This window comes from Falco rusticolus, chromosome 9 (genome assembly GCF_015220075.1).
Source record: "Falco rusticolus isolate bFalRus1 chromosome 9, bFalRus1.pri, whole genome shotgun sequence".
In the NCBI taxonomy this organism is placed as follows: Eukaryota; Metazoa; Chordata; class Aves; order Falconiformes; family Falconidae; genus Falco; species Falco rusticolus.
The window spans coordinates 47,106,727-47,387,227 of record NC_051195.1 but is presented as its reverse complement, the minus strand read 5'-3'; the positions used below and the strand labels follow the sequence as shown (position 1 = coordinate 47,387,227).

The 280,501-nt window shown below is 48.5% G+C and overlaps 9 protein-coding genes across 36 annotated transcripts; 7 read left to right on the top strand and 2 right to left on the bottom strand.

Annotated features, from left to right (window-relative positions):
* The first annotated feature begins 9,776 nt into the window (after positions 1-9,776).
* Positions 9,777-54,375, top strand: NOTCH1 (notch receptor 1). Of its 3 annotated transcripts, none has more exons than XM_037400368.1 (34): positions 9,777-9,993; positions 11,717-11,798; positions 29,285-29,547; positions 29,910-30,248; positions 33,557-33,679; positions 33,854-34,087; positions 34,231-34,386; positions 34,506-34,691; positions 35,153-35,266; positions 35,871-35,984; positions 36,994-37,227; positions 37,509-37,619; positions 38,388-38,580; positions 38,836-38,981; positions 39,329-39,442; positions 40,447-40,566; positions 40,905-41,057; positions 41,501-41,729; positions 41,894-42,095; positions 42,235-42,388; positions 42,658-42,842; positions 43,025-43,157; positions 43,630-43,749; positions 43,860-43,972; positions 44,513-45,084; positions 45,806-46,234; positions 47,044-47,192; positions 47,801-48,017; positions 48,368-48,458; positions 48,740-48,905; positions 49,649-49,944; positions 50,285-50,432; positions 50,545-50,642; positions 51,089-54,375. In XM_037400368.1, the coding sequence occupies exons 1-34, from the start codon at positions 9,936-9,938 to the stop codon at positions 52,556-52,558; spliced, it is 7,512 nt and encodes a 2,503-aa protein (XP_037256265.1). In that variant the 5' UTR covers positions 9,777-9,935; the 3' UTR covers positions 52,559-54,375. The 3 variants fall into 3 exon arrangements, with proteins under 3 accessions (XP_037256265.1, XP_037256263.1, XP_037256266.1); XM_037400366.1 differs by having other exon boundaries at positions 43,492-43,749; XM_037400369.1 differs by lacking the exon at positions 9,777-9,993 and adding an exon at positions 11,159-11,247 and having other exon boundaries at positions 43,492-43,749.
* Positions 54,376-58,938: 4,563 nt separating this feature from the next.
* Positions 58,939-90,910, top strand: SEC16A (SEC16 homolog A, endoplasmic reticulum export factor). Of its 7 annotated transcripts, none has more exons than XM_037400384.1 (33): positions 58,941-59,540; positions 63,985-66,564; positions 66,703-67,860; positions 68,429-68,556; positions 71,587-71,672; positions 72,614-72,749; positions 73,541-73,739; positions 74,827-75,004; positions 75,765-75,907; positions 76,766-76,827; positions 77,048-77,186; positions 77,436-77,678; positions 78,005-78,102; positions 78,810-78,891; positions 79,080-79,197; positions 79,445-79,556; positions 79,828-79,933; positions 80,417-80,557; positions 80,673-80,786; positions 81,438-81,642; positions 81,844-82,092; positions 82,785-82,873; positions 83,879-83,926; positions 84,107-84,265; positions 84,507-84,584; positions 84,814-84,870; positions 85,538-85,649; positions 85,984-86,121; positions 86,774-86,874; positions 87,264-87,338; positions 87,954-88,013; positions 88,913-88,987; positions 89,226-90,910. In XM_037400384.1, exons 2-33 carry the CDS (start codon positions 64,060-64,062, stop codon positions 89,292-89,294), a joined length of 7,263 nt encoding a protein of 2,420 aa, XP_037256281.1. In that variant the 5' UTR covers positions 58,941-59,540; positions 63,985-64,059; the 3' UTR covers positions 89,295-90,910. The 7 variants fall into 7 exon arrangements, with proteins under 7 accessions (XP_037256280.1, XP_037256279.1, XP_037256275.1 ...); XM_037400385.1 differs by having other exon boundaries at positions 58,942-59,540; positions 67,330-67,860; XM_037400383.1 differs by having other exon boundaries at positions 58,939-59,540; positions 63,985-67,860; positions 74,950-75,004.
* A 1,103-nt stretch (positions 90,911-92,013) lies between these two features.
* On the top strand, positions 92,014-102,614 carry INPP5E (inositol polyphosphate-5-phosphatase E). Its single transcript, XM_037400386.1, has 10 exons — positions 92,014-93,245; positions 95,129-95,252; positions 96,025-96,122; positions 96,830-96,954; positions 97,097-97,216; positions 97,611-97,718; positions 98,645-98,806; positions 99,397-99,512; positions 99,968-100,104; positions 101,209-102,614. Exons 1-10 carry the CDS (start codon positions 92,395-92,397, stop codon positions 101,339-101,341), a joined length of 1,974 nt encoding a protein of 657 aa, XP_037256283.1. The 5' UTR covers positions 92,014-92,394; the 3' UTR covers positions 101,342-102,614.
* Positions 102,615-102,806: 192 nt separating this feature from the next.
* On the bottom strand, positions 102,807-108,939 carry PMPCA (peptidase, mitochondrial processing subunit alpha). The gene is made up of 13 exons (XM_037400387.1): positions 108,856-108,939; positions 108,527-108,729; positions 108,292-108,371; positions 107,895-107,977; positions 107,501-107,595; positions 107,236-107,336; positions 106,604-106,867; positions 106,192-106,284; positions 105,819-105,937; positions 105,262-105,352; positions 105,076-105,138; positions 104,711-104,855; positions 102,807-104,366 (listed from the first exon to the last, which is right to left on the bottom strand). The coding sequence occupies exons 1-13, from the start codon at positions 108,906-108,908 to the stop codon at positions 104,197-104,199; spliced, it is 1,560 nt and encodes a 519-aa protein (XP_037256284.1). The 5' UTR covers positions 108,909-108,939; the 3' UTR covers positions 102,807-104,196.
* Positions 108,940-109,105: 166 nt separating this feature from the next.
* On the top strand, positions 109,106-113,512 carry ENTR1 (endosome associated trafficking regulator 1). 2 transcript variants are annotated; one of them, XM_037399700.1, is made up of 7 exons: positions 109,108-109,280; positions 109,357-109,629; positions 110,176-110,249; positions 111,021-111,132; positions 111,735-111,797; positions 112,479-112,618; positions 113,028-113,512. In XM_037399700.1, exons 1-7 carry the CDS (start codon positions 109,167-109,169, stop codon positions 113,119-113,121), a joined length of 870 nt encoding a protein of 289 aa, XP_037255597.1. In that variant the 5' UTR covers positions 109,108-109,166; the 3' UTR covers positions 113,122-113,512. The 2 variants fall into 2 exon arrangements, with proteins under 2 accessions (XP_037255598.1, XP_037255597.1); XM_037399701.1 differs by lacking the exon at positions 111,735-111,797 and having other exon boundaries at positions 109,106-109,280.
* Positions 113,147-132,790, top strand: SNAPC4 (small nuclear RNA activating complex polypeptide 4). 6 transcript variants are annotated; one of them, XM_037399697.1, is made up of 23 exons: positions 113,147-113,938; positions 114,966-115,003; positions 115,981-116,136; positions 116,685-116,810; positions 117,658-117,736; positions 118,251-118,332; positions 119,174-119,278; positions 119,887-119,959; positions 120,254-120,418; positions 120,651-120,798; positions 121,638-121,744; positions 122,032-122,126; positions 122,849-122,943; positions 123,558-123,643; positions 124,347-124,742; positions 125,800-125,889; positions 126,117-126,360; positions 126,466-126,536; positions 126,799-126,897; positions 127,168-127,195; positions 127,848-129,955; positions 131,293-131,408; positions 132,277-132,790. In XM_037399697.1, the coding sequence occupies exons 1-23, from the start codon at positions 113,176-113,178 to the stop codon at positions 132,284-132,286; spliced, it is 5,280 nt and encodes a 1,759-aa protein (XP_037255594.1). In that variant the 5' UTR covers positions 113,147-113,175; the 3' UTR covers positions 132,287-132,790. The 6 variants fall into 6 exon arrangements, with proteins under 6 accessions (XP_037255594.1, XP_037255592.1, XP_037255591.1 ...); XM_037399695.1 differs by having other exon boundaries at positions 114,966-115,018; positions 126,120-126,360; XM_037399694.1 differs by having other exon boundaries at positions 114,966-115,018.
* Positions 132,791-134,527: 1,737 nt separating this feature from the next.
* Positions 134,528-146,061, top strand: CARD9 (caspase recruitment domain family member 9). Of its 11 annotated transcripts, XM_037399964.1 has the most exons (15): positions 134,530-134,728; positions 135,709-135,799; positions 136,250-136,415; positions 136,569-136,792; positions 137,922-138,059; positions 138,494-138,819; positions 139,259-139,438; positions 139,633-139,785; positions 140,271-140,396; positions 140,521-140,712; positions 141,250-141,291; positions 142,521-142,566; positions 144,033-144,103; positions 144,831-144,925; positions 145,756-146,060. In XM_037399964.1, exons 4-15 carry the CDS (start codon positions 136,609-136,611, stop codon positions 145,862-145,864), a joined length of 1,662 nt encoding a protein of 553 aa, XP_037255861.1. In that variant the 5' UTR covers positions 134,530-134,728; positions 135,709-135,799; positions 136,250-136,415; positions 136,569-136,608; the 3' UTR covers positions 145,865-146,060. The 11 variants fall into 11 exon arrangements, 10 of the variants coding, with proteins under 10 accessions (XP_037255865.1, XP_037255862.1, XP_037255869.1 ...); XM_037399968.1 differs by lacking the exon at positions 135,709-135,799 and having other exon boundaries at positions 134,528-134,728; positions 139,633-139,770; XM_037399963.1 differs by lacking the exon at positions 135,709-135,799.
* DNLZ (DNL-type zinc finger) lies at positions 146,057-155,250 on the top strand. The gene is made up of 4 exons (XM_037399974.1): positions 146,057-146,537; positions 146,965-147,104; positions 153,840-153,950; positions 154,998-155,250. Exons 1-4 carry the CDS (start codon positions 146,373-146,375, stop codon positions 155,218-155,220), a joined length of 639 nt encoding a protein of 212 aa, XP_037255871.1. The 5' UTR covers positions 146,057-146,372; the 3' UTR covers positions 155,221-155,250.
* On the bottom strand, positions 153,499-236,531 carry GPSM1 (G protein signaling modulator 1). 4 transcript variants are annotated; one of them, XM_037399960.1, is made up of 14 exons: positions 236,411-236,531; positions 209,247-209,468; positions 208,581-208,716; positions 208,145-208,287; positions 206,492-206,615; positions 205,175-205,290; positions 204,740-204,895; positions 202,896-203,004; positions 199,747-199,873; positions 185,284-185,354; positions 181,736-181,915; positions 159,498-159,657; positions 156,125-156,333; positions 153,499-155,716 (listed from the first exon to the last, which is right to left on the bottom strand). In XM_037399960.1, exons 1-14 carry the CDS (start codon positions 236,467-236,469, stop codon positions 155,528-155,530), a joined length of 2,001 nt encoding a protein of 666 aa, XP_037255857.1. In that variant the 5' UTR covers positions 236,470-236,531; the 3' UTR covers positions 153,499-155,527. The 4 variants fall into 4 exon arrangements, with proteins under 4 accessions (XP_037255857.1, XP_037255855.1, XP_037255858.1 ...); XM_037399958.1 differs by lacking the exon at positions 236,411-236,531 and adding an exon at positions 213,024-213,940; XM_037399961.1 differs by lacking the exons at positions 181,736-181,915; positions 236,411-236,531 and adding an exon at positions 213,024-213,940.
* Between the last annotated feature and the right edge of the window lie 43,970 nt (positions 236,532-280,501).

Below are 280,501 nucleotides of genomic sequence, written 5' to 3'. Positions count from 1 at the left end.
CCGCTGGCGCTGCCGGGGAGCTTGTTCATTTCACGGGTACCGCTGCAGATAAAAGCTATTATTTACAGTCAGTTACATATTTCCGTTGGCAAACCTCCTCCCTTGAGTGCAGGTTTGAAAACATCCCGCTCAGCAAACCAAAGCCGCGCAGGCTAAAGCCAACCTGCTTTCGCGCGGGTGCTGTTCCCCCCCCCGTGCCCCCCCCGATGCCCCAGCGGTGCTGTGCTGGGTGTCACCCCATGGTGCTGCAGTTCGGGGCGCAGGAACAGCCCCCCTGGACCCCTCACCTTCCGGTTCTCTAAAGGCACTTTGCAGGGGGCACCCCCAGCTCTCCCCAGGGCTGCTGCTGGCTGACCCTGAGGGTGCTGCGGGGTGGGGATGCGCTCCCCTTCCCTGGGCACCACGCTTTGCTCCCGCACCCCCCTACCTGGGCAGACGCATTAATGACCCTTGAACACTTAAAGCCCGGCAGCTGGGACAGCCCGGGTCCGACGCTTTGAGTCAGCCCCCATGGGTGCAGAGGTGGTTTTGGCCGTGCAGGGATGGGGGGACCTGCTGGGCTGCGCTGGGCACCCGGGGTGGGCACACGCGCTAGTGCATCAGGCAGCAGCGATGCCAGGGGGAGGGCAACAGGCACGTGGGGGCTAATCCCTGTGGAGGGAAACTTTCGTTTTGATTTTCCCACCTTTTGAGTTTGGCTCATGCTCTAAAGCAGGAGGGTTTGACTCCCTCCAAAACCCTTGAGTTTGGGAATTTTTTTTTGGGGGGGTGGTTGTTTTGAGTTTGCTTTCCATTGGTTTGTGAGTATGGACTGGTCCTGCTCTGGAGTTTGTGTTTTCAACAGCCAGCCAGGGCTGAGCCCTCACAGCCACCCAGCACAGGGCCAGGCACCTGCTCCAGTCCCATTTGTTTTTTCCAGGCAGAGAGTTGGGGATTTCACTGGAAAACAGGAACTTTGCTGGACAGCAGCTGCTCCGAGGCAGTGAATCAGCTCGTCCCGCTGACGCCCAGCAGAACTGTGCCAGCACTGCACAGCACTCCCATGCCCAGTGCCCTGCACACTCAGGGATCCCGGTGTGGCAGCACGCGCCACTGGCCCAGCGGGCAGCCCCTGCAGCATGGGGACCTGGCTGGTGGCTGCGACCACCCGCGTGGCAGCAGCAAGGGGTCTGCGGCTGGTGCCCCATCCCCGCCACCTGCACAGAGGTCAGGGGGCCACGACCAGGCGCGGACGGCTAATGCCTTTTGTCCCAGCCTGACTTTTCCCCTCCCGGTGGGATTAGGATGGGATGACCGGGCAAGAGGCCCCTAATCCTATTACCAGACCCTGCCGCAGCCCCATCGGGCAGCCCTGGGAACCCGCCTCCCTGCAAGGCACTGGGAAGGCAGCGGGTGAGGAAGCAGCCTGCAACTCAGCCTTGTCTCCTCCAGTTTTCCCAAAACCACTTTGCTCCACGCTTGTGGAGCACTGAGCACGATGCCCCAGTATGTGTGGGTACCAGGAGACACACAGGCACCCCCGACCCCTGCAGCCCCCGCCAGTGGGGCTCAGCCCCCCGCAGCCATGCACCTGGCAGCATTTGGAGTAGGTGGTCCCAAGCCCTTTTGGCTCATTTGGCTCATTTGGCTCATTTGCCACATTTCTCAGCAAACTTTCTCCCGCCTGGAGAGTGAGTTGTTTTTCTCCCCCGACAGTTGCAAGGAGCTGTGTTTGTCTTTCTCTCCCTTCCTGTTTACTCGTTGCCATCAGGACACGCTTTGATGTGTTTTTGCTGCTGGACGTTCGTGGGAGCATCATCTGGTGGGTGCCCGCAGCTCCCTGCACGGTGCAGCAGAGACCATGGCTCTGCCCACAGCAGCTCCAACTGCACTGGGACCCTGGCAGAGCCTACGTGCCACAGGGGCACGGCTTGGCAAGGTGCCGGAGCAGGAGGGAGCGAGCATGCCACTGCGCCTGGGCTGCTGCACAGCTCCTATGCTCCAAAGTCCAGGCAGCAGCGAGAGCCCTGCCCGGCTATGCCTGGGGCAGATGCTGCTCCGGCAGGCTGCGGGCTCCTGCCACGAGTGGGGAGCTGGCCATGGCATGGGGATCCCACCAGGCAGCATCACCTTGTCCCCGCGTGCTGGGGCAGGGGGGTCAGGTCCATCCCTCCAGTGGGCTCAGGGATGCACGGGTCCCCTCTTGCACTCCCTTTCCTCCCCAGCTGTGACTCTCACTGCCCAGTGCAAGAGCTGCTGCATTTGAAAGGTCACTGGGCTTTGAAGTCGGTGCCTTATAGAGGGGCAGGGGAGGGCTCGCACTTTGCTGGCATCTCTTTGCTGGCCGCTTCTAAGCCTACCACCGGCCCGTGCCATGGGGAGGGGTGCTGCCGGTGGGTGGTACGGCACCTGGGTGCTGCCAGTGGGTGGTAACAGCACCTGGGTGCTGCCGGTGGGTGTTACGGCACTTGACCTGGCCCATGCCACCAACCCTGTGCCTGCACCATGGCATGGGAGTAGTGGGACCGTCCCTGTATGTGGAGATAGGGGGAAGCTCTATGGGCCAGCCAGGACCCCAAGGAGGCACCGCTCAAGGGAGACCCCCATGCCACTGAGAGGGGCTGTGGGCAGCAGCCCTCACCAAGCAGGAGTGGTCCCTCCCTGTGGGAGGGAACCCCACAGAGGGATGCAGGGTTATGGCATCACAGGGGGCTTTTTTGTTAATGTATTTTTCAGCCTGATTCTAAAGAAAATCCACAATGATTTTCCAGGAAATAAATCACTCACCTACAGCTGCCAGCGGGCAGAGGTCAGAGGATGGGTTCTGGGGCTTCTCCAAACCATTTGGCACCAGCTGTGGCACCATGAAAGCCCCTGAGTGCAGCCAGCCCCATGGGAGCCACAGCGGCACAGGGCAGAGGACCCCCAGTGCCCTGGCACAAGGGATGCACAGGGCATGACGGGGGTTTTCCTGGGGCTCCTGGGTGCACCCAAGCATGGTTGGGGGGGTCCTCCCTCCCTCCCTCCCTCCTTCCCTCCTTCCCAGGCATGGAGTCCGCTGTGATGGGGCACCCCACAATAAAGCAGGCGGCTCCGGGGAGGCAGCCAGTGCCCTGCAGCCCCTCCTCTCTAAGTGGAAATGGCATCTTTAGGCTGATTTCTCCTGGTTCCCGTCTTCGTGTGCCTGGCTTTGATTCGCGGCTGAGCCCTGTGATAATGTGGCTGCCTGGGAAGGAAGGGAGTAGAAGGAACTGGCTGTTATGCTTGGCCCCTCTCCAGGAGGTGTTTTTGCTGGGAGGCACCAAGGTCAGAGCTGGGTGGGAAGCGTTCCCCAACAGCAGCCCTTGCACATGCATCCAGCCATGGTGAGTGGCAATGCAGGAGCCCCCACATCACCTCGGCAGAGGGGCTGCCATCCCGACTGCCCAGAGCCCAAAATGTCCTGCATGGGCACAGAAGATGCTCGGTCCCCTCTGCATGTGTTTCAAGGGGGAAAGAGCTGCTTTGCAGCCGCTCTGCAAGATGAAACATCTCCAAATCTTCCTGTTTCCACACGGAAGGAAAGAGGGGGCGGTGGGTGGGAGTGCCCGCAAAAGGAGCAGGCAGCAAGGGCTGGGGTGTGGAAAGCACTTTTGCACCCTCTTTTTGTAATTGCTTAAGAATTTCAGCTGGCTTCAGCCTGGCACAGGAGCTCTCAAGTCCCGAATCCCATTGCTGTGAGAACAGAGCTGGCACTGAACTGCCCCCGAAACTACCTGCTGGCATTGGTGGCATCTCAGGACCCTGCAACCTGGTCCCCCCGAGGCCAGCCCAGCAAGAAGGGACATGCCCAGGTTTCTGGGAGCAACGTCTCCCAGAAAACCTGCCCAAAAACCTGCACGGAGCAAGTGTCCACACAGCATGACGTCTTTTTGAGTGCTTGCCCTGGGAGAGGCAAATCTCAACAGTACGGAGCTGGGTGAAACTATGGGGATGCCAGTGTAACTCAGATCTGCTTGGCATTGTGCGGCGGTCCAGAAATCCAGTATCAGGTTCATGCCTGGGCTTGTGCACAGAGAATCACGCTTGGGTTTTCACTGCTGCAAGCGATGGTTTTCAATTATTTAATGTAAATATCAGAAGAGGTCTGATCCTGGCCCCTCCATACACTCTGGTGAGCAATTTCTTTGCTGAGATGATGAAAAGTCCCACGTACCTCAGCAGGAAAAGGAGGAATGGAAGAAAAAGCACAGAAACAGATGGTTTTGGAAGAAGATGCACATGAAACACAGGGTGCAAACTTGTCCCACACGGTCCCAGGGCTGGGGGTAAGGCTGGGCTGGGGTCTGTGCTTCGAGAGAGCCAGGGTCACTGCCTGTGTGGGTGAGAACTGGTGGGTTCAGAGCCACCCCACCCCCCCTCCCACCCTGAGCTGGGTGATGTGACACCCCCAGGAATCACCCCAGTGAGGGAGAGGAGGCGACAGTGACAGCAGGGTCTGCAGCACCAGGGCGTGAGCAAGGACAAGAACGAGCGAGGGGGGACAGGGACACACACTGAGGGACAGGGGGCACCTGCATCTCGAGCCAGCCCATGCAGGTGGGTGCACCCACGCCCCAGCACCCACAAGGGATCGCCATGGGATGGGACGAGCCTGGGGCTGGGCACATCATCACCCACAGCTCCATAACCCCCCCGGCCTCTGTTTACACACCAGTGAAGGTTTCGGTTGTTTTATGGAGGTGGATAAGAGCAGCACAGGGGCCAGCGAGGCCGAGGCCAGGCTGAGAGGCTCCTGCCCAACACCTGCTCTCCCTTCACAGCTCATAAAGGCATTTTATTTTAAACGTGACACAGACTTTATAGTGCAATAGTGCAGCGGCACCTTTCACCCAGGTACAAACAGTGCAGGGAAATCGGCTCCTCCGGGACATCACCCCGCCTGTCGCTAATCCCGTGGGTGAGAGTTACTAAGCTGACTTTACACACCGAGAAATGATGGCCAGAAGCAACCCCGCAATTAAAACCAGTCTCAGCAGCCCACGAGGAGGAAAACCCCATGTGTGCCAAGCTCGGGCGCAGCAGCCATGCCGGGGCAGGGACACACATGGCACCAACCCTTGTCCCTGGCAGTGAAGGCTGGCTGTCCTCTGTCCATCCTGAGCCTGGACACGCAGGTGGGACCAATCCCCACAGCACTGCCAGGAGGAACGTAGGCACTGCCATCACTGCCAGGCCAGAGGGATGGCACGATCGGTGCGATTTATCCTATGGCAGTCCATTCACAATCCTCCACACAGCTATTAAAAAAAAAAAAAAAAAAAAAAAGAAGAAAAATCAGGATTTAGACCATTCTTTCAAATCCAGCCTCATTTCTCCAGTGCCCCAGGGAATCACAGCTTAATCCCATTATGGGGCAGCTTTGCCTGGGATAGTTTTACATTGCAGACTCCATGACCGGCTGTATTTTTATCTGCTCAGACTTTCCAGGATGCTCTACCCACTTTGATTCACGCTTAATTGCTAAAAATTGCCTTTTTTGAGAGTGTGAGCGAGGGTGCGGGTGCATGTACCAGCGCGAGGAGGGCTAACCCTGTGCGCCGCTCTGAAAACCAGCTGGGTAGAGGAATGCCAAACCAAGCAGGGCAGGGAAAGCAGGAGACATCGAGTTTGATGTCTGCCTTATCGGTCCTATTTTTATTACACTGAATGTATAAGAGCAAAATATTGATTGTGATGATAGAGAGATGAAAGTGTCAAGAAGGAATAGGCACACTAGTTACTCAGGCGATTGGAAGCCGCATTGGTTGTATTTAACAGGCATTTGCCATTAAAAAAACGCCTGTTTTTATTTAAATAGCCTAGGGCAAATTTCTCACTAAACCAACTTTCCCACGCCAGCCCAGTGCTCTAACTCTGGTTTTTGGCAAATTTTTTCCTGAGCTGTCAAGGCAAAATATATATAAGAATGCTGGTCTCACTTAGGTTTTTTTCCAGCCCCTGGAGACATGAAAATAATTTACAGATGTGCATTACCTGTTTATATTTGTATTAAGTTTTGCTTAACGGACATAATTTTCTTAGCTTGCAGTAACAAAAAAATATTCCCAGAGTTTCACTCATTTAATTTTAACTTATTAAAACTTTTAAACATGTGTGGAGGTTTTATGTTTTTAAATCACTAATCATATGGACAGTTGCCAAGGTTTCTATTAAAGCCTTTTATGAACGCTATTTTTAAAAGTACCTAAAATCCCATTATTTTTAACCCCTGAAGACCACTCAAAATAAAAAGTTTCTTTGGATTTATGTCATATTCACCTCTTATTGCAAAAAGATTTATGCTGAACGCTGACTTTTGCCTTCCTCTCTTTTTTTCTTTTCCTCGTAGGAGTCTCTGGAGGAGGCGTTTGGGAGAAGGAAACTCGAGGAGGTTCCCTGCAAGGATCTTGCACCAGATCCTCTCAGTACCAGGGGAAGGATGGCACCAGATTAAAGCGGGGCACCTCGCAGCAGCGCCCGGCTGGAGGGGTCATCCTCATGCCGAGACACTTGTGCCCCCGTCCTGCCCGTGAGAAACCACAGAGAAGCCTTTTACCTCCCCCACGGCAAAGCCTTCCCCGGTGCAGAGCCACCCCACTGCCGCGGGGTCACAGCAGCCCCCGGGTGATGGCAATAAATAGATGTATTTGACCTTTTGTGCTCGGGGGGGGTGAGGCGGCACGGCTGCGCAGCTGCACGCATGGCTGTGTTTGCCTGTATCCACCGCCTTGCCCCTGGCCGCTGCCAGCAGACCCTCCCCAGTGCAGAGGAAAGCCGGGGCCAGGGCTGGCACATGGCTTCCCACATGCTCTTTCAGCCCCAGGCTTGTGGGTTTCCAGCACCCCGAGAGCAGGCGGTGCCAGTTATCCGCAGCGGCAGCGCCGGGGCAGCAGGCAGAGCTGGGTGATTCCACCACCTGGTTCTGCCACCGCATCCCCCACGCCGAGTGGCAGCCAACGTCACCACCCCTCCATCCCCAGGTGACATGGGCACCCCAACAATACATGATGACCTGGCAGGGCTGGGGGGCTCTCTGCAGTTCCAGGGAGCAAGCCCCCAGTGCAGCTAAGCTAAACACATGGTGCTTTCGGCACATGGAGAACAAGCCCGGGCAAAGTTACGGCCGGTATTTCCACCAGGTAGAGCCGAGATGCTGCCTGGGCTCTGATGGGGAGGGAGAACGGGAGGAGATGGAGAAAGAGAGCGGAATTCTCCATCTCCAAGGAAGCCCGAGCGGTGGAAGCCTCAGGCCGCCCTCGCAACTGCCTTCTGCCTGGCTGAGGCTGACGGTGGTGGCGGTCACAGCGGTGCAGGGATGTTGCTCAGCCAGGGGAGCAGCAGGGGCCACATCCTGCTACTGCCACCCCCCTGGTGTTTGCAGGGAGGGCACAAGAGGGGGGGTGCCTGCTTCCCGGCCAGAATGGCGGTGCAGAGGCATTACAGCTGCGCATCCTTTGGCATCTGTTATTTGCTCTTGAAACGTGTCAATGGCCCAGCCTTGCCCCTACTCTGCCGTGACAGAGTGGGCCAAGTGGCATCTCCCCGGGACGCTTTAAGGTTTCATAGGGGACTGGAGCCCCCTGAAGCGTGAGCAGCACCCTGCTCCGCTCAGAGCCCCAGCTCCCCAGCTGGGGTCAGGGCACCATGTTAGAGCCCAAAGTGATGAACACTGGAGGTGCAGGGAAGGAGGGGAGAGCGGGGGAGCGAGGTACCGCTGCAGGGCTCCCTCCTTTGATCTGATGAGCAGACCCTGCCCTTCGGTTGGTTTAATTGTTTCACACTTGCTCTGGAAATAGTTTACAACAGGAAGCAGTGGGATAACACCCGGCTGGGCCTGGCATGGGATGGGATGAACCTGGGGCTGAAAGGTGCCCTGTGATGAGAGAGACAGATGACAGCGGTGTCACCTCCTTCCCATTAACCCATTGCAGACCCTTGCTCCTCTTCCTCTTTTCTGAGCTTTCAGCCAAAGGTCAGCAGCTGGCCCCGCACGTCCCCATCTTTGAGAGCTGTAGAAGAGCCGCCTGATGGCCTCCCACAGCCACAGCTCAGAGGGCCTCGGGGAGACCCTGGAGCCTGATGGGATTTAGGTGCCCCATCCCCAGGGCAGTTAGCACCCCAAATTCCCTGTGCTATGAGCTTTTGCCCCCCTCTCCCTTTACAGGCACCACAGGCTTGCTGAGCAGGATTGACCCCCACAACCCTGTGAGGAAGCATCCCTCATTAGCATCCTCACACGGCTGGTTCCATGCTCTGGGGGCGCAGCCACTGAGCACCCCCCTGAAGGCACACCCGTTGGGTGACACCAGCAAACTCGAGTTTAAGTGTTTGGGCTTGGGCTCTGGCTGGGTGTCAGGTGGGACTTCCCCGTGCCCCCATCCCAAGGCTCCATGCAGCTTGGCGTGCTGGGCGTGCTGGGCGTGCTGGGCTCGCCTGCAGCACAGAATGGCTGCAGGCTGGCACGGGGCGCCGGGAACACGGGTATGGGGGTGCGGGGACCCACAGGCAGAGCTGCACGCCTGGGAAGCCTGCGCACATCTGGGGGTTGTGGGGCTGCCTCCCGGGTTTGGCTTCCCCGCTTCCGCTAATTTATTTGTTTATTTGTTGATGTGGCGCATCGGGCTGGCCAGGGCTCTGCCTGCGAGTTCATCAGTTCACAGCACAAAACAAACACCACCGACCCCAGCTCCCGGGGCAGCCGCCTGCGCGGGCGGGGAAGGCGCTGGGAGATGGCTCCACGTACCTGCGCGCACCTGCGCCATGGTGCTGGTCACAGGGTGAATCCCACCCCGTGCCCCCCCCCTCCCCCCCCCCAACACCCTGCACCCAGTGCTCCGGTGACCCCCTGGGATGCTCAGCCCTGGTCCACCGGCGCAACCAGCCATTTCCAGCTGCCCCTGTGCAGGGGCTGTGCAGGGGCTGGGGGGCTGCACTAGGGGGGCTGCGCAGGGGCTGTACTCAGGTTGTTTAAGGGGGCTGCACTGGGGTTGCACTGGGACTATGGGGGGAACCACACTGGGGTTATGCAGCATGTGTATGGGGGAGCCACAGCAAGGCTGGGGTAGGGGGCCGACCTGGAGGTGTCTGGGGTTGCACTGGGGCTATGCAGGGGCTGCTTGGGGGGGCTGCCTGGGAGGGTCCGGGGCTGTGCTGGGGCCCTGTGGTGGCTGCATGGGATGGCTGTGCTGGAGCTGCACTGGGGATGGGGGGGGCTGCACTGCAGGGTTGTGGGGACTGCATGGGGGGTTGCTCCAGGGGTGCCTGGTGGCTGCATGGAGGGGCTGCACCGAGGGTGTCCGGTGGCTGCATGGGGGGGCTGCACCGGAGGTGTGCGGTGGCTGCATGAGGGGGGGCTGCACCTGGGGTGTCTGGTGGCTGCGTCGAGGGGCTGCACCGGGGGTGTCTGGTGGCTGCACGGAGGGGCTGCACCGGAGGTGTGCGGCGGCTGTTGACGGGGGGCTGCACCGGAGGTGTGCGGCGGCTGTGTGAGGGGGGGCTGCACCGGGGATGTCTGGTGGCTGGGGGGGGGGGGCTCCACCAGGGGTGTCCGGTGGCCGCACGGGGGGCGTCTGCCCCGCCGCCCCACTGCCATCTCACGCAGGGTCCCTCCGTGGCGGGAAGGGGCTTCCCACCCGCGGCCCCCCGGGCTGGGCAGGGAGGAGCGTCCCGTCCCGTGCTGTGCCGCCCCATCCCGTGCCGTGCCGCGCCGTCCCGCCCCGCGCCGTCCCGCCCCCCCGCCCTCCCGCCCGGCCCGGCCCGGCCCGCCGGGGCTGAGCAGCCGCGGGAGGCGCCGGCGCTCGGAGTCGCTGCGCTCGGCGTGGGGCGCGCTGTGTCTGGGGCTCCCGGCGGGGCAGCGCCTACCGGCACCGGTACCGGCTCGGCTCGGCCGAGGCCCCGCGGATCTATGCGGCTGTGAGCGGCGGGAGCAGAGCGGGATGGAGCGGCTCCTGGCGCCCGGCCTCCTGGTGCTCCTGCTGCCCGCCCTGACGCGAGGTGAGGGCCGCCGCGACGGGCCCCGCACCGGCCGCCCCGGCCCGGCAGGAAGTTTGCCGAGAGCGGGGCCGGGCGCGGCGGGGGGCCCGAGTCCGGCTGGGCACGGTGGGTGCCGGAGCGCGGCGCCGTCGGGGCGGGGGGGTCCGTGGGAACCGGACTCGGTGCCTGGGGACAGGGCGCAGCTGCTCGGGGGGGACTGGAACTCGGCGCCGCCGCAGGGGGGGACACCGGGGCTGGAGCCGTGGTGCGGAGCGGGGCTCAGCACGGCGGAGGGGCAGGGACTCGCTGTCCCGGAGGTGGCGGGGGAGCGGCGCTCGGGGCCGGCGGGAACCGGAGCTCGGTACCGGGGGGTGCCGCGGGGAGCTGGCGCTCGCTGCCGACGGGCGGACCGGAGCTGGGGACGGGGGGGGCGGGGGGCGCCGGAGCTCGGGACGGCGGGCGGGTGGGGGCCGTCGGAGCTGGGACCGGCGGGCGGGGAGCCGGAGCTCGGGGCAGGCTCGGCCCCGCGGAGGGGCGCGCAGGGCGGCCGCGCTCCTGCCTGTTGTTCCACGAGAGCTTTTAACCGTTTTGCAAATTTTTCTCGGTTTCCTGTTTCTTGAAAGTCACCAGGGTCCCCCCGGCTCTCCCCCCCAGCCCCCGCCGGCGCCGGCCCTGGGGCGGGCCCGGGCGCTTCGCCGCGCCGCGCTGCGCTCCCGTCGGGGGCGGCCGGTCGGGGCCGGGGCGAAGAGCCCTGAAAGTGGCCGGAGGTGCGGGGCGGAGCGGGGAGCAGCCCGCCCGCGGGGGGCCGGGGCCCTGCCATGCCCCCCCCAGCCCCGGCCCCGAGCGAGCAACCATCCTTACAGCAGGAGTGTCCTGGGAGGGTTTTGGGAAGGGAAGGCAGCAGGGTTGCCGTCGGCCCGCTCCGCACCGGGACCGCCCGGGCTAAGAGCCGTGCCTGGCGCCCAGCCCTCGCAGGCGAAGTTTGCAGAAAGTTGTGGCCGGCTGGAGCGGTCCCCAGCCCCCCCTCTCCATCCCCTGTGGGGTGTGCTGGGGGGGGGGGCGGGGCGCGGCCAGAGCCCCGAGGATGTCCCTGGGGTGCGGGGGGCTCGGCAGCCGCCTGGCAGAGAAGTTTGGTTCTGGTCGTGGTGGTGCCAAGTTGTTCGATGTGAAACCACTCTGGCTGCACACGCGTGGCGCGGAGCCGGTTACCGTGAAGAGCGAGTGGGGCAGAGAAGGGGGAAGAGTGAGCCGGGGTGGAAATCGGAAGCGATTCTGGTACTTTCAGCAAGTTGCTGTGGTAACTGTGCAGAATTTGGCTCTGAGGGCCAGACAATGAAAACTTTACTCATAGCAAGTTGTGACGGGCAACTCATTTCGTTACCGAGTTAATGGTAACTCATGGGCCCTCGGGCGGATGGTTTTTCCCAAATGGCATTTGTCACTCAAGGGCCTGATCTGGGGTTTCTCTCTGTCAGCCCTCCCACTGGAGGAGAAGGCAGAGCCTGCCCTCGAGCCCACCCTGAGTTTATTTTTAGGTGAGCCTTTCGGCACTGGGGCCATGCGGTCCCTGCCCGCCTCCATCACCCTGCGACTGGGGGCCACCGGGTGCCACAGCCCCCATCTCACCAGGCTGCGCAGGGGGTCTCGGCGAGCCTGTCCCCAGTCTGGGTGACTCTAGGGGATGCAGCCACTGCCACTGCCACCCAGAACCTTCACCATGGCTAACGCTCTCCTTCTGTTGCAGGTTTACGGTGCACACAGCTTGCCGAATCCTGCCTCAACGGGGGCAAGTGTGAAACTTTTCTCAACGGGACGGAGGTGTGCCAGTAAGTATGGAGGAGCCAGAGGATTTTCATCTCTCCTGACCAAAGTATTGACATGCATGTTGACTTTGCTTTGAAGGCTCTGGATTTAATAGGGCAAGATGCGTTCTCTTTCCTTGAGTGGCAAGAATAACCTGCTTGTGTAGGAGTCGCCGCGAGTTTGGCAGGATTGGGCTTTGTTCGTAGCTGGGTGGAAAAACATGGGCAAAGGGCCATGTTTTGCTGGTGTTAACCTATGCAGACTGCCCTGCTGATGGAGCAGGAGGTAGGGCCAGCCCGCGGCACTCGTTGGACCGTCAGGCAGGGAGGGAAGCTGTCTGTCTCTCTGTCTGTCTTCCAGCTACTCCCTCCTGGCCCCGAAGCGTTGCCTTTCACTCCCTCGCACCCTGGCAGTTCGTGGTGCGGTGCCCCAGTATATCTCCAATAAACGTTCAAGAGAGGTTTCATGGTGTGGCTCTGGCCTCTGGAGCTGCCCCGTTGATGTCCGTGGGTCTGCGGGGCATCGCCCAGGGCGGGCAGGGGAGCAGGGCCACCTCCTCCCGCAGTCCTGCCAGCGCCGGTGCCAAGCTGCGGTCCAGCCCGGCGTTCCTGGCAGGACCTGGCACCCGGGCCGGAGCTTTCTCCAAGCCGATTGTGGGGAAACGGATGTGTAAAGCGTTGGGACTCTTTGAAGGACCAACCGACCCACCGCAGCGATGGCCGATTCACTCCAGGCTCCCAGGGAACAATAATCAAGAGAAATGAATAAGACTCCAGCTCCCTTTTAAAAACGATTCCATAAAAGAAATGTGAATGGGCAAGACTCTGTTTTCCGGCCAGATTTCCCCTCTGCCTGTTGAACGTGGCCTGAGCTGAGAGCGGGCGGGGAGACGTTCCCACCCACCCCAAATTTCCAAATAGGAAGTCCTCGGCGGAGGAACCTGAAGGCATTTCCAATCCCAACCTGTTGAATGGCAGTTTCCCTTGACAATGTGTGTTGCTTTTTTGCAAATCTGCCTGGGTGCCGTTACTCTGCCCAGTAGCCAGCCACCTCCCGCCCCCTTCTCCAAGCTGAGCCCCCCAACCCTTTGGTGCAAATAAATCAGCAAATCAATCAGGCACATGAGCAATTTAATGGACAAAGGCTGGGTCTCTTTGTGAGCCACTAATGAATGCACGCCACTTTTTTTTGCACAGAAGCCCTTACCAACGCTTGACGCTCTAAATCTTGTTTTCTTTCATTCAAAGAGCGACAGCTGGGATTCGGTCGAAATTCGGCAGCTATTGTTAAGGGAGGCAGATTAATGCTGTGTGACTAATCATGTATGGCTTCCCAGAATGCCCAACCCTCCACCCCCTCCCCAACCTTACACCCCTCCTTTTCCTTGTGGTCATTCTTCCCTTTTTTTCTTAAGTCTCTGCAACTCCTGATTTACTTTTCATGTGCAGATGGTGATGGAATCTAATTAGATCTGATGTGTGCGAGCTCTATATGGAGGAGAAGCCTCCAAAGTAGGCTTGGGATGGGCTTTTTTTAAGAGAAAAAGTTTAAAGAACTTGTTCTTTAAACTTGCTAGCTGTGAATAACCACCTCTCGCTTGGCTGCAGATGCTGGGATGGATTCACGAGTGTGTGCGAGTTATTTTTGCAGGAAACCAAAGTGTGTGTTCTCAGTGTGTTAAAGCGCTTGTCCCGTGCAGGGTATGCTCCGTGGGCGATCGGGGCAGATATCGGAGGTACTGCCAGACTGGAGGAGGTGCAGCTTTCTGAGGTATCTGAGAGCAGCTTGCAAAATCCTGGTTTTTTACTTGTTTGAATATCTCTTTACGAGGAGTTTTGCTTCCAAGCTTCTTAAACAAAGCAGAGCCAAGAACACAGATACCAGACGCAGAAAAGCTTGGCACTGCCCTTTGGCGCCTGCGTGAAATGCACCATTTTGGCTGCTGGCCACATCTCTGCTCGGCCTGGCACTTAACAAAGTTTGGCCATAAAGCCCCATTGTGCTGCCCCCACAAATCCAATTAGAAAGTGGAGTGAAATAAATAGCGTACGAGGGAGACGCTACTCCAGCGGACAAGCGTCCTGGCGTTTGTGGCAGGAGAGAGCTCGTTGGGTTACGTGAAGACGACTCTGATAACTCTGAAACCGAGTTATCGGCCCTGTTACGGAAAGGGAATCGCCGGTGCGAGGCGATGAGATTTCTCTGCCTTTATTATTTTACAGGGATAGTTTGTAAAACTCCAGGTGTCTTATCTTGTTTGTCCCTTTGCCAGGCAGTTCGGGGCACGCAGGGCTTTAATTGAATGGAGAGGACTGAGCATTTGATCGGCTGGAGGGCTCGCGACAGAAGCGGCCTAATTAAGCCGCCTTTGGAGCTGCTTTCCATCTTGGCAGGGGTAGCCGGGTCTTTCAGTGCTGGAGGAGCAGCCGCAGAGTTTGGCGCATCTTGCCCGGACCCCAGCTGGAGGCGCAGGGTGTTTCTGTCCCACGCACAGCGCTCGGACCAGATCCGGAGCTTTAGACGGTCCTGCCTGCAGATGATGGCTGCTGCGGTGCTTGACGTGTGGTTTCGTGGTGCTGGATAGCTGTGGCTTTCCAGAAAAAGCACTTGCCTTTGACTAAGGCATTTTCCCAGACAAAATGAGAAGGTTTTCCAAAAAGATCGTTTTGACTTCTAGTGATAGCTCCTAATTAGACTGTTGGACAACCGTAGTTTTGACTGGCATCCCTGCAAAGGAGTAGGGCTGATTTTAGGTTGCTGTGCCATGTGATGTTTATTCCCAGGACCTCCCTTGCTCTGCTAGTTAAAAGCAGATGGCATGAAAGAAGGCTGCGTTTCAAACGCCACTCCACCAGCCTCGTGCCATTCAAGTCAGAGGAGCTGCGCCTGGGTTGTCATACCCTCGCCCAGAGAAGCAGAAGAGATGGCAGAGGAAAAGAATAAGTTAAATTAATCGCTAGGCTTGCGCTGAAAAGGGGGAAAAGTCGGTTTGCTAAAGTACTTCCTCTGTTTATGAATCAGCGTGGCGTTGTAGTTCAGCTGGGGCGATGGCTCTGGAGCCGGTGCCTGTTGCCACCACCAGCTTCTACGGGCAGTGGGCCAGAAACATTGGAAGAAACGTTCAGAGGGGGGACTGTAGTGGGAAGAAATGGTTATTTTAACTCCAGACTCTTCCAGGAGACAACCAGGAAGACGAGAGGAGTGATCTGAGCCCTGCAGCTCTCTGTGCCCTTCAAGTTATTCAACTGCTCAGTCATTGTTATCTCATTGTAAAGGGCGGAAGTTTCCTTCTGGTTTGGTTTTTCTCATGTGCTTTAACCCAACGTTATTTCCATGAAATAATAACAAAGAAAAAATGCAGTCTCCATGCTGGAGAGGAAGAGGGTGGAGTGTTGAACAATCAACCAGAGGAAGCTCTTAAAGCAGTAGACGAGCGGTGATTCAGCCATGTTGAGAACTCTTGATGGCTCTTTCGAGTCTGATCTCATTCTCGGAAAGAACAAGGTGGAAATGGGTAAAAGGGTAGATTAAAAATACAAAAGCGTCACCTGTTGCAGATTCCAGTTGAAGAGAAACTTAGCTGAGAAGCCCAGCTGGTGAGGTCACTGGGACAGCAGCGGGATTTTTTAGCTCTTTGCTAGAAGAATCTCTGTTTACATCTCTCCTCTCTGCCAGGTGTCTTGATGGTTATCAGTTGTCTCAGGTGGTCCCACGGACTCCTGCTTACTTGCCTTGGGATTTTATTGATTGGGCTGAGGGTTTTTGCTTGCTTTTTCTCATGGCTTGGATACTTGTGATGTCCAAAGGGTTGTACTACATTTGGACAGGGGCAAGTGTGGGTCATGTTCAAGAAGAAATATCTCAGTAGGTCCCTCAGCAGTACGTGTGGCACAGAGATGAGCAGGAGGGATGGCGTGGTGCGTGCCGAGATGAATTTGCTCAGAGGCTCCCCAGGATGCAGAGGGGATGGGGTATTCACAGCGGCCATCATCACCCGAGACCAGAGGGGCTATTCCTCACCAGGTATTTGCAGCTGTTAAATGTGTGGTCCTGCGGTGCGATGCGGTGCATGGGGCTCCGTGGGCAGCTTCTGGAGGTCACTGGCTTTGACCTGTGGGGTACCTTTTACTCCACCAAAATCTCTTCCATCTCAACAAACTGACTCGCTGTCTTCCTACCTGCTGGAAGCCACGATATGTCAGTTTGTTCCAGCTAATACTGCATACCCTGCTCTCACCTCCAAGGCTGTTCCAGTTTATTGTATGTAGCACGAGGGAGACACGTATAAGTCACTGCAAGACCAAGCTATTCACCAATTAAGGGCTTGGATAACATAATCAGGGGGCAGTTAGCAAGTTTTAAAATAACATTGTTTGGAAATTAACCTGCTCTTTCCAGGCCTGGAGGTGTAGTGACCCTCGTTTTGCTCATGTTGGTAGGCGTCCCAAACGGTAACGGCATGTGTACATGAGTGGAATGTGAAATTTATAGAGCATCAGTGTGTTTAACGAGGGGGTAGCCTCGGGGTGCACTTACTGAGAGCTGGTAAGCTCTGTATCTGAATGGAGACTGGTTAACGTGTCGCCAAACTCCAGGTGAAGGTTTTAGACCATGTATTGAGGCTGTGGAGTGGAAGAACTTCTGGGATACAACTTAAACCCTCCTGGGAAAGCAGACCAGCAGTGGGGTCTCGGTTGAGTCCAGCCTCCTTCCCAGGGGCCAAAAAGGTGTTCAGGGTCTTGTCTGCTCTGCTCAGGGCTGCAGGTGTGTGTGGTTTCATGTCCAGCCATCCCTGAGGACTGCCTGGCTCCTGCTGCCGCCTGGGATGGGGCAGCACCGCAGGGCACTTGGGCTGCTCACTCACTGCTCCCCGAGCTGGCCTTGGGCTGACCTCCCGCAGCTCTTTGCTTGGGGGCCCAAGGTTAAAAAGACCATCAGGCCAGAGGTGTGATGGTTTGGGGTGATTCCAGATGCTTTCCAAATAGTGTTTTCATCTCATTACGTGCCCTTGGCACGTGGCGCTGAGCCCCAGTGCCTGGAAGGATGTTGCTTCAGCCACCCAGCCCCGCAGCTGTGCCAAAATCCTGCCAGTCCCCGATGCTGCCTTGCTGCATGGTTCCTTGGTGAGCCGGATTTGTTGCGGGGAGGACACATCCCAGCTTTCCCAGTCCATCTGTTCACAGAAGGGCTCCATCCTGTGGTGCTGGGCTCCTTCAGGTTGGCCTTGAGAGCTATCAGCAGCAGCAGGTTTGTGTTACCCCTGCTATCATGAGCACTGCTGGCCATGGGTGTTGTGCTGGGTGCTCACCAGCCCAGGGCTGCGCTCACGCTTTGGTCTGGGGTAAAACTGCAGCTACTCACATCAGCCAGAGATCTGGAATAAGCATAGAAACGTTACTCTGGTGCTGAGTGGGGTGCTGCGCTTTTGCTTCTTGGGTATCTGAATGTGGAGGCATCCAGGAGCAGGAGCGGTGACGTGTGAGGGGCAGGGTCCTGCTTTGGCACTGCTGGCATCGGCAGGGTCTGACCAGGGCTGTAGCGCCAGGGCTCGGGGGGCTGAGGAAGCACCCTCTGGACATATTAGCACAACTCTCTTTGCACGTGTGGTGTTGGAAAGTCTTTGCAGCACTCCGCTAGATCTTACTGACACCAGGCTATGGCAGCTCCCATCCACCTGCTTGGAGACCCCAGGACAGTTAGAGATGCCCACCTGGGGACACCCCAGTCTTTACTTTTGACACCTGGATCTTGCTGGTGGAGCAGCTCAGGGTGCTTCCCGATGGTGTGACGGTGCCCATTCAGGCTTGCACACCTTTGGCTGGACTCTGCCTTCCTCGGTGCGCAGCAGCACCAAGACCTGTTGCAGTGCCCCAGTTTACAGCTCTAGTGCATGTCCAGCAGGTCAAGTCTCCCCCGTCACCTCCCCGTGTTGGCAGGTGCCCCATGGGCAGGGGTCTGCAGTACGGGATGGTGTTGAGGTTTCCACATATGTCAAGTGAGGTCTGCTGAGTGCCTCAGTTCCCCTTCTGTCTGCTGCTGTATCTGAACATCAAAACCTGTCTTGGTGCGAGAGGGAGGACACAGCCTGCTGGGCGCATCCTGGCTCGCGGTGACAGAGGTGCCCGTTGGTAAATGCGGTGCTCAGTGCTTGGGGTGCAGGATCAGGACCACAACTAAAGCCCACGTGATGGATTGGGGAGGGGGGAAGACATTGAACTGGGCCATGTGGGGACCTCTGCCTCAGAACAGAATATAATATTTTTAGTTCACGGCCGCTGATGCCCATGTCTGTGTCTGCCAAGGGCTGTTGGGAGCACGATGCCGGTGAGATGCGAGCGGTGCGCGCTCTGGTTGTGCTTCCCTCGCACAGCAGTAATTAATGTCTGCTTTAAGCTTGCACCCGTCACGTCCTCCCCTTCCCCCATGGCAGTCTGGAGTTAATATTGGAAAAGTCAGTTAAACAGTTAATGTTTAGGCCCTGGTTGTTAGGCTCTTGCACATTTCCAGCAAAGGGAGCGAAGTTGCATTTTAATGGGAAACTTTCACGCTCAGTCAAGTTGCAAAAATTTATTTGCGCAGTAGTCATTTTCTTTTAACAACTTTTCACCCTAATTCCCTTCCCCAAAATCTGAATTTAATGGTATTTATATGGGAAATGGATTTATTAAGTTTTAATGACGCTATAACGTTGCCCTTATTTATATAGAAGGGACACCCTGCAGGCAAGCAGCCTTGTGGTGGTGGGCTGGGTGCCGGGGGGAGCACCGCCGGGCTGGGAGCCTGTTGCTTTGGGCTCCATCTGAAGTTGGTGTAGCTGAGAGTGGTGGTGCCAGGCTGTGCAGGTTCAGTCCCAGGGCTGTGCAGGATCAGTCCCAGGCCACTGCAAGGGCTGATGCTGTAGGGCTGAGCTTCCTGTCCTGCTGCTGATTCCTCCTCATCCTCCTTTATGGCTCCTTGGAGCGATGTGACACTACCTGTGTCCACCACAACTGTCCCCAAGAGGAGCAATGAAAGGAGCCTTTGGCCCTGGGGGTCTTCACTTTGCCAGCTGCTCTGTCCCGTGTCCCCTGGCTGAGAGAGCTGGCGCTGGTGGGGTGATGGGGACCCCAAGTACCATGTGCTCCCTGCTGACATCGCTGCCTGGGGGGTGAGTGTGAGTGTGCCGTGGTTTATTTTAAGATGGAAATTACCCGCTGTCTATGAGCAGCCATGGAGGAGAGCATGTTCCCAGTGCTCCTGCCCCACCAGCGCGTCCTTGGGGGGGGGGGATCAGAAGAAGACCCTCCCGAAGGCTCTCACGGCCAGGTAACCCATCGAGTAGCTCCTCTTGGAGCAGGTGGAGGAATGTGGCTGTCGAGGGCAGGATGTGCAGTGCCACCAGCACCCACAGCCCATCGGCGGCCGGAGCCCCGTGCGCCGGCTTCGGGGTGGGCTGGGAGAGTGACCCCGCTGGGGAGCAGCCTGGGACAAGGCGGGGGGGGGGGGGCTCTCCCCAGCCCCCAGCCCCTATTAAAATGTTAGACACAGACCCTCCAAGTCAAAAGGCAGGGCGACAGACGGCCCTTTCACAGGGCCTGCTGCTCCCCACAAAAGGGGGGTTTCCAGGGGAGGGGGGCAGGAATGCGGGCTGCGGCCGGAGGGCAGAGCCGCCACCATTGTCCCCGCTCCCTCAGCGAGGGCGTCATGTTGACACAGGGATTTCTGCCGGCAAAAGGTGTCGGAGGCAGAACCTTCCCTCCCTCTCTTGCCGTTTCCTTGGATAAACTCAGCAGCAACAGAAATCCCGGGATGCAGATCCCAGGAGCAGATAGATACCCGTCTGCTTGGAGGTGCTTTACGTCCCTCAGGCCATAGTATCCAAGGAGGCGAGGTTTTTGTTGCTAATAACTGTTTTGGGGAGCTTTGCTTGCGAAGAGAAACCAGCAGCTTCATGGCTGTGGCTGGGGGGAACTGGATCCATCACTGGCCATCTGTGCCCTCCCATCCTTTCACCAAAAAAGCCTCGGAGCAAATTGCTCTGGCTTTAGGGTTTGTGCTGCAGGGGCACCCATGTGCTCTGCACCCCCCCCCCCCTCCTGTTTATAAATATCGGAGCTAAATATAGCTTGTTTAAACTCTTGGTGGCTGTTCAGATCCTAATCTCAGGTTTTATGTTCAGGATTAGAAGAGGGGATGGTGGGGTCACGCGTGTCCCGGGTGGGAGTTTTCCATATTTGGCTCTCAGGCAGCACGGTGTGTAGCCAAAACTTCGTTTAAGGGGATAACGAAAAAAAAATAAGAATTCATCGCTTAGGGAGGTGGTGACACCGGCACTGTGTGCATGTCAGAGCAAGGCAGCGTGGATTTGCCCTGCACAGGCAGCGGGTGTGGGCAGCACTGTGTCCAGAGCGGGTGGAAATGGGCACGTACCCTGAAAGGGACGGGGAAGGGAGGGTGGCCTCAGGAGGAGGAAATTCCGCATCTCCCCCCAGTTCCAACTTTTCTTTCAGCTGGCTTAAAGGATAGAATGTTTTTAAAGGGAAAATGTTTACATCTGAAAAATCAAAGCAGGGAGCAGTTGCAGTGGGTGCTCTCAAACGCCACAGCTGCTGGGCAGCACTGCGGAGGGAGAGGAGAGCTGGGTAACAGCGGTTGGGCACCCTGGTCACCCGTGTGGGCACTTCTTGAGGACCTGCCTCAGGATGCTCGCCCCTGCCCGGCAAGGGGACAGTGGGATCACTCGCCGGCTTCAGCCCGTGTTCCCTAGGGAAGCACATCCTTCATGGTGGCCCCATAAATGGGCTTCTCCAAGAGAAGGTTGAGCAGGGACCGGGATGAGCAGAGAGGGCAGAGCTCGGCTCAGGGCAGCCCGCTCCCACGAACAATAGGGCTGTGCAGATTCATGCCGGCAGAGGATATAAAAAACATCAACTGGGGAAAAAAAATCCATAGCAGCCATTGTTGAGGGTGGGAATGAAGCGAGTTTTGTCTTGGTCTCTTCCTTCGACATCTTTCATGTTTATTGTGAATGAAGCTCCATTGAAGGGCTGCTCCTTCCCAGGTAGCCGGTTACCACCCGGTGAATAGCCTGGCCACTTTGCTTAGTAATGGGATTATATTGTTTTTCATTACAATGGGAACTTTGATTCCCAAAATGTCCTGACTAATGTCTACTTAAGAAACAAAGCCATTTTTTTTCCCTCTCCCCATCGAACTGGTAGGAGGAACAGGGCTCTAGCACGTTTTTCCCCACTCCTGTCCATGAGTACATCCAGCTTTCGGAATTCCTTTAGTTTCTCTCCAGATGAAAGTCTGGATCTTAAAATCTCAATTAGATGGCTTGGGCTAGGTCAAAAATGAAATGGAACGAACAAAAAAAACCCAAAAAACACATCAAAGACTTTGGAATTGCAGTTTGCTTTTTTTAATTAAACAAGACTGGAGATCTGCTCTTGCTTTATTAACCTGATGTCACTCGGAGTAACCTGCTGCTTTGCCAACCGCCCTCCCTGTGTGAAACTCTCTTTTTTTCCCAGGCTGGTGTCCCAGAGTGTTTAATAAAGCAGGTCCTGGATGGGACTTCATAAAAAAAACCACCAGTTTGGTTTAGCACTGGGTTTTGGTGCTGGGAGCCATGTTGCGGCTGCCGGAGGTGTTTGTGGGGCCGTGCTGGCGCCGGGGGAGCGCAGCAGGGCTGGTGGGAGCTCTGGGGTGTATCGCCCAGCCGGGGTGCCCGATGTGTGTGAGGGGGAGCTGGGCAGCTCTGCCTCTTCTGCCTTGGCTCTCCTGGGAGCCGTGGCAAAGCCTTTGGTTTCTTAACGGACGGCTGTGCCAGAAACCACAGAGCAAAGCTGCAGGTGAGGCGCGGTGAGCCTGGCTGTGCCCGCGGCTGGGAGGGGGCTCAAGCGGCCCCCACCAGCCTCAGGCGGGCAGGGCAGGAGGGAGCAGCCACAGCCCCACATACCCCAGGGAGCTCAGGGCAGCGTCCAAAATTGTTTCTCATCTCCCTGCACCCATCTCTCTTCTGCTGGCTCAAGGGGTGCCCTGCCACCCTGGGCAGGGTGGCAATGCCGGGGCAGGAGCTGAGCAGGACATGGGCTGAGACGCAGGGTGCTGAGTTCTGCTTTCCCAGCGGACCATTTCCCAGGCCTGTCTGCTTTCCCCTGGCTCCGGAGTGTTCTCCTGTGCTCATGGGGTACTTCTGGGGCAGGCTGATGCTGCGGGGAAGCCATCCTGTAGACAGTTGTGTGCACGTGCAGTCCCTGATGATGCTCCATGCAGGAGCACAGGAGGGGCTGGTGGGAAAGCAATGGATAAGGATGAATGGAATAAGGTGGAATGGAAGATGGAGTACGAAGCAAATCTCTCGGTGACATGGAGACGTATCCCTGAGCACCACCCCTTTCTCTGGTTGGATTGGAGCTGGGGGAGATCAGGATCCTCCGGGCTGGCACTGAGCAAGTGTGTCTTAGGGGGAAGGGTGTAACTCCAGGAGAAAGCTGGGGTGTTGCTTCCAGGCTGTGCCAGGCAGGAAGCCACTGGCACAACTGGAAAAGTGACTCTTGTGCGTGAATGCCTGATGGAAAGCGAGCTTAACGCCCGGGGTCTGCAGCTGCTGGGGTGGCACAGGTGGAGGTGTGAAGGCAGGCAGCTGTGGCTCCAAGGACGGCAGTTACCCCAGGGGCGTGCGGGGTGGGGGTGGGGGGGGGGTAGGGCCCTGTCTCCACTCTGTGGCTGGCAGCAGTGGCAGTGGTCACTTAGTGCAGCTGAGGGGGACTCTCCTGCTGGTTATTTCTTCTTCCCTCAGCTGTTGCCAGCAAACACGTGAAATCCGAGCGTCCTGCTCACGTTTGGCCACTTGCTTCGCTCCGCAGGGTCCGCACTGGTGCAGGCATCCGCTCGGTCCTGCAGTGTTTGCTGGTGCAGAGGGCTGTGTGGGTGTGGTGGTCTGTCGGTGGAGACCCTCTGCGCCACGCAGGGTCACGGTTGTGGTTGCTGAACCGCCTCTGTGCTGGGGTGGCTCTGCCGGGGGCTCTGGGGCACAGAGAGGATGGCTTGTCTGGGATGGCTGCTCCAGGCCATGGGTACCACCGGGCAGAAAGCAGCATTGCCACCAGCCCAGCCTGCGCCTGGGGATGGGTAGCGGGATGGGGCCAGCTCCCTGTGGCGGGGGAGACCCCACACCTGGTGCCTAGGTTCACTGCTGCCCTAGAGACAACAGGGACTCTCCTGGCTCCGTTAGTCTCAAGACCCCCAAAATGGGGCTTGAGTAAAGACCTGAGCCTCCCCTCCTCAGCTTTCCCACGGTGCTCATACCTTGGGGAAAACAAGCGTGGCCATTTATGCTTCCAGCAGATGTGGGTGAGGAAGAGGTTATGATAGCAGTGCAGATAAGAGGCAGCCTGGACACGGGGCCAGCGGTGGGGATGGGGCTCACTGCCAGCCCCCCCATCCCCTCCTGCGGCGTGGGTCTGCCCCCTGCCCTGCCATGTCTGGTGGCCATGCTCCAGCTTACACTTGGTTTTCATTTTGCTTGTGGTTTATTTTGTGCGTTTTAAGCTTTTGTTTGTGGTCTATTTTGTGCGTTTTAAGCCCGGGGTGGGTTTTACCTCCAGCCCTGCCAAGGTCTCAGCCCTTGGGAGGATGCGCTGGCGCCGGGCAGGAGAGCAATGGGTGTCATAAGTGTGGCTGTTCTCAGCTGTGGGGTGGTGCAGGCGCAGCCTCTGCTGAGCCCCCCAACATCCAGGGGATCCCCCATGCACCCAGCACCTCTGAAACACCCCCTGGCCCCTGGGCTGTGCTTGGGCAGAGCTGACACATCCCAAATTTGAACAAAGCCCCCATGCCGCCATGCAGGAGCCGTGCCGGGGTGGGCTGTGGGAGCTCCTGGGTGTCATCTGTGCCGGCCGTGGCAGATGGCAGCTTAGCACAGAAAAGAAAACATTAGTCTTGGGTCAGAGGTCACAGAAACATCTGCCTCGGGATGCTTTCAGTGCCCACATTGCTGCGGAGGGACAAAACCTGTTGCTGGTGGGTTGGAGGGAAGGCCTTGCGCACCGCAAGCAGGGAGGGAGCGAACAAAGGGCCGGCAGCGGGTGCAGAGCCGCACGCACAGAGCACCCAGTGCGGGACCTGAGGGCTGCTGGGGGCTGGGATGGGCACCCCAACTCTGCCGGCACTGCTCCATGCCGCGGCGCCCGGCCAAGCACGTGCGTAATGCAAAGCTGGGGCGGCGGCGGCAGCAGAGTTTGTTGGCACACTGATGTTCCTACGGCTCATTCATGCTTTTGATTATATGATCTGCCGAGCTTTTCTGGATCCTTGCTGAAATAACTGCAGTGCTGGGCCGTTGTTTGTAACTCGTTAAGGATGTGCAGCAGACACAACAAATGCACGTGCCCACGCTGAGCAGATCCAGATTTGGCCCGGGCTCGGCGCTGGGAACGGGGTGGGAATTCAGGGCCACTGTTCCCATTCCCAGGCTGTCCCCCGGGACTCACAGTCTGACCTTGGACAAGGCCTTCTCCGTCACCCTTCACATCGCCCATGAATCGTGCTGGAGATTTATGGGTTGGGAGCGTGGTGCATTATTAATTGTGCCTCCCCCCTCGCAGCAGTTTGTGCTCCAGGCGTGGGTGCTCGCTTGGGGCCAGCGTGGGGGGGGGTGGGTGGAAGATGCGTTGCAGCCTGATGTGGGAATCCAGCCCCCAGCCTCTGCCTGACCCCCCCAGAACAAAAAGCCACTGGGATGGATGGCAGTCCCAGACGCTCAGGGGATGTAAATCAGCATGTTCACACCTGCGAGGAGCACATGCAGCATCCCCATCCGCAGGGATGGGGACCAGCTGCCGCATCGCTGTCCTCTGTCCTGCCTGGTGCTTTGGTGACAGCCCCAGTCCCTTGGTTAGGTCACATAAAAAATATCCTGGAAGTGAGAAGTTGTGAGACTGTCTGCCCAGGCTTGCTCCTTACATTGGCACGGTGCTGGGAGAGGGAGCATCGTGCATTGGAGCAGGGCTCGGCCATCACCGGGGTTGGGATGTCGTCACCCTCTGTCACCATTTGAAACGGTGGGGTGGGTCGTGGCAGGAGTGTTTGCTGCCTCTTCAGCAGCTTAATGAGTTGACAGAAACGGTTCTCAGCTGCATGCTCCGGGGAGGGAGAGGCACCGGTATTTTTAGCCATTCCTGCCTGGGTCGGGAACGAAGCGTACATTGTGGCGTGGGGCTGGGAGCGTGGCCATGCTGGCCTCTCTGGAGATTTCTTGAAGGCTCCTCAGGACCCCAGGGAGCTCAGCTGCCTTTCACTGCCTCGAAGTTGCTTTCTAATGGCCCTTCTGAGCTGTTCTGATCCTGGAGCACCCGCCCTGTCCTCTGCCAACACATATATCTATAATTAAAGTGTAGCTTTAATGTCTCTTATGCTAATTTCCATAAGCTGCTTGGGGTTTGGTTGGGTAGTCCTTGCTTGGGAAATGCCAAAGGAAAAACCACAGGGTGATCTTCACCCTGCTGAGCCTGCGGGGACGTCGCATCCTCCGTGTCTGCTCACCTGGGAGCTGTGACACCACCACCCGCCGGTATGTTTTTTACAGAAAATAAAGCTTAGCTCCCTGGGCTGAACTTTGGGAGAGCTTTTTAGCCCCTGGAGAAGTAGGTGGATGCATGATGAAGCTGCAGCACAGCTGGGAGCTGAACTTGGTTCTGCTGAATCCAGCCTTTCCAGACCTGGGAGAGCTGAAAAATAACTACATCTTGGGCTGGCCTTATTCTTCACCTGGTTTTTGATCTCTTGCTTTGCATGCAAGGCTTGTCTCCAGGCTTTCCTCTGCAGCCAGGGCTATAAAGCTGTTGCGGTTGTTGGGCTTTTAAATGCGGCTCCAGAGTCTCCGGCTGCGAGTGAGCCGTGGGACCCACACGGGGAGGTAACAGCAGGATTCATCCCGTGGCTTTGGTCCGCAGCCACGCTCTCCCCTGCCCTGTCTCAGACTTGTTGTTGCAAACCTGGTCAGAAATAGCATCGTTTCTGTGCAGAAGCATCTACAGATGATGAAGCTGCTGGGTGCAAGACAGCCCGTAGGCATGTCCCAGGTGCTGCTGTGTGCAAGTGGAGGAGCATCCAGTGTCCTCATTCCATGCTCTCGCTGAGCGACGATATCACTATCGTGACAGTGATATCTGGGCCATCAGAGACCTTTTGTTCTGAAACCTTGATAAGAAACTGAAATGGCTTAGAAAACTGTGGAAGGATTTGAGAGGGCTCCCCGCACTGGGAGTTGGTGCTGTGTGTGCCATGGGTATGCCAGGGCTGGACTGGGTATGCCAGTGCTGTCCCCGTCCCTGCCACAGTTGCGGTTGTGGTTCAGGAGTCACCAGACCTCCACCGTGGGTCTGTGTTGCACAGCCCCACTCTGTGCGATGCAAACTCTTCCATGGGTTACAGTAGTGGCTACTGGATTTTAAGGGTGCCTGTGTCGTATTGCTTTTTTTCTGGAAAATTGGATCACTAGCACTTCTCTGTGGCTGGAAATACCCACCTTGCAGGGAGGGGAAATGTGATGCATGAGCGTACCGTACCCTGGTCGTATCCTGGTCCCACCTGCCGTGTGTGTCCATCACTCAGCTCAGCCCCTTCTGGCCTGGGCAGACCTGTGCCAAGCCCTTTCCTGTGTCTGCCGCACCCTCCTCTCTTCTCGAGCTGATTGCATCCATAAACCAGCTCTTAAAACAAACAAATAGAAAGCCATTTAAAACAAATCTGCAAACTCCATGAAACTTGAGGGATTTCCTGAAGCAAAAGCCTGGAAAGCACCAGGGCAGAGCAGCTGGGCATAGGGCAGCCCCCAGCCCAGGCACTGCCAATGGCCCCGGCCCCCTTTGCGCCTTCGGGCAGGGGCTCAGGGGAGTTTCTCCAGTCACTAATTAACCTCCTGGCTAATAACCATGCCCAGGCTCGGGCTGAGCTTCCCATCCGTGAGCTCAAACCACCACTTGCCTGCACTGAAATTGGAAACGGTCCGAAAACTTAATTGGGTGGGAGGGCTTTCGGCTCTGCGCCCCTCGCACTGGCCTCATTTAAGCTCTGTGGTGCAGGACCCCCAATCCCAGCAGCGGCCGCACTGCCTGCCCGGCTCGGCCAGGGATGCAGAGCATCGCCTCCAGGTCCCGGCTGCCCACGGTGGCACTGCCGCAAACCAAAGCCAGTGCCGTGCTGGTTCCCACGTGCTCAGCGATTCCCGCGCATTCTCTGGGGCTCTTTGTCCATCATCATTTTTTTTTAAATTATTATTCTTATTCCTTTTTTTTTTTTTTTTTTTTCTCCCCTTGGAGAACCTCGTGACGCTTCCCTGTCCGCCAGCCGCCGCGAGGGCCTGGCGGATTGTTTTAAGAAAAAAAGCGTGTGTGGTGCGGCGAGGCGGGGGAGAGCGGTGCTTTTACCAGATGACTGCACACTTGAGCGGTTCGCCGGCGGCGTGCCTGTGCCGGCCGCCTGGCCCCGCACAATGGCCCCTCTCAGGCGGCCGCGGCCCCAGCCCTTGCATTGCCCGCGCGGCCGTGGCGCAGCCACCCAGAAGCGCCGTCGCCCCGTGGCCATGGCGCCCTGGGCTCGGAGCCGCCGTCGAGCCGGGCATCGCATCGGCCGCCGGCAGCTGCTCTGCCTCATTAGGATGCACACCTGCTCCCCGCCGCCCTTTGTGTGCCGAGCAGATGCCCTGATTTATTATTATACACATTTTCTTTTTCATTTGGCCTGGATAATGCCGTCTCATTAACTCAAAATGTCTCTGAATCCTGACAAATTCTCACACAATCCCCAACAATGAAATCAGAATTGGGTTAAAAAAAAAAAAAAAAAAAAAAAGTAGGGGAAAAAGAGAGGGGGAGCAGGGCCAGAACGCGGTCCTGCCGCCAGCGTGGCGCGGCAAAGCGCGGCAGCTCCGGGTTAGGGCTGGCTGAGGGCGGGGGGTTGCTGGCTGTGCTTCCCTGGAGGAGCCCCACGTTCTTGTTTTGGGGTTTGCAGGTGAGTGCTCTGCTCTACAGCCTTGGGGTTGCAGCGTTCCCTGGCCCAGTGCACCCCAGGGGTCTGCCTGCCACAGGAGCCTTGGATGCCACGCACGAGGCTTGGGGACACAAGGTCCTGCTAGCTTGGGTGGCGATGGGTGTGGGCACGTGGGTACCCTGAGCTCTCTGACCTGCCAAAGCACAGCGGGCACCACAGTCCCCCTGTGCCCAGGTCCATCACCTCCAGCAGTGACTGCCTTATCCCAAGCTCACGGCAACACATGCAGCCGACCCCAGGTTTATTTCTGCTCTCAGGGTCTCTGATAGCAGCCAGCAGCCCGGCAGCAGCTGAGCGTGGCATGCCCTGCTCTGCTGCGGTGGCATTGCCATCGCGGTGTGGGACAGCAGCGTGCTGGTGGCGTCTCACTCCTCCCGTGCCCTTCTCGCAATGGCCGCTCGGCACAGCGCGGCCAGGGTGGTGGCCTTTGGAGGTGGTGTAATGTGAGCAGAGCTGCTAGGGGACAAGACGCGTGGCACCTCGTGTTGCAGACATGCTAAAAGAGAAGCCGTGCAGGAGGGTTTGCGCTGGGGAGATGCTGAAGGGCCTCATCCCTGGGATATTCTCTTGATGTCAGGTGCCCTTGGTCTCTCTGTGCACAGCTTTGCTCTGTCCTCCCTTTCCTGGGGGGCGTCTCCCCAGTCCGTGGGGTCCTTTGCCGGCCCTGCATCCTGCCCAGCCTCGCTGGGATGACTGGTGGGATTTGCCCTTGGGGCATGTCCCCATCACCTGCCCCGTTCCTGCAGCAGGCAGTTGTTCCAGCCCTGTTGGCCAACGGTGACAGATGGTTGAGCTGGTGGCCGCATCGGGGGGCCTTTTCTCAGGGCCCCCCCACAGAGGGACATGGCAGCCGGGGCTGCTCAGCCCTTCTTGTGCAGGGTTTGGCTTTGGGGAAGATCTCAGCTGGCTGCGGGGAGCAGGAATGTGTCCCACCTGCTACCAGCCAACACCGAGCCCATGTTTGAGTGATTTCTGAGGATGGAGGAGGATTAGAAGTTGCCCTGGTGGAGAAGGGAATCCAGCGCCGGGAGGGACGGGCAGGAGCACAGGGCTGTCCCCGTGCTGCTTGGCCCTGGGGTTTCTGTTCCCTGGGGGTCTGTAGGTGCCCTGGGTTGGGTACAGGTTTGGGGGTGCTCCTGGCTCCTTGTGCCTTGGTTTCCTTTCCAGCGATGGGGAGGGTGGGCCCACAAAAAGCACATTGCGATGAGAAGCAGGACGTCAGCGCTGGAGGCTGCGGTTTTGCAAGTCAGTGCAGGCCCCTCGATGGGGGATGCCTTTGTTCCCGGCACCTCTTTCATCTTCCTCTTCTCAGCCCAGAGCGGCCAGGGCAGAGCCTTGCAATTGTCAAACCTGACATTCCGAGATGCGGTGTGGGGCTGGGCCTGGGGAGGTGTTCCTGGAGCCGGTCCCTGGGGCGTCCGGGTGTCCCCGCGGGGCTGATCCCACTGACGGCGTGTCTCGCCCCTGCCAGGTGTAGCAATGCCTACATGGGCGAGCGGTGCCAGCTGCCCAACCCCTGCCTGAGCTCCCCCTGCAAGAACGCCGGCACCTGCACCGCGGTGGTGCACGGCAGCACTGTGGACTACACCTGCGCCTGCCGCCTGGGCTTCACCGACGAGCTCTGCCTGACGCCCCGTGACAACGTCTGCCTCAGCAACCCCTGCCGCAACGGGGGGACCTGCGACCTGCTGACGCTCAGCGAGTACAAGTGCCGCTGCCCACCGGGGTGGTCAGGTGAGCTGGTGCCGCTGCACAGTGTGGGGACGCGGTGACCTGGCCGGGAGGCATATGCTCCTGGAAGACCCCTGTGGATGGAGAAGGGTGCTGCCTGTGATTGCAGCTTCCTTCGGTGCTGGGGGAGCGATGGGGTCTGCAAACCCATGTTGGGGCTTGGGGGGGGGGGGGGGTCCCTGGCTGGGTGAGCTGCGAACCTCCTGCATGCGTGAGGATTTTCCGGGGGCAGAGGTGGGGGGAGTTAGTTGTGATCGCTGTGAACACAGTCCCAGAGCTGGGTCTGCACCCCAGCGCAAGGATCGCTCCCACCAAGAGCCTGAGCTGCAGTTCGCATCCTCATCCTCCCTCCCTGCCCTCCCCAGGCAAAACCTGCCAGCAGGCCGACCCCTGTGCCTCCAACCCCTGCGCCAACGGGGGCCAGTGTGTCCCCTTCGAAGCCCACTACATCTGCCGGTGCACCGCCGGCTTCCACGGGGCCAACTGCAAGCAGGACATCAACGAGTGCAACATCTCACCGCCCGTCTGCAAGAACGGTGGGAGCTGCACCAACGAGGTGGGCACCTACCAGTGCTCCTGCAAGCCAGCATACACTGGGCAGAACTGTGAGCATCTCTACGTACCCTGCAACCCCTCGCCCTGCCAGAACGGGGGGACGTGCCGCCAGATCGGAGACACCACCTATGACTGCACATGCCTGCCAGGTAGAGGCTGCCTCCGAGGGGGGGACAGGGCCAGGGGACCCTCTTGCAGCCTCTTTGCCCTCCGTAAACAAGGAGTGCTCTATCTTTCCTTGGGTGATGGCTCTGGGGGGGGGACAAAATCGAGGGGCTGTGGGCTCACTGTGCCATGTGCATTTAGGAAAACGTTGGGCAGCAATGCCCGAAGATGAGAGGTCATCTGGGGGCTTTTTATACTTGGTGATTCACCAAAATAGCTCTTCCAAAACAACTGTTTCAGCAGAGGCCCCTGTGCGGATGCTCATATTCCAGAATAAGAGTGCCTTTTTCCGCTTTAGCTTAATCCACTTCCAGAATGGAATAATTAGCCCGGAATAGCTGTTTTGGAAAGTTTCCGAGTGTGAATGGAGTTGGGGAAGGGAGACCCTCTCCATGCTCGCTGCTGCTCCCTCCGGCAAGCGCTGGAGCAGCCCAGCCAAAGCCCAGCGGCTGAAATGAAGGGTTCTTGCAGGAGGGGGCCCGCTGGGGGCTGTCCCAGGAGCTCAGCACCTTGCAAGGGAGCTTGCACCCTGCATGCCGGAGGAAAGAAAAGCTGCTGCGAAAGGGGCCCCTGACCCCGGCAAGCCCTTTCGGTTCTGCCCTGGGGCAGCAGTCTGCAGTGCGGTCGGGGCAGGGAGCGGAAGGGGCTGTGTGTTCCCCCCCACGGCCCCGTGACAGCTGGAGAAATGAAATAGTGGAATTTTCTGCCGGCGGGTGGCACAGCCCAGAGCCCCAGTGCAGCCCCATGGTCAGACCAGGCTGTGCTTGCCAGGGGGCAAGTGCCATTTCTCACCCGGGCCAGCCACGCCGGCCGGCTGCGGCAGACGCGGGGGGGGCGCATCCACCCTCTGCCTTGGAAGGAAGCTGTGGGCAGGGCTGAGCTGCCTGAGAAGTCTCTTGTGGGGCTGCTTTGATCTCCTCTGGTTGCCTATAGCCCCGCTGGGGCAATACAAGGGGTAGGCGGCTTCTCTGCTGTGTGCCCTGGGCAGTGCTGGGCATTACTGCGGGGAGCCCCCGCCTCCCTCTGCGGCAGCTCCTGCCCCACCGCCACTGGGGATGTGGCATTGGGGTGGGAATGGGGTCTCTCAGGTGGCACAGATGTACCCGCATCCTGCTGGCAGCCCTGCCCGGTGCTGGGGGAAGAGGCGTGATCCCCACAGGGCAGCACGAGGGATCTCGTCTTGATCTCTGACACAGGCTCAGAGGTTCAATCCCCTTCCCAAAGCTTTTGGCTGCAGTAACTCAGGAGACTAGTTAACCATCCAAAATACATAGGGCCCTGCAGGATCTCCTGCTTCCCCTCCACGCCTGCTCACCCAGGCTGGAGCAAAGCTCCTGTCTTTAGGGGCAGCAAGGCGTCGGGGCTGACCAGGCGAGCAGTGCCGGGGAAGGAAGCCTTTCCTTCTGGGATGAGCCAGTGCCACCGGGAGCTCCCAGGGGCGATGCTCTGCGGGAGCAGCTCCAAGCCCTGGCCCGGCAGAGCAGCATTGCCACAGGGATGGGCAGGTGGAGGGGGCAGGAGGAGCGGCGCTGGCCCTGCCCTGCCGTTCTGCTGACGAGGCACTTTCTCCGGAGCAGCCCAGGCGTCGGGCATGTCGGGGTGAGGCATGGCCCTCGGGGAGCATCCCTGCTGCAGTGGGGATCGCTACTTTTCACGCCCAGCTGCAGCTTCGTGGGCCGCTTCTAGATTTGCATGCTGCACGAGCTGGTTTGCCTCCTGTGGGGTGGTGCAGCACAGCCCCTGCTCCGGAGGGGACAGGGGAGGGGACAGGGGGCTTGCTCGGCACCTCTGCCATCCCACGTGGCTTGGTGCAGGAGCTGCATTGGCTTGGGTGGAGGCCGGAGGGACTGGAGGCTGTTTCTCATGATAAGAGGGTGATTGATACGCTGGTATGCAGCACAGCAAACCTGAAACAATGTCCCCTTTTCATTCCCGGAGAGGCCTGGCCATACCGGGTTTCTTCAAGTTAAACTAATCTGGGCTGTTTTATCATGCCATCGCTGTAGAATGTAACCCTGAGTTTAAAGTAATTGCAGTACTAATTACTCATTCCTCATTCGGATGGTTCAAAATGAGTTAATCCTGGTGTCTAGGACATTGCCAGTTATTGCTGTTCAGTTTCAGCCCAGCTGCTTAAAACCGAGGTGCAAATCAACATTATCTGCTTTGGACTCCTACCAGGAATCGCAAATAACTGTTGCAGCTCCTCGTGCAGTGGGGCTGAGGCTGTGGGGGAGAGGAAAACACGGCCCTTCGGAGAGAGCAAGGGGGAAACCCCCAGCTGGGACAGGGTCTGGGGTCCCACAGGGGCTGAGCCTGGGCACACGGTCCCTTCCCCGTGGAGGCGGAGGTGATGCAGTGAGCTGCCCGCACAGGGGAGCAGCCCAATTTGGGCGTGCAGGATGCCTTGGGGAGTTTGGGGAGCTGCAGGGGCACGCCGGCACCGCGGGGAGCTGCCACGGGCTGGCATTGCTGTCCCGACCCTGTGTGTCTGGGCGGGCTGGGAATCCTGACGGCGGCTGGTTGGGGCTTTGGGGGTCTTCGGTAAATGCAGCACTTAACCCAAGTGGCAGCTGGAGGGGGACGGGACAGCTTGGCAGATGCTCTGAGACGGGCCTGGGTGTTTCATTTCTGCTGCAGAGGCCACGGGGAGAGGCCCGGGGGCAGCGTGGTTTCTGTGTGTGCCATGCTGTCGGGTGGAGGTGATAACATAAACCCCGGCAGCCGGGCTCACCGCGAGAGAGGTGGGCTGGGATTAGCGCCGCGTGGGCGGTGGTTCACCCTGCCAGGGACATGGATCCCCCTCCGGGCCAAGCGCTGCTGCTGAGGCTCTTTAGATGTGAAATTAAAAGCCGGTGATTCAGCACCGGGTGCCGCAAGCCTTCGTGGGAGCAGCCCCAGTTCATCCCAGCTTTCCGTGGAGCCGGATCCTCCACCGCCCGAGGCAAGCGTCTCCGGAGCCGGGGGCTTTGGCAGGCAAGCCCTGTGCTGGGGACGCCCCGTCTGCCCTGTGCGGAGGAAGATGCTGCTGCTTGCCAGGCTCCGGTGATGGTGTCCTGGCAGGGAAACCTGCATGGCAGAACCAAGCCCCAGCAGACGCGGGACGGGGCTGGGGATGAAACCAGGCGGCTGGCTTCAAAGCTGGGCTGGGAGCACCTGGTACACGCTCGGCAGCCAGTAACGAGCAACCTGCCATCGGCGGGGGGGGGGGGGGGGGGGGGGGGTGAGGGGCTGAGGCAGTGGCATGGCCGATTGGTGGGCTGGCATCACGGCAGATGTCTCCTCTGCACAGGGTTCACGGGCCAGAACTGTGAGGAGAACATCAATGACTGTCCAGGCAACAACTGCAAGAATGGGGGCACCTGCGTGGACGGTGTCAACACCTACAACTGCCAGTGCCCACCCGAGTGGACAGGTAACACTGCTGCTGGCGGTGAGGGTGGCACAGGACTGGGCTGGAAGGACGAATCCTGCCCCAGGGAACACTGGGGACCAGATGGGGAGAGCTGTCCTGCTTCACAGCAATGCTCGTGGAGCCTGTGGGAGCTGGGCAGTGCCGGACTCATGCATGTGCCCTGTCCCCTGGCAGGTCAGTACTGCACCGAGGATGTGGATGAGTGCCAGCTGATGCCCAATGCCTGCCAGAATGGGGGCACCTGCCATAACAACCATGGCGGCTACAACTGCGTCTGCGTCAATGGCTGGACAGGGGAGGACTGCAGCGAGAACATCGATGACTGTGCCATGGCTGCCTGCTTCCACGGGGCCACCTGCCACGACCGGGTAGCCTCCTTCTACTGCGAGTGCCCCCACGGCCGCACAGGTGAGGCCCCGTCCCATCTTGCCCCCTGCTCGCGGTGCAGGGTGGCAGCTCCCCGCATGTCCCCTGGCTCCTAGCTTAGGTCTTGGTGCGTGATGACTTGTGCGCCCATCACCCTTGACATACGCCTGCCTTTTGCCACCCAGGTTTGCTGTGCCACCTCGATGACGCCTGCATCAGCAACCCCTGCAACGAGGGCTCCAACTGCGACACCAACCCTGTCAACGGCAAAGCCATCTGCACGTGTCCTTCGGGGTACATGGGGCCAGCCTGCAACCAGGACGTGGACGAGTGCTCGCTGGGTGAGCACCGGGGCTGAGCTGTGCGGGCAGCAGAGGAGAAGCTGGGAAGAGTGCCGGTGCCACCGGGAGCTCACATACATCTGGGAGCATGTCCTGTGAGCCATGCTTGTGTGTTGCAGGAGCCAACCCTTGTGAGCACGCGGGGAAATGCATCAACACCCAGGGGTCCTTCCAGTGTCAGTGCCTGCAGGGCTACTCAGGCCCTCGCTGTGAGATCGATGTCAACGAGTGCCTCTCCAACCCCTGCCAGAATGATGCCACCTGCCTGGATCAGATTGGGGAGTTCCAGTGCATCTGCATGCCTGGTGGGTGGGCAGGGCAGCCCTGGGGACCCCTGCCCCGGTGCTGGGTGCGGGTGGTGGCAGGGACCTGGGTGCCCCTGAGCTTCAGCTCAGTGTTGGTTTGGGTGAGGAGCTGTGGGAGGCACGTGTTCGTGGAGACAGCACCAAAAAGAAAGAGCTCGGTAGAGGTGGCGCAGTCTCCCGCAGCAGTGTGGGGACAGGAGGTGAGAGTTGGGGACCATCAGCACTGCTCTGGGCTCCTCCTTTTGCTGAACTTGCTGGCTTGGATCAAGCCAAGGGCAGGGAGATCTGGAGTGGACAATCATGGAGCAGCTTGTGCATCAAGTCCCACCACCTGTAGCACAGCTCCTGAGCTGCCTTTGTAAAGACGGGGAGGCCAAAGGTGCCCTGGTGTAACCTGCCCATCCTGCGCGTTGTGCCGTCCCCGTGCCATGGTGTTGATGGCGTGCCGGGTCTCCCCGCAGGTTACGAGGGGGTTTACTGCGAGATCAACACAGATGAGTGTGCCAGCAGCCCCTGCCTGCACAACGGCAACTGCCTTGACAAGATCAACGAGTTCCACTGCGAGTGCCCCACTGGTACGTGGCATCCATCCTGCTGCCATCACGGTGGAGTCAAAGCCGTGGTGCAGCTCAGCTCGAGCTGGGAAGGAGCCGAAAATAGGATCCTTGAATTTTAGAGCCTCTTGAAAGGGGGAGAGGGAGCTGAGCACTTCTTGGGAATTTTGATGGGGGGGTTCCCCCATGGCAGCGAGGGGCTGAGCCCCTCGCCGTGCAGGCGATGCTGCTCCAGGTCCGGCCCATGGGAGAGGGGAAGGAGGATTAAACCCCATGGCTTTGCACTTGAAAAGGCCCCTCTTTGGGAAGGAGGACTGGGGGCCGGGGGGGCCGCACCAGCAGCTTTGAATGTGGTGTCAAAGTCACAGGGTGGAGCGGAGAATGGGGAGACGGTTAATCTGTGAAAGGAGGTTTTGAAGTTCAGAGACTTTGCTCCTCTAGAGATGTAAATAAGATGCTCTCAATGGTGGGTCGCAGCCCCGCATTCAGGGCCCCCAGCAGCCGTCCCCATGGAAACCCGGCGCCCCGGCCGGGACATGGGGGGCCGGCGGGATCTGCCTGGCGGCGGGGGGAGGCTGGCGGGTCCAGCCACTGCACGGGGAGGTGACCTCTCCCTCCATTCCAGGCTTCAACGGGCACCTCTGCCAGTTCGACATCGATGAGTGCGCCAGCACCCCCTGCAAGAACGGTGCCAAGTGCGTGGATGGCCCCAACACCTACAGCTGCGAGTGCACCGAAGGTGAGGGGTCGCTGTGTCCCTGGGGGGCTCCAGGGGTCCTGCGCTGCTGGGCAGGAACAAGCCATTTCTACCCGGTGATGTGCCGTAAAACCCTGTTGCCAAATTATGAAGTGCCCACCTCCCCAAGCACCTGCCATGGCGGGTGTCCCCAAACCCCCCTGGCAGTGGGGTCAGTCCCCGCTAGTGGGACTCCGTGGGGCAGGACTGTCCCTTTCCCTGGTGTCACCCTGCTGCCCGCTGGAGCCCCGTGCTCCCGAGGTGTGGCCCTGCAGCAGCCGTCCCGCCGTGCTCCCCGCCTCGGCGGCGGGCGGCAGCAAGGGGTAAGGCAGGAAGGAAGGAATAAAGCTGCCTCTATGAGGACGCAAGGTGCAGGGCTGCGGGGGCTCGCCGACCGAAACCCAAGGAGCAGTTGCACAAAATGATGACTTGAGCCCTGGTGGCAAACAGTGGCTCTTTTGTGGAGCAGCTCCCGCCAGAAATCTTCCAGCTGAATGGCCTCTAATTAGTGTCTTGCTAATGCCAAGCCCCGATGAAAAGCTGCTATGTGGGCTTGGCGGGGTCTAGTCAAAGCTGTACTTTGTCCTCAGCTCTCCACCCCCAAACCCGGCGGGGAGGGAGCCGGCCAGGAGAATAGGATCTGCCGGGGGGGTTATTATTCGGGGGTGCCTGCGGCTGGCCCCCCCACGCGCTCCGGGACAAGCCGCAGGCAAACGCGGGGCCCCACTCCTGAGCTGAGGCGGCTTAATGCCGGTCATTGTGCGCCCCGGGACAAAGCTGTGAGCCGGGTCTGACCAGCCCTGCCGCTGCACGCCAGGGTGCTCCCCCGCCTGCGCCCCGCTCCTGGGGGTCCTGGGTCGTGCGGCAGGGCAGGTGGGCACGTTGAGCCACCCCGGTGTGCTGCCTCATACCTGGCCAGGGTGGGAAGGAGCGTCCTCCACCCTGACCCTGCATACCCCGTCCTGACCCCGTGCCCCCCATCCTGACCCCGTGTCTCTCCCGCTGGTGGCAGGTTTCTCGGGTGCTCATTGCGAGATCGATATCGATGAGTGCAACCCAGACCCATGCCACTACGGGACCTGCAAGGACAGCATCGCCACCTTCACCTGCCTCTGCCAGCCCGGCTACACGGGCCATCGCTGCGACATCAACATCAATGAGTGCCAGAGCCAGCCCTGCAAAAATGGGGGGACCTGCCAGGACAGGAACAATGCCTACAACTGCCTCTGCCTCAAAGGGACCACAGGTGAGTGGGAGAGACCCTCCAGGGGCTCCGTGCAGGTTGGCCATGCCGACACAGCACCCCGCTCCCAGCCCCATCCCGGGGCGAGTTGGCCCTGGGCCGCCACCAGCAGCGGCACCCTCGGCTGAGGGTGAGTTGTCCCGGTTTGGTGCCTGGCTCTCATGGGAGCCGTGCCCCAGCCAGGAGCCAGGGAGCTGCTTGTAGCAGCAGTTGGTGCCGGCGGGCTTCATTTTGCCTTGTCAGCGGGGTTGGGGACCCCCTAATGGCACCACTCTCCTCACCAGGGCCCAACTGCGAGATCAACCTGGATGACTGCGCCAGCAGCCCCTGCGACTATGGCAAGTGCATCGACAAGATCAACGGCTATGAGTGCACCTGCGAGCCGGGGTACACAGGTGAGAGCAGGGCATGACAGCCACTGTGGCACCCTGGGGACATGATCTGGATCCAGCCTTGTGCCATGGAGCCCTGGGATGTCTCCTGTGCCAGTGCTGGGATGCCTGCAGCTTGTGGTACCCCACGCAGCCAGGGCGAAGGTGCAGCCAGGAGGGGAGGTGCTGCCGTCCCACTTGCCAGAGGTTTTTGCACCCTCCAGCAGTCCTGCTTGTTCAGGAGGGTGACCCTGGCTCAGGCCGAAATCAAAGGGGTGTCTGGTGCCGCGAATTTGACTCCTGCTGCGCCCACTCCCATGGGTATCAGGTTGCTGCCTTGTCCAACTGGTTTGTTTGATTGCTGCTGGAAACGGCAGAGGGCTTTGATGGGAGCAGCCCCTGCCTCTCCCCACTCACATGGCCCCCCGTCCTCCTGCCCGCCGGGAGCTGCAATAAAGCCTGGCTTTGTCAGCCGCGGCAGGTAGGGTTACAGGCTGAAACCTGCTCCCTTCGTTATTCCCTCCTGGACCAAACGAGCCCAGGACATGGCCTCTTCCCAGTCGCGTTTAATTAAGCCAGGTGGGCGATGCAGGGGTGTGAAGTCACCCTACCTGGAGGGCAGCCCGCTCCTGCATGGCTGGCACACGTGTGCCTGGAGATTAGAGCCTCGGGCATCCATTCCCCAGGTGGCTGGAGGGGGACCTGCCCTGTGGGTGCCCCCCAGGAAGCAGTGCGCGCCCACCGTGCCATGCATCCTATGGGATAACGTTACCTCACACACCCCTTTCCCAGGGCGCATGTGCAACATCAACATTGACGAATGCTCCAGCAACCCCTGCCACAACGGGGGCACATGCAAGGATGGCATCAACGGATTCACCTGCCTCTGCCCCGAGGGCTTCCATGACCCCAAGTGCCTGTCTGAAGTGAATGAGTGCAACAGCAACCCCTGCATCCATGGGAAATGCCACGATGGGCTGAACGGGTAGGCTGGACAGTGTGGGTGCTGCTGTGGGGCTGCTGGGACCAGAGGGCTACCCAGCAGAGTTGGGGTTAGAGGCAAGGGCGAGCAGCAGTCCCCTGTGCCAGTACTTGTCCGTGCTCTGTGCTAGTGCCGGGGATGTTTCCCTGCAGGGGTACAATTAAGAGCTGGGGTTTGCTGGGTAGATGATGGCTGGTATAGCCAGGAGGGCCAGGTCAGAACAGATCCTGGGCTTTATGCCCCAATTTTTCCCCAAAGCTACAGGTGCGACTGTGACCCAGGCTGGAGTGGGACAAACTGCGACATTAACAATAATGAGTGCGAATCCAATCCCTGCATGAACGGTGGCACCTGCAAGGACATGACCAGTGGCTACATCTGCACCTGCAGAGAGGGCTTCAGTGGTAAGGGTGCAGCCAGGGCCACTGCCCCGTCCGCCCCACGCTGGGGCCTGGGTGGGAGCTGTGGGTGGGTGTCCCCATGACATTAGATGGGCTGGAGGCTTCGTTGTGAGGATGCTGGAGACTCCAGATCCGGTTGGGAGATGTGGCAGTGCAGCCAGCCTGGGGACCTTCAGCAGGAGTTTGGGCACCCATGGCTGGAGCTGAGAGCAAGAGGCTCTTCCAGGGCGATGGGTGGGCCATTGCCATTTGGCCAGTGCCAAAGACAACCACATCCCCACTGTACCCTCATCCCCCTACCACCAGCACAGCTCCATCACAGCCACTTTTATCTATTTTTCTTAACACAGGACCCAACTGCCAGACCAATATCAACGAATGTGCTTCCAACCCCTGCCTGAACCAGGGCACATGCATCGATGACGTTGCTGGCTACACCTGCAACTGCCTCCTGCCCTACACAGGTGAGGGGGAGCTCCCTGTGCCCTCCAGGCCCTCACTGGGGCTCTGCAGGGCTGCTGCTTTGAGTGTGGCAGCAAATCGGTCCCTCTATACGTGAGAGGAGCTGGCACCAAGCACGGAGGCTTCCCTCGCACTGCCCTGCCATGGGGCTGCCCATGGCCGCAGCTCCACCTCCCCATGCCGCCGCGCAGCTGGAGGAAATTCAGAGGAGCTTTCGGAAGCAGCCAGCTAGAGCTTCCTCCCTCCTCCTCCTGCTCCTGGAGGGCACTGCAGTGGTGGCTTGGCCACAGCCTGCACCCAGGGCAGCAGCACCAGGTGGCCGCCCCATTCACACCCCACCGCCCTGGGGGGTCAGTGCTGCCGGTGGCCCAGTTCTCCTGCCATGATGCTCACGCTGGAAAAAGGGAGCCGAGGCCGAGGGGCTGGGGGATTCTGCTGAGACAATTCCTGTTTGCTGGCCTCCCTCTTCCGCTCTTGCAGAGCGGCAGCGGGTGCACAATTGCAGGAAGCCGTGAGCCGTTTCCTGCCCTCGGCAGTGGCCATAGAAACCCCTGGGGGGACCAGGACAGGGCAGGCGGGGAGGGGAAGGCTCTGGAAAATAGCAAAGGCCAGTTCGGGAGATACTGGCTGACAGAGAAGATAAGGGTTCGGAGGTAACATGTGCCTTGGCTGGATGTAAACAGGAAAAACGGCTGAGGGGGTTGGTGAGGGGGAGCACAAGGGGGGGAAGGACACCCCGAGCAGTGCTTCCCTGCCAAAGGAAGTGTGCAGCGCTTTAACGCAGCCCAGATTGCCAGGGTATAAAGGATTCATGGGGGGCCTGGGGGTCACAGGGGACCAGGGATGGAAAAGATGAGACAGCCTCAGCTGCACTGCCCTGGGCTGGTGGGGAAGCCTAGAGCCTGTCCCAGGGCTGGCAGCGGCCCAAGGCAGGGGACGGGGTAGCGGGGTCTTGGGCCACCCATCATTTCGGGGCAGGTGTCAGTGGGTGCTTGTGCCTCTGCAGGAGCCACCTGTGAGGATGTGCTCGCCCCCTGCGCTGGCGCCCCCTGCAAGAATGGTGGCGAGTGCCGGGAGTCAGAAGACTACAAAAGCTTCTCCTGCAGTTGCCCCTCGGGCTGGCAAGGTAGGGACATGGCCCATCTGGAGGTTCAGCACACCCTGCTCTCCTCAGCTGCTCAGGGGGTGAGAGAGGGGAGGGATCATGGCCAGGGAGCAGCGGGCAGGTGGCTGCCTGCGTGCCCTGCCAAACAGGAGCAGCCCTGCACGGTGCCCAGCCTCGAGGGGGGTCCTGACCTGCCCCACAGCTCAGCCAGGTGGATGGGAGCAGCCATCACCTGTACCCCTTGGTGGGGGTGGTTTGCTTCAAGGGCTCCCACCCTGGTACAAGCAGTGCCCAAGGCATCATCGTCATCCTTGGGGCTTTTGCCAGCACCTGCAGCCCACGTGGTCTCTGTCCCACAGGTCAGACCTGCGAGATCGACATCAATGAGTGTGTGAAGAGCCCCTGCCGCAATGGGGCCACGTGCCAGAACACCAATGGGAGCTACCGCTGCGCCTGCAGAACCGGCTTCACTGGCCGCAACTGTGACACTGACATCGATGACTGCAAGCCCAGTAAGAGCAGGGGCTGCCCTGGCCACCGCCTGCACTCAGCCTGGCCCTTAGCAGTCAGCTTCACTGCCCTTCCTGGGGCTGGAACCCTCCTCCCCGTGCACGGGCGAGCCCCAGCCACTGCTTTGGCCGGGGCCATGCTGCCAGCCGTGCTCGGGCTTTTGGGCCACTTCAAACACGTCCCGGTAGAGCTGCGTCAGTCCAAAGCCAGATGGGAGCTGGCAGGAAGGAGGCTGGAGGGGGGAGAGTGACGTGCAGGCAGTGAGCAAGTGTGTCCCTTGTGTCCAATGCTCTGGTGGGGCTGGCCCGGCTCCTGCCTGGTCCGTGGGCTCTGTCCTATCCCTCTGTGTGGCCAGGGGACATGTGGAGGGGCAGTGCTGTGGGACAGGTCCCAGGCAGGGCTGCTGCACCCATTGCATCTTCACATGCACGTCCCTCCTCTCCAGATCCATGCCACAATGGTGGCTCCTGCTCCGATGGAGTTGGCACTTTCTTCTGTGAGTGCCTGGCTGGTTTCCGTGGGCCCAAGTGTGAGGAGGACATCAACGAGTGTGCCAGCAACCCCTGCAAGAACGGTGCCAACTGCACCGACTGTGTCAATAGCTACACCTGCACCTGCCCCTCCGGCTTCAGTGGCATCCACTGCGAGAACAACACGCCTGACTGCACGGAGAGGTACAGCCCAGTGCAGCTCCTGCCATGGGCATAGCCTGCGTTGGGGCTGGAGCAAGGTGCTGCGGACCCCGCGCTGCCCCATAGCTCTGGGCTCGTTTGTGGGGGCTTTGGCGTGGTGCATGACCAGTGGTGACTCACTGGGATGTGACCTCTTGTGTTCCCAGCTCCTGTTTCAACGGTGGGACCTGTGTGGATGGCATCAACACCTTCACCTGTGTCTGTCTGCCTGGCTTCACGGGCAGCTACTGCGAGCATGACATCAACGAGTGTGACTCCAAGCCATGCCTGAATGGGGGCACGTGTCAGGACAGCTACGGGACGTACAAGTGCACTTGTCCCCAGGGATACACTGGGCTCAACTGCCAGGTAGAGAAGCCTTGGGCTGTCAGCCACGTGCCCCAGTCTGTGCATGCTGGCTGTGGAGATTTGGGGGGTCACTCCAATTTCCACTCCTGCAGAAGCCCTGCTGGGTCCTGACCCCCATCTCTTGCTCTGCTCTCCCCAGAACCTGGTGCGCTGGTGTGAGTCCTCTCCCTGCAAAAACGGAGGCAAGTGCTGGCAGACCAACAACCTGTACCGCTGCGAGTGCAACAGCGGATGGACAGGGGTCTACTGCGATGTCCCCAGTGTCTCCTGCGAGGTGGCTGCTAAGCAGCAAGGTAAGTACCCGCCATGTGTATGGCCCTGCAGGGCCAGGGTGGGGTCCCCACATGCCCCCTGTGCTGGGCTCTGAGCAGGGTCATGCTGAGTTCTCTTGGTGGGGATCTTTGGTACAACCAGCACAATCTCAAGGATTGCTGTGATGTGCACCCCCCGAGGCTGTGGTCCCAGCTGCGATCCCCAGTGGGACGTGCGGCGGCCGGGACATGGCCCTGCGGTGCGTGGTTGTCGCCAAGGTCCCCGTGTCTCACTCTGCTCTCCCTGGCAGGTATCGATGTAGCACATCTCTGCAGGAATTCAGGGCTCTGTGTGGACACTGGCAACACTCACTTCTGTCGCTGCCAGGCCGGCTACACTGGCAGCTACTGCGAGGAGCAGGTGGACGAGTGCTCCCCCAACCCCTGCCAGAACGGAGCCACCTGCACAGACTACCTGGGAGGCTATTCCTGTGAGGTGGGTGCCATGGAGGGCAGGGATGCACAGTTACTGCCTTCCTGCTGCCAAGGAGCTGGCCCAGCTGCAGGCTGGCTCAGTGCCCCTCGCCTGAGTTGAAGGCTGGGGTGCTGGCTGTGCTCCTGCAGCCACATGGGAATTGAGTGAACCTCTCTGACAGTTCCCCTCTTCCCTTTTTTTAGTGTGTGGCTGGTTATCATGGAGTTAACTGCTCAGAGGAGATCAATGAGTGCTTGTCCCACCCATGCCAGAATGGAGGAACCTGCATCGATCTCATCAATACCTACAAATGCTCCTGCCCCAGAGGAACTCAAGGTAAATTAATTCCCCAGGCTGGGGCATTAGCGGGCTGAGTGCAGATATCCTCGCTATCTGCTCATTAGCTGCTTGGGCTAGCAGAAGCAAATGCAAGGGTAGAGGTTTGTGTTTGCTTGCGAGCTTAGCCATCAAGGCCATGCAACCTTGGATGCGAGCTGCGTGGTGCTGCGCAGTGCTGCACGGTGCTGCGTGCCTCCTGCCAGAGCGGCGGCTCAGACTGCCATTGAATTGGTCAGGCTCAGCCCCTTCGCAGGGAAGGTTCACACAAGGGACCACCAGGCACCCCGATACTGTTTGATGAGCTGTGTGGGTTGTTCCCCCGTTTCTCTAGGGGTGCACTGTGAGATCAATGTGGATGACTGCAGCCCTTTCTTTGATCCTGTCACCCTGGGGCCCAAGTGCTTTAACAATGGCAAGTGCACGGATCGGGTAGGTGGCTACAGCTGCATCTGCCCCCCTGGCTTTGTAGGGGAGCGCTGCGAGGGAGACGTCAACGAGTGCCTGTCCAACCCCTGCGACGCCCGCGGCACCCAGAACTGCGTGCAGCGGGTCAATGACTACAAATGCGAGTGCCGACCTGGCTATGCAGGTGAGCGCTGCACCCCCTGCCACTCTCAGCACCCAGCCCTGCACCCCCCAGCCACCCCAAGCATCTCGCACGCCTTCCTCTGCTCCTCACGCGCTCTTCTCCCTCGGCAGGCCGTCGCTGTGACACCGTGGTGGATGGATGTAAAGGCAAACCCTGCAGAAACGGTGGAACGTGCGCAGTTGCCAGCAACACTGGCCGTGGCTTCATCTGCAAATGCCCCCCGGTAGGTACCTGCTCCTCTCCTGCTCTGAATGTGGGATGTTGCACATCAGTCCCTTGTGCAGAGGTGCAGTCAAGGGGCCCGTTTCGCCCCTGAGGCTGCCCTGGCTGGGATAGCTGGGGGTAAGTGCAGAGGGGAAGATGCTTTGCTGTGGGTGTTCACCGGAGGGAGGTATATCCATCTATGCATACCCTCCTCACTTGCAAGGAGGCTTGGTTAGGGTCAGGGAGAAGGAGGTGGCGCAGCCAGTATGATACATGGCTCTGTAGGACAGACTCTTGTCGGGCTGACCATTATTTGCGCCACATAAAGGTGGAGCAGGCAGCTATGGAGAACAGCTCACTTCATTTTTAGGGAGACGCTCTAAAGGGGTTTACATTCTAGATGATTCTTGCCCATCACTAGTTTCAGAGGACGTGCCAGAGCCATTACCTGATTGATTCACTGGGTCTGTGCCGCGTTTCCCAGAACACACACGTGTGTTAGGCTGCTCATAGGACAGCGTCAGTGATTCTGACTCCCTCCTTGCTGTCACCTCCCCAGGGATTCGTGGGTGCCACCTGTGAGAACGACTCCCGCACCTGTGGGAACCTGCACTGCCTGAATGGTGGCACCTGCATCTCCATCCACAAGAGCTCCAAGTGCATGTGCATGCCAGCCTTCACGGGTCCCGAGTGCCAGTACCCGGCCAGCAGCCCCTGCACATCCAACCCCTGCTACAATGGGGGCACCTGCGAGTTCTTCAGTGATGCCTCCCCCTACTACCGGTGCAACTGCCCTGCCAACTTCAACGGCCTCAACTGCCACATCCTGGACTTCGATTTCCAAGGTGGGATTGGGCAGGACATCATCCCACCCAAAATTGAGGAGAAGTGCGAGATTGCAGTTTGCGCAGGGTATGCTGGCAACAAGATCTGCGATGGGAAATGCAACAACCATGCCTGCGGCTGGGACGGGGGCGACTGCTCCCTCAATTTTAACGACCCCTGGAAGAACTGCTCCCAGTCTCTGCAGTGCTGGAAGTACTTCAACGATGGCAAGTGCGACTCTCAGTGCAATAACGCTGGCTGCCTGTACGATGGATTTGACTGCCAGAAATACGAAGGGCAGTGCAAGTAAGTGACTTGCTCATTGACACTTTTGTTTTAAAGCCATGAGCTCTGTGCTGATCGTTGGGGTGTTTCCTGGTTGCATCTGCTAAAGCTCCTAGCTGCAGACCTGTTGTTCACTCTCTACATTCTGTTCTGCTGCCTGTGGGGCTGCAGCTCAAGCAACCCCACTTCCCAGTGGTCTTACTGAATTTATAAACATTTGAGAGCTTTCTGCGTTTGGTTCATTCCAGATGTCTTCCCTGTCCTTGCCCGTATCATGCCACAGAAGTGAATTCTCCAATTCCCAGTAGTAAAACAGTGAGTTTCAGCATAGGGAAACCCCAGATGGAAGAGCAGCCAGAAAACATAATGATGTTAACATCCAGGCATTTACCGAACATTGCCTTTGGCAACAGCAGCAACTTGAATCCCAGATTCCTGGACCAGCTCTCAGTAATTATTCTGTGTCCCCATGTCTTCTCTGAGTCACAGTAATTTGTCCCTTTTCCTGGCATCTGTATTCCAACTTATAATTTAACAGTGCCTATCTTTCACCTGCAGAGGTGAATGCTTCAACAACGCTGTGTGAAACAGTTGCCTTCTGTGTAAACTGGCTTAATGTCTATCAGGATGAAGAATATTTATACAAAAGAGAGGTCCTTGTGGACCACCACTTATTTTCTCAGCAGACAGGTAATGCACACAGTACTTAGTCTAATTCTTTCCTCTGCCTTTCTTTGCCCAGCCCTCTGTATGATCAGTACTGCAAAGATCACTTCTCAGATGGTCACTGTGACCAGGGCTGCAATAACTTTGAGTGCGAATGGGATGGGCTGGACTGCGCAAACAACATGCCAGAGAAGCTTGCAGATGGCACGCTGGTGGTGGTGGTCCTGATCACTCCTGAGAACCTGAAGAACAACTCTTTCAACTTCCTGCGGGAGCTGAGCCGCGTGCTGCACACCAACGTGGTCTTCAAGAAGAACCCCAAGGGAGAGTATATGATCTTTCCATACTATGGCAATGAGGAGGAGCTGAAGAAGCACTACATCAAGAGGTCAACAGAGGACTGGTCAGATATGTCTAGTGCCATCATCAACAAAGTAAAGAGCAGCATCTACTCCAGGGCTGGCAGAAGGCAGAAGAGAGAGCTTGATCAGATGGACATCAGAGGGTAAGAGGGACCGATGGGTTCCTTTTTTACTGAGCAGCATTTGTTTTCTGTGTTGATAATAGTAACACGCAATAAAGGGAAGGATGTAGGCCAGATAATTGTATTTAGATGTTGCTTTCTGTGTGAATAGAAACCGGATTTTGCTCTCATGTGGGAAAGTCGAGTGATCGCTCAGGAATCCCTGATACAATGCTGCACCGACTCTCACGATTGAAGGAGTCCTGTGTATTGTTGGGAGCCAGGGCTGGGCTGGGTGGGACCTGGAAGCAGAGGTTGGCCTGACTGACTGTCTGACTTCAGGAAGTCATTAAGTTAAGCCTCAGTTTCTCCCTGGGAAATGCTTTCTAGAGCTTTGTTGTAAAACTCAATTACTGCAAACTGTGCGTGGAGATCTTTGATATAAACATACAGATCTAACCTTCTCCCTCTCTGTGGGCTCAATCAAAAGCCACCAAAAGGAACGGAGTTAGAGCAGCAAAACTGATGTGAAAAGATCTGAAGGCTCCCAAACAGCATTATTTAAGATACTGGAGAGTTTGGGTGATTTTAAAACATTGTGAAGGAGAGACTCCCTTCCATTCCTGTAGATGGGGAGTTAGATTTCACAGCATTCATCGAGGCAAATCCAGTAGACCATGAGGGTGAGCTGCAGGGCTTGGGCCACAGGGAAGCGAGGAGATGGGTTCCCCACTTTCTAATTCCCACTGATGGGGGCTTAAAGAGGGAAGGGAGACAGGGCTCGACTGTCTTCGTGGTGTGGTCATTGCTCCACACAGATCCATCGTCTCATTGACTCTTCTCTCGCACAGATCCATCGTCTACTTGGAAATTGATAACCGCCAGTGCATCCAGTCGTCTTCGCAGTGCTTCCAGAGTGCAACTGATGTGGCAGCGTTCCTGGGTGCCTTGGCCTCCCTTGGCAACCTGAACATACCCTACAAAATAGAAGCCGTTAAAAGTAAGTATGGTTGGTCAGCTGGGGAGGAGACAGCCAAAACTTCTCAGCTTTATCCATGTTTAGTTATCTGTCAGCTGGCTGCATTTGAGCACAGTCTGTTTTTTATAACCTTGCATCTTTTTTTGGTTCTTTAAGTCTGTTCTTAAAAAAAAAACAAAAATATTTTTGCTTATTTCAGGTTTATTTCAAAATCATTATCACTATAAAAGTTATTAAAAAAAAAAAAAAGAAAAGAAAAAGAAAACCCAACCAGCTCCAATCAATCAGTGACATGCAAGGAGTTGAAGTTTGTATCTTCAAAATCCCCCCTAAATCCTTTTGTCTTAACAGCTCAATGCAAGCGCAATGATTTGAAGTTTGTTAATCCTTTTCCTTAAAGGAGAAAAAAGTGAAGCTGTCTCCTGATGCAGGCTGGCTTGTGCAGCCGAGAATTTGCCGATAGTTTGCAATTCTGATTAATAGCGTATAAAATGACCTTATTTTGGGGGGGCTGATTTAGATCAGACTTAGGTACCTCTATTAACTAATTTTGCTTCATTTCCACTCTGTCACTGGTTTGCTATGCAGCTTAATGTCTCAGCATCTCTTTGTGCCCCACTGTTTTGTAGGTGAAACAGCTGAGCCCACGAAGAACTCCCAGCTGTATCCTATGTACGTGGTGGTGGCTGCGCTGGTCTTGCTTGCTTTCATTGGATTGGGAGTGCTGGTGTCTCGTAAGCGGCGCAGGGAGCATGGGCAGCTTTGGTTCCCAGAAGGCTTCAAAGTGACAGAGTCGAGCAAGAAGAAGCGACGAGAACCACTTGGGGAGGATTCTGTTGGACTGAAGTGAGTAATTTGCTTGCTAACCCATTAAACACAGTGCAGCAGGGCTGCTCGGGGCTCTTCTGCAAGAACCCATCGGAGTTCTGTTCTCCAGTGCATCGTACTGGTGTAGTGGGGAGGAGAAAAATGAGGTTTCTTAAAGTTCTGCATGGGGAAAACAGTGTTCCCATCTGGAGGAGGTTTTTAAATGCTTCGTGATCCGTTTGCATTTGGTAAAAAATGAAAGGCAACCTGAGGGGAACCTCCTGGAAATTTCCTGGTTGATTCTTCTTTCAGTTTGTGCGTGTAGATAAACACAGTCCATCACAGACTAGTTCCTGCAGAGGAGCTGATTTTTTGCTTTATTTTTAAAGACCCCTCAAAAATGCTTCAGACGGTACGCTGATGGATGACAACCAAAATGAGTGGGGTGATGAGGAGACCTTGGACACCAAGAAGTTCAGGGTAAGCTCACTGCCACATTCCCTTTCTGTGCTGCAAGTCCTCACTCGCTGGGTTTTGTCACAGAAGGAGCTGAGCGCTGTCGAAGGCAGCAGAGCAGCAGAGGGACCCTCGGAGGCCCGGTCTGCGCTACACATTGCTGCTGCTGCTGGCTCCTTTGCAAACCTGCGTGTGACAAACACACCTTTGAGACTTGCAGAGCTTTCCACGCTAGAGCTCACCCCCTCCTCCCACCCTGGTTTGTGCGCTTTGCTCAGTGCTCATTTCCCACCGTCATTCCTCAGTTCGAGGAGCAGGCGATGCTGCCTGACACGGATGATCAGACGGATCACAGGCAGTGGACCCAGCAGCACCTGGATGCTGCTGACCTGCGCATATCCTCCATGGCGCCTACTCCACCACAGGGGGAAATCGATGCAGACTGTATGGATGTCAACGTCAGAGGTCCTGGTAAGGTGGACTCCTTTCAATTCTGTACTGCCTGTCAGCTAATCTGAAATCCTCCCTTACCCCCTGCAGATGAGCAGTCCCAGGCAGCCCTGCCTGCCTCTATCGCTAGTATGGACTTGCTGCTAGACGTTCTGCATCGCATGGTTGCTGTTGTGTGTGATTTAGAGATGCACCCCACCACATTTTGCTTTCCATAGGATCTCTTTTGTTTAATCACTGAGATGAAAATGAGAGAATACAGAAACGGTGCCTATTAAATCATCCGGTTTATCTCTCTTCCACTTCTAGATTCCTCTCCCCCTACCAAACAGCATGTTTCACAATCTCCTTTTCAGGTTTTTAACTAGTATTAATAGTTAATAGGCTTTTAAATTATTACAAACATTTGGTCTTCCCCATGACTGTGAAATTGTTCTCTGAAATAATGAAAATACTTAAGGCTGCGCTGTACCATACTCAAGTTTGCTTTGAGCAACCTTCTTTATAAATTGCACCTTATATGTTACAGTGTGCACGCTAGCAGATGAAATAGGAAAAGCAGTGAGTGGTGAGATACCACTAAGGAATTTCAGATCTATATCAGAGGAAGGATATTCATGTTTGAAGTTTAGAACCAGTCAGGAACTCAGTCTTGATGCACCCATGAGAATAAGCATCTAACGCAGACAGGGCATCTTGCTGAGCCGCCTGCATTACAGAAGAGTAAAAAGCCTTTTTTCACCGAGTTCCCCTGTGCTTTCCAGATGGCTTCACTCCCCTCATGATCGCCTCATGCAGTGGAGGAGGGCTGGAGACCGGCAATAGTGAAGAGGAAGACGATGCTCCCGCCGTCATTTCAGATTTCATTTACCAAGGCGCCAGCTTACACAACCAGACTGACCGCACCGGCGAGACGGCGCTTCACCTGGCTGCCAGGTACTCCCGCTCAGACGCTGCCAAGCGCCTGCTGGAAGCTAGTGCTGATGCAAACATCCAAGATAACATGGGCAGGACACCCCTCCATGCCGCCGTCTCTGCCGATGCCCAAGGCGTCTTCCAGGTAATTGATCCTTTTGCCACCAGTCTTGGGATTTTCTGGGGGAAATACTGGTGCTGCGTGCAGAGTCAGCCACACAGCTGAGCTGATCGCAGGGTCTCCAGCTTGCCCTGGTGAGGTATGGGGTGGAAGTCTTGAAAACTGAAGTCCCTGTTGTCTCAGGGCAGGGCACAGCAAAGCAACAACCCCATAGCTGCCGTCAGATGTGCACCCCCAACACTGGGAGCAGGGACTGGAGGGACCAGCCTCTGGAAAGGGGGTTGTAGGGCCTGAGACCTGGAGTGTCTGCTGTCTGTCCCTCCTAATGTTTGTGATTCTTGCACTTTGACCCTTGCTGTGGCAGATCCTGATTAGGAACAGGGCAACAGATCTTGATGCCCGAATGCATGACGGCACCACTCCTCTGATCTTGGCCGCTCGCTTGGCTGTGGAGGGCATGCTGGACGATCTCATCAACTGCCACGCAGACGTCAATGCCGTGGATGATCTAGGTACTGCAGGCAATTAAAAGACAGGCTTCTTGAGAAGTGGAAGGGAAGGACTGCCTGCTGTTACTGTTACCACTCACTAACGTGTGTTGTATTTCACATTCTTCCTCTGTAGGCAAGTCGGCACTGCACTGGGCAGCTGCTGTGAATAATGTTGAAGCCGCAGTAGTTCTCCTGAAGAATGGTGCCAATAAGGATATGCAGAACAATAAGGTAGGAGTCTCCCGGGATGATGCAGGCAAAGAAAGAACCATTTGGGGAGTCTGTTAAAAGAGTAATTTTTGCTTAAAAAGTAACAGTTTGGCACTGAGACTCCGTTCTGCTCTGAATGAAGCTGTTTGATTTAGCTCAAAGAAGCATTGTGGGATTTGGTCCTATGGGTGATACTGAGGGGATGTGCAGTGCTTGGTGAGCAGTATGATGCAGTGTTTGTGTGGCTATTGCCTTGCATTGTTCTGGGTCACTCATAGGGTTCCTGGTTTGATATCGGTACAAGGATGTCACTTAGCAGTGTAGGAAAAAGCAGCAGCAAAACCTCACCAACGGAGAGACAGTTACTCTCTGCCACCCATCTGCATGGTGCTGGGCATAGACCTCAGGATAGCATTAGCCAGGAGAATCTGTGAACTTAAACCTAACCGTCTTTGCTGGGTTTCCAGGAGGAGACCCCACTGTTCCTCGCAGCCAGAGAAGGGAGCTACGAAACCGCCAAGGTCCTGCTGGACCATTTTGCCAACCGTGACATCACGGACCACATGGACCGGCTCCCACGGGACATCGCCCAGGAGCGCATGCACCATGACATCGTGAGGCTGTTGGATGAGTACAACCTGGTGCGGAGCCCACCACTGCACAACGGCCCTTTGGGGGCACCTACGCTGTCCCCACCGCTCTGCTCTCCCAACAGCTACATTGGCAACCTGAAACCTGCTGTCCAGGGCAAGAAGGCCAGGAAGCCAAGTACCAAGGGCTTGAGCTGCAACGGCAAGGATGCCAAAGACCTCAAAGCCCGGAGGAAAAAGTCACAAGATGGAAAAGGATGTCTGCTGGACAATTCCAGTGTGTTGTCTCCAGTGGACTCCCTGGAGTCGCCCCATGGGTACCTGTCAGATGTCGCCTCTCCTCCACTGATGACCTCTCCATTTCAGCAGTCGCCTTCCATGCCTCTGAATCATCTGCCAGGCATGCCTGATGCCCACATGAGCATCAACCACCTCAACATGGCGGGAAAGCAGGATATGGCCATGGGAAACTCCAGCAGGATGGCTTTCGATTCGGTGCCGCCGCGTCTCTCTCACCTCCCCGTCTCTAGCCCCAGCACAGTGATGAGCAATGCCCCGATGAATTTCTCTGTCGGCGGAGCGGCTGGTCTGAACGGGCAGTGTGACTGGCTCACCAGGCTGCAGAACGGCATGGTCCAGAATCAGTACAACCCCATGAGAGGCAACATGCAACCAGGGGCCCATCAGCAGACGCAAAACCTTCAACACGGTATGATGACCTCCCTGCACAATGGCTTGCCCACCACAAGCTTGTCGCAGATGATGAGCTACCAGGCCATGCCCAACACTCGGCTGGCTTCCCAGCCTCACCTGATGCAGAGCCAGCAGCTACAGCAGATGCAGCAGCAACAGCTCCAGCAGCAAAACATGCAGCCACAGCAGCAGCCACAGCAACCCCAGCAGCAACCACAGCAGCAGCAACCACAGCAGCATCACAACCCCAGTTCCAGTGCGAGCGGTCACATTGGCCAGAATTTCCTCGGTACCGAGCTGAGCCAGCCCGACATGCAGCCGGTGAGCAGCAGTACCATGGCAGTCCACACGATCCTGCCTCAAGATTCCCAGATGCTGCCCACGTCTCTGCCATCCTCCCTTGCCCAGCCCATGACCACCACGCAGTTTCTAACTCCACCTTCCCAGCACAGTTATTCCTCCCCCTTGGACAACACCCCCAGCCACCAGCTCCAGGTGCCCGACCACCCTTTCCTAACGCCATCTCCGGAGTCACCGGACCAGTGGTCCAGCTCATCTCCTCACTCCAACGTGTCCGACTGGTCCGAGGGCATCTCCAGCCCTCCCACGAGTATGCAGTCACAGATGGGACACATCCCTGAAGCCTTCAAGTAAAAGACAGTGTTTCATAGACACTGATGCTCAGTGGGAGTTAGAAGCTCGAGGAAATCTTTTTTAAAAGGACACTGGATGCTTTCATTAAAGGATCCTTTTTAAATATGTTTTTATAAAAAAATAAAAAGACAAATTAATTCCTTTTTTTTTAGTATTTATTTATGTACTTTTTATTTTACATGAAAACACTGCCTTTTTATTTATATGTTCTGTTGTTAAGAACTCGATGTGGGATACCAGTTGTGTTTCAAGAAATCAAAAAATTAGGTTTTTGTAGGACATTCTTTTTTGTTTGGGGGGGTTCATTGTGTTTGATTTGAGAGGAAATGTTTATGTAAAGCTATAAGCAGTGATTTGTGATTCTGAAATGCCATTAATTTATTTTTTTTCTCTTTCAACTCAGAAAGAGAGGTGAGAAAGAAAAGGGGAAGGAAAAATTGACTAAAAATACCACTCCTTAGGGGGAAAAAAATTAAGTGTGAACAGATTTTTGAAGTGTACTTTAAAATGTTTCCTTTGTTATTATAACTGAGAGGACATTTTATGGTACCAGTCATGAATCTTTGTTTAAATTTCAGTATTATATAGTTGTACATTTGCCTTGATAATAAGAACTTTTGTTCTCTCTTGTTTTTATATATATAAAAAAATATATATTTAAATGATTTTTATGATCTTAAAACAAAGTAATCAGGATTATAGACCTGTAAGAACAGGATCTAAGCTAAAAAAGAACAAACAAACCTACAAAACATGAATACCGTCCCCCACCAAAAAGAAGTCTATTTGCCAAACTTTCAAGAGGGCAAGCCCATAACTATGGAGTATATACCAAACGCATAACTATACACAACGGAGACTTAATTTTACTTTGAATATCTTTACTGTTTTTTGTTTTTGTGTTTGCATTTGAGTAACTGTTTAAGAAATAAATGCCAATATAAACTTGTAAACCACATCCTTATTTTAAGGATGGCCTGCCTATTTTAAAGAAGGCGTGTCTATTAATGCAGACAACCTGAGTGAGATTACAAAGCATTATAACACTGCCACCACGAAGTACTCGCCCGTCTCCAGCTCCTCTGGCAGCGCAGTTGCTGGGTGCTCAGTGGAAAGTGCTGCCAGTTTTGGTCGGATGCTGAACTGGGTAAACAGGAGGGCGAAGGACAGCACAGCCGAGTCTGTGCTGTGAAACGTTAACATTTTGTTCTTGTTAGTCTGGAGTGATCATCTTTTTTTATATTGATGTACACTCTTTCTGTGTATCATGTAAAATATAGTATAAGCCTGTGGCAGATTTAATGTTTGTAAATATGTTTTTTTTAAGAAAAGGTGGATTTTGTTTCAAAAATCTAAATGAGCAAGTCTTAAATATATCATAAATATATCACCTTATAGAGGTGTTGGAATATCACTCACTCGGGTGCAAAGGCAAGCAGACACGCTAAGTCTAGATATGTGTATGGGGCAGGCAAATAGCATTTAATCAGGAAAACCTGAGAAAAGGTTTCCTTTTCCTCATTCCTTTTTATTAGAACACCAAATAAAATGGATATTTCTCAAGGCACAGCGCCTTGCTGAGCACTCGTCTTAGTTAACATTTCAGACCATTGTTATTGTGACATGCCTGAGTGATAAAAACATCACGTGGTGTTGAATCTTCCTATGTTTTATAAACTAGAGTGTAGTTTAAGAAAAGATATCTTCTGTAATAAAGTTATCTACATGCAAAGTTGTAGTTTGCAAAAATGATGTATTTTTTTTGGTTAACTGATTTGCAATAAATGATGCTTCTGGGCATCTAGATTTTACTAAAACTGGAACTTCAGTGTTTTTGTTACAGAATGGTTGAAATCTGGGCTTGATACCTGCTGTCTCAGTACTGCAGGGCTGCCTCGACACTTCCCTAACATCTTGTTCTCTGTGTTAAAGCTCAGAGCAGAGCTTTGGACAATGAAACTTTCTCCTTAACTTGTGCAAAACTCTCACCAAATTGAGACGTCTGGATTGAGCAAGGTAGGAGGGGCTCTCCGAGGCTTTCGGCCAGGGTGGCCTTTGCCCAGGTAGCCCTTTACCTGTGCTGTGGATGCTCTGATGTCTTCTCGGGCCTCTGCCGTTCGGTCAGGACCTAAAAGTGGAAAAGTTTTTTAAAGAGTGTCACTCACGCATGTTCGAAGTACTGTATTCTGTCACTTTAAAACTTTGCTTTCTGATGGTTTTTTTAGGAGCATTCTCTGCCTGATGGGACGGCCAAGGGTAAAAAAAGGCCATGTGCTTTTAATTCCATGGTGCCTATGGAAACAGCCCTCTACAAGTGGTGTTTTTATGAGTTATGTATGGAGCTTCCTACTTCACACGCAGCGCTGAGCGTATGGCTGGGCTCTCAGATGTGGTGGCTTGCGCGGATAGGAACTGGGGAGCCATCTGACTACACCACCAAAGGGCAGCAGCACCCAAGGGAAGTTTCACTAATGCCACTCCAGGCACAGACACTGTACAGAAATGTGTGCTGTCTTTGCTGCTCTCAAGATTTTGAAAGGTAATTGAATTTAATTCTTTCTTCCCCACAGGGACTCTATAGTCCAAATGCAGCTGCAAAGTCCCCAAATAACTGGATATAAATAGCCAAGCTGTGGACCTCCTCCCAAATCAGATAAGCCTGGTAACTCATGGAATGCTGGTATTTTCCACTCTGTAGCTAGGGAGGGAGTGGGCATGTGTGTACATGTACCCAGTATCCAGCCCCAGACGGATTCGGGGCTGCCAGACGGGCTGTACAGCTGGCCAGAAGCTGGTGCTGCAGCAGTTGCATTTTACATGCCACCCAGCAGCAGCGAAATGCAGCACCTTCAGAGGTTAGGGAGCCGATGTGCCAGTGTGCACTCCCTGCAGACTCTGCAGAAAGGTGTATTTTAGCTGAGGACAAATCCCTCTTTCCCCTGCAAAATGCGGTTCACCAGCGAGGATCTCGTTACCCCAAGGGACACCCTGGAGATGGGCTTCCTGAGACGTGCTCTTCCCCCCAAGTTGTGTCTTGCTGCATCCCATCTGGGATACGCTAGATGAAGTATGTCTGCCTTCACCGCGATTCGCACATGTGCTGTCCATGAATCACGTCTGGGAACATCCAGCCATGTTCCCACGCAGCCCATGCTCCCAGGCGTCTCCCACACGTACACATCCCAGCACCCGTGCCCATGGCTGGCTGCAAGCACCGCATGGCCCCATGCTGCCAGTGAGACCGGGAGATGCTCATGCCAATGGGAGGCATTAGTAAGGTTCTCTCACACCTGGTCTACTGTGCAACACTCCAGTCCCTCATGGTCAAACCAGGAATTTGGCCTGGAATGGATTAAGAAAAGGAAGTTATATGGATGTGCAAAACAACACAACATTGCAAAAGGCAACAAAATACACGCAGCTCATTTAAAAAGTGAGGGGCTACAAGGCACGTAAATTCCCATAAGGATGGGTCAGAGAGCCAGAATGAGGAAAGAGGGGGCTAAATACCAGAGAAAGAGGCACAACAAGGTCAGCGTTGGCACATGAATAGATACTAATAAACTGGCCAAAAGGTGATTCAAACTACAAGTCGGAAAAGGTTTCCTAAGCAGCAGAGGAGTAAGGCCACACAGTTTAGTTTTCAAGCGTTTAGCCCCCAATGTCTCTTACATTTATGAAGACATCTGGTGATGCATGACCTCCTGCCAGTCCCTCACTCCTGCTTTCCTGGGCAAGTACACGAGATGATCATAGGGTCACAGATCCCCAGCTGGGATTGAGGCAAAGTTAAATGAGAAACAAGACATGGCCCCAGTTTCAAACCCTCCTTCTGCACTTGGGCTTTCCCACCAACTCTCTGAAGGATCTGCCTTCCTCCAGTCCCCTCCAGCCAACCTGCGTGGCCCAACCACAAGCTCATCTTTACCTCGGGTTGGTAAAGGTGCTGGCAGCTGGATTTCAAGCTCTAGTGTCAACAGAAGATGCTGAGGAACCAATGGGTCATGGTAAGCATGGTTGTTTTAGCACTCCAGGTGAAAAAGGCTGAGAAGCACTTAAATTACATCCCACACCAAGGGAAGGGTTCAGAAATGTTTGCCTAAAACAAGATTAGCACCCAGCTATTCTGATGGCAAGTATGTTGATGCAATGAGGAATTGGTGCACCTGAACTATTTGTTTACATGCTGGAGGGCTTGGTTTTTTTTCTTCTTTGTTTTCATTATTCCTGCTCAATTAGATGGGACATTTAGAAACTGCTACTCTGTATTGCTTTTACCTCCAGGCTGTTGGTGTTTGCTCAGAAAGTTGCTAACAGCTGCTGGAACCCTGATTGCCAAATTCTTGCTGCAGCTCCAATCACCCCCTTAAGAATGTACAAAAGAAGCCAAATTCATCTAAGGTGTAGCCTGTCTCCAATTACACATGGGTTAATGTGGCTGGGATAGTTTGACTAATCACAGCAACTAAATGAGTAAATAAATAAAGCTCAGCTTGTTCGAGTTGGCTAGCCTGATACAGAATACCAATACTCATAAGGGAAGCTCTCCTTTAGCCATTTTCCTTGTTTCTAAACTCAGAGAATGATCCCTTTAATAGCGAGCTCCTAGGACAGGGACGTGTTTATGGTTGCCTGCAACCTGAAGGCTGAAGAAATTTTCAGAATTTAATGGGAAAAGATCAGTATCATGTGTTGTACACCATGTAAGCTGATGAAGCAGGGGAGAAAGACACATGCTGTCCTCATCCTGCCAGCTTTTTTATTTGTAACTGGTCACTCTCAAGTCCAGAACTGGCTGCACTTGCTGAGTATGGCAAATCTGTTAGAAAGCTTCAGGGTAAAAAGGAATTTAATATTTTAATGTAGCAATTCTTTATAATCACATACTTATCAGAACAGCAAAGGTGAGATTCCATCATCAATGTTTATGTTGTGTATGTATGTGTATAGGTGTATAAGAGGGTTAGATATGTAATATAAATATATAGCTATACAGATGTAAGCTGTTGATGATATTTACAGAATACATGCATATTTTTTAAAAGTCAATCAAGCTAATTAAAGTCATGTTTCCTCAGATTACACCTGTTGGGGGAAATACCAAGGGAGGACCAGGGCTTACATCTGCGATCCATGCCAGTGTAGGGAAATTGTATTTGACAAGATGATTTATAAGAATGTTCCTACAAAAGAGGGAGATGAAAGGCACTGTAAAAATCACAGCGCTGCCTCTGGTTCCCACACCAGCATCAAAGTGCTGCTTCCCCTGCTTGGACTGGCCTTTGAGGATATCGCCCTGCTTTAATGATCCAGTTTGCAGAAACAGCTCTTGTGCTGATAATAACCCTTGATTAAGACGTTTGGTAGGTCATTTGTATTTTCCTCTCCAAGGTTTGTTGTTAGGTGCAGAGTATGACAATATTGGCACAGTGGCCACCACCTGTAAATGAGACATCGTTCTTTGGTTTGAACAGCGACTCACCCCTTAAAAGCTCCGTGTTTGTGTGAAATAGCCCCAACACACAGCAGAGTGGAGTAAAATCTTTAGACTAGCACATAACTATTTGAAATCATGCTATGATCTCGTCTTAAAAAAAACCCAAACACAACAGACCACCAAACATATGCTTCTCTGAAGTGCGTTTATAGGGCCTCTAAGTTAATGCATCCCAGGGACAGCTGTGTGCAGCAGGGATGAACCGAGCCGTCTGCCATGCTGCAGCTTTTGGATGCTTGTATGCCAGCCTTCCGAGCGCTCACGTGGTTCTTGTCCCCTCACACGGCTAACAGCCCCTCACACAGTTCATGTCGCCTCACATGGCTGACAGCCCCCCAAGCAGTTCATGTCCCCTCTCACAGCTAACGGCCACTGACACGGTTCTTGTCCCCTCACATGGCTAACTGCCCCCCATGTGGTTCATGTCCCTTCTCACAGCTAACAGCTCCTCACACGGTTCTTGTCCCCTGACATGGATAACAGTCCCCCATGCGGTTCATGTCCCCTCACACGGTTCTTGTCCCCTGACATGGCTGACAGCCCCCAGTACAGTTCGTGTCCCCTCACACGGTCCACAGCCTCTCACAAATTAAGCCCCCATGGACCTGCGAGACAGAGATCTCGCTTTGCAACTACTAACAGTTTCTTTCATTTTGCCTCTTCCTTCAAAAAAACCCGGTTTTCCTCGTTCTCAGGCTGAGCGGCCCGGAGCAGGGCGCTGACCCAGCTCCCCGCCGTCCCCCCGCCCGCAGCTCCCCCGTGACAGGCCGGGGCCGGGGCCGGCGCCGCAGCCAGTGCCCGGGCCGTGCCCCGCGGAGCTCTGTCCCGCCCTGGCGGCCTCCTGCGTCACTGCACCCGCCCCGGGAAACCCTGGCGCTCGGAAACGGTGGCGGGGGCCGGCAGGGCCGCACCCCGCTGTGCCCGGGACCCCCACAGCGCCGCGCTCCGTCAAACCCCGACCGGCCAGGAGCGAGGCCTGCGGCGGACAGAGGCTTGGCAGCACAGCCCCACCCGCCACGCCGAGCGGACAACCGGCACCGCAGCGCCCAACGCGGGAGGCACGAAGACCGGCCGCCCCCGCGGCCGCCCCCGCAGCCACCCCAGCCGGGCCTCGAACCCGTGACACCCAGAGCATGTCGCCACGGGGCGGGCGCTATCGACACCGCTCCCGCCCCTAGGGCTGCCTGCTGCTGGTTTGTTTTTGGTTTGTTTTTTTTTTTCCCCTCCGACACTCCTGCCGCCCCCTTTTCCCTTTAAGGAACGCGGGAGGGCGGGCCGAGCAGGCCGGAGAGAAACACAAACAAGCGCGCGGCGCCGGGCCCCGCGCGCTCTGTGGCGTCATCGCGCGACGCGGCATGACACGTCGGCGGCGGCGGAACTGAGGCGGATGTTCCAAGATGGCGGCGGAGGGGGCTGGTGCTGCGGCCGTGAAGGGGGGCGGCGCCGCCCGCTGCTGAGGGGTCTCCGTCGGCGGGGAGCTGCCAGGTACCACGGGGCAGGACCGGGCGCCGCCGCAGCGTGAGGGGCGGCTGAGGGAAGGGGCCTGCGGCAGCCCGGAGGGCTGGGAATCCCGGCCGGGCTGCGTGAGGAGCGCAGGGCCTGAGGTGCGGGCCCCGGGGCTGGCGGCGGCCGGCGCTCCCCTCGGTGCGGCGGGGGCTGCCCCGTGCCGCCGTACTTCAGTGCGGGTGGGTCTCCGGGCGGCGGCTCCCGGGGCCGCCTGCCGCAGCGCAGGGAGGCGGTGGGTCGCTGGCGGCCCCGGGGCTCGGCCCCTGGCCCCGGTTGGGCCAGGTGGTGGTGCCGCAAGGAGGGGCGCGGCGGTGAGGGGCTGCGGCAGGCACCGGGCACTGCTGCCCAGGCGGCTTTCCCTGCAGAATTCGGGCAGGGTTTGGGATTTGGGTCGTTCTGGGTTGCCTCGGGTGCCACGGTGGGACAGGTGCACGAATAATATTTCATGGGGTGGGGGAAAGAGGGATCCTACAGTCATCATTATTACCTGGCACTCGTTATCGTGTATTTCTTTTGACAAGACACAATACTTGTCGCAACTCAGGTTTTTTTCGAGTTGACAAGTGTCATAGGTCTGTGCTTTACTGGAGTAGCAACTGCTGCTGACTCAGTAGTGCAGTTGCCTGGAAGTGTTGGGACCTGCTGGTGTAATGGACTGGTAGGCAGTCTCCTTTACAAAACAAATGGAAATGTTTTGTGCTGCTTCTGTCTGTGAATCATGTTAAGCTCTGTGCTTTTGATTTCCTAAAGAGCTCTTTTCATAGAGCCATAGAATCATGGAACTGTTTGGGTCAGAAGGGACCTTAAAGATCACCCAGTTCCACCCCCCTCCCACGAGCAGGGTCACCTGCCACTAGACCAGGTTGCTCCCAGCCCCGTCCAACCTGGCCTGGAGCACTTCCAGGGATGGGGCATCCCCAGCTGCTCTGGGCAGCCTGTGCCAGCACCTCAGCACCCTCATGGTGGAGAATTTTGTCCTGATATCTAATCTAAATCTACCCTCTTTCAGTTTAAAGTCATTCCCCCATGTCCTACAACTGTATTTTTACTGAATAACATTTGTAACTGTGGTTGCCATTTATGAGAAGGCCAGTAGGAAGCTATCAAGAGTACTAAAAATGTAGAATGTGTTCAACCTGAGTGTCATCCACATGTGTGCAGGTGTGCAACTGTCGACATAAAAAAAATCTGAAAAACTGGTGTCCCAGATACTGATTTTTTTTTTTTTTTTCCAAAGCTGCAAATCTCATTTGCTAGCTATTCTTGTCTTTGGGATTGCAGCAGGGTTTTTTTTATTCACTTTGTTCTCATTGTTCAGAATCTGTGTATGTGAACATGTTATTTAGTCTTCGGTATGCGCACATGTGTGTGCCAACGTGTGTGTATATATAGGCATACATGAGAATTAACATTAGTACTCTGTAACCTGCTTTGTGGGCATACTTTTTCTTGTTTAAGCGTAATTTATATAGTTTATGTCCCTTGGAGATAGGATTAAATTATTTTCCCCAAAATAAATTATTCCTTCGTGCAGATAAATTTTCACAGGGGAGTTTAAAACTAATCATGGCTGTAGAGCTCATCAGGTGAAATTTATTGATGGCTTTGTCTAGAGGGTACTTTTAATCTTTTCTTTCCCTCTTTGGTAACATTTTCTTGGCATGTCTGGAAACACCTTCTGCAATTGTTATTTCTGGTGACTAATGTTTAGCAGGCTGCTCTGCATTATCTGTTAATAAACCTGTTGAAAGTTAAGAATTTCTAGGCTAGATAAGTAGGGATGGATTGTTGTTAACTTACATAGTTATTTATCATTTATAAATTTCTTGAAATCAGCATTTCTGTTAACACTGGATTGGGGGCAGGGAGGGTTGGTATCACAGAGTTGATATCTTCTGTTTAAATGACCTGATATGGGCATGTTCATTTTATTTGTACTTACTTCTTCAAATCGTGCATGCTTTTACTACTGTGTCCAGTCTGTTAATATTAACTTTCCTTCTGTAAGGGATCTGATACCCTCCTATTGAACTTCTGTAGTGCAACATTAGAGATCCTGCTATGGGAATGGCAAGCCAGTGCTTCAGAGTACAACTCTATGCTTATTTTAATTAGCTAATTACTTGTAGTTACAAAAATGTGTTAAAGTTCTGGGATTTTTTTTTCTCTGCGTACATCTGATAAGACACTGTAAGGCGTGAAGGCCACATTAGAAATTTGGAGGTGCATATTTAAGTTGTGAAAAGAGTTGGCTTTTGTACTCAACTGTATTTCAGAAACAACTTTTCTATTAAGAACAGAACTATTGGGTAGGTATCAACACTTTCCAGGAGGTAACTGTCTTGGCAGACTTTTTAATTAGCTTCTTTTCCTCCCCACTTAGCAGTATGTTGCCTAAACCTACTAGTTTATTTGGAGGGGAGAGAGGGGTTTTTACAGTTAGGTTAATACAGTAAAGAACATGATGAACAGTAAATGGGGATGTCCAGAACAGCCTGAGATTTCCTAAGCATGTTGGAACTGAGGTGGGTGTTTTAGGCAGGGTTTCCTGGTGACATGGCTGGCAGTAAGCATGGCTGGCTAGAAAACTTTCACCTCGGTGTTGTAGTAGGAGAAAAGATTATGAAGCACTGAAACCTTTTTGTAAGCATTCCTTGATAGAAGTTCAACAGCAACTTGAGTTTTAAAAAGAATGTTGAAGACAAACGCAAGTAATGCATGAAACTAAGGAGGCTTTCTATTTAATGCTGTTCTATTGAATTCAGTTTCTGGTTTTCTTTCACATTTTAACAAAACACAAATTTTAACAAATTTACAAAGCCTTAGCTTAAGATATGGCTGTGAAATAAATGAATACGGGGGAGAAGTTGAGAGGCGGTGTCTCTGTTGGCTGGTACCTCAGGCCCTCTAAACGTAGGACTGTTGAGTTCTGCAGTGATGAGTAGACAGGATTTTTCCCTAGGGTAAGTTGTACTGATGTCTGATAAAGTCTGTGTAGTTCATGCTGTCATACCAGTCAATTGGAATTTTTTAGTTCTAAATCTTTATGAAGTACATGTAGTCACACAGTGGTCACTCAATATGTATTTTTGCTAACCAGAAATCAGAAGTGTTTCTCATTTGAATTTCTGTATAGCTATTAAAATTTTGGCTTGATTACAAACATCTGAAACTTCTGGCTTCCCATTTTGTTACTCTTACTGACAAGATGCTGAATCTTGAAAAAAACCCCAACCTACACAAAACACAAACAACAAAAAAACCACCTTACAAATTGCACAGCTTTTGTCTGTCTTTTATAAACAGAATTGCATCTGGTATGAAACAATTTCTGTGGGCATTTAACTTTGCATTATATAAATGATGTTTGTTGTGTATTACTAGAAACCAAGACTATCACGTTGTTGGTAAAGCTTCACAGAGCTGAACTGGGCAAGTACTGAAGAACTCCAGTTTTGCCAGCTTCCCTTCTCCCCAGATTGTTAAGGGGTGATAAAATTGAAAAAATAAGTGTTCCTGATTAATTTACTGAACTTCCTGTGTATTCCTGTGTTTGGAGTTCTTGCTGGCAGAGTTGGAATACTTCTGTGCCTGTCACTTCCACCCTGAAATACAGCTATAACTCTGATACTGTGCCAAAGTCCCACTAGTGTTAAAGTGAGAAAAATGATTAATTGAAAGATAGGGGCAGTTGATTATCTTTTATATTCTCAAATGCAGTTTTACTATTGTGCAGCATTCATCTAGAGGAGAGAAAATTTGTGATGAAAACCCAGTTGCCTTTCTCAAAACAAATAACACTAATGTCCTACACAATGTTTTCTTTATTAAAACAAAAATGGACTGTGTTCTGTTCAGGGGAATAAGATCTCATGAATTCTTTTTTGAGGTGCTTCTCATCTTACCTGTAAAAAGGTCCATTCACACTGAGCAGCAGCGCAACAGAACTGAAGATCTTCTCTAGTAGAATTAGTTACGTAGTAATTTGTCAACTCCTTACAATTAGATTGAACTTGCCATAGTGTTTGCAGGTTCTGTTGCGGGCTGACTGCTGCTGTGCCTTGTCTATGATGCATGCTTCTGCTTAAAACAATTTTGGGGAAATATATCAGTATAATTCCATCAGTGCTTTAATGGTCTGAGATTTTAACATTTGTGCAAGACTGAACTGGGTTTAATTACTCAGAGCTATTTGTTAATACGGTTGTTAAATAATGTGCATTGTTACCACACAGCATTAAGCTTCATTAATACTGGATTTGGATTTAGAAATACAATGTTATGTATAAGTTTTTTATACATTCTGGAGAAAAGAGATTTTCCACTTCAAATTATTAGAGTAATTTTGTTTCTAAACTAAAAATTAAGTGCTGCATGTATTGTGAGAAAGGAAACTGACTTGTCATCTGTTTTGCCTTAACAGGTTGGGAGAAGGAATCTCTCTACTGCATCCACTACTAGTTTGTCGACTAGCATCTGACCCTGCTAGAAGGCCATCATGCAGCAGCCTCCACAGACTGTTCCAGCAGGAGCTGCAGCTCCACCTCCTGCAGGCATTGCTCGGAACATGTACTGGAGAAACAGCTCACTCAGTAAACGAGCAAATGCAACAGCTGCTCCAGTGCAGCCTGTGACAGACCCTTTTGCATTTGGCAGACAAACTCCACAGGGTTCCCCTTTAGATAATCCATCCAAGGGCAATGCATTGGTTATGCAAAGTTCTTCCCCAGCAGTGTTTCCGCAGCCAGCCATTATCCATACTTCACCATCACATGCAGGGGACAATCCTCATGGACTGCATACGTCTTTATCAGCTCCTGTATCTCAACCAGGAATAAATACCAGTACGTTTTCTAACGTTCCAATTCCTTCACTGTCCCCAGGATATATTATAAATAGTACCACAGAAGCGCATCCAAATGCAGATCTTGGACTCTGTGGGCCTGCAGTACCATTACATTATAATACAGGAGCGGCAGTTGAAAATTCTTTCAGTGTGCATCCTGGAATGGTGTCTGCATCAAACAAACCTGGAGGTAGACAAGATGTTGGTAGAGACCCAAATGATGTTCCTTCAGGACCCAATGCAACGGCACTCTTCCCTCCACCTCCTCAGCAGCCTATGTCTCAGTGGAGGCCTGTTCAAAGTAACCTGCAGTCTCCAGTTCGAAATTTTGTGCCCTACCCTGAGCCGTCTTCTCAGATTGACGTTCATAACGTTTCTCAGTCCTCTGTTAGTACTTCTCATCCTCCTCTACAGGCAAATTTACAACAAGTTCCTGTACACCAAGGTATTCCACAAAATACCACGCAAGCGCCTTTATCCATTGGTTGTGAAAAGAATGGGAAAAATGGCTCTGCAAATAGCAGTCATCACATGAATAGCATCCAGCCTGGAAATGTGTTTAGGCAGAATACAGAAATGACTAACACTTGGTTAAGTCAACCATACCAGGAACAATTTTGCCCACAGCCACCATTGCAAGATTCCAGTTTTGTCATTCCCACAGCTCAGGAAAATAACCCCCAAAACCAGTCTCCAGATATGCCTGAAACATCGAATAGACCTGTTCCCGCAGATCGAGATTCAGGAACTCTTTCCATGTTTTTCAAAGGGGATGAGGCAGAAAATGAAGAAATACTTTCATCTGAAAAAAATTACGTAGTTGAGAAAACGGAGTTTGATGCTTGTCAGCCACATTCGGCATCCTTGTATCACCAGCCAATGCATCCTCAGCGGGTTGCAACTAATGTTCTCTCTCAGGCGCAGATTGGTACAGGTTCAGCCAGTGAGATGGTGCAAAAAGGAATGGATGCCCAGTACTTTTCTAAAATTGTAAGTCAGCAGGAGACGCAGGCCGCTAAGCACTCTATGTTTGTTAGTGATGACAAGGCATGTATAGGTGACCCATCTGGGAATGGTGGCTCACAGTATGAAAACGTTGAGAACCTGGAGTGCATTCAGAATCAAGAAGTGCTGCCAAGTGAACCACAAAATGCTTCATCCCCTGGTGCTGGTCCTGATCTGTACAGATACGGTTCCTTTCCAGGTCAGATGCTTCCAAAGAATGCTGTTGTGAGCCATACTGAAGGAGGACCAAATTTGGAGGCACCCGATTCGTTACCTCATCCTGTCCGACCAGATAGTGTATCTTCAAACTATAGCAACATTAGCCATAGGAGCGCTTCAAGCTCAGCAAGACCTCAAGAGCAAGTCGGTACGTTTATTCAGCAAGAAAGTGGGAAGCCTGATGAAGAATCTTCTGCTGGCTTCTTTAAACAGATTGACTCTTCTCCGTTGGGAGGTGATTCAAGTGAGCTAAACCTGGGCAAGAGCTACCATGGTAATCTATCCCAGCCTCCAACTCCAAGTCCTCCTAAGCCCACAGGAGTATTTCAGACAAGTGCAAATAGTTCTTTTGAACCCGTGAGGTCCCATGGAGTTGGTATAAAACCTGCGGAGATTGACCAAGCAAAGATGGTGGTTGAATTAAGAGAGAACCACTCAAACCAAAAGAATATCAAGAAGAATACAGCTGTGCCGGCTGCATCCCCAGGCAATCTTGAACAGCCACCAGATAACCTGGAAACTATTTTCATGCCTCAGGTACACCCACTGCCTCTTGCAGTCACTGGTGAAGCTGGAAATATGTTGCACTCGGGACCTGTTACGGAAAACATACAATCAATATCCGAGAGAAGGTCCTCAACAAGAGCTCAGGGAGCAGTTAAAAAGTGTGATAGCCCAGCAACAACTTTGTGGGCTCATAATGAGTTACCTAATTTTGGGGGAAATGTTCTTCTAGCTCCTGCTGCTCCTGCAGTGTATGTACCTGCCAAACAAACTGTAGAAGTCATTCAGCCACCAGAAGAAGGCCTGTCTAATCAGCAGCCAAGTAAACCAGGGACTATTGCTGTTCAGCTTTCCCAAGATAGACATATACCTTCTGAGAATCTTGAGAATCCTCCCAAAATGGGAGAAGAGGAGGCACTTCAGTCTCAGGCAAGTTCTGGTTATGCAAGTTTGTTGTCTTCTCCACCTACAGAGTCTTTGCAGAATCAACCTATCCTGATTGCTCAGCCTAATCAAAGTTATAACTTGGCTCAGCCAATTAATTTTTCTATTTCTCTGTCTAATCAGCTAAGCAGCAATGAAAACAATCAGCCAATGAAGGACTCTGGGGTTGGGGACAAGCCTGCGATGGGTCCTCAGACTTCACATGCTGGTGGGATCATTTCTGGCGAAAACGTGCCATTACCTGTCATGCAAGTTGGATCTCTGTTAGTTAATGCACTTCCAAATACTAATCTGTTAAAACATAATGTATTACAAAGCCCTGTTAATTCCTCTGATACTGCTTCTAATCAGCCGGCAAATTTGCTTATGAAAACTCCACTTAATTTGGCTCCAGAAGGGCAAAAGAATGTTAATATGGAAGGGTTTATTCCTGAATTTGCTAGCAAGCCGGGGTCTAGCTCATCCATTTCACCTGGGACAAATATTGCTGGTGCAAGTCCACTAATCCCCCCTGTTAATTCTGTAATACAGGCTAATAATTCTGCAAATCATTCAAATAGCAAAGAAGAAGTTGCTGGAGTGCTCGACTTCACAGTGTCACGGACGTTGGAGAAAAGCAGTGCAAGTAATTCTGTGCAGGTGCATAATCAGTCGCTTTCTGGTGGTCCAGTATATCCTCAACAGTCAGCTGGTAGTAGTGCTGGTCAGATGCATCCTGAGATGCATGACAAACAACATTTCTATCAACAGGTGACAAAAGATGTACAGCATCAAGCTGTATCAGACAGAGCTGTACAGGGAGCATTGCCATCTCAACCACAAATGCAAGCAGCTCAGATGCAGCAACCAGCATCTTCTGGGCAGTCCTCAGTTCCTTCAAACTACCAGGTGGCCGCAGGGACTAAAGCAGTGCAGGCATCACAGCAGCATGAGAACCAGGTGCTGAGTAACCATCCCCAACCTGTGGGTCCCCAAGAGGCAGATTCGGTGCAGCTGACAACAAGATATGATCAGACAAGTCCTGATAAGCAGCCAGCATCTGGACAGCTGTCGGGTGCTCCAGCTTCCACAGCCCCTTCTACCACCGTCAGTCAGTCAGTCATGCCAAATGTGCAACAAGACCTGCAGCGTCCATCCCTGCCTCAGACTCCTCAGGATGCCTTTGGTCCACCCCAGAACCCTTACTACTACTACAGACATCCTTACGACGCTTATCAGCCTCCATATCCGCCACCTTATCCTCCTGCAGACCCCAGAACAGCAGCTCATCTTTATTACATGGTAAATTTTTATTTCTCCCTTCCTCCCCCCTCAGTATGTATTGGGAATTTTCATCTTTGAATTAAGAATGTAAACCATTGTGCCAGGATCGCTTAGTATAGCATTCACATTAAGTATTTAATTGTCAGGAAAATCCAGATAGGAATAACAAAACTTACATTACAAAGTTTATAAAAAGTTAAAGTAGTTGCTAATACCGATTCCAGTTGGCAAAGATATCAACTGACAGCAATTTATTTGGTTCTTTGGAAAAAGCTGGCAGTTATAACTGTCTTAGCTGCCCAGATGTTCAAATTTGATTCCCATCTGTTGCCTGAATTACTGACAGCATGGTTGCAGAGCGGTCAGACTGCTTTTAGTGCAGGCATAATGTTTTTTTTTCTTAAGTTTAGGATATTAATAGACTTGAATATAACTTGTCACAACAGGTATCAAAAGCTATACTGTAGTCCATTGATCTGCATCTCTTCAGGTGTCACAGTTGCGTGTGTGGTGATTTCTTTGTTTTTAAAGGTTTATTCCTGCAGGTGGGAAACCTCTTATCTTACATGCCAATCTCTTTTTCTAGGAGGATAGCTATGGACAGTATGACCCACGGTACAGCACTGGTTATATGGAACCTGGGAGCTATCGCTATTCTGAGCCTGAACGTCCTAGTTCCAGAGCCAGTCACTGCTCTGACAGGCCACCTTCTAGGTATGTAATTCTTAAATTGAGTAAAGATCTGGTACATCCTGAAGCAGTGAGTATAACGATGCCTGTTGCAGTTTTATAGCATAAGCTGCAGTGAGGAAGTTCAAAAACTCAGTGTGCTGCCATAGGAATGGACCATATCAAATGCCATGTCTAAAAGGATATGATTCCACAGTCTTTTCTGTTGCTAAGCCTTATTACCCCTTTCATTCAGATCTCTGGGTGGTTGTTGGCATTTCTGCCAGGCAGGAAGTCATCGCAATGGACTTGGTGCTGAGATTAGCTCTTTTTTATGTGTGCTGTGAAAGAGCAGTGTAGGCCATGGGTTTGTTAATACGTGTTTAGTTTATGGCTAGCACTTAAAACAGTGGCCCTAGTTTGGTTAATAAATGGCACGTTGGTCTGTGATTTGCCTTGCAAGCCTAGCAGTATGAGTGGCCTGCTGATGTATGTTTGTTATGTGTATATATGATGTATATTGTATATATGGTGTTTCAGGTGTTCAGAAGAGAGCGCTGGTGAATCAGGTGAAAACATCCTGGTGCTGTGTCAGATTATTTTGTCTGATGATTACTTCAGATGTGTGGATAAGCTTTCTCACAAAACTCCCAAACTGTGGTCCATGTAGCAGAGGTGCTGTGTGGGCATGTTTTGCCCGCTGACTTCACTACAGATTTTGATGCAGGTGGCATGTGAATTAGGAAAACTTAAAAGCCCTGGTCTGGCTGGTTATATGAAATAATAAATTTGAGAGGAGAGCAATACATTCAGATGCTACTTGCAAATGCTAAATAAAAAGCAGAAATGGAATCTCTAGTATTTCTCAAGCAAGAAGCAGCAAATTACCTTCCAGGGATTACTACTTTCTGATGATTATTGCATAACTGTTTTGTATGAACTTCAAATTAATGACAGAATGTTAATGTTGCATTATATAGTGGGTGGTTTTGCAGGTTTTTGAGAGACAACTTTTCTGGAAATGAGGAAATCCTTTGTAGCATTTGTCTGGTTTTGTTGGTATCTTCAAATCTTGATTTCAAATCTTCAAATATTTTGATTACCACCTCCAGAAGATTATAGGTGTGTATTGGCCTTGGAGTGCACATGTAGCTACAGCCATTGTTTTGATAACTTTTATCATCATCTTAAGTAAATCTGTGCACTGTGAGATCTTGTAATGAGATAACAGCCTTTAGCAGCACTTCCCCTGGTGTGTACTCTTCTTGTGTACTATTTTTATAAGAGGCTGAAATTCCTGTAGGTGGTATTGGGCAGATCAAAGCCTGTTAGAAGTAGCTCTGTCGGTGTTTGTGTGCCATGACAGTGCAGTCAGATGTGGACTGTGGTATGGTATTGCAGGGCAACGGAGCCAAAGAGTGGCAGAGTCAGCGTGATAATGTGTCTGAAATTTGCCCTTAATGTACCAGTGTTGATGCTGCAGCTTTGTAAACGCTGTTTGGGGAGGGGAAGGGAACATCTTTCTGAAGGAGTCTGAGAAGACTGGTTGGGTGGATAAACCTGATGTGATAAGATCACATCTCTGCAGAGGTGGGTGCTGTGTTAACGAACTTCCCACACGTTCCAGGGTGGAGCATCACTTGACTTGCTTGGCTACTTTGGAGTTTGCACTATCAGTTGTATGATCAGTTGTAGAGGAGCGTGAAGGTTCCCAGCATTCCACACTGGCATTAAACATCTTTACCTCCTGTAGGTGTATGTGTATATCTATGTGTGTTTGTGAGTGTATACACGTGTGTAGATATAAACGTACATGTATATACATATATGCGTACATATGTATATGTAGACATGTACATTTTTCACCTAACATTCATCTTCTGCCTTTTTTCAGAAATTGTGGGATGGTGTCCTAAAAATGGCATATAATAAAGGCTCATGACTTTTCAAGTGACGGCCACATCTTTCTTTTTCCATCAGACGTACTCTAATTATCTTTTGTATCTGCACTGACTCTTACTTTGATGTGTTTTAGTCAGGTTCTTGCACTTGTTCTGTTCATTTGGAGAATTGCTATTCTAACACGGGCTCTGTAAATGAGTATTTTCTTCTATTCAGTCCTCTCTATTTGCTCAAATAAAAAGCAAGGCTTTCCTACACGCTACTGTCTGTCCAAGCCTATTGAGAAGGCTAATAACCCAGAAGATGCCTGGAATTAGTTGTGTAGTGGTGTGCTGTGTTACAATTACATCTCAATGCTCTCATTTATTTGTCAAAGTATTAAATGTATGGATGTGCTAACGCTACAAAACGTTGCTGAATCTACTGAAAAGCAAGATTGAGAAACAGACTGAGTGCAGAATGAAAATAAAACATTGGGATTATGGTAGTGCTAACCATCATGTTAGTATTCTGTGTGCTTGCCAGCCACAGATTTGCATCAGCTCCAAGTCAAACAAGGTGGTGCGATACTGAGTTCTTTGGCCAGGTCGCCAAAGGAAAGTGTAGTCCATTTTGGTTCTGTTTCTTTTCCAACTGTATTTAATGCTGGTGACAGATGCCACAATGGCAGCCCTGGAGACTGAAACTTTCTGTTCAGAATTATCTGTGAGAGTGCTAGTTCGTGTCCTGACCCATTTTCATGACCTCTTCTCCAGACTGTAGTCCTCTTTTCGTCACCGTAAGATGTATAGCAAAGCACCATTAAAGTTGAGGGAGCAATTATTTCATTACTTGCTAAGTTACTGACTTCTCTGTTGAGACAGTTCAAAGGATGCTAATTATAGCAGCGATTTTTGTGATTAATTGTCTGTAAGTAATTAAACTTATCACCGAAGCACTTTACAAAAATCACTTACTTGTGGTGTAAGGGCTGACAGCTTTTTATGGCCCACAACAATTTAGTGATATATTGGTTTTTAAAGTCTTTATGATTCCTTGATTTCCTGTAAATGCGTTATTTTAAATATGAAACTCTACCTAATCAGTTATGGCTTACAATTCTTCATATCTCCTGTTGACTTTAGAAGAGATTGAAGGACGAATAATAACTTTTACCTGTGCGCTTTCTTTCAGACAAGGCTATACTGAAGATTATTATGCAAAAAGTGGATGGAGTGATTATTATCCAGGCTATTACTCAAACTCATATGATTATGGAGGTAAGGTGTCAAAATGAACTCTGAATTTTTTATAGAAAAATGCAGATTTAAACAAAAATTTATGGGGAGGGGAAACTTTAAGATAAGAGAATTATTATGCTTTTTCATATTAATAAAACTTTTATCCTTTCCACAACCAGCAAGAATAAAATTGCATTTGCTGAAAATTGATCTTTGGGCCTATTTCAGTTCGTAATACCATTCTTGTATGTTTTTTATTTAGTAGCAGTAGTAAGTAGAAAATAGATTGATTTTTTGTCCTCACTACCAGCCTTCGTTTTGCCTTTCCATTGTGAAAGCACACCATTGAAGTCTACAGAATAGTTTTCTTCAATGTGCTGCAAACACACTCACTGGGGTGCATCCTTGGTGTGTAACTTGCAGGCAGACCTCTAAAGCAGATTTTAGGTGGATGTAAACTGAAATTGACTGATGAGTAGAGTTTGGTTTTGTCCATAATTATCTGAGTGCTCACAGAGACATACTGGTGTTTGTAATCTGAAGAAAATAGCTTGTATAGTGCCTGGGAGGATTTTAAGCAACATCTGTCCACATCCTGAGACATGACGCTCTGAAGACCGATCACAAAGATTCTGTTAATGTTTTTTGAGTTATTACCATGTTATGATCAAGTTTTAAAGTTGTTAGAAAAGATCTATCTGTCTGATGGTAAACACTGTCTCTTCAAGTGTATCTAGCTAGCTATAATCATGTTTCTCTGAAAGGTGTGAAATCTGTTTTTAGGGGTGGGTGTTTGTTTTGGTGTTTTGTTTTTTTTTAACTAAAAATGAGTGGACATATTTATGTAGCTTTAGGTACATTATTTTGGTTTTGCTATGTGCTTCAGGACCAAATCAGCATGTAGTTAAAGAGAAAGGAGTAGAAAAAGGTTATAGGCAACGGCTTCCAACACCTAAACCATTTCTTTCTGTTCTCCGAAGATCCAAGTCGCTGGGAACGTTACTCATCAGCTTATGACCCCAGATACAGAGATCCTAGAAGTTATGGTCAGAGGTATTGGTATGATGCTGAACACAACCCTTACCAGAAGAGAGAAGCATATCCATATGGCAACAGGTTTGTCCATTCCATCCATATTCTCTCAGTGCCCATTCTAGACCTAGGGTAGCACACAGCCTAGGCACTGACGACAGTCAGAGAACTAGTGTGTATGTCTGAGTCAAGGTGGAGGATCTGGTATTCATTTCTTCAGGGCTGAGTCCCTCGTAGTTAAATGTGTCATCAGAAAATTAAGTTATGGTAGTAAGTGTTAAGGCAAAGGCTGAGGCTTTGCTTGTGCCCTAATAGAAATGCTCTATATTTGCTGAAGATCTGCCCCAAAGCCTTCAAAATATATGAACTGTTGTGACAGTTATATCAAGCATCAGAATTCCAGGGTATCACGCAGCTTTGTAAGTAAAATCCTCTCAATACTCTCTAGGAATGTAGGTGCATCCTGTAACAGACTACTGAAATGCAGTATTACACGTATTTCACAGATACATGTCGCTAGTCCTTTCTGTAGCTTTAATGTAGGTCATTGAGGAAAAACGGATAAGCTGTCATGTCACTCGTAAGAAAAGGATTTAAGGTAGTAGGACTTGTTTTCAGAAGAGGTGAACATTCTGTGGGTTTTCCCAGAACAGTCTCTTGAGTATGATGTTGGTCTTGATCTTGAATATTCTGGATAAACTTCTTAAAGAAACATCAGTTTGTTTTCTGTAATGAAAATCTCAGTCTAGGGAATAATCTAAAAGCCCTTCTGAAGTTAGGTACAACTCTCTTCTTGACTGATAAGCAGTGAAGTCACTTTCCTCAGGGATATGGGTGGCTATGTTCATTTTTTCTTTGTATGTTTCTTTGTTCAGACATGACCAATATGAAGATAACTGGAGATACGATCCTCGTTTTACTGGAAGTTTTGATGATGAATCTGAGCCCCATAGAGACCCCTATGGTGATGAATTTGACAGGCGCAGCGTCCACAGTGAGCATTCTGGTCATAGTCTCCGTAGCTCCCGCAGTGTTCACAGTCACCAGAGTAGTTTCAGCTCTCGCTCTCAACAAGTGAGTTTCAAATGGTCACATCAAGTACTCTTTTCAGTTGAGTTGGGGCTTTCTCGATTTTGGGGGGTGGGTGAAGCATTAGAAATACAGAAATATTTCTGGGTTTAGCTTGAAAACTTTTATTCTGTAAGTTAAGGCTGTTTTGTAATATAGTTTTGAACTTAATATTTATCACAGTTGTCAAGAGAACTTTAACCAAAATCAGCACTCAGCTGTGCAAGTTGCCACACACAGAGAAATGGAAAATTTCCTCTACTGAATCCATTTACTGTTTGTGAGAACTTTGCCCTTACTGTGCTTGGCTGTAGTTGATAATGTGTCTGGCTTTGTGTTATGTTGTTTTTCTCATCACACGCATGAATGCTATTACTGAACTTGGGATCTGTTAAAAGACTAACTCCATATTTGTATGATGCTATTTTGACTTTAAAAGCAAAACCCAAACCTAACTGATCACTCATCTATTTATGCCATAAGTACAAATACCCGAAGAACACAGAGAATATTTGAGCTATTTTTGAGGCACAGTCTTTGCTAGTGGAATGTCATTTTAGCTGTAGTCTCATGTGTTGGTTCATCATGTTACTTGGAAGTTTAGGTGTTTTTTCAGCCTGAATTCAGATTCATTTAGTAATATTGAAAGTAGTACTGGAGATTATTTAGGCATCCATCATTTTAATCAGTTGAGATTTTCTGTCAAAGTGTTACAGCAGAGGTGAATGTTGGTTCTGATCCATAGTTGCTGATACAGAACCTGCAGCGCATTCTGTGATGTTATTCTTCACACAGGCACATAGACATTCTGTTGTGAGAGAACTGAACATACATGGATGTGAACAGGTCAAATGGTAGTAAAAACGCTAAGTGAGAATGTTGAGATACTAATTATCTTCTGTAGCCCATTGCTGCAGGTGTCTTGCAGGGTAGCTTTTTCAAATGCAGTGGTGTAGTAAGCCTGGTTTACGAATGGTGTAAAGGATTTCAGCTGGGTGGGGGAATGCTTACAGTCTTGAGTCGTGCTTGCAGTATTGCTTGCTTTGTGTAACTTCATGCTCTCTGCTAACAATTACTAATATGATCTATTCAGAGCCAGCTGTATAGAAGTAATCATGATCTAATGGCTAATACATATGAAACTACTGCGCAGGGAGTGTTGCTCCACACAGATTACCCATATGGTGGATATGCTGCTAACTTTGATGGACAACAGCCTTTTACAGGTTATGGCTACCCGACTGAAACTGGATGGTCAGCTGTAGAACAAGGTATTGGCACCCTTGGGGAAGGAGGAGGGAAGGCACTGTGCTTGTGAGGTTGTCTGCCAGTAGTAGTTTGCACTTATGTTAATATTTGTAGTGTATGAGTTGCCTTTCTTGTATTCATTGAGCATGTTAACAGGAAAAAAAATGCTGGTTTACAGTGTATGTGCACGTGAACAAAGTCTTGTTTCCTTTTCAATTAAGGATAACTTACTTGCTGAAACCTGGGTATATGACAAAACAGTAGCAGCTAGACAGTGTTTGCTATGAAGTACTGCATTACTTCTATTTGTAAATGTCTTTTTAGGTAGATTTTTAACTGTGCTGCTTGTGCTTCAGGGGGAATGATTAAAGCTTAACTTAAACTTCAGATTTTTCCATAGTTTTTTTTCTTGTCCTTGTTTCTCTGGAAAAAGTTTTTTCCGGAGTATGTTGAAGTAGATTAGATCTTTGAAGATGTGCCGTATATCTGTACAGAGATCACAGAAATGTGTCTTGATATGAACAATCAAAGCCCCTGCATAGAAAAAATAAGTGGATTTTGAAGTTTTATAGTCTAGTTTTGTTCTTATTGCAAATCTTCAGAAAATCTTTGGGACTATAATGGAGCAGATCAATTGTAGCTTATAAAGTTTAGCTAAATTGAATGGCAGGGTTTTTTCTACTAGTACTTCAGGATTACTGAATTGGATAAATACCATCAGCAAGTTCACTTAGTTGCAAGACAGGGTACTTGTTCTTACTTTAGCTTTTCTTCCCATTTCAGCACCTTTAAGGCCCTCAACACCTGAGAAATTTTCAGTGCCTCATATCTGCGCAAGGTTTGGTCCTGGGGGCTTCCTAATAAAAGTGCTGCCAAACCTGCCTTCAGAAGGACAGCCAGCTCTGGTTGAAATACACAGTATGGAGGTAAAGTTTAAAAGAAAAAAGGGAGGTGGTGGTGGAATACAGGTCTGCCTTTTGGAAAGGGAGTGGGGAACTTGGGTCTATAGCTTCCTGACTTTTTTTAGTATGTGAACACGTAGTTCTTTTATCTGTTTGGGCTGTAACCATAAGAAAAACAGTAACTTGAAAAATTCTTTTCCTCTGAGAGATGAGGTAATCATGATCAGATCATCTAGCTCCTTATTTGTTCAGGTAAAATCCTTACATCCTAGAAGAGCTGGGAGTTGTGCTGGTTTATTTCTCTGTATTGTGGGTCATAGGGACAACACTGTCCTCATACATTCTCTGCAGGGCTGAGGATTGTGTGTCATCTAGATGGACTGGGGATTGACTGGGGATTAAATATCATGGGTATATTTTCATTCTTCTTGTGCAAAGAAATGCAATACTCAGTTTATGTAAAATATATGGAAGGATGGGTTTACGTGATGAGGGTAGAATTCATTGTTAAAGTATCACTGTAAGGGAGTAGAGTTGTACAAAAGTACTAAAACAGCATCATGAAAATTATTGGACTTGGCAGTGTTAGGTTTATGGTTGGACTCAATGTTCTTAAATGTCTTTTCCAGCCTAAGTGATTCTATGATTTGATTCTATGATTAAGGAGATATGAAGAAGATCTTTGTATTTTGCTACGGAATGACTTCCATGTAAAGGAGATTTCGTAATTTATTATCCTTGTGCAAACTGCAAGTTATCATATGTGTATTAAGAGCAATAGGCTTGATTACACTATGGGTTATGTTCAGGTCTGGGGTTTTATTGTTAAAAAGAAAAATTCATAATTATAAGAATTTCTTACGGATTCTCTTTGTTTTTTAGACTATGTTACAACATTCCCCAGAGCAAGAAGAGATGAGAGCATTTCCCGGTCCTCTTGCTAAGTATGTTCTTACAGATTTCAGAAATAACTTCAATGCATTCAGAATCCATTTCATCATTGTCCGCAAATTACAGGATTTAAACTAATTGAAAATATTTGTGACTTTTCACATGCTTAAATAATACATAAGCTTTAAATTTGTTCGTCATAGTAATCACAATAACGATCTGAATGTTAACATTTGTCTCATTAAAAACTTTCTTCTTTTTTTTTTTTTTCAGGGATGACACCCATAAAGTAGATGTTATTAATTTTGCACAAAATAAAGCTTCACAGTGCTTTAAGAATGATAATCTAATTGACAAAGAGTCTGCAAGTCTGCTTTGGGACTTTATTGTACTGTTGTGCAGGCAGAATGGGGTATGTCTCACTGCTTGAATGTTTATCTATCCTAAAATATTTTATAGGCAAAGTGGTATTTATGTAAAAGACAGTAATAAAGTTACTTACCTTGGAACAGTGCACAGATTGATGGAACAGGTAAACTGGTCACTTGTCCTGAGGTGCTGAGAGGTGCTGATACTCACATGTTGTTGTTGAGGTGATAAATAAAATGAAGGCAATGTTGAAGTAAGAGTAATTTTTTTTCTTTTTTCTCTACATGTGTAGACGGTTGTGGGAACAGACCTGGCTGAGCTTTTGCTCCGAGATCATAAAACAGTGTGGCTTCCTGGAAAGTCACCAAATGAAGCAAATTTGATTGATTTCACTAATGAGGCTTTGGAACAAGTGGAAGAGGAATCTGGTGAAGCCCAGCTCTCATTTCTCACCGATAGTCTTATAACCACAATTGACAGTCTTGAGAAAGAGACAGAGAGATTTAGGGAGTTACTGCTTTATGGCCGCAAGAAGGTGAATGCGTATACTGTTGTTCCAAATACTGCATGCATCTTATTTTGTTTACTTACTTTTCACAAATCTTAAAGCTCTAGGTATCAGTTAAAATAATTTTTGCAGCTTGCAGTGCATATGATGTTTCATGGCGCTGCCCTACAATGATATGGAAGAACGTTATGCCCTACAGTTTATAATATAAAACAAAATTATATTCATGTGTTAGCATTTGATCTAAACAAATACTTTTTCATTCAGTCACAAAGTACTACTGTAAAACAATCATTGTTGATCTGAATAGTATGTTAAGCTGTTTCCAGGAAACTAATTTTTATATTAATTAGGATGCTTTGGAGTCTGCGATGAAGCATGGTTTATGGGGTCATGCTCTGCTACTTGCCAGCAAAATGGACAGCAGAACACATGCAAGAGTTATGACCAGGTACTGTTTTCCTTGTTGATTAGTACAATATGACTACCTATTCTGCTAGAGGTAGAGATTTGGTGCTCAGAAATCTTAATGTCAAAAGCCTGAGTTATCCTTAGTAGCTCATGCAAGAATTATGCTTTCATTTTACCTGTATATTCAGTTGTTCTCTGTTACTTTTTATTCTGGGGCCTTCTGGCCATAAATCTGAGAAGTTATTCTATGCCACTCATTCTGTTTAAGAGGTGTTTGAACAGTGTCATATGTGGCCTTGGTTGACAGGTGCTGTTAGTCAGGCTTTTAAAAAACTGTGCAAAAAAACAGCTGCCAACTTTGTTAAAGCCAGGTAGCTCTGTCGTACCCTTCGTTCTCCTTGCCTTGAAGAAGTAGATGTGTTTGTGCACGCTTTGTCTGCAGACAGAAAAACTTTCAGCTTCCTGAGCTTGTGAAATCACGTACCAAGTCTCCTCGGCTGGCTTGGGAAGAACCCTGAGATTTTTCCTGGCTTGGACTACCTTGTGTCAGAGTGGCAGATCCAGTTAACTAGTAACATTTTGCTTTTGAACATTATCCACTGGGCAATTGCTTAATTCAGTGTAGTATTTGCAAACAGCACTTCCTTCCCTTAAACTAAGCTAGATTAACTACCACTGAGTGTTTGAGTACATCTTATCTGCTTACCCCATGTTTTTGCTTTGTTTTTCTGTATAATGTCTCCGTAGATTTGCCAACAGTCTCCCAATTAATGACCCTCTGCAGACTGTTTACCAGCTCATGTCTGGAAGGATGCCAGCTGCATCCACGGTAAGATGCGAGTGTGAGCTGCAGTTGAGACTAAAGAGGTACTGCAGTTGAGTAGTGTAGTTCACAACAGTAATATTTCCATGTGCTTTTCCTAGAATGTCAGATAAGTTGTTTTGGTCCTTTTTAGGTTGAAACACCCATGCAGAGCTCCAGTCACTGATTTGACTAAGTAATTCTTCTCATTTTAGTGCTGTGGAGATGAGAAATGGGGAGACTGGAGGCCTCATCTAGCAATGGTGTTATCCAACTTGACCAATAATGTGGACTTGGAATCCAGGACCATTGCTACCATGGGAGACGCTCTTGGTAACTCTTGGGGAATGAACAGGGTGATGATGACTGAAGGAAAAGCTTTCTGAAAGCTTTAGTTACTCAGCCTTTTTTTTTTTTAAACAAGCTATTGCTGTGTGAAATGTAAAGTGGAACAGTTTTATATGGCTGTGTCTCTGTTGTGAAGGTGTTTGAATGCAAAGCCAAAACAATACGGGACACTGAATTTACAGTGTGCACCCAAGAGGAAATATCCTGAGTTCTGTCACATATTTCTCTACAGCTTCTAAAGGCCTGCTGGATGCTGCTCACTTTTGTTACCTTATGGCCCAAGTTGGTTTTGGAGTTTACACAAGGAAGACAACAAAGCTTGTCCTAATTGGATCAAATCATAGGTTTGCCTTTTTTTTTTTAACACAACTTTTTAGATGAAAAAATGAAAGCTTAATGGCTTGACAGACTGTGTTGCACTGCTGCCCTTACCATCACTAGCCACAGCTGGTTTTGAGATAAATATTTGATGCCCTGTCCTTGTTCGAGGAGAAGTTACTGAGTGTCTTAAGAGTGATGTTTCTGACTTCATTTCTGATTGATGGATCTGTATTTATTGTCAGCATATATAATCTCAATGTTAAATAATTTTTTTCCTCTCCCGTTTCTGAATAGTTTGCCATTTTTTAAGTTTGCCACTAATGAAGCCATTCAAAGAACAGAAGCTTATGAATATGCACAGTCTCTAGGAAGTCAGCCTGGCTGTTTGCCCAATTTCCAGGTGAAGAGCTGTTTGTTTCAGGTTTGGGGGGGGGTTGGCAAGTTTTATGTGAGGCTTTCATCTCTCATGTTCTGTATTCAGCATAGCAAATATTTTATCCATTGTAACGTGAAATATTAATGGATAATGTAGTGCAAGATAGCTTTTTTCCTCTTGTCAGTTAAATCTACTTTTCACATTTTTCATAGATGTATTCTGAACTTCTGAATTTTAAGTTTTGTTGTCATTGTAACTCTATATTCCTAAAGAAAAATCCAGGAGAATTTGCTGGTACTGGCTGTTAGACAAATAGATAACTTCCATTGGGTACACTGGGTGGAAGAGCAGAACTGAATGCTTTTTCCCTATTTTTCTTTTCCTGCCTAGTATAGATGTGATAATGGGATATCTGAGCTTTCAGCTGAAGTGAGAGATTGCCTTTCATTTGATACTTCTACAAATGTTCTGATCACTTAGTTTATTTCACCTCCTTGCATTCCATAGGTTTTCAAATTCATCTATGCTTGCCGACTAGCTGAAATGGGACTTGCTGCTCAGGCTTTCCATTATTGTGAAGTCATTTCTAGAACTGTCCTTAAAGATCCACATTACTATTCACCTGTACTTATTGGGCAGCTAATCCAGGTAACATAAGGAAGAGTGAAGTATTTGTGGCTTCATACTGTAAGTGATAACCTGTGGTTAAAGTTGCATTTTGTTGTCTGGTTAACCTAAACTTTACAATGATTCGTTTTTTTAGATGTCATCACAACTACGCCTGTTTGACCCACAGATAAAAGAAAAACCAGAACAGGAATCTTTTATTGAACCTTCATGGTTAGTAACGCTTCGACATGTGGATGGACAGATCAAGGTACAGAATGTACTATTCAACATGAAGTATTCTCTTTTAAGGATTAGTGTAAATCCAATTTTTTAAATGGTTTTGCTTATACTGCTAATCACAGAAACATATTAAGTGACCTTATGGATGTATTCATGTTGTGAAGTGCAAGTGTTATGATTTAAACCAAGTGGATTTACCACACTTCAGTGCCCTAAGATTTAATACCAAATAGTTAAAGGGTAGTGTACGTTATGAGACAGGCGTTTTTTAGTACCATAATGCAAGGGGAATTGCAAGGCTTATTGGGTTGTAATAACTCCTGCTGTAAGCAGATGTTCTGCTTGCCAGGAAAAAAAACGTTGTGTTTGAATTAGTCTAACTAGTTCATAACAGAGTGGAAATAATTGCCATTTATTTAGAGATCTGTTAGAAATTTGAACCTTGAGCTAATTAACTAAGCTTCCATTTGAAAAACATCCAAACAAAACTTCCCAAGAAAACTTCAATTGATTTGTTGAACTTGGCCTGCAAATGGCTGACGGCTCCATTTTTTTTGACTAAACGCTAAAAAAAACCCTGTGTGCTGTTTTCACTCTTTAAGTTTTCCTTTGCTGTATGTTCCCTTGGTTATGAACTGAATGTCTGGTACAGTTAATAAGATCTTGCTTTTTTGTGCAGGAGGGTGCAATAGCTTATAACACAGACAGATCCACCCCACCACCATATGCATGTAGTACACCAAGCTCTGAATTAGACCATGCTAGTCAATGTGATGGAGCAGGAGTTGGCCGTGACATGGGTCCAGGTGCTGAAAATGCATTGTTAGCATCCTTATTACCCAATATGGCTCAACAGATGCAAAGTGTGCAGCTGATGCCTTCAGGTTAGTGTTTCATATCCTTCTTCATGACAGAGAGAAAATAAACTTTCCAGGTTTCTGGTATAAGAAGCTACTTAAGAGGGTGGTAGAAACAGTGAGATTTCACTTCCGCATTATATCATTTTATTTGTAGGGTAAAAGGTTCATATACTAGAATTTCTTTTTAGTTATAACTTCTAATTTCTTTTTTTTTGTGCGCTGCAGTACCTCAGGCTGCCCTTGATGGGTCAGCTGCTATGATTCCTCCTGGTGACCAGGAAGCTGTCCGAAGTGTCCCTTTCTATTCAGTGGCTTCTCAGCCTATTGGTCCAGGACCTGGCTTTGCACCTCCAGGATTTTCAAATCCATATGGAAATGAACCATCACCCCTGTATTTAGGGTCAGCACTACCACCACGAGGACCACCACAAGAAATTGAACCACGGTCAGAAGAGCAGATAAACCCAGAAACAGGTCTGGGATCTTAAACAGCTTTCCTTCCTTTTAAGGGGAAAGAAGTATTTTGAGGGAAAATGCAAAATATCTCAATATTTAGCAAATAGTAAGTCAAGTCTTGGGTAATGAAATTTAAACCATGTAATGGCACAGAAACATCTGTGCAAAGTTAGAGTGTTTATCCTGCTTATTTGGCTTTAAATTAAAAGAGAGGTCAGACTTGGCAGTTCATGGTTTCGACCCTAACAGGTAATCGCTGAGTGCACAGGGGCTGGCAGTTCTGTTTGCAGGGTCTGTGATTGGAGCCTCTGAGCATCAGTGTCTGGGACGCAATAAGTTCTGATTCTGTGACAGGAGAACCTAACACATGAGACAGCAGGCATACACAAGTTTGGCAGAGCTCTGTTAGAGATGTGAAGAACCTTTTAGTGCTCCATACAGATGGTTGCATCTCTCAGCCTGCTCTAACCTGTGTTTAGAACTAATGTAATACCCATGCAGAAGGGAAAAAAAGAATCCTAGAAACTGCAGTTCATGGTCTTTAAAAGACCAGGTTCTTTCTGTCACAAAACTCCTAACTAGTGAAAGCTGTTGTGTTGTGTTGTTGTGGGATTTGGGGACGCTTTGGTTTTGGTGGTTTTTTTTCATTGTTGTTGTGTGTCTGTCTCATCCCGTCCTCCTCACTAACATAATCTAATTTGTTTTTTAAGGAACACAGAGAATTGCCCGGGAGTCTCCTTCACAAAGCTCTTTCCCTGAACAAAGGGAAGAGGATTTCTATGGCAGAATGGCTAGCATGGTATCTTTATTTCATACATCTTTTGAGCAAGTGTCAGCTGCATGACAGACCTTTGCAAACAGAGTATATTGGGGCTTTGTCTTGCTCTTCAGAAAGACTTGAGGATTAGTTTTTCTTTCCCACTGATCTTCCTCTTCAGTAGAATAAATAATGAAGAGCTAGTTGAACAATTTTAGCCCTAATTTTATTCTCTTAAAAACAATTTTTTTTTTAAAAAAAGGGGGGAGGGGGGATATCAAGCTGTTGTCTGAAGAGTTTTTTTTTCTCTGCCCTGCCTTCTTCTCCCACCTCCCAGAATGATTCTTTATACCCAGAAGAACTTGTAGTATACATCAGCAAGTGAGGGAAGCAGGGCCCAGTGAACAGTTCTGTGACTGAGTTTTAAAAGGCCAGCGTTAACTGCCACTTGATCATGATTGGAAATGTAGAAGGTGTTTATCAAAATCCCAACCCCCTTTTTAAAAATACGTTGTATTTTCACTGTTTAAGTATCACTGAAGTTGGCCTCTCCCTGAAAGTTAGTCTCCTGAAGTGACAATTGTTTGAAAGAATTAATATAAACATTTTTAATAGGGATACATTTGGCAACTGATTAAAGGATGAGGAGACTTTTTAATTAGAAATTAACCATACTTCTAGAAGAAACGGTGAATTTTTTTTTATGCTTGAGTTGCTATACAAATTTTAGAAGAACAACCAAATGTTGGAGGGAGGAAAAAAATGCAGCGACCATTCCCTGGTGCAGCGTTTTTATCTTTCCTCTTGTTAGCTGATTAGCCTGCACAGCAGTGCCCTGATTTAACACTTTTAGTTACATGATTGTGCGATTGCTTGGCCAGACTTCAGCTCTTTCTCTGCACCGCGTATATGTCAGAGGAAATAAAGTACCCAAATAACCAGCTTGAATATCTTTAATTGTGTGGGAATTCTTGATAAAAAGTGAATATTGTGTCAGATATTTAGCTGCTTGCTTATTATGCATGTCCTGGCTTTATATCTAACCAGGCACCAGGACGAAGATCCAGATCTGCATCTCAGTCTTCAGCACATATGGTATGCCATGAGCAGGCTGTTTCTTTCACTAAATCTTTGTCCTCATTTATGTTTATTTTTTACGTGCTTTCGTATCTCTTCCTCTTACTAACTTTTCAAAGAAGGAATTTGTTTAGCAAGATGAAATGTAATCCATCAGTCCAGCAGCGACAGCTTTGTACTTATGCATTTGTAATATAGGGCTATGGGCGAAGATCCCGAACAACTTCAGAGTCCTCTGCTCATTCTGTGGGACGAGAGAGATCCAGCTCTGCAGCAAAACAGCCCTCTCCTCCTCCCTCTGTTCCTGTAGGGAAAGAGAATAAAAAAGAAATAAAAAAGGAACCAGCACCTAGAAAGGTAAGCTTTCTAAGAAAAGTAGCTAGAGCTGGAGGAGATTTGTTAGTATATGTGGTAACTCCTGGTCTGGCATACTGATTTAAGAGGACCTGACTAAACTGTTTCTTTTTGTTAGGGGTGGCTCTGGACTCAGAGTTCAAGTCCCTAACAGAAAATGAATTGTTGCATGAATGTTTTTTTTTAATCTGCCTGTAAAGGCAGTGTTGAGAGAATTAATGCGATAGACAAATTTATTTTGTAGACTGGTGGAACCTGGTTTCGCTGGCTGATGGGAAAAGGAAAGAATGAAGCTCACCTGCCAGATGACAAGAACAAATCAGTAAGGCCCCTAAATCGAAAAAACCTTCATACATTTTCCTTCATTCAGAATGTTTGCCTGGATGGCAGAGAACATTGTTTTGACAAGTAAACGTGTGTAAAACTTTGAGATTATGCTTATTCCAAGACTGGCTTTTTAAAAAAAATGTTACAAGTTTTGTTTTGGTTTAGTTTTTTTGGCTTAACAGCTTTGTTTGAACTCCTAATCTTTGACTGTGATTTTCTTGTAGATTGTTTGGGATGAACAGAAACAACGCTGGGTTAATCTGGATGAACCAGAAGAAGAGGTAAAAATATGAGTACTCATTATTTCTCCAAGTGGAAAACTAAAATCTCTACTGGCACACAGTTTTTTTTAATCTGTTATGGGCTCTTAAGAGCTGCCTTTTACTGAATTTGGATTTAAATGCACCAAATCTTGAAACTAATGAACAGGTTATATCTATTTATGGTCTACATCCTTATGGTACCAATTGTATCTTCAGTTGCTGGTGTGGATCCGGTAACTGCAATTGAATTTACAAGGGAATTTGCTCTAAACTTAGTCTGGTGTATCTCTTCATAGAGGTCGGCAGCCTAGACAGTTGCTTGTTATTTTGCTGCAAACAGAATATAGGGGAAAAAAGGTAGGAGGAGTCTATAGTTTTGAAAATGTAATGCATCATATAGACATCCTGTCCATCCTTGTCATTCAAGGATCTGTCTCAAAACACAAATGATAACAACCATCGTTGTAAATGCTTCCTTTTAGAGTGAATGTAGGTGGATTGCAGAAATGCCTTTACATTAGTTATTAGATGGAAGATGGGAAATACTGGTCTGCACTACAAGATGTATGCCTGTATACCCATTTTTATGTGCTCTGGAATAAGTAAGGAAAAAAAGTCAGAGGGATACTTGGTTTAAAACTCTCAGTCAACAATGTGGTTGGATTTTTTTTTTTTCTCCCTGCAGAGTAAGCCTCCACCGCCACCTCCGACAGGATTTCCTAAAGTTCCTCAGACTGTTCCACCTGGACCTGGAGGCCCACCTAGTGCCCCTGTCAACATGTTTTCCAGAAGAGCAGGTAACAGGCAACATTGATGCTTGAAGTATGGAAGATCTAAAGGGTTTTTTTGTCTTGCATAAAATGTGAAGGCAGAAGTCTTGGCTTTGCTGGAGCTGTTAGGGGAATGGTTGGCAACTTAGTGATACCATGGAGCTGCAACTATTGCTGGCTTAGCTCGTGCCTAGCTTCTGCACTGAGATTGCTGTCCCAACTGTACCGTGACTTGGGTATTACTGTTTGTATCCCTGAAGTGTTATTTTCTGGTTTGGAAAGATGGCTTAACCAGCAAACAGTTTGAAATAGACATGGGGATGACTAACACAAGGCTTATTTCTGGATTTTTCTGTTTTAGCTGGAAGCAGAGCCCGTTATGTTGATGTCCTGAATCCAGGTGGAACCAAGTCAAGCGGTGCTGTTCCTGCACCATCAGACCTATTTGCCCCCTTGGCACCAATGCCAATTCCTGCAAATGTGTTTGTTCCAAACTCAGGTGTGTCATGAGTGGATGAAATTGTAAGGAGGTTGTATGTCTAAGTCACTTTTGGCTGTGTGTATATTATGTAGCCTTTAACGAACATTTAAGAATGTTCCATCTTATTAACTCCAATTTGTTCTAGAAGTAGAATCAGTCTGAGAACTGCAGTAAAACAAATGGGTTAGTAAAGCCCAGCTCTGCATGCTGCAAATAAAGGGGTTCTCTTTTTTTTGCCCTCCCCCTGTCCTATTGCAGAATGGCTAGGCCATCCAAATAGCAAAATTTGACTGGTGTCGTATTCCTGTGTTGCTCAGTATCTTGTGCTCACTTCTGACACCAGTTCTTAGTTCCAAGACTGCTATTTGGCAGAAGAATGGGAGACGTCTTGCCTGCACACCTGCTTACCATCTTTTTTTTATTTTCCTGCTTTCACTACGTGCTGTGGTGCACCGAGGTTATCTGTATGAACTGTATGCATCTCCTGCTTGAACACTTGTAACAAGATTGGGGCATCTAGAGACACTGACACTACCCTCTTTAAATTACATTTTTCCTGCGAGAAGATTGGTGTTGCAGACATTCAGTTCTGCTGATGTCCCTCCTTCTCATTCCATGAAATCAAATGCCCTGATGTGGTGTGTTTGGCTGAATTCTGGTTTCTTTGTAGTTCCAGGGGAACCCCAGCCAATGGAAGGGAGTGGTGCAGCAGAGCACGCACCAGCTGCAAGTCAAACCAATGCAGATCCTGCTGCAGCTGTTGAGCCAGAGGTGGGTTAGAAAGAACGTCTTGTATATATAATTTAAACTTCTGATTAAAAAACCATCATGATTCTGAACAATACTTTCATTGCCACAGTACATACAAAGTATGTTGTTGTAGGGATTATGTTTATAACATTTTAGTTAAAGAACTGGAGAAGGGAAACTGAAGTACGAAGCCCCTGAGAAGATGTGTTTGCTCATCTGGCAGAGCTGCAGGTTCTAGTGGGTGCGGTATGTGTCAGGAAAGGGACAAAGAACATAGGAAGAGCCATACACTGCATATTTCACCTGGTTTGATGTATTGTAACATTTTGCTTCAGTGGCATCAATATAGCAGAAATGTGAAATAGCATCATAGTAACAAAGATAAATAAAAGTGCGTTGTTTTTCTTCAGTATTTAAACCCTGCAATCCTTCCTCCTGGATCTGGACTTCCTGTTTCTAACCCTGATGGCTCCCAATCAGGCGAGGTAAGGCTTGATTCAAAGTAGTTAGCTAATGACTTTTGCAGCATATTTCAACCATGAATTTGTAGTGGACTTAACATGGGCCATCTAAAACAACAAGTAACTGATTGAGTTGCCGGTGACTAGCCAAGATGGAAGCACGTGTCTGCCTCCAAAATTGTACTGAAAAGACCTCTAAGCCCATACACGAAGTTCCGTCTCCTACATTCTGTGGTGTGATCTCCTTTTTCTATCTAAGTAGACTTTTACAAGCCTTTTTCAGAATTAAATGTCCATAGCAGGGTGAAGATCTCTTTTCGCCTCCATGCATGCATATAATTTCACTAATACTAAGTGCAAGACACAACAAGGAGAATAGATTGCTATGTGCAGGCAGAGTAACATCGCCTTTGTTCCTACTAAATGTTTTCTATATCTACATAATTTTGTGCTTTAAGAAGTCCTTTTGATTTAAACTAACTTCTGGCTTTACATTTTTTTTTAACTTGAAGTTGGTTTAACCTTTGGCAGTGAGACTTTTAAAGTTAAATAAAACAACTGAAAGCTTGGGGCAGTGACATGCATGACGACTTTTTTATTTGTGTTTTTTTGTATTTGTGTGTTCTTGCTGTTTTGTAGCTTTCGCGCTCTAGTTCAATGAGTTCATTATCACGTGAAGTAAGCCAGCATTTTAATCAGGTACATGTGGCTGGCCATTTTCATTTATGTTAACTTATTTTCCCCCCTCTTCATTTTGCATTTGCTTAAATATTTACTAATGCTACTTTTAGTCATTTTCCCCACTTCTCATTTCACAGAAATAACATCAAAAGTAACTAATGATGTAGTGTTCCTTTTAACACTCAAACAGGGTCTTCAATTTTTTTGTATTCATAAGAATGCATGTAATCCAGGCATGCTTTTTGTTTATGTTCATGTTCCTGAGAGATTCACTTAATAATTTTGGTCAGCTCTTCCCTGCGACACCAGAGTAGTCAGTTGATTTTTAAACAAACAAAAACAAACCAACCAACAAAACTCCTAAAAAAACTCATACAAGTAAAACCTTGTCATTCTATTGCTGCCTGTCTCAAATTGGTAATAATACCATAGCCTGTTTCATCTGCAAAAGTCCCTGTAGGAATTAAAGGAATGCTTCATCTCTGCTGTAAGTTCCAGTACTGTGGGGTCACCATAAAGGGGTGATACAAATTCTTTCTGATATTTCTTAGTAAAGCAAAGCTTGATGTAGAATGTTTATTTTGGGGCAAGTCCTAAGGTCTACTAACAAAAGCAGAAGGTACTAATTCAGTGAAGTCGCACCGGTGTCTTGTTTTGGTTTTGCATGCTTTGGATTTTCAGAGCTATTTACAGTTTATGCATGTGACATTGTTTTGCCAATTCCTACATTAAGCGAGTAATATTAAAGATATGGATGCAAATTGTACCGGCACTTCTGGCAGTTGTTACAATATGCTGCTCTGTCCATATTGTTGGCATTATTACTGTGAATATTTGCTCTGTATGACTAAGCAAACCACATTTGAGAGGCACTGAAGCTCTGCGGTTCTGTAACTGGAGGATTATCTACTTTCTAGCCTGCCACTGTACCACCTTCAGGGGGGCCTGCAGCAGGAACAGTACCGTTCTACAATCCTTCTCAATTTGCACAAGTGAGTAAAAGCCTCATCCTTACTTAGAACAAAACTATTGAACAAACCCATGATTTCATGTTTCACTAGCTGAATTGAGACTGTTGCATGTAGAGTGTTAGGCGTGCATATAGAGAAGTCTAGCACCGGTTTAAATGAACAGGTTTGCATTCAAAACTTTATTGGCAACTTTTTTTATCTTTGTCTCCAGTATGATACTTCCACAGAATGTTTTTTTATTCCGGTTCTCCTTTTTCAGTCTCCTGCAGTGACTGGAAGTTCAAGACTGGGAAGAATTGGACAGAGGAAGTATCCAACATTGAAGTAGAATACAATGGCTTTGTATTTGGAATTCTCACTTGTGTTCTGAGTATGCGAAGAACTATTCAATCTTATGGCACATGGCATCAGTACTAGCTGCAGTTGACATGATGGAAATTTGATGACGGGTGATTTTTATCATGGGTCTCCCTGCTTGCACCTCATCTACGCAAATCATTACCAAACATGAAATATATGTAACTTTTTCCTTTTAAGAAACCTGGCTAGAAATAGCTTTGCTGTGATAAAGAATAGACACAAGGGAGGAAATAGTTGCTGTCTGTTACAAAAACTATTTGTAAATTGCATAGGCAATTTATTCCTTAAGTTTATTTTAAACCTACTAGTGTGACCTTCAAAGACATAGTTTCAGGGATTCCTTAATTTCTGAAGGATGCCCCCCTCCCAGTGGGGGAAAAACACGTCCACATTGTAACATAACACTCTCTGGCCTTAAGAGGACCATGCACAATTGTAATGCTTATCAAACAGGACTTGGTTTGTTGGTGTGTGAAATTGGAGATGTTCATCTGGGAAATGCCTCACGCTGGTTTGTTTTTTGAAGGAGGGAGGGGGCCACAGCTCATCCAAATAAATTGACCTATATTGAACGAAAACTGTGACTGTAATCTAATACTAATTTGATTTGGATCTTACCTAGTATGTATGTAGTTTGTGGTTTAGACTACTTGTAAAGCAAATTGTATAGTCTGAAAGAAGCTCTCTGTATAATAGCCAATGCTGTACTATTTGACGAGTGAGTGTTCTTTTAAGTGCAATACGGTTACTTGCTTTCTCTCAAACGGCTGGCACTGTACAATTAAGGTGGTAACAGCTTGAAAGTTGTCTACATTTTTTCCTGTTGAGTGCCAGAATCAGCATAATACTCTGTTCTTGAATTTCCATTACTAAAATAATCAAGGTCTTAAATAGCTAACAGCTGAATTTCAAACATACTAAAAAGATGAGACCTCTGCCGATGGACTTTAAAATCTTTAGGTTTTAATATAGGAAATCTTGAAAACCATGATATGCAACATTCATATTCACTGAAGAATCTGAATTATCTGCAAAGAGAGAAATAAACTTTAAATATTTATTAAATCATTAGGCCATATTTTATTTAGAACTTGCCACCAAAATATTTGATTTTACTTGAATTTCTGCCCATGAGTAGAAATAATGTGAATGTGAAATTGCCAGTGTTGGTCCCCAATTGTTTTTGGTTTTGGTTTTTGTTTTTGTTTGTTTGTTTTCCTGAATAACTCCACCTTTCTGAGATCTCGATAGCCTTACGTATGTCCTAAAAGGTTTGTATGTAGCAGAAGTAAAACGCTGTTTGGGGGGATTAGAAACCTTTGCATAATGGTCCATGCTCAATTCCAGATGTGGTCAGCAGCAGTGTCGTTTACTTTTCTATAACTGAAACCTAGTCAGACACTTGGTTTTCCTCTAGTTCAGCCAGGCTGCTGCTGATTTTCTCCTTTCAGTAGAGACTGCCAAACAACTGAATTCAAGAAGGCTTCCTTTGAGCTGGGAGCGGCTATCTTTCCTAAGTGTAAGATTTGACACTGTAAATTCTTAAATAAAATATTTTGCGCTCTGGAGCACTTTCACATTTTACTACTACTTGTGATTATTGCTTTAGCAGGCTGGGTGAGGGAACCTCTCCTCTATCTTTGGAAAGACTCTGGGGCCGTTTTGTGCTGTAACTGGTTTAAGAGTTTGTGCCTGTGCATCGGGCTCTTCACTGAAATGTTCCAAATTGAAGCTGTAGATTTCATATAAACAGCTGTTAATTTTAAGTGTAAAATGCTTTGCTTTAGGCTGCTTATTTAAATACTGCTTTAATCTAGGGTGGATCGTGACAGCCGTGGGCTGTGAGGTTGATTGATTGACGTCTCGCCCCCCGCAGGGAGGGGACGGAGGCGCGATCCTCCGGCCGCCAGGGGGCGCTGCCGCTGCCCGGCCCCGTGCCCAGCGCCGCCGCCGTTGCTACGAGTCTGAGGCGGCCTCTCCCGCCGCCCGCTCGGCCTGCCCGCCCCCGGGCCGGGGCTGCCGCCCGCCCTGTCGCCGCCGGCCCCTGAGGGAGAGGAGGGCGGCTGGAGCCGGCGGGGCCCGGGCCGCGGCGGGTGAAGTGGAGCCGGCCTCTGCCGCGGCGGCGGCAGCGGGCCTCGAGGTCAGTGGTCTGCGAGCGGGGCCGGGGGGTGGGGGGACTCGTCCGGGGCAGGGGTCCCTGAGGGGGCAGGGGCTGGGGTGCTGTCCCGCCTGCCCGGGGGGGAGCGGCCCTGGGTGCGGGAGCAGCGTGCCGCCGCGGGCGGGCACGGCGGTTGACGGGAACCGCGCAATAACGGGGTGCCCCCCCAGGCCCGAGTGGGCCTCGTCCCCCCGTCCCTGTCCCGCAGCCCCCCCCGTTCCCATCCCATGACCCCCGGGTGCTCTCCCGGTCCCAGCGGCGGCGCCCGGGTTTGGCGCAGAGCGAGGAGGCGGCAGTGACCTCCCCGCTGGGTGATCCCGGTGGGAGCTGGGGTGGCTGGAAAATTCCTGGTCTGTGGCCCCGGTGCTGCGGGCAGCCCAGGGTTGTGCCGGGGCCACCCCACAGCGAGCGGAGCCAGCAGTGGCTGAGGCGCAGGTTTCATTTCCTTCTGCACTCACAGGATACACAACCTTCTTTTGAAGCAGACCACGTGCAGCCGTGATGCCCGCAGCAGCGAGGGAGCCGCTTCACTGCTCTGCTCTGGAAAAAAAACAGAAAATAACATTCATTTTCTAACAAGGTCACGTTAAGGTTTGAATTGTTCCTGAAGAGAGGTCCTGTGAGGAGCTTGCTTTCTGATTAAGGAGCGGAGTTCGCAGCTCGTAACTTTTCATTCTTATTGGTTTCCCTTGCGGAAATGGGGTATCCCGCCTCGTGAAATTCGGCAGACAATGCATTTGCCTGCAAGAATACTCGCCCTTCATCTTCAACTAAAAATTGAGCTGTCTTTGATGTCCGTGTCTTTCTGGCTTAAAGCCCTGTCAACCAGCGGGGGTAAGCAAGGGAAGGAAACTATGCTCTGAGGAACTTTTCTTAAGGAGCAGCATCCATAGCCAGTTCCTGGGGGAGAATGAGTACTCCAAATGGATTTCCACAGCACTCGGGGGCATGTGTTACTCCGAGCACAGAAGGTGGAGCAGTACAGGACCTGCATGCGAAAAAAGCTGGCAAAGCAGCAAAGAAGGAGGCTGGTGGTAATGGGGTGCTTACCTTTGAAGATCATTCAAGTGTAGGCAGCTCTTTACATGAAAAGCTTCTAGCGGGTGAACTCAAAGATAATGTGAAAATTCAATCGGTCACTCCAAGGCCTCCTCGGAAACCCCGGCTGGAGCGTGCTGCATCCCTGGATGAGAAAAGCTGGAGGAGGTGGAGGCGGTTTAGAACAAGTCAGGAAAGTCTGACTGATCCCAATGAGACAAGTTCCTCAAATGGTTCTCTGCAGGAACCATCCCTCAGCCCTCCTGTCAGGGGTAGGGCAAGCCCCTGCCATCAGTGCTGCCAGCAGAATTCCTTGCACAGTTCACCAAATGCCTCAGAAGCCAGTCCTGTGGGGAAGAGCAGAGGAGGCACCTCTGACCTGGGGAAACGAGCCTCTGAGATCTCCAGTGCCTTTGGTGGGCTTCTGCGGGGGAAGGCGTTTGCAGGTGGCAAACCCCGGCTGTCCCAAATAATGCCGGCTCGACCTCTGCCACCCATGGAGTTCAATGTGGCCTCTCACACACTGAGGACAGCTAATAGGATTGACTCAGATTGTCTGGATTATCGACATTATTCTCAGCCCAAGTTTGGGAGGGTAAGCAGCAGCTTGAACGATACCAGGCTGCATGGCAATGGGACGGTCTATGATAATTGCTCTACAGACTCCATGAAATCTACGTTCAGCCTGCTCACTCCCATTCGCTCCAAGGATGTTCGAACCAGGTATGTCCCCCAGCTTCTCGTGGCAAAGTTTGCGGTATGCCAGAAGGGAGGTGGCTGCCCTGCAGAATCCTGCTGGGCAGAGGCAGAGAACTTCCCACTGACTGGAAAGCACAGAAGTTGTTATGGGTGGTGGTTTAACCTGCTGTGGAGACTGGAAACAGTTTGAAGATGAAACAAGTAGTACAAATGCTCTCTATTTGCTCCTTTTAGTTGGGTATTTGTTTTCATAAATACAAGTTTGATTTGCTGTCCACTTGCTTGTACTATTTAAGTAATTTGTTTTGAAGATTAAGAAACAGTGGCTGTGCATGCTAACAGTTGGGGTTTTTTTCAAATCTAAAAGTACCTGGGGCTTGAACTGAAATGTTAAATGGCAGGGAAACCCCCCAAATATTTTAGCTTGAAACTATTGTGCAGCACATACAGTGCTGTCACAATCCTGTAGGATGCTGAGGGCCCTCTGCAGATGTTGAGCTTTTTTGGCTTCTGGCGGGATCAAATCATGTACTGTGAACTGCTTCAGTGTCCCACAGGAGCTCGTCTGCTCCAGTTTTTCCAGAAATCTCTTGAGGAAGAGTGTGACTGCACTCGGATCTCAGCACTTTCTCCTAGTGTGGCCCTGACCTCTTGCTCTGGTTGCTCATTTGTCGTCATTCTTAGTTAAGTTTAGGTTGATGATTGGAGGGAACCAAGATGGGTGTATTAACCTGCTTGGTAGTGTATCGAATCCTTGTCTTGTGTTGGCTGCAGACCCTCTATTTGTGAAGACCTGCCAGCACACAAACACTGCAACTGGTATTATTGGTAATACTGCAGGTCAGGAAACATGTTAAAAGGTCAAGGATACCAAGTACTCAGCTAAGAGTACATATTACAGACATACGACAGTCTGCAAGGCCTTAGAGGGATAAATCTGATCATTGATCCAAAGAGTGGGAGTTGGTGGTGCAGAGGAAAGTAATTCTGAGATAAAAAGGGGGATTTTTTCAAATCTAAAAGTACATGGGGCTTGAACTGAAATGTTAAATGGCAGGGAAAAACCCCAAATATTTTACCTTCTGGTAAAGAAGCCCCGAAGATAGATTGTGACTTGTTTGCCATGAGGGGTTTTCTTTCACTTCCTTCTGCAAAGCTGTTAGAGTCAGGTCAGCAGCTGGGTAGACCAGTGGGTTGTACAGCATTCTCTGACATCATGCTGTCATGATTATTTGCGGAGCTTAAGCAAGATTAAAAATGCTTATTCGACTTGGAGTCCTTTTGCCAATACCCCTTGCTTTTGTAACCAGTGTGTTTGGAGAGGCAGGTGACGCAGGGCAGATCTACCCTCTTTAAATGTGATACTCTTTTAGACCTCAGACTCAATAACTCATTTACTTGAAAGCTAATTTGATGAGCTGAATTGAAGGAAGAATGTCAGTTTGAATCCTTGATTAGGAGCAACTTAGTGCCAGAGCACTGGGAATGGTGGAGCTATTTTTCATGTTTCAAGTAAACTGGGCTGCTTCAAGATACTCAGAAATCAAACCAATCTCTTCGTTTTGTGTCTGTGGCAAGTACTGGAGGGATTTGAGGACTTTGGGTGGCTTCAGTCTTCTCAGCACAGAACCTGTGCAGCATCAGTCTCACGTCATACTCTTGTCCTGATGTTGAAAATGCCAGTTTATGACAGTAGTTTTGTTTTCTTGCATGTGATCCATGAACTGTATAAGGGTTGGAACTTTATAAGGAACTTTAGGCAAGCAAATAATACAAATAATACTAAATGCCGTTTTCTTGAACTAAAGGTATGTTCTTGATTAACTCAGGATTGAATCTTTACAACTCATTATTCCAACTGCCATGCCATTTCCTTAGATGCTTTTTTATGGGTCTTCTGTTGATAGAAGCTATTTGGAAGGCAGCCTTCTGGCAAATGGTGCCTTACTGGGAGCAGAAGAACTTAGCAGATATTTCCCTGATCGGAATATTGGAATTTTTGTGGCCACCTGGAACATGCAGGGCCAGAAGGTATGTGCATGTAAGTCTCCACAGGTCTTGGTGGCAGTGGTAAGGTTACCCCATCTTTACTGCAAGGACTGGTGCATTGTTTTTTTTCTGTTTGTGACTATGTTCCTCATCAACCTGAGTTTGTCTTTATCAAATTACAAGGCCCTCTCGTGCATGTTCATCTTAGTGAGAGAGTCATTGTAAGGGGGTTCCTCAGACACTAGGTATGGAAACAGTGACCTCGCTAAGTGTCACTCTGGCTTTTTGTGGCAGCTTCTTCACGCTCTGTTGCAATTATAGAGTGTGAAGGGTCATTATAGAATTAAGGGTCATATGAAGTTGACAGTTTAGTGCTTGTGATGAGAACATGTCCGATAAAGAACACAGCCTCCTGCCTACATCTTTAGGTAGCCAAGGAATTCAAGATTGATTCTACCAGGTGACTGAGAAGCTGTGCTTGGAAGAGCACAAGCAACCCCTGGGCTGTTCAGTAAATAGCCTATGCGCTTCATAAAAAGTAAGCATTAGAGGAAATTAGAAACATCACATAGCTGGCCCACATGGCTGAACTGTGGAATCTTGGTTGCTGCTGGAGTGACAGCGGTTGAAGTGTGCCTTTGGGAAGGAGAATTTTTAGTATTATCACTTAACCTGTTTTTTGAAGCCTGGATTGTTTGTGTATGTTGTGGAACTTGTAGCTTAGGCTGCACCTTTCTAGTGCTTTTCTAGCACATCCTTGCATAACTAATACTGCTGGTTTATCTCTTTTCTTTTCTTTTGGTTTTAATAATAGGAACTTCCAGTGAATCTGGATGACTTCTTATTACCAACAGATCCTGACTATGCCCAGGACATGTATGTCATTGGGGTTCAAGAAGGCTGTCCAGACAGGTAGCAAAAACAATGTAATGAACCATCCTTTTTTATTGTTAACTAATTACTTTGGTTTTAATTAGTCTGGAAAGAGTCTCCATCATATTCTTAATATATTCAGTAAACCCCCCATTTAATAAGACTCTTGAATTCCATTGCATGAGCACCAAGGGAAATGGGTTTTAGAGGAAAATGTCACAAAACTCTGTAAATATGGAACTTGGCCCTGTTGTTGGACAGCTGAGAGCAAAACTGTCTGATTTCTGTGGGCATCTTACAGTAGATCTGGGCTGGCTGTGAGCTCGCCCGTGGGTGGGCTGTTAGTGTTAGCAGCCACGTGCTCAGTAGCAGGATATTGCTGCAAATTTCTAGTCTGCCTGGGATTGACTGACCCTAGAAGAGCAGGTTGAAGCCTCATGTAGGACTCTGCTTTTTTAGGGTATCTTCCCAGTGGGACTCTGTTTTCCTCAGATTTGCAAGCTGCTCGGTGCAGTAGCTGTGGTACTCTCTCACCAACACGCAGAGCCTGCTGCATGGCATGTGTGGAGTTGCACGTTAGACTGGCGAGCCTTCACTGCAGCATCGCTGTGGCCGTGGAAGTTTTGCCTATGCTTACTTGACATTCTTTATCAGAAGGATTTCTCTGTTTTCGCAATGCTGATTTTCTTTCCTGGTTATTGTCTCTTGTACTGTCCTTGTGATCCAGCTGTTGTTCTTTCCTGCAGAAGAGAGTGGGAGATCCGCCTGCAAGAGACGCTGGGCCCCCACTACGTCATGCTCTACTCTGCAGCACACGGGGTGCTGTACATGTCGATCTTCATTCGGAGGGACCTGATCTGGTTCTGCTCAGGTGTGTGGTCCAGTAAGAGCTGGAGAGCAGGGAGGTGAAAGAACTGCTGCCATCCTCTTCCCAGGGCTGTCCCTCACCTAGCTTTCCTGCTCACTGCCTCTAGAGGCTTTTCAGTAAAAGCAGCTTCTCTTTCTCCTTCCAGAAGTGGAGTATGCCACAGTGACAACACGAATCGTATCTCAGATCAAAACCAAGGGAGCTCTGGGAATCAGCTTCACATTTTTTGGGACCTCCTTTCTCTTCATCACCTCCCACTTCACATGTGAGACATTTACAATCTTTTTAGAAGTGTCCTGATTGAGGGAAGAGGGGGGTTGCTTTACACAGGTAAAAAAGCTGCAGAGGACACAGGAGTAGGACAGACTGAAGTCAAAGCTCAGGATTGCTGAGCTGAAAACAATAAGGGGGGAGGATTTTTTGGTAGCAAACTTAGAAAAGAACCGTGTTTAGTAAACCAGAAATTAATTCTGCACAATTGTATCCCTTTTTCCACACCTTCTGTCATTATTTTTCAGTGTGTGTGCTCCCTGGGCCAGTGTGTTACATTTTACATGTGGAAAATGTCCAGTGTCCTTTGGAAGCTCCTGTTGTAACCAGAAATGGTAATTGAATGAAAATGATGCATTGTTGGCAGTAATGGGGTTTCTGTCTTTCAGCTGGGGACAGTAAGGTGAATGAGAGGAAACTGGACTACAATAAAACCATTCAAGCCCTTACACTTCCCAAGAATGTTCCGGACACAAACCCGTATCGATCCAGTTCCAGTAAGTGTAAAACCATTGTGGTATGGGAGCCCAAATGGACAGTTTGTGCACTGTCTTTCAGTCTACACTAAGGAAGAGAGAGTGAGAGTGCTAATTTCAGACAGTATAAAAAGAGACCATGGGATCTTTTGACTGAGGATGTTTGTTAGTCATTTTTTTTTTAGGTGGGGTGTAATTTTGGAGGAAATTTCAGAGAAAAAGTTTAAATGGAGAGGAAGAGAGAAAGCTCAAAAGGAATTTTCATTGTTTTTTTTCCTCAGAACAGCAGTAAGATAATTTTGGTGTAATTTTTATCAGTGTTATGGATGTTCCACTTCCCAAGTGTTTTCTAGAACAAGTAGAAATTAGTTTATTTCAAAACTGAAGAGAAGGACTATTATTTCAGTTTGCATATACACAGGTCAGCACATTGTTTGCCTAATTCCCTTACCATTTCTTAATACTGTGCTGTTAACATGAAGTTTACATATATAGCTAAGCCCTTTTTCTAGAAAGATGAATTTACTCTCTATCTGCAGTGTAGCATTAGGGTTTTGTGTTCATACTGGTTTTAGGTCCTACAGATATTTTGGTCTCTTTTCATCTTTTTGTATGATTTTTTATATTTCTGTTCTATTTTCTACTGGTTGTTGATTACCACATTCTGTGGTGGTCACAGGCAGAAAACATGCTCGAGTGTTAAATCTCCTGGTAGTGAAAAAGAATTTTTGCCTTATGTTCTTTGAACTTACCTAGCAGCACTCTCAGTAAGCTATGCATCACACAGCTCTCACTTCAAAAGAATTAAGTGAGTTTTGTTTTAATGAGCATGTAGTATATCTTATACTTTAATTTTCCTCAAAAGTCAAAAGGAGATTCAGGGAAGAAAATTCGGAACTTTTCAGGATGTTTACCTTTATACTGGCACTTCTGGCTTGAATTTGCAGGTGATGTCACCACTCGGTTTGATGAAGTATTCTGGTTTGGTGACTTCAACTTCCGACTAAATAAGGACCGTGAGACTGTGGATTCCATCTTGAACCAAAACCTGGAAACAGACGTGTCCAAGCTACTGGCATATGACCAGCTCACTAGTGAAATGAGTAGGGGTGAGGGACAGCTGTTTTTCACCCTAGTCTCCAGGAACAAAGATATCTACACACAGAGATTATTACAGCCAAATCCCTATTTCCTAGCCAAATCCCTATTTCCTAGAGACCTTTCCTGCTTCCGCTTGTTAAGTTCCCTAAAAAAAAAGTTAGTAGTTGTCAAATACAGTGGCAGCCTATACAAGGGACTTTTTGCTATAGCACTTTGCTATATAGAGTGTAATCTCCCAAGCCATTTACTGTTTCATCTGACTCCTCTATAAATGGGACATCATTCTGTCACAGCATCTAGGGTGTTTAGATATGAACAGCTAGCATTTGCAAAGCATCATGAGCTTTCAGTGGAAGGAGAAGTGTGTGCACCAAGTGTTCTTTGTTTAAATAGCCACTGGCTATTTCTTAACCTCACTATGTAAGAAATTGAGCATGCTCCCTTTCTGGAGCCCAAGCCCTGTTTTTTCTAGTCACGCATGTACATGGCTGCTGTGTCTAGCCAGCATAGTTAAGCAGTGTTGAATAAATGCAGAAATGCATCAGGTTCTTAGGAAGGAGAAATCTGTTGTCCATGCTGTTCTCTCCTTCTCTTACAGGGTCTATTTTCAAAGGATTCCAAGAGGCTGACATTCATTTCCGTCCTTCGTACAAGTTTGACATAGGAAGGGACAGCTATGACACCACTTCCAAACAAAGGACTCCTTCCTACACGGTAAGGGATGATTTCAGAGCAGCATGCTTGGAAGGGCTGCTCAACCTCACATCTGCCTCCAAAAGGAATTCTCACCTGCAAGAAAAAGCTGCCTTCTGCAGTTGGTATGTATGAGATATGATTGTGCTGAGATTTGTTGCTTAAGGGCAACAGGGCAGGTGGAACTGGTTTGGAAGAAAGGATTATTGAATCTCTGCATACAGGGAGAGTTTGGCACAAGCTGCTAATTTTATTTTCCCTGCCTTACATCCTGTTTGAGTGCATTCTCCCCTGCACTCCGAGCTGGGCACAGAACCGCTGTTGGGATCAGACACTCATTCTTCATGAATGTATCCCTGTCCGAGACACTGAGTGTGATAAGTGAATGGATTTGTCTCTTGTGTACTAGTGCTTCTTTCCAGGGTGGATGTGCAAAGGGAGTTACAATCAGTTTCCCCTCTCTCTCTGCCTCCCAGGATCGAGTTGTATACCGCAGTCGGTACAGAGATGACATCCATGCTGTCAAGTACTCATCTTGTCCTGTGATCAAAACTTCAGACCATCGGCCTGTATTTGCCTTGTTTCGTGTGAAAGTGAGGCCTGGCAGAGACAAGTTAGTACCTTCTTGTGCCACTCTGTATGATTGCATGTGATTCCAGTGATCCTAAGGATATGCTCCTCTTCGGAGTTTGTCCTGCCAGGACAGTTCCTGGAATAGAGTTTATCCCATGTAGCACTTTGCAGCCTGTTTGTTTTTTTGCGCAATGTAAGCAGTGGTCAGAGCAGTCAGAGCGCTTAAACCTTGCACTGACATTTGACATCCCTGCTGCCCGGGTGCCTTAATCCTCCTGAAGGAGATAAATGGAGTCTATTGCAATTGACTATAAATCTGTTTTATCTGAGATGCAGCTCTCTCTTTTTTCTGTCAGCATGGACAGGTTTCCTCATCTGTTCCTGTTTCCCTCTTTGGGATCAATGCTGTTTTCCCTCCCCAAAGGTGGCTGCATTTACACGTTTGTCAGTGGAGTATTTTGAGATCCTCTAAGTCCCTCATGTCCCACCATGGGCTGTTGCTAGTAGAACTCCTTAGAAAATTTGGCTGAGTCACTGAAACGTAGTTAGTGTCTTTTCTGTGAGTAGCATGGTCAGGGATTTCAAGACTCGGGTATCTAGAACATGGGGCTTTCTCAAAGCACTTTATCAGCAGTGCAATTAGAATTGGGATTTTTTTTATTTACGGGTATTAAATATCCACTAAACAGAAGTAGAGCAGAGTCTATGATGCTGGAGTTTCCTTCTGGTCTCTCTAGAGCAGACCAAGGTAAGAACTGTTGTGCATGAACCATACCAGCAGATACACCAAGTTAACAGTAAGAGAGTTTAGCTTTTCAAATGAGTGAGTTTTTTGGTTTAGGGTTATAAAGGATGTCCTCCATGTATGCCCTTTATGAATACAGGCATATTCATGCTTAAATTGAAAGTACATTTGCCTTTTTACAACTAATATTTTCTTCATTCAAATGCATTGTGAAAAACCTTAACTTGTTGCTGTGGAAGAACAACTTTGTTTTACCCATTTTCTCCCACAGCAGCAGCTGAATGCCTTAAAGGAAAAACCGGGTTTCTGGCCTTTGTTGTGTGAACCAGTTGGGAAATGTTGGGCAAACAAGAAGAATGTATTTGTGCCCTGATCTAATTGCTTGTGTTTATATTGTAGCATTCCACTTGCAGCAGGGCAGTTTGACAGAGAACTCTACTTAATTGGTATAAAGAGACGGATTACAAGGGAACTTCAGAAACGGCAAGAGCAAAAGGACCAAAAATCCAGCAGCATATGTAGCATTTCCTGAGCTGAAAACTCCGCAGTGCTTCTGTTAGAGGTGCCCAGAAAGAGGATTTTAGGCCACAGCAAACTGCAGGGAATTGTCTGCTTAAGCACCTCTGGTAGCTGCTGCGGATTGTGAAGAATGTCTTAAACCTCATCCTGGATTCATTTGCATGAGCTAATCCATGTAGCTCAAGTGCTTTCGCTGAAGAAAATGGAGTCAGTTATTTAGGACATCCATCCTAACAGATGTAACTGATTTATTTTTAACCACACTATCTATGGAAGTAACCAGGTGCAGTCTCTTGGTTCTAAGATGACTCCATGCAGCAGGCACAGCTTCTGGAATTGGCATCACCAAGGGCAGGGGACCCAAGAAAAGCCTGCAGAAAGGTGAACTTTTTTGTTTGTCGGTTTGATTTGATCTGGTTAGCTTACATATGTTGTGAGGTTGCTTTTTTTCTCCTCATCTTTAGCCAATCGTACGGTATTCTGTAAAATGTGTGACAGGGACCAGTTAGGGGACTTGGGCAGTTTTGTGTACGGATGGTGCTCCTGTGTTTGGCTTAGGCTTTTTTGGTCCTCTGCAGCAAGATCTGTGTGAATGTACTACTGTACATCTGAAGTGTAGAAACATTGCCTTTCAATATTTATTTTATAAGCCTTCTGTTACTAAGGGGGTAAATATCAATCTCACACCATAGATTTGGCTGTTGAGACTGCTTGAAACAATCCCTTCCTTAACTCACTTGCCCTCCCCAGGGGCGATAAAATATTACCTGCCTTCAGCAGCAGGATGCTTGAGTTGAAAATAATGGTCTAAGTACAGCTAATGTGTAATGCTTCACCAAAGTGATTATAACATCAAGTGAGTATACTAAGGAAGTACACAGAGGAACTGCAGCAAGTCAGATCAGCGCAGTTCCATTACCTCTGATTACAGTTAATTCCATTTGTTTTTATTTTTCCAATTCAGTGAACTGTGAATAACTTGCTATTTTTGAAGTAGTGTTAAGGCTAAACATACTACATGGACCAGTACAGCACTAGTAAAATGTTAAATACAGCTAATACTTAGAAACTTCATGGGCACAGATCAGCTGGATCATTAATCACCTTAGTACATAAAACACCCCGCGAACAACTTGAGGAAGTGCTGCTAACTATGCAACCTGTCCAAGACAGAGCTTCTGTTCTGCGGTACAAACATTTATGGCACTGACCTGTCTGTAGCCATCAGGTATTTGGATTGCCTTTCTTTTTAAAGGAATAAAAATAAATTAATGCAATACCTTAAATGAGAACCAGCTCTTATTGCAGGGTTGTCAGAACTAGAGTTCTTTGACTGTGTGTTGTTCGGGTGATCTGAGCCATTTGCCTTCAGCTGGAAGAGCAGGACAGATTTCTTCAGAATCGTTTGCATTGAACAAAGCACATTTCACCTGCCAGTTCAAGAAACCCCGCCATTAGCTGATGAATTTCAGAACTCGTGACATTTAGAGATCTCTTTATTTTCTTACAAACATACACAACTGAATAGGACTTCCATACTGTGGGTTCCACAAGAAGCAAACAATGTTTTCTAGTTGTATGAGGACAGGTACAGGGATAAAGCTGGTAATAGCTGCCTCAGTGTTCTGCTCCCAGTTTGACTGCTCCTTACAATACACATCTAGCAAGTGAAGTGCTGCTGTGCAGCCATCTACATTTTTAAGCCACATATGTTAGGGGATTATGTAAATCAAATGTTTTATTCCTCTTTTTTGTGTCTCCATTTCTTTAGCATGTCAAATGCATGGCACTTAGCTTCACATCATTCAGTAACATGGTATCACTTTCAAGATCATAAGGTTTCTAAATATTGTCATTTTGTTGATCTTGACTCCTAGCTAAGTGACATCTCTGCTGCGAGACCTACAATTATGTCTTCTTTTTGCAAGGCCTTAAGTTCATCTGAGTAACAATGAAGAAAGTAGGTATGAGTCTAAGGTGCAGCAACTCCTTTAATAACTTTGTTTGTATACTGACTCTGGAGTAAAAGAACTTTTATTCTTTAGTTCACTTGCAAGTGAAAAAAAAACCTGAATAGAGTTGCTTTCATTCTAGAGTAAGTGTCCACGTAGCGTTATGCGTGGTATCTCTGCAGATGAACTCCACAGAAACTTAGTTATGCCGTAAGTCTACTCTCCTCTGAGCTCTAGCAAAATTATAAGTTATTTCCAGACATGTGACTTCTAGTATTACTACAGATGCTAAATTACACCCATGAAATGGATTGATGATGCTTGTAACAAAACCTGGGCAGCAAGAAACTTGTTGCCGAACTTCACACGGATAATAACTAGTATTTTCCTAATTCAGTTTGACAAAGTCTTTGTTTACCTTGGTAACAGTTATACCTATCTGAATTCAAAGAATAGTTAAGTGGAGCTCTTTAACATGCCACCACGTTCCTCAAAAGAAGGCCACGCACCAGGACCTCCAGTCCGACAGCCCCACTTCTACTGCTGATGTGATTAAGTGGTAACACGCAGCAGTGACTTACTTCTCAGATACATGCTTTCAGTTGTAGTGATGAATATTTTGGATTGCTGTGTTCTCCTCAGCACCAAGAGAAGGCTGCAGACATCCGTCTTCTCTTGTAACCTACTCAAAGGGTCAAAGTATTCATATCCAGAGCCAGGGTGGGCAGCCTTTAAGCCCAACATAACGAGCAATTCACAGCCCAGTGTTCTGAAGCAGCTTTGTTCAGCTGTACTGTAGCTCCATGTTTGCACAGTATGTCTGGAAAGATTGGGGGTGGCGGTGCAACAACATTATAATCTCAAAAACATACTAAAAAAGAAGCAAGTCTGTCTGACATCCACAGAACACACTGCTTTATCGGAAGAGCCGGTACATCCGAGGGAGTCGCCCATCCTTACTGGAAAGTGCTGCCTGGATGTGTTCGTAAGTGGGCAAATCTGTTAAGTCACCCAGTGCAGCCACAGCTGGTTTTTTATGAAGCATCTTAGTAACCACTCTCTTAATATCTGTAGATTTCACCTGACCTGTGGAGAAAAACAAGCAAACAAAAAAAGCCAGAGCTGTGACAACTACATAGTAAATAGCATGCAGCAGCTTTACTATTATGCCGAGTCAGACCCTGTGCTCAGAAATCGATCACCGAGACCTTCTCTACCACGCTTCTGTTTTGTCCTTCCTTCTGACAAAAATAAGCACTGTGCTAGCCTGCAAGCAATTGAGAAGATAGGCATTTCAAACCGATCTGTCATGTTTATACCCCCAGGCTTTCTAAGACAATTCATCCGCGCTACCAGAGTATGTTGTAAGTTGCCCTGCCCTGCCTGTACCTACAATTAATTCAAGGCAAGGAAAAGCATTGTGTACTCACTGATCAGGGCACAGAGCTCATGAGGTAGCTTCCTTGTGTTTGTTGCCAACACCTGCCTTCCCACATCTTCAAAGATAACTGGCCGAGACTCAAGATTCATCATGAGCATGGACTTCAGCTGCGTCTTCGCTCGCTCAAGTTCTACCTGTAAATAAGCAGCAAGCACAAATAGATGTTCCAAGCTGTCTGGCCACTGCTCTCTTAATACACAATACCACATAGGAGTTCTGCAAACTCCTTCCTCTTTGTGAGGGTGTTGCTAAAGTTACTATATTCTTTTACAGAAATACATAACATATCTACAAAAATACATTCCAGCAAGGCTAGTCAGACCATCTGTGTAGTCTGGAAGTGAAGCTGCTGACCTCTCCTACTGCTCCTGCCATTAGAATGAATTCTCTTGTGATGATTTCCACCATCTCTCGAACCTAGGAAGAACCGATAATTGAAAGAAGATTAAAACAATGCTTATTCTGTTAACATTACTGTCTAGTAATAAGCGATGTAATTACTTGTTAAGGACACCTGTCTTTGAATACAGGGCTATATACCTGTTTTGGATCTGCACTGGCATGTATACACAGGAGACCTGTATCCTCGTAACTGTGGTGGTAAGAGGTTGCATTATACATCCAGTGGTGCCTGTGAGTATACAAATAGTATTGAGAAATTTAAAAACCAGAGTTTAAATGTAAAAATTAAACAAGCGTTGACAGTGAGTCCCCTCTTACTGCATTTTCAGGATTCTCAACAGTGTCAATGAGAACTGGCCTCTGACAGTTTCTGCGTGTGCCGTCTACTTCCTTCTCTGCACTTGCACCCTTTGAGACCAAACCCAGAACAATACAGAGCACTATTACTGGTACCTACTGCCAATTCCGTTAATTAAAGCATGGATTGGACTAAGGCAGGAAGACAGGATTCCTGGTCACTTCTGCCTTTTACCTTCACCCTCTCAAAATGCCAACCCAACTGACAAATCAGTCCCGCATATTTCAAGTGGAATAACCTGATGTAAAACCTGGGGGTGTTGACTTAGGCAGATGAAGCCTTCCATGTGAACCTGCTAGAGGAGACTGTTTCTGCTATCCCTTAAAGGGAAACAAACCTGTTGAGCACATTAAGATACAGTCGGGTGAACATGCCCTTGCCAGGCCCTCCAGCTGAAAAAGAGCCACCACCTCCCATCATCATGTTTAACACCGCAAAGGGAATGAAATCTTCCTCCTGAAATGCAACAAGAAATTCAGTCAGCTAACAGCAGAGCTCTCAAGGGACTGGCATGAGTGAAGAGGCAGAAGAAGAGTCAGAAACATGGCACAAGAACAGCGTAAAGGTCAGTGCCTTCATCAAAATGTCAGTGAAAAAGCTGCTTGTCTGTACACAGCAGCAAGAGTGCCAGCGTTTACATAATGAGATAGTATTCTGGGATTCTTCAAGTAGAGGGCACCCAAAACAAAGTATTTTAGGTTAATACTTACTAAAAATGAACAGCTTTCTAACCCAATCATGATGTGGGTAAGCTCTGGGATGGGAGTAGGGCCCAGACTCACATCGGACATATCTTTTTCAACCTGTGGGAAGGGCAGACAAATTATTAGGACAGATTTTCACCTCTGTTCTATCCAGCTTTATATATTCCCAGTAATTAACATGTCACCCAAATAATAGCTGTCATGGCCAGTTTTGGCTTATATTCATTAGCAGTATGGAATTCTGTCGGGGGCTGGACTAGATGATCTCAGAAGGTCCCTTCCAACCCAAACCATTGTGTAATTTTAGAAAAGCAAAGAAAGAAATTTTAGAAAAGCCTATAAAGAAATCGGCTCAAATCCAAATCTGCACCTCCAACAGACAAGAAGAGGCTTGATGCCACCTCCACCTTCCTCTTACCTTGACAATGCCTCCTGTGTACTGAGCCACAGATCTGTCCACATCCTTGGTCTGCCCACTGCCCCACACTGGCTCCACTCCAAGCAGATACTTCTTTGCGCACTCCACTAACTGCTCGTGCTCGATTCCCACCCCAGCCAGCACCATCCTGTCTGGTGTATAGTAGTTGCGCAAGTACAAATGCAGGACTTCTCGATCAATTTTGGCAGTATTTTCTGCTGGGCAGTACCTGTTCAATCCAACCGTATTGTCCCTGTAGGCTGCCTGAAAGGGAACAGGTAAGTTAAAGTACTTACCGCCCTTCATCCAAACCTTCTCTTTCTGTTTTAGAATTACACCTACCTGTTTGAGACATGTAAGAGAGGAAAAGCTGAGCATTATTTCACTAATGTCAACATAACTCAACAACGTGTTGTCCCCCATGTCAACAAAGATAAGTTATAGATATTTTAGTTAGGTTAACATCTTTCACGTGTGTAGAATGTCTCTCTAATTTAAATCTGACAGCAAAATTTTCCTTCCCACCACTGAAATATAATTGAGTAACAGAAAAATCTGTTTTCAGGAGGAAAAGAATGCAGCCATGTCTCATCCAGGGAACTGCATACAAGATAGACTTTTCAGCATTTTACCGCATGGATCATTTCTGTGAGGACAGGCTCTGGATCAGGTCTCATATTCAAGTCTTCAAGCTCAAACCGTATAGCTGTCCGAGTCATCTCAATTTCTTCATCTGTAATAAGAAAAAAAGCAAGAGATCACCACCACCACACAAAATACCAAACTGCTACATAATAACTTCTTGATGAGCACAATCAAATGAAGAATTCTGAAATCTAATAACAAGTCTTGTATTGGAATTATTTTTTTTCAAGGCAGAGACTTAAGTTTCCAGACCTGATAACCTGGGCTGTAGCACTACATCAGCCAGCAAGTTGACAACTGTGTCCAGGCCTCTGGCATCAGCAGAAACAGCATACATTATGGTGTCCCTGCAACATAAGCAGACAGGTTCTGCATCGAGAAGTCACTTCTATGATTGTTCCATAAAAGTGCATCAGGAAATCACAGATAAAGCTGCTTGATTACTCATTAAATGCTTTTGAAAGGAAACGACACATTTTCATAACCCTTTCGGGTTCATTTTTGTAGCTTCTTAGAAGCTGCCACAAATGGATTTCTGCTGCTTCGAAACAAAAAGCGGCTTTTACTGCCACATGCTAGAAAAAGCAACTCAAACTACTGTCAGCATTACAACCACTTAGGTGGCACAGCACAAAGAGCATCATACCTCGATGCCTGGCAGTCACAAATGCCCCCGTGCTTTTCTAAGGTGAGCAGAATTTCATCTTTACTGCCAAACTGAGCTGTAGACTAAGAAAGAAGATACCGGCATTATTAGTTAGTGAAGTAACTGTTTATAATCCTTCATTGTAGCCCAGAACAGGCACCACCTTCCACATTATTTAAGTCAAAAGGTTTCCTAAATACTCACTGACCTTGGAGCTGAAAGCACAACAGACTTTCAAAATAGTTAACTAGGAATACTATCACTGTTTTAAATAGATCAAACCCACCGCGCGGGCCCTGCCCTCGGCTGCTCTCTTCCGATCACTCACTGCTGTGCCCATTTACTACGCGGTTTGGCACTGACTCCAGGACCTGGCTATGATAAGCGTGCTACTCACGGAGAAGGCCAGCTTTTCCAAGAAGTGAGAGATGCCACTGAGGTATTTCGCTTCATGTCTTGATCCCGAATTTATAAGAACTAGCATTAAGAAAAGAAAACGTCAGCACGACATTTAACCTCTGCCAGCCCCGGTCCTTCCAGTCAGGGCAGGCAGCCGGCTCTTGGGGGAGGTGAGGCCCGTCCCGCGGCGGCCCGGTTCCCCTCCAGCCCCCCCGCCGGGCGCCGGTACTCACGGCCCACGGTGCAGAACTGCCCGAACTTCTGTTGGGAGGCGACGCGCAGCCCGTTCTCCAGCACCGTCACCCGCGTCTCGAAACGCTCCCGTCCCTCGGCCGCCGCGAAGACCGCTTTGGGCACACCGGGCAGCGGGCAGCTCAGCGACACGCTGGGGTAGGCGCCGCCGCCGCTGTAGCTCCGGCCGGCCGCCAGCCCGCACCTGCGGCACAGCGGGAGCCGCCGTCAGCGAGGCCGCCCGCCCGCCCCTGCCCCGCTACCGGGCACCGAACCTCCCCCGTCCCGCCGTACCCCCCCTCCCCCCGCGGGTGAGGGAGGGAGCGCTCACCGCCGGGCCGGGCCCCAGGCGCCCCGCCGCAGCCACGCCATGGCGACCGCCATCTTGCCGCCCACCGGAAGCCTCGCTGCCCCCGGCGCGGGGTCACGCGCGTGGGGGTCAGGCGGCGCTGCGCAGGCGCGCTGGCCCCGGGGAAAGGGCGGGGCTGGGCCGCTCAAGGAGGCGGGACTCGGGTGAGGCCGCCATTGAGCGAGGTTGCGGCGGCCGCCCGCTCATTGGTCCGTCTCAAAGGGAGGTGGGGCTCGCTCTGAGGCGAGGCCCCGCCCCGCGGTCGGGGGCTGCCCGGGGAGCGGGAAGGGGACATGGCGGCGGGGGGGCTGCCGGCGGCGGGCCCGGCCGAGCCCAACCCTTTCTCCTTCCGCGAGTTCGTCCGCAGCAAGGCCCGGAGCGGCGAGACGGCGGGCGGCGCCCGCCAGGTAAGGCCTGGCTGGGGGCGCGGCTGGGCCCCGCCGCTCCCAGGCGCCTGCCTCAGCACCGCTCTCCCCTCCGCAGGCGGTGCGGCCCGGCCCCAGCCTCGGCCCCCTCTTGTTCCCGGATCTGGCGCCGCCCGGAGAGGCGGAAGACGATGAGGAGGAATGGGACGGGAGCTACCAGCCCTCGGCGGTGGAGCAGGCCCACCTCGCCGCCACGGGCCCCGCCTCGGCCTCCGCCGGCTCTTTCTGCGAGGGCGCGGGGCTGGCGGGCAGCGAGGAGCCGAACGGGGCTTCCCTGGGCGCGCCCCCGGGGCCGTGCTGCCACTCGCCACGGCAGCCCAGCTACGCGGAGGTAAGCACGGCGGCCGGGCTCCCGGGGCGGACACGCACGCCTCCGCCCGCTGGCAGGCCAGCTCCGGGCTGTGTGGCAGGTTGCTACAGGAGCAGGGGTGTCAGACCGTGCTGCCACCGAGGGCTACCGCGATGTGTGGCAGCGCATTGGAGCGGCTTGAGGAAGAGAAATAGGTCTGAAAAATAGCTCTGCAGTATGAGGCAGATCCAGGACCTTGTCTGTCCTACTGCTTTTGGCATGACCCAGGTGTCTTCCTCATGCTTTTGCCCCTTGAGGTCATGCTAATTTATAATTAACATTGTTTGATTAGCCCCATCTGCGCTGATTGTTTGGTGCTGCGTTTCTGTGCCTCACAGGGTTAGTGCTCTTAGATGGTTTCCAGATGGGAAAATAAGGTACAAAAGTAATCTTGAATGTAATGTAAAGTGCAAAACTTTCCATCACTAGAGTTAAAGCTCAACATTTTTTCTGGTACTGGTCTTGGAGCATTAGTAGTGTTATGAAACTATACCCTTGTTTCTAATGAGAATTTTTATTTTTTTTTAGCTAAAAGAAGAGAATGCCAGTTTGAGAAGCAAGATCAATAAGCTTCAGATTTTCTCTGAAAGTCAAGCAGACAAGTGCGTAAGCCACAGTATGGGGGAAAGTAACCACGTAAGCATGGAGTTGTCTTAGAAGAGGTGCTCACTGGAAACAGTCAACGTCTTTAAAGAAGAAAAATGTAGTTGAAATCTATGCTATTTACTAAAAAGCTGTAACAAACCTGGTTTTCTTATTGAAAAAGTCTTGGAAAGTAAGTAGAAAGATGACATTTCATGAGTGTGTTTGTGTGGCTTATGCTTCATGCAGTTTAGGTGGTTAGTGAAAATGAGGGTAGGGCTTGCCAGGATGATTTCATAAAGCTTGAGATTAGCAAAATAAGGAGTCTTAATCTCTTTCCTTTGAAGCAAGAAAAGTGTTTTTATTTTTGCTGGTGAGCAACTTGATATTGGAAGACTTAAATTTTCTGAGGTTAAACAATCTGGTGACTGATCTAGTGTGGCAATTTCTTAAGTTCCCATGTGAAGCCTCTGCTCCTCACAGTGAGGCAGCTGGTATTTCCACGGTGATGGGGTAACCATTTGTTTCAGAATTAACCTTATCTAGGCTGATTGTGAATGGCAGTGTTTCCTCTGCAGCCTTTCTACATTCCGCCATATGGTTTCCATTAATGCTATTGGATGTTGAACAAATAAATCCCCTCAGCCACAGCCTAGAAGTGTAGTTCTGTGGGAAGACATTTTTTTCCTTAAAGCATGAAAGAATTAGTTTCTTGATCCTTCCATAGAATTTTCTTCCTTAAGTATTTAATGTTGCAGGCACTTACTGTACATTGTCTCTTGTTTATTAAGGATGAGGAAGCTTGAAAAAAAGCTTGAGGAAAACAAAATTAAAGAAGAAAAAGAAGCGCAGGATTTGGAAGCAATGGTGCAGCACGTGGAACAGAATCTCCAGCTGATGACTGTAAGTGTTGGCATTTGCCATAGTATTAGAAGCTTGTTCGCAGTTGGAACTGAGTAGTTTCATTCCTTTTCCTTCCTCCTCTAGGAGAGTGAGGGAAGCTGAACCCGTGTGAGCACTGAATGGCTCTGACATGGGTTCAGACTTTTCCCTTATAACAGGACTGCATCCCACTCTAGAACTCCTTTTGTTACCTAGAATAAGGGAGGTCTTTGCATTAATACCATTTCTGGGTTCATCAATAACTTCAGCTGCTTTTTTGCAGCCTTCTGAAAACACCTATATGAGCTAAGAGCGGTTTTCTCTGCTTGCTTGTTTATACTGAGTAAGTTTTCCTCTTGTCCAAGAAAAAAAAATAATGCCCAAAAGTGATCGATGGCACTTGAAGATATCAGAAATAAAGAATGAGGAGGGGAGGAGACAGCTTATCAGACGTAACTGGGGGCACTATCCCCGTCTTGTAAAGCATTCAGAACATGAGGATTGTAACACAAACTGTATCACTTCCAAGTTAATGTGCTGGAATCATGTATTCCTGTGTAGCTCAAGCTGCCTGCTGTATCCTGAGCGCTGCTATGGTATAAATAATCTTCATTCCATTTCAGAAACGGGCTGTTAAAGCAGAAAACAGTGCTACAAAACTGAAACAGGAAAATGCACTACTTCAGGTATGAAGCAGCATTCTTAAGGTCTTGCTGAATGTACTGCAACTGAAAGCATACATCTTGAAATTGAGGCTGTGGAAAGGATATTGGAAAACTACGCCTCGCTTTTCCCAGTGAATGCTATAGAGGATGTTCTAGACTGGAACACTTCAGCTGTACACAGACTGTTAACTTTGTCTCTGGGACGTGTGGTACTTCACTCATGATTTTGCTGAAGTTTCATGCGGTGCTCAGATGCCGTTTGATACTGGGGACCTGTGAATGCTGTAACACAACAGGGCAGATGGGCGTTTAGCTGCAGGAGGGTGCCTGACAGGAGGAAGAGAAGCTCGAGAGAGATTACAGGTAGCTCAGCAGAGCCTGTGTGCAGTTGGTCACAGGTTGGCGTCAGGTAGCAGCGTCCGTTGCCACCATTGGAGTTGGAATGTGCTACTCCGCACTGGGTTGGTTCTGTGAAGCGAGCAGACCTGAGGGCTGCTGGCTCGCAGGCCATCGGGAAACGCTGCGTGCTGTTTTCAGTGTCGGGGAAGGCTTCCAAGTTGTTCTGTCAGACTGCTCTCTATTGATTAGTTGTACCTAATTAATTGCTGTGTGCATGTATTTGTTAATTGCTTTAGTTGTAAAGTATCTGTGGGAGTTTTGTGGTTGTCTTTCACATCAAGCTTTTGTTCCCTTCCTCCCTAGGTTCAGCTGAAGAATTACAAGATGGAGAATGAAGCCTTGAGGTTGGGCCAGTCAGCAAGTCTGGCCGTGGTGAAACAAAACGCAGACGTTGCCTTACAGAACCTTCTCACGGTCATAACCAACTCCCGGTCATCAATCAAGTGAGTTGTTCTAAGACAACTCTCCTAACGCTATCCCAGATCCTTGTCTAAATCCTGACATCACAGCCAAGCGTGGGGTTTTTTAGGATTGAAACTCAGGTTCTTGTATCCCGTATGCCAGATCAGCTAGTCCATATTCTTAGTTACATGCAATGTATTTTTCTCTTAAGTTCAAGTAATAAAAATAACTAGTATCTGTAAGTCTTTACTTTTTACTTAATGTACGACTGTGATACTTCGAAAGTCTCTTGTACTTCACTTCTCTAAGACCCTTACACTTCTTGGAAGTGAAGTCTTCATACAAACTGCTTCTTAGACAAATAACGCTGCATGGGTGGACACCACCAAAGCAGTGTCCGGCTACTTCGTCCTCTCCCCTTAGCCTCATGCCGTGTCTCTCCCGTTGCAGGCAGCTGGTCTCTGGCGCAGAATCCCTGCAGCTCGTCGCTGATCTCCTTAAATCAATAGACAGAATTTCTGAAGTGTCAGAAGACGGACAGTGACTCAAACAGAAAGTCACTTTCATGTGGAAACTGTGACTTCAAAGTTAATTTCTGATGTTCAGCCTCATCGTGGTGAAGCTGTTCATGCTGCTGCAGAACCCCGGCTTTTCCACCGCTACCCTGTGCAGCCGCTGGATCACAAAACCCGGAACGGACAAAAGTATGCCCCTTCTGCTAGGCTGGGACCACGGCCCCGTCCCCGAGCACCCCGGGCTGCGGCCGGGTCCCGCCTTGCTCTCCCCCTTAGGACGTTCCTTGCCAGGCGGGAAAAAGGGCTTGTGGGGACTTCGCGCAGCGCGGCGGGGCTGGGCCTTCAGAGGCGGTTTCGGGCCCTCGCCCCGGCCGCCGTGTCACGGTTTTGCGGAGCCATTAAAGCGGCGGAGGCGGCGCAGCAGGTGTGCGGTCGGTCGCTGCGGCAGCCGCGGGGCGGGAGCGGGGACCCGGGAGCGCCCTCCCGCCTGCCGCGTGCGCTGGACCCGCCCAGCAACCCGCGGCGCGCTCGATTGGCTGGGTAGCGTCACATGCGGGGGTCAGCTGATAGGGTGCCCAGTAGTGATTGGGCGGAGGGGAGGGGGCGGGGCCAGCGGACAGGCTGCGCGGCTGGGCCCGGGAGCCTGCGGCGCCGCCATGTCCCGCGGGCTGGGCCCGGCCGGGGCCTGCCGGCCCCCCGGCGTGGGGGTTGCGCTGTCCCCTGCGGCCCTTGACCTGGACGCGGAGCGGGAGAAGATCCGGCGGGAGATCGAGGAGCTGGAGCGGAGCCTGGAGCCCGGCGGAGCTAGCGCAGAGGTGACCGTGTTCGACTCCAGCCTCAGCTCTGGTACGGCGGGGCGCGGGCTCGCCTCTCTTCAGGCCCCCCCGGTGCTTCTGCTCCTGCCTCAGGTTGCTGCTCTGGCGCTTGAGATGCATGCCTGGCGTGACTGGAGACGAGCTGGCGTCGGTTTTGTGTTAACCCCACCATTTCTGCCAGGCGCTGCGCACAGACGGTGCTGGGGACGAATTTTGGAGGACTCGAGGCGAAACGCCTCCTCAAGGCTTGGCTTAGTAGGCCTGCTTGCGGGAGAAGCCTCGTACACCGTTGGGTTGCATATTTTCATGATTGAAACCCAGGGCAAGCTGGCAGAGGAGGTTGAGAGAGCCTTCACGCCTCCTGATGGAGGTTTCTAGTCACGGCAGGTGATAACCAGCTGACTCGTGAAACCTTACAGCTCACCAGATATTGTCAATAGTTAAATCACAGTCATTTCCATGCCGTCAGAACAGACAACATAAACTCTGTTGTGTGAGCCACTCCATGTTGCAGCCTGTCACTCCAAAAATTCATTTTTCAAAGCAGGAAGAGGGTGATGATATTCGGGCATCTGTACCTATAGTGGTTGTCACAGTCACTTCATCCACCTGTGTTTTGATCATGCAAGTCTGAATAACGTATGTCAAAAGTCTGTAGCCACACTGAATACAAAACCAAATAATGCTGGAGTGTGGGAGGGCTGTGGGGTGCTCACAAAGTTTATGGGTCCTGTTGGGCTGGAATGTTCACTTGACTGCATGCTCTGGAGCCTGTAATTTCCCATGATGTTTAGGACCAAGGTGCAGCTTGATTGTTGCTGTAGTTATTAAGAGCTGCTCTTTTTTTTCTTACTCTAGAACAAAAAAGTGCATACATGGAGTATAACTAAACGTCACTTTTACTTGACATTGTTAGTATCCCAAAACTATAGTGGTCACATCTGAGATACCACGCGGTGCTTTATTCTGTGTGCTTTAATTGAAAAGTCTTTGGTTTTGAAGCTTTCCTTTTTTTACCCCACTACAGTCAGCATTTTGATGTTTTTGTTGTCTAACAGATGATGGCGAAGATGACTCAGATTCTCATGCTGAAATGGTAACCATTTTCTCTGTAAGCATATTTGTCCATTTGTCTATTGAAGGGAGCAAGAGTAAGCGAGATTTCACTCTGTTCTGAGGGAATCTAGGCAGCTGACTTCGCTCTGTTGCTCAGGAAGGATTAATAGATCTTGAGCTTTAGTTATTCCTGCCCAGGACTTTGTTGTTCAAATGTAATAGACTTCTTCATGTGAAAACAAATGAGGGATCGGAGGCCTCACTGCTCTAGTGCTTGCTGATCTCTGTCACTGGAAACACACCCCCTTCTGGGGAGGTGACAGAGCAAGTGCATGTGAGAGAAATCCGCAGCTTGTGATCAAGAAATCTCTTATAGCTTTGTACCTGAAGAGTCCTGGGTTCGTACACGAGGGGATAATGACTTCTAAGGCATTTTACAGAACTGATTAGTTTTGATGTAATTTTAAACGTAATATTTTCTCAGACTTCGTATAAAAACATTTAGCAGAGAAACATCTTAACACCTGTACAATACAGGAAAAGGAGAAGCTAGTTTGTGAAGACAAATCTGCACCTGAAATGGTCAGCCATGCTTTGTGTCCAAAGTGTGTGGTAATAAATCATGTAAGGGAAGAATTGCCTCAGTAGAAGCACAAATTAGGAGGAAGTTTAAAGGGGTGGTTCTGAGATTTAACAGGTAAAAAAGCTCCAGTGTAAAGTACTACTGTTTTGCAGTTTATTTACAATTTTGCAGGTGATGGTACAAGACCAGCTGTTGGCAAGATTTGGAGTTGGGCATTGGTTCAAGCAGCAGGCTGAACTAGCTGAACTAGGGCGAAAGGGAGCTAGGTGAGGCTGGGAACTGCCTTCTGGGAATATTCAGGACAGCTGCCAGGGACAGACAGTTATTTGCTTCCAACAGTTTTGTAACATAATAGATGAGTTACAAAATTATGTTCCATACCTGCTTTTAAAGCAAGTATTTCTCCTCTCCCTCCCTCCCCCATTTGCTTCAAGGAAATAGAAAGAGAAGATGACAGCGACGATGATATTGAAGGTAGTCTGCCACAGGATCCGGAAACATGTCTGCAGATGAACCGTGTGTATCAGGAAGTTATCCAGGAAAAGATCGAAGAAGTTGAGCGTCTCATTGCACAAAACAAAGAACAGCAGGTGAGCTAACAGGAATAAAATGTTAATTCTGTGTGCTTTTCTGGGTTGTCATTTGCCAACCTTCCCCTGCCCCTAAAGCCCAATAAAACTTCCCAGGATGTTCCTAATCCATCACAGGTACCAGTGGAATCGGCTGCAGCAATCATAGTCCCTTATTCATGTGCTGGTGCAGTGCTCAGCTTGCTTGGCCACAAACCAGGTTCATTTTCTTTGTCGCAATTCAAATCAATTTCATTTGACTGGCCTTTCAGTTGGCTTATATGACTGATACTTCCATGATTTCTTACCACCAAAAATGCTACCACTAGGATATATTATATCTTATATTTTAGCTTCTTGTAGCAAGTTAGTATTTATTTTTTTTATCATCTGCAGTGTACTATACAAACTTAGGAAGTTCCAGATCCTGTCTTCAACATGTACACTGATTCAGAGTCTGGTGCTTCCAATTTGAGCCCTACCTGGGATGTTTGTGATGGCTTAGCCACTGCTCTCTGAAATTAGGAATTTGAAGGAAACACTGATACTGTTTAATTCTTGTGTTGCAGAAGGAAATTATGTGCGAGGTTGGTGGTCCAAAAGTAGCAAAGGCAGGAGATGGTAGAAGTCTACCAGCAAATATATTTTTGGGTCATTTTCTGAAGCCATATTTCAAGGATAAAACAACAGGAATTGTAAGTAAATATAACTAGGTTACGCACTGATATATCTTTCAATGATAGACTTAAATTGTAACAGCGTTAAAAATGTTATGTGTCAACTGTATAACTGTGGATGTCACTCCTCATTCTGAAACGTTTTTCTCACTTGTTGCTTCTTTACCCTCTTTTGGAAACGTTTGTTCAACCTGTATCTGGCTGTGACATCTGAAAGTGAGTTCTGAGGAGCGGCATTCCAGCCATGGGGCACTTGAACATTCTTGTTTTCAATTTAACTTTGTTTGCCTTCATCTCCACAATCCAATTCCATGCAGTTGTTTAAAGTACTACTTGAAATCTGATTGTTTTTGAAACTGAGTTTTCTGAGGGAAATGTCACTACTTTTTTCATTTTTTTTTTAAAGGGTCGCTAGCAAAAGGAGATCTTGCAATTTTGTTGTAGCTAAGATGTCAACTGTCATCATACATATGTTAATAAAACGTTCAAGCAATAACTGGTGATTTTTCTATTAAATCCTACCCAAGCTGGTAGTGCATTCTTAAGTAGGTACAAACAGGTGTATTACATGTCCCCATGTTCAAAATGCTTCTTTAACCAACCGTCAGCTGATCCGAGCAGGCCTGGCTCTGAGCTGAGGATGTGCTGTGTAACCATGGACAAACTTTTTAGCAGTATCTATTTGTATTTGTTTTCTTGTGTCTTCTGGTGTATCTGTGAGCTAGTGCTAATAGACGTAACTTAGCCATTTGAATGTGACAGTTTGCACAAGTTTGAGTTACCAGTCTTTTTTGTAGCAGTTCATGCTAGCGTTCTGAGGAGAAAGGGTAATTTTTCTGTGTATCTCACTCTTACAATTCATTAGGGCCCTCCTCCCAATGAAGATACCAAGGAAAGGGCAGCTCAGGGCATAAAATCCTTTGAACAACTGACTTCAACAAAATGTAAGTAACTCTGTGTGCTGTTCAGTGTTCTATAAGAGCTATAAAAAATGTATGTACTGATATTGTTAGTAGTGTCATCCCCCCTCTCGCCATTTGCAGTTAAATGTCAACACTTCTGATATTTCATACTTCACAAAAAAAGTAATACTTAAAAGTAAATGGGATGCTTTATAAATTGTTTCAGTGAGTGATTAGTGACTGTCGTCTTTCATTTGCATTTGTTTTGCTCCATCAACTCGTGTGAGTGCTCCAAAACCAAGTGAGGTTGTGCAAGGGTACTGCTCAGGTGAGAGGAGTTCAAGGGACACTTACAGCTCTGGATGGTTACAGACACCAGGGTGATGATCTGTACTGAGGTCTCCTTTCAGACATGACATTAGCAATTTAGGTGGGGAACTCTTTTTGAAGAGCTGGGGGATAATTTAACAGCGGCATTGAAAGCAGTGGATCTCTGTTTTTCTTGGCAGTGGTTTTGCACTAACGTCTGAATGTTCAATTACCTTGTTTGGTTTAGGGAAAAGCAGAGAGAAGACATTGTTGCAGAAATCAGTAGTAAGTGACAGCTTGCAGCGCCTGCTTCAGCCAAAGTTACTGAAGTAAGTACTGTGCAAATGTCATCTTTCTCCTGATGACAATGTTATATATGAAGATAGGAGAGGATATACGTGGAGATTCCACCTTCCTTCAGCAAGTTCTTGTAACTGCTTGCAGTTCAGTAAGGTTACAAAACACAGGAGAGGCTTTGGGTATCGCTGTTAGGCCTGGGACAGCCACTGTGTGATTTACACACAGTGTCCTGGTGCCCACAGGACAGAGGAAAACACTGTTGTAGATAGCAGCATCTTTCCTTCTTTGTTGACATCTATATTACCTGGGTGTGCATGGGGTCCAAAGGGTCTTGGACTGCAGTGTTCTGATCATAAGCAAGAGGTTACAGTGTGTGGGTTGGGTTCTAAATGCTTGATGGTTGTTTTACAGGTTATCTGGCAGGTGGAGAGGTTTTGGTTTGTATTGTGGCATTTTATAGCCATCTATTTCTTTCCATTACACAGTGGTATAATGTAAAATAGTCTACGGGGCTTGAAGCTGACATTATGATATGTAGCAAGTTATAATGATGCATCTAGCGAAAGATTTCTGTGCCTGGAGCTTGTGGTCTTTGTTGCTGTTGCAGCAACCATTGGTTCTCTCTGTAAATACCAAAATTATTAATTTGAGAACTGTTCTGGGTCAGTGATTTGCATTGAAGGGGCAAAAATAGGACGAGTGTGCCATGTGGGAAAACCTAGAAGAACAATGGTTTTGTGTAGTGTGGAAATAAACTTGAGGGAAAGAATTATACTGATGAGGAAATCATCTTTGCCATATGTCTTCTGTTGCCATTGACCTCATTCCTGTCTAGTCGTATTAAATAATGATAAAAATGTCTTTGAACAGGGTGAGTTACTGGAATCAGAAACTGGAGAAAGTCAAGACTGAAATGGAGAAACAGATCTTGGAAAAGCAAATCAAAGAAGTGGAGCGAGAAATAGAAGCAATTAAGTGAGAAGCATTCTTTTTATATTCTTGGTGAAAACAAAAGTCTGTTCTTGGAGTTCACCTCTTAAAAGTTTCCTCCTTCCCTGAACACTTCTAGATGTGACATTTGGAGAAACCTTTATTTGTGTTGGCTTGCAAAAGATTAAGTGCTGTTCAAACTCCGCAGAGCTGTCATCTCTACTAAGAATTGTGTTTTGGGTCTTGATACACAAATGTAGTATCTATACCAAATATAGAGGCACTGCTTTAAATAGTTCTTGACTTGGCAACAAAGAAGCAGAGAGTTCTGACATTTTTAGTAGTTCTGAGTTTTTGCTTCTTAGTATATCTAAAGCCATGTATTTTGATACTGCATTAATTGTTCCTCCTGCTAAACCAACATCTGTAGGGAACTCTTTCAAGAAGAAAAATTGTTTTGGGCAAAGTGACTATGTTAAAGAGCCTGATGCTTTTAGATAGTAAATGTTCAGTTCCTGTGGAAATCAGTAACAGGTGGAATATTTCCAACAGTCAGGAACAGGAGGAATAAGATGAAGTGAGATCAGGAAGACAAACTATTAAATTAACCATTTAATGTGGTTCTTTCTTTCTCTTTGTATCTTCTGCTTTAGCCAACTCCCAGAAGGTGACTTGATAGGAAACAGATTCGATGAGCATGACTGGGAGAAAATTTCAAACATCCATGTAAGTTGGGAGTTTTATTACGTCTGATGTCTGTGTCCCTTCTCTTTGAGAATTACCTGACCTGGTCTAGTTTGCATCTGCTGTTCCTAACATGTATTGCTCAAAGCTGGCTGTTATGTGATCTCAACTTCTTAAATTTGATGATTTAATTCTGGAAAACTTAGCAATAAGATGTACCTGGAATGCAAAATATATTCCTGTCTGCCCAGGTGTTTCAGACTCCAGCTACAAGACAAAAGAGTCTTTTTTTTTTTTTTTTTTACTTTTACTTTTACTTTTTTCCATTTCTTTTAGTTTGATGGACAACGTAGTTCCGAAGAACTGAAGAAGTTTTGGCAGAATTGGGAGCATCCAAGCATCAACAAAAAGGAATGGACTGAGGAGGAAATAGAGAGGCTAAAGAAGATAGCTGCTAAACATGGTTATCTGGACTGGCAGACTATAGCCCAGGAGTTGGGGGTAAGTTCTTCTGAGCTCAGAAACAAGAGGTGACAAGTTGGTTAATTCTGACTTAACTGTGCCTCATGTCAATTTTCAGAAAACATGTTAATGTTAATTCATTGCTTCTCAAAAAAACATTAATTAACATTCAAGAACAGTACCAAAAAAGTTCGGTACTTTAGCCTTTACCTCCTGCTTTTTGTCTTCATAAATAATCAGTTATCTGCGTACCTGTTTTCTTTGTATTAAGACAAACAGGACACCTTTCCAGTGCTTGCAGAAGTATCAAATCTACAACAAAGATTTGAAAAGGAAAGAATGGACCAGACGTGAAGATCAGATGCTTTTAGAGCTTGTTCAGGAGATGAGAGTAGGAAATCATATCCCATACAAGAAAAGTAAGTGACGTACAAGTGAAAATGCCTTCCATTCACCTGAGGGGATTTTGTATGGTTTTTAATTTTTTTTCATCCTCTCATGCTTATGCCTGTTAATGTCTTTGAGAGCACCCAGCCTGCTCTGATTCAGGAAATTAATGAATGAATTGTATTTCCTATGAATGTTTCCATTGCCAGGATAGTCATAGTTCTGTGTTTTCACCTTACTGTTGTAGACTGTGATGTAGGCGAGGCACAACAGTGCTGTGGCTCATCTGAAACCACGGATGTACTGATTTCTAAAAGCCTTTACTGGTGAGATGAATGAAAGAGGATGAGTGCATTTTCCCTCTCTTTCCTTGGTGGGAGCAGTGATACATGCCTTTCTTGTACCTACCTGGAATTTTCTTTGTATCAGCAAGAACTTACTGTCTCTTGGAACCTTTATCCGTCTTTTGGTTGCAATTGGCTGAGAGTTGTTAACAAGTACTGCCGGTTGTGTGAACTTTTGTTTTTGTAGCAAAATCATCAGAGTTCTCCCCTAGAAAGCCAGTATTCATTTAGGGCCAGCTCTTTTGGCAGTTTTCAGTGCTGTGCCCAGAAGCCTTTTCTTAGGGGGTCGCTACTGTGCCTTTGCTCCTCGGGAGTGTTGAGAGGCAGTGTGGCTAGTGAGGAGTAGAGTTAAGAGTAGTAACCAAGTTGCTCTTTCAATTCTTGCTGTGTAACATGTTTAAGTATTGAAGCTGAGATTAATATGCTGCTTCTGGCGAGCCACTGCTTGAAAATACTACAGTTACAATGTGAGTAAAGGAAGAAATGTTGTTTGCAACAGGCTTTAAAATACACCTTTGCATTTCTAGTTGCTTATTACATGGAAGGAAGAGATTCTGCTCAGCTGATTTACCGATGGACAAAAAGCGTGGACCCCAGTTTGAGGAAAGGACCCTGGACACCAGAGGAAGATGCTGTAAGCTCTGTTCTCTGATGCCTAGAATTGCAGGGTACAAAAAGTGGGAAGGTTAGACTGTTGTAATGGTGCATGGCTATATACATCTGAGCTCTAACAGTGGCGCAAAGGAATGTAAAACAGACCAAGGCAGGTAGTTTGCCAAGTCAAGAGGGCTTAGAAGCTCCTAAACGCTTCTGTTCAGAGATTTAGAATACAGTGGAAATGAGTACAACTGCTTCTGTCTCAGGCCTGTTAAGGTTATTACTGATGAGGATTTCAGCTCTTTCTTTGTTTGATTACCATAGTTGCTGTTGACTGCAGTTAAGAAGTATGGAGAGCGTGACTGGTATAAAATTCGGACAGAAGTGCCAGGGAGGAGCGATGCTCAGTGCAGAGATCGGTAAGTATGCTACATATAGTGGCTGTGCTTTCAAGTTTGTTACACAGAGCCAAGGTGCAACTTACTTTACAAATACGTTTGCTTTGCTTAAACCAGTATCACCTTAAGGGCTGTTTTGCTGAAGGGGTTATGGTCTAAATATAGTCTCTAATATTGTCTCCACATATCTCCTGTATCTGTAGTTACATAAGTCAAAAAGTTGAAATTGAGTTTACCAGAGAGAACAGTACATTGTTGACTGTGGCACGCCACTCCCTCAGCCTGTGGATTAGCAGAAGTTGGGGAGGATGTTGTTCAAAATGAAGCAAAGGGGTCATCAGATGTGAATGAGGGCATGTAGGGATGAAAGGTGTCATCCATATATTGATCATTTTCACAGATACACAGACTAGGCAGTGACTTCCAGTAACTGAACAGCAATAATGAGGTGCTGAGCAATTTTCAGCCTTGGACTCAACTTCAGGAAACTCAGAGTACAGTATGTCCTAATTTCAGTGACCCGTTTTACAGCTGCTTGTTGTAATCCTTAATCATGTGGCCTGATATTTTTGAGAACAAAGAGATTGTAGCTGTGCTGTATTGAGGGAGTAGGGCTAGGCTCCCTTAGAAAAACGAAAGATCTGGTAAGGAATGCTGGTTTTGTTCAGCCTTGGAGTAGGCAGTGACGATCAGAACTACAAGCAGGATTGAACGTTCCTCACTTTAATGTTTTCATTTTGAAGGTACTTAAAAGCTTTGCACTGTGATGTAAAGAAAGGCAAGTGGAGTTTAGAGGAAGAGGAGCAGCTAATTGAACTGGTTCAAAAGCATGGCCTGGGTAAGTGTTTCTGTGGCTTAACCTATAGAAGTTCAGAGAAGTGAATAGTAAAAAGGAATTTATCATTTAAGTTTTCTCCTCTTATTTTAAGCACCGTAGCTCATACTAGCAGGCTCTGCTTCATACTCATGATTGAGTATCCCTTACATTGTGCAGTTACTGAGGGATTGTGTAGTAAAGAGTTCTGTTAGCAGTGTCAGCACCGTGTCAGAGCTAGGACAATTTGGAAGGGCGAGTTCCCTTCGAAACAGCCTGCGAAAGAGAGCACTTATTTTCTCTAAGACAACTTTTCTTAGCAAATGGAAGTTTTTTAGCATTCCGTTTAAGCTTTCTTCTAAGCAGTCCTTTACTGCTCCAAGGGAGTGTGGAGTTCTGCTGGAGTTTTCATTTTTGATTCATTTTTCTAGTAGTGTCTAACTTAAGCTGAGTGTATCGTAGTGCAGAGTCTGATCGAAGACCACAAATGGGTATTAAGGTTTTGAGATCCATTTCTATAGTAACTCGTGTCTCTTATACAAGGAAATGTAGAATACGTGTATAATATTCTGCACTGAAAAGGCCTGTCGCTCAGTTTGTTGCATTAATAGGTATGTTCTACTCGGCATCATTTATAGGTCACTGGAGTAAAATAGCTTCTGAATTGCCACATCGGACTGGCTCCCAATGTCTGAGCAAGTGGAAACTTATGATTGGGTCTAAGGTATTGTGCAAAAATGCTGCTGTCATGGTTCCATCTCTTTAATTAGGATTCTCTAAACTAAAAGTGAGATCCTGTGAAATCAATACAAAAATTGACACTGATTTCACAGAAGGTTTTTGTCATGGATGTTCATGGTCTAATTTTTTGATGTGTTAAAGCAGCCTTTGTTCTGAGGGTCTGAAGTGAATTTGCTATATATTTGTAAATTATCTAGGATTTCTTTACTGCCTTGAAGTGCCTGCAAGGATGGGATGTACCTAGGTTTTCGAATTGCCAGTTTTGGTACCAGGGACTTGGAGAAATTCTGGCTGCTTAAGACAGTGTTAAAGATAGTCTTGTTTCCATGGCAAAGCACCTGCTCAAGGGCAGGGATCATGGAAACCCGAATGTGTCAAGATGGGGCACTGTACTTAGTTTGTACTTTCACGTGTACCACTTCTTAACACAAACTTATCTCTATCTGTAGCCTTTTTTTTTTGCATACGGAATCTAAACCAGTAAAAATCTGTGTCCAAAGGCAATTGTCAGTTGTACTGCATTTAGTTAATCGTAGCAGAAGTAAAGCAGAACTATCCATTTGGAAGCCACACCTTACTTGATAGGGGACTGCCCCATAAAACTTCATAACTTACTGATTTGAGAGATTTGCAAGTCAAGGGTGAACACTAGCTAAAACTTGTCTGTGCTTTTTTTCACTGAGAAGAAAAGATTTAGATCAAGAAAGCGCCGGCCTGTGGAAGACAGTTCCAGCTCTTCAGAGAGTAGCAGTGAAGACATAGAACTGGACTTAGCAGACAGTTCAGAGGAGGAGGAGGCACCAAGCAAGGAGGAGTCTGCATTTCCCAGCATTGATTTGTGGATACCGACACGGACAAATACACAGGAATCAAACCAGGGAAGATACCAAGCTCTATCCCTTTTCTCTGCTGTGAGTGCTGGTGCAAAGACCAGTTGCAGTGAAGTTCCAAGCACAACATGTGATGGAGACAAGGACAGGGTTGCCGATGAACCGTCAGAGTTGAACACCCTCCTGAGGGGCATTGCACGTCCACATTCAACGGATGTCATTGTGAAGAATCCAGTAGAAGTAATGAACAAGGTGAGAATCCTGGGATTCTCAGTCTGTTCTTGGTAGGATTGGAGCTTAGATCAGAAGCAACTGGAAGGTGCAGTTGCTGCAGTAAAGGGATTATGTGATAAGTACACGGCAAATACCTTTTTTGCGCATCTGTTGGCTGTTTTCTCGCTGTGCCGTTGGGGGGTGCTGTTGGAAACTGCACTGTGGGATTAAACAGAAATTTCTAGCACTGTTTCCCCATGCATTACCTAGAAAACAGCTGTATTCTTTCCACTTGGAATGTCACAGAAACAAAACTATTTTTAGATCTTCATAAAGCAGAATTGTACAGTGAACTGTGATGTGTCTGTGCTCTTGTGGCTAGGGTGTATTGGCTTACAGTTTGGAAGAGTTAAGTTGCTTATACATCTGTATCTGATTATGAGCTGGGTTTTCACCCCAGATCAGGTACTGAAACAGTACAAACCCTCCCAGCACATGTTTGCAAAAAGATACTCCTTAGCAAAATATTGTAAGTCTAAATTGCTAGTTAAGTTCCTGTAAGCAAAATTGTTCTGTCTTTTGCATTAAGAATTGCCTGTGTGCCTTAGACTTCAGGACCGATTGCACCTATGGCAAGTTTGTTAGTAACAGAAGTGGTGTGTTCTGGGGGTTATGGTATGCAAGGGTTGTAAGTGCTTATCTGGTCTAATCAGTCTTTAATTTTGATTACAGATAGAGCATTGTTTTACTAGTAGAAGTTGAGGGAAGAGTCAGCGGCTTTTCCAAACTGCCTCTTTTCCTTCCCTTGTACTATTAAGCCAAAAAGTGCAGAGAATCATCCAATAAATTATGACCTTCAGTGCAGGTTTTTCTAGATACTTCACCGAAAAGCTTTTATGAAATAAACATTTGGTATTGTCGTAATGCACAAGGGCTAAAAGATAAAGTAAATGTGTGCATATCGGGGCTGATTTCCTTCAATAAGATGCTTTGAACAGCAGGACTGTTGAAAACTTTTGTACCTTCTGTGTATAATCAGTGAAAGTTCTGTGAGATACTTTCTCTTTTATCTTTTCTTGTATGCTTTTATGTTAAGGCTTCTAGATGTGGAAAGCAAGTGCTACGGGTTACCCTGGACAATGTGAGAAGAGTGTTAAGACATAACACATGCTTTCAGAGGAAGCTTGTAAGTGCCTCTTCTGTCTTGTCTGCTCTTGTGATGTAAGCACTTCCAGGCTGTATTTAGGAAATGTTATTTGATAGAATAGCGTATCTTGTTGCACTGTAGTCCCAAGAGGAAAAGCTCATAATTTTTTTTTTTCATAACTGCCCCACAAGTAGTCTTTTTCTGGGGCTAATTATGGTAGAGCCTTCCTAACTGGAACTTTTAATTACGTATTTGTTTGTGCACAGCAGTTGAAGTTTCTAAAACCTTCTGCCACTGCTTTAACAAAAATATCTGGAGTTAGTACATCTGTTGGCCAGAAGCTTGAGGGGCTGCAGAACATCACAGAGAAAACTTATCGTCAAGAGAGAGAGCGTTTGAGAAGAATGAACCTTGACAGAAAGCTTCTCATGGCAGTGACACCTTGGGTGGGCAATGTGCTACTGCCTTGCACCTTGCAAACTGGGAAGATGGCTTTTCATCAGACAAAAGGTAGTGGTGACCCATCAGGGATAGTACTGTCCTACCTTTTTTCCCTACCTCCTGACATCTTGTAAGTAAATGCCCAGCTGATTTTGATGTTGGACTTTTTTCTAGCTGATTCCATTAAAGAAAAGATTAAGTCAATCAGTCTCACGAGCACTCCCCTGTTCACGCTTTTCATTCAGGTAGGTTTTACTGTCTTAATAGCATTATCTGCTTTCAAGCAGTGGTAATCTTTATTTCTGTATTTGATGCTTAAATAGATGGCTTATCTTTGTTTCTTTAAATAATCTAATTACTGAATTAATCTGACCTCATGGCTTGTATGATATTTTTCAAATAAATCCTTTTTCTGTAAGTGTGAAAACATCCCCAGAATCATGCATATGAAGCCTCTCCCATCCATCTTGTCATCAATCAAATTTTAATGAAATTCTCCTCTTGCAGCTCTTCCAGATTGATACCAATGGCTGTATGAAGATTATTCGTGAGAAGAGGCTAAGGCAGTCAGAGCTTCTTAGGGCTAATGCAGGAAGGCCTCAGCAGGTATTTTGCATGGTCTGTTTCTAAGCTTTTCCTCCTGAAGGCTTGACTAAAGTAGAGATTCTTAATTTTGTGGCCAGTGGTGTGCTGTTTGTACGTGTGTGTGTCACCAGTTTGTTTTGATTCAGAAGCATGATAAAATGCTGGCTGTGTGGCCACTTGTATGGGATGTTGGCAGATGTGGGTTTGATTCACATTTGCACTGTTCTGATTTTTTAATTTTTTAATTTTCAGATATCTCAGAAGTATAATTTAATATAATTTTTTTGGCAGGCTTCCCAAAATATGGAGACTTCTTCAGGTACCTACCAGAACATTTATTTTTATGATGTGCAAGATCTTTCACTTAATTCAACACTATTACATTAATGACCAATTTAACTGAAGGAGAACTTTTGGAACAAAACTACATTGTCATGCTCATTTTTGCTAGCTCTTGGATCTTTCAGTTATTGCCTAAATACGTTACCCTTTGGTAAGGACTGGAAAAAGTACTGAAGGGCTTGGGGACCAGTGGCACTGGGCCACCAGTTCTGTAGTCTGTCAGTGTTAATGCTCTTCTACAGCTATAGGTTGTAGTGAATGTGCTGGCACTGACCAAAACCCCAGTTCGTTGTTGTCGTCCTGGCTGGTGTGACATCCCCATGTGGTACTGACCAGTACAGTTCCTCCTGAGCGGGTTAAGGTGCTTTCTTAGCCCATCTGTGATTTCCTGGGGGAAAATTATGTGATTACTGAGCAAGTAGTAAGCTTGCTACATCAGTTACCTGCAGGATGTCAGGATGGGGCTTGATTAAACCATGACTATGGTGTTGTAGGAACTCTCACAAACAAGCATTTTGCTGCTTCCTGTGTGCAGGGTACTTGGTGCTTAATAGCTAAAGAATGACTTTTGAAAATACTGCTCGATCTTTTAATTTTTTCCTTTTTATTTTATTTCCCCTCCTCTATAGGCAATTCATCACAATCTTGTACTCAGAGGAACTCCCGAAGGGGCATACCAAGGAATGCTGTCAGGAGACCTGTAGCCTTAAAAGCAAGGGAGACTTCCACCGTTGCCTTTGAGAGCAGCGCCCCTGCCACACAGGGAGCTCTCCCAGCCCAAGTGCAAAGGCAGAAGCCTAAAACCGTCTCAGAATTACTCAGAGAGAAGCGGCTAAGAGAATCTCGGGCTAAGAAAGCTATGCAGAGGACAGTATTTGTTGCCCCACAGATGCTGGTTTCAGGGCCTCTCATAATCCAGCACTCACCACAGCAAATCATTCCTTCTGTGCAAGCAGGGAGCAATCCTGCAGCAGTCGGTTGTACAAGTAACCAAGTACAGTGTGCACCAGCTCCGTTGTCAGCATTTACTTCTGTTGCAGGTTCAACTTCTACCGCTATTGTGCTTGAAAACCATTCCTCATCAGTGCCAGAAACTGGGGAAAGTCCTGGTTCCTCACAAGGGACAGAACTACAATCCAATAAGGAACTAAAAGAGCAAGCTTTGGAAAGTAGCCCTGAAGGAGGGTTTTCTCCAGGCCTGACTCCAGCTGCAGCAGAGAAGGCCCCAAATCAGGGAGCCTGCAACAGTCAGGTCCTAGCTGGCAGCTCAGCTTCAGTAGTGTTGCAACCCCAAACTTTTGCGCCACATCAGATTACAGTGGTGCCTCTTGGCATTGAGTCTGGCTCCAACAAATTGTCTCTTTCCACACCAGTTACCTGTGAGCTGAATACCAGTGTGCCACAGCAGAGGCCAGTCAATCTATTGTCTGCTCTTGTAACTCCACAAACTGGTTCACATGTGATTCCCAACGGCATACTGCCTTTCACATGGGTCGTAACACCACAGGCTTTGCTCCCCACTGCTGTACAAACTATGGTGGGTGTTCCCCGAGGACTGCCAGCTGCTGCTGTGAGAAATCAGTGTCAGACAACTGTGACTTCCAATGGCAACGTCTCTAATTTAGGAGTGCCTCCTGTGCCAGCCAGAGCAAATCTGCCTCACCCCAGCAGCGCAGAGACAAAAGCACCAAGTGCCCAGTTAACAGAAGGAGTACCTTTGGGACAGACAGCTAACCATTCCACAATTCTCTTACCTGTCACCTCAGCAAATCCTGGTTGCACCACATCCAGCATTTCTTCTGCAACGCCTACGTGTTCAGACGGCTTCTCCAGGGCTTCCGACTCCTCTGCCGCTCAGACTGCTTCTCCAGCTGATGCACCAACCCTGCATGGTGTGCTCCTGCCCCAGACACTGCTACCTTCAAGCACTCAAGTGTCTGATTCCCAGAGTGTGTTGAGTCTCCCTACCTTGGGAAAGAGTCATGACTCCATCACAACAAACAAATCGTCTTCCAATCCAAGCATCACGAAAGAGGTTGCGCCCCAGCTGGGAGATCCAGTTCCTCATAACAATGTCCCAGGGACCTCTGACTGCTTTGCTGCGCAAGCATTGAAAAAGAGACCTATTGCCTCGAAACCACTGGCTGCACAGCCTGCTGAAAGTCCACCCCAGCCAACCACTTCCAGTGCAGAAAAGAATCTACTTGACTTTAGCCTGATTTCCCTTGAAGATGAAGGGCTAGTGAAGGAGTGGCTGAATGGGAAAAAAGGTGTCCAGGTACCATTGCTCCAAACCAGATTGCCTTATTTGCCACCTTTTTTGTGCAACTTAAAAACCCTCTCAAAGCTACTTCTGCAGAAAGCAGCTCTAGAAGAGCAAGCGGCATGTCTTCTGCCTTCTGATGCCAGTCAGGGTGAGGGCACTGGGGTTGATTTGCATGCTATTGGAGAACTGGTGCAGCAGAAACTCGGCAATAACCCTGCTTACCTCCTACTGAAAGCTAGATTCCTAGCAGCCTTTACACTCCCAGCTCTTCTAGCAACTCTGCCTCCTCCAAAAGTGACGACGACTCTGTCAGCCAGCAGGAAGCAATATGATGAGAGTGATGAAGAGGAGTGGCAGAGTGAGAAGGAAGTGTCTGAGGAAGAGAGTTGTGGGCATGAATTAACAGGGGTACCGTTGGATCAGGTGGTTGGTGATCAGCCTGGAGATAAAGATGCTGATTTACTAATTCAGGTAAAACAGAGGTGCTGAGAGCTAAAAGGAGGTTACTGCCAGCTAAATGTTGCGCTGGAATCCAGGGTGAAAACCACCACTGCTCTTAAGTGTAGCAGAAATTTGGTCCTTTGAATAAGCGTAGTTTTGCAGCTGATAAAAGGAAAAGCTTTCTTGCTGAGCTGGGAGCCTTTAGTCCTCACAAGGGTGAAAGTGCGTATTGTGGAGCACATTGAACTTGACATGATACCTGCTTCTGGGCACTATCAAAGCTTCCTTCCTCTTACAGTTTATAATCTGCTACACTGACTTTTGTATTTTTTAAATTGGGCCCTTTTTTTTCATTGTGCGTGCTTCCTTTAAACCCCATTAATATCAGGGGAATTGTGTATGTTGCCATTTGAGGTCGTCGTCTCAAATTTTTTTATATGACTACAGGTTCTTAGAGTATATAGATCGATGTAAGCCATAATGTCAACCTAAAATCAGGCTCTGATTTTTAAGCTAAATTCTTCACTGCCCAGCACTGTTTCTTACAGAACATGCTGGGAGTTGTGTAGCTCAAACTTGCATTTCAGTTCACTGTGGCTCCAAAATAAACAAAACACTAATGAAGATGAGTAAACAAGGTAAACAGCTGTTTCTACAGAAATATGGCAAATCTGCCTAAAACTCAGAGCTTTCCCATAGTAAAAGCCAGCAATTATCTTCCTGTTCTGGCTCTGACTTTTGGGTCTGGGCCAAGTTCAGTGTAGTTTGAACTGTGAGCAGTCCAAAAGTCACCAGCAGTTCTTCACTGCCTGATAGCCTTGCTGACAGCCTCTGTCCTGTGTCATCTTCCACCACACTCCTTCCTGTTCTTTTTATTAACATTATACCCAGGTGGTTTGCCTGGTGTTTTTAATGAAAAGTTTGTGGTAGGGGTATGCCTTACAAGGAATGAAAAGTTTGTTTTGATTACGTTGTTTGGGGCACTGTCTGGCTCCTGGAGAAAGCTAAAGCATCACTTGTGGCGGGTGTACAACCCTCTCTTAACAAATGTGCGTACAACCTCTGCAATGAACAGTTTTGCCCAGACACAAACTGCAGCAGGAGTCGCTCGAGTTTGGTAGTGGTAGCAGAAGCAGAAAGAAATGCCAGTGTTGGCTGAAGGTTTTGCTCTGAAAATTTTGGGATGTTTTGTGATTGTTGTGACATTGGTAATAGAATGTTGCTGTCCCATGCTTAGTTTTGAAGGTATGTGGAAGACTATTTTGAAATCTTGCTGAGCTCCCTGAAATAAAAAGGTGACTGAAGGGCTTCTTTTGCAGTTATGCTAGCTCTCATGGTACTGATGGTCTCTTCTGGTTATGTTGTAGGACATGGGATCTGAGGAGAATGCTGCACAATCTGTCTTGGACTCCTGCAGTGCTGCGGCTGATGCCAGTGCTCCTCAAATCAGGAGAAGTACCCGCTTCAGGAAAAGGAGGAGAATGTGAGGAGGAAATATGTTAGTGGCTACTCGGTGAATCTTGTTATTTCTTGCCTGAGAAGAGAACCTGAGATGCATTTGTCTGTGGTACAGCTTAGACAATGAATTGTGACCCTAGGAAAGGACTGATATTATCTCTACTTTTGTTTCCTTAGGGCACTGAGTTCTACAATCACCCATTAATCATAGACTAAGGGGGAGGGAAAGTTGATGTCTCCATGATAAACTTATGTAAAAAAGTCATAAAGTTCAAACATGTGGCAGCCTTTTAGTCCATGCTACTGCCTGCTAGCATTATACCTAGTTGGTAGAATTTATGAGTTCTTGGCTTGGCTACTAAAATGAGACTAGTAGAGGGTCATAATTTGTGGGACAGGAAAGCCTGGGCAGCTACTGCTGAAGAGAGGGTTTGTGTGAGAGAATGCTAAACACGCAGCAGAAGCTGAAGTAAATCCTTGCTGCAGGTTCCAGCAAGCTGGTGGTAAGATGTCCTTGCTCGGAGTTGTCAGGCAATCCTCTAGATCCCGAGCAGGTAGTAGCGTAGTGTAGTCTTTGTGTAGTCCCCTCTGTAGCCTGGCTTGTGAGTCTTGAAGTCAAGAATAGTGTTAAAAGCTGGTGGGAAGCTGGGGCTTAAGACCAGTGGCTACTTCACTGGAGTTTGTCTTTAAGGCTACATCCTTGGTATGATGTCTTAATACCTGTTGAGGCTTTTGATGAAATAGACTAAATGAACGTGAATGGGGTTTGATTTGTATGGTTGTCAGATGAGACTGTTTGGGTTTTTCTTTAAAATTGTTTTTAGAAACTCCAGAAGGGCAGCTTCCCTATAAAAATGCTGTGACTAATAGGAGTTATTTGTGCTTTGTTACAGGAGTCACTAATGAGATCTGCCCTCCTACGCGGCAGTAGGAGATGCTCTTTGCACTATTCACTTTTAATACTTCCAACAAACTGATAGATGGACCTGGGGAAGAGAGGAAAATGGCTGAACTGGTTTTCCCATTGCCTAACAAAGTCTGCATCTTGAGACAAGGTGCAAGAACATAAAAAGGCTGGAGGAAAGTCCTTCAGGCATAGACCAGTTCTGTTCTCTTTCAAACTAGCACCTGCCATAGATGCTGAGGGGAAAGATTGCTGGAGGTCTGGGGAAACAAGCAACGATGGTTATTTATTTCCTTTTTATGTTAGCCCCTATTTATGTGAATGTTTATCCATATTCAGAATATGTTGTTCATTGGGTGTTTTTTTTAGTGCTGTGACAGTGGTTTTGCTTGATAGCTAACTGACTGAATACTGCTGAATAAGCAGCAGACCAATTTTGTATCAAAATGAGTCTTGAGTATTTGTTGAAATACAGATGTTTTATTTTTCTCACTTAAAAATTACTGATGTATTCTGTGTGTTTTTTTCCGGTAAATAGTGCTTTTAATAATGTGTGTATGAATGTGATTGCTAATGAGAAAAATGAAGTTTGCAAGCTGCATGAAAACCAGGGAGAATGTGGCAAATGAATATGCGTGTGGCTAAAACTGCAGGAGTGAATTAGGCCTGGAGTCTTTCTTGATTCTTCCACAGCCTGCCCCATAGAGGCGTTGGGAAATCACTTAACAAAAACTTGTTTCTTCATTCATAAAACAGCAATTTCTGTCTTAGAGAGGTGCAAGGCTAGCTGAGTCAAAGCTGATAAAATCTAGTGGGAAAGTGCTGCAGAAAGCTTCACTCCACTGCACTGGCTAAGCTTCCCGAGTGTAGCGGTGAGTTAAGAGCGCTGTGAGTTGCAGCTCTTCTGTGAGGGCAAGAAGAGTTCTTGTTAGGCAGAGCTGGGGTCAGGGAGATAGTGGGTACCAATGTTACTGTAATTCAGTGTCAAGACATTACGGAGCAAAGGGAATGGTTTTGAAGTGGCTTTCCTCTTTCAGTGTACTCAGTTTTCCATAAGCCAGCATAGATAACATTTTTCCAAGAAATCCAGGTGTGGCAGAAGCTGTGCCATACAGTTCTGTGTGTGATTCACCACAAGGCTGTTACTGTGAGGCATTGGTAGTAAACGTGATCTGCGCTCTGAATGATTGTTGTCCTTTGCAAGTGCTGCTCAAGTGATGCCCCTGTAATCTTACTGCTTGTGGAAAAACTTTGTATAGCTGTCTTTGTTCTTTTTCAGGATTAAACTGATCTTTTACCGTAGAACAAAAACCCCTGAGGCTACATTGGTCAATTAGCAGACATTCAGATTACCTTTAGCAAGGGCACAGCTAATAGAGGTACTGCATCTTTTTTTAGTGTAAAGCTAATTTAATGCCTAACAAGAAGCACAGGCTTAAAGAATCTCTGAGCATCTTTGCCCCACTCCTAATGATAACATGAAGAAACTCTCCAAAACTTAGAAAGCAGAACAAAGAGTAGAGTGGGAAGCTAATAGGAAAATGTGTCATGCTGCCATGGTATCAGAGCGTGTATGTTCTCAAGACTTTTAAAACAGACTGTTAGTGAGTTCTTGTTGCAGCTACAGTTCTAGGACTGTGGGAAGGTGGGGAGGCAGTCAAAGGTATGATGTTGATGCTTAACATCATTACAATGCTGCTTGCTGTGCTGCTTCTTTAATTACTGTTAGAGCCACAGCCTGTAATTTGAGAATCGTGGGTTATGTTCCTTGCCTTGCCAAGACTTGACTCCTTTTCCTTCAAAATACTGAATTGTCATAATCATGCTTGAAGCTTAAGGACATCCAAAATTAGAGGCATCGTTATAGAAATCATCCTTTTCAGCTGAACTCTAAACCAATAGAGTTCTTGCTGCCACCTGCTTTCTTGTGTAAAGATGTTAATGGCTGAAAGGCCATTTGAAGAGGCTTTTTCTTTTGTGTGGCTTTTGTCCCCTGAAATCAGTTGGACATACCTATGCCTCTGACCTTCTTTCTTCTTAGTCTTTCTGACCACTACACAAAGAAACTTTCTGAACCCTAGCTGGTACTTCAGTGGTACAAAGTGAAAAACAATGCCAGAATGAGTCTAAAATCACTATATGTAATGCTACTGGCTGGCAATGTGACTCGCGTTTGTCTCATCCCCCATCACTCATTCTGGCTTCCCCTTTTATTTTTTAATCCTTTCTGGTTTTTCTTCCCTTCCCTTTCCTGTCTCAGAGTATAGCTGAGTAGTTTCCCCTTTTTTCTCAAAACCAGTTTTGCTCCTGGAATGATCATTGCTCTAGTCAGAATATAAAGGGAGGCTGCATCCAAGACAAGTCTTCTCAGAGATGGGACACAGATGAGTTTTGCTAGACCAGGAGAGGAAACAAGGAGGCTTTTGACTGCACAGGCTCAGGTTGGTCCATGTAATGCAGAATGCTTTATATTCATGGGAAAAAAGAAGTATTTTGCAGCTCTGAGATAAGGTGTGGTGTTTATCAACAGGGGAATGCATTTCTTGTAAGCTGCTGGGGCTGGTTTGATGTCAGGCAGAGTATTTTCTCTATGATAAGTAATGATTACTTTTATGTCAGTCCGGCTTAATAAAAGTTAACTGACAATGTAATGTGTAACACGTATGTGCTGAGGATGTTTGGAATCTTTCTCTGTGCTGGAGCAGAAAAACAGTGAAGGTTTAAGATGACCTGGGAGAGAAACACAGCAAGACATGTGTGAAATCCCAGCCCCTGTGTAGCTGCTGATGGTCAGAACTCTGTTCCCACTCTCCCTGCCCCTAAACAGGATGGCTAAAACTGTGAATTCTGAGGTTTCTGGCAGCCTTCCTAAGCCACTGGAAATGATAGTGGCTACTGCAGTCAACTCATACATGTGATAGAAGGATGGGAATTAATGACTGGGATTTCAGAAGGTACTCATTATGGAACAGTCTGACCACGAAGGGGCAAAGAAATAAAAATAATGCCACTTTCGTATTCAAAAGGCAAAGAAGCCTGGGTATAGAAGCATTTTGGGTTTCTGCATCTGTTTACCTGCACGCTTCCAGGCTGAAAAGTAGTTTTTCTGACCCTGCAGTTAATAGCAGGCCCTTGTTGGGAAGCAAGTAACTAACAACCTCAGAGTATAGCTGCTGTAGGGGAGCATTGCAGCAGGCTCCCACCAAACACCCAGAAACACTTCATCAATGGGAATGCTTCCGCAGGCTCTTGGTGCATCTGTGTGTTAGCCACACAGGTGGGGTTGTGAGCCTGAACTGCTGAAGCAGCGCAGGTGGGATCTGTGAGATCGTGAGAGGATCTGTGAGAGGCAGGTGGGATCTGTGAGGGGCGGCTGATCTTGTGGTTTCCTGGTGCATGATTTGCGCCTCTGTTTTCACAGTGAAAAACCTATACAGCTTTGTGTGCCCCTTTGCACATGGCTGAAGTACAGCACGCTGAAAAACGGCTTTTGTGATTACAGCTGAACACAGGTAAGGCTGTTGCCATTGGGAGTTTTGACAGAGCCTTTTGTGGGTGTTGGATTTAGTGATTGTGTAGTGAGACAGGAACACAGGGATCTCTGAAATGTTGGGAGGTGGAAAAGTGTGAGCTGTTCGTAAAGCAGAGGCAACAGCCAATTAGGAGAGTTGTAAACAAATTTTCACTTCTTCAGAGGGTGGTTAGCTTCAAATTGGAAAGTTGCAGTTTGCCATCAGCTTATCCTGCTTTGTGTTCCACTGTTTTTGTATAGTTAGTGGGGATTAAAGACTTAATTCTAAGCATAGCTGAGCATCTGGAGAACCCTTGGTGAAGTCAGTGAGGTTTGACAGCATGTTCTTGGGAATATCGAGTTAGCTGATTTTCATCTGTTTGTGGGGCTCTTGATGACTTGTCTCTTGCCAATAGACCTGTTGCTAAATAGTTTCACTTTCTTCTTCCAGCGAGTTCTGGGAGATGTTCATCTGCTTGGAGGGAGATGATCAAGCTTTGGTGACTTTGGTTTTCTCAGAATTTCACACTAGCTCTCCTTCGTGTATGTGTCAGCAGCATTGGTGCTAGGCTCGCAGCTGCTGACATCTCCAGTCTGGGACTGCCCTGTTCTTTCAGGTATGACTGTAGTGTGTCACCGTGTTCTGCAGGTGATTTGCAAGCAGTGAGTTAAAGACCACATGGGAAATGTGTTCCTGTATCTAAGATGCTTTTCCACTACTCTAGAAGGCTTAAAGTCTGTTTGTTTGTTTTCTATTTTTGTTTTTCAAGACAGGGCAACACAGCTCACTGATACTTCTCGCTCGCCAGCATGTTGGAAGAAGATAATGATGAGACATGTTGGAATAACCTGGAGAACTTCCGAGTGAAGCTGATCTCTGTGATAGATCCTTCCCGTATAACACCCTACCTCCGCCAGTGCAAAGTGATCAGCCATGACGATGAGGAACAAGTTCTTAACGACCCGAGCCTGGTCATGCGCAAGCGGAAGGCAGGTGGGTGAAGTGCAGCCTTTGGCCCCGCAGATGCTCCCATGTTCTGTCGGCTCTTGGGAGCAAATTGGAACGGAGTGCTAATGACTGGGCCTGAAAACACGTTGCTTCTAGGTTACCGTCTGCCTGTGCTTAGTCACAAGTGTTGTAGGCACTGCTGTGCAGCCCCTTTGCCATCCCCAGCACGTCATTGTGGGGAGAGGAGGAATGGAGGTAGCTCTATCGATGCGTTCCTGAGCTGGATGAGGGTGATGGGAGCACAGAGGGTGTGCAGCCTTATGGCGCCTGGATCTCTAGATTAGCGTAAGGGAGGGAGTTGCTTGGGTTTAACCCACAAGGCTATTCTTGTGTAACAATTTTGCAGAGGGAGATTTCCAAGATTAATTCAGCATGTATTGTCCCTCGTTCCTATCTTCTAATGTTTGAGGAAACGCTGGCTACACATTAAGTAAATTCTTTGTGACTGTTGTATACCGTCTTGGTCTTGTTCCAACCAGAGAGAATGACAGAATTCATTATGCTATTAGTCTGTCCTTTGAATTGGATTAACTTTTATTAATAAATTACTGAGGGTCACTGAAAAAAAAAATATTTTCCCTGTTTTCAGATTGGGGAACTGTAGAACACAGACAAGAAGTACCTTGGGCTTGATTTGGTATGGCATATTTCTAGACAAAGTAGGGAACTGAGCTCAAAGTGTTTCTAGTCCAGGGTTTCCTAGGCTTGTCCCTGCGACCTCTCTAGTTCTGTGCAGCATTCTTATGCCAGTCATCCTTTTTTCCCATATTTGCCTCTGGTATTCAGAAGCGAAGCCTTGAGCTGCGGAAACTCTTATGGTGCTTTAACTTACCTTTTCTGTAATTATCAGCAGGATAAGACAAAGTGCTCTTCTGAGATCTGCTTTTTGCACTCTACTATAGTAGGAGTGAGGTATAATGTTTAAATTTTAACTGTTCTTTCACAGTTTAAATACTTATATATAGTTACTGGGGAATTGGCTTAGGATTGACTGGGGGATTTGATCCCAGGGGCTGTAATCTGCATGTGGAGAAAGCGGAGCAATTTTTTCTTATGTTAGAAATAGGTAGAGAGATAAATAAATGAATAGAATATCCTGTTTCTATTATTTCAGGTGTTCTTCTGGACATTCTTCAGCGAACAGGACACAAGGGCTTTGAGGCATTTCTGGAGAGTCTTGAGCTTTATTATCCACAACTGTATAAGAAGATAACTGGCAAGGAGCCCAGCAGGGTTTTCTCTATGATTATAGGTAACGTTTGTGTTCTGAAAAACAGCTCTTCATTTGGTGTTGCAGTGCAAATTAAGCGGGGATTCACCTGCACTTTTGCCTCTCCCCAGCTTTGCTGAGCAGTCAGGGGCCTTCCCTGGCTTCTCCGTGTGCTTCGGAAGGGTTCTGGCAAGAATGGCTCTGCTGTCTGGTGTCACAGGCTGGATCTGGGAGGGTGGAGGAGGAAGCAGAAGGATCAGTTCTTCTGCCTGTTCTGTCAGTGACACTGTGGTGTAGACTGGCACAGAACAGGGGGGAAACTGCGGAGATAATTTGGTCACACATGCCTGCAGGGTTTGCATGCTTGTTGGTGGCATGTGATGATCCCAGGCTGAAGGGATAGGTGGGAACCTGTGCTCTGTGTGTGTCTGGGGAACAGGCAGGGCAGCAGTGGCTGACGCCTGCCCACCACACAGACAGTGCTGGGGAATCTGGCCTGAGCCAGCTGCTGATGAACGAGATCATGAAGCTGCAGAGCACCGTGCAGGAGGAGCGGCGGAAGGCCCAGGAGCTCACCATGTGGCTGCACGCCAAAGAGAACACGATCAGGGAGATGTGGGTGAGGGACAGCCTGCTCCGCAAGCATCAAGAGCGGGCACAGAAGATGAAGGAGGAGAGGGACAGCCTGAGCAAGGAGCTGCGGAAGTGCAAGGATGAGAACTACAACCTGGCGATGTGCTATGCCAAACAGAGCGAGGAGAAGAGCGCTGCCCTCATGAAGAACCGGGACTTGATCCTAGAGGTCAGTCACCCTTTTCTCAAGGGTCACCTCTTTTTTTCCCCATCTGAACTGATCCCTGGAAGGCTGTGCTGTGCACCAGACCTATCCTTCCTCAGGATGGTCTGGACCAGTCCAGCATAAAGTACTGTGCATCTTCTCTAGCAGGTGGCATGCCTTGGTGGTCCCTAGCTCAGCCCTGTAGGTCCATGTATGACAACTTTTGCTGTGAAGAATTAGGTCTTTCCCTCATTCAAGACTGTCCTCTCTCACCCAGGCAGTACAGGAACATCATGTTGTATCTGTTAGCGCACAGTGGGACTGTGGTCCCTGGAGCACCAAACTTCCCGAGGGAAACAGCTAGGGAGAAGCTTGCCTCGTGTTTGTCTGGGGAATGGAGTGAGAACTGGTTTTGCAAGTCAGTTTTCTCCTTGTTACTGATGAGCTCTGAACCTTCTTGTAGATCGATCACTTGAAGCACAGCCTCATGAAGGCTGAGGATGACTGCAAACTGGAGCGTAAGCACACAATGAAACTGAAGCACGCCATAGAGCAGCGTCCAAGCCATGAGGTGATGTGGGAGATCCAGCAGGAGAAGGAGTTGCTCTTGGCCAAGAATCAGGAGCTGGAGAACACTCTCCAGGTTGGTAGGGGTTGTTGAATATGGGCTCCCAAGAAGGGTTTATTTGTAGCAGCCAGGGCAGTGATGGAGCTGCGCTGAAGATTGTGTGGGTTGGCTGTGGCCTTGTTCTGCCAAGTCAGAGCACTTAGGATCGTAGGGAGAGAGTTAATATGAAGTTAGATGGTTGCTGTATCTCAGTTTGTTTGTTTGTCCAGCAGGTTGCCAGGGAACAGAATCTGGAGAACAGCCTCTCCAAGGACACCCTGGAGAATGACTGTAGCCAGATACTAGAAGAACGCCGGGAGCTGATGAACACCATTTACAGCCTTCGCAAGGAGCTGCGGCGAGCTGAGGTGCTCCAAGACAAAGTGCGTGATGCAGTACAGATTACTGCTGAGGGTCAGTGGGTAAGACAGGCAGACGAAGCACCTGCAGTGTCTTGCCTGTGAAGCAGAGGGGCTGCTCAGCAGCAATCCTCACTGCCCTACTCTAGTATAACTGTGTTAGAGTGCCTTTTTTCAACAGACTATAATATTTCAGCATTCTGTGTCTGTGGCATTAACTGTTACCTGTTAACGCCTTTGTTATTTAACAGTTCCTGCCTCAGCCTGGAGGGTGATGGGAGCTTTTTTCATGACTGGCAGCTCAGATACATGTAAATCCATTGTGTTTGCAGTCCTCCTAGTCATGTTGACCAACCTTCTGGTTGGCCTGGCTCCAGCTGGACAGTCTGGCAGAACTTTGACATTCCATGGAGGTCTGGCCATAGCAATCTGTGGCACAGAGCAGAAGTGGTGAGAGTCTAGCTCAGATTCTGCCCACAAGCAGGGTGGTTTTGACCTTGTCTCAACAGTATGCAGAGGAAAAAGAGATGCTTGAACTACAGTGTGTGTCTCTGAGGAAGGACTCCCAGATGTATAAAAAACGGATTGAAGCTGTCTTGCAGCAAATGGAGGAAGTGGCTTCAGAAAGAGACCAGGTGATAAAACATTCCTCTTGGAGCTGCTGCTAATCCTTGCTTTGCTGCTTGAAGTGGGCAGATACTGTAACACTGAATGTATCGTTGTGTGACATGCTGTGGCACGTGTTATCCCTTACACCAGGCACTCCTGACTCGAGAACAGTTCTATATGCAGTACTCCAAGAACCTGGTCGAGAGGGACGCTTACCGCAAGCAGGTTCGGGAGCTGGGGGAGCGATGTGATGAAATGCAACTGCAGCTTTTCCAAAAGGAGAGTCAGTTACTGGCTACTGAAGCCAAGCTGAAAAGGTTGCAGCTGGAGCTACCCACACCGGTATGCCTGTGGGGTTGTCATCTGTCTGATGGGTTGGGAAGCTGAGCGTGGGGCCAGAGTGTGGCTGTTCAAATTCAGCAGGCAGTGGCCAACTGCATGGATAACCATTTCCATGCAAGTTCTGAGTTGAGAGAAATGAAAGATGACAGTCCCTATTACCTCACCCTAGTTCCAGGCAGCAGGGATAAGCTGGACTGATGCAAGCTGAGGCCTTCTGTTCGTGTTTGGAGCACATCCAAAGGTGATGAGGGGATCCTCAGCTGCCAGAGAGCGAACTCTTATTTAGAGACTGTGTAAGAGCCATTTGGATGAAATTAGGAGTGTAGGGGTGCTAAAGTTTCTGGAAGTAAATTAGGTATAAAGGGGTTTTTAATTAGTGTGGCATCTTGTGTACTTTCTCCAAGTGGTTAGACAGCAGTGTCAGAGGGAGGAATTCCACACTTCTATGTTTTCTGGAGCTTTTAGTGTCCGGTGTGCTCCCTTACTGCCAATTCCTTGCTTATGAGAAATGACTAATTTATACTGATTTCATTTCAGACCTCTGACCTGGATGATACCTCCTCCAGAGATTCCCAGGAAGTGAGTAGGGTGCCTTGTTTACCTTTTACTTTCTTCTGGGATGGTTTCAAATTCCTCACTTGTGCTCAGTTCCCCAAGTAACAGCAGTTTTCAGTCCATGGCTCAGGCTCATTTCAGTGATAATCAGAAAGTCCAGAGGCAGCAAAACACCAGTGACAGAATCTGCTTGTGTCTTGAGATTTCTAAGTGTAGGACCCAGTTATGGCATTAGTCAGCGAGATTTGTTGAGTCTAAGCATATCAGGGGAATTGAATTATTTTGAGTTGCTTCTAATTGTCTCTCTTGTGGGAGAACAGGCAAAAATAAATCTTACTCAGGGGATGTTGGTAGTAAAGAGTTTTCACTTCTGTCATGGCTTAACCCCAGCCTGTAATTTAAGTACCACGTAGCCACTCACTCACTCCCCCCGCCCCACAAAGGGATGGGGAGGAGAATCGGGAAGGAATATCAAACTTGAGGGTCGAGATAAGAACAATTCAATAATTGAAACAAAATGAAAGTAGTAATAATTATAACAATTGTAATTAAAAGGAGGGAGAAGGGGAGAAGAACAAATCCAAAGGGAAGGGAGAAAAGAAAGTAAGTGATGCGCAGTACAGTTGCTCACCACCTGCTTGACTGATGGCCAGCCAGTCGCCCAGCAGTGATCAGCAGGGCCTGGCCAACCCCCCCTATTTTCTATACTGAGCTTGACGTCCTATGGTATGGAATACCTCTTTGGCCAGTTCAGGTCAGCTGCCTTGGCTGCGTTGCCTCCCAATTTCTTGTGCCTTTCCACCCTTCTGACTGGCAGGGCCTGAGACAGTGAGAAGTCCTTGACTTCCTATAAACATTACCTAGCAACAACTAAAAACGTCAATGTGTTATTAACATTGTTCTCACATCAAATCCAAAATGTAGCGCTGCTGCAGCTGCTAAGAAGAAAATTAATTCTATCCCAGCTGAAACCAGGACAACTTGGTTTATAACTTTAGTGTGGAAGCGATTGTCACACTGTCTAGAAGCAAAAAGTATAAATGAGGCCAAAGGAGCTGGATCTGTTAATGGAGGATAAATCCATCAGATCTGTAACTTCTGGTTCAGTCTGCTGTTTTGCTGACAGCAAGGTGAACTAGGGAAAGGTCAGTTCTACATGTCCTGTTCCTTACATTCCTCCATCTGTGCCTAGCTACTGTGTGAGACAGGATAAGGGATGGTTCTCATGTTCTTGCTTTGTTTCTGTCCCATAGCTTACTCTTCATGGTCATCTAGATGAAGATACACAGCCGACTAAAAGTAAGGCTTTTCCTGGGAAAACAGAGTAGAGTTCTTGAGAGCATGGTCCAGTGTTTCAAAGAGGCAGGAAAATACATTCCTGGGTTTTATTTTTAGAGAATAATAGGTAGTCTGACTGGGGACTCAGTTTGTGAGAGGTGCTTCTCGGTGGGGTGTGCTTGGCACTCTGAGTAAGACCTCTTTGGGGTGACCCAGAACAGGTACCCATACATCAAGGCATTCTGCCATACCACCACCTTCCTTACCTATAAAAAGGAGAACATGTCCCCACATGCTGGGAACAGTGAATGCTTGAAAGCCCTTTTGAGGTAAAAAGCTCCACAGGCTGGTTTTTTTACTGCATGGTCTCTGAAAGGGTCTTTCATATGGCTGAATGACCTGGGAAAAGTGATGTCATTAGACCATCCTAGGACCTTGAGTAGTTTGGATTTTTTTGTTTGTTTGGGTTTTTTTGTTTTTTGGTTTTTTTTGAGGTAATCTTGTCTACTGAATTTGTACAGGAAAAGTCACCTGGTACATTTGAGAAATAGCTCCTGGGTGCCTTTTTTCCTCCAACTCCTCTTGCATTTGTGGCAGAGCTGAGAACAGAAAAAAACATCCTTCCACTTCAGCTAGACCATGTGGCTTTCTCCAGGGATTTTTCCCTCCCCTCTTCCCTTTTATGTTGCAGGCTGTTTTCACCAAAGCAGAACCATGTACTTAATGCTGTCACTGGTTCTGTTTCTGTGGCATCCCCAGTGGAAATGACTCAGCAGTGTGGAAAGGAATTGATAGGCTCCTCCAAGAACTTGAAATTCTCTTTCAAAACATGTTGAGAAAGGAAGTAAACCAGCACAGTAGAAAAAAAAAATAATCTGTTTTGATCTCCTGGAAGATCCAAATGATCTTTTTGTTCATTGAGATGGGAGATTTTTCACAAAAACTGAACAACACTGATCCAAAAAGCCTGTCATTATTCTACCTCAGTCAGTTCAAAACCGTGTGTCACATTACCTGATCACTACATATGGATTTTCACTAAACTGTGTGAAGTGCCTTGATACGCACAGCTTAGTTGCTGGGGAACAGGGATGAATTGTGGTTAAAATAATGATAAACGTGATTTCTTGTGGTGAACTCTTAACATGATTATTTTTTAAAATGACGCTAAGCAGAGGTGCTACTTTGCAAAGGTTCATTTTGCTCCTGCATAAGCAGAAACTGGAAAGCTGCTGTCTCTTTCTGATGAGGAACTCTGTCATCATAAGCAAGATAGAGGGTTCAAGTAAAATGAGAAGTAACTCTTGCATTGATCACAGGACTGAATCCTGAACATTTTGAGGCTTGGTTTCAGTTCTGCTGTTAACTCTGTGTAGTGCTGGGCAGCTGTTACGTTACAGCTATTGCTGTTTGATGAACTGGTGGAGGGAGAAGTTACTTCGCAATGGCATCTATGACTAAAGCAGTGATTTTTTTCCTTCTTTTAGAAGATTTCCCTGAAGGACAAGACCAGCAATTTAGTACTCGAGAGAGCAGTCTGCCTCCAAAGTCACCAAGTGTAAGAGAATCTTTGTGAGCTCTTCTTTACTATGACTGGGTTTGTGATCTTTAATGTTCTTCTTAATGACGGATTTACCAGGTTTGAGAAGCATGTAACCAGCTACTGCTTTTCCAAAATCTGAGCACTTTGTGCAAAATTCACCCTCCAAAAAGGGTGAGCTCTGAACAGCAGAACACTTACAGTGATTATTTCTCCATCTGTGCCTAGAAACTTCTAATTACTTTCTAGCCTTAATCTCTGGGTATGGATGGTCTCCAGTTTAATTGTCTGCAGTATTACTGTTGGTACAGGAAACAATCCCAGATTTACAAATGGGAGGGAATAAAGATGGTAAGAATATGTGAAACAGTACGTATTACCATCCTGCACACACGATATTGGGCAGCCCAGAAATGAACTTGCTTTTTTCAGTCTGTAGGCCCAAGCAGATGTAGGAAGCCAGCTCTGTGCAGTAGACTGCTTTCCTGGAGGAGTGTTTTGGTAGTGAACAGCTGTTCTTGGTCATCTGAAAGCATAGGCTGCCATTCTTTTTTTCTCTTTCACGTAGATGTAAAATGATTCCTTGCGCAAACAAGTCAGAGAGGAGAAGTGACCAAGCTTCGCTGGGTAGGGTGCAGTATTTTACTATGCAGAGGCTAGATGCAGTACATCAGCCCCCAAACTGGCCACCTTTGCAAACAGGTTTCACTACCTGGTGCTAATATTTGTTTGATTTTTTTTGCAGTTCAAGGGGTGTGGCTTAGCCAACGAGGAACTGGCAGAAAAGGAGCGGAGGAGGATGAAGGACTGCTTTGAGCGTTACCGAAGGTCTGGACTTCAGTAAGCAGGACTAATTCAGAGATACCCATGTAATCTAACTGATTAGCTTGTTGTATGTATTTCCTCTTTTCTGTCCATCCCCAGCCCCCAGGTTTGATTCACGGAGGGCACAAATTCATTACAGATCTTCTCTTCAGAGTCTCATGCTGAACTGGTTGAGACTCCTCTTTTAGTGCTAGAGGTAGCCAAGACAGCAATGATTGCATTTGCTCCGGACCTTGCACTCCCTTCCACAGCAGGGAGTGGAGGGCACTCCAAAGATCTGCTAGTTTAATGGGTTTGATAGATTTCTCCCCTGTGCGTGAAACCTGACATTCACTGCCTGTCTGCCACACTGCTGATATTCAAGATCAGGCTCCCACAACTGTGAATGGGAGCTGATTTCCACCCTTGATACTTGTTTGAAGGCCTCTCCTAATGCCTGGTGTCGTCACAGATCAGCACCTTTGTGAAGCCTGAAGCTAATGAAACCCTTGCGAAATAGGGACCTTAGTTCTAGAATTGGGTAGAAGTGCTCCTAATGGCGCAGTAAACTACTCTTTTAGACTGTTGACAATGTTTTTGTTAAAGAAAGGACTTTGGGTAGGATTTCTTGGCTGCTTCAACTGAACATCAACACACCACACTTCAGGGAACGTAAGAATATCTGCATCAGTCTGGGGCAATTCTCTTTACCTTGTGCTTGCTGGTACTCACAGTGTTGTTGGGTGTGTGGGCAAACCGTCATGTTAATTAAACAGTAAATGGGTTGATACGCACTAAACCTCCCCCCATGAGCTCCCCAATGCCACTTGTTTGCAGAAAACACCTTCTAAAACTGAAATGTCTAGTCTTGTTTTCAGAAAGAGAGCAATGCGAAGGGTCCCGAAGGACCGACACCACGAGGCGGACTGGGAGAACACCACCGGCAGCGACAACACCGACACCGAGGGCTCCTGAGGGTTGGGAGCCCAGCTCCCTCGGCATGGCTCTCTCAAGGGCCTCTTTCATTTGAAAGCATCTAAACAACCAGTTATGATAGTCAGCGTTTGTAATGGGACGATATTTTTCAGCTCTGCTGTCCCCGTGTCTATCGCTCTCTGAGAAAAGCAGTGAGGCGGGAGATGCGTAAATAAAATAAACGGGATTAAATATTCGCTCCCTGCCCGCGGGTGGGCTGCTCGTTGCTTCAAGGCGGGTCCCCTTGGGCCCGGGGCAGCCGTGCTCCAGCGGGGGGCTGGCGGGGCCCGGGGCCGCCCTCGAATTGGTGCCTGCCCGCCGCCGGCATGGCGGCCGCCGCCTCAGTGCCCGCCTCCGGCATGGCGGCCGCCGCCTCAGTGCCCGCCTCCGGCATGGCGGCCGCCGCCTCAGTGCCCGCCCCCGGCATGGCGGCCGCCGCCTCAGTGCCCGCCTCCGGCATGGCGGCCGCCGCCTCAGTGCCCGCCCCTGTCGCGCCTGCGCCAGCGCCATGCAGCGGGCGGTGCGGGCAGTGGTAGGGGCCCTGCTCCGCGCCCCGCCGCCATGGCGGCCCCACCGCCCCCCGGCCGCCCCGCTGCCCCGCCGCCTGGCCTGCAGCTCCGCCGGGGCGGGGCGGCCGCGGGCCGCGCAGTACCGCCTGGTGTACACCTGCAAGGTGGGCGGGGGGGCCGGGCTGAGGTAAAGGGCCCTCCCGGAGAGAGGGCCTGGCCGGGGGCGGCGGGCCGGCTGCCCGGGCCCGAGGCTGCCGTGGCGCGACCTGGGCGCCAGTTCCAGGCGGGATGTTGGGAGAGGCTCCCTCAGGGAACGGGCGGGCAGGCGCTGGCCCCGGCCGCCGACGCGGAGGAGTGTCACCCCCGCCGGGGCGGCGCGGAGGGGGCGGCCTGGGCCGGGGTTGGCGGGGTCTGAGGCCTTTTCCAACTGAAACGCTTCCCTGACCCTACGATCCAGCCCCCTTGTAATAACTAGAGATGAGGGAGGGGGAAAGACACCTTTTCATCAGGTAAATAAAATGGTTTTTTCTCGCAAAAAGTCAAGAAGCTGCAGTTCCTGTGGTCACGAAGCCCATTTTGTTTGTTTTGTAGGTCTGCCAGACCCGGTCAGCAAAGACGATTTCCAAGCTGGCCTACCATAACGGGGTGGTGATCGTGAAGTGTCCCGGCTGCGGGAACCACCACGTCATAGCGGATAACCTGGGCTGGTTCTCCGACCTGGAAGGAAAGAGGTAGGTGTGCCAGCCACGCTCTCCTCCAGCCAGGGAAAGGGCTGCTCAGCTGGTACATTCTTTTTTTTTAATGCTTTCAAAGCATGGTTCAGAGAAGACCAAAGTTTTTGTTGAGTATCGTTCTGTTTCATCCACTTTCTTAAATCACGCAAAGTGAGTTTTTTAATCTGTAATTTGACTGTTGCTACCTGCGGCTGAAATAAATGGTGCAAAGCTGCAGCAGCAGCTGTGTAATACACAGGTATCCTTGTTGGTGCCAGCAGGTGAATTGCTGTGTGTGGTTCTTCTCTTCTTCCTCAGGCTTTATCAGGCCACTGCCAGGTTTCCCTAAGCATTTCAAACGTGTAGGCTCATTGCTGCTGAATTTCAATGATTTCTAGCTCCCTGACATACCTTTAAACATTATTGTTTAGCCATAATTGCTAAAGTTATTGATCCTAATGGATGAAAGTACTCCCATAAGGTTTGGGTGGTTTTACCTGCTTTCCAAACTATGCAGAAATACTGTGGTGATGCTCGTGCGTGATTCACTGTGTGGCGTTAATCCTGAGAGCAAAGTGTGGAAGAGCGAGCCTGTGCTTGACTTTCATGTTCAGCCTTTGCTGTGGTGACGCTGTTGGTTTTCAAATCGCTGTTAAGGAATATCGAGGAAATCCTGGCAGCCAAAGGGGAGAAGGTGAGACGTGTGGTTGGCGAGGAAGCCTTGGAACTGCTTCTGGAAAACTCAGCAGATACTGGGTCTCAGGGGCAGCCCACAGAGGGAGAAAGCGGGGAAGCTCCCCCAGAGACTGGCAGCAAGGGACAGACCTGACAAATAGGATTTGTGTCGATCTGCTGATGACAAGAGAGACTCTTTAACTTTTTTTCCTTTATTTCAGCTGTCTGTGTTTTAAAATAAACTCGGGCATTGGTCTTTCTCTGTTGTGTGTCTTTGTCTTGTGTAGTTTTGCCTTTGGTCAAGCTAATGTAGAGATGGAATGTAGATATTTTTCCTGATGCTTGTTTTGCTGACTTCGCTGAAGCACCAAGACTTGCCTTAGTGTCAGGAGCCCTGCTTTGTTCTCTGCTGAGGAGGCAGCCAGTAATTCTTTGTCCATGTGTTCTGGCCTAGGGAGGTACAGCTGTAGCTGGAGTTCTAATGATGTCTGGCCTTGCCCAGGTGTTGCGTGGTAGCTGTTTGCAGAGCTTGTGGAGATGCATCCCACGGCAGAGCAGCTGAGCAGAAGGAGACAACTGATACAACCTGAGGAGATGGGGCCCTGACCCCACGTGAGTTTACAAAGCCAAAATGACCCTGCAGAAGGGTCAGATCACTAGCTCTTAGTGCGGTCATGTGTTGCTTTTTTTCTTTCCTTTGCCATTTTCCAGAGTTTTGCTTCTGTGCCCCTCATGCCAGGGTTGAAAGTCTCCTGGATTTGTGGGTTACAGAGTGAGCTGCCCTGTGGGAATCCCACTCGGGGTGATGAGTCGGTGAGTGGCTTCCCAGCATTGGGGTTATGCAACTTGTTGGTGAGGGGGAGGATGGGCGTGAAGGCAAAATTAGTATTTGTGAAGCATGTTGGAGATAAGTAGAGCGCCTAGAAAAGTTGTCTTATAGTTACTTGACAGATATTGAGGTGCTCATTAATGCTACTGCTGCATGTTAAGAGCAGTTAGAAGAAAAAATAATAATTTAATAAGTGAAAAATGTAGGTGTTTACCAGCATATAACACTCGGGTAGTGATGAATCAGACAGTGAGGTGATCGTACTGTGCTTTGTTAGGGCTTACTTCTGCCTGCATGAACATTTAACTTCTCTCGAGGTCTGTTAGCTTGAAGTACAGTAAAGTGTCAGCTTTCTTACAGTTTTAAACTCGCAATCAAAGAAATAATTCAGGTTGGAAGAGACCTTTGGAGGTTTCTAGTCCGGCTCCCTTGTTCAGAGGAGGATGCTCGGGGTCTTGTCTTGAACATCTTTGAGGATGGAGATCCTACAACCTCTTTGGACCCCTGTTCTGGTCTTTGACTGATCCTATAGTAAGAAAACCCATCACCTAAGTGAAATTTCCTGTGTTTGAACTTGCACCCGTTACCTTCTTTTCAAATGCTGTGCACTTCTGAGGAGAGCCTGTCTCTGTTCTCTATGTCCCCTCATTAGCAAGCTATACAGAAAGCAGTAAAATGCCTCTTAGCCTTTGTGTCTCCAGGCTGAACAAACCCAGTTCTTTTAGCCAAGCATGTCCAGGTGCTCGTTCGTGGGCCTTATCCAGCCAAGAATTCAGTGAGGGCATTGCTGTACTAATGAGGATTAATGAGTTTGATTAATCTGAAGCGTTTGTAGGGATTTTATGTGTGTTGCATTATAAGCATGGATCAGAGCAACAGGAAAGTAGTCATGTTTTCCTGTTGGTATATAAATTCAAAGTGATGAAACAGCATTGAGGGGCAGGAACTTCATCTGTCAGCCAGCCTGTGTGTGTTCAGATCCCAGTGAAATAACAGCTCCATCTGAAACAACTACATTCTGGAGTGATCCACGTGTTAGGAAACGGGAGTCTTGCATCTTCAACCATTGCTGTGTGCTCGCCCTGTTGTGAGTTGCTGGTGCATATTAGCACTCTGCTGGAAGAGTGGTTATTTTATTACCTTTTTACCTGACAATCAGTATTCTATTTCCATTGTGCTCATACCTTTGATGGGGTGGAACAGAGCAGCTGTTGCAGGATCCACGTTGCCTTGGGAACAGTTCATTTACAACCTGACTCTTTTAATGCTGTTTTCCTTACCTTTCTTACCTGTTTCTGTGCCCTAGCTACAGAAAGGTGGTGCTAGTTTTTGCTGTTACAGTAAAAACTGTAGCAAAGTCTGTCCGTGTTGGCTGTTAACTAGATTTTAGTGTTTCCTCGGCTCAGTGTCCGCTGGCCTTAGGTACTTTCTGGAGGCAGGACAGAGCGCTGGTCCCTGTGCCTCGAGGCTTGGCGCTGGTGCAGCAGGCTGGCCTGCTGCTGCCTTCTGCAGCACCCAGAACTGAGGGTGGAGGGTGATGTATTTTTCCTGCTGCTCTGAAGGTTCAGGCCAACATCATGGACACAGTCTCGAGTTGCCCCAGGGGAGATTCAGGTTGGATATTAGGAAAAAGTTTCTTTACGGAAAGGGTGGTCAAGCACTGGAATGAACAGGCTGTCCAGGGAAGTGGTTGAGCCCAGTCTAAGTGATCCTATGAAAACAGGAGGCAGCAGATGACAGAGTGGGTGAGGTGCTGGCGTGGAGTGCAGGGAGCTCGCTGCTCACTGTTGCCTGTCAGAGGTCTGCAGCAGGCAGGGTGTGCAGGGAGTGCAGCCCCCAGGGGCACCAAGCACTAAGCCTGCAGTACGCAGCTGTGCAGGGGAGAATTTGTGCTTCTCATGACAAAACCTTACGGGGCTTTCAGCTGGAAGGGGAGAGGGTTGCAGCTGTGTGAGGCAATTTGCATATAATACAGAAAGATTTGCTGCTAATAGATCGCAGGGAAAAAAGGAATTTTGTTCTCCCTTTTGAAGTGGGTTTTTCTGAAAAATGTTGTGTCATGGGAAGTGTGTGTTCTTCTTTAAAGGGGACACAGGTGAGCATGCTTTGTTTAAGGGGAGCCCAGCAGACCTTGTTTTAGCCAAAGATGAGGGAGCAGGGAGAAGAGAAGGAGCCTTCCTCCTGAACTGGAGGTATGTCAAGATGGGGAAAAAAGTGACGTGAAGGTCTGGTGCAGTGGAGCAGAGGAGGGTGACTGAAGGTGCAGGGTGAGTCTTTGCTGCACAGAGGAGAAGCAGTGATTTCAGGGGGGGTAAAGTAGCATTCGCAGGATGGGCTGCACACATGAAGCTGCTTGTACATTCCTTGAAGCATGCCATAGTGGCTGTTAAGGGATGGATCCAGTTCCTGAATCCTGTCCCACAAGGGCTTTTCTGCAAAATGGCAAATACTTTGCCTCTTTGTTTTCTGTGTCCGAGCAAATCCTTATGTAGTGCAGAGTTAATCTGATCAGCGTGGGACTGAGGGGTTGCATCAGTCAGCTGCAGGGGTTACTGGTGTTCTGGCCCGTGCTCAGGAGACAGGCAGTGGTGTTGGTGAAGGTGAGATGGGTGCCCTGTGGGGCTGGGAAGTGAGCAGTGATGGGACTTGCCGAAGGAAGGCCTTTGCAGGCCTGAACAAGAGGGAGGCTGCAGTGCAGAGGCTCATTTGCTGGGGCTACCTGCCATGACCCCCTGATGCTTTTTGCTACTAGTGTGTGTGAACATGTGTGTGCTGCGTGGGACTCTGCTGCCTTACAGAGATGGTGATTCTAGACCCTGCCACGCTTGGGTGTGCTGTGGAAGGCTGAGCGGTACCAAGGAGCCACTTGGGAGCCCCTCTGGGGGAGATTTGCCTGCTTTGCTGAAGTGGTATTTGGGCAGGTATGTTTCTTTTCCTGTAGCAGCAGCGCAGGTGGTGAGGAACGGCTGTGAAATGAATTGCTGCTGATTTGTGCTGCTTGCATAGGGCCTAACATAGGTGGGTTCTGGCCCTACTTAACATAGGCAGAGAGGCACAGCGAGGGCGAGTCCTCCACTCAAACCCTGTGTGCCTGCATCTGCGCTGTGTCCCTGGGCTGGGCTGTGCAGCACAGGGATGGCCCTGCCTTACTGCAAAGCTGCGCAGGAGTTAACTGAGCCCACAGCTGCGTCCTGGCCTAGGGGGGCCCCAGGGGATTGCTAGGAGAGCTGCCGAAAGCTGTCCAACTCCAGACTGAAATTTACAGTGCTGGGTGCTCTGGGCCAGCGTAGCCCTTCCTGCAGGCTGAGAGCCTTTCCAGCCAAATGGAGATCAATGATGGCTGGAGCAGGAACAGCGTGAGGCTCTGGGGAGGGCTGAGGTAAGTGCAGAGACTCAGCCCTGACATGAGTTGGCAGATGAGCAATACAAAAATCCCCACAGGCCTGTGACATCAGCCCTGTCTTGCAAGCGCCTCTCAGGGCACGTGCACAGCTGAGTAGGAGAGATTAGTATCTTGCATTGCTGCTGGGTTTTTTTAGAGTTCCTCTTCACCTCCAGACCTGCACCGGGGTCAGCACCCTGCTCTGTGGGGACTCGCGCTTTGCAGCTGTAGCAGCAGTGTTTTGCGAGACGGGTCGCGTTAGCACGGCACGGGCCACGGCAATCCCGGCTCTATCCGGCGGGTGTCAGCAGCGGAGGGCTCTTCCCTGTGTGGGACCAAGCTCTGCGAGCCTGGGCTCCTTGGTGGCATGGGCGAGGGGAGGGCTGGCGTTCGGACGCTGGCACGCTGCTGTCTGCTGCTGCAAGGGGTTGCAGGCTGTGAGCTGCTCTGGAGATTCAGCTGTAGCCATTGCCTCCTGCTCTGGGGCAGGGAGCCTGAAAGAGAGAACGTTTACTGGAGAGCATGTGCTTCCTTCCCCAGCTGCTACGGACACAGACAGCAGGTGAGACCCCATCACTCACTCACAGGGATTTAATCTTTTCCTGGGAATCTAAGCCTCTGTCGTTTGCGTACCTGGGGGCATGGTTCTGTCCCCCAGTCTCACACAGAGACTTCTAGCACAGAGCTTCTTGTGTCCAGGCACCCAGAGGCGTGAGAATGCCTGATGAGAACAAGCTGGTGGCGCTTCATTAATCTTTGATCAGGACTGGCAGTGGCCAGCACAAGTTAGTGGGGCGTGGGAAGACCAGCTGTGACTTGGCTTTATCCTCACAGGGCTCAGGATCCAAAGTCAGCTGCTCTCAGGTCTACTTTCTAGCGAAGTCCTAATGGCTTGCTCATGCCTGCTGTGTTGGAATGAGCCAGCGCTGCTGCTTGCTGCTTTGTGAGTATCTTCACTCAGGGCTGGTGCCAGGGCTCTGCACAGCACTTGCTGCCCTTTTCCTCTAGTAGCTGCTGCTGGGCACACAAGATGCAGCTTTTGGGCCAGGTGCCGAGACAGGGCTGAGCCGGAGCCCCCAGGAGGGCCTGAAAGGAAGGGCTCAGCCACGGTCCTGGAGGAGACCTTAAGCTGACAGAAAAGCAGTTTTTTTCCTGGCCACTGCAGGGCTGCTTTGTCTGCCCTGTTGTCCTGGTAACTTCTGGGCCTGGGTGGTTGCTCTGGGCAGGGAATGCCCAGGGCTCGGTGTGTTCCCTCTGCAGCCCATGGTCAGAGCGATGCTGTGCGTTGAAGGCAGGCAGAGCTGAGGACGGTGGTTGCTGCCTCAGAGCCCTGTGTGCTTTTAATGTAAAGGGAGGTGTAGGTGGGTGCATACACCCTTCTAACACTTAAACCTGGTGGTCTCTGCCACAAGAGACCACCACCCATGCCCAACCCCCTTCCAAAGGGCCAGCGTCAGCCTTGCTGTTGGCAAAGCAGGCAGGCTGGCCAAGAAGTAATGGGAATGAATGAAATGAATTTCTGTCACTGAAGCTTAGACACAAATATTTATTAAGCACAACCCCCCTCCCCTTCCCCTTGAGCTGTATTCATTTCTAATATATTAATTCATTTGGCAGATTATTTTTGTTTTTAGAAAAAAAAAAGTACCTGTGGGTCAGAAATTCCCCATTAAAATGACATTAGCAAATGCACATGTAAAAAATAAATAAGCTCATACATTCAAGTATATGGCAAATAATTAACACCTCAGAAAGCTTAATGGTCAGATTCCAGTTCACCACTTGGCTGAGAGCTGCACAAGCCCGAGCCTGCAGCTGGTCAAGTCACCTTCACCTTCAGTGTTTTCCTCCTCTTTCCAAACGCAAGCCAGGTCAGTATGCAGGTGGCTGGGCAGGTCCTGCCCCTTCTCCAGAGCTCTGACCAGCCCCAGGGAGGAGGCCGAGCCTCGGCCAAGCAGTCCATGCAGCAGCGTGGCAGGTGAGTGCTCCCTGGTAGCAGGTAAAATGCAGCTAACTCTCCACATGGTCAGTGCAGGCAGGTTAAATGCCCGATGAGCAGCATCACTGGTCTAAAAATCTTACTGCTGGTTGGAAATGTTTCCATCGAATGCATTTCAAAGAGAAAGTGCTGATTTGTTCTCTATAAGAACATATCTGCTTTGGCAGAACTCATTACTGGAGCTTCTGAAGTCCAAGATAGCCTAGCTGGTCAAGCAAGTGAAAAATACTCCACCTCCTGAAGTTAGATCCCTGCTTGCTTCCTCTCTGGGCTGATTTTTCCAGCTGTTCCAAGAGGGGAAGGAACAAAAGTAAATGTAGACTCTTGCGCTTGTGTGGGGGGTGGAGCTGACTTCCAGCCAGCACCCCGGTCTGGGGCTCTCGTGAGGCTCCATTCTTGGAGACAGATTGGGCAAAACCAGAGTGCCTTGCCGGGAGCAGCTGGGCCAGGGCCTGCAGGGACTGGGAAAAGCTCAGCACTGGTTTGGGAGGAAGCAAGGGGAGGGAGAGGCTATTATTCCCAACTGCTGCTGGACACAAAAGGGAGGAGAGCAACTCCTGACAAGCCGTGGCCAGAAACCTCCTGGCTTTCAGAGCGGGTCATTGCTGAATGCAGGCCTGCCCACAGGACAAATCCTGCAGGAGACTTCTGGCTCAGCAGCACCAGGAGCCACCAGCTGCCCACATGTGCCGAACAGGGACCTCCTTCCCCCTGTCCTGGGTCTGCAGATCGGGGCGCACAGCTGGCGGTTACTGGTCAGGCTCCGTCCCAGGCTGGAGCTGGGCTTTGTTGCACGGCTGCTCTCTAGAGGTGAGCAGATCCCACTAAAGCTGATGGCGAGCGGGGCTTTGCTCCTGCTCAGGAGGTCCCGGTACAGGACTGGGGCTGGGGAGCCGGTGGGGGTGTCCTAGGGCTCACTGCTGAGTCCTCAGCAAACCTAAAATAAGGTGTGTGGGACCATGACCGCAGGGGTGAGGGTGAAAAGGACCGGTGTGGCCTCTGACTTGGGCTCATTTCCTCCTGTAGAAGGAACAAAGCTGAGCAAGACGTTCCAGGGAAGGAGCCAGAGCAATCTGTGTCACCTCACGATGCAGGCGAAACAGGACAACTTCAAAATGGAAAAGGTGCTCTTCCCTTCCCCCATGAAATTAAAACTGTTGTGGAAATAAAAGACATCAAGGCTGGAGTTAACTACCCACTCTGGGCTCCTCCTTTGCCTGACAGCACAAGTTCCTGGATTTTTAGGTGATAAGCAAAGGGGCTGCTAAAGTAGTCTTCCCTCCTGTTGTGCCTGGTGTTACAGCAGCCACAGGTCCTAAAAATACCCCTTGTTTAAAAACTGTCCCCTCCTCCAGTGGGCCTTCCTGTAACACTGCCTGCGCCGAGCGAGGAGGTACGGCTCCCCGTGTCCCCGGGGCAGCTCCCTGGAGAAGTCTGTGGTAGCGCAGGAGTGCTGGGGTTTGTAACCACGTACGCTTTTTTCTTTTTTTAAAAAAACCAACAAAACAAAACAAAATGAAACCGAAACCACCCCCCCCCAAACCAAACCCCTGTTCTTAGCTGGAACCAGGCCTCTGCGGCTCCTCTGCTGCCTCTTCCTGAGCGGAGGCCAAGTCTACCCGCTGCTCGTCCATTCGTTTGGCCTGGACACGCTGGATGAGGCTGAAAAAGTCTTCGTCTGGCATAGTGGGGCCACGGGGGATGGAGTCTGGTGGTGCACAGCGCTGGTCATCTATCCTGGAGGACTGCACGGGGAGGAGAGCGGGCGTTAGGACTGAGTCCTGACACAACAGTCCTGTCGTGGAAGTAAAGGGCTGGGACCAGTGCCCAGAGCAGATGCTTCCTGTCTGGGGGCGCAGGGCAGCGGGACCAGGCTAAGGGAGGAGCTGAGACCCAGCCCAGGGCTGCAGGCACTGCCTGGAGGGTGGGCTCTCAGCCACTGGCTTGTAGAGCGGTGACAAAGCACAGCCCTCAGTACAGGGTGAAAAAAAGGACCCGGAGGCAAAAAAGAGTAGCTGCCTGGCTGCCCAGGGCTGTGGCCACAGCCCCTCCCAGCAGGCCAGGTGGGGTCACAGGATGGCATTTGTCTGTGTGGGAGATACTAGCGTCCCCCCTGCAGCTTGGCAGCCCACCCAGTCCCATGCCGGTAGTACCTGACACTTCATGAGCATGTTGAAGAACTCGTCCCCAGGCTCCTGGGCATCCCCCTCCACACGCAGGTGCCCCAGGTTGTTGTGTGTTATCCGGAGGCCTGGCAGGTTGCCCACGTTGGCACGTTGGTCATCCAGTCGTCTGCTCTGGGAGCTGGCGATGAGATCGAAGAACTCCTCCGTCTGCGGAGACGCCATCAGGGAGGACTGTGCTGTGAGCGGGGAGAGGAGCACGCAGCAGGGTCACAAGCTCTGCCTGTCTGTGCCCGAGCTGCAGCTCTGCTCTGCAGGGTGCCCCAGCCCCCCACACGCCTTACGGCGAGGGCCAGGGGCTCACTATACAGCCAGGCCCCCTGCGGCTGAGCCGGCTGGGGCGCCAGCTGCTTGTGCCACCACCGACATCTTCCAGCCTGCGTGGGGGAGCGGGAACGATCCCCGTGCCAGCAATGCAAGCGAGCAAAAACCTACCATCAAAGCAACAAGTGTTATGGGGAGCAACACCCCCTGCCCCATGTCACAGCTGCTGAAGGCCGGTGCTACAGCACAGCCCTTGGTACCCACCTCCCCAAAACGCCCTGGGCTGCAGCCCCGGAGATGCACGAAGGGTGAGCAGGGCCGGCTGCGGGGAGCCTGCCTGCGCGCGGCTCCTGGCCCAGCCGCGGGACCCTCTGCCCTGCCTTCCCTCTGGGAAGCAGAGAAGCTCCCAGCTGAGCAGAGCGGCGGTTTCCCCGTCCAGCTGGAGCGCAGCCCCCACAAGGGCCGTGCACGCCGCCTCCAGCACGCTCCCTGGACAACAAGCCTTAACGAAGGCACCCAGTGTGTGGGGCTGGGCAGAGCGTGCCTCCCACACTAGCCTGCTGCACACACAACCTGTTGGGCAGCAAAGGTGGAAAGCAGGTGCCCTGACAGGGTAGAGAGCAGAACCTCTCGTACACATCTGCTGCACCACCTCCCACGACAGGCTCCCTGCTATTTATTGCTTCGGCCAGCTCCTGGAGGACACCAAAGATGCCACCTCAGGCCAGAAAGTCCAGTGTCCTGACGCAAAGTGCTGCCTGCGAGTGATCACTGTTGTTTCCAGCACAACACCTGGCAGCTTCTGCGGCTGCTTCCCCTCTGGTTTCCACCTGGAGCCAAGAGGCTGCGCCAGGGCCAGCCCGCACAGCGCTCGGGGCACGCTGGGCTGACACCAGCAACCGCAGGCGAACGCAGAGCTCCGCAGCACTTGTGTGGCTCAGTGACGGGCACACTACACGGTCCCGAGGGCCGGGTATAATTACAGGCAGGTAATTGGCAAAGCGCAGGCCTGGCTAAGCCACACATCTGGTGGCACAACCTCCCCAGGCCCCCCAAAGCTTGGCCTTTTTAGTCCAGCTCAAGTAGAGGCGCCGCCGGGGTGAGCCCAGCAGATGCTCCGGCTGCCATGAGCTGCAGCACCTGCACGGGAAACACTGACGGGGCCAGGCTCTTCCCATCACGAGTGGAGCAAAGCCACCCTGGGCTCTGCCTGCTGGGAGGGGGCCGGCACCGGGGGTCCCAGTCCAGGACCTATACATATAACCTATACTCCATAAACCCCAGCGGGGAGTATCCCACACAGCCACCCGACGTTCCTGGGGGTTTCCAGCCATCGGGGTGCAGCGCTGGAGGAGCCTTCGGGCCCTGAGCAGCTGGAACACGGCTGTGCCCCCCAGCTTTGGCACGCCTGCTCTGGGCAGCATCCCGTGGGCAGCACCGAGGGGCTCGCGTGGGCCAGGGAAACAACGGGACAAAGGGAGGTTTTCCAAACAGCACACGAGCAGTACCAGGACCTTGGCAAAGTGAGTGAGTCAGCCCCCAGCCCAGGGAGCACCTCCTGGGCAGCACTGGATGGAAAGAGCCCGTTGGCTGCTGGCAGCTGCTCCCAAACAACAGACACTGCGCCCGGGACAGGGACAAAAGAAAACCGTAAGAAACCCAGCCCCGATGGTGTCACTGTCCCAGTGAGCACAAAGCACCCGAGCAGAGGGTGCCCCAAGCCTCCCGACATGATGTGCTTTCTTTTTAAAGCCCCAGCTTGTGGAGTTGCAGAAACACATAAAAAATCTCAGCATTGACACAAAGATGAGTTTCTTCCCCTTCAGCTCGCAAAGAAACCTTGAAAATAACAAGTCCAAAAGGCTCAGATACCAAATGAGAGCCGAACAGAACACGTGCCTACTTGCACAGTCTTTATAACGCTTCGTATTTTAAACTGTCTCCTAAATTACACAGCTGTTACAGCCAAATGCACTTCTGTATCAGAAATGCCTGTCTTGAAAAAGTGATGCTCATTTCCACCCTATTTTTAGAAGATAAAAAACCTTCTCACCTCACAGCCAACCTGCCCTCCTGCTGCAGCCTGACCTTCTCTGCACTGCCCTGCTCTCGCTGCCGCTTCAGCCCCTGCCCCTGGTACCTCCTTCTCCGAGCAGCCTCGTGCTGCGGCTCTTGCCATTCCTGAAGGGATGTCAGGGGTCTCCTCCTCTCCTGTTTGTACTTTGTGTTCGTTTGGAAACTGATAAATCCATCAGTTCAAGTGAAGTGTCTTGAGCCCTTTGTGATGGTGATTAAGCACACAAGTGGGACCTGCACACATTAGTCCTTCTCTGCAGCTTGTTTTAAACAAAAGCCCTCAACACCATATCACAAAAAAAGGACACGAAACCGAAGTGCAAACACAGACCTGTCCTGCCTCTCCTGTCCCATCTATTTGTCAGATGGCTTCCTCAGTTTATCCCTGTTCTTCCTACGGGTGAGCTAGCTGTCTGCCTGCTGGAGCTTCCTCCTGTTTATCCATCCTTCTAGCTTCTCAGTTCTTACACAGCACCTATCACCACAGCATCCAAGAACTGTACAAAATCCAGAAGTTTTTCCTCCACGGCAACACTCTGAGAAAAACTGGCAATACTTTAACTTGCCTGTGAAAGCCCACCCCAGCCCTCTGCGTGCCCCAGCCCTCCAGGCTCTTACACGGCTCCCTCAGTAACGACCATCAGCATCTTCCTCCCAGAGGTGCTGGCAGAGGCAGATGTCCTTGCATCAACCCCACTGTTCGGAAGGCGAGACATTCTAAAGATCCATACTGAAAAAACCCAAGTATATTTTTGCATTTCTCTTCCTGGTTTACTCTCCCAGCCTTAGTCCACATTCTCTGGCTTTTCCCTCAGCAACCATTAACATAAGAATGTTTCTTCCTTAAATAACATCGGAGATTGCCAAAGAACTGCTAGGTTCAGAGAGCCGAGGCTTGGGGAAAACATCACAAGATTCACAGTAAAACCACAACGGCTCACCACACCATGGGAGCAGCATCACTCCCATAGTAATAGAGACTTAGAAACGCATCGGTGCTTACATATCCGTTCTCCCAGGGCAGGGACCGGTGTGGCAGCTGCCTCTGCCGCCTCCGATGGGCATTCTTCCAACGGGCAGCGCTGATCATCCATCCGGTTGCTCTGGAACTTGCTCAGCAGGTCAAAGAAGCATTCCTCATCCGAAGGGGTCCGGTTGATTTTCTGGAATGACAGTAACATACAGAAGAGAGTCAGAACACCCCAAACAACTTCCCCGTGTCCAACTGGCCTGCCTGACGTGGCAACACGCCATGCCCTCTCCTGGGCCTTTCAGAGGCTGGCTACTGGCCGTGCCTGCAGCTTGCCAAGCCCCGCAGCCTGGAGCCTGCCGGGGGTCACTGCTACTTGTTCCCTCCGTTCTCCTGGCTCCGAAATAACCTCTCCCTGTTTCTCTTGCCACCCTTCAGCGTGGACAAACTAACACCATCCTCTCAGAGGAGACCACAGAACATCACGAAGTCCCCTCTCCTGCAGGGACCCCTGAGCAAGGGGCAGAGCTCCTCTGCGACGCGTGCTCTGCAGGATGGCCAGTTGTGGAGAGCTGCAGCCCCTCCAACAGGTCACCCGCACTGTGCCTGACCCCAGAGGCTCTGGGCACTTGTGCCACCCAAACCAGCGCCCAGCTCCTACCTGCAGAGCAGCCTCCATTGCTGCGGAGCATCTTGAGCGCTCAGAACAAACTGAAGGCTGAAAGGGAAAGAGGGGAGGAAAGGGGACAGCATTCGCCCTGGCGCTGCTCCGCTGGGAAGAGGAGCTTCTGAGCTGGCAAAGGCGTGGGCTCAGAGAGGGACCACGGTCGGGAGGAAGAGGGATGAGGGGGAGCTGTGTGGACACCCTGGCTGAAGTGCTGTGTGCCCAGCTAAGGCTCAGCTCGAGCTCAGGCATCCCAGCACTCAGCCGTCCTTTTTACTCAGCTAAATTTAACCTCTGCAGGCCACTGCCCCTCGCACCCCCAGTGCTTCCTTCCAGTGCTCCTGTGTCCTCAGTACACCCCCTGCTCCAACAGTCACCGAGCTGCCAATGCCACAAAATTATAGTTTTTCAGGAAAACAGTTCTTGCACAAAAATAAGCGTGTTCATAAAATGAGCCCCAAATAAGCACCTTACACTAGACAGCGATATATTTAAGTCATGCTGCAGAAGGGTTCACATTCAAGGCAGCCTCTCAAAAGCGCTGTGCTGTGTCTAGCTCCAGCACAGAGATGAGCCCCGTGTTGGGAGAGCAAACCCAGAGTCCTGCCCGCCCTGGGGCGGCCAGTGCAGTCGGAGCAGCGGATCCTTCCAAGGAGCCACTCACAACGGAATATAAAATTAGACAGTGATAAGAAGGGCATCTGCCAGGCTCAGGAACGGTCCCTGCATGCTGAGCTGGTGCCAACAGATGCTGGAAGAAATACCACAACAGAAACCAACCAGAAACTCTTACAACTGGGTTTGCCAGTGCTGAGCTATTTTCCCGAACGGGGCTGGGGAAGGCCACTCTGAGGGGGAGCATTGGGTCCCCCCTGGAGAGCAGCACGCCCTGCCAGAGCGATGGAGAGGGCGCAGAGAGAACTGGCCCAGAGCACCAGAGCTTTCAGTGCAGAAAGGGATCTCCTTGGCTGTTCACAAAGCAAAGCCCCTCTCCTAGCTCTGCTGGTGGCCATTCTGGGCAGTTCAGGAGCCCTCCCTCTCCTACCAGCAGAGCGCTCTTCACCAGGGCAGAGGCACGCAAAGCCTTTCAAGGGAGATCTGCAATGAGGAGAGACTTGTGCTGACAGGGTTAAAGCTGCAAGTTGGATTCAGTAAATGAAGGAAAACAATTTTCCTGTATGCTAAGTGAAGCAGATGAGATGCACTCAGCTTCTATTTAGGGCAGCATCAAAATTAGCAGCGGGCCAGAGAGGAACATTAGCAATGTGGGAGCTGATCAGGGAGGGGAAAAACCCCTCTCACCTCCTTCCACGTGCCAATCTGCTAATGAAACAGCGGCTCAGGCGGACCCTCTGAACCGCTGGCAGTTGCACCTTGGAAATCAAAGCTTGCTTGGGCTTGAACCGAGGATGAACTACGCCTGTCCCAGCTCTGCTATGTTGGCTTGCGTGACCCAAATTTCAGGCTAGAGGAGGAAGCCGGCTCATTCACACCAAGCCTCCTGCTCGCTTCCCTGCGACTGCACAGAGTAAATCAGAGCAGCCACAGGTCCGCAGGAGCAGTTTTGCCTTGCAGGGAGCAGCCTGTCGGTCAGAATCCCCAGCTCAGGGCTTCCCCGTCACAGAGACGAGATTCCCCTGGGTGCATCCTGCCAGGGATCCTGCAATTTTGTGTGTCGGGATCTCTGCTCAAAACGTGCCTGGGAGAGGAAAGGATGCTCTGAATCAGTAGGAAGAGCAGCCAGTGCATGCAAAGCGTGGGACGGGGCTGGCTGCGTGCCTGGGTACCTCCCAGTACGGTGGCACCCGGAGGGGCAGGAGGCCGGTGCCCACGGGCCAGTATTAGGGCTCGCACGTGCTGCGGCAGCCCGGGATGTGGCTGCCGCAGGGCCCCCGTCAGCACCTGCCGATGCCAGGCTCCCCCCAGTGCTGCCCCAGCCAACCCGCGCCCCAGGCCTGCGCCTCCCTAATTAAAATGCCCAGATATGACAAGGCACGGCGTGCTTGGCTCCCGCTGCTCACGAGGCTGTTCCTAGCCCCGAGGAAGGAGCTGTGAGGGCAGATGGATGCGCAATCACACCCTGGGGCCCACCATCTGCTACCGAGCTGTGCTTGCCCAGGGCTTGGCACAGCCAGGGTGGTCAGGAGGCTTCCTGAGAGCCAGGGCATCCCCTAACAGGGCTGAGCAACAGTCCTGCGATAGCACAGACATACAAAAACCAGGCACCACAGGCCCAAGACCCAGACCCCTAAATGGTTCCCAGGCAGCTGCCTTGGCTTCCAGCCCTGAGACCACTTCTCGCCCCGTGGCTGGCATTCCTGCCTGCCCTTATCCCCCATCCTCTGCCTCTACACCACAACTGCCCCAATCCTGCCAACTGTTATTTTCCACTGGTCAGCCAGCCTTCATCATGGGCAAAGAGGCAAACCAGCCCTATTTGCACTGGGCAGAGGGACCATGGGCTTTTGCTGCACTCACAGCCTGGGGGCTGCTGATTGCGCCCAGGGCAGCTTTGGCTGCAAACACGCTTGCCCTTGGCACGGGCACAGAGATACACATGCCTCTCTCCACGCAGGGACAAGGACAGGCATGGAGCCTCTGCTCCTGTTCCTTGACTTCAGGCGAGACAGGGATGGCCACTGTCCCAGGCAGGTGGAGGTCTCTTACGTGGGGGTCAGAGCTTTGTCCGTTTTCTGTGAGTGGTATTTCCACCTGGACACTGCCAGCTCAGAGAACTGAGCAACCTGCCTAAGGACAGCCTGAGAGCAGGACTCGCTCACCTGGAACAGGTCGCCCTCACTGGAAGGCATCCGGGTTTTTACATACATTTATTTGCTGGTGGATAAGCAGGCTGTTTAACCTGCCAGGCTGGATGTGGAATGTGTAAAACACAGCTGAGGTGTTGGAAAGACACCGAAGAGCAGCTGTGGGGAGTGAGGGGGTGCCTGCTGCCGCTCGCCCCTCTCCCTGCAGTGGTGTTGCCCCAGGGAGTCCCTCTGCTCGGCTGAAACTGGTGGCTCTTCAGGAGGGGTCAGGGGAGCCTGGTGCTGGGGCTGCCCAAAGCCCCTGCCCTGCAGAGCACAAATGCAACCTATTTCCTCTCCAAAAACTCATGCTAAATAAAACCTTACACAGTCTCTGGCCAAGAAGGTGCTGGGGGACCTGGCTCTGCCCCCTGGGCACAGGAGTGCAGGGCACAGACCAGCATCTCGTGGGGAAATCCCTCAGACTGGCTGCTCCAGCTGCGCGGGTGAGACCAAGGCTGAAGTGATCCCAGGCAAAGCGAAACAAAGTCAGAACAGACTCCTGTGCCCTTGGCCCTTTGGCCATTTTCACTCGGATTCAGGAAAGTCACTAAGCAAATGCAGAAGGGCTAACGGCAAGAACTAAACCACTTTCCAGTTCCCAACACCCGAAGCCACCGCACACAAATGCCCAGCAGGTTGCCTCTTGGAGGCCACTGCCCACCGGGGTCTCTGCAGAGAAGAGCCTTTCCCCAACACACTCCTGCTCCCGAGCCACATCCCAGGATTGGCTGAAGATGCATTAATTATCTCTGTGCTAGTTTCACATGGCATTCCCACGCCTGACGTCCACGAGGAGCAGGACACAGTGTGTTCTAGCAGGTAGATGAGGGAGATCCTCATGTCTGGGCCAGAAGCAGTAAGTCTTCGGTCACAGCAAGGCAATGTCACTGACCTCGTGGCTCAGGCTTTCTGCTCCACAACGCTGCACCAGTTCCTGGGCAGCACCCCGTCCCCAGTCTGGCTTTGGCATCCGAGCAGCCCACTCCCACCGCTGGCCCGGGCTGTGCTGTCCCACCACACACGGGCACCTGCTGTTACAAATACCCTCAACTGAACGGCTCTGGCCACAGTGGCTTCTCCCACAGCCTCCTGTGGCCCCCACAGGGCTTGAAGCCAGCTGGGGCAGAGCCGGGGGGGCTCCCCGGGAAGCAGTGGCAGCCAGGGTGGGACGCAGCTCTCTCCACATTTGCTGCCCAGCCCCACCAAAAGCCTGTCCGATCACAGCCATGCAACAGCACACTCCCAGATTGCTCCGAGAGGGCTCCAGGGGCCCCCAGGGACTACGGCAGATGATTTCTGCACTGGCAGAGCCACAGCATGTCCCCCAGTGATTCCTGCCGCTGCCATGTGCCAAAAGCACCTGCTGTACCATGGGTGAAACATCCCCTTTGAAGGGAGCTTCGCCCACCAAACTACAGATGCTCTCGTGAGCTACCCAAAGGGCCAAACCTTGTTCCTTCGTCAGGTCAGCATCTCCTCTCGCAGCTGGCGTTCCCACAGGGCACTGGCCTGCCTCTCCCCTGCTCCAGGCTCAACTTCTTGCAGAGCTGCCCTGATGCAGCAAGGAGCTGTCAAGCTCAAAGTCCTCTCACTCCAGCTTCATCCAGCTCCCCGAGGGGATGGCACTGCCCTACCTGCGGGCAGGACCCGCTGCCCAGCAGCAGATGGACCCTGGTCGGTCTGGCACAGTGGATACAGCTCTGGACCTGCTGCTCACAGGCAGACTGGCTCTGGTATGTGGGCCAGGTCAGGGACGAGGTGTGGGCAGCAGCAAGTTCAGGGATAAAGCAGCAGTTTTCACTGTTGCTCCCTCAGAGAGCACTGCCTTGACATTCAAATGTGTCCACCGCAATTCCTCCTCCTCACCTTATTTCAGGGAGGAAACAACCTGGAGATGAAGTGACTTGACCAAGTGACACAGCGGCAGAGCTGGGACAGGATCCAGCAATCTGTCCCCAGGGCCAAGCTCTCGACTGCAGATAGTTCTTGGAAAAATTGTGCCCCTTGTTCTAGCAGGCACTTATCTGCCCAGGGCCTGGCAGGTACTCGTTCCAACACATCGATGCCCGTGTGCCATGCCTTATCTGCCTCTCCCTCTATAAACCAGACACATCACAACTATTTTACCTCCTCTCTTTTCTTGGCAGTTGACCTCAAAATCACCAGGCAGGAGTGGGGCTGCCAGTGCTGGGAGTGCTTTATCCCACGCTACCCTACTACCTGCCAGTCCTCTGTATGTGGTTTTTCTTTATCCCTGTATCACCCTAACACCTCGCCCCAGAGGAACCCACCACGGGGGCCAGCACCACTGGCATAGCCATGACGCCAAACCCCCTCACCCCACAGGTACATCAGGCACTTTAATTTCCCCATCTCATTGCTTCACCTGGTGAAAGGCACCTGAGGGCGGTTTGTAGAGAGCCTCCTGGGGGGCACAGGGGGTGCTGGAGAAGGGGCATGGAAGCAAACCCCTGCCCAAAGGTGCAGCCTGCTTTACTGGGAGGTGACATGTCTGGAGGATTATCTCCAGGGTTGGGAGCCGGGCTCTCCCAGTCCCCAGCCACCAACACGGCTGGAGTCTCCACTCCTTGATGAGACTGTCATCTTCAGAGTCAGAAAAGCTGTTAAACTTGTCCCATCTTTGCTGAGAACAGCACTTCCCTTTCAATGCCAATCCTCAAGCACTGCCGCCACGCTCCCTCCAAAAGGCAGGGCTGGCAGACACCCCATCCTCCCCCAGCGAGCGTGGCCAGGCACAGAGAACCACCAACCACACTTACCGCCCTCTGCTACGAGACATGGGCAGACACCCCAGCAGTCTGTGCACTGCTCGCATCCGTTTCCCAGAAAGTTGCAAAAATATTAATAATAAAAAGTTCAAGCTGAAGCTACCTGATAACTTCAAAAAAATAAGCATACATGGGCAATATGCAAGCCCTGGCCCAAGTAAATCTCTCTTCTGTATCTCTCTATCTACCTCCTCCTCTTATTCCCGATCTAGCCTCTCATTTCAGAGGACAGAAGGAAAACACAAACAAAACGCGAGTTTTACTTACTGACCTCAGCAGCCAGCTCTTCCCCAGGCTCCAGCTTTTACATGTCCACAAGTAAAAAACGCCCTCACCTCGCAGGGCAGAGGCTGGTGATGCGGAGCTGCTGCTTCGATGCTGTTTAGCTACAGCTAGCAGCCGAGAGAACTCTCCCCAGCTCCGAGAGCTCTCCCCAGCTCCGCTCCGGCTGCCGGAGCAGAGATTTATGCAGAGCGCGCAGCCATGTGAAGAACGTCGCCAGCACCGATGACCCGCTGGGTGCGAGATGCAGCTTAAAGCGACAGCCCTGCTCGCCACACTCCTCCCGAGTCACTCCTGTGCCCTTGCACGAGGGGGTGGGCTCCAGCGAAGCGCTTCTCTCTCCCTCACCTCGCTGCCACAATCCTAGTGTTATTAGATGATGCTCTTAAACACACAGTGGAGCTACGTGAATATTTAGCTTTCCTTCCACCTCCTCACCTCCTACCCACCACACACACTTTACCTTAAAAATAGATTGGGATCAATTTTCCTAAACTACATCTGCAAACACACTCAGCTCTACAGGCACACACACCATGACGGCGAATGCAATGCGCACATACAGACACAAAATGATCACACAGATTTAAAGCACCAAAATATTGAAGGACCATTTTTAGCTCCTGATAGTCCTCCTGCTCCTCATATTATTAGATATGTGATTTTTTTTGTCTTATCGCAAGAGCCAAAGATGCTCAGCCACAAGTATCTCTTAATTTAGATGTACCACTGTTTAATAGAGGGAAATTTCTAATTGCAACAAGGTTTTAAACATGGAAAGATGAAAATGCTACGCAACAACCAAAGAGCTGTTCTTACCTCCCATTTGTGAAATGTGAATGCAAAATGGATTTCTGACAGTGAAATGGGTCACTGGGAAGAGAAGCAGCTTGCCAAAGGCCACCTGGCAGGGCAGTAGCAAAACAGGGACAGAGCCCCCTTGGCACTTCCAGCTCACTGTCCACACTGTCCTCTTACACTTCATTCTCATTTTTCATTGCAAAAGTAGGAAATTTCTTTATCCTGAACAAATGCAGCTTTTGGGGACTGCCCGTGCCTTTCCATACCAGTAAATTTACTTCCAGGAGTCACTCATAATAGAAACACGGGAACTGTGGGGCCTGAGGATCAGGACTCCTGGCTCGGTGCCTGGCCCTGGCCCCTGCCAGGCAGCACGCAGGGCACAGCAGCTCTCAGCCCCCTTACATCCCCAAGAGGGGCTGTGAAGCCTCACTGAGCTTTGTAACGATCCTGGACCCAAGGGCAAGGCGTCACGGATGCATAACGCATCTCCAGCAGGACAGCGGCAGAGCTGGGGCAGCCACCCTCCGGAACTGTGGATCCATCAGTGCCCACGAGGCTGATCTGGCTGACGGGAGGCGACCAGGCTGCGCTCGGGGCAAACACCAGCTCTGAAGCAACAAGTGATAAGATGCCCCGTGCTGATGAGACACGGGCAGAACTGTCACGGTGGGGATGCTTCAGGCATGCAAGATGGATCCCCCCCGGGGCACCAGTGATGCTGGCCAGGATCTGTCCTGTGGTGGAGCCCCATCTGTCATGTGCCAGAAAAGGCCAACTTTCCGTCACACAGGTCCTTGCAAAATCCTGCTATCAGGACAAAGCAGGCAAAAAGGCAATTACTCTGCACCTATTTTGTTCTGGTGCCACAGGCTATGGAAGGCGAGAGACAACTGGGAATTGGCCTCAAACTAAGCTGCTGCCTGGGGAGCTCACATACTAAACTCCAATTGAGTTTGTGATTTAATTTTTAAAAATGCTGCAGCAACTGAGCAGGGGAAGAAGGGGCAAGGAATGGCAAGGAGCAGGGCACAGCCGACCTGCCTGCTGTCACACTGAGTGCGGGGGCACAGACGCTGCAGGTACTGTCACCCTGCTGCTGCATTGCTGGGGGGCTGCGTTAAGGGGATACTTTGGTGGGGAGGGGGAAGAGGGGAGCGAACCAGAACTGAGACTCTGCCCCTTATCTGAATTGCCGAGTCGACCTGGAACAGTTATGAAAGGGGGCATCTGAAGCCGCTATTGAGGGCAAAATGCAGAAGATGGGTATAACACAGAGCAGAGCCCACACACCAGAGGTCGGTGCTTGGAGCAGCAAGAGGAAACAACTTTTTGCATCTGGGTTTAGGATGCAGCAAAGAAGAGTGAGACGTCCGTGATCTGCAGACATCACCTGCAACTTCAGGTTCCAGTTCTCATGTCAGGGCGCTGCGAGTGTGTACCCGAGCGTGCCCTCTGCACACGTGTGCCCTTCGGTGTGCTTTGCAAACTGCACAGCCACAGCCCCTGCTGCAGACCATACACACACTGCTCAAACACAGGACGTGCACACCGCGCTTCCTTTGTAGGATGAAATTATAACCCTTACTTGGACTGTTTTCAAAGATTTTTTTTTCCTTTAAACAACTCGCCCACTCATCCCTATAAAAGCCGGTGCTAAAAGCTGGTTCTGTTGTTAAGATTTCAAATAACTTGGGTTTTATTGTTTCAAACAAAACCAAAACAACACCCACGCTCCCTCTTTCCTTAATCGAGTAACTGCTGACCTGTTGGGAGCATGCCCTACTGCCACATGCAGCTTAAATCCACACCTTTGGATCAATAGCAGGTGACAGTATTGGTTTTGGTTTTATTTTGAGACAGAACGTGGCGTGCCTGAGTGGGTGTCTGGCTGAAGCGTTACTGAAACCTCTGCTACTTGCAGTGCCAATCTGACTGCCTGAAAGCCAGTGCCACTGTGCTCCGATTTTGCAACAGCCTTATCCATACTGGACTTACACTCTTTCACCAGCTGGACAGTAACCTACGCTGAAATCGCAGGCCAGGTAACTAGCCCTCACTGCTGAGACCAGTGCACCCATGGCATGGGAATGACTTCTGGTTTCTCTTTAGGAAGCAATATATTAGTCAGCATATTCAAACATACTCTTAACAGTTACAGCCATACTTTGTCGTTAATGTAGCAACTTTTCCACATAGGTTTTGACAGGATTTACCATGCCAGGCTGGGTTTCCCTATCACCGTTTAACAGAAACACACAAGCCTAGATTTAGCACCTGAAGCTTAAATTACTAACCAAGGAGACAAGTTAGCAGCATTATCATTCCAGGATGGTCCCTCCAGTCTATGAAAGAAGATGGGCAGCTACAGAGGTCAATTTGGCCCATCAGAAACCTGGAGGATCCCTTCAACACCAAAACTGGGAGTGAACTGAACCACTCGCTCAGAACAATTCAGGTTATAGGTAGATGCTGGCCAGCAGTAAATTCTTGGAGTGTAACTGATACTCACCCTCACACAGAGCTGTGGTACCTGCCATGCACCCGAGCAGCAAAGCACAACGTTTCAGCTGAAACTAGTTGCAGCGATTTACTTTGCAGTTGGAGGGGGGTGGAACTAGGACCACGCTCAGCTGTTGAGTCTCAGCTGAGCAGCAGTAATTTGCAAAACCGAAATAACTCCATTGCTTTAAAGGATATAACCCATATTCTTGATTAATTAGCACAGAAGCCAAGGTTAATATAGAGTGCTCAACTCCCAGTCACCTACTCTATCCACTAGACCGCACCGCCACCTCCCCACTTCCAGCCCTACTGAGGAGTAGGAGGTGATGGAGGAGACAGGTGCCTATAAGCCCGCTGCCAGTGAAGGACACGCTCCTTTTCAGCGATGGAAATGATCCAAGGCTCCCCCAGCAGCAGATATGCCCTCCTCCCCACAATATACCGCGCTCGGTGCTGCTGAAATTGGAACCTGCTGACAATTTGCTTTGAAAATGCTTTGCAAAAAAAAAGCCTGCTTGTCTCTGGATTGCCAAAACTGTGCTGCTTTCTTGAAACACACTTTTATTTAGACACCTACTTGCTCTTAGCGCAGCACTGTTTCAAAAAGCAGCTGAACAGATGCAGCACCTTTACCAGGGGTGGAAACGAACTGGTGAAGTTAGTCGGTGGATCTGCGTACACCCGTCTACATTAGGACCCATAACGCACACCTAACCTTCCTATAAACACCCTTCACTGCAAACGCCCAAATCTTAATTACTATTTACTCATATTCCAGTAATGCCTGAAGGCTGCACTCAAGATCAAGGCCTTGTTATGCAAGGCACCCTGCAAAACACGAAATCCTGGCTGTGCTGGGGGTGGGGAGGACTCTGGGGCCGGTACCTGTGGGTTTGCCATTTCAGCGATGGTCAGACACAGCCCTTCTCAGGAGAGCTTAAACAGGTAAGACATAAATCACATGTGAACACAGAAACAGCTTTTCCTATCAGCAAAAAGCAGCTCTTACTCTGGTACATGCTGTTGTAAAGGGCAAGATGAAACTATGCCCCATTTGGGAAAGGCAAAGACAGGGAGGCTGATTTGCTCTACGTGACAGGGCCCAGAGAATACTAGGATGCAAACGGCTTTAGATACAGGCAAAAAATCCTCCAGGGACTTTTTTGCACACCCCAGGGGAGCGGCACCTCCTGCACCCAAGCATATTCAGTGGTCTCACTGTTTGCTGGCTCTCAAAGGAGGACCGTACCTCTCTGGTTCCCCCTCTCCTCCAGCACAATGAGCACTGCAGGGAACTGCAACTCTCTCCGTGGCTCAGGTACCATGATCCAGGATAGAAAAGTGGATCCATGGGATTGTTCCGGGCCCTTTTCTGATTGCACACCTCCTCAAGCAGCTTCCCCAGCAGTCCCTGCACATGAAGCGCTTACCTGGGTTCAGCCCTCTGCCAGGTTCAGGCTGGAGTCTTCTGGGGCCGTATGGAGAACGGGAAAGAGCCGGGGGCTCTAAAAACCCATTATTTAGTCTTTTTTAGATTAATTGGTGTTAATTGCCTTGGGAGGCTCAAAAATAGCACTGCTAATGGGAAACACGGGTGCAGGCTGAAGGTGGTGTGAGCAGCAGCCTGTGGTTGCCACATCAACCCTGGATGCAGGTTGTGCCCAGCCCAGCGGGCAGCCAGCAACGACTGCCAAAAGCAGGGAGACCTTCTCCTGCCCAGCTGGGACATGCCTGCACCTCTAACCCTGACATCCCCCCTCAACAGCTGCGTTCACAGTCACACTCATACAGGGGCAGAGGGAGCTTTCCTGCTGCCCCAACTGTTTTTTTTATCGTCAGTTCCAAGAAACAGCACTTGAACCTTCCTCGTTTCCTTTGATTTATGGATTCACATCCTTCTCTTTACTCCTGCAACCACAGAGGATGCCCAGCCAGCTCGCAGGGACCTCAGTTTCCTGCACTGAGTCCAAACACAGAAGCAAGGACAGCCCAGAGAAAGCCTGAAACCCTCACTCACCCCAAGACTATCCTAAATCCAAAAAAAGATGGCTGGTACTGGATGGGACCGCATCTTCCCCGTAAGCAGTGGGTTAGAGACCAACCTACTGCCAAAGGAGGTTACTGTCCCTCACCGAGGTCACTGAAATCTCCTGCCTGACTGCAAACGAACGCTGGGGTCAGAGCTGCCCTGGTGATGAACCAAGGCAGCGGGGTGACCAAGTGACCACACAGGACAAGCTGCTCACAGGCTGTGATCCAGCCTCCCCAAAGCTGGGCAGTAACAGACAAAAGCCAAACTTGCCCCAAGGTCGTGCGTGTTTGCATCTTCTGGGAGAGCCTCCAGCGCCATAGCCCTGCCCAGCAGCTGGTAACAGCTGCTATCAAAGATAAGGTACAGACAAAACTGCTCTGATTATACAGGCTCCCGCACCGCTGCAGGTCTGTCAGATGAAACCCAAACCCCGTATTAGCAGGGTGCATTTCCCTGGTTTTTAAATAGAGTTCCTAGAAAGAGAAACACAAGTTACTGGTACAGAAGCTATTGTCTGTATAGACCCAGCAAGCAAGAGAAAAGCAGACAGCACGGCTCCAGCAAGCACAGCCAGACCACGCTCCCTCCCCAGCCTCAGTCCACACACACAGACCGGCTGGATCCTCAGGTGCTCCCTGACATGCCAGACCCCACCAGCCAGGGCTGGGAGCTCAGCCCCCGGTGCTGGCATGGACACAGGTGGCTGCTGGCACCCTGGTGAAACACAGGCACAGCCATGCTCTCGCACTCGCGCTTGGCTGAGCAAGAGAGAGTCCTGCAAGAAAAGCAAACAAAATCCCCGGTCACCAGAGGCCCCCGTGTCATCTGGTGTCAGCATAGCTCCAGTGATTTAAGCAGAGTTATGCTGATTTACATCCAAAGAGAACCTAGACTATGATTTTCTTTTTTAAGCTCTTCTGGCATGTGCAGTTTATTAAATGAGAGAGGCCGGAACTGTGGGTGTACAGCGTGCCCCAGGCACAGCAGAGACCCTAGAAATGAATGAAGAGTTCCAGATTTTGAGAAAAGACAAACATTTAGTTTTATTGCTCTGGGTCTGGCTTTGATTCATCCCTCTTTTTAGTATTGTTCTCTTTAAAGTGACAGTTTCTAGGAAATGGTGATTGTAACATCTCTTTTACTGTCTCATACCACTTGATGGCTGACAATTTGCCAGGAGGAGAGGCTGTGCAAGGAGGAAAGCAGACCTCAATTATGGCTTCAAAGTGCCAATAACTGAAAATTCAGTTACAATGAGTCAAAGGAAGAAGAATGTATTTGAGTAGCTTGGCTGGTCAGCCCCAGCCTGGACCACTGGACTAGCTGCTCTGCAGACCTGTCGTAATCTCCAGCTGAGGTCTGCTGGGGGACCCTGGACACCACTTCAGTTTTCACCTCCTTCCCAGAGCAGTTTCCTCTGGTAAGAGGCTTGCTTTTACAGGTTTCTAGCTCTAAACCTGGCCTCCACACTTAGTCAGTTATGAATGGAATACGGGGTCTCAGATGTGCTTTCATACATTCCCCTGATCCTCAGCCCAAGGGGTCTGAGCAGCACCCAGTCCCTGTGGATCCCTGGTGTAACTCCTGCAAAGCCGAGGGCTTGGCAGCCATCCTGTACACGGGGCACCCTGAACGTCCTTTTTTCTGTATGTGGTTGATGCACAAGTACAGGCTTGTGTTAAATCCTGCCTCCTATCTCCTCTGCACAGCGCAGCTTTGATTCAAAACAAACAAGAACAAGGAAGAACAAGGGAAAGGGACAGGTGTAGTGGGAAAAAGCAGAAAGAGAGTGTCCAAGCAACAAGAATATCCTGTAGACAGGAAGATAAGGAATTCAGCCTTATCTCTTGGACCTTAAGTACTGAAGCCTCTCATCTAGGACAAGGCGTAGGGGCTGACACACAGGCACAGAGGCAGCAATACCTCTGCCTTGCTTGTGTTCAGAGCAAAATGCGGGCAGGATGCTGCAATGGCAGCTCTAGGACCAGCCCTCAGAAAGCAGTCCGCAAGCCATCGCTGCCCTGGATAAAGGATACTGATCACCCTGCAGCTGGTACAGATACAATCTGCCCTGCCACACAGAGCGTGTGGGAGTTACCTGCCTCTTACGGGTGACAGGTTCTCTTTTTCTTCTCTGCTTTAGTCCTCTATATTGTCTGCAGGACAAAGAGGAGAGATTAGTTAACACTTGTCCTGTGCTGCACAGTGCACCTTGTAAGGTGCTGCTTCAGCACCCAAAAGTGTCAAATATTTGCAGGTGACCTGGAGGTTACTGTCTGGCTTTTTTTTGGCTTAAATGAAGAAATGACAAAACCATTCACAGCACCTTCAGGGGCTCCATAGCAGAGCAGTCACCTTCCCAAAAATGAAACTAGCATCAGTTGAGTCTCCTGGGTACTGAAAAGCCGATTGCTGTGAGCAGACACCCCTGGAACTTGGTTGCAAAGGGTGGTTTAAGCATCCAGTGCCCATAACCTTCACATAAGCAAAAGCTGTGGGTAAAAGAGATGATCACTGCTTCTCCAACCAAGCCAGGCAGCAGTCTACATTACACCCAAGGCACAGAAGACGGAGTCTCTGGACTCCCATTTTGGACTCTGCAGGGGCAATTTAAAGGAAGCTTCCTCTGGCCACCCAGGTTAGCAAGGCAGAGGATGCAAAGGCAAAGCCCTGGACTGGCACAACACGGACTGTTACTCAGCAGCGCAGCGCAGGGAGCTGTGCACAGCTCTTTGAAGACATCTGGTCTCTCACAAAACCAAACCTCACGTCACAGAGTTGTCTGAAACACAGGTGCCACCCACAGTGAGGAGGGGGGTGCCCAGAGAGAAGCAAGCACAGCATTTGGCCCCAGGGCTCTGGAGGACCAGGACAACTCCTGCCTCACCTCTCCCTGCCAGGGATGCTGCTCCCTCCTCACTCACCCTTCCCAAGCACACATCATCAGGACCACCTTCACCTCCGTGGGATGCAGAGGAGCCTGGCAGGAAATTCTGGCTTTTACTCCAACTGTCTATGCTAGCCTACCTTCCAAACCCACCCCTCTGCATGAGAAAAAAATAACTTAATGAAGGATCATAAACCCATAAGCCTCACGTGGCTGCTTGTGCAGCCCCAGCCCCGCACGCTGGAGCTGCCCATGGGAAATGGTCGTGCCTGGGTTTGGTCCCTCAGGCACGACACTTGCCTGCAGCAGAGCCTGCAAGGCCCAGCTCTGCCATGCCTCCCTCTCACTCACACACTCTCATTGGATAATTACAGAGAAAACCAAGACAAATCCCAATTTTAGTGCCATTATAAAACAGAGAGGGGGAATTCATTACCTGGCAGCTGTTAATATTTAAGGAAGAAACTGATAATTTACCTTTGAGGCACTGAATGCAGCGGAGGCAGCACAAGCCAGAAAACGCTATTGCCTCCCCCCACCATCTCTGTGCAGTTGCTTTGCAGAGCTTTTCTATCTAGCCATTTATTTCCCTGCCCCCCATGCTAGCACCGAAGTCCCTGTGAGGAGCAGTGTATGTCACGGCTTTGCACTGCAAAACTCATGAGAATCTTGGCCCTGGCTTTGCTGTCTCCATTGCACTTCTAGATTTGGGAGAACATTTTTTAACTCTCTCCTGGCTCATGCAGCATCTGCGCAACCAGCCCACCTGAGTCAACGAAGAGCTAAAGAAAAGAAGACCCCTAGAGCTTAATAGAAAGACTCGTACAGACACATGGAAAGAAAGGTCAGACAACTTAAGATGACTCTGCGGAGGCATCCAGATCACTGGCTGCTTCTCTAAACAGCCCAAATCCCTGGACAAGCCTCCCAGTACATGTCAGACTTGAGCCCTCCAGAAAGTCTTCTGGTGCATCCTGCCTCCAGCTAGGAAGCATCTCAGTGTAGCCCCTCTCCCAGGTCTGCCCCTGCCCAAAGCACTACAGAAAGTCCCACAAACTGAACAGGAGAATAAAGCATTACAAGAACGAGCCGTGGTTCAGTGTTTACCTGCTCAGTTCCAACAGGACTGACACCAGCACAGCACCCTCCAGGTATCATAGGAACAGTCTTAAATTTAGCAGCAGCTGTCTTCCTTCTCCCTGACTCTGTCTTCTCTCTTCCTCTCCATCCCCCCTTGCTCTCGGATTCTCAGAGCACGTTTACACCAGAAAGTCTGACCAACAATAATGGCATAATTATACCCATGCAGTTAAGCAAAACATAAAGGCTGTGGGATAAAGGAGGGTGTGCATTTGCACTGCCTTTGCATTGCAGTAGTTTACACATCAATGAGACAAAGAGGCTACCCTCATCTTAAAATTGAGAGGGAAGATGCACTGACAGCCACCATCGAGCAGCAAAGGCTGCCTGGTGCAACCCCTCCGTGTTCTAGCTCCTGAGGGACTGCAAGGAAGTATCAGTTTAATCTTCTCTCAAATAATATAAGAGAACCAGGGAAAAGATGCTTTGGGGCCACAGCGCAAGTGTCCAGGAGGAAACCCCTGAGGCTGTATTTATCCTTGCACCTCAGCATCCATCTGGCCAATTCTGCACTCCACAGCGCAGTCACAGGGGATGGCCGGGGGCTCTGATCCTAGCACTGCCTGGACAACGTGCAATTCAGCAGGGACAGGCAGCACCCCCCTGCCTGGCTCTGCCACGGATGCCACACTGCCCTCCAGCTCTGTTCCCTGCCCAGTGACACCAGAAACTGAACTCTTGTACTTGCAGGCCCCGCAGAGGTTCAACCACAAGCATCTGCTCTGTACATAGCTCCTGCAACCTGACAATCCCCTAGTAAATCATGAGGAAACTATCAAAAGAGCTCTGGCAACCTGCTTTTGGGGTGGGAAGATTTTCCCTACAAAATTTTCCCTTCTTTTATGGTTGCTTCTCACTGTAATCATAAAAAAGGTCTTATAAAAACATCTGTCCTAGGGAATGTTTGGCGATGCAGCGTGCTTGCGAGTTGTTCAGTGTCTAAATACATCAGCAACTCATCTCTGCAAGTCATCACTGTAATCAAACATGGCTCCTCTTTCTCTTGACTATAAACGGTCTTTGCTGAGGACAGGGTGGGGGACGGTTCTGAAGGGCGAGGAAGCGCTCCCTCGAGCTGATGCGCTCCCCTGGGAAGAGGAGGGTCCAGAAGAACAGGACCATTTCTAGAGCACGGATCCCCAAGGAGGTGAGAGGGCTGGGTTTGATCCTTACCCCTTCCCATGGTTCTTGCTTCAACTGTCGGACCTCGACCCAATAAAGTGCTTTATCACTTTATTGAACTCTGGCACGTGCACAGTCCCGTTGACCTCAGAGACTTGTGTTGACCTTCAACACAAGGCCCAGAACTGGGGCAGGTCCTCAGCCCCTCCCCAGGCAGTCTTTTCAGGAATACACAGCCCCTTTCTTCCATGGACCCTCTCCTTTTTCCACAGTGGTTGCTCTCTCAGAAGGGGGGGATGAGGGACGCACAACCTCTGATATTTTCAAAGTCTTAGAAAGATCACATCCTACTAACCCTATAAACACAGCTGTTACCCAGGCAATCAAAAGCCAAAGCGTTATGACCTCCTCCACAGAGGAGCAGAGGGGTTAAATTTATGAGCAAGTCTTTGATGTCTGCAAGCTTCATGTGGTACAAAACCTTCTGCTTTGATGTTACTTTTAAAAGAGAGGAAACTCAGGTGTACGGTGCACGAGTTCCAGGGAGCTCGGATCTGGCTGCCTGCAACTGCAGGCACAGGGACCGAGCTCTAACACGGCTACTTTTGCTGATGGCTCTGCTGCACCAGAGAGGAAATGTGACCAAGTATGTCTCACCCTCACCAGCTTCTCCCAGGCCAAACCCGCCTTTGCTCTGCCTGTGGAGAACCAGACGCTCACAGCACTGAGTATTCCCATGGGAGCTCCAGACCCGACCTCCAAGGTGAAGAGGACCCTGTCCTTGCCCATCCCTCAGAGCCTGGCAGTGCCAGTCCCTCTCCTCCCAGTGACCACCAGCCATGGCCGGCAAATTCCCCCATTCCACAGGGCCACGGGAGGGGTAAGGAAGCCCACCTCTGCCCCACCAGCAAGGTGACCCTCCTGTGCGAGCTCTCCATCGCGTGTACCACCAGCATCTCGCACAGCACTGGCAGGAAGGTCTTGGCTGCAGGGAGGGACCTGCCGCAGCCCTGGCACACTCTCCTACCTTATGCAGCGCCTGGGCCATGGCTTCTCCTATCCATCCCAGCATCCCCACGCTTTGCCAACAGGCTGAGCCCTTCTCCCACGGCCTGACAGAGCAGCCAGCAGGGACAGGCTCTTCTCCATCCCCAAGCTCACTTTGCCTCCCTTCACTTTTCCCTGCCTCCCCTCCCCTCTCCCGCCTCCTCCCATGGGGAGTTTCCCAGCAGCTCAGTAATTAGCATCATCATCACCAAAGTTAGTAACACCACCACAAGCTCCTGCCATCCGAAGCTCAAACAACTTTACAGCCATCATCACGCCTCTGTAACCTCCCGAGGGTAGGCAGGGAAGCAGCATTACCCCATCGCACAGAGGGAGAGATGGGCAGGGACCCAGCACCCAGCAAGCTCTGATTCAGGCACTGCACCCTGTCCCTGGGACCTGCCCACTGCAGCACAGCCCCTTTGGAAGGAGGTCAGTGGCTGTGTTGACAGTAGGGCTTATCCTGAGATTACACCACTCGGCTTGGGGCTTGGCAGTCCTGGGATGAGTTTTTTTTCCTGGGCATCCCTGCACACAGCCTCGGTTTCCCTCTGCAAAATGACCGTGGGAGAGCAGCACACAGGACCACGTGCACCGTCTGAACTCATGCCTCCTGATGGGACAGCAGGTATTGTGGCATCCCATAAAAGCACCTTAGATCAACCATTAGACTCCCCTCTACTTAAGGACTTGCTGTTGACTGATGGATTAAAGAGGATTTTTGCTTTGAGTATTCACAAAATGAGGCATCTCGAGGGATTCTTGCCTAAACAGCCTGACCAGGGAAAGCTTCTCTTCCGTCTTGGGTGGGGTTTGCTACATTTGATTAAAAAGGCTCCCATGGATAGAAATTACAGCTTTTCAGAAAAGCCCACCCACGCTCCCCTACACAGACTGACGCAGCCCCGGTAGCCTCCTGACAGACAGGGACAAAAGCAGAACACAAGGCAATGGGTTGCATTGCTTTTGGCAACTACTTGCAAGATGACACTGACTTTAAATGTTCTGAGGTCTGGCCTATGCTACAAAGTCAGGCTAGCAGAACTGTCAGCTGGGAGCACCGACAGAAAACAAAATTCACCTGAAGTGACCCAGCCTTGTCCACCAGAACATGCTGCAGAGCCGTTCTCCTGGCAAAACAACCCTTTCTGAAGGGTCTCTCGTGTGGCTGGGCATGGTCTGATGACAACCAGCTGGCGTAAGCCATGTGCCGGCAGGGCTCTGTTGCCTGCAATAGGGGTGACAGACCATTGATTCCTGTGCCTGGACAAACGGCATGCACATGGCACCGCCAGGCACTGCAGGGATCAGGGCACCATTTCAAACGCCTCCTGAGCCTCTCCAGCTCCGGCTTCTGAAGAGCTCCTGGATTTCGGAGGGTGTTTCAGAAAAATTTTGGAAAGGGGATATAAAGTACACCTGCCTTCACTTTGTGGGTGCACCGGCAGCGGCAAAACCTAGTTGGGTGCTCTGGCCTTCCTGGCATTTAAGGATGGCAGGATGCCCTGCCGAGCGTGATGCTGGGAGGCTTCGGCATCCCACCTGCATTTTACTAAGCAAACTCCCCTCTGCCATTCAGAGCACCTGCCTGCCAAGACTGCAAGCTGATTGTGCTACGTAACTCTGTATAGCTACTGGCCTGAAGAAAAATCCAATAAAACACTTGTCATTGTCATTTTTATGGGATATGGACTATGGTCCATTAGATAACAAATAAGGGGCATTCTTTAAAACGTAAGACAGGTAGTCACTCTTCTCCTCCAGCCATGAGCACCGAAGAGTGCATTGATCTATTCTCTCTTGGGATAGAATGGGACATGTTCAGTGTCTGCAAGGAGGAAGATTTTTTTTTTTCCCCCCCACATCACTGCCCTGCATGTCCTGTTGAATTCACTGTATGCTGTTCCACTACCACGTGCACCAGACGTGCCTGGGAACTGAACTCCAAACGGACTCTGGAGGCTCAGCTCGCAAATCCAGAGCAAGTGGGGAGCTAACACACACGCTGCAAAGCCAGGGCACACAGGGAACTGGCCCTGGAAGAACAGCTGACACAAGAAGACCACTGCAGTAACCAAGTAGAGCCTCAGCCACCACTCTGCAAGTGCAAACCCTTTTGCATCCCTGCTGCATGGTCACCCAGCCCCTGAAGGATGGATGGGAGGAGCAGCGTGTCCCTCGCCTGCTCACACACTTCCATCAGTCAGGAACAGCACAAAACAAAACCAGGTGTCTGAGAGCCACCTCCTGCAACTGGGGTATGCATGTCCACGTCTTCACTCGCTCTTTCACGGACATTCACCAAAACCCCATGTGTGCTGTCAAGAGGTCACCAGTGGTTGGCCAGTGTCCCATGGGGCCTTTTCTTAGACACAGCCTATGTACTCACAGCTACACTCCCGAGGAATGCTTTTGGCCTTGCTCTTGATGGAGCATGGCTTTGTTTGGTTTCTGGCTGAACGTCTGAGTTAAAAATACAAGGCTACTTTTAGCAGAAGCGTGTTTTTTTCTGCCTTTGTATTGCCTTGGATGCCCCCATGCTCCTGTCTTCTTTCTGGCTCAGAAGAGCTTTGTTTTCCTTCTCAATGATCGTGTTTGCACCGGTGAGCAGTAGGAAATGCTTTTCCTATTAGACCATTTCCATCAGCACTGTTGGGAGTGAAGAATGAGCTCAGAGAAGTCTAAAAAAAACCCAGTTGGTGCAAAGTTCCTGTCTCCAGTGGTCACGGAACTGGAAATTAGGAATGCCTGTGGTCAAAAAGGGATGTGTACATACGCACACACACACACAGGTACAGCAGGGTATGTTCTCCCCGTGATCCGCAGACCAGGAACAAAGGATTCAGTGCTAGAAACACTCTCAAGCACCCCCACTCTACAGACAGGCTTCATCCCAAGCTCTGCAGCTCAGACCCTTTCTTACCCAGCATGAAAATATTTTAATTTGCTTTCCTTAAATGCCAAGAAAAAATAGGCCTATCTTTCCTGGCTTGGATTTATTCCATCTGGAATCACTGCATGATCACAGGACTGTGATAGCATGTTACAGTCTCAATATAAAGCAAGAGCCCAAATACTTTCAAGCACCCGTGCAACCATTAAATCTTTGCTGTTATGCTCCCTATCTCCTGGCAACAAAAAGCTGAGGACTTGGGGCTTCTCACTCAAGATACTGAGTCCAAGTATCTCCAAGCCCCCTCCCAACAATGATCCAGAAAAATGCCATGGTTTGTGGGTGTGATCCCTGTCTCCAGGGCTGCGAGCAAAACCAACACAGCTGCAGGAAACCTGCCCAGTACACTGGATTTGCCATGTGTCACAACATCAACATCAACACAACCGGAAAACAACGGCCTAACAAACAGCTCAATTGTTCCAGGGTATGGATCTCCACCACCTACTGGGGAACCAAGCACAGACTGAGGCAGAGCTCTTCAACCCTAACACAGGACCGGCTGCATGCCAGTAACCCATAAAGCACTGACATCAGGGCCAGCTCCTCTGGCCAGCTTCTGCTCTTTAGGAAATATGTTCCACCTAAGCTGCTTCCAAAGAGAAGCTCTTAGACCATGATTTTCTATCTCTGCCTAACGGTTGAGGAATTCAAAGAGACCACCCTGCACATTGCCACTCTGAGGGCCACCAATGTGACCAGGAGGTGAGAGTGAACAATATCTAAGTTCCCAGGTTTGGCAAAGGCAACCAGCATTCCTGATTGTTCATCAAAAACCTGAAAGGGGCTCTGTTTCTTGAAGACAACAAGTCCACTCCTCATGAATCCCAGGAGACTGAACAAGTAGGCTCCACAAAGCAAGGAGTCCAAATTGCTGTGCTCTTCTGGAATTCAAGGCATCACATTCTGACAGTCCCAAACTCGGGAAAGTTCAGGTCCAGACTCCCATCCCTCAAGAGGTTACAAATACCACCACTAAATACCAAGCTCTTAAAAACCAGTTCACGATGGCGGCTGGTACAATTCATCATTTAAACACACAGTTATGCTGAGGCTCAAAAAGACAAAATGATTTGCCTTCAGCTGCCCAAACAGTCAACAGCAGAGCCAGATGCAGGCTCTGTTTTCCAGCCAAAAGACCACACTGTCATCCCCATACCAGGTTAGAAAAGAGGTAAGAACAGACATGCTATAAGAAACTCCTAGATCAGTATTTGAGGAAAAAAAAAATCATCTTCCTACCGACTGTGACACCTGGACTCGGACTTCACTGGTATCCAGTGGCGAGGTACTTGACCCCTGAGACTTTCTCTCTGAACTGGATTGATGCTCCCGGTATTTCTTTGACCTCGCAGGTAATGACAAGAACTCTTTTCCTGAGATCTTCAGGTCTCCCATGTAATGGCTGTCCCCATTCTGGTCCTTGGGAAAGCAAGAAACAGTCATTGCACAAATTGCCTCTCTCTGGTTTACATGGAGATCTGTTGGCAAGTAGCCACAGAACAGGAGACGCACAGAAGCAAGAAGTTAATGTGGAGTTTAGATTGTGTGAGTTGCCACTTGTCATGTGCAGAGCTGAATGAGGACATGTTGGCCATCTCTGCCGTGTGTGATTTTAATGAGTGGAGAGGAAGCATCACCCAAACAACACACAGTAGTCAACTTCTCCACAGGGAGAAGTAGCATCCTCTTAAAAAAAAAAAAAAAAAAAAAAAAAAAGGATGCAGGTAGAAGCATGGCTGGTTTATTTATAGGCATAAGGAATGATGGATGAAAGGTCCAGAAGCAGTCGCTGCTGCTAGCGATTTCTGGCAACTACGCTCATAAAAAACCTCTTCCATCTTGCCCAGGATACAAAACTCTTGGCCCCAGTCCCTCCACTTGCTGTTCCTCACTTCTCCCCAGCGCCAGCTGTGCAGCAGCCCACACTGCACCATGGATAACCCAACCATGCCCCAGGGGACATGGCTATGCTAGATGCTCCACAGCACTTCCCACCTCTAGGATCCAGCTCCCAGCACAAATATTGCATGGCCTGACACAGTGTCTCCCACTGTCTTCAGCAAGAAGGGCCCTTATCCAGCCGTTTCCTAATGAATGGTTGGGGTCCCATTCAGCTCTTCTGCCAACCCTCACGCCAGCAGAGCACATGGGGACCGCAGGGTGACGTGGCTAACTACAGCAGACGATCACAAGCAGCCCCCTGTCCTCTCACTGCTGTTCTCCTTTGCTCTCTTAAATGCTTGTGTTCCGTGCTCCCACAGACATATAAAATACAGGATTATCACCCCTGTGTAAAGCACGGGGAAACTGAAGTGACAGTTTACATGTCTCAAAGTTTTTATCCTGCCCCGTGCCTGGCTCCCCCCTTGTCATCTCCATCTCTTACGACGCACGCAGCTCTATCCCTTCTCTGTCAGAAGACTGGAATTGAGCTAATGGCCCTGCCTGTATTATCATAACAGCCTCATTACTGCTGTCACACAGATGAGGCTCTCGTACAGAGGTACCAGAGGAGTATTCAGCATTTGGCTCCAAAGTCACTTATTAAAGGCACCAGGCACTTTATGTGTAACCTGTGGGAACCGAGTGCTAAAACCTGCTTGAAGCTTTGGGCTTCAGCGCTTCGGGGCTGCAAACCACCTCTTCATCATACATAAAGCGCTGAGGGGACTCCCCAGGGTATCCTCACTACAGCAATTACAATTACTTGCAGGTGAAAGAATCTCAAGTACAGCTCAGGAGATGACCCAAGGCTGGGATTTAAGGGCACACAGACTGAAAAGCCAAGGATACTGAACAGGATCCAAAGTCACTGCACAACAACAGCACAGTGGGATGCTGTAGCCAAAATGACTTTTCTACTCCTTGCAATACAAACAGGAACAGTGAGAACAAGTACAGAGAGATTCATTTCCCTAGATGCTATTGATGGGACCAACTGCAGCGAGGCTGGCGTCCACATTTTGAAAAGCAGCCACAAAAGTGGATTTCAGAACCGGAAAGAAACTGCCTTACAATGCCTTACTGCCTTAGTTAGAGCCCTCAAACTGTTTAGTTCATGACAAAAAGAATAGATGACTCAATTACAGCACGCAAGCACCTTCAGGCTAAAAAACAGCATGTGATGAAGAGATTTTTAGCCTGGTAGAGAGAGGAATAAACAAGAACCAATGGCTGGGAGCTAAAACCAGAGAAGCTCAGAACAAGGAGTAAGGCACAGGTTGGAGAGGGCAGTAAGATCAGGGAAGCACTGTTCACGCTGTATGCTAGGACATTCAGAACCGATGAGGGTGCTTCTTGGAAGATACACTCTACCCAGACGCATGACTCCATGCAGAGGCATTGGACAAGAGCTCCTGGCCTGTGCAGTGACAGAGGTCCCTGCTGACTTTGAAGGCTATCTCTAGCAGAGATGATGGGCAGAGAGGGTGAGACAATAACAGAAGGGTGCTGGAGAGATCACAGTTCAGTCCAGTGATGTATTTTTTATAATTTTATCACCCTCACCACAGCAAGCTTGAAGCAAACAACCCTCTCCCATGACTGTAATCATGGGAGCAGCAGCAAAGAGAAAGGGGAATTACATCCAAAACAGCCTTGCAAGGAGAGGTGAACTCACACACACCCCACAGGACCATGGCAGGGAGAATGGGACTACTCATGCCTGACTCCACAGTTACAAACTACCCACAGCTCCTGTTTACTCCATCCGCCCTGTGAAATCCCACAACCCTGCCTGAACTATTGAACGAGGTTCAGTTTGTACAGCAAAGAGTAGGAAACAAACAGCATTAGCAGCACATCACACATCAAAACTCTCCCTGCCAACCCTCTGGGCTGTGGGTTGTGTATCCAATGAGGATACACGATCAAACGTCTCCCTGACGTCGGGCATTGCTGTCCCTGCTATCAACACCCGAGATGGAGTTGCACTGGTTAAAGCAGGCAGGAACCAAAATGGCCAACGGGCAGTTGAAAGAATTAATAAAAGTATGTAAGTGTGTTTGGCATTTAACTCCCAGAGTTAATTCAAGGAGGAGCTTTTGTCTGAGCCCCCAGTGCTTACTGGGGTGTTTAGGCAAAGGCAGAGCACGGCTGCCCGCCTGGCCACCTCCTCTGCCAACAGACATGACCGAGCCTCATGGCAGCACCAGTGCCTGCTGCTGGGCACATCCAGCGATCCGGTGCAGGATTTTCTGAGAAACTTAGATGATCCTTGTAGGCAGAAAGGCTCAGTGCCTTCCCAGCTGACTAGAAACAGCCTTTGCCCTGGGGAGATTGAGAAAATACTGATCTGCTTGGATCTGACACTTCCAGCAGTGAAGCGGAGCAGAGGCAACCCTTAGAGCCACTTGGAACAAAACCTCTGCCTCCTGCCACGCACCATCTCCTGCTTCTGACCTCCCCTTCCCGACCTGTGCTGAACACAACACTCTGCTGGGCTAATAAGGCACTGAGACTGGCCACCAGCCACCACAGAAGCTAAAATGCTAACGATTATCCTCTCAATACAGGTTTGCTGTTTGTGGTTTTGGTTTTTTGGTTTGGTGTTGTTTGGTTGTTTTTTTTTAAAAAAAAAAAAAAGCATAAAGTGGATTTTTCAGCTTTCAGTTGTTAAGTGCCTTTTCAGTTAGACCAGCTGTTCCCCTCCTCCAAGCTCTCTAGAAGCCCTCTCTGGTTAATCCCATTGACTCCAACATATCTGCTAATTGCATACTTCCCTGCAAACGAAGCCAGTCAACAAGCCATTACAGATTCCTACTGATAGGCCAGACATGGTTGCTTACCTTTTCAGAAGGGAACTTCAGGAGGTCTAAGCTGTCCATGCTGTTCCTTTGGAGTCTCTTTGGCCTGGCTCCTGCAAAACAACGCACTCTTGCATCAGGAGCATGTCACTCACTGACAGCACTAATGTCACACAGATAAAATTCAAACCATGGCAGATCCTCCGCTCCTGTTAACTACAAAGTCAAAAGGATGGGATGTTGCAGCTGTGCTGTCCTTGAGATTCCAATGTGGACTGGTTTTTTTCCCCTCTATTGTTTTGGGTCTTTTTCAAAACACTATCACAGCAGGGTCAGCAACAGCTAGGGCTGCATGAGGCTTTTGCTATCAAACCAGTAGCCGGGTCACACTATGACCCTGATTCTCAAATGGGATCTCTGGAATTCAGGAGTTACAAACCCCACACTAAACCACAAAGGTCATGGGACTGACATTGAGAAAAATCATAACAAAAATATAGTTATAATACATCTGTGAATTTGTTACTTTATCTTTGTGATTTTAAAGAATGTATCTGGGATGCAGCTTTGAGTTTTCTCTACAGTCACAAGGACGAAAAAACAAAGTGAAGGAGCAAATGTTTTCTAACTGCCATAGGCCCAGCCTTAAGGGGAGCAAAACCTCGCCCTGAACCTGACTGAGAAATCAAAATTTAGCAGAGTTTGTGGTATTCATATGAGATTTCATAAAATTCATTTCAATGTACTATTTCAGCAATAACGGTGGGTGAAACGTAGTTCAGCTCCGACTCCTCTTTCCAAATTCTCTTTACCTCCACTTCTCCCTCCAGCCTGCTTCCAGCTGCTATTGCCTCGCTCACTAATAGCCAGGATTTGCAAAATGGCCCTGGGATGGCTTCCCCACGCATCTGGGAAAACTTCTGCCCTCCTGCTCCTCCTTTCCTGAAGATTCAGTTTTGCTGAGCACCACATGACATCCCGCACCAGCACCACCAAACAGGGCAGAAATGAAAGCTCTCGACTCCAGGTCCCATGACAGCTTCCAAGCTTCAGGGGAAATCCTGGGGGAGGGCGAATGAATGCATGTGAATTGCAACCCATCCCTGTGCTGAGCCCTGAGAACGGAAACGGCTGAGCTTTCTGTGGTTCTTGCAACAGCAAACCCACCAAACCTAAAGATTCCCCAGTTTCCCACCACCACCTAACAGCACCGTTGCTTACGTTACAGCAGCCCCCGTGGACCCTGTTTGAACCCAGGGTGCCACTGAGCTGCTCACTAGAGAAACTTCATGACAGAGAAGGCACAAAATTCATAAACCCATTCAAGACTAACTGTAAGCAGAACATGGGGATTAAACGGACAAAGCCAGCAGGTAGCAGGGATTCCTGCACTAACACACATCCAGCTCAGCCAGGGCTCCAGGTGTGACCATAGTTATATCTAAACTGCAGCAACTCCAAAGACACCGCTGCTTTGAAAAGTTCAACCTCGCTCAGCTTCATGAGATGCAAGACAAGCTCAGACCAGCTGGGACTTCATTAAGGATCCTAGTGATAAGTCTGCCTATTAGTGGTAAGTGACCTGAAGGTAATTTCACTGCCCCTCGCTATCCTGAAGTGATTTACTTCTTGCGGCCATAAAGCCTCAAATCAGCCAAGTATTTCTGCACGTTTCTGCCTCTCTACTCCCAAAAGCACATTAGCACCAGCTTCATTTTAAGGTGACTTCAGTACTGACTAGGCTTTGAGTTCAGCAGGGATTGACATCAGGGTTGGTGAATAGGTGCAGAACAGATATTGATGCGAATACGCAGAGAGCAAGGAAAACATGTCACAAGCAGCTGTCATTTCTACCAAACTCTACCCCCTTCCACCTTGCAAAGGCAGTTAACTCACTTGGCAGCAGCTCAGTAACAACAGGATTTGATCCCGGAACGTCAGCAATTGCTGCTGACACTGGCAACTGTTCAGACATGGGGTTGCCATCCCTTTGGAGCAGGCAGGAAAAAAGGACCTTGCTGCCCTCAACAAAGCAGGCAGAACTCTTGGTTTTACCATTTTTATTTCAGTCTGTGCTTATGCTTATTAAGATATATTATCCAAGGCACCTTACATTTACTAACATATCTTAAAACACCTCCTGTGAGCAGGCTGACAAAGGCTCGTGCTGTTGGATACCAACGGAACGATACGGTTATTTGGTAGCTGAACACAGGGATTACCACAGGCTGGATGGACACTCAGCCTGAAGACAGCAGAAATGACCAAGCCTGAGCCCTCTCCCACCATAAAACAGTGAGAGCTGCACCGCTCCCCGAGGGCAGGCACAACCCACCACTTCACCCCATGCAGGACTCCCACACACTAAATGCCACCCAACCTCACGCTCCCCCAGGGTAGCAGCGATACCAGCTGTCCGCTGACAGGACCCCAAGCTCTTAACCAAAGCCAAAGTCCCCACACCACCTTAGTGGGAGACACAAGGCACCCCCCACCCAGCTCCCATGGCTCTGCCACGCTCCCACCAACAGCCTGTGGGCACCAGCACAGATGAGGTGGCTGTGGAGCAGCAGGGTGGCTGCTGCTGACCCCTGGGCTCCTCCCATGCTGCCAAACAAGCAAAGGGCTTTTAGCTGCTGCCACGGTGTCAGGCAGGAGCTCAGCGAAGTACAGGCAGCGGTGGGTTGTGGCCAGTGGCTCCCCGTTGTGCAGGAGGACGTTCTGGATGTTGCTAGAGCTGCTCATGGCTCTCAGCTCCCCTCAGAATAACCTACAGTCTTATGTATGGAGCAGCAAAGCGGGTCTGGAATAAAAGCCACCTACAAACACTTAATGAGATGGTATATTTGGGTTTCAAAGCAATGCCCAAGAGGCGAGGCCAGCATCTGGAAGTGAGCGTGCGTCACAGCGGCTTTTAACGGCCACTTCCAGGAAAGCAAGAAAGAAGCGAAGTGCGTCTGATTAGATCAACACAGATCATTTCCAACAGTCTAAAGAGTCATTAATTATACACCTCCATCCTCAGGTGCTTTTGTACATTTGCAGTAGCATTAAACCACTGGCCAGAAACCATTTATCTCTGATCTGAGAAAACCTGCCTTCCTCTTTGTTAATTTAATATACGTAGTCAGCTGAGTCTAGCCCAGCATTGGGGCATGCAGAACAACTTGTCTTTTCCAGTTGTTTTGATGCTGGTGTTCAGCTGTTACCACGTGGATTTCGCATTCAGTTGAACAGTTAGGAATTACAGCGAGGAAGCAGTTAGGAGTTACAGCGAGGAAGCAGTTAGGAGTTACAAACTCAACTTCAGAGCCATCCAACTCAGCTGTTTTTTTTTCCAGAAGAAAACACAACCAGTGCCGGGGCCAAGCACTGGCCTCATGAAAGCCCATGGTTCTGCCACCCCACTCACCACGAGCTGTCCCGCGGGTGGAACAAACAGCACCATTAAAACAAGCAGCTAGAAAAATTAAGAGGCTACTTATCAATCAAGGCTGTCGTAAACCAGATCGACACAGGCAGGTTTTTTCCTGCAAGCGTGGGAGCGTCTCCCCTTTGCTCCACAGCAGATGGGCGCGGGAGCCTGCGTGTACTCATTTTCCAGGAAAGCAGAAAGATTTCCATACTCACAAGCAACCCAGGACAGGAGGAGTCCCATTAACTTTCCACCTCTGACCAGGACATTCCCTCAGATGGCTCCAGAAGTAACTTTCAGCCTCCTTCAAGTTATTTCTCCCAGAAATACCTGCAACACTGCCTAACACTCAGCAAAAGTTCAACTCTGCCTGTCTCTCCAGTGCCGATCAACAAAGTCAGCAGCAGCCGTGGATGCAAAAGATTGAGCAGCTGAAAACCTGAGTCTGTTCCTCTGGAAGGTTTTTTCCTCTCTCTCCAGTATTTATTGGCATGTTTACCAAGCTTACTGCAGAGTAACGGAAAACCTCAGGGGCATTTCTAAATGCTCTCTCTGTCTTTAAGGTTTACTGAGATCTCTAATAGAGCAAGTTGAAACCTTCTTGTGAACATCAGCTGAGCAACGGTACTGACTGGCTGCATTCATGCCTTGTTTTCCTGGAGCTCCTCGGATGCTGTTCTTTTCACTGCTCAGGCCCAGGGTGGTTGTTTCTTTTTAAAATATTTTTTTTCAAAATCTCTCCCTGCCCCTCACCCCAGCCCGTGATCTCAACACCACCATGAAGCAAGGGGATTGTTTTTACTTTTTGCTTCTGCAATTTTGTTCCTGAGGTGAGTTTAACGGTTTTCACATTCTTGTATTTCAAAACTCGATGAAGCAGTCACCTCCCTCCTTCCCTGGAAGGCAGCAATGGACTCTGAGGAGGGGGCAGTTCACTGCAACAGAGCAGAGGGTGATGCCTCTGTGCTTGCCTGCATGCATACGAGACATCCTCGCTTCCCCCAGCTCCCTCACACACCCCACATCTCACAAGGGCTCCCTATTCTTCTGCCTTTGGTTCACCAACCCAACGTATCCATGCCAGATACCCACTCAGACCCATCTTTTTTCTGCCTCACACACCTACCCTGCAGAAATGGGGGTGGGTCCCTCTGCACATCCTTGTGCCACCTGCAACAACATGGATACAGGAACATTTATCTAGAAACCTCACAGCCAGAAGTGTGGTAGTGCACGCTCCCTACTTTTCTTGGGCTTTTTAAGCTGATCATTGTAGATCTACATTGGGCACTGCACGTCTGATGGAGAGGCTATGCCCCTGTCACCAGCTTCATGACGCCTGGAAAGGCAGGACCAGTATGGTCTCCAGAGGGAAGGACATTCTTCCTTGCCACAGGCAGGTACTCCAACAGGCAAGTCCCCAGCTTTCAGGGTGCAGTTTTGAGGAGAAATGCTCACGCAGCAAAAATTCTCTAGCAGTACCTTGCTACAGTGAGATGCTGCTACAGAAAACACAAGGAAGTGTTTTATCATAGGATGGTGATGGGATCATCCCATGTAAATTTGCAGTAGGGCAAACCTGGGCAGAGTTCTGTTCCTCTATGGACAGTCTCCATATCCAACTGGTGCTCCTGAGATTTCAGAGTTGACAAGATTGAGCAGAACATGTGTAGCAGCAACGCAGGGAGTCCTGCCAGGAGCTCTCATCAAGTTGACATGTGCTTTGATAACTCCTAGGCTCTCCCCCATCTCCAGCAGCTTGGAGAGCTGCCTACTCCATCCCGCTTTGAGAGGAAGCAAACCCCCCACCCCCCCCGCGATGCAGATCGAGCGACAGTTCTATTTGCAGGCCGGGAACACACTGTATCCCTCTGGGGTGGCTGTACCAGAGGAAACAGAATTAAACCTGACAGTGGACTCCACAGAAGACCAAGAGGGAAAGGTTGTATGGCCAGCATCATCCCCCCTGCCTCCAGTGCCCCTGGCTGAGCAGTGCATACAGCTCGGTGGCAGCAGCTACCCCACAGAGCACAAGCTTTGCACCCCAAAGAACACGACAAATCTTGGCATAACCACTTGCCGTATTCTCATGAAAAGGTCATTTCTCTCTGTACCTCTATTAACTGAGATACTGACTTGTCTTTTGGGTGAGGTCTTCCAGCCCAGGACAACGTCTCCTCACATTTGTGCAGACCAAAGCATTTCATAACCTTTATTTTGGCAGACAACTCTAAATATTGTTCAATATGATTAAATTAGACCAGCCAGCCAGTTGTTTGGGGTAGAAAACTGGTCTGGTAAACCCTTCCAAGCTCAGAAGTGACAATGGAGATACAGTCCAGCAATCCACATGCTCACAGAGCATCTCAAATCATAGGCTACTGACATCTAATCAGGAAAGCTCTGTCAAGCTAGTGCTTCGTTATTACAGCAAGCTCTCTAAAGAGGAAAAGGGGTGGGGTGGAGTGTGGAAAATCAAGCGGATCAGCGAGAAAAGCAGTGGGGGGACAACACAGGGGACAGGGAAGCATAACATTTAAAGCTTTAATTAGTCTTCAAACACATAATGGGTTCTGGCACTATAAATCCACTTGACCTCTATTATTGCCAGCACTTGCATGATAAATGCTGGCATTTGTTTTCCCAGTTGTTACCAGCATAGAACAATACTTTTCTCTAAATAAAGCAAGCAAATAGTACCAGTTATTTATGGCTGTGCCATAAAATTCTGGCACCAAGCTGTTGTGTGTCAGTCCATGGAAAGGACCATCTGCTTACCCCCCAAATCCTTTAGACAGGAAAGGACTCGGGGAATCCTGACAGCTCTGAACCCTTCTGTGTCTGAGGATAGGGCTAAATGGGCAAAACAACATTTTTCTGCCTATCAGTTATTTGAGGGGTTTTCTGGCTGCAGGGTCTAGACAAAAGCCAAAAGTGGGCATGGCTGGTAACAGAAAGGATAGTACACACGAAAATAATCAAGTCAATCCATAACTAAGGGCTGGGGAAAGCTGTCAGGAGGTTGTTTTTCAATGTGGTGTCACATCAGACTCGCTCAGGAACATTTTGGTCCCATGCAAGGCCCTCCATCCTCAGGTCTCCATTATCAGAACTGGGAGCCAAAAGGACAGGAGCAATGCCTCTTCTGCTGGGAAGATCAGGCTCCAGCATGTTTGCTCTGATGTGCTGTATTCATTGGCACACAGAGAGCACACAGCTGAGCAAATATCAGCCTTCCAGACAGATCCTGAGCGCTACAAAAACCTTCTCTGGAATAACAATTTTGCAGGTTTTTTCTCCGTGGCAAAACTCTTCCTTTAAAAAAGAGAAGTATATACAATATGCAGTTAATAAAGAGAAATTACTTTGGAATCAAGATGCTCGTCTGCCTGATTTGGCAGAAGATGCTTTGTGTACATGTCACCAGAGTTTTACATCCTCCAGAATCCAGTCTGACAGCTGAACAACTGGCTGAAAGTAACAGCAGCACTGCACATCTATATGGCACCCAAGAGCCTCAGGACGTCTGGCTGCATCCAGGGTGAGCAGCTAGCACAGGCTTCTCAGGCGGGGAGAATAATAGACACTCCAGACCCCACACCAGAACAGCCTTCACATTCACATGGAAGAGGTAAGCCTTTAAGCAAAAGTCCTCCTTGAAGACAGAGATGGGACAAGGCAGCAAAACCACATAGCTCAGGAAAGCTGCAATCTTTGAGTACAAGTTGATTTTACATCTTGTAGCCTTACAACTACTATTAATTGCCATGAGGTTGGGCGCATCTTTGATTTCAGTATTCCCATACACATGCAATGGGCATTAGCTTTTCTCTAATTGAGCAAGGCTGGAATAATGCTTATTTGCAAATAAAGTGTTCGCAATCCAGGTCAAAGAACGAAGTATTTTGGTGTATTTGCAGCATCTAGAAAATGCAGAGTACCCAATCATGCAATACCTAACAGATACTAAACACAAGCCTTGGAGCTTGTGGGAAGCTTGGAGATGTATTAGAGGCAGCCTACTGTAACCATAACCTCCCCCAGGCAATGGTCTGCTTACTAGATTAACAGTTGTGGGGACAGGAGGATTTTCTGGGCAATAAACTGAACTGGGTGGAGCAGGCTGGGAGGAGGCATGTAACCTCAGGGCTAATTCAAGAACAGCATGAAAGGCTTGGCAGGAACACCTGGGTTTCTCCTAAGAGCAAGATCTTCTCTGCCAGTATATAGCAGAGTCTCATGACCTCCCATCTTCCTTTATCAGCTTATGTTGAACAAGCGGAGATCAAAAAGAAACCGAGTTTGAACTAGAAAGTGACACACAGTAATTAACACAGGCAACACCTCCAGCAGCTAGACAAGCCCAGCTACGGCAGCAGAGTCCTACAGACTGACTCAGGGAGGGCAAAAGAGAGAGCACCACACGTCAGAGCTTTGCAGTGATCAAACACTCCCAGTAAAATCCTCTAAAGAGGGTCAATGTTCTTGATCCCTCCTCCTGGATGCTGTTGTGAATCAGTCAGCAGCTTGCAGCAGCCAGACACTTCCCAGCTACTGGAACATGGCTGGCCACACTGGACTCTGAATTCGTGAGCTCCGTCTCTAGGAGCTGCCAGGTCTCTGCTAAGCAAAGGTCTGTTGTCTGAGCACTCGTCCCTGCCAGGCTAGGGGCCAGCCTTGCTGCTGAGTGAAGGAGTACGGTTCCTGAGGTCAGTCAAGAGATAACGGTGACTCATGCTGAGGGTCTGGCCTTGCCTTGCTCAGTCAAGCGCCAAAGCAGACCATGGTCATCTGTGTAAGAAGTTTCAGAGATAAAAATTAATTCTAGCTGGGTGAGCTCAGGTCCCTTTCTTGCTCTGTGCTGCAAGAAAATACAATCAGCAGAGGCATCTTGTTCCTCACAGTAATACTGTACCGTTAGACAGAAGATCAGCGTTCCCTACTTGTTGGCTACCAAAGGAAACTGTCTGTGTAAAGCGCGTTTGGGAAGCAGACAGCACACACCAGAGCTGGGATGGCTGCAGGAGCCTGGAACAGCAGCCAAAGGGAACTTCAGGCTTCCCAGCTCAGAGCAGGAGCTTGTGCAAGGAACCGGCAATTTCCAAAAAGTTAGCTCTCCCCACAAGAGCCCCTTGGTTTAATGGACAGCTTTGCCAAAAGCCACGTTGTACTTTCTCTGCCCCAGGCTTCAGGAACTGGCCTCTCATTCATCCTCCGTTCTAGCACTTGCAGTCTTCCCTGGCATCAAGATAAAACAAGCACCTGAGTTTCATTAGCTAATTATCTTCTCCTCCAGTCCTGGAGCATTTCCTCTGCTGTGAGCTGAGAAGTTTTGATGTACTTTACATCGATGCTGGGAAGGAGGCTCATGGATAGGGCAAGATGATAGAAGAAGATTTAATACTTCTTAACGCTTTGAGAAGAATATTTTAAAACTTCATAAAGCCAATACTGGGGCAGTCTGAACCGAGTGCTAAATTACTCGTTTTAAATCCAAATGACTCAGAGGTTCATCCCCCCCATCAGCGCTGCTGGAATGATTTAACAGCTATAACAGCAGAGGTTACTCAGATTTGGAAGAAACTCATTACAAAGATAATGAAGAGGCATCCCTTAGAAATCCTTAATCTTCACCCAAGCAGCACTCCTGTCCTTCCCACCCTGCTCCCTTAAGCATCACAGTAAGGACCACCACAGATGCAGGTCTCTTTGGACACCTTCCTGCAGGTGCCTTACTGGGAGGCACATGGGATCATTTGCACTAGCACTCCACTGAGCATCTGTTAGAGCACAATAAAGCAACCAGACCACCTTGCATTTTGCCTTCCACCTGGCCAAAAGCTACTCCGCTTCATTCAACGACCTCATCCACCAAAACCCTGCATAAGCAGGTACAATTAACCAGCACGGCCTCAGGCTTTCATTTTCAGAATGAAAAAAAGGCTGAGCTGCAGCCCATCAGCTCTCGGGGAAAATCAAATATAGCTGAGGATACTTAATATAAAGCCATTTTACTTGCTATGCTTACTCAGTCTGACCAGCAAGGACAGGGCAGGTCCCATGCTGAAGCTGTTAGTGGTGTGACTCTTGTACTCAAGTGCCAAGGAAGGCAAATGCTACCTGGACAGTGAAATCACAGCTCAGCGAGCAGGGCTGTCCCCCTGGTCTCAGAGGGTCACATCTCTCTGCTGTCACCCAGCAGAGCCTTTTGCAAGAGGGCTGGGCAAGCCACAGAGAAGGAACATCCCTATCCCTGGGTAGCATCCCAGCCTAAGGCATGGTCTGGCATGGGTTAGCAGCTCTGCCGCCTCTCTGCTTTGCGTCAATAGAGGGCTGGTCAAGCTAGCATATTTCAGCAGCCCTAAACACTTCTTAGATACTTCAAAGATATTTAAAGCAAGCAAACAAACAAAAACAAACAGACTGGGAAACATAAAAGCAGATTTCTTCTACTCCTGTCTAATTGATCCAAGGGTTCAAAGATTCCTGTGAAGAATGCAAGCTCAAAACTGCATTGAGGACGCAAAGATCCACATTCAAAGCCACAAAGAGCTTTGAATCACTGCTGACGATCACTAATCGGGAAGGACTGGGATTTCATGCCCACCCAGGCTCAGCTGCCCACTTCACCATTTGAGGAGACAACCTGAAGCATGGCTGCCTCTCACACAGGGATGTGCATACCCAGCGCAGAGGCTCCTGAACACCAAACAAGTGGAGCAGCCCTGTGCCTACCCTTTTTTCAGCAGAAGATGTGCAGAGAGCAGGGGAAGTCAGGCTCACAGCTGAGTCCTTTCCTGCCCTTAGAGCCTGTCGAGCGCAGCTGGGCAGCAGTGTCTATGTACTGCAAACAGCACAGAAACCTTGCCAGGAACCAGCTGACAGTGCTCTGAAAGCTTCTAACATGCCAATGCCTTCTGGAACACCTGCATTCCGCCCCACCTACACCCAGCTGCCAGGAGAAGTGTTGCTCAGTGTCTCCCATCACTACTGCTTCCATCAGAAATGATGACTGAGGCTGATGCACTGCTGAGAGTGGAAAAGCAGCCCAGAGTCAGTTTTCACTTTGGAGAAGCACTGAGGCTGGCCCGAGCTGATCTCTGCCCTCCATCCAGCACCCCCACCCCTTTGGTGGTGGACGAGCCCCTTCTCTGTGCTCCCCTCCCAGCTGGTAAGCTGCCCTGGCCAGTGCCAGGCTCCAGTGGGGAGAGCTGGCCAAGAGGAACTGAAAAGGGGAAATGTGCAAGGCAGCACTGTTTCGTACACACTGGAGACCCGAGTTACCCACCCAGGGACAGCCCAGGCAGGCGCTGCCACCAGGCTGGGTCCAGGAAGGGCTCAGCTCAGTGCTCCCAGCTCACAGTTACCTGCAGAGTGCTGGGCACAGCTGGCTCCTGGCTTGGCAGATGCAGAAACCTCAGCCCAAACCAAGTGATCTGGAAGAGGGCAGCTAGCGAGGGTAGCACAGGCAGTCAGTGCTCCCACCCCACGTTCAGCAGCGATACCCAGGGCAGAGCTGGCTGCACCCTGGGACACCTCCCAGCACCAGGCAGCGCTTATTCATGGCTGCCTTCACCCCTGCAACTCCTTTATAACCTCAGCAAGTTCCCTTTCTTCTCCCCAAAAGCAAAAACCTACCAGTACTCAATTCCTACTTATCATGTGTGAAAGAGGGTACAACCGTTTTTCAGGGCCACATTTTTGGTTGTCTGAAGAAACAGACACAACCTCTCTTTATTTGCTTATGTTTTATCTACTTTCTATTTTTCAGTTTGTTGCCTTCAGCTATCTGTGTTTGCATCTCTTGACAAGGTCATTGCTTTCACAAGTCTTTTGCAGCACTGCCCCACTTCCCTGGCCTCCAGCTTTGTCTTCTGACATCCAGTTGCTCTCAGAATATTAATTAAAATCACAAAGAGCTCAGCAAGATGAGCCAAAACAGCAGAGGAAAACATCAGACACTCCTTCCACCCCCCAGGCCCTCGGCAGAGGGCAATGCCCAAGACTTAGAAGCAAAAGTAACCTGTGAAGGACATCACAGTCTGATGGTCTGGTTCAGGGTTTCTCAGCCAACGATACAGATTTTCCCAGAACACAAGCTTGCTATGAAACTTTATTCTACCTGCTTGATGAAATGAATGTGGTTTACAACATCCCTGCCTTCTCAGATGATTTTAGCATCCTCATGAATATGCAGCCATTTTATAACCTTAAGCAGGGAAACAAATCCGAAAGGAAAAAAAAATAATTGAAAGCTCTCCTCCCCACAAGATTTGTTGACATCAAAAGGCACGGCTGGTTCAGAAGTCAACTTGCATTTCAACTCTCTCACCTGCTTCCTATTACAGAAACAGATGTTCCTCTTGCTGTAAATTGCTGCTATTAATAATATAAATAATTATGCTTTTCTAATCATTTAATATGTGCACAGGAGGGTACCAACATTCCTAGAAGCCATTAAATACACCTCCCTTCTCAAGGGCTCAGAGGCACATTGGGGGCCTCTCTTAATCCTCCACTGAAGTTCAGAGTAAGAGAGCTGAAGCTAGAATAATCGTTAAAGAGAAATCCAGGGAACCAGGGTCCTCTCCATGGGCTGTCCTGAAGACCCATCCTCTCTCCAAATCTCTTTGCAACAAAGACAGCACTTTTCCCACCAGAGATGCATGTGTAAAAGCACGCACATGGCTAAGCACTGCAACACTCACACTCCCTTCCTCCAGCAAGATGCTGCTGCACAGCCCTAGCCCACAAAACACAGGGGGCAACTGATTTTTACCTCCCCAGCAGGTTCCCAGGACCCGGTGAGGGGCAGCATCACCCATGTCCTGCCAGCTGGGGAAGCCCTACTCTGCAAGGGAACCTGCCCCAGGCCCTGAGGTCCTCTCCCTCTCCCACACTGCAAGCCCCAGTCATTCACTGGTTTTCCTCCAGAGAACACTTTGTCCTGTTGACAACAGCCCCAGCCGTGGAAACGTGAATAACAGCACCACATGTTAACAAGGTCACTGCAACCTCCAGTGGCTGCGAACACTGTCTCTGACTACAGCCCTTCTTCCCACTCTCCAGTGTCTTACACACAGACTGGCATGGCTCTGGCTGTGTCACATGAGAGACAAATCACTACTGGCTCCAAGACATTAACACATCACAGGTACATCTGGATCACTGAAGGGCAGGGAGCAGCCCACAGGCTGGCTCTGCCTTGCCCTGCCTCACCTTCCAAGTTCAGCTCAGTGACTGATCCGGCTTGCCACGTGCCTTGAGCAGAAATCCTGACCCTTTGGTGCCACGTCCCCTCCGAGTCTCATGCTGTGAGATGCAGTCAGTGGGGCCACATCATCAGCCGTGTGGGGGATACCGCCATGCACCAGGCTCAGCTCTCCCCAAGAAGGGCTCTGCTCAGACCAAGACATCCCTGACCCCCAAGGGACACTGCCTGCCTGCAGCAGGACACCAGACAAGTCCATAGCAGGCTGCATTCAAGCCCAGATTCAACAGGGAGCGTGTTATGAGAGCAGAGCTCCCCGTGCTCTATTTTTCCAATTATTTCCAGCTAAGACAAGGCTGTGTGCTCCTGGTTATGCAATATGGTCAGAGCTGCAGAGCCCTTCTTCCAGATAAATCTGGCCCGACCCCTTCCATGGCAGCTCTTTTACGCAACATGCTCACACATCAGTCAAACATGTCTCAGCATGCAATGCTCTTGTGTCCGTGCAGTCCTTGGCACTGCCCTCCTCCTGCACCCCCCATTCCCCAGCCTGAGGGACCTGGCACCCCATCAGCTCATTTCCTCCACGCTTCACACCGTCCCAGGAGCAGCAGCGACATCAAGGTTAATTTCCTGTTCCCCTTTCAGAGCAAAATCATTTGCCAGAAGGAAGCCCCTAACGAGATGCCAGGAATGAACGCAAGGCCCTAGCTAAGTGGTTTCCCAGCAGTTACCAAAGTGGAGATGATGTGCAGGAGGAGGCTGGGGCACCTGCTGTGGCCCACACGACCTTTGAGGAAAGAACTCAGCTCCTGATGGGGCATGGCAGGGCACGCTGGCTCCCTTGCCCACAGCTCGATTTCTCAGGAAAAGCTTTAGCAGGCTACGCCTTCAAGATCAATAGAGAGCAAATATGCACAGCCAGCCTTTCTCCCTCCCAGAACACTGCGCCTCAACCCAAGCATCATCTTCTCTGCGTCAGTTCTACCAACAGGAAAGAGAACATACTGCCTAAGAAATGTGTCTGCACTAACAAGGTCATTTTTAATCAGCCGACACCTCCTGGGATGCAGTTTCGTGTGTGTGAATTATTAAGTCTGTCCACAGCAACAGAGCAACCGGCTGGAAGTGCCCCATGCCAGGCACCCACACAAGTGCCTGCAGCGGGCAGTTCCAGGACAGGCAGACGGTCCCCGAGCTGGGGACACACGTCAGGCTGGCAGGCTGACAGCACCATGTGGCGACAGCACCATGTGGCAAGGACTCGGACTCGGCTGTGCTCTCCTGCTCCCTGGGGAGCAGAGGGAGAACAACCCAGGGCCCAATGCAGTGAGTAAAGCCATTTTGTCTGCTGTAACCAAGTCTTGCCATGCATTCGTGTCCAAGCTGGGCATCATTGCAGCTGTTCTGGGGGTGAGACAGCACCCAGCATGCTGATGCTCACAGCCTGCCTTCAACCCATGCTTGCAGGCTTGTTCCTTGGGTGCTAATCAGAATGAGAGCAGCCAAAAATCCCTGCCAGTCACCTTTTGAAAGCTTGCTTTATCAGTCAAATCAGTTTTAAAAGGGCCCTGCAGAGCTTTAAGAGAGACAAAAGCAGATTTGCTGCTTGGAATTCCATGTCCAACGAAGATTAATTCCATTAACTCATTCTGTGCCCTTTTGGGGGCTTATCCTTCCCTGTCCTTGCAGCTTATGGAAAAACACAGAGCAAACAGACCACAGACTTCTTTCTGGTAAGGGCACTTGATAGCCTCATCTTGCTCTGGCATTCATATTTCCTCCCATGTTGCCCACTTGCAAACACCTCCCCCTCCCCACGCACCATATCACATCTTTCGTGAGACCTGTCGATGTCAGCAAAAGCCCAGAAACTCACCTTGTGCTTCATAGCCAGAATAGTGATGAGCTGTACCCACGTCCTCATCCCCAGGGCCCAAGCCAAGGGCTGACCTGAGCTGGGCCATGTTCACCTGTGCTGTCAGCTCCCCATTCCGGTCCCCGATCTACAGGGTGAAAACCAACAGGGCAGCTGGTTAAAAGGCAACGTGCTCTAAGCAAACAGCCCCTAGCAAAGGGTTTGTCAGTCCCATATCAAAGCAAACACACAGACATCGAAAAAAAGAGCTTGGAGACACCCTGAGAGACCATACAGCCCATCTTTCAACACTAAAGCAACTCTCCAAAACAGCTCCTTGTTGATAATTTGGGAGAGGGTCCATAGGTGCTGTGCACTGGGCTGCACCTTGAAACGCAATTGTATGGAGCTTGGTACAATGAACTGCGGGGGCACAAGCTCGCCCACTGCTACAGAACTGGGACAGAGCTAAACGTGCATGTCTGGTCCGTCCTGCAACCACGTATGGCTTTGGCAGAGAGCCCTGAAGCGCTCAGCCCCCTTCCTCAAGTATTTCCATAGTTACTGAGCACCAGACAGCCACACTACTATCAGCCACGTGGGTGGTGTCACACTCCGGGCTTGGATGCTCCAAAAGCCCTTATCTCCTGGCTCAGATCCATACAGCTTTGAGTTGTTCCTAGTGATCTACCCACGCAAGACTCCAAAAATCTTTGGGAGTTCAGATTTTTCCACATTCCCATCTCTCACCAGCCTGAGGGCAAGGTAGCCAATGTTACGTGTTCAGGAAGAGATCTGTCCAATGGCTTCTGCTACTTAAAATGGGGAGTCATAGGACACGCTGCTCGGCCCTCCTCAAAGTTTAACCAAACAAGAAAATTGCCGTGCTGCACATCACCAGCAAACACAGAGAGGGCACTCAGAAACAGCTCTAATCTGCAGAGGAACAGCAGCCTCTGTTACAGAAGAAGACCTTGGCTGTTCCCTTGGAGAGGGCTGACTCCCTATTAAATGCCTTCCAACAGCTCTTTTGTGGTCCTTCGAGATAGACTGCAGTGTGAGCCATCCTAGAACAAAATCATAAATCCTCACATTATTTATGACAAAGCCCCAAACACTAGTAAAGGGAGGCAGATCAAACAGCTTATTATCAGGCATAAATACCCTGCCAATTACAAGAGATTGGCTGCTGACATCATTTCCAGAGAAATTACTATGTCCTGCTTAGGTCTCACAGTCCTTGATGCTCTGTTAAATGCTTCTCTGACTTCCACTCATTCCAGATCATCTCCAAGGCCCTATTAACATCAGAGGAACACACTGGCAGGACAACGATGCTGGGCAGGACCTACAACACATACCCTAGCAGAGCCCTGTTTTCTGCCCTCAGCTCACATGTCTCAGTTCCCCAGGAGCCCTCTGCTGCATGCAGAAGTCGAAAAGGTACTCGGAGCAGCATCTGAGAGCTAGGGCAGCTTCCAAGGTTTTCAGGTACACACCCTTTATTCCAGCTGTCACTGAAAAATTTCCTCTGAAACCTCCGATCACCTTACAGCAGCTTCCAGTGTGGTTCCTCTGAACAGGCTTCATTTGGATTCAAATGTCACCATCAGCATTTTGTTGGGGGAGAAGGGGGAAAGGGTAATGGGAAACGAGCTGCAAACATCGATGTGCAAAGGTCTAAAATCGCTGGGTTTCTGCTAGGCAAAATGCTGGTGCTTGCCACAACAGCACAAGCCGTTCACTTGGCTCCCAAGGCTAAAATAAAACGTGAGCTTTATAACAGAATCACTAGCTGCTAGAAGCTAATGCAGGCTCTCCTCAGAAATGGACAGTCCCTGCACTGCTCCATAAATGATGTAGGGGAGTTTATTAGCCATCTGCCACGAGTAACCTACTCCTGACATGCCCTGTAATCACAGCCACCACCCCAGAATGAGAACACTGTGAACCTCCACCCCAATGGGTTTCCCTCCACCCTCAGAAGTCACCAGGACCACTGCTGCTCCTGGCCTCCTGTCACCCCTCCTCTGCACTGCGACGAGCTGCCATCTGGCCCCGAGTAATCAGCCCCACGCTGCAACACAGCCCTAGCGGGCTATAGCTGCAGAAGTTAATTTGTCCTAAAGTGTACAGGGCCAAAGAACAGTATTTCTTCTGCGTGTCTGATCAGCATAACTAAATACATAATTAGGCTGGTATGTCAACCCTACCCTAAGATTTAGCCAACCCAATAGACTGGCAGGAGAACACACAAAGCATTTACACATGGTGATTTCAATTAGTGCTTCATCTGGGGAAGACTAAAGAGGACACAGCTGAATGCCACACAACATACTGGAAAGAGCAAACCATGGGATTCTTGCTTTCCATACTTCTAAGCCACCTAAAAATGCTGTAGGTTCTTGTACCAGGAAAGCTGCAGCTAGCTGGGCAAGCATGTCTGTGAAAACGAGAGTAGCTGCATGCACGAAAGCCCGGACAGCACAGCAGCAGTACGGGGCCAGCTGCAGGCTGCGCTCGTCCAGCATCAGCAATCGATGGCACGAGGACAATGCTAGAGTTCACCCCCTCGCAGCTGGGACACCCTGCCAGCTCCAATGAGAAGAAATGACTTGTCAGACATACACCCGCACCCTGTGCTGTCGCACAAAATACAGTAAGTTGAGAGCACCCAGCCACCAGGGAGAAACTAGCCTTTTTTTTCCTGCAGGTACTTAACTTGCCAGCAAATTGAGCCAGACCACAGCTAGAATCACCAGGTCCATCTCGGTCAGAATCTCACAAGCCTTGTGTTCAGGAAAGGGGGGGTTGTACTACCAGACTGGACACCAAGTGGTATCAGTTCCTTCACACCAGCTGGGTGCACAACGCCTTGGTCAGCAGACCAGACAGTGAGTCCCCAGATCCCTTCCCACCCAGGAACATCAGTTAAGAGCAATGTACAGCAAATTTATTAGCTGTAATTAAAAGGAAGGCTGGGAGCCTTCTACAAAAGGAGCATCTTCCAGCCAAGCTCTGCAGTTCCTAAAGACACCACTGAAACAGCACATACACAAGGGCTTCCCAAAGCAGTCATTGCAAGAGGGATACAGCTTACTGGCACAAAATAAAACCTTCCTCTCAACAGGGTGGACTGATTCCCTCCGATCTGAACCAGCTTTTCTTACCTCTTGGGAGATTTCAAGATGTTTCCTTGCAAAGTGCAAAGCTTGTTCATGGCTCCCCAGGGAGACATAGGCATTTCCTAGACTCCAGCAGGCTCTTCCTTCTCCCACCCTGCAAAACAGGAAACCGTCAACCACAGAAATGCTGGGCAAAACCCAGCAGCACGGCATCCCCTTCGGCGCCTCCTTCCCCAGAGCACTGGCAGCCAGGCCTCCCAGCCACGTTTTCACCTACAGAAAGGTTCTACAAAGGAAAATGAAATGCACTGTGCACCTTAAACTCTTCTGGTGCCATCAGTAAGATCAGGGAACGAGCAATAGCCTCAGAAGTGGACCTCCACCCACAGCAGCAAAAAGCTAAGCAGCGCAGCAAAGACCCAGAACGGTTTGGCTTCTTTTGTGAGAGTCAGCCCAAAAGCATAAGCCAGAGCTCCTGTCCAGCTTCTGCCTCACACAGCAAGGATTCATCTCCAGAGGTGCACAATGCATCAAAAGGGCACATAACACCCAGGGATTTTGTTCAACAACAGCCCGGGATTAAACTAGCAAGAATATGGCAAGGAGAGACTGTTGCAGACACGCAACATTCTCCTGCTTAAATACCATCACTGTGTCACCCAAGATGCATGCAGTTTTAGTCTGTGCATGCAACAGTTGAGCAAATATTGACCTATTTCCACAAGGCTTTCAGGGCATTGCTTCTTGTTTTCAGAAGCCAGGGAGTGCAGGCGGGTGTGGAACAGGCAGCCCTCACCCCCAGCCCGAGCCAGACACCCAGGTGTCCCTGGAGCAGGTTTCAGCACCTGTTTGCACAAGCAGGCAGAGACCTACAGCTGATCAGAGCCTGCTCAGCTCTGCAAGCGAGCAGATGTGGGGGGTGACGGGATAAAAAAAGCATATGGGGGCGCAGGGGGAGGTTCAGCATGACTGCAACTCCCTTTTCAGAGGTTTGGGCGGGTTGATCAGCATTTAAACATTTTTCTTGTCACCCTGTTCAATACCTTCTGCTCATAGGGTGTGTTCCCAGAAATGCAGGAACCCACAGGCCTGCACCCCCACAGCATGATTCACCCTTGGGTGGGATCGTACCTTCTCTGAGCAGATAGTGCCCGAAGTGCCACAGATCTCCCATTCTAATGTCTCTGCTCCATCTAGTGGAGGACACCCAGACTCCCAAGAGCCATCAGCAGCAACACCGAACGCGGTGGCTGCAGAGTCACTTCGGCTGCAAGGTGGCTCCAAGATCACAGACAGAGTATCCAGGAGAAAGGAACCCACCTCTCAAAAAATGTATATATTAAAAAAAAAAAAAAGCGCCAGGCCTCCCAAAGAAGGCATGACAAGAAGCAAAATTTATCATCTCCATGTGCTCTATGTAACACTTGTTTCTACATGGAACTTTCCAGTACTATCGCAGAGCAACAAGACAAAGTGGCACATATGCATGCCCTAGCCACACAGTTTCTAAGAAGGAAGACACAATATTTTTGAACTTGGGGAAGCTTTAGAGGGGCCCTTCTGGGATAAAACAGCAGTAGATGCATGGCAAAGTGCTGAATACAATGCATTTTCTTGAAGTACTTATTAGAAATCTCACGCTGCCCACGCAGACGTAGCATTAAGGGCACAATCTCCAGGTTTGAGTGACATGATAAAGATGTCAATCACGTTATGTTTTTGCTGGCTGACTGGACAAAGACCTAGGTTCTATGAGATTTCTAACGACTTTCAAGAATACGCGTCACTGCTGTTTAACCCCAGCAGTAGAGAATAGCAAGTCAACAGGGAAGGGTCAGCGCTCTGAACCCACCAGATCAGAGACACCATCTCCTGAGGCAGCCCTTTACCTGTCTCCCAGCTCCTGTGCTATCACCAGGTGTTTTAGATGGTACTCGATTGCTCTTTCATAGTCTTGAAGCAGTGTGTATGTGTTTCCAAGACTGTAGCAAGCCTGGGCTTCCACTGCTTGGTCTTTGAGTTGTCTGGAGAGCTGGAGTGTTTTCCTGCAGTGGAACAGATGGGAACAAAGAGACCTGGTCACTGCAGGGCACTCTGCAAGGTGACAGAAAAGTCACTACTCGGGTGTGCGCTGTGTCGCAGTTGACACCTGTAACACGGTGCAGGCTGTCAGGTGGCTGTATGACTCGCTGCTATTGAGCGCCACACATGCAACTGGCCTCCAGGTCTCCTGTGACATCCCTCTGAGCCTATGAATTCACTGCAGTAGGTCACAACTTCCAGGGAACAGGTACTCCGAGTCTGCTTTAGCCCCTGGCACTTACTTGTAGTATTCAGCAGAGATGTCAAACCTCCCAAGGAAGATGTGCGCATTGCCCAGGTTGCTGTACGCCCTCCGCTCGGCTGCCTTGTCCCCAAACTCCTTCGCAATAGCAAGGCGCTGCAGCAGACACAGATTAGTGAGTACAGGCTGGCTGTTGCCAGGTTTCTGTTACACAGAAACTTTTCTGGGAGGTTAACTTCTTGGTTTGCAAAGCTCCTACCCAGCAAGGTAGTGGTGCACATGCCTAGCAGGGCTGGATGCAGCAGGAAATCTCTCCCTCTGTGCAATTCAGCATCAGGAAGGGCCTTTGTAACACTGGGAATAATGCTGCATCCTTCGCCAGCTCCTACTCCAGCCCTGTCAGTACACATGCCTCTAGCTAAAGTGCAAAATGAGTTACATATTTCAAGAGCTGAATAAAACAGGAGAACGGAGAGCTGTAGGTCAGGCTGTGAAGAGATGTGGTTGGATCAGCAGACTGAAGTGCAGGAACAAGGCTGTCACTTTGCGCAGTGCTGTGGCACAGAACAAACATGCATGTGGGTGTACTCCATCTCACTGTGTTGCAGCTGTTCCCCGTAACCTCTGCCCCTGCCTGCACCTCGGTCCTCCTCCTCCTCTTACGTCCCCTCGCTCCCCCACCTCTCACTCTCACTTTGCAGTATCTGCTCCTGGTCCCAAACACTGCACAGCGTTTTTCTACCCCTTCTCAAGCCCCTTTTCCCAAAGCACTGCTGGCTGCTGTCCCCCAGCATTTAAAAGTCAGAAGAGCTGTGACAGAGCTGACTTTCCAAGGTGCTGAGCACCTTGCACTGCAAGGAAACTGTTATATACTCTGAAATAGATGCTAGCTTGCATTCAAACTGGAGCAGGGAGTGTGTCACCTCAACCCTCTGTAAAGATTTACAGAGAGTTACTATGCTCTACAAGCAACACTTATTCCTGATCAACAGCTCTTTCAGCAGCTTAATTAAATTCATGGCTTGCATTTATTAAAATCTAGACCAACACAAATTAAGAGCAGAAAAGCCTTGCTAGCCCAGCTGCAATTTGCCCTTAGCAATCTCCTTTGGTTTCCAAGCCAGCAGCACCTTTCCCTCAAGCTGCTCATTAGGTTCTGATGGGGCCTGGAGTAAGATGTTGCTCAGCATGAGTTAGTACAACAGGGCCAGACCCTGAGGGTACTCACAGGAGGGAGAAAAACACAGCTGAGGGAAAACATCTCCCTGTACTTCCTGGGCTGTGGCGAGAAGAAAGGCTGCTCTCCAACAACCAGTCTCAGCCCCTGACCCCAGTAGAAGGTGCAGCGGTTTCCTACCTCCTTGTGGAAGGCTATAGCTTCACTGAAATTGCCAAGTAAGTAGTGGGTGTTGCCAAGGTTGCCATACGCACGGCCCTGTGCAGCTCTATCCCCCAGCTCCTTCACCAGGGACAGGTTCCTCCTGAAAGAAATCAGAGTAGTACATCTGGTGAGACACAGCCCACACTCTGCAGGAGACGCAGTGAAGAAACTTGCACCATAAAGAAAGGAGAGCTAATCCTGGAGAAGGATTTGCCCCTTCCCAACTGCCCATCCTGCAGGCGGTCACCCCTTGGCAGGTGGAAGTCTGGTGATCAATGCTAGCTGCAGCTCTGGGAGCCTGTGCAGATCCAGTGGTGTAAGTCCCTGTTGCTCCCTCAACCTCAAGGAATCTGTAGCTGTGTACAAGAACTGCACAAGTGCTCACACAACAATGGATCACACTGACAGGATCCCACATTAAACAAGAAATGGGCACCTTACTGTACAGGGGAGAATCAGGAGCATAGGAGAAAGGAGATTACCTGCCACAGGTACAGGCACAAACCTAGGGAGAGGGGCAAGATCCACAGTCCCATGCCAAGACTCTGCTTATGGAGCTTCCCAGCACTTACCTTGGTTTTTCCCCCCTTTACATACACAGCACACAAGGAAGCATAGAGCCCCCAGCTGGCACAAATTTACCCACTGGCTATGCTACATGCACCGTTCTCTGGAAAAAAGGGTGGTGAGCTACATATAGGCACTATCACATCCTCAGATATGAGATCTTGTCACTCTCTTCATTTAAAAAGGCTACTTAAAACCCTTGCATTACTGAAGCAAAACTTTGAAGCACGAGAGGAAAAGCATTAGCCCAAAAGTCTGGTGACAACCTTCCTGCGTGGGACAGAGTGATCTTTGAAACTATTTAGGAAAGGGGAGGACATTACAAGCAAGATAAACTACAGATCCACAAGAAGAACAAGCAGGACTTCCAAGTGAAAGTCTCTTCTCTGCGTGAAGGAGAGTCTCTTTCATGGCCCCAGTGATGAAGACACACAGGGATCCATTCTTAACAAGGCCAGCAGAGAGCAGCAGGGGCTGCAGGAGCTTCCAAATACAGCTCTGAGAAGGAGCAGACTACTGAACTTAACCGCATAATCATACTTTAAACCACAGTGAGTTTTACCAAGGCAATGCCAGGATGAATTTTAGCTCTAATTTTATAAAAGCTTGCAGTCCCTCTCTCACCTGCCTTGAGATTAATTTGCCATCGTAACTTGGCATCTCAGGAGAATATTCCTAATTCATTACAACATGCAAAAACTCACCCAGTGGCCAGATTTTCAAGAGCTCTGAGCTCACAGTCCCATTCTTTGTAACAAACGTCTTCCAGAGCTCCCACATCCTCAGTGGCCCAGGAAACAAACCCCCGCTATGAGAAATGCTTCCAACAGGACTCGGGAAAATCTGTCACTTTGCATCCCATGCAGCTGTCATTAGCCTAACAGTTACCAGAGCTCAGCTAACCTGCAGACCCTGAAAGCTGCCAGCAGACCAGAAACATCAAAAATGTAGATTACGATCTGAGCAGGACAAGCTCAAAAGGCAAACATGTGTGCATACTAGCAGTCACTGATGCCCCATGAGCCCCGATCCCTGCAGGGTTGGCCAAGCTTGAATACTTACTCATAATATTCTGAAGCTTTCTGTAACGTCTCCTTGACTTCTTGAGGCACGTAGCCTGGGTCTTGAGCCATGTTCCAGGATAAGTGCTTTCCCTTTGCATGGTAAACGTTTCCTATATTATAGAGTGCTCTGGCTTCACCTACCTAAAGGGAGGAAGAACCAAGGTTTTACACTTCACATCCCGATACGGACCTTTTCATTGCTGGGCAGACATGGTCGAAGCCAGGAGGCCCACATTTTCCCTTCCCACCTTCACTGTCATGGCAGCTGTTACTGTCAGCAGCATGGACCTGTGATGGCAGCCAGAAGGGAGAGCTATACACGCCACCTCCTTCCAAAGCCTACCTTCACTACACCATATCACATTTACTGACTTGCAGACAGACTATTTTTAAAGTTAGGAAATACCTCCTGTTAGATGCCATGAACCAATTACCTTGTCTCCCTGCTCCTGAGAGATGTCCAAGTGTCTCTGGCAACAAACAACAGCTTCATCAAACTGCCCAAGTATTTTCAATGTATTCCCGAGGTTGCCGCTTGCCTTGGCTTCTCCAATGCGGTCCCCGATGGTTCTGCAAGATGACCAGAGGAAGGATGAGAGGTGTTAAAGAGCTCCCATGCTTTTATTCACCATCTGTTGGTGGCAGAATTCAAGCTGCAGCAAGTGCTGCATGGTATGTACAGCACATCCAGCAGCTCCCAGCACACATGCCAAGCTCAAATGCTTCATACAAGCTCTCTCAATTTTGAAGACAGATCCTTGTTCCCTGTTTTGCTGTCTTGGGTGAACTGCTCTGATGGCTTTGGGTGTACTTACAAGTACCTGGGGACAAGAGAACAGGACGCTGCCCTGTTGCTACAAGCACTCTCCTCACATCCATATCCCTTTCTCCACCTCCCAGCTCTGAAGGTGGCTGACCCATTCTTGTTGCCCCCAGAGTTCTCCAAAGCACACTCAACCCATGCCCCAGGGCTAGTTTTGGATGCTTATTTCTAGGGCAGATTCCCTCAGGCTGCTGCGTTCAGACCCCACAGAACTTGCCTTTGCTCAAGCCCTGAAAAGCTGAATCTGATCAGGATGAAGCACTGCTGACATGCTTACCTGGCCAGGGTAAGGTCGTGTTTATGGTACTCCAGGGCCTTGGAGTACTCCTTTAGGTAGAAATAGGCGTTGCCCAGCTGACTGTAGATGGCACTGAGAGTCTTCAGATCCTCTGTCCCCACCTGCACCGCTGCTTCAAAGAAGGCTGCCCCAGCTTTGAAGTCCCCAGCCTTGCACAAGCGCTCTCCTTCCAGGGCCAGTTCCAGGCAGGATGCCTCCATTCTGCAAAAAGCAAGACAGTAATTTCTAGAGGAGTTAGACCACAGTGCACCCATGCTGCTATGCAATGGTTAAAAAGTTCACTTCATCACATATCTTTAATTACTCACAGCACCAGGAAAAAAAAAAAAAAAATCTATAAAAACACTCTGGAGGGAGCCACCTTCCAGGCAGCAGCTCCTTCTCTGCATTCAGTGCCAAGCACCAAGGCACCAGCCTCAGGTCAAACACTGTCTGGGCGATAATAACCTGGGGACATGCAGCTTGCACACCTCAGCTGTGTGGACACCAGCTTCCAGTACACATGGTGGGCACTCAGCCCCTCCGGGAAACCAGCCTCCTAGGCATGAGACACAGGAGCATCCAGATGTACAGACCGCATCTGCAAGTGGCCAAAGGCACCCCTGGGTTCCCAGTAGGAATCTGAACAAGAAACTCGGGGCTCCTGGCTCTCAAGATGCACACTTATACCACAAGATTAACATGGCTTGTGTTTTTCTTCCAGGTGGTGCACATCACAGAAGCCACCTACCCAGACTATTCATGCCTGCACTCCTCTCCTTGGGGTAACAGAGAGGGTAGCCAAATTGTAACACATCTTCATTGCGTATCGGAGAAAGCCCTGGACTGTGCAGAAATTCTTGGCTGTGCAGCTTCCAGTGCTTGGTGTCTGCTTTTCATTAACTCCCCCACTGTCACTTTTTCCACAGGCGCTCTGCACATTAGCCTCCAGGCTAGCTCTCCTCCCTTGCATTTCTTGACACCTTTGGCAATGGCACACGCTATGCTGTCAGTGAGAGCACTCCGGGAGCCAGCAGAGAGGAGCAAGACCAGTGGTACTGCTTCAAGAGAAAGGAAACTTACTCCTTTGAGTGCTCCGCCAAATCCTTGCTAAAGTACAGCCATCCCTGTCAGGCTGTGTGTATCCAGAGTTCTCAGAAGGGACAGAGCACGCGTTTGAAAGCTTACATTTGGAAACATCTTGCCTGCTGCAAAGTCAGCCGCTTCGTGAGGTGGACAGACACTGCATGTTCCTGCTCCTCTAGTCAGATGCTTCTCTTCGGCTTTTTCATTTCTGCTCAATGTATTTTTAAAAGTCAAAACTAACTAGGTCAAAGGTAGACATCTGCGCAGAAAAAAACATAGCTCACTTGTCCAGAGTCAGAAAAGCAAGGGTCAGACAAAAGACAATAAATGTTCAAAGCCAGTTTCTAGTCTGTTTTCAGGCAAAGAGCACTTGCAGGAAGTTTGATTGTAGCACCAAGACCAAAAGAACAACTTGCTCATCATTGCTGTGACAGCACCCACCCAGCTGACATCTCCTGTAGCAGCCTCCCGCTGAGCCCTGAACATGCTTCCCCCAAAGCCACCCTTACAACCCAAGGGCCAGGGTCTCTGCAGACCCAGGCTGAGGTGTGCTGGCCAAGCCGGGGCACTGTGCTGCTCTGCCTTCTCTCCCTGAGGGCACAACCCGCCGCCCTGCACCCATGCTCCCACCACACTGACTTCAGGGCACAGTTCCTCCTGCTCCAGTACCTTCTGCCCACGCCTGCACCCAGCACTTGCCTCCCACTGCTGCGGAGGGGCACGGGGAGACGCACGTACAAAATACCAATCCTGATCTATTTTCCCTACAAACAGGCAGAATGGCGTTTTCTCAGCTGTCAGGAAACAAAGCCAGTTCCTCTATAAGCGGTGCATAAACTCTCCAAAATCCAGCCCTATTTGCCTGGCAATCTCCCTGCTGAGTCGGCTCCATATGGCTCCAAACACCCAACGTTTGGCAGCCCAACGGTATCTTCCAAAGCAGGACAACCCACAAGGGCTGTCCAAACAAACAGGAAAAAAAAACAACCACCAAAGAGCAAAAGACCTGGTTTCAGACTCTCCCTTCAAACACACTTGTGATCCTTCCTGTCTCATGGTTCATTTGTTCCCAAAACCACCAAGTAACAAGAGGGAGAACAGGATTGTGAAGCAGCTCATTTGAGCTTTCAAACTCCCACACAAATACTAGATTTCAAGCTCACTGCAAAGCCCACATTTCAGTGGCTATTTTACTTGTGCAAGAAGGCTGCTTACGGTGCCAATGCAGCATCAGTCCCTGCCTCAACTTATTTGATAGGGGGGAAAAAATAGTAAGTGTTAATACTGAAAATATTTAAATTCTCTCTATGGATCCTCTTGCTAGACCACATGAAAATTAGTAAGAATGAGCTTTTGCTACTGCACGTTGCATTAGAGGGACCCATTTGGGGATCATACCAAACCTCCATCAGTCCCAAGGCACATTCATGGTCTGTAGATCACTAGAGTGGTTATCTAGCATCAGGCTATTGACAAGTCTGCTGATACATCCCAAACAGTTGAAAGAAGGCTTGGGACTGAAGACAGACAAGAACACCTTATACTCAAGTCAGCAAGATTAAATTCAGGCAGCTTAGCAGAGATGAACCTTGAGAGGGCTTGAAATGCAGGAATGAGCCACTATCACAAGAATTCATGTTGGATTCCAGTTAGAAGACTGCAAAGACCGAGGCAAACCTCAAAATAATGTCACTTCAAGTTTCAACACAAACAAAACTCTTCCCAATATCCAGGTTCTCTTTAAGAAACTGAGTTCACCAACTATAAACAGACTAGAAACTGAGCTGGAAATCAGTTGCCCTAATTCACAGCGTTGTAGTCTGGCTCAGACCAAACTTGTGTGATTTGAATAGCTTGAAGCAAGGGTTCCCACCCCCGCAACACGGAAAACCCTACAGCAACAAAACCCAACTACACACTCCCAAGGGTGGCATCTCACTCAGACCATATTTGCCAGTGGAAACATAACCAGAAGTGAAATTTGCACCTCAAGACCTGTGTTCTCGTAGTCACACACACACTCACACTTTCTGGGTGCTTTCCTGGTGTTCCCATAGTAACTGTTCAGGCACAATGCAGTGACATGACCTTCCAGTGCACACAGCCTTTAATTAAAATCTGTTTGTCCTTGAACAGGCTGTTTTGCAGAGTATCTGACTTATCTAATTAACATCACTGTTCAGTTTGGGACCTAAGCAAACGAGGGGAAGGGAGTGAAGGTTTTTTCTCTGCATCGCACTCTGCCAAGCTTTTGTTGCCACTTAAAAGGACAAGAGTCAAGGATAACAATTATTAATAGAAACACAACCCACTTCTAAAACCCACCTGCCCTTCCCACACCCTCCAGGATCCCCCGGACAGAGCTAGTTTTGGGAAGCAACTTTGCATGCAGTTCAGTCACTGCAGCCTTAAAAGCACTCAAACACGACGCCAAGGGCAGAGGAACCAACTAAAGGTCAATGAACAAACTCCAGCACACAAACACTCCACATACAACAGCTTCCAAAGGCCACAGCTCAACTGTCCATAAGAAAAACACAGAAGGGCAATTTTGGTAGAAGATGGGAATCTGCTGTTCAAGTGAGCCAACTTGAACAGCCTTGACAGACTGGCAAAGGTAAAACAGTCAACAACAACAGACTCATCACAGCCCCAGTTCCTCCCACAGCACATGCCCGAGACCTCCCCTACCTTCTCTTCTGCAGGTTGCGCATTGTCTGAACATAAAACCAGAGCTCCAAGCCCACCGGCAGAAGGGAGCAGCGGGCCTGAGGTCTACTTGGAACCATTTTGCAGAGAGGTCTCTCTGTTAAGTTCATATGCAGGAACTGGGGGTTTTGAAGGTGCTGATGGCATCTTCATGTCCGTACAACATGCACTGCTCTCCAGTTCTCACTCCATCTGCATGGGCAGCATCACCATTCAGTTACTGAAATCTCAAAACTGTGTTATTTGGGACACTTCTTTTTTTTTCTCCGTATGGTGCTCTTGAAAGGGAAGGGGAAAGGAGCATTGCTTTTGTTTCCAGAGACCTAAAGAAAGTCTTCTTTCCTCTAAGAAATACCATGTCCTTCACCCACTGTTGGTTTCAGGGAGCAGACAGGTGAGTTCAGAGCTGAAACCCAGGAACAAAACAGCATCTTGGTTCACTCGTATTTTTAGCGCTGCCCAAAGACAAAGGGCCCTAGAACATCCCACAGATGGTCAAAGGCAAGCAGCTTCCTCCTTTCTGAATCGGTCTCTTCCCACAGCACTTTGCCTCTGTGGTTGCATCAGCTATTCCTGTCGGTGCCTCTTTGTTGCAAGAGCAGAAGAACTGCTGCTGCTACAAACCTGTCCTTGTCAGGTAAGGAGCTCAGGGTTCCTCCAAAAAAGGGGTCACCTTTGGGCAGAACCACTCATTAGTCTGACAGGCTCCAAAGACACCTCATCCATCAGCCACCCAGAAGGCTTTGGAAGTTCCAGAAACGATCTGAGCAGTTCTCAGACTGGGAAAAAGCAGGAGAAAGGGGATCCCATAGAGCGCATCCCTGCCCATTTAAATGGGCTCCAAACCATCACCCGGAAAGGCAGAGCCCCCAGGTATTAAGTTTCTCCTCTGCTGACACGCAGGCAACATGCCTGGGCCTGTACCACCTTGGCAAGCACCTGCTATTCACGTCATAATACCAGAAAAGAAGATTCAGGCCCTCCTAAGCCAGCAAATCACTGCTGACAAACTGAAGGTGCTGGACTCGGCCATATGGTGTGGTTCAGAAGACAGACACTGCAGAACATGAGCTGCTTTTCTACAGCTAAGGCGCTGGGGCTCGTTAATGCCATTCTCCCACCTTGCTCAACCTTCTAGCTAACAGCACAGTGCATCCCTGACTGTGGGCTGGAACAAAGACATAGGGAGGGGGCAGAAGCTCACTTGAAGCAGTCCTTGTTCGTAAGCCTTGCCTGAATCAGCACAAAGCACTCAGAGATTTGCATGTTCCTCCAGATAGGCAGGATTTCCAAGGAGTCACAGAAGTCACATCCCGGATTCCAGGCCCACCACAAGCAGCCAGGAAGGTCCAAAAACCTCCCCTGATCAGGTCCTAGACCAAAACAAAGACTACACCATGTACAGCAAGCCGTCTTCGTCTGAATGCATGGAGATGACAGACTATGTCAAGCCTGGCCAGATAATGAACCAAGTTTTGAAGGCACCAGTTGTAACCTAGAAATCAGAACAGTGCTGGTGCGTACAGCAACGAGTCCCAGCATCAGCTCCCAACTAGAGCACTAAGCAAGTCCTTCAGCTCCTCCTCACCTCTGCTTACATACACATCTGTACAATGGCAATGGAGGTGGCTCCCAGAGCACTTTAAGATCCTCTGGTGAAACATACTTCAAAAAGGGCAATATATGCACTTAAGAAACAACAACAAAAAGAACAATTTCTTTAAAAGCAGTAAGAGGCCAAATATAAACCCAACGTTTGGCCACAAATGAATTAGGCAATCTGCACAGCATTCTGCCAGAGGAATGAATGAGTGGCATAACGCTGGCAGATCACTTGGCCCCCATCAATGTGACAGTTGTGAATTTCAAACCCAGGAATGGATGATGCTTCTGACACTCATAGGAGGAAGAATAAGGTGACCTTCCAGCATGCGGTGACAGGGATGAGGAATTCTTTTTTCCAATACAACAGAGGGCAGGGCCTCTCTCCCTCCTCCTTAACTTCTTCTTCAAAGAATAGCTGTTCTGAAGGCAGAAAGAGCAGTGAAGAGCAGGAAGAGCAGATATTGCCTTTAACAACAAGATTTCCCAGGGTCATTCATCCCTGTCAGATAGCAGCTAATGATGATGTGTCATTGCCTTTTGGCTGGCTGGCAAGCCAGCTGAAACAATTAGAGTGAAAATGTTCCTTTACAAAAGGTGCACACGCAAAACACAAGGACTCTTACATATCAAATGTTTTCAAGCAACACAGCAATATGGAGAAGGCAGGGAGGGTCCTGGGAGCACTGGGGATGCTGAGAACACTGCCAAGTAAGAAACAATGCAACCAGCACAAGGTGTTATCAGTGCCGTCAACGATGATCATTACGACTGTTATCAAAACAGCACTATAATTAGGACTTGTGTGATGATACAGGTCCCCAGAGGGGGAACACTACACATCACCCTGCTCTCCCCCAAATCTTGCGTCTCCCTTGCCAAATATTCCAGGAAAATAACACTGCATGGACAACATCACACTTGTCCTGCCCCAGCTGGGCTGGAAAACAACAGTACAGACTGCCTTTAGCCACAAGCTGTTTTGCAGATCAAGGGCTATGCACTGACCCCAAGCTCAGGGCTGCCGCAGCTCCCTACAGCCCAAGAGATAACAGCCGCAGAAGCCAGAGCAGAACACAGTGAAATCCCAGCTCTCAGGTCTGCACCTCAGCCCCATGGCCGCTCCAGGCAGGTGGAGAGGAGACCACAGTGTCCAGAAATTAGATGTGTCCCACCCCAGCCCTCCCTTTTACAGATCCAGGGCTGCCTTGTCTGGACTGTCTTGCTCACAGCACTTACCCTGCTGACAACAAATCCATCAAGCCACAAGACAGAGCTAGGAGGCAGTTGTCTGCTGCCTTAAATATTTTAAATCTCACAGGGCAAGAGAAGCTCTGCTACCTGCAAGGTGAAACTGCGTTTGAAGGGGGAAAAGAAATTAGAAAGGTATTTGATTCATATTAGTGGGGGTGATTGGAAAACTCATTCCCAGCCAGAGCTGCCGTAGTTCTGAAGTCAGGAGTAAAAACCCCAAACTTTTAGACACAAGGTAAGACAGAAAAAAACCTCACCAGGAACACCAACAACAGTAAAACCTACTGTTGATTTTAGCATCTTACTTGCAAACTAATTGAATTTTATACAAAAAATAAATGTAACTTCAGAGCACTGATGACAGGGCTAATTAAACATTTTTCCCCAATCAAAAAAGGACCACATTTATCAGGTGCTTAGTGTAAATGTGTATTCACTGGTTTAACTAACTAAATATGCATTTAAATAATTAACTGGCAGCACATCCTTAAAGAAAGTCATCAAGCTGGGAAGTACTCACCTTTAATAATTTCCTTTCCCAGCCTTAGCACAGCTCCGGGACACAGAAAGCACCATCCCGCTGACTCCAAACCAGCAGGTAACACAGCCAGGTAGGAGCTGCTCCGAGTGCCCAGGGTGGAGAGGAACCATGCACAGGGACATGACGGAGGGAGCTCACATCCCACAGGAACAAGCTCAATGAACTTCACCAGTGTGAAAGCCCATGCTGTGCTTCACAGAGTCTGACCATTTTCATGGGCTTCCCTACATGAGGAAAGCTATCCCAGATCCTCCTGACGCACAGCCCAGATTGATTTGTGGTGAATTTATACCTGTTTAGCCTTGGGCCAGCACTGCAAGCTGCCAGACTAGACTGCTGCTCTCTGCCTGGGACACTCACAACATGTTTCAGGCAGTTGCTCTCTGGCCACTCTGCCCCAGGCAACATCCTCACTCCTCATCAAGCAACTTTCCTCAAAATGAGCTGGGGCTCACATCATCATATCACAGCACATGCACAGCTGCCTCTCACTTGCTCCCAAATGATGAGCTCCCACCTCTGAGAAAAAAATATTACTAGCTCCTAAGTGCACGTGCTTGCAACTTCATACCATTAAAGATCATCACATTGCCATGACACCAGACCTATCAATCATTCAGTTCCTCCTATTCAAGACTCATCCTCCTCTGTACTGCTCATACCTCCTTAACATCAACATGCTCGTTAGCAACCTGCTCTGTTTTGCATGGAGGGCACTGATGAAAATACTCAACTAGCTCACTTCTAAGACCAATTCTTGTGCAACATGGCCAGCAATGCCTCTCCACCCTGCCAACAGCTCTCCCTGCAGCACAACCCCTTGCTTCCCACTCACGGCACAACCCAAGCACTAATCCCCTCCTGACAAGCAGTTTCCTCACAAGGCACCATATCAAACACAGGCTGGCAGGGAAGGGTGACAAACAAATCAAGATATACGTGAAATTAGCCTGACTCAAACTACTTTTGGTGGTTTGAAACTCGCACGCAGAAGCTGGTTTCCCTCCACTCAATGGAGGGCAGAACTTCTGGGGCACTGTGACCTACATGTCACCTTATTAGTAAGGGGAAGAAAACAAACCCTCTCGTTTTGTTTGGAGAGGAAAGGCCAACGATGAAACAATAAATGCTGCACCCAGGTTCTGAATTCTTTCCAAGCATCTGGTCCAGTTTCCTTCACGTCGCCTGAGGCATGCGAAGTGCTGCAGAGGCACCAACACACCTGGAGGGGAGAAGTTTTCTACTCCACACAGTTGCTTCACTGGCAACAGTATTGCAGTGAGTCCTTCCAGTGACCCCCAAACTTAAAATGCTAAGATTATATATATACACACACACACATATATATACACACGCACACACACACTGCTGCTTGAGAAGTGTTTGTTCAAGCTGGAGCTCCAGGGAGTACCAAGATGAAGCGATTTTCACTGCAGTTTTTTTTTTGATAAGGGCATGAAACAGAGAATCCAAAGGGGAAAACTACAGGGAGTTCTAGAAACTGCTGGGTCTGCGTGCTGGCTCCGTGTGCTGGCTCCAGATTTCCTCTTCCACGCACTGATGGTAGCATCAGTGCTCAACAGTAGTCATTTCAGTTAATTGCTATCCACCATTAGCTGCAGAGTACTTACAAGGGATTCAATTCCACCGCATATTTGCTAATAAATACCAAATGACAGTGAGGAAGACAGCTGTATTTAGTTGCATTTACCCTCTTATTAGCAGAGCTGAATAAGACCCCATTTCAATTCATAATGGTTCCAACAAGCTGTGTCATTGTCAGAAATTCAAATTCAAACTCCCCACTGCCTGCTTGAAAGCAAAAGTCATCCAGCACTCTCCTGCTTATACAACTACCCTGTGGCTGCACACAACCCTCCATGTGACCAAAGGCGATGCAGATTGACTACCTCTGTGGCTCTGATCCATCGGGACAGCGAGAACTAAAGGCAAACAGGAGTTATTTGCTGGTTTAGTAGCATTTTGCAAAGAAACTTATGATGCTGAACTGGTATGTGTAGAAACTTTTCAACCTAAGGACCACAAAATATTTTGCAAAGATACGAGGGTAGCTATTACCCCATTTTGCAAAAAGGAAGCTAAGACACTGTGGACAAGTTATGCCTCGCTGTGAATCAACTGTAGAGAATGGAAGGGAATCCAGGAGCCCTGGCTCCCAGCACCTCTGCCAGGTCCTTCTTTCCAAGCACCAAGTGAACCACTCAGACTAGAGCTGCTCTGTTAGGGATGAGGTGCAGCATTTTCCACCCAGGCAAGGGTGCTCACACAGCTCGTGCCATCAGCTTAACATAATGCCAAACAATCACTGAAGAGCTTACCCTGCCCAAAGAGATGTCCTCAATTCCAGGAGCTTAAGATACTCACAACCTCCAGAAACCTGCTCTACACCTGGAAGGATTAGGCTCTCAATAAATTATACACTGGTAATAATTATCTTGAATCCATGCTCCAAATCCTTCCCACAAATACAGCTTAACCCATAGCAAGAACAGAGAACACAATGAAATTTTTATGTGTCATCTGAGCAGTGAAACCTCTAAAAAGCAATGAGCACAAACTTAAGCCTTTATGCTCCAAAACTACTCAGATACCAAAGGATCATGACGGGATGTAATTACCCTGCAACATTTGAGAACGCTCAGGTGGGATTAAGGTGCAAATGTGAATTTCATCTCATCCTGATCTCACTTGATGCCCAGTTTCAGAGCACTTAAATTATAAGATGCAAATACTTTCCAGAGTCTAAGGAAATTATCATTAAGGATGCACCAATTTGAAAATTAATTCATTAAAACATGTTCCGACTCCCAAATACTAATAATAAACCCACCAAACATAGGAACTGATTAAGATGGCTCTGAAGCGGGACTGTGCAGGAGAACTCACTTTCAAGAAGTGTGAGAATGAAACCTTCCAAGTAGCCTGGAACATAATCACTTCGCCTGGCTCAGCAGCAGCATATAAACCCCACCACCACTCGCTGTTTGAGCTAAAGGAAAATGAGGCCAGCAGCACTAGCCTGCCAAATGCTCGTGAACTAATGATGCTCCGATCTGAGGATGCTCTTTCCTTCCTAGGAGGCACAAAGGAGGATGCTCGATCTATGCTGTCACTTATTTGTCTCTCCCCTCTCACCTGCAGACCACAAAGGTAACAGCTCTAACATCTGGAATCTGCCATACAGAGTACCAAGCCAGCCAGCACCTCCAACAGGATGGATTTTTATGCATTCTTATTTTGTCACTGAGGATGCTTGAAATGAACTCAGCACAATGAGGGAAACTTCCCGAGTTTTCCAAGAGCATTTTGCTTTCTTGTACGGTGCTAGTGCCTTCAATGAAATTAATCCATCACACTGCAATGAAACAACACTCCTGGGATGATTTCACCAGAAGTGAAGTGCTGTTTCCTTCAGTTACTTCCAGAAACCAGAGGGCAAGAGAGGACATGCAGTCTGAATGGCTTTTCATTATAACGTTACTTCGGCAATTAGGTCAACACATCCTCTCGACTAAAATATATGCTGTGATTTAAATCAGTATACTGCTCCTGCTACAAAATACAGTGAGTTACAATGTATACATTATTTAAAGTATAATGATAGACATTAGAAAAGCAAATAGCTTATCAACAGCTATACAATGAAAACAGCTGATTTATTTATTACCCATTTTATTTATGCTATTCAACTTTCATTACCCCCCAATATACAGGGGTTCATTCATGCTAAAATTGTTACTGAAAATGGCTGGATACTGGTTTGGGGGATTATCTTTCCAAATTGAGAAGCACTGTAAATGAGAGATGTCCAGACTCAAGACACCTCTTCTCTACAACGGCCTGACACCTGCCTCCCACAGACACACAGCAGCACTCAGCAGCCAGCCCCCATGGGGCCAGCCTGGACCCCAGCACCACTGCTCTCTTGGGAGGGGAGAGGAGAGGGGACACTTTGGCCCCTCCTGTCTTCTTCATCAGAGCCAGGGACAAGTCCTCATGGACCCTAACGGAGCTACAGCACAATGATGCCAGCTCAGGTTGGACAAAGCAAGCATGCAGCTCAGGACTCAAGCTATGAGACAGCTTTGACTGCAAGGTGTCACAGCCTCCCCCAACTCCTGCCACCCCTCCAGCTGCCAGCAGGGTCAAGCTCAGCTCCACAAGTGTAGCCCGGCACAATTGTTCCAGTTGTGCTGTGGAACTGCACAGGCTGAGGGGCCTCCTGAGACTTCCCTTCCTGCACACCCAGGCTGCTTTTCCGAAGCCAAGTGAAAGCAAGTCTTGTTTTCCCAGAAACGCGGAGGCCACAGGCCCAAGTCTTTTCTCAGTTAAAGCTGCCTGGAAATCCCTCCAACTACAGCCCCCACTTCTCCTTCCTCTCTCAACCTGCCAATTGCTCCTGCCTTGGAGCACAGACTCGCAGCAGGAAAACAACTGCATATTGAAAAGATGCTGCCAAGTCCCGGCAACACCAGGGACTGTCTAACGGCTAAGCCCCACCAGACAAAGGAACCCACCGCTGCCTGTCCCAGGCACCCAGCCCCTTGCCCATGCCCCCTCCACATCCCAACCCTCCCCAGCATCTGCCCAGCACCAGCAGTCGGCGGCTGCGCACGCCCCCCACATGCTGCCTCTTCCTTACCCACACACCCACGCAAACCACTGACCCATGCTCAGTGCACTGCACGTGGACTGCTGTCACCATGCAGGGTAAAAGGCAACGACGGCAAAGTTCGCACCACAGTTTTCCCACTGGCTCCTCAGCAACCTACAGCCCATTTGGTTCTGTTCCCTTCCTGTCTCATCCGCTTCCCTTCAGCCCCAAGCCAAGTATTTTAGTCCAAGAGAGAGAGGCCTTTGGGATCTATCTGGAATCACACACCCTGATCCTGGGCCATGCAGGCTTTGAGCCAGGGAGATGCTGAACAATCACAACTCACCAAGAAACTGCTCAAGATGCTCTGCAACCCTCTAGCACCAACACTCACACTTGAAAGGGGTTTGGATATGACCTCAGCGACAGAAACAGTGCGAACCTGGCCCTCTTACCTTCTGCAGAACTCGCCGAAAAGCTTAGTTAGCAGAAACCAAGCGATCAAGTCCAGTGAAGCCAAACAACTCCTTTTTTCAGCCACTTGGTAAAGCCAGTGAAGAGGGTGACATCAAGCCAGAGCACAGCAGTGAGAGTGTGTGACAGTGCCTTGGTGATGACAGCCCTCTGTGCCCAAACCAGAAAGCCCCAAAGGTGGTTCTCTCAGGTCACAGAAGGCGGGTGGGCAGAGCTTGCGGCTGCGCTGGAAGCGATGCCAGACACTAGGACAGATTTTCTTTGGCAAAGCTGTTGCAGAGCAGATTGCACCGATTCGACATTGTTTTCCTGCAGCTGTCTCACGCTCTGAGGGCTGTTAAAAGCATTGTCGTGCTCTCCCAGAAGATTTCAGGGGTGCTAAAAGTCGGAAATCAGCCCAGACACACTCGTGCATTTAAAAGGCTGCCTTGGCAAACAGTGAGAGAGCTCAGGCGTGGGACACTGCCAATCTCTGTGGCTGTTGCACCGCCACAGGGCATCCCTCTGGATTTTGTAAAGATAATATTCCACACCTGTCTGAAAAACCAGGAAGCAGAGGCTCCCCAAAAGCCCAGATATCAGCAAGGGGTCCCCTGCAGCCAGCATCTCTAGACACAGTTTCTACAGCTCCTCTGTGCAAGCCCACGCCCAGCAGAGCAACAGCAAAAGTGCTTTTGGGTTCTTCACGGCATTACAGAAAAATTTGTACATGCCATCCAGAGTCATCTGCAAGCCCCTACATCAGGGTGTGGCAGGATTCCCAGAAGGCCAGGCCATCACCTCACCGCAACACAGTCCGTATGGGAGGTGAGAATCATGCTCTGCTTTGCTAATCCGAGGAGAACAGACCCCACCGTCTAGCACTGCGCTGCACAGTCTGTGGTGGGTGTCTGCTGCCTCTGCGAGGAACCCTGGAGCTCCAGCATCTTGCAAGCTGGTTTCACTTCTTCTTCGGATCGCGTGGCTTAGTCCTCCACCGCATTTTCCCAAGTTTTTAGCACTTCTGTCCTAGTATAGCTCCATGGATAACATCTACCCTGGAAACACTTGGCACCGCTGCGTGGAACGTCTGTATGAATCAAGTGCCCGCGCCTCCCTGACACAGCACCACATCAGGTTTTGCTCCAACACTGTGATATTAGTGTGATTCAATTACGTGTTTATTATTCAATTAGCAGGCAAGCATATATCACTATATGAGTTTGCCACGTAGATCAAAGCATGGTATGTCTTTACATGTGTGAAATAGGGTTTGGTCCTGTTCTTCCACAGGAGGAATTTAGATAAACATCACATTTCTTGGAAAGTCCTCCTGGATACAGCAAGAACACTACTCTCCCTAATAATTTTCTCATTCCTATCACAAAATCATGACTTAGTTTATATAATGAATTGTTTCTTAAGTGAACTGCAAAACTTACTACAAATAAAAAAAATAAAATCATGCTCTTTCATATGTTTCTTGGAATTGAGCCTTTGGTAAGGGGCACAAAAGGATGAAGCATTAGATTATTAAGCTTTTATATGCCAAAAACCCTCCACTTTCCTCACAAAGTGGGGTAAAGGCCTGTAGCACATTCAACTCCAGCAAAATATCCTACCTAGACCCTCTATAAACCTCATTACTTCTCTCCCCAGTCTTGACAAAACGCTACTGTTACGCCACAGCAGACACTCCCCCATCCCTAGGACACCAGGGGAGGCTTCTAGTCCAGCTGCAAGCAGGAGCAGATCCTCAGCCTACGGGGATGTTCTGCCTTCGCTGTGCACAGCGGCAACCAGCCACACGTGCTGGCTTAGAGGCAGAGCCCAATACCCTTTGGAAAGGGGAAATCCTTCCCAAACGAAGCTTCCTAAGGCCATGTCTTTCATGGCTTTAACTTCTGATTCCTCCCCCCCATCCTTCATATTTCTTTCTCACCCTGACCTTCCCTGTTGCTGCACGGTACCCCTTGGCGTGGCAAGTATTTGTTACTGTGCACATACAAAGAACGAAGCCAAGAGTTTAACGTTATATTATATATTACCCGTGTGATGGAAACAGAGAGTTAAGGAGACAGAATGAGCAGGAATGGTTAGCAGAGACTGCTCCACAGGCCTATTTTAGGTTTAGGTTAGCTCCTTGCAACCTCACAGGTATCGCAATGGCTTTACACAGAACACAGGCTGCTCTGTAGCACTGAAATAATTCACTGCTCCCTTCATCCCTTGCACTGGTGAAAGGGAGGATATAGCATCAGACTTAACACACGTGCCCAAATCCAGGGAGTTCATTTATCCTGACTACTGAATAATGCATGTCTTCAGAAGAAGAAAAAAGTCTCTGCTCCTGCATAAAGACATTGTCATCTAGCAGCGAAAGAAAGATAAGGCACAACAGCAGCCTGCATGGAGAAACGCACTTCAGGAGCGCAAGCGGCAGCGACACGGAGGATGCGACAGGTGAAAAGATAGCTCCTTACCTTAACCTGTGAAGGCAGTGGGCTGGGGAAGCTGCTGACATGCAGGAATGACACTGCTTCTACACAGATTTTGTGTGCTGGAGAAGCCTGCCTGTTTTAATCCAGGGCATTATGGAGAGGCTGCACTTGTGCTGTACAAACAGCCTCTATAAGCCTTTCAGGAGCAGTTACATCCTCCAACACCATGGTTTTAATTGGGAATTCTTTTAATTTTAATTCCAGTCACGTGTTTTGAGCTGTTACTTTTCTCTCCTCTGTGTGTGCATATAGATATATTTTTTACGTCGCCTGTCTGCGTGCCATGTTAGCCTCAGGCAGCCAGCTCTGAGCACGAGCTGTCAGCCTTGACAAATGACTCAGTTCTCATTTGGAGCCAGGTCTGCAAAGCATCTCCTTCCTTCCCTTCCTAAGGCTGCTGTTAGCACAGCCACCCTGGCCCTGGGCAGGTGAGCTCTAACCTCTGCACATGGGCTTGGAGCTTCACCGAGCCCAGCGGACGTCTGAGCCTGCCTCAGCAAAGCCAAAAGGACTCCCTGAAGTCACACTGCTCAGACCCTCACACCAGATCCTTCACAGAGAGATTCCCACCACAACAGAATGTCATTTCATTCATCAGGGAGAACCAAGGGCAGGGCAGGCACACAGCAGTTTTCCCTGCTCACTCCTCACCCTTGTGTCACTGCCTATTTGGCTTTAAAATAGGGACAGGGAGAATCCTGGATGCTGTGGCAAGGACTGGTCCAGCCACTCGCTGGTGAGCTGATGTGCTGAGCAGCCACAGGGCAGGACAGTCACAGCATGTGGCCCTGGCACTCCTTCCTGCAGACATATGGCACAGCAGGACACCTCTGTCAGAGGCCAGCGTCTCAGACACCCATGCAGCTTTCACAGGCTTTCTTTTTCTGCTGCTGATCTCTCAACACAACTTTCTGCAAAATGGGCACTCAGTGGCATGACTGATGACAACTTTCTGCCAAAAACACTGATGCCAAAGAATAGCTTTATTGAAAGAAATGTAGACATTGCAGAGTGAGTTTTCATTTTCTTCCAGAACAGCAGAGGAAAAAGTGAGCTTTTTCAGCCATTTCATTATTAACTCCTTAGACACCTGAACAGGTTGTCAAAGCTCCCTGTCAAATACAATGTCCTCACAGAGCCTGTGGTATTTGCTTGCACGCTTTTACTGTTTCCACTGCCAGCAGTACACATGAAAGGGATGAATGCAAATACCATGACAGCCTCCCCTTCTCCAGTCGCTTCACCCAGGAAAGCGCCAAACCACAGACTTCAGTCAATCAACTAGTTCATGCTTGCAGGTTCTTGGATTATAGCCCTGATGGAAGCAATTGATACAAATGCTGGCCAAGGGCTGCAGCTTTAGAATTCTGGGAACATTGTGGTGAACTCATATGTTTTTATATTATTTAGACCCATGTAGGAGCTCAGACACTCGGCTGAACTCAGAGGCCAGGAAATGCCTTGAGGCACATGTGGAGTCTCACAATTCCAGGACATTCATCTGCATTTATGTATGCAAGTCCCTGTTCGCTCACCATGAGATGCTGGCCAATGGGTTTCCCAAGCAAGCTACTCCTCACTTAAATCAGAAGGGCTTATTTGTCAGAAAGGAAAGAGAAACACACATTGCTCATGATACTAGGTATTTTCATTTGTTTAGTCACTGGTGGTTTATACATCTGCTTTCATGCTGCAGAAAGCTTGGCCAGTAAACAAGTCAGATCTGATGGCCTCTGTGTTTTGCAGCAAGATACAATCCATAGTGCCATTTTCTCAATACAAATCTCCACAGACAGTTGCTAAAAAAGGGGTTGATTTCTGATGCAGATTCAGCTGTGGTATGATAACTTCACAAGAGCATAGCTGGAGCACAGCAACAACAGGACCCTCCTCAAAGCACCAGCAGCCACTGAGCACCCCATAAAGCTTCCTGCCTAACTGTTAACAATAGAGATGTGTTTTTCTCTCTCCATCTTTCACCACACCCCAAAGACAACCACCTCTCAAGGCAGGCCATCCAGGAACTCTACTCAGTTCTTAAGTGATTTAACTTACAGGCAATTTTCTGCTAAGGAACAATTTTTCTCCTCATCCTTCTCTTCCTTTTTACATTAACTGCTCTCTTCCCAAAGCCTAGGAGACAGATAACTACATAGAGTCACAAGTGCCTGAGCACTCCAACAACTCAAGGCTGTTCTTTCTTCAAGCCAGTACCTGGTGTTGGGTTCTTCATGGTACCCAGACCCCACGGCCACCCAGGCTGCCCTCTTCCTCCCCCCTGGGGCCTGTGGTTTGCAGTGTTCCTACCACATTTGCAAGGAACACTTTGTGAACGGGCAGAGCCTAATATCTAATTCACCAGCTGCTAACTTCCTTCTAAACAACCTTTTGCTCCCTCCCATATTAAGCAGAACAGCAGAGCCATTGTAGTATCGTGCAGCGCTGCTGTGTTGGTTCAGTAAAAGACGAAGCCAAGGTCTCCTCTTCAATTCACAATTAACCTCACTGTGACATGGGTAAGGAAGTGCTGAAAGGAAGGAGTGGGAGTCAGGACATTCAGCTCCCAGCTTTGCCACCATTATCCTCTTTCATCCTGAAGACTATACAATTTTTCACCCTTGAAAACAGGAACAATATTTCCCAGAAAGGCTGCAATAAAATACTGATGTTTACCAAGCACTTGAAAACCCTGGAACGGATATAACCTTTCCAGGATCCACTCAGTCTAGCGCAGCAGCACGGGACACTAGGCAGTACCATAATACAAACCATGAACAACAGTAATTAACAAATAGCTCCAGAGAGATTAATATTAATCAGCCCTTTCTAGCTCTCCTCAGGCATGAATGGATACTCCACAGATTGAGCACACAAAAACAACCTCAAGCCTGCAGCGTGGATCACTGGAGAAGCTTGCTCCACAGCTAATTTGCACTCAAGCGGCTCCAAGCCAGAGTGTGTGAAATTGTAGCAATTTACACCAAAGTGCCCATGGAGGCACCGCCAGCCAAGCCCCCGCACAGGGCACACAGAAAAGGCACCTGCCGTGATAGCCACTAAAGAGCACATATAGCTCAGCGGTCTGCAAAATCACAGGAGCATCAAGAAAGTCATGGAAACGCACAACCTGGCAAAGCCATTTGGTACAGCAAACCCCGCCACTCTACCTGCAAATCCACACAGCTGTGCGGCTTTTTAAAATCAAGGCACAGAGAAACTCCACCACACACACCCCCCATTTGCCTGTCCCAGCAGTGGGCTGGGCCATCCCCTCAGGAACTCAACACAACTATAAATTACGTGTGTTGCCACAACACTTGCAAGCCCCACGGCAAAGCTGGTCTCCCCACACTAAGCCTGCTGCAATCCCACAGCAAAAGTCATTCCTCCACTGGCTTGACGGGGCAGGCAAGCACGAGCAAGGCTGCAAATCGAGTAACTTGCCCCAGGTCTTACGATGGATCAGCAGCCAGACCCCGGCCCACAGCAAGCTCTACAGAGCATCCAGAAAGGGGCTTAGAGGGGCAGCGCTTTGCTTTCGCACAAGCCATGTCAGTCTGCTCCCCGGCAGCCAGAGCGTGGGAGGGAAATGGAGCTGGGTCCCCAGGGCAGGAAAGGAGCCCGATCATGCAGTGCATGTTCAAAGCTGCTTCCCAGGAGCATAACAGCCATCATTTTCTGCAGCTCAGAGAGCAAACTGCATATATCAACTGACAGCACTAAGTTTTATTCATACATTTTTTAAAAGCTGCTTCCAAGACAAAACATCTGCTCTCAGGTGGAGCCAGGGCTCAACATGAAATGGCTTCTACACTAAGTTATGTTATACTAACAACATAGGTCTTTTCCCCATTTTAAATCCATTTTCTTAATCTTTCTCCTGCAGCATCTGAAGAAAAGATGCATTAGCACCAAACTCACAGAGAAAAGCCCCTCTGACTGCTCCAAAGGGTGTAAATGCAAAGTGTAACACACAAGCATGAGGGGACACTAGACAATCCAATATTCTTCCTTCAGGTTTAACAGCTGCACAGAGCTACTGACTTACAGCAGAAGATGAAGCTTCTTCAGCTACATCATTTCTAACCTCAAAGAGTCAGAAAGGAAAGGCATGTTGTTCTGGTGCCTGTCATCATAGAATGGTTTGGGTTGGAAGGGACTTTCAAGACCATCTAGGTCCAACCCCTCTGCCATGGGCAGGGACACCTTTCACTATGCCAGGCTGCTCAAAGCTCCATCCAATCTGGACATCCTTGGGCAAAATCTTCTTGCTGAAAGAAAACTGGCAATAGCAAAAGATTTTTAAGGTATTTATTTCTAGCCCAAAGGTAGCGATCAGAGTGTAGCACTGCCTTCCAAGTAATTCATTCAGAGTTTGCATGGTTGCTCCAATGTCTAAGGCCTTGCAAAGGGGTCTTTTTATTACTTCCCCTGAAATAAGGAAGAACAATCAGATATCAATGAGATGCTTCAGCACATGCCTGCTCCCCCTTTCCCAGGCTTCACTGGGACAGGGACCAGTCATACACTTGCAGCATCACGCCATTACGCTGGTTTGGCTGCCCACTTTGAAGGATCACCAGTGCCTCAGATTAAGTTCTAAAAAAGAGCCTGCATTTTCTCCACTCCTGGTGGAGGCCACTGCTATCGCCCTTACCAGCCCTGTCATTTTATCCCAGAAGAAGTTAGTTAAGTACAGGGGGTTGTGCCGCAAATTACTCATTTAATATTGCCCTTGAAACTGCACTATAATGATAAATTTTCACTTCCTTCCCTAGGTAGTTGCATAACGTCACTGGGCATTGTTTAGAGTGCTGCTGTGCTCCGAGCCAGGGGCAGCTGGCGTCCCCTTTCCCCTTCTCCTCACCAAGCACTGGCAGGACCATTACCTTTCTGGTTGTGGATTTTGTTTCACGGTTTTACACTCTATTGGCTTACTACATTTAACAACAGATAGATGTGACTCTGAATGCAAGTAGCCTTCCATCAAGATTATTTCTATTTTCTTCAGCTTTCAATGGGGGAAAAAATAAAAAATTCCATTTGTACCAGTTAAATTAAGCCAGTTAGGAAGTCAGATCTGTCAAATAACATTTAATTGAAAGTATCTTTCGGAAGGGAGCAGCTCAGTCAATGGAAAGCTTTCCCACTGACAATATAAATAGCCCAGGCCCAGAATTCAACAGCCCCACTTTGTGGTCAGGCTATGTAGTCTGCCTGCCCAAAGGCAGAAGGAATTTTTGTTTCATGGCTTTGGTTGGCATCTTTTTTTATAACAGGGGAATGGTTTTGAATTCTGAAAGCTGGGCTGGCTGATCAAAGTGATACACAGGGCAGGACTGGAAGCGGAGGAAACTAGGTATACTTGAGCAGCAATTTGGAGATAAAATTGTTCTTAAAGCAGAGAGGTATCAAGGGTTAAATAAGATGCATCCCTCCACATGAAGAAACTTGCTGCTCGTGGCTTCTTGCAGCATAAGACCTGACAGTTCAAGCCTGTTCTTCAAGCAAGGCTGAATGCAACTCTGGACATCACCTAAAATGCAAAAATACAAGACAGCAAAAAAGCAACCACAGCAGCACAAAAAAATATAGTTTATATTCTCTGCTGACAGAAAGCCTGATCTGTTAGAGAGGCGGCAAGACAGCACAGAGTAGAAAGCAGGGCTGGAACACCAGAGTATGGGGAGATGAAGCTTAAGACATACCAGTATTTGCTGTAGGGAAAGCGCAAACTGCATGTGATTATGGTGCAGTAACAAAGTTGTGCCCTGGGGACATGTGAAAGCAGCATGGCTGCAGGAAACATAGGACAAGCCAGGAAGTCACCAGCTGAGCAGGGGACCCAGGACACAAGCCAGGGTCACCCCAGATCCACCTCAGGACAGAATGAGGAGGGCTGGGTAGGTGGCAGCAGGGTGGTCCTGCAGAGCTGCAAGGGAAGGTCTGCCCTGCCCCAGGACCGCCACCTCCCCACTGGCTTTCCTCTGTCCTTGCTCAAGCTTCAAGTGCACCTCCAGCTGAAAGCACCAGCAATGTCCCAAGCACAGCAGCCAGCTTGGCTCAGGGAAGGAGGAGGGGGATGTCACCCCTCAGGGCAGTCCATCCTTCAGGGCTGGAGACCTCTTCTTGCTCTAATGGGAACATACACACACACTCTATTGGTTTGAATCCAGACAGATCTTCCATCCTGATGAACTTCATTTAAAAAACATAATTCTATTAGCCATAGTCCATTAAAAAAATCCCTTCCTAACTGCACAGCATACTGCAGATATTTTGCTACAAATCTGCAGACCTCGAGTAGTGGGGAAAGAAACAGATGTTCCAGCCTTTTACCAACATATCTAATTCTAAGCCTTCCTGCTGCTGGCTGTGATTTTGCTCATCCTCAAGGCGCACACCAAGGTAAGGCTTTCCCCTGTTGTTTACGTAATGGATCAGGAATAAATCCAATGTCTGGGAAACACTCACTACTGAGCGGGAGGAGGGGAATGCCAACTGAGCTATGCAGCCTGCTCCCGTCTCCTTTGCCCAGGTATTTCTAGTCTCCCATCACCTCTCAAGTCTCTGCTATCGTCACCAGAGCAGTCACGGTTCCGCTGCATTTGACTGAAGAGAGAAATGACCACAAAGGAATTTTAAAATCACTCTTCTGTGACAAATCAATTTCTCAGCCTTAATAAGGAGTTTTCATCCTTTGGTGTAATAGGCACTGCTCCCTTGACTTTGAAAATAAAAGGCAGCAGATCCACCAGGAAAACAGAAGTTAATTACACACAAGATTTTCACGTGGCATATAGAAGTCATGCTGCAGACACCAGCCAAAGCTCCGATAAGATCTGGATCCAGAACGGGACCCATTACCCATGGAGGCAACTAACCTGCAACACCTGGTCACCATGATCCAACCACAACCCAGTGGCAAGAGGTCCTTGTTACCAACCACAGACCCCAAGGACATTCTCTGCCCTTCAGACTGCCCCAGCAGCCACACACCACCACCACCACCCACCCCCCCAATCTCCTGATTATAGGAACCCTTTCCAGACAGTGTCCTTTCTCCCTTGTTAGCCACGAGCTCTTTCAGATACTTTCCCAGGAGAGATGCATTTAATGACTAATGGAACAGCTAGGAGAAGGCACCTCAGTAGCTAGTGATGGAGCACCAGATAGCGCGGCTCGCTCATGCTCCACGGACAACATCCCAGCCAGGAAGGGCTAAAGGCTGCCTCACTTCCAGACTCACTCCTCTGCTCAGCTAGGCCCCGGGGTGACCAAACAGAGCATTAACCGTACCTTTTGCAGGGAGCTAGCTTCAAGGGGTGCCCTTGGGCCATACACACGAGTCACATAAGCTTCTTTGACTTCAGCTGACACAGTAGCAAACACGGCATAACCCACAAGCATGTGGCCAACGCACAAAGTTCTCTTTCTAGTCTGCTTGGCACAAATGCCTTCTACAATGCGAAGTATTTTGGGATAATGAATCCAGATGGACAGCTCTCAACCCAGGAGCATAAGGCACAACAAGCAGGAGGCCTGGCATGACTTGAGTGAGTGAAGTGCAAGTCAGTACACAGGAAGAGCTGTGTATCATCTCAACTTGATTCACACGTGCTCATACAAGTCAAATTAATGCCCTGAAGACAACAATTGTTTGTATTGCAGCAGCACCTAGAGGTCAGAAGTAAGATGAAGATCATGCTGTGCTAGGCACTGCACAGGTACAAGGCACATCCCCAACCCAATTAACATCAGACCAAAGGGAGAAGGGAAAGAGAGCTTCTCTCCCCACATCCCACAAGGAGAAACACAGAAGAATCAAAAGTGATGCCCAAGGTCCTGGGGAAACTGGCAACAAAGCCAGACACTGATTCCCAGTCAAGGTCTGGCCAGCAAGGGTCCCTCTCCCTGCTGTGGTGGAGACTAAATGTTCTGCTTGGCTCCGCATTGGGATGACCACATTACTCGCAAATGCTGAAACTACGAGTGAGTTGTTCAACATGTCCCAAAACAGATGTCAACAAAACCAACACTGCACGCTAAGCTATCATATAATTTTTGCTCAGGCCGCCTATTATGCAGCACAGCTATTTAGAAATGCTTGTCCCGTTTTTCCCATCCTTCTGACTAATGGAGACTGACTGCACAGGCCTACAAAAGAAAAATTGTAATCTTTTAGAAACTTCTAAGACAGCATTCTCAAATGTAATAAGCGATTTCAAGTTAGATCTATGGAGTAAAGAAATAGAAAAAAAGGGTCATTTCCACATTCCCAGCTTTCTGGCAGTGGAGAACACCACATTTTCACTGTGATGCCAAACTAGCCCCCCCTTCGCAAACCTGCCCACCCAGGACAGACTACTTTCAGTCACAGCATGCACAACACTCATTTCCAGCAGGAAAATCCTTACCTGGAGACAAGAGGACGGCTGTGACAATTTGGAACATCAGAATAGGGAGACAGGGGAAGTCTGCCAGGAAGTCAAACACAGACAGCATGTAAAAGTATCCTGCAAGCTCAAACAGTTTAAAATCATGTCAACATTGTATTTTCTGCATAGGTCCTGGTTACACAACAGATGTCAACTGCACCAACTCCAAGTGCAAAGACTTACAAGTAGTTACTTCTCATCCATCCTACCTGCCACGAGCTACCCCAGGCATCAGTGCCCCAGCCAGACCTGCGAGTGCCTCACTCACAGTGCCACCCACTCAGCCCGGCTGCTCAGTGCCAGGCGAAGCGCTGCTGGCTCGGATACCTGCACAGCCAGACCAACTGCAGAGTGGCCTCGGCTACTTCGAGTGTGGCAGCAGTGGCCAGGCTCCCCAGCAGCCAAGCATTCACCTGGCTGCTCAGGTGAGGTGTATTCTCTCTCCTGAACTCCGCCACCGCCTCAGCTATTGCCAGGGTCTGCAATAGCTGCTACCGCAGTAGTTCAGCAGTATCTTTAGCAAGTGCAAAGGGAATCCTTCACCTGAGCCCCTTCCCAGTACCACAGAGCAAGCCCATCACCATCTTCCTCTGCCAACCTCCTGTGAGCCAACAGCTCTCCAACCTTCAGGCTCAGAGGATTTGCAACGAGGCAGAGCGCTCTTTGTCACCACACTGCTGCTCAGATCCAGCCCAGGTTAACACAGAGCCACGAGTATCACCAGAAGGCTTACTCACTTGAGTATTCAGTGAAATTCCAAATGAACACCAAAACTGGCATGGCTGGTGGTACCAGTTCTCACCTCTGAGGCAGATGCTAATGAATACCAGAAAGAGAATAAATGTATCTTAAAAGCAAGCAATATATAACTTTTTTCTTTTCCTTTTGAATGAACAAATGGCAACAGTGCTTTTAGTGTTATATGAAGTCCAGATTTACAAATTTTTGAAAGTTTACAAGTACTAGCAGCAGGAAAACTATCGTAATATTTCATAGCATCGTGATCCCTTGGATACGCGCAAAATGAACAGGAACCATTCCAGAGGGAGGCCCACCCCAACAGTGGACTTCCTTCCCAATGAGCTTTGCAAACACCAGTTTATCCTGCCTTCACCACCACCCTGAGTTATAGCCTCTCTTACTGCCTTCCATGTCAGAAGGCCAATGATTCTTCCATCTCAGTTTTCCCACCAGAACAGGAGAAAGTTGCTGTCTCTAGAAAGATCCGTGGTGCTCACAGAGCACTCTAATTGCCCAACGCGCATTCAGGTCAGGTACCCCCTGTACTGATGTTAATGAGCGAGATGGAGACTGTTTATGACACAATCAAGGAAAGCTAGTAAACATTACAAAAGCCAACAGCTCTATTGAAAATACATAGCACTGCAAGAGAATGCAGAACAAGGGGAAGGGAAAGGGACACCCAGAAGGAAGGAACAAAGCACACTTATCTGAGTTTTCATTCCAGTTTTATACATTTCTGCTCCAATTGCAGCATTATTTAATGTTCTTTCTGTGTGGGATCAATAATGTCTCAGTGATGTCACTGCAGGACAGCAGTGGTTTCCCTAGAACATGCCCATGCCTCATTCCCAGACTCTAAAATCTCCAGAGTGACCTTTTAAAAACAATGGGTCAAATCCAGTGCAGGTCTCTGGACACTGGTCCCTAACATGACCTTGACACTCTCAGGAGCCATGGTCCAGGGACATCATTTGATGGGTTTGGTGCTTCCTATGCATTCAAGGTCAGGTAGGCAGCACAAGGTCAGGTAGTGAGACTATCTGCGGCAGCAGCAAAGAGCAGAGAACCTGCTGCAAGCAGGTATTTCACTGCTCCTGCAGCCCAGATTCTGTCCGACAGAAGTCCTCAGAGGTTACATGCTGCTGAACTGGATACACTTAAATTAGTACCAGATCAAAACCCCATGGAAAATAAAGCATTAACTCAGGCTCATAATACTTGCTCAGCTCAAGTTTGTGAAGCATGATCACAGAGTTCAACATTTCCAACAAGCCCCACCAAAGATTCTACATCCAATACCAGGAGCTGGCCACCACAGACATGCCAGCCCTGCTCAACTTCTTCCAAAGCCCTGTACTTCCACCAAGTCTTCCTCAAGACTATCAGTTCCACAGTAGCAACAGGAATTAATTAAATGGCATCAGAAAAGTTAGCTAGAACAGACAAAGTGCTACACAGGACCTCTTCTGCAAAATTGCATATGGAGTATTACTGCTATAGCAGAGATGCTCCCAACTTTGGTCGCTGTAAATAGAAGAGTTTGGCTGAGTCAGCATACAGATTGTCTGCTGTGAGCACAACAAAACAGATGCCTTTGTTTAGGAGGGGCTGAATTTAGGGAAATACCAAGGGACGTAGTAAAATGAATGCTTTCATCTCTTTGTGGCATGCTTCCTTCCACCCCATCCCTCTTCCTAGAAGGAATACACCTTCCACCATCCCCCAGATAAGCAGGAGTGCCTGTCTGCACAGGCACCTTCTGCAGTTCTTACACCTGAATTACTGCTCCCAGGCAAAAAAAAAAAAAAAAAAAAAAAAATCACTAAAACTTTGACATCAGTCATTCTGGCTTTACCACCTGAACAGTCCCCCAAGGTTCCACCCATCACCGCAGGTATGCCTACCAGCTGGACTTCAGAGTCATTTACTTCAAGCTAGAAGCTTCTACACTATGATACAGTGAAGTTAAGGAAAAACCTCTTAAGTTACAGCTCCATTAGCAGTGCAGTAGACAGAGAGGTTGCAGCAACATGTACTTTGAAGGCCTGCAGTGCAAGCCTGAAGACAGTTTTAACACCACACACCGTGCCAGAGCCACCCTGACCAAGCCACAGGAGAGGTGCTTCCTATTTCTCTTCTCTCATCGCCAACAGGTAGTAGCAGTGTGGACCACGCTGAACAGGCACATGTTAGTGGTACGCAGCCAACCACCAGGATTTCCTTCCCAAAAAGGGCCAAAGCCTATTCCCCAAAAAGTTTTCAAGAAAAACAAAAGAAAAAGAAAGAAAAAAAAAATCCAGTCTGATGAAAAGCCAGTGTTTTTCTGCAGCTCCACCAGGTAGGCAGACCAATGGTTGTAACTCTGGATTCTCTTTTCATTTTCTCAACCAAAACAAGAAACACCTGCTGTCCTAATGAACCAATACACATAAAACCAGACAACCCACTCGCTGCCATGCTAATTATTACAAAGCATGCAAAGAGAATTGATGAAAAGCTACTATATTGCACGTACTTCGGGGTTTTTTTGTTTCACCCTCTAGTCCAGATACTGCATTATCTCCGCTTCTGACTGCTAGAGGAGAAATAAAACCACCGTGAGGGTAAACAGCATAAACACCGACGCTCTAAGCAATGCTGTAAGGCCTCGCATTGACTCTCGTTTAGACTTTTTTATTTTTGGTCTAAGTGGAAAGAATGGGCAAGATGGGCTATTTTAACGAACGACAGACAGCCTGAAGCTATTTTTTGCCAGCCTTGTGTGAATTTCTGTAGCGCCCAGTTTTCAAGCTGAGACTTAAAAGTCTCTGCAGTGCGATCAGGAGCCTCCCATGGAAATGCCCAGCGCAGACCAGGCTCCGGCATCAGCCTCCTCGGCGGGGGCAGCCGCTCGCCCCGGGCTAGCGCCAAGGAAAGCCACAGCTTGCCCCGCGGCAACCTCGGCGCCCGCAGAGGAAGCCGGAGCTGCCCCACGTAGCGACCCTCACCTCCCTGCCCTCCATCTCCTCGCGCTCCGCTCCCGCCGGGTCCCCGGGCGCGCAACAGCTCCTCGCCCCCCGCGGACGCGCTCCCGCTCCGGGAAGCCGCCGCCGCCCCCCGCCCCGCTCCCCCCGCCGAGGGGCCCGGGCGCTGCAGGGCGCGCTGCCCACGGCGGCGAGCGCAGCTCCGGGGCCAGCGGGCGGCTCCGGGTCCCCCGCGGCCGAGCGCCCGGCCCCGCTCACCTCGAGTAGAGCCGGCGGGCGGCGGAGCCCGGGCTGTCGGCACCGGGCGGGCACGCCATGGGCGCCGGCCCCGCCGAGCCGCCCGCCGCGGCGGAGGCAGGCGCGGCTGCAGCCCGGCACCGGGCAGCGGAGTATGGCAGCGGCGGGAAGTGATGCGCCGAGCAAAGAAACTCGCGGGCAAGCCCCTCCTCCGGCTGATGTCAGCCCCGCGGCGGGCAGCGGCCCTTCCTCCTCCTCCGCCCGGCGCCGCCGCCCGCCCCGGGGCCGCGGCTCCGGGGGCAGCGGGGCCGGGCGGGACCCTCCGCTGCGGGGCTGCGCCCACCCGGCCCCCCGGCACAAGGCGCGGGGCAGCGGCGCGGCAGCCTCGGGAGGTCACGCCTGTCCCCGCTCCCCCCTCCGTTTAACATCCCACCGCGGGGCCTCGGCACTCACCCCCGGGCAGCCGCGCTGAGCCGCCCCAGCCCCCTGCTCGCCCAGCGAGGTGCGGGCACCACACCTGCACGGTCCGGGAAAAGGGGGATGGCACAGCATTACCGATGGCTCACCCCCACCATACCTCGCCACTTCATTCCGTGATAAGAAGCCTCCAGTTCCCCTTAGCCTAAGCCCTTTTGTCCTCGAAAGTTGGTGTCTACACCTGGAGCAGCAGGGAGCAGGACCTGGCACAGCTGTGCCTGCCTTCTATGAGTCGGGGGTGGGCTATGCCAGAAGCAGACTTCACCACAAAGCAAGGTCTGGCTGCTGCCTTTGGTAGTGAGGAATCCACCAGGAACGGGGGTGTTTCCCTTCCTCTCTGTACGTTAGTGCCACTTACCCAGCAACACCAAGTTACACATCATGATCATCACAGTACACTCCAAAGAAGGGCAGGTATAAATGGTGGCTTTCAGTGGGTTCTAGTAACTTGCTCTGCAGACATGAGGACCCTGGGGTCAGAGGGAACCCAGAGCCATGCCCTTACTGGGCTGTTTTACCCTGGGAACCTGCACAAAAGCCCCTCTTGAGCAAGCAGAGATCCTGCTCAGGAAAAAAACCATCATCCATAACATCCCCCTAGCAAACCACAAAAGCCTCTTTCCCAAGAGCTAATTGATTGGGCATTTAAATTCAAAACAAAAGCCCATAAACAAACCTGTATCCGTGTCTTAGCTTAGGAGTAGTCTCAATTCTGTAGATAAACCTCAGCAGAGAATGCTGAAACCATAGTGCTGAGAGCTGCCTCCTCGCCCAGGGAGATGCAATGGTGCCCTGGGTATGAACCATACCACCCCAAAAAGAAAGGAACCCCTCTGCAACCAGCCACAGAAGCCTCGCTGGCGGGACCACAGGCAAACCCATGGGCCAGGCTGGGATACTGTGCCTCACACCAACTCATTTTCACCCAGGTTTGTGGTTTCACTGACAGCAGCAGGCATCCTGGCACGAGCAGCTGTTCGCAGCACATGGAAACAAGGAACTGTTCACCTCTAAGAGATTTCAGTATTTCCAGGGGGGCTGTTTGTCCATGCCTTCCCCCCCTCCCCAAGCCAAGAATACTAGTGCAAAAGATGAAAACCAGCTGCTGTTGCTGCTGGCTACAGCCCGTGCTCAACCACAGGCGACAGAGGCTGCTTTGCTGCACCAGGCCCACAGCACTAGGTTGGCATTTAATGAATGTGGGCAGATAGAGTAATTGCCCTTTAGAGAAACAATGCTGGAAAGGGGAGCAAAAGAAAGGAGGGTGGAGGCCAGCTTCCAGTTTGGGCTCCAGCCAGATATATGGTGTTCCACAGAGCTCTGGGCAAAGGGGTCACCCACATGTTAATGACACAGGAATCACTGGGTCAGACTCCGCAGCCTGGGTGGCGCAGGAGGTCAGACTAAGATGAGCATAATGGTCCCCTTTGGCCTTAAAATTCATGAATTTGCAATGGATAATTTATCATCTGACAAACTCTGCTTCTTTTTCTTCTTGTATAGTGGCAAACAGGTCACAATAGATTTGAATTCATTAGATGAAATAATTCAATTACTTTGCTGTGGGTTGGGTTTGGTTAACCCTACATATTCATGCCAAGAAGCTCCCTGCAAGTACTTGGACCTAAGCCACAGCTCAGATCCATCGCTCAGCTACAGTGAAACAGGCAAATTACAAGAGTACAGAGAGGAAAAAAAACCCCAATTCTTTAGAAATGCCACTAATTCATTTGGTGAATTGCGTCCACATTGTGTCACATGTTGGGAAGGACATAGCACAATTAGAGACTCCAGGTAAGTGTGACCGATGAGAAAAAGATAAGAGAAATTGATTTGTTCAGTGCAGATAAGATCAAGAAGAAGTGGAGTAGTAATAATCTTTAAACCTGAAAAGGGCCACTGCAAAGAGCAGCAAAAAGGAAGAATGAATCATGAAAAAGAGGATAGGATACAAAACACCTGGGCTAGAATTCAAAGGCAATGCAGAGTTCATTTTAGTTAGACATCACGTACCTCTGCACCTCCAACAGCCCTTTGTTTCTGCAGTCTTAAGGCACTTATTATCCTAGTTGTTCCACCTAGTTACTGAACATCTCTACATCTTCACTTACAAACACAGGCAGAATCACAACAGTAGGCAATAGGATTGCGGGATCCTTAAAACTTCTTGAGCAGTTTTTAAATACGTCTCTTAAAAATTGATACCCAAAACTATCACAACACAATATGAAAGAGCTCTAACTAGTGTCTCATTTCCCACCACTTGGAAGAGAGAACCATGAAAACAACAAGGCACAGAAAGCTGAAAGGAAGACAGCAATACAGAGCTGTGATACAGTAGTCAACCAGCAAATTTTGCCAGTTATTTAAGGGTTGCTAGGACATAGGAACATGCCTCCACTGCCTCTGTACCTTCATCATCCAGACAAGCCAAGGAGTCAGGCATTCCCTCCAAAACACAAAGATTTCTCTTAATTAGCACAGAAGTCTTCCTGCAGCTCATGAAATGGATTGCTGGTGGCCTCTGCTGGGGTTTATGTGCAAAAAGAGCACTGCAATTCAGATTCCTGAAGCTGACAAACCCCAGCTGAAATCAATACAGAACTGGCCCTGTAATTGTCAACCCTTTACTGGCAACAGCTGTAATGAAACACCATACCTTGCACTCTTTTTTTCAAACTAGCAGGTTCTGAAAGCCCCTTGCTATTATGCAGCATACTTGAAAGAGTCTGCCGTTCTCTAAATTCCCTTAAAGGTAGCCTGCAAGGAAAAGCAGGCTATGGTCTCTGTTTCTGTGGATGTAGAACTGAATATTTTTTTCTTGTCCTCTTTTTGATGTGACAGAAGGCACAGTTCATCCTTGTCTATGGGCAGGTGCATCTGATTTCTGCCACTTCCCCACTGACAGTCATTTAACTCCCAACTCTCAGGGGTTTGAAAACAGAGGGTCTCTATGAAAATATTAAGATGAAGAGACCTATTACTTCCCACCTGAGAGAAGTGGGCAATGAAAACTCCAATGTTATTATGTGCCTGAAGATGTGAGTAGGTAGGTAGCAGAACAGGGCTTGTTTTAGAGTTCACACTCAACCAAAAGCCCCATGACAAAAGACAAATCCATAGGAAAGTGGGCTTGCAGCAGCAGGACTTGCAAAAAGATCATGAAACTATTAGCCAAGTTGGCCACTGTCAGATTGGAGAAGGACAGAGAGGCTATAAATGATCTGCTATCAGTCAGACAAAGTAGACAGTGTGGTGGGGATGGTAATAATTTCCCTACCTTCACATTTTAGGCAGCTCAATGATCTTAGTCTGGAGGCAGAATAGTATTAGTTTAAACCAGCCTAGAAAGATTCACACAACAGAACTGGGGAAACTTTGTCTTGGCTTATATCAGATGATTTTACAGCTGTGAATTGAGATGGACATAAACATATCTTTGAGGAAGTTTGTGCCTTTTTAATGTCCAAGTACCCCAGTGGATGCAACTTCCTTTTGTGTGCAGGCTTCTAAATGCTAGTTCAAGTAGCCGGAAGCATAGAGAGGAAGGATAGATGCAAACTTGTAATTAGCAGAATTCCTTTAAAACCAGCAATAGTAGTTTACAGTGACTAGAGGTAAACAAGCAACAATAACTATCAAAAGCAGTTATATGGTAAAGGTGAAAACTGAAGAGACAAAAACTTCTGGAGACAGGATAAATCAGGCTAGTGCATGTGCTCTTTCTTTCCAGACAAACTCTAATATGCATGTGTTGTGTTGTTGTTTATATTTTAACTTTTAATATAGAGTAAAAAATCCATAAATATCAAAAGACCTTGACATAATGAACAAATTAGTTTTTTTGTTCAAACACGGATTTATACCTACATCACCTCTGCTGTTGGTCACAGAGCAAGGCTGTACCACCAGGTAGGTAATTTAACCTTTCAAACGTTGCTTAGTAAAAGCCAGTGAAGCTTCCTCTGCTTTTCCTAGCCTGTCTCTGTGGTTCCCAAGCGCTGGTCCAGCACAAGTGTTCTCGTGGCCGCACACTGAACTGAATCAGAGGACTAATCCAAGTGAAAAGTGACCCAACGAATGCTCTGTATATGCATATGCAGTGGGTACTAGAAGGTAGATCTATTTCTTCCCCAGTTTGTTGAGCAAGTGTCCGAACAGATGCAGGCACCAGATGAAGAATACAGGACTGGAAGTGAGGGGATGATCAGTAGCATAGCCTTGTAGCCTTGGCCAGGAATGCTTTCTTGTGAAACATCACAGTTGGTGCCTGCATATGCCAGTTCGTAACGTCAAGGTAAGAAAATAACTTCTACCTATCCCTCCTGGGGAAGGAATAAGAATTAATGTCTGAAGATCTTTAAAGTATTACTGAGCTGTGAGCAAAGTAGTTTGAATAAGCCTGAAACCAGTGTGAAGATGGGTAAGAAAGGAATTAGCCTTGTTAAAGAAAGAGGGAATAAAAGAAATGCCCCTGGAGGGTGCAAAGGCTGGTGTGCAAATCAAGGCCACACACAGCCTGTCTAAACCAGGAACATTTGCTTTGGCTTTGGGATTTTCATAAAACATAATTACATGAGTTGCAACAACAGTCTCCTCAGAACAGAGAAGAGCCATGCAGGAAACTCATGAGGGGACAGAGACGGGTTCCAGCAGGAGCGCTTAGCCACTCCTGTTATTTAAAACAACATATTAAGAACAAGGTTCAGTGTATTTCTTTGGGGAACAGAGCCCTGCATGCATCTGGAAGATTTAACAGGTCTAAATAAAACTGCTGTGCTGCACAGCTTTTTTTTCAGGGCCTGGAAAGGAATTACAGTTTTCAAGGGCTTTTGCAATCGTTCTTTCTGCTGAATCTGGTCCTAAGGCAACAAAACTCCTCTGTTCAGCGGGTGGGACTCAGGGAGGAACCATTATTTCCTCTTGCAAGTAAAAGCACAGAAGGTTATTATAGTCTCCAGATAACCTGTAATAGAGACTCGCAGCCAGGAATATTATTCATTCCTGAAATAAGGAGGATCATCTGAGAGTGAAGAGTTGCTTTTCTGACTGTGGTTGTCTCTTTTAAAACCTCCTGGAGCACAGAGACCCAGGAAAAGCTCCAAGTACTGAACTTCTCTGAATAATTTGTGTGCATGCACACCTGCAACAGCCACAACCACTGAGCGAAGAGACCCCTATCTGGCGCTCACGTTCACACCAGAGCTCCACTGCCCAGGTGAGCCAGTAGTGTGGTGAGCAACATGCCTGTCGGGCAGTAAAACTGGGTGCAAACCCCTTCCCAGGGTAGTAATACAGCTAGCATGCTCTTAACTTTCTTTCCCCATCCTAGGGTAAGGCCCTCACGCCCACCTCTCTCTTCTCCTGTTACAGCATGAAAACACATCAAGACCTTAATAGTTTTCACAAGTTACATTCCTTTATGTTCGGGTGCACGCAGCAGTTGAGGATTTGGCTTTTCCAGCTTTGTGCATATTGATACATCCTATGTCTTTAATGTCCCTGAATTTCCTTTTCATTAATAGTCTTTTCAGCCTCGGAAGAAGCAAACGAAAAGGCAGAACTCATCCGCTTCCTTTAGCTTTCAAGCTTGACTGAAAATGCTTCATTAAATGAATAGCAAGAGAACCTTAAAATTCCCTTCTCTCAACCTCATGGTTTGTGCGATGAAATGAAACCCTATGGCCTGGCGTTGGCCTGCTTGGTAGATGGGGATTTTTTAGGCAGGGCCAGAGGGAACTGTCCTGACTTCTTTGTGCTAATGTCATGTATGCCTTGTATCCAAAAAGCCAGCACATCCTCTTCAGCTGAAATGTTACTCTTTACCTCAGAGCAGAAAGACTGTACGGAGTGCCTGGGAAAGCTTTTGAACTCAGCAAGTTTCAAGCACAAGCAAGTCATGCATGTTGTAACAGCGTTCCTCCTCCTGCCAGCCTCCTCCTCTGCCCTGGCCTTGCTCCCTCTGGATGCGGCTTGCCCAGGGGAGGCTGGCCCAGCTTGGCCTGGCACTGCGGCCCCAGCGCTGCTCTTGCCCCAGGCAGGATGCTCAGGGTCTCTGCAGACACACTCATCCTCCTCCTTTCCTGGAATCAAAACTGGCTGCTGGTGTGGTCAGCATTTCAGCCAGGCTTTGCCACAGCCATGATTCCCTGCGACCTGGGCTGACCCACGGGCTGGAAGGAAAGCTGGAGCTGACTGCAATATCCAGGGTGGATGGTGTTTGATAACCAGCTGGGGGGGATGTGAGCAGCCTTGGTGTTATTAATTGCCTCTCACACGTACCCGCAGGCAGCTCAGTGATGTTTGCAGCAAGCTGGACATGCTCGAGCAACACACGGATTGCTGCTGCCTTTTCATCTCTTGGTAAATTCCCATCGCTTCTGGCTGCCTGGGGGCACTGCTCTCACTGCTCCTGCAGGAGAGCACAACAGCCTGCAAGGTGCCAGTTTCAAGAGATCTTCTTGGGACGTCAACCAACACCCCAAGAGGGTGATGTGAGTCTCTCTTGTGGTTCATCACAAATACGCTGTCTTTTTTATGGGCTTGGAAGGCTTGTAACAGTAACAGGGAGCTTTTCTTGGAGGCACTTTATTAAAGCTTTGTTGCTCGGGCAGATACCCCAGAGCGCCGAGTCATGATCAGCTTGTATTTACAGTGATGGCAATGGGTTTGTTTAACCAACTCCAGTTTCCAATAGTCAACAGACAAAATCCCAGCTTCTCCTGGTGGAAGTCTGGGAAAACCTCTTATTAGTGTTAACTGAAATAAAAAGTAGTCTTTTGTTATACTTGAAAGCAGAGGGGGAAAATACGCATTTTCACCTTTGAAGGGGGCTTTATTTCCTTTTTAAATTGTAACTGCTGGTAATGACATGAATTACAAGCAAGCGTGTTTGGCTTTGTTTTTAAAACAGATTGCCAATATTTACACTTTAATTGCACTGTTTAGTCAAGCTTCTGCAAGTGCTTTCCAAACACTCGCCATGTAACTGACAGGGTTTATTTCTATTTAACTAGCCAACAGCTCAGAGAATCAGAGGCAGAAGGAGGTGGCGAAGTGGCTCATGTCACCAACCACACCACAAGGTCACAGAGGCTCCTGCAGTCGCACCGGGGTGCACAGCCCCTCGCAGTCCCCACACCGGCTCTTTGTGACAGGAAGCCCGTTCTGGTTATAACCAAGGCTGCAGACTAACCGCACAGGCTGGGGTTGAAAGCCATCGATTTCTTAATCAGCAATGAAAGCCAATGCAAAAATACCACCATTTACAGCCCAACTCTGCTAAGTGTTTATGGCAGGATATACAATTTTTTTTTTCTACATTTCTTCCACTTGAAGATAAGACTGTTCTATCTTTCTAAATGAATATTAGGGCAATATCTTAGCAACATTAAGCAGCATTTTCTAAAAGCAATAATTCTCATTTTAGGACTGATAACTGACACACAGCACACTCTGCACCATCAATGCTAAATTTTGAGCAAGTAACGGAACACAAGGGAAGTTTCAAAGGCCTGAAAAGAGACAAATAGTGAAAGGAAATATCTTAGAAAAGTAACTGGATGACCCAAGTAACTTTAGCCTCGTTAGCCCAATATTGATGCTGTGCTAATATGGAACACAGTCAAAAGGGCCATGGAATGTCAATCCATTGCTCCAGAAAACTGCTCATCAAACAAGCAGCCTTTCTTCAGAGGAGATTATAAATTCAGTTCATAAAGGTAATTCTGCTGACATAATAGACTTAGACTTTTGCAGAGCAGTTGACTTAATCTTGCATGACATTCTGTTAAAAATAGTATACAGCAAAATCAATGTGGCTTATATTAAATGAATGGAAAATTTGGTAACATGCATCTAAATGTAATTATCTGATGGAGGAGTTTCTAGAGTGTCCAAAGGATTTACTCTTGATACAGTGCTATCTAATGTTTTGATCAATGATCTAGAGAATAAGTACAAAGACATTACTGGTAAAGTTTGTGTTAAAAGATCAAATTTAGATGAATGGTAGCAATTAATGGGAGAGATGGGATTGGTTTGTTTGGTAGAGTGGGACATGCATTTGGAGTATGCATTCCAGCACAGCCAAACATCACAAACAAGATGAAAATGCATATGCTGAAATGAAGGGGCTATGAAAAGACTACTGGGGTCCTGGGAGCTAACGAGCCAAGTATAAGACCACAAAGCAACACTGAAGCAAAGACCATAAATATCAGTTACAGGCGTGATGCAAAATTAGCAAGTCAACTGATTTAGCTTGCTTAAGTAAATGTTAAAGTGTGAATCTTAGGTGACAGTTAACTTTATAGATAAGAAAATTTCTGAGAATAGAAAACTTTTTAGTCTAGTAGGGAGTGTCACATCCAGAACTTGCAGCTAGGCAAATTCAGACTGGAAATAAGATGCGACATGTAAATGTAGGTAATTAAACAGTGGAACAACTAACTTCTTAGGAACAGAGTGCACCCTGCATTAGCTGATACCTGGAAGAATGGTGTTTAAGTATGCTGCAGCTGAAACACAAGTTCTGGGTCTGATGCAGCATTCACTGAGTGAGAGTGTTTATGTTATGTCAGAACTCTAATTAGTCAATCTGTTCTGTTATCCATAAAACCACTCTTCTTGTTTATCTATTGATCAGTTTTATCTACTGATATTTGATATTTTTCCTGGGCTAGCAAATCTCAACATTATGGTTGACATGACAGTCGTGTTTTCAGTGTAACATGTACTGTGGTATCGATCGCACTATGTGATTAACAGGCTGTATTGCCTAAGGGATGAAATGAATATTAACGTTTGCTCAAGTTGTCTATTGAGATCAAATATTTGTGTCCTCTGTTGATTGCAGCCTGAAGGCTGTGTTGGCCTCTTGGAAAAGAACAGCATCCTGATTCTGAGCAGAAGGTTTGGGAGTGGCAAAATACAATGTTAATCTACATTTACAATCCTGTCCCCTGGCTTTTCTTTGGAAAAGTAAAGGGAATGAAGGTAGTGGCTTTGCCCTCAGAACGGTGTGTCTACCTGCTGGCTGCTGCTTTGGACTTTCACTCATGAGCTGCTAAATTATGTTGTCAGAGAAACCCAAAAAGGGCATCTGGGAATCCTTCCAGTCTAGGCTACGCACAGGACAGCACATTTCACTCACATGTATCTAGGTCTCTACAAACTTAATACCTTTCTACCAGGCAGCTCAATTAAGCAAGTCCACATTTTTCCTACCACATTCTTGCATAGTGGTGACACTTCTTGCTCACAGTGGCTCAGCCCCTAAATAACCATCATTTCCAGGTGTCCAGGATCTGTTCTTTCTCTCGGTGAAGTAACACACCCACCAACTTTACTGCAAGCAGACAGAAGATCCTCAGGGTCAGCTTATCTACTTACATAAGCTGGGATAGCTCTATTTGCTGGCACAGGGCTGCACCATTTTACATCAGCAGAGAATTTAGCCTTCAAACATATGCTATATTTATTTTCTATTGGAGATGGGTATGCAGCTAGTATCTATTTTCCTTTGCACTTAACTCCACATAGATTAATTTTGTCAATAATAAGGCAATATTTTTGCTGGCTTACATTATTATTCAAAGACATAGGGGAAAAAAAAAAGGGCCCATACAAACAAATTCCAGTCACAGTCATAAATGATCTCGGGTTAAATGACTGTGCTGTCTAGCATCCCAGGGGACAACAGCAATGAAACCCTGGCAAATCTGAGTGCAACCTGCCTTGACAGAGCATAACAAGGCAGAAATCAGTCTGTTGTGTTATCTTACCCTGCTGCTTCTCCATTGACAATATTTTGGATTGGCACTTAGTGGTAAAACAAATATAATCAAGAGAAATAAGGTGAATTAATGAGCAGAGGGTCAACGGCCCCAGGAACTGTTCTTAGTAAATGGGATATATAAAGCTCTTCTGCTCTCATAACCTCTCGTAGCTGCCCACGCTGGTGTCCCAAGCGGGACTGAGCTGATCAGCTCTGATGCAAGACAGATGTTATGCATCAAAGATGAGTTGTCACGGTGCATCTGTACACGCCACAATATACTAGCCTGCCCAAGAGCTTCTACCTAGGTAATTAGATAAGCTTCTCACTATGCCATTTGAAAATTATGCAGATCTGAGATTAAGGGCCTGCAAATTGCTGAGCAGACGTAAAGAACTGAAAGGTGACAGGAGGGATTTTGAAAGCCACTGAAGGTCCATGGAAAGTATTGCAGAGAGGAAAACATGCAAAAGGGAAGTGGAACTCTGGCTGGCAGCATCTGCTGCGTGGGCAGGACTCGATGGCAAAGAAACAGGCAGCAGCACAGGTAGGACAGGAGGACCCAGTTCCCAGATTCTGGTTGGACTACTTGGATTTTAAGCATATAACTCTTCTTGAAGAGACCAAAACCTTGCCATTCTTGGTAGCTGTTTGATGGTTTGTTGAAAGGTTGAAACAGAATGAAGTAACGTTTGAAGAAAAAGCTATGGAGCGCAGTAAAAACATGCTTACAGAGTGTACAGAGCCTTGAGTCTTTGCTACCAAGGACTCTGTACTCTCCAGCTCAAAAGGAATTTTCCTTCTTATATTTAATGTCACAAATATACCCAGGTGTGTACTAAACTGCATATTTAAATCACTCACACTAAGTCCAGGACACACGGTGAGTCAAGAGATTAGGCAAGGTACTTAAATGCATGCAGTTCTGTAGGAGCTAATGACCATGCTGGCCCCGTGATGGTTCCATGAAAGTTGGATTTAACTGTTGCCCTTAGCTGGGAGTAGGATTGGACAGATGTGCAGTGTCTGATCCAGGAGAAGATTATGGGTCACTGTTACTCAAGTCTTGGTAATGTATGGTGATGAAGGCAGTACCGCAAAAATAATGTTCTTGCTGTTTCATAACACTCCATATATCACTGTGCTTTAATGTCAATAAATGGGACAATCTTGAAACAGTAGATCATTCCCCACTCACCTGATCCCTTGTTACAGAAGCATTGTTTGTGGCTTATAGCACACTTTGTCTCACTTATAGGTGTAACGAGCTGTTTTGGAGGCCTTTACCAGGTGGACTCTTCCCCAGCTCCAAACCAAGATAATTCCTGAGCCGCGGGGTCTACCACCTGCAGGGCTGTGCAAGGAGGGAATAGATTCTGCTTCTCCGCTCTCTGAGTTTACTGGGCACAGGTATGGTGCATCCTTGTGCCTACTGCTCTCTTTTGGTGCACAGGGAACATATGCCCATTCATTGCATGCCTGGTCTGCCCCCTCCCAAAAGCCACAAGAATCTTTGCATCAGCTTCTGCGGGTTTTAGGTCCGGCTTTAAGACTCCTCATAACTTTGTACACCCGTAATTCTCCCCAGCCACCTACCCTTCCCTTTTCATTTTACAGGGCACGGAGACAATGTGCAAGGAAATGTGCCATTTTACCTGTAGATTGTTGATTTAAATTGCCTAGTCCCAGCCTGGCACTATAAATCTTATCATGCAGCTGGAAAGCCCCGTTTACTATAGCAGGTTTCCATGGCAATCCTGCGCTCTCCCACGTTCAGCTGCGCAGTGCAGGCAGCACCCCCTCCACTTCTTCACTTCAGATTCCATTCACATAGTCCTCTATTGATAGGAAAAAACCCCAAATGAGCCATGGATAGCTATTTCCTATCTTAACACACTTTCCCCAATAACTGGATGATATCTATGTATTTTAGCACGTAAAGAGAACACTTGCCCGTTTCCAGACATCATTTGGCATGCAGCAAAACATCCAGACATTCTGAAGGTCTAGTTCTTTCCTGACACATATACTCTTGTTATTTTAGGACATCAGTAGGAAAACACAAGCTTAATATTTCCTTGTGTTTCTGGCTGTAATCACTGCAAAGTGTATCTACTCCAGTGAATCCCTCCCCAGGCTTGGGGCAGCCTCATGGTAGCCTCCCACCTGCATCTCAGCTGTGTTCGTACAGCACTCAGTGCAACTCAGTAACTGTGTGTATGACACAGACCAGGCAAAATTATCTGCTTATTTCTTACAACAAGGGAAACAGCAGGAGCTGCTAGGATAAAAAAAAAAAAAAAAAAAAAAAAAAAAAAGGAAAAAAACCCCCACCCTGATTAATAATGGTACCAGCAAAGATTCTGCAGCCAGGGTCAGTCTCTTCCCTCTGTATCTCTGAGGCTTTTACATGAATATTTCTATTTTACATTACCTGTGGAGGAAGGAATTTGTGTCCTATCTCAGAAACTGTGACAAGGCATTGTTAATGGGGCAGCCCATTTAGCTCAGTCTTATTATGCTGCTGATTTGAGAGACAAGAAGTACCCTTAAGAATCACTTCAATATGTAGTGGTCAACCATAAGCTTTTGCAGGTTCAAATCAAATCCCAAATTAGTAAGTGTCTTTATCTTTGTCCCTTTTAACTTTAGATTGTGTTTTGTCACAAATTTCAGCTGCTGCAGGACTGGGCCCTTGGCATCAGACCTAAGAGCAGTACACTTTTTTTTATCAGCTGCCTCTTCCCACTACACACTTACTACAAAATTCATCTCACATCCAGCTTGCAATCAAAGTCTAGATTTGTGCTTTGATTGTTTGCTAACTGAGAAATGCTGTGAAAAGTGGTTTACAATGTAAATTGCTTAGTCAGGCACTGTAAAAAAAAACCCAACAAACAAGCAACGTTTCCTTTCCTTTTAGCTGGACATAGCTCCCAAACCTGAGAAAAGCCTCCACACTCTCACAAAGCTAGGCAGACAGAGCAAATGAGCCAGAGAAAGAGGAGTTCTTTCTGTGTCTTCCAGAGCTGCTAATTAGTAAGATCCTGGGAGTTATATCTGGTGGGCGCCAAAGTATAGCTGCATGATATGCGTCTGTGTCAGAACACAGAGACTTAGGAGGAATTTCTGGTTTTGGTTCACATACATAAGCACTTCCTGCATTTTGCTAGGCCTTGTGGGTTATGGGTTTAAATATTTCCTAAACAGTGACAGTGCACAACAGCGGAAACTGAAGCCTCTGGGAGGTGTCAAACCAACCTCCAGACTCCAAACAGTCTTGTACACCATTAAGCCATTACCAAGCCCACTTGCCTTTGCCTTGCAAAAACACCAGAAAACCACGCTGAAGCTCCGAGTGCCACAGTGTGGCAGAGCCGGGCACGTCTCATCCCATTTCATCACTGTGCGTGCACAATGGTAGTGGAAACTGCTGGCTGGAAAAAAGCAGAGACTCGTACCTGGACAATATCCTCTCCATGGGATAATCCCATGCAATGGGTTAGCCACATTTCTCTTGGCAGATTTTTAGCTGCAAGGAACTTTGCAATATCCTTTCCAGAAAAAGCATAAAATGGCTTTTGTAAAACCTCCACTGGATATGCAATAGCCTGTAGTCTGATTTGCTAAAATGAGTAGGTGGTAGTCTGAGTACCTCTGTAGGGGAAATTCAGTGTTTGAGGGCTGATGCATCATAAATGTCACATGAATGAAAACATGGGGCCTGATTCTGTCTTAGTTCCATGTGACAGGAGCTGTGGAGTCAGCAGGCCAGAACCATAATGACTGGCTCGTTTTGCTCATACAGATCTAAAATACAAATGGATTGAATATCTGGATACGAATCCAAATGGATTTTCTCCTGTCTGCCTCGGCTCACACTTGGCTCCCTGACTTGGGAGTTTCACACACTGCAGAAGTGGGATTTGGCCCAGTAATAGGTTTTACTTCATCTCTCAGCAGATTTGTGGTCTAACACTCCAAGATGTGCAGCATAACATGCTGGCAATCTGTCACTCTCCTGGCTCTCGTCAGCTCCAACAGCTTGCTGAGAAAAAACGGTGCCAAAAGAGATGCCAGTCCGACCTGAGGGACTTGAGAAGCGTCGCCTGCGTGCAGCCGAAAGCTCTGCCTGTCGCAGCACATGCATTCCTGCTCCACTTGGCTCCTCCATCAACCCAGCAGGCTGGGACCAGCACTGGGCTTTCCTGGTTACTGTCACAGCTTCCCATCTTATCAAATACTCACTGCAAGTTGCCCTCCCACTGCTGAGGTTTCACATTAGCGTTCCCTCCTCTCCCTTTGGTGGGCCAGTTCACTTGGCACAGGGGCTGCCTGTGAACCCTGAGAGTGCAATTAGGGCTCCTATCACTTGTGTACCCTGAATAGCTGTGGCTCCCCTCTTGGACCAGCTTTGCATTCCTAGCACTGAAACCTCTCATCAGGCCAAAATGTTGGCTTGGAACAGCTTGAAATGGGAACTTCGTGACTCCAGTCTGCAGCTCAGGAATTCCTTGTTTGGTTAGACTTGAAAAGCTGAAAAGCTGGAGATATCTGAGCACAGACTGCAGTGACGTTTATTAGATTAGCAGTCTGAGTCTGTTTCTTCAAGAGAACTTCTCTAGAGACCACAGGGATCCATGCACATGAAAGGATGCGGTGTTGGTATCTTGCCTCACCATCTGAGTACTTTCCAGTAATAACAAACACTTAAAATACTGATGTTGCTGCTTAAAGCGAATCTGTACAATTTTAAAGCATGAACAAATAATTGAGGACATAAACCAGAAAAAAGAGGCAGATTCAATATAAACCAAAATGCTGATGAAACAGGACATCGGTCTTCTCTGCTCTGCAGTGAGGTGGGACCTACAAGAGGATGCAGAGCTGCTTCTCAGGGTCCTTACTGAAATTCAACCCATGACAGCAGTAAGTGTAAGTAATTAAGTACACTGCTGTAGGGTAATGAGACATGTGTTTTATTCCTATTTGTTTGTCTTTCTTGTGTTCACATGCCTTACATGAATATCTGAGCCAATGGCATATATAGCATTGGGACTTGCAGGACTTCAGCATATATGATAGGATATTTGTAGGAAGCAGATTTACAATTCAGAAATGGAAAAATTTCACAGGAAACCAATGTCTAAGGACCATCTAACCAAGGAAGAGAAGCAGCACTGAATGATCAGCCTAGTCTCGGCCATTATGTGTTGATTGTAGTAATTTTGGTTGTAACCACAGATCCAGGAATTAGCTGTGAGTAACTCTGGGACAAAGAACTGCAGAAACCAAGTCTCCCAAAGCAATGCATGGGCAGCATACAAACAGAAGGCAAATTCACCGAGATACACCTTAAGGGATGCTTAATTACCTGCAGCCATAATCTTGGGAGGGTTTAAAAAAATTCCCTGGCAGGCATCAGCCCATTGAAGCCCACCAGAAAGATGCTTCTGTGAAAAGGATGAAAACGAAGAGGAAACTGAATCACTGCTATAGCAAGGGTTTTTCTGCTGCTACCTATTTCATGTTGTCTTTGGCCAAGGTGGCGACGGCCATTCATTCTCCTGAGTTGTCCTGGCAGAAACTGGGGCCCGGAGCCTCCCAGCACCGCAATACCTCACCTCTGCGAGCTGAGTTTGCCCTCTGCTGTTTGCTGAATACAGTGTTCCCTCTGGTTGATCCAAATGGAGACGATAACAACAGCAAGACCTGAAGAACCAGAAAGGTCACACCCAGATTTCAAATACTTACACTTAAAAACTGTGACATTTTAAAAAGTGACACCCACAAAGGGGGAAAATCCTTATCTGAGACGTTAGCATACAATTACTTTATATTGTAAAGCCTTTCTTTATAATCACAGATCAGAAACCCTTTTTTTCATTTCCCCTAAATAAAAAGCAATATTCAGAATTAAGTCTCCTGCTCTCTTGAGCCCAGGGATTCAGGTGTGACAGAGTGCTGCTGAGAGCAGGATCAAAGGCTGATGAGCCTACAGAGGAAGGTATGAGGAGAGGTGTCCTGCAATGACAAGAGGTGCTCTGCAATGAGGAAAGGGTGCCCTGCGATGAGGACTCAGATGGGTCTGGTTTCTCCTCCTGCTCTGGCACCATATTCTCTCTCCATTCCAGAACTACAGAGCTGCTTCCACCTGGGCCCCAGGTTGGTGACCCAGCTCCTCTGCTGCACTGCCCTCTCCGCTGCAGCCATCCCAACCCTAGCAGCAGTCATCGCCAGGATGCCAGACGCCCTGGAAAGGACGCAAGGACTTGTCAAGAAAGCTGCTGGCATCTCGCCACATGTTTGCAAGGTGAGATCAGCATTCAGGCTCCTCTTGTTGCTGTTTTGTTTTCTCCTCTGTTCCTAACAGGCTCTCCCTGCGCTGTCGCTACTGTCGCCCTGCACAGAGGGGCTCAAACAAAGGTGTGCCGATGGCCGATGGCCAGCTAGGCTGGTGGGACTCCTCTGGACGTCCTCCCGTGCCTCCCAGTGCTCATGGGCAGGGCAGGGACCAACCTGGCACTTGTCTCAGAGGAACTTCTGTATTTATTCCCAGCCGGTGCCAGGGAGCTGGTACCTGGGGATGGCTCAACGCAGGGAAGGAGCAGCAAATGGGATGTTCAGTGCTGAGATCTTTCTCACATCTCTCTTTGAAAGTGGTTTCTGGGATTAGCCACTGTAGAAAAACTGCAGCCCTCCCACAGATCATCTCTAAAGTGCTTCTCTACGTGCTTTTGCACAGCTCCTAAGTGGAGACTTTGTTCCATGCATGGATGAGACTTCAAAAGGTAAGTGTTGACAAGGCAGTAACAGGGGGACATAGGATGGAGCTGACTTTCTTGACTCTCTGATCATACAGGCATCACCTCAAGCGAGTGTGTTAGACTTCTGAGCTCCCAGGGCAGTTCTTCAGTGTATTCACCCAAAGCAAGACATATACCAACTGTTTCATAACCCTGTCTCTCCCTGAGACTCCCTCATAAGGCTGAGAAAATTGATAGTAACAGGTAACATTTGCAAACACCACAGAAATTTAAATGATGAGGGTCTTTATGGGCAGTCAGCAATTATAGATAAGAAAGTATATATAGGCGTAAAAATGACCTAAACTGTTCCCAAAGGGCAGCAACGACTAGTACATTTGCATGGTTGTTTCAGACATGGATATCAAGTAAGCAGAGCTCTAGCACAGCTGAAAGCTGGATAACAGTTTTGCATTTGGAGAATAAGATCCTTTAGCTGGTACAAGAGTAATGAGCTTCCATTTTTCTCTGTATGGCCATAGCAGAGACTTGGATAATTTTATTTTAAACCAAGGATTTGTTGCTTATTGAAAGACTTCAGTGCTTAGTTTAATCTGGATTGCATGACTTCAGACACAATGAAGCAAATATCTTGAAGTTTGGAGAGTGTTAGACAGTTTTGTAACTGTGCTTGTAGCTCTTACAGCAACACCAGAACTCTCCATTTCATGCTGCTTTCTAATAGAAACCTGCTGTATGAATCTCCTTCAGCCTGCAGTCATCAAGACTCAATTACTATTGAATGTATGCAGTTATTCATGCTAGGAGCTTCGCTGTATCTGATGTGTTGCTTTGTATTTTCTGTAAAAAGTCATGAGCCATTCTTACTCTCACAAGTAATCCTGTACAGTTTTGTTTTTTTCTTTTTCTGAGTTACTACCAAATAGGACTCAATTGGGAAACGCAGCTCAGTCTTTCTTAAATACATGCAAAACTATCATCTAATGTCAGTGAAGATTTTTGTTGAATAAGTACTAACACAGCTCAAAGAGCATTAGCTCTGACAGAACTAAGCTCACATTGAAAACAAGCTGTATATAAGAGCACTCCAGCCAAAATTTTCCGGGAACAGTTCTGTGTTTCAGCCACCACCTCTATAATCTGTTCTGGTTTGGGCATGAGGGGAAATTGTCTATAGTGAAGACACATGTGAAGAGATCCTAAAACATGTCTTTCATCTCTTCCTTCCACAGATGTGGCTTTGGCTTGGAAGAGTCTTCAGAAAGCCAAAGCAGTGGTATGTGTGGTTCAGGGAACACTTGCTGTCACATGCCTTTAGCGCTGTCTGTCAGCTACCTGTGCATCATCTCCACAGAGTTTTCTTTCATTGAAATAATGTAAATGAAAGTGATGTAAACATGCCATTTTGTTTGTACTTTTGCAATGAGCATATAACCTCCTTAATCATTTGCTAAATGACAAAAAGAGGTAAGGAGAAAAGCAAGGAATCTTACCAAATTTCACAACACTCTTCAGAATTAATGACAAGAGTAGATAAGCGTTTGTCTTGCTTGTGTGGTTGAACCCTTGAGCAGAACAATAGCTGACACTCGCGGAGCCAGGACATCCTCTGAATTCTCCCTGTCTTATTGTCCTCTTAGTAGGAAACACAATAATGTTTATATCAGGCACAGCAGCTGCAATCATTAACAGTGAACTTACTTGCATGAATGCACAGTATTATCCAAATGCATGCAGTGTTGCTTGTGTGGTGAAGGCCTGACACTAGCATCACACTTTTGAAGTTGCTATTGGCTGAGGTTACTGCCAGCTTATGCTGTTTTTAAAAACATCAGAGCAGCTCTGGTAAAAATCTGAGGCACACATACATGCAAAGTGTAAATAATGGAGAGAGGTGATTTCATCTCTTATCTTCCCAGTCAAGTGCATTCTTTCCAACTGTAGGAAATACCACATGGAACATGCTCAGACATGCCAGTATTTACAGAGTAACTAGGAGCTGCAAAATTAATCAGAGAAGTAGTGTATGCCAGCAAAAGGCTACCACAGAAAAAAACCCCACATATGTCTCCCTTCAAAAGTAAAATCTGCCTTTTCACAGCTACAAAGGATTGAAAACAAATTTTATCATCAAACGTGGAGCTGTGCCAAATCACAGGCAGCCAGAAGAAAGCTTTGGCATGAAAAAAGCTTTGGTGAGTTCTGAGTTACTGGGAAACTGCTGAGACTGGGGGACTGCTTTGGTGCTGGAGGGAAGGGAAGGTGACAAGAGATCGTGAAAGGCCCTCTTTGTTGAGGAAAATGTATATTTTCAATAGCTTTCTACTAATGTTCCCAGAAGAATATCACAACGCATGAGGAATCACACCTTGCTGGAGAGAGCTTGGGCAAAAGATGCAGCATTAATACCCACCAGCTACAGCAAAGTAAAAGCTATTTGTTCTTCTCCTCTGAGGTTTTTTTCCCTAGAGATGGCTGAAGTGATGTAAATACAGCATTTTTCTTGTTTACTTTTGCAGGAAATACATAATGTGTTTAAAATCATCTCTAAAAGACAAAGTGGGATAAGAAAAAAGCAGGAAATCTAACCAAATTCCAAAAGACTCTTAAAAACTAATGACAAGAACAGACTTCACTTATTATTTTCACATCTGCTGGATATTTTTTTTTTAGATGGCTTATTGGCTGGCAACAGTTTAAGCTGCCGGCCTTTAATATTTATGGAAGTTATTTCCTCCCTAAGCAGTAGGGCTTTGTACCATGCTCATGGAGATGGCTCACTGCCTGGACTCCCGTCTTTGTAACAAGGGTAGCAAGAGAGGTGTGTTGAGTTGGTCTGTTAGAAGCTTTGCTGGAGCTTGTGGTTTTGCACATGAATCTTTTTTCTTGCTCCCAAGTCATTTGAACAAGGGAAGGAAAGATGAGATGAAAGTTTGTCACTGGGTTTAACTGACAGGGTCACGATGTGACCTGGTGGAGCACTTTAAGGCCATATACTATTCAGGTAGCTAGGACACAGAGTACTAAAGGTAGCATGGGTTTCTGTGCAAGCAAGTAATCAAATACTCAGTCTGCCCAGCAGACGTGGATGGCATGGAGACAGCGTACGCAGAGTTTTTTACATCCAAGGACAAACTCTCACTCTTCTGTCCCAGAACTGTGATGCTGGCAGGCTCTTTACCAAGTATGAATGAAATTGTACCCAGGTGTCCAATGGACCAGATTTGGTTGGGGAACAGTCCCCAGTAAAAGGAACTGGTTTAATTTAATGGTGAAGGAACATTTTTGACATTTTGACGTTGATGTAATTTTTCTATGCTGTAGGTGGCAAGAGGAACAAAGATGAAACAGCTTTGAATACGAAAAAAAGCAATGAGATTCCTCCAGCCTGCAGGTAAATAATCACCTTAATGTACAGCACTTGGTGGATGAAGAGGCAAAGGCACACATAAGTGGGTTTAAAATTCTGGGATGCAGGATTTCAGAGAAAGTTTAAGACCTTACTATTTATTAGAAGAACAGAAAAGGTTGCCAGACAATTTCACAACAAAAAATTGGAAATGCTGACCATCAAGCCAGTGAACAAGTCAGTGTTCTGACACCAGTTCTCTGTGTTAGTCTATCTGCTCATACTTGTAATAAATCTTATCAGACCATGGTTTGCTTTGCACTTTCCCAATATTACCTTAATTTTCCAAACTGCTGGTAATTGGCAGAATGCTGATCCTGTGCAGACACTGGGATCACCATCAGAACATGTTGTAGAAACTCAACTGTTATTCGTATTAGCAGTCTATTGAGCAATTTAATAATACACCCTACATATTCAGTCTTGTTTTTCTTTTTCTTAAGAAAGGGAAACCGTGCTGCTCTCTCCCCTGCTTGGTCACAGACCTGTTGCTTTGAAAGCCCATCCAGAATGATCCCTCTGTCCCCCAAGGGACACTCACGCTCAGCACCTTGCAGCCCTGCCAGAAAGGAGGCTGCAGATGGCAAAGACACAGCTGGAACATGGTCTCCTGCAAAGAGCCTGTACATACCAAGATGGGACGGTTTCAGGGAGCCCACAGATTCAAGGAATCACACAACAGAAAAAGAAAAATCTCCCTGCTCTCTGCATCACCCACCTTACTCCCTTGCAGGGAGCCGTCCATTCTCAGCTGTCCCATGCGGCAGTCCGAGCAACACTCCATTGGCCAGCAAGCCCAGTGATCAGAAGCTGGAAGAGTTGTGGAAAAAATCACCCCAAAAGAAGTTAGAGCAACTCAAGAAGAGAATCCAGGAGCAGAAGCAAAAGCAGCAAGCAGCATCCCAGGAGCAGAAGTGCCTGATTTCCGCTTATGCTAAAGAGCCACTGCAAAACAGATCCCTGAAGAGAAAGGTGTGCAAAGTGGCATCTGCTCCTCCTGCTCCAGTTTGCAGAGGTCAGTAGTAGGCTGGCATCTATGGAGAAAGGCTAAAACCATGTATTACCTAGCAGTGCTTTGGCACAGCTGAATAACTAACCACACAGCTTCCACCCCACACTTTGGTGTAAGTTGGGCAGCAATCATGTTCGTGTGATAAATTCATTTACTTCTGCAGCCCTTGGGGGAGCTATAAACCTCCCTGTGCTATACGTATCAGCCTGCTTTCTGAGTTCACTTCTCCACTGGATTTATTCCCCAACATGCAAAAATTTATAAATGTCTTTCCACAAAACAGTGAAGAATTTGCTGCAAATATATTCTTCCTCCCCTTCCTCCCACATCCTTTTTGCCACACATAAAGCATGACATGGGAAAGAGCAGCCCTGCAGTGCAGAGAAGCATCACAGGTATTTAGAGCAGGAATTGTATAGTTCAGAGGCATTACAGGGGATTTAACAGTTCATCCAGTAGAACTAGTGTGGATCTGAGAGCAAATATTATTAGACTTCCTCATCCTGCTTTGCTGCTAAATTTGGGCCTGAAGAAGAATCCATCTACAGCTGTCACTTTAGTTTAACATGATTTAAGATCTCAGATTGCTGTAATGCATGGACTCGAGAGCAAGGACTGCCCACAGCTAGCTTGGTTAGCCTGCCCGCTTGGCAATCTTTTCAGCCAAAGGGGGATTACTGGGGGTATATTAGACTAGAGAATACAAGCTGAAAAGCTGTACATAATAATCTTACTGCTATAATAGCATTAGTGTTAATTCATTGGGCACTATGATCCCTGTCACACACCACCAGCTTCCACAGGCATTTCCCTTAGATTTGTTCTAAATCACCTTTTACAATGATGTATGGAAGTATCTTACGGTGCTCACCTTGGTCTGTGGGAGCACACGGCTGTGCTGCTGTCTTCCCCTTCCAGCTGAACCAGGCAGCGCTTTCTGTCATCGGTGGGCAAAGTTACCCTTCCTAATACCCAGAAGCCAAAGCCACAATCCTCTGCTGAGCCTCTTTTGAACATTCTCAGGGGGAAGGCTAGTTTAGTTTGTTTTTAAACCAGATCATTTTACATAACTGAGTTAGGGAACTACCAGGCAAGCTATTCAACTTGCAGAACAGAGGCAGCCTCTGAGGCCGAAGATTAACAGCCCCAGACACTTGGCTCAGGTGCAACTTGCTCAGTTTGTCTGACTGTACTCTAGCACTGAAAAAACTGTGTCACAGCTGCTTTGCCAGATATTACCTCTGTCAGGTACCTGCAGCCTGGCCTAGGAAGCATGCTTCTGCTTTTCACACGCATGATAGCTCAGTGCTATCAGGTACCAGCATTTGCACTGTTCCTTATACCCTAACAGGTTTCAAATATCTGTCTGTTTAGGTTTTAGTGCTGTGAACCTGAGGTCTGCTCTCTCCTTGCCTGACGAAGAGCACAAAATACCAAGCAGAGAAGAATTTACCATCCCTGGACAGGGGAGGGATTATAAAAAAGTCTCCCAAATCCCAGGTTATCAATGCTGTACCATAACAGTTCATCACAGGCAACTTGCCCAAGCACGCAGTGTTTGTGTACTCTGCAGAGAAAGGTTAGCCCAGATCTCAAGAGAGACACCAAGGGAAGGGTGTCCCATTGTGCCCACTGGATGTGCCAGTCAGGCCAGGCTGTTTGCGTGGTATGCTGTTGTACAGGTAGCTGGGGTTGTGGGTGTAACCTCAGGGATCCAGGCCAATTCTTGCTTTGCTGGAACATCTCCAGTACCACACATAAAAGAAGTCCTGCTTGTTCGGTGACCAGTGTCATTAAAAAGACTCCCACTTTCGTGTTCCAAGCAAATGGGACTGGGTTTGGTTTGTTGGTGACAGCAGTCATGTCTAGAGTTTGATTTTAGCTGCACACTAATTCTTTTCTGTGTTTTTTCCCCTACTGATTAAAGACCGAAGAGAAAGAAGCTCAGCACCAAGAATTCAAATGCAAAGTCAGAGGCAGCCTTCACCCAAGTCCTCTGTTCTAGAGAAAGCAGCGACAGGTAAAGGTAAGGATGAAAATCATGAGAAGTTACCTGGACTGATGGACAAAAGTACTGCAGGCCAGTGGCATCTGGGCACGAGCCTCCCAAAATCTTTAGCTGGTTATTAAAATAATACCAAATCCTGGGATCCACAGTCAAGGATCAGAGCTTAGTTATACCAAGCAGGTAACAAAGAAAAGCACTGAGGGAACAGACAAAAATCAGCATTTGTTCAAGGAGGTGGAAGATGACCATCGGCAGCACAAGGATGCAAGGCTTTGTTTCTGGGTTAGCTGCTGGTGAATCATGCTGAGGCCCCCAGGCTGGGGATGACACTGGCCACCTGATACCACTTTCTGTTACCGAATTTTTGGGTAAAATTTGGCAAGTCACCTACACACACACACACCACCCCCCAGGCACTCCATGGGCAAGGATTTGCCACATGCTTCACACCTGTGTCCACAGGCATTACCCAAGAACCAGCCTTCCTTACCTTTGACAATTTGCCATGCCATTGCCTGCAGCAATTGAATTCCAGACCTGCCAGGATTAAAAATCATCAGAAATGAAAAATAAGCCATACGTCCTAGGCGGGAAGAGCTGTCTGTCACCTATTCAGTTCTGTGTTCCCTAATGAATTAAGAGTGCCACCAAAAGGTAGGGATTTCCTGGCCTGCAAAATAGAGACTAAATCAAAGTAGTGAAAAGTCAGATGAATTATCAGCCTTACTACAAAATCAACGGCAGGAACTGGAGTCCTGATCAGCAGCTCTTAGCTTTCTTTGACCAGTACTTCTAAGTGCAGATTTGAACTACTGAGTCATTTTACCCATTTAATGCTATTACTTTGCATAGGTTGCATTCAGACTTGCTGGGAGCAACACAAATAGCAGAACTGCTATGGGTGCTGTTCACTCAAGGTGGTTGTATTTTACACTAGCCGAGTACTAGGTATGTAATGTGAAACAGAAAGAAACAAATCCAAGCTATCTAATACCATGCTGATGAAATTATGAGCATATTGGCACTGTATGCTCTACTGCCTAAGTACGATTTAAAATGCATGAAATATGTAATAATTTCCTTCTCCCTCTTTTTTTTTTTTTTGTTTTAATGGATAGTTTGAAAAATGGCTTGATCTTCCTCTGAGAGTGGGTCATAATAAGACCATGCCACATGAAGCATTCATCATTGTAACTGCCAGTGTCATGGTGTCTTTATTGGCTATTAGTTTCTGTCAGTGAAAGAGCCAAGGCAGGGCTACGAAGAGATGAATGAGGGGCAGAGGTCAGAGCCAGAGTACTCAGGAATTTGATGAATTATAAATTTGCTGTAGTTAACAAAAAATTAAGTCACAAAAGCTATAAAATATTCATCTGTTCATAGGCAGAAAAAAACAGGAGACTATTTAAATCAAAAGATTTTCTTCTAGGAACTGTTTTCATCAGAAATGGAGGCGCTGCTCTTGAACTTTAGCATAATAGTTTCTGTAGTTAATAAACACTGTGTAGAAAAAAAAAAGATTTAATTGAAATCAGACAACACGGTAAAGTGAAGATTGTTAGATATACGTATTAATTTGTCAGTTGCATTCAGAGAAACTAAGGCAGCATACAAAATAAATGTATCCTGCATTTCTAATACTGCTAAACTAGAAAACAAAGTAATACAGTAAGGTATTTCATTAAAGACACTGATGGATCTCAGCCCTCTTGAGCCCAACAGATTCTGGCAATTCCATCTGCAGTTCCTGCTGTCAGACACCAAACTACATAGGTTTAGTGAGTAATTCCTCTGAAGACTTCCCAAGTAAATCCATGTGATTATAGGAAGTGACTTCAATCCCCCCAAGACTGAAGCTCTTCCTTGTCTGAAAAACATCATTCTCCTTGTGACACGACCTAAAGTGCATGATGAAGATGAGCCCCCAGAGCACCTCAGGCTCTGCTGCAAGTTCAGTGCATGTCAGTGTCTGTGACTCCACCAGTGGCCACGGTACAGTCAGGGCTGTAGCTGGGGTGTTGCCTTACAGCTGTTGCTCACAAAGCAAAGGGGAATCTCAGGACAATCCCGTTAACCAGCCAGTCTCCAAAAGTGCTTCTCAGAAGTGCTGCACACAGTCACCTCAGCACAGGGACAGTTTACTGAACAGGAGCTGGAAAAGCCTGACTCACTCAGTTGACTGAGGAATGAACCACATCTTTGAACTGAGGCTGATACTGACTTAAGAGTAAAATCTTTTCTATATAAAAAAAAGCTTGAATATTTTCATTGGGGGAGAATTTGGTTGGGAGGATTCCCATGCAAAAGCCAAGTAAGTACCTGTTCAGTCACCTTCTGCTGGAGAAGTGTCTGCAATAAATACATAATTATGCCAGTGCAAGTATTGGCGTTCTGTGAATGCAGTCTGAAATTATGAAGTAAAACAGTGATAAATGTTGTCTATTTTGACATCACCTATTAAGCAAGAACAACTTGTTTGTGCTGCATGCTGCATCATTTATTTTTGCATTATACATTGTCCATCGTCCTGTACTCTTCATTGATTCTTACATGCTGCATCCTGCTGATTCTCACCAGTTTAAAAATGAATTAGTTTACTCTGGTGAGTTTGAAGTAATCACAAGGAAAATAATATTTTCATTATCCCACTCCCTTCAGTTCTCAAATCTGCTGGTACCCAGTAAGTACCAGCTGTCTGCAGCTGCCATCAAAGAAGAGTGCTCTCAGACACTCTCAGGTCAACGTCCTGACCTCTTCTAAGTGTTCTTGAGGACTCTGGGAGTCAATGGCTTCTAAGTAAAAATTGTAAGAACTGTGTGAACATGCTAAAAGTGTTAAATGATATAAATGCTAATGGTGAAATCACTGAACCTTCATGTGTTGCCCTCACCTGATTCATGAACCAGCTTTCTGTCAGTTGGTGAATAGACCCTAGCAGACTGACAGCCTCCAAAGTTTGAGTGCTTTAATATATTTTTTTTTGTCATCAAAGTAGCATCAGCTTTATTTTTAAAGCTGCTCTGACTGAAACTTCTTTGATCTCCCCACACCTTGAGTGTTATTCCTGGAAATAGCTATTAAAAATATTTATAATAGAGTTACTGTTTTCTTTCAAAGAACGTGTGAGAATTTAATAATTAAATACAAATCTTCTGTTTCAGATGTGAAGCTACCTGGTGCTTCTGCATGGAGAGAAGGTCAGAAGTTAGCTAGAAAGTTGCTTGGTCCAACCCCTACATTTCCAAATCTGAGGAGCACAGCTGAAGAGCAAAGCACAGCATATACCTTTGGTACAGTTGCCTCTCTACAACACTAGTTGTTTTGGCACACAAACAAAAAAGTGGTTTAGTAAAACTAGTTGAAACAAAAGGCTTCAAGGCCCTTCTGCACACCTATCTTTAATGACTCTTGCAATGACTCACTTGTCAGGTTAGCAACCACCCAGAACAATTACTAAAGCTGTCGTCCATGGTCAGCTGGCACATTGAATCTGTTGTGGTTTTGAAGGGATAATGCAAATGCACTGTGTCCTTAAAGTAAGACTTGACTGGATCATGACACAGGTTATAGCTCCCCAGCAGAGATACAGCATCAGCTCCATGTCCTGCGCATAGTAGCATAACCTGCTTTTTAGCTGGAATGGTTTGCCAGACACAGCTGTAGAGCTTCTCTGGGTCTACCAATAGCCAAGGGTGGCCACCAAGATCTCATTGTGCTACACTGAGAAGCATAAGAGGTTTATGAGATAAAGGGTTTCACTGTCCAGGTATATTAAATTCTATTTATACTGAAGGGGCACAAACTACACATATTTTGTAATATCATTTGGCCACTGTAACTTCAAATTTCACCCTTACAGGTTTATATTCTCCCTAGAATATTGCAGATTTTGCAATAGCTGTACAAGTCTGGGCTACACATGCAAATAGTCCTCACAGCTATAGTAAGACATACTTGATAGATACAGGAATTGATACATCCCTGAAGTAGTGACACCACTGTTGTCTCCAAATGCTCTCCACAGGACCTGGGAGAGGATTTGTAGTGATGCCAGTGATGGAAAACAGCTCCACAGAAAAGGGAAAGGAACCTGTGGGGAAAAGCCCTGAACTCAGAAGCTGTGTGGTTCCCCCCAGCAAGCCTATTGAAAGGGGCAGCAATGCACCAACCAAGGATATAAAACAGATACTCAGGAACCTACACTTGCAAAGCCAGTGTCATGATGAACACAGACATGCCAGGCTCCCAAAAGATACTGTGAAAGGAAAGGTAGAAGTTCTGCAGCAATACCTAGGGATCCATTCTCCCTCACCTGGACCTCAGGGCATACCTCCCTCTGCTTTCAATGGGGAAAAGATACATTCCTCATTAATGAAAGCTGGAGCGGCACCCAGCAGCTCAAGAAACTGCAGCAGAGGGAAAAGTGCATCTCCTCAGAGACAGAAAGGCTCAAGCAGGCCTGCACAGAAAGTGTCTGAGAAAGAAAACCTTAAGCATCCTTCAAAGAGGAGGACGAACATTAAAAAACCTCACCCCTACAACATTGAAATTGTTCGGGAATTTATGTGTCGAAAGAATGAAGAAAGAAAGAAAAAAAGCCTAGAAGAGAAAAAGTCTTTGGTGCAGGCCATGGAGATAAGAAATAAGAGACTGCAAGAAGTGTACAAGAAACAGAAAGAAGCTATGGGAAAGAAAATGTGTTCTGACCAGATGCACAAGCTCATCAGGGAAACAGCTTCTGCGAAAGAAAGTCCTCGGTGTAAACTTCAGCAAGTAAGTCATAAAGGAGTGGCAAACTGAAAACTCTCCAACCTTGATCAGTACAGCACCACGCAGGAGACGAAACACTTCATACAAATGCTTTGAAGTGTCAGGGAGAAAAAGTTTTAGCTGGGAAAATAGAGCAATTAACTTCTAATTATGGCAAGAATTGCTGGTCTCATTAGTAAGGCTGGAACCCCTTACTCCAGGGCCAAAAGCCTGGAAATCTCCATTGCTTAAGCTAAAAGAACAGGTTTGTTGTTTGGTGCATGCAGTTTTCTAGTTACATGAAACAATTCTTAAGTGGAACAAAAGCTAAATATTGCCCTTACGTTGCTTAGCTATTTAGTGCTTACACTAATGGTCACCTCTGTTTCAGGAGCAAACCAGTGGTGGAATCCTGGAGAGGAGTTTCATGGCCCGGGTGGATAAAACATCCTGTACTCTATCAAGTAAAGATCACAGAGGCAGGTACTCAGACATAAAAAGCATCCTAGAAAGCCTCCTCAGCACACACTGCAGACTTTTCACAGTATTCTGTTGTAACCTATAGAAAAATAGAGCAATGGACTAATGTACTGTCATATCTCACCTTAAAATCAGCCTCACTGCACCCTGGTCCAGAGGGGTTACAGAACCTGGGAGCATTTGGGAGTGCTTTTGAGCACAGCAGGACACCAGTGCTCTGGCTCTGAGGTTGAGCCAAACTTTCCAGCTTACTTTTATGCTTTGTATTTTAGAATAATAATTATTCCTTGCCAGCCCTCGGCTGTTTCTTCTCTGCATCTGTCAGTAGTTCACACTCCATCATGAATCTATCATTTGACAAATGTACCTATAGACAGGGAAACCTGTTTCTTTTTCTTTTGCAAAGTGCTTTAGCTGAGGATACTGGTCTGTGCAGAAAACTGCTGTCACTTTGTTCACTTTGTCTTTATAATGTGGTATTTCTCCTTTTGTTTAAACAGGAATCAACTTCTAGAAACAGTTCAATCACCTAATAAAAGAGAGGCATTAGCTTCTCCAGCATCACTGGAATCTGAATGCTGGCTTCTCAGTCCTCTGAAACGTGAAGATTTGAGGAACTACTCTCCCCCAGCTCTGCATACGCCTCCTCTGAGCTTTTCCCTTCCTCAGAAAGATGCAAAATCTTACTCCCAGGATTCGATTTCTGGTCTTTCACCATACAGAAGTAAACAGGATCGAGTGAAAGCCATACACAGTCTATCCAAGGAACTTGCAGAAAACATTGAGATGGCAACTATAAGACTGAATGCAGCAAGCTGGGTTAAAGACTTTGCTGACAAAACACTGACAGAGACAGCTCTGGACCTTTACAATGAGCCTTCTGACCCACAACTGGAGACATCCAAGGATGAACAAGACAGGACAATAACTACACAAATGCTTCTGGGCGCCCCAGATCCTGAAGTGTTATGTGAGTCATCAGATAGGGAATTTCATGGACTGGGCAGGATTAGCCTTGTGGGTGGCACTGAGGGAACAACAGCCCTGGACAGACAGAAGGACGCACCCACTCCTCTGCCTGGTGGGAGTGCTGCAAGCAAAGAGATACCATGGATCACTCACAGTGCTGGACAGAAACGTCTCAATGCTGGGGAAGACCTGAGCAACACATTGCAAGGTAGATCACGTTGACACGATGCAACAGTGAGGCTCAGATGCCATAGCCCAAGTCTTTCAAAGCTACAAAGCAGTGTTTAAGCCTCATCTCCTCTTGGCTATTGGAAGTGGTGTGTCTTGGAAAATCCCTGAGCAGTGGGTCTTCCAGGCTGTATCTGTACTGCTCAGAGCGAGCAGTCACCAGAGCCTTGAGTGTTCACAGACTTGTTCTCTGCACAGCTCACAAATCTGAGACCAAGAAGAGTCACAGGTGCCCTCAGCAAGCAGCACAGGCAGCCCTAGGGACCCTCTGGCAGCAGCGAGTGCCACTCCATATGCTGTTCAGTATGTTTAGCTCAGTAGGGCAGAGCCATGAAATTCCAGCAAGTCTCCTCAGATCAGAAGGCTGCCAGAATGTTAGCAGTAATTGACTTCTTTTATATGTCTGTTTGGTTAGCACTGAAAAGTTTGTCAGTCCCCCTGTGAGAAGAGAGATAGAACTGAGGCAGAGGCTATCACATTAAGAAGTCATGATCTAACTTGGGTAATAATCTAATTACTTTCTTCTCCTCTCATTGCGTCTGTGAAGCTACATCTCTTCATTTTATCTGTGGCTTTGCTACTGATTTTGGACACATCAGCTTCTGGTGCCTAGGCTTTCCCAGATGTAAGAAAGGGATTATAAGCCTAACCCCATGTACTTAGAAATCTGTGGATAAGAAAAGCTATATGGAAGTGAAGCACTCACACTTAAGTAGGCAGGGAATAGATGCCGATGCTTGGGCCATTTCATTTCTACAAAGAACATATTTATTAAATGCCTTCATTTGTCTTTCTAAAAGGTTTCCCTGTGAATAAGGGCTCCGAGCTGGACAGAAGCCTATTGCATGAAAAGCCCGTCACCAGCCCAGCCTCTCCATCTCACAGATTCCTTGCTAGAAGGTAAACAAATTTGGATGTATTATTCTCTGCTAAATGCGCCACACACACACGTAGTTAAAATAAATAGCATCAATTCAGCATGAGGCCAGCCTGCTCTTTACTCCTTACTCAGAGAATTGCCAGGTAGGCAGATTTTGACACAAGATTTACTGAAAGAGGGAACCACCTATTTGTAGAGAGCTGGGAGATCCATAGGAGAGGGTCAGCTGGCGCCCCCCTGGAGGAGCTTTGCCCTAGGTGCCGCTTTCCAGCGGCGACAGAAGACCGGGAGCTGGGGGGAGATGCATTTTCATTTTCCGCCCCTGTCTGGAGCCGGGGCCCCCCCGGGAGGCGCCGGGCCCCCCGAGCTGGGGCGGGCTGGGGCTGGGGGCTGCGGCCGCGGCGGTGCCGGGGCTGCCCGCCAGGGGGCGCCACCAGCCGCGCTCCCCGCCGCGCCGCCGTGCCCCGCGCCCCCGGGGCTGGGAGCTGCCGAGCCCCGCCGAGCTCCGCCGAGCCCCGCGCCGGAGCCGGGCTGAGCTCCGTGTCTGCAGAGTGACCCCCAGCCCCTGCCTGCCTCCCCAGCCCCGCAAAACGACCCCCTCCATATTATAACATGTGCCATTGACAGCAGAATAGACCGTCTGTGTGAGCACCCAGTTAAATCTCCACTGATCTCCTTTTCGCAGGGGATTAAAGAGTGATTTAATCGACCGAATACTATAAATTCATTTTTAGTAATTGTTTTCACTCCCTTGGTGCCAAAAGCAGGTGAAAAATTCTGATTACTGGAGCTCCACAGGTTGGGTGCCTGTGGAGCAACACCTGCTCACAAACATTAAGTTTCCCTGAACAGGACACGTGTCGGAGCATGGTAATTATTATGGAAAATAGGTTTTGAAGCAGGAAGTTTAGCAAGAAGGATTACATTAACGCAGGTTGTTTTCAGTCAACCTACATTAATTAAATGTTTAATGTAGATGACAGTCAATAGAAAACCCTCTGCATCTAGCCTGTACCTTGGAGAGCAAAGATGTGTTCCTGTACCGGGGGCAGGCAGGTGCTCTCGGGGGACAGGGAGGGCCAGGAAGGGACCCGGTGGCTCAGACGCAATGGCTAACTGCAGGTCAGCCCCGTCGGAGAAGGGCAAAGCCAGAGGCCCCTGGGGGCCGCATGTCCCTGCAGAGAATAAACCCTCTGAGACCCAGAAGATGACATATGGCTTGGACAGGCATCACCAAAGAAAGGACACACATGCAACAAACTGGCCTCTGTGTCCCCAACTTCCCCTTCAGAGACAAGGATGAGGTGCTGGTTCTGTGGGATCTCTGCCCACGTGGGGATGGGGATGGTGCTGCGGGATCCCTGCCCAGGTGGGGATTGTGCTGGTGCTGAGGGATCCCTGCCCAGGCAGGGATGGTGCTGAGGCTGCAGAATCCCTGCCCAGGCGGGGATGGCATGATGCTGTGGGATCCCTGCCCAGGCGGGGATGGCATGATGCTGCGGGATCCCTGCCCAGGTGGGGATGGGGATGGTGCTGAGGGGTCCCTGGCCGGGCAGGGATGGTGTCACTCTGCTTACAGGGCAGTTCACTAGTGCCTGGGGCAGAGCTGGCTGGGCCAACCTACTTGCAGTTAAACTGCAGAAAGCTCTAGTGGGAAGAAGAGAGTTGTTTTTTTAACTGAAGGCAGGATGTAAGGCACAGCATTCTTTTTAAGAAGATTGTTTACAGCTTTACAGTGCAAAGTAAACAAGACGAAAATCAAAATTGGAGAGATAAGTCCAGGCAGCTCAGCTTACCAAAGTTATGAAGAGTAATTACTGGAATTACTGAGAGTTAAAACCCTGTTCTTTGTGCACAACTACCACATTCACAAAGGTTGGGCTGATTTCTGCTTCAAGAGATCAGTTGCAAGGATTATGGAGCTGTTCTGTCACAGAAAATGGCAAATGTATAAAACATGAGCAGTCGGCACTCAGAGAGTGCAGTGAAGAGAGCGAGAGCTGCGTGTGCCCTGCACCTTTGAGAGCGCAGCCCACCAGCCCGAAGGAGATGGTGGGGTCCATTACTCTTGTCTTGATGCACGTGTGTTTATATGCAACTCTAATTCACGGTAGTGGAAGGTAGGTGCAGAACCCCCGTGGGCCCCAACAGGAACAGTCCCTCAGCTGTAATGGACAAGCATCAGACAAAATAGAAATAAGACAGATTGCACTGATCTCCTGAACAATGCAATTACTGAGAAAGCAAAGCTCCTGTGTGTTTGAGCAGCGGAGTCAAAGAAAGTCCTCAGAGCATCACAGAAAAAACCACACCAGTAAAACCTCTCAAACAATAAATCACAACCCTATTGCAAGTGCTGTTTCAAAAGATGAGGAGAGCTACGTGCACATAAAACGTTGCTGTATTTAGAGATTAGAAGTGGAAAGTGTTGCTATAATATGGATGACTCCAGACTCATCTCCTGTGGGTTGAGGGCTCCCTCTGATGCAGCAGTAGTGACAGTAACAGGGTGATATAAAGGAAAGACCACTCCATGTCACACTTTTTCTTAGCTACTGGTAAAGTAGGTAATACAAAGATTCAGGGTAAAAGGCTGTCTTTGAATTTGCCTTGGCTTTTATTTGCAAATGATATTTGCAATGATCTAGATTCGAATTTTGCCCCTAGTCCTGAAGCCTGTACCACTCACTCACAGGAAGCAAAAGTGGATGAGAGTTCTTCCGTACACACCAGCAGGCAGCACACACCGGTAAAGACAACATGAGGCTCCCATGACCGAGCTGTCCCTGAAGTTGCTCAACTGATTCACAGCCCTGCTGAGGACATACATCTATGATCTGATCAGACAGAAGGCCACATGGTAGGGGAGTATGAGTGTGTCAAGGAGGTGACTGAGGAACACATGTTCCAGGGTCATAATTTTTCCTGCTCCAGACACATTTGCACCATGAGTGCATGAACTCCATATGGAGGAGTGTTGGTGGGGAGTGAAGGAAGCCTGCCTCTTGACTAGCACACAGAACTTTACAAGACTGTGCTAACAGGTGGGGATAATGCTGTGTTCTGAGCCAGTGGTAAACCTGTGCCTGTATAGCTCATCACCAGTGTAGCTAGAGATAGGTTAGAAAATGTGATAGTAAAAGCAGCTGATTTGGGTCTGTGCTCTGTCTTACACCGTTGCTACCAGTGATAACGAGTTGAGTCCACAGTTGGCTACAACAGACATTCTCTTCAAGGGTTCATCTAAACAAAGCCACCTGTTAAAAACTGACTGTTTGCCGGCCACATTCACAAATACAAAACATCCAGTGTTACAAAATCAGGGCTCTTGAACATGATATTATCCACAGCCAGTTTCAACAGCACAGTTTGTGTTTACATGTTTAATTATAGCTGTGAAAACAGTGACTCATGTTCATGCAAGAAATCCCGCAGGTGCCTCTTTCCATAAGAAATGTTCCCATTTCATGCACGGCTGCTCTGCAGTCTGCAGGGGTGGCTGATGGAGATTTGTTGCTAATGCAAATGACTCACTGATGGGAATTCTCCAAACTGCCAGAAAATGTGTATGCAATTTCATCCTTATTTTGATTCAGCTACCTACGTAGGTGGCTTTCGGCTACATTCTTGAGAGTCAAAAAAGATCGTAAGTATCAAAAGGTCTACTATAAGTTCAGTTTTGAAAGTGCAGCCTCATGGGCTAGGGCAGAGCAAGCAGTGGCCAGGCAGAAGCCTCCTGTCCTGAGGCAGCTGGCTGTTAGATCACAGCTCTGCTTGCTGCTGCGGACCCAATAATGCTTTCTCTTTAGCTGGTGCAAATCTGAAGATCCTCATCTGGGAATTGTGGTGGTTTATGCCTGCTGCAGGGCTGGTTGTGTCTGGAGGATAGGGGTTGCTGGCCACTCCTCTGTAATCCCAGTGTCTTCTGTAGTATCTGCATTGGCTCCACTAACAATGGCAGTAGACTTCCCAGGAAACAGGCAGGATTTGGATTTGGATCTTGGCATCAGTCTCTCCAAATAGAAGCAGGCATTTCTCAAGAGCCAAAAGAAACGGTAGCATTGACAAAAAACCTATCACAACACAAATGTGGAGATAGTACTCAGCGTGTTTGCCCAATAAATATTAGATCTGCTTTTCAAGAAATCCCTATTACCTCCTTCTCTCTCATCCACCTTTGCTCCCACTTTCTGAAGACTACATCCAAGATGTGTTAGTGGAAGCTGTTCTAATCGCTTTAGCAGTTTCTGGGTCATGAAAAACAATGAAAAGCTTATTAACAAGAAAAAAATAAATAAGATTTCCCTAAGCTGATTGCCAATAAAAAAATTTTCCACGTTCATTTTTCTGTATGAAAAAGAAAACATCTGTCACTATTTCAATGTGTCCCTGCATGTGTTTCAGCTGAGACTTGGTCAGTAAATGCCCATTTTCACACTTTCCTAATCTTTTTAGTTAAGCTTAGATAGTTACTGTTAAAAACAAAGTAAGACCAGCTAGGTGAGATTTTCATCAAGACTGCAGGACGTGGTGCTGACATTGTTTGAAATATTAAAGTATATATATCATTAGAAAATCTTAGCTGGGCCACAGCCATGTTCAGCACAAGTCCCAGGAACTCTGGAACAGGGATTAGTACTTTGTGTTTCTAAAAAGATTTCAGATAACTTTGCCAGGGTTCAGAGCTAGATTGTGCAACCAAGTCCTAACAATGGCACAGATTGTACAGTGCAGCCCTCATAAATTAAGCTTCAGAACTGCAAGGTGGTTGTTTCTATTTGCCACCAGGTTGAGAAACACCCAGCTCTTTCAGAGAAGTAGAGTAGGTGAAGACAAGTCTTGTTAGATTTCCTGACAACATAAAGGTACAAGAAGGGGTTTTGTACATCGGCAGGTATGACTTTTCAGTGAGTCTTTTGTTTCTGTTTTAACAAAATGTAATAAATCATAGATTTGTTAAAATTAAATAAGCATTTTTTAGTTCAAAATATTGCTTATACACATGAACGATCGCAAAAGCTCTCTGAGTAATTGTTATTGTTACCTTGACACAGTTTGCCGGGAGAACTCACAGCTCAGAGGAATCACTACCAGTGTGAGACTATTTTGAAAGTTCAGAATCAAGAGGAAACTTCCAACCAGTCTCCCAGAGAGAGCCTGAGAACACCAGACAACCTCAGATTACAGCCCTCCTCTGCTGCTCTGAGCACTGGGGCTGAGACTCACGACGGCTTTGAGCTGGACTTTGGTAAAGTGGCATTTCCCAAAGTGTCAGAGCGTGGTGGTTACGCAGTGCAAGGTAATTCTTATGCTATGGCAAAAGAATGAATAGTCCTTCATTGCAGGAGAATTCGTGCTAGCCGTTCTGACTAGGACTGAAAAATCTTCTAGGGTGAGGAGGAATTTCAAGTAGCTGGTTCGCATTCCAGATTTTGAAAGTGAAGAATGAGCATATGAAAAAATGTCCCCTCAACTTTCAGGTCCAATTTAACATATATACCCCACTGAAAAATGGAATAGAAATGCTTTGCCTTTTCCATGCAATGCTGTGCTGTCTCAGGTGTGAATCTAGCACAGCATCACCTCACAGGTCGCTCCTGTTCCGAGTTACAGAGCGACAGCTACGGACAGCCCTCGATGGAACAAGCCCCATCTAGATCAGAGACATTTTCAGCACCTTGCAGTTTCATCTGAAGGTCGCAAGGAGCCTTACAATTAATTCTTCATAATTACTACATCAGATAAGTGTGGGATATTATCTTACTTTTACATCAAGAGACATCAAGGCACAGAACATTTACAGGGGTTAACAAAGGGTGTGGGCTGAGTGGAGGGATCTGCTGAAGGACAGGGCAGGGCTGGCCAAGGCAAGGGCAGGGGGCAGGGTATCACCACTTCTGCTCAGAACAAATGTTTGCATAGAAACAAAGGAAAGTTTGCGGCCGAAAGGGTTAAATGGCAAACAGTAGCATGCAGGCTGCTCTGTCTGAAGAGATCTCTGCTTGCTTCCACCAAACAGTAGCAGATGGTGCATTGTTTTAAGGGCTTTTCTGAGACAAAAGAACAAGATCAGATAACCTTTCCTCAAAGAGGGTACTTACAAAAAGCCTTTGCTCTTATTAAGGATTCTTCATTGTTTTCCTCACAAAATTTTATATCTAATATTGGATTTTGAGGTTGTGGAGAAGCCAGCATTGTTTACTGCGCTTCTCCCCACCCCCCAGGGACTAGGAGGGCATCTTACATGATTGGACAGTAAGTCTGTTGTCTGAAGTGTTTACCATAAGCAAAAGACATTGTATTTATTTAATATTAATAACTAAGGGCCCCAATTCTGGAAGCTAGCTGGCAAAAAGACCCTGCCATCAGCTATTCACCGTACAAACAACAGAAACGGCTGCCTCGTGTCTATGCCAGGAGAAACCTTTACCTTCTCCGAGCATTTGCAGGAGCTGACAGCTTTTGAGTGAGCTCAAGCCTAAGGTTTGACCGTAAGCCAGCAGCTCCAGTATGGCCCATGTTGCTGCAGACGAGGCACAGAACTGTCATTCTGAAGACAATGTGGTTTTGAAATATGGGTCACAAGTGGATCTGTTCACCACTTTTCAGGAAAAGGGCATTCAGACGCAAGGCTGTATTGTCTGCTATAATGCATCACACCAGCAGTTGATTCTGTTCTCTTTCACAGAACACAGAAGTCACCATGCACAAGCAGCATAATGATGTGCAATTATACAATTGCTGCAAAATACAAGTATTTACCTTTAAAAGATACATGCATCACCCAACTGCTAATTGCTATGCCAAAGACAGGAAAAATTATCTGTAGTAAACATACTTGGCAAAATAATAAATTTCATTTTCAAATACAATAAAGCGAAGTAGAAGAAGCAGATCTTCACAGAATGCTTGTAACTATTTACTGGCTGGAGTAAGACAGTGAACCTGTCCTGCACTGTTGCATTTTCTTTGTAAAATCCAGAATTGCAAATGCTTAAAGCACATGCTGTGATGAACAGTCTCCACGGGCATCCCCGGAAAGTATTTCACATAGCTCTTATATGCATCTCTAATCAGTTTAGGCACAAAACTTGGTACAACCAAGTGAGCTGATGAGGAAGTGGTTTGCACATTCTGCTTATCACACCACCACCATCTTTCCATCATTCCTGCCAGACCAGCAGGTCTCTTCCACAGGGAGCTGAGGAGGTGAGCTGTACTTTAATTGATACTGCAGCACATCCTCTGAATACAGCCCACAGTACCCAAGTTTCTGCATTGCTATTAATTAAGGGAACTAGGTGATTTAAAAAAAACATTTTGCCTGTGTCCCTTCCTACAGCCTCATGATTGGACTATGAGACAGATTGGACTAAATGAGTCAGAAAGCTCATTTCATGGGGCCAGACTTCTGTTTCCTTTTTTGTGTTTGAGAGATTACAAGGTTCAGGCTGAAATTAATTGTTAAAAAAGTATTTTCTAAATGTTGAAGTTTAAGCACGGCTGCTGGTTTAAAATTTGCATTAGGAAAGCAGATGGAATGCTCTCCATTATTCTTAAAATGCAGAATTTTAACCTGGATTACGAAGAAAATGTATTTATACGCAACATCTTTCCCCTTAACTGCTGATTGACATGTTTTCTCGTATCACTAGAGGGAGCTGCCTTCTTGCTTCTAGCAGAGGGAGGAATGATTAAATTAGTGGAATCAGCCAAGAAGTGTTAACAGCATGGTTTCAGCTAATTGTCCTCTGATAGTTTTGAGATAAGACAGCCCTTCGGTTTTGCTTCAAAATCCTACACTGTCTTTTGTATTTTACAAAGCTTCTGCCTGGTGAAGCTTCAGTGAGCTCCATCATCAGCCTTCAAACATCTATAAAGTAGTCTGCAATGATGACAGCATTGAAGCATAGCATATTCTTGACTCTGTGACAGACAAAATGAGAATTGCTCTTGAGAACTGCTCTCGCTTTCTTTGACACCAGTTTTCTCCCTCTGAACTAGTTACTTTCTACCCAGAGACTGTATTTGCACTGCTTATTAGCTGGCTGATAAATTATCCTATAGCCCACGTGTGCACAAGAAGTCAAGACTTTGTCCCTCTCTGTGCTACTACCCCATAGTGTGCTGTTACTTGTAAAATACCACTGTAAAGCATATGGATGCACATGTGCATTTCTTGTGGTGTGCGGTCCGGAGCTTCTTTGCCATACAGGTTGGGGCTTTGGTATCCTATGGCAAGTGTATAGGGTTGAGGGAATTTTGTATAATTGATGAGCAATAGAAATTCAGGAAATTCAGGGTTCTGGTTAAGTCCAGATTCAGGGCCAGCTCTCTCTTACTAGCCTGCAGCAAGAGCTGCTCTGCTGCTCTGTATGTAACATGCCACACGTGGAAGAGGCAGCAGCAGGGTGAGGTATTGCCATGTGCTGCAACATCTGACTGGAAGCTGAACTCTAGCCAACCCTCTGCACTAGAGGATTTAGATATGAACACAAAATATGTGGAGGACAGGAGCAGCACAGGCCGTATTAATCCCCTTGTTTAGCAAGCAGCTACTCTTCAATGGCAAGTGGGATACCAGACATATTTATAGAGGAGAGAAGAAACTGATTCAGCAGGCGTGGATATACAGATTTTCCAAGGTACTCAAGAATGCAGATCAGCCCTTTGATTTTTCTTGAATAAACAAGTATAGCCTTCAAGTATAGAGTCTGTTGCTTAGGGATTGCCCTTGGTTCACTGGTCTTGCTGAAGAAGGGCCAAACAGCCATCCTGTTTGCTTGTGCTGCATATCTCAGCTGTAACTAGGAGTTAGCAAACCTCTTTTCTGTATCTCCATTTACCTGTCATCACTATAGCTCAGTTCCTGCACGCTAACAAAGTACTGAAATGCCTGGGTGGTATTTCACCCATCCCTTCCCTTACCTAAAGAGTAACCTAAAATACATAAAGCAATTGAGCTAGCACAGTAATTTTGGAGAGGGGAAGGATTGCCTTGACCTGGGGTATTATCAAATGGTACCAAATTCTTTCTGGAGTCCACAGCAGCTTTTTAGGACTCTTACCATCTTCATACACCTCCAGGCAATAATCTAGTCAAAGTTGTGCTTACACCTAAAGTTGCAAGTGTGTAACTTAGTAATAACAGGTTTGGACTGATTGCTGACATGGGCAAAAAGAAAAAGCTGTCCTTGAGTAAAGCAGCAGTAAGTGCTTCTGCCTAGCTTCAAGTGATTAGAAAAATGAGACTTTTAGCCTGGCTTTTTTAATTATATGTCACAGAGATTCTACAGGGCTTTACTGAGATTCTGCCAGTGCAGCGGAAAGTGATTTAACAAATAGCATTTTTTAAAAAAGACTGAGCGTATGTACATTGAAGCTATCTGGGTACGCAGTAAAATGCCATTCATCATAACATAAGAGGACGTGAAGTTTAGCCAGATGGTATTTTCTTTAACGCAGGATGTTGCAACACAAGAAATGCATCTGGAACTGGCCACAATTAGGAAAATTACGATCAAAAGGAGTGAAAACAGGTCAGAACAAATGTTGTATTCATTTTGAGATCAATACCATTGTTCAGGCTTTGAGCAGAACAACAATAACATTGTTCAGTTTGAGACACAAATTGAAAATACTTGCCAGTTTAAAACAATATCCTAATAGATTATCATACTTCAAAATGGCCCAGATATTAGTATTAAAAGCTTCTCAGATAAATTCACATCGATAGATATATATAGATTATAAAATGACCTTATTATTGTTGAAGGAGGCATCCTCATCTGGCTTTTGAAAGTGATGAGCTCTTTGTATACCCACTAAAGAACTGTTCACTTGTCTTTTTTCTGTTATATTGCATAAAACCAGTAGTAAAACTTTCCTGCAGAAACAACAGCTCTTTCACCCACAGAATTTTCCTAAATATACCATTTCACAAAATCATCAGTGCATTAAAGCATCTGAATCAGTCATCAAAATTAGAAAGACTGGGGTAAAACCAAAAATCTTTTTAAAAGGATGAACTCTATTGGGCATGTGATTTCTAGGTAATTCAGTATGATTTTGCCTTTTCAAACAATGCTCCAGAACCAGGAGATACTCATTACTGAAGTAAAAAATGAGATTTTCATCCAATCTCTTGATTCTGAAAAGTAGGGAGTTACAAAAAGCCTCCTATAGCAACACCATAAGTGGTAAGTGAAATTTGCAATCAAGCTGTTTATAAAAACACAGCATCATTCTAATAGAAAATCTGCATCAGGCTTGAAACATAATATTTTGTTTCACTCACATCCATGTAAATAGGAAAAGCATCCTGGCATGCCAAGAAGCTCAGGTCTCTGCTCCTTCCATGTTAAAAGATTCTTCAGTATTTAAAGCAAAAACAAACTTTGAGCAGGCTTATCTTGAGGCACAGAGTAATTTGGATTCAGACAATGTGGATAGGGATACAGATTTTATCTCAAGTTTCCAAGTCAAACCTATTTCTATTTATGACTCACACTTCAGTTCATTTATGATTCTGGTTGCTGTGACAGTGGCACAGCACAGAGTAAACACACAACCTGTTTACATAAGCTTAGCAATTCATCTGAGAAGCTCAAAGCAGCCAAGAACATACCACTGGTAAACATTACATCACCTATACTGTAAAAGACAGACAAAAGAGTTACAATAAGGAAGTAGCAGTAGCACCTGGAGCAAGAGTTGTTTTCCCCACTTAAAAGCAAAAGCTTTTTTCAGGGGTTTGTGTCCCTCTGTGACAAAAGAGAGAAATCAAGCCTGCAGCCCTGCACAGGGAGAAGCTGCAAGATGGAAGGGGCACACATGATGTTACTAGAATTCCCAAAGATGTGACCAGGTTGGGAAGCTTTTCTTCTTCTGTAACTAGTGGGTCTGACCCTGTTGGTGCAGTGAAGGAGCAGCAGGAACAAGAATGACAATAATGGATGCTCTGAGCTTCAGGCTTAGAATGGGGATTGCTCCCCAGTCCTTTTCTTCCCTGGCATAGGCCCTCTTGAGTCCTACCTCTTCCCCTCTCACTAATACCTGCAGGACTTAATGCTAACGGATTTCTTGACAGCATGTAAGTAGTGACATTTTCCTTCTTCTGATATGGTAGAAGTAGTAAATGTATGCAGAGAAGTTATTCCAGGAATAAAGACAGATGTCAGATTTGGGAGGCTTCCAAAAATAGACCCAGGGAGAATTCAAAAGGAAAATGCAGTTAGGAACAATGTACACACCACCCCTTCCTCTTCTGGTGGTCCCTTGTTTGAGTCTGTGTATTGGGACTTAGGCATGTTTTGAGAAGTACAGTCAGATCTGATATGCAGCAAATAACGCTGAGAAGCAGATGTTATGGGACCCCATTGAAAATACCATACAGTTAGACTGTTTACAAGGTATACTGGCCTCAAAGTGACCCAGCAAGTCAGCTCTGCTGGCAAAACACTTAGCAAATACTTAAATCCCGAAGGACTTTGACAGTGTAAGAATGCATTTGCAGGGCAGTAACTGGAATCTGAAGGAATCTACTTCTACTGCCTCCCTCTGGTTAACTCTGATACTTTCTTCAGCTGGCACCTATTAAATGGAGCAGAGATTTTTTTGAATTAAGAAATGGTGACTGTTACCATCTATTTCCTAAGCTTCTGCTGGTGAGGGAGACCCTAGCTGCACAGAACTGGAAGAGAAACACAGGAGCCACCTGGAAAATTTGAGGCAAACCTCCCTGCTACTGGCTCACAAACTGAAGGTACAGTGAGCAACCTATGCAACAAACAAAGAGTAATTCAAGTTCTGCTATCCCAGGTAAAAAGGTGCTAGATGTCCCTGGATTCAGGTGTGTTTAGGCTTTAATCAGCTGGCATCAGCTGACTGTGCATTAGGTTTCTAAACTCCATGTAGCTATAAAGGAGAGGTGCCAGCCTTAATTTGCTGTTTGGAGATCCTAGTCTAGCACTGAGGGTAAGACTACATTGCTTTGCTGCAGCCAAAGCAAGCATTTGTACTGCCTTCCAAAAGCAGCAGGATGCGGCAGGAGTCAGCTGCGCAATACCTGTGCTGCCTTCCCTTGGAGTTTGCTGCTCTTTGCCCCCCAGCTCGGAGGAGTCATGTGGCTTGGTTAAAAATATAATTTATAGCATGTCATTTCCTAACACAGGTCCATCAACTCCAGCAGAAACAGAAGCTTACAGAGCTGAAGGAGAAAGCAAAGCTAGAGGTTCAAGAAAGCCAGAGGGTTTTGAGTGATCTGCTTCAGTGCAATTCAGAGGTCAGTAATCATTTCAGATCCTGTGCTACCACTTCTGGATCCAGCGAAATGTTCTTCCAATCCCCACAGGTTTTTTACCTCATGTAGAGTCCCTTAATCAAAAGAGGGTTTTTTTTTAACTGATTAGAAACTGTAGATCACAGTAACTTTTTGAAAGGGTCTCTCATGTAACGGAGTCCCTTAGGCTGTCATTTGGACTGTTGGGCTGAAACCACTCGGGTACTGCAGTTTTTGATGTCTACAGCTGGTTTTGCTGTAAAATCAAGAGAAGGGCATTTAAGTCCTCAAGAGCTGGTTACTGTGATACTTGCTCAGGCAGAGAGCCTTGTGAGATGCTGATCTTGACAAAAAAGAAATCTTTTTTAAAATGAGCAAACAAAAATCCCCAAAACTTCAGCATGCTGTTTATTTCTTGTTTACCTTCCAGCCTCAGATTCTGAAGTCAGCTAGGAACTGATGGAATTCAGTGCCTATTAGAATAAGAATTTAGCCCCGTATGCATAAACACAAGGTCAGACTTCATGTGCAGTTTCAAGCTCTCATTGTATTGTTGCGAGTATTTGCTTTGGAGGATACTTTAGCTAAGTTAATGTCTCTCAATATGTTTGAACAGCTCAGACAGAAGCGACCTCTGTATGTTGGTTTTTGTTTTTTTTAAAGCCCTTAGTATGAACATAGTACCCTGACTCCCATGAAGGCAGCTCTAAATACACAGTAGTTTCTGAGCTGCTATACTGCCTTACTTCCATATGCCCACACAGTTTTTACACTGTGAGTAGTATCCAGCTCATTAGTTAATCCAGCTCTTCAGCAATTATTGGCATAAGAAAAGCATTACCTACAACGAAGGGCTTTCCTAAGAAGATGAGGGAAGAAAGCTTGAAAGTTCTGCCTTTAGGCAATAGAAATTGGCCATAGACATGAATGCTCTGTGTTTGCAGGAGAGCGGTAGCTCCAGTGGCAGTTATTCTTCTGTGCCAAGACTGAACCGTGCAGAGCAAACCTTGAGAGGACACCAATCAGAAGGTGACAACATGGCTGGCAGGTACAGGAGGCTGTATACAGCGAGGCA

Excerpts from the sequence above, each read along its gene's own strand:
- NOTCH1 (XM_037400366.1), top strand. The coding sequence starts at position 9,936 with ATGGAGCGGCTCCTGGCGCCCGGCCTCCTGGTGCTCCTGCTGCCCGCC. Across the intron at positions 34,088-34,230 it reads GTGCCCCCACGGCCGCACAG|GTTTGCTGTGCCACCTCGAT; the intron begins GTGAGGCCCCGT and ends TTTGCCACCCAG. Across the intron at positions 43,973-44,512 it reads TCATCTGCAAATGCCCCCCG|GGATTCGTGGGTGCCACCTG; the intron begins GTAGGTACCTGC and ends TCACCTCCCCAG.
- SEC16A (XM_037400378.1), top strand. The coding sequence starts at position 64,060 with ATGCAGCAGCCTCCACAGACTGTTCCAGCAGGAGCTGCAGCTCCACCT. Across the intron at positions 85,650-85,983 it reads CATGTTTTCCAGAAGAGCAG|CTGGAAGCAGAGCCCGTTAT; the intron begins GTAACAGGCAAC and ends TTTCTGTTTTAG. Across the intron at positions 86,875-87,263 it reads CTGCAGCTGTTGAGCCAGAG|TATTTAAACCCTGCAATCCT; the intron begins GTGGGTTAGAAA and ends GTTTTTCTTCAG.
- INPP5E (XM_037400386.1), top strand. The coding sequence starts at position 92,395 with ATGAGTACTCCAAATGGATTTCCACAGCACTCGGGGGCATGTGTTACT. Across the intron at positions 96,123-96,829 it reads CAAGAAGGCTGTCCAGACAG|AAGAGAGTGGGAGATCCGCC; the intron begins GTAGCAAAAACA and ends TCTTTCCTGCAG. Across the intron at positions 100,105-101,208 it reads GTGAGGCCTGGCAGAGACAA|CATTCCACTTGCAGCAGGGC; the intron begins GTTAGTACCTTC and ends TTTATATTGTAG.
- PMPCA (XM_037400387.1), bottom strand. The coding sequence starts at position 108,908 with ATGGCGGTCGCCATGGCGTGGCTGCGGCGGGGCGCCTGGGGCCCGGCC. Across the intron at positions 105,353-105,818 it reads TATCTTAATGTGCTCAACAG|GCACCACTGGATGTATAATG; the intron begins GTTTGTTTCCCT and ends GTATACTCACAG. Across the intron at positions 105,139-105,261 it reads CCAGTGCAGATCCAAAACAG|GTTCGAGAGATGGTGGAAAT; the intron begins GTATATAGCCCT and ends GGTTCTTCCTAG.
- ENTR1 (XM_037399700.1), top strand. The coding sequence starts at position 109,167 with ATGGCGGCGGGGGGGCTGCCGGCGGCGGGCCCGGCCGAGCCCAACCCT. Across the intron at positions 109,630-110,175 it reads GGCAGCCCAGCTACGCGGAG|CTAAAAGAAGAGAATGCCAG; the intron begins GTAAGCACGGCG and ends ATTTTTTTTTAG. Across the intron at positions 110,250-111,020 it reads TCTGAAAGTCAAGCAGACAA|GATGAGGAAGCTTGAAAAAA; the intron begins GTGCGTAAGCCA and ends TTGTTTATTAAG.
- SNAPC4 (XM_037399694.1), top strand. The coding sequence starts at position 113,176 with ATGTTCAGCCTCATCGTGGTGAAGCTGTTCATGCTGCTGCAGAACCCC. Across the intron at positions 113,939-114,965 it reads CGACTCCAGCCTCAGCTCTG|ATGATGGCGAAGATGACTCA; the intron begins GTACGGCGGGGC and ends GTTGTCTAACAG. Across the intron at positions 121,745-122,031 it reads GGACACCAGAGGAAGATGCT|TTGCTGTTGACTGCAGTTAA; the intron begins GTAAGCTCTGTT and ends TGATTACCATAG.
- CARD9 (XM_037399965.1), top strand. The coding sequence starts at position 136,609 with ATGTTGGAAGAAGATAATGATGAGACATGTTGGAATAACCTGGAGAAC. Across the intron at positions 136,793-137,921 it reads CATGCGCAAGCGGAAGGCAG|GTGTTCTTCTGGACATTCTT; the intron begins GTGGGTGAAGTG and ends CTATTATTTCAG. Across the intron at positions 141,292-142,520 it reads CCTCCAGAGATTCCCAGGAA|CTTACTCTTCATGGTCATCT; the intron begins GTGAGTAGGGTG and ends TCTGTCCCATAG.
- DNLZ (XM_037399974.1), top strand. The coding sequence starts at position 146,373 with ATGCAGCGGGCGGTGCGGGCAGTGGTAGGGGCCCTGCTCCGCGCCCCG. Across the intron at positions 146,538-146,964 it reads GCCTGGTGTACACCTGCAAG|GTCTGCCAGACCCGGTCAGC; the intron begins GTGGGCGGGGGG and ends TTTGTTTTGTAG. Across the intron at positions 147,105-153,839 it reads TCCGACCTGGAAGGAAAGAG|CCAGGTCAGTATGCAGGTGG; the intron begins GTAGGTGTGCCA and ends TCCAAACGCAAG.
- GPSM1 (XM_037399958.1), bottom strand. The coding sequence starts at position 213,151 with ATGAACTTAACAGAGAGACCTCTCTGCAAAATGGTTCCAAGTAGACCT. Across the intron at positions 208,717-209,246 it reads CACGACCTTACCCTGGCCAG|AACCATCGGGGACCGCATTG; the intron begins GTAAGCATGTCA and ends GTCATCTTGCAG. Across the intron at positions 203,005-204,739 it reads GCACAGGAGCTGGGAGACAG|GGTGGGAGAAGGAAGAGCCT; the intron begins GTAAAGGGCTGC and ends CCTGTTTTGCAG.